This window comes from Episyrphus balteatus, chromosome 3 (genome assembly GCF_945859705.1).
Source record: "Episyrphus balteatus chromosome 3, idEpiBalt1.1, whole genome shotgun sequence".
In the NCBI taxonomy this organism is placed as follows: domain Eukaryota; kingdom Metazoa; phylum Arthropoda; class Insecta; order Diptera; family Syrphidae; genus Episyrphus; species Episyrphus balteatus.
The window spans coordinates 52,708,507-52,996,864 of record NC_079136.1 but is presented as its reverse complement, the minus strand read 5'-3'; the positions used below and the strand labels follow the sequence as shown (position 1 = coordinate 52,996,864).

At 30.2% G+C, this 288,358-nt stretch overlaps 1 protein-coding gene across 1 annotated transcript; it reads right to left on the bottom strand.

Annotated features, from left to right (window-relative positions):
- Nucleotides 1–113,549: 113,549 nt before the first annotated feature.
- Nucleotides 113,550–280,796, bottom strand: LOC129916975 (tyrosine kinase receptor Cad96Ca). The gene is made up of 10 exons (XM_055997261.1): nucleotides 280,617–280,796; nucleotides 207,819–208,090; nucleotides 206,829–207,743; nucleotides 196,952–197,219; nucleotides 177,120–177,208; nucleotides 143,985–144,124; nucleotides 138,406–138,511; nucleotides 128,080–128,219; nucleotides 114,503–114,644; nucleotides 113,550–113,774 (listed from the first exon to the last, which is right to left on the bottom strand). The coding sequence occupies exons 1-10, from the start codon at nucleotides 280,708–280,710 to the stop codon at nucleotides 113,550–113,552; spliced, it is 2,391 nt and encodes a 796-aa protein (XP_055853236.1). The 5' UTR covers nucleotides 280,711–280,796.
- Nucleotides 280,797–288,358: the final 7,562 nt, after the last annotated feature.

Here is a 288,358-nt window from a genome sequence, read left to right as displayed (position 1 = left end):
TCGGTTATTTATAACTTTGACGCGCATAACTTTGTCATGCATAACTCTGGTATTCATAACTCTGTTACTATTTCGTGTTTTATTATTCCCGTGATGCAGCTCAGATCACTGTATTTGTAAGCGTTACAATAACAAAGCTTTTGTTGTAAAGCGAATAAAAACAATGATCCTGATCTGGTACAAGAGAACAATAAAACACAGCTGTTAAAATAAAATGTATGACTGGGTTGCACGTATAAAGTATAAAGCACGTTGAAAGTACTTTTATCTTAGATATCCATTGGAATTTTAAGCTCATGGTTAAGTAGTCTGGAGAAAAAGAAAACAACAAATCGGGCATCGGAGGTTAAAAAAGATTTAAGTACCTTAGTACTCTCAAAAACTAGAAGACATAGAAACATATAGTTTTCACTGTTCGATAAGGAATTAATTGAGACAATTTTCTGTCTAAGTAATTTATTAACTAAAATTCACAGTCTGGACAAAAATAGTATAAAATGAGTTTTAAACAAATTTTTTTCCCCTATTTTTAACTTTGAAATCGATTATTTCAAAAACTATTGGTAATATTATATTGATTTAAAAATAAGAATCAAATGCATAATTTTTCCTTTTGGAAATGGTATCATTTATTACTGTAAGTGTTGCCGTTGTTTTTTAAATAATTTTTTTTTATTTTGATAATTTTTTTTTAGAAAAATGCCCCTCCCACCTAAACGGGGGGAGATAGACCCCCCTCCCAAAGAAAAATATGTTTGTATTGAGTTCCTCTACAAAAACCCGTTATCAAATCCTGGCGCCCAACTTATCCTACTACGTGCCGAAACAACATTTTTGTTCTATACCTAAAAGTTCGAATTTCTGTATCTGGGTTGAAATCGAAAATTTTTTTTTCTAAGCCAATGTTGAAGTGATTTTCATAAAAAATACCTCGATCAATTGGGAAATAGATATAGTTTTAGAATATATTTTTTAAATAGCATGTTGTTTTGAAAACATATACTTTAAATTGATGCCGAAGTTGGGCAAATGACAAAAAAAATTTAATTTTTGAACTTTGACATCTTATAAATTCTAAGTGGTTTAACCGAGTTACATGTTTTATACATTTTTAAAAAGGTATATTTATCTTCTATCAGAAACTGTAAAATAATCGAAAATGGGGAAAAAATTGTCGAAGCTAGAATTTTTTCAATGGGCGAAGGTCCAAAAAACCGTTTTTTGCCCGTAACTCCAGATTTTGGGGGTGTTAGGGGATTTTCAAATACCGTTTCGTATTCAGTGCGACTAGCTCTACAAAACCTGATAGGTCTCCGCCCGCGTATATTTTAAAACCTCATTTTTGTAACACCGTGTAATTAATTAATTATTAATTATTTCTGTAATAACAATAATGTATAAGAAAATACTTTATTAAAAAAAAAAAAAAAAAACGGAATCAAAGGTTTTGAATTTTGATTTTTAACTCTTTATTGTTCATAAAATAAAATGGCATGCTTTGTTTAGAAGCAGTGGCGTATCCAGCAAAAAAATTTTGAGGGGGCTAGAAAATTTTTCAAACATTTTTTGTAGGGTTAAGGTACGAAAAAAATGTCTCTCTTTTTTATTCATCTTTGATCGAGAGTGAAGCGCTATGATGCGGTACTGAAAGTGGTATAGTAGAATTTTACTGCTTTTGACAGCTTCGTACTACTGTCTCCTTCTTTCACGTTCAAAATAGTGTGAACTTTGTCTGAATGTCTTTGTGCTGAATTCAAAACTGTATACAAAATTATTCCTATCTCTAGTTTTTGAGCTCTAACTTATCACTATTTTCGTTATAAACGCCTATGTTCCGCAATTCGACCGAAAGTGAATCGAAATAACTTTTCGATTTCACGTAAAATGAAATATCATTATTCATTTCGATCGATTTCGAAAACTTCGAAATTGCTTCGAACTGTCAAAACTGAATAATGAAGATGATACATTGTTATTTTGTTTCTAAAGTGAAATTATTGCTCCTTTAAACATGGATGCAATTTTATTGACATTTTTAATGGAAAAAAAAGCAGAATTTAAAAGAAAAATTAAGAAGACACATTTAGCGACACAAATCAGTAATGTAAGTGAAATGCAGAACATTGGCGATATTATTGAAAATTTTAAAAGAAAAATCATTTAGGTAAAGTGTAAAGCGAATGAGATTGCAAACACAGAGGCAGTGATCAGAGGCGTACGTTGAGTTGTTGGGGCATCGGGGCAAGACTAAATTGTGGGGCCCCTTTGATATTTGGAGACCCTTGATATTTGGCATAAAAAAGTATGTATACGCAATACTTTTTTTTGTCGTATCATTTGTTTGTAGCTCAGATTATTAAAGTAATACCTTTTTGGGGCCCTAATATAATATGTATTTAATTTCTCTTTCAAAAAATGCAATTAATTTTATTGGGGCCCCAAATGAAATATTATGTGGCTGGCTACCAATTCATTATAAATTATACTGAAGAAAATAATTTGTCTTCTGCTCAAAAGAATTCATGTCAAATATCTTATCTTTTTGCTTCTTTACATTTATTGGCTTTTTTTGCATTGTCTACAGTCGAGGCCCTATCGTCGGCCGAGGTGTGTGTATGCCCCTGGCAGTGATGAATTATTATATTTCATGCCCCAATAAAAATTTAAGTTTTTATAATATTTTATCCAAAAATTACAAATTCATTGAAAAAATCACAAAATTCACGAACAGAAACAAAGTGAATTGAATTCGATCAGAAAATCTAAATGAGTGAAAAAATTCAGAACACCTATTTCACTTTCGGCAATTGAATACGGGAAAAGTGAAATGCGGATCGTGAAAGTCTCAAAAACTACGTTTCAATGAAATTCTTTTTGAAGTTTAATCCGAAATAGGTATATATTTTTTCTCTTAATCCAAATCAGAAGCGCTAACTGGAATTTGCTTAAAGAAACCATTAGTTATGTTGACCACTAAGATTTTGAGATATCAAAAATTTCTATTTCCAATATCTTTAAGAAAAATATCATTTTTGAAAAAAAAAATTACACATAGGTATTTAAGATGATAAAATACTGCGTTTTGAGATTGCATAAGAAGTTTTGCAAAATTTAAAAGTGATGTAATTCGACGACAAAATACTAAAAAAATGATCTGAAGAATTCCAAATTAGACTAAAATCCGAAAAAAATTACCGCAACACTCAACGTCAGTGCATTGCTGCGACTTATTCCTGCATTTTATTTGTTATAAAAAGCTTTTAAGAAGATTTATAATAAATCAAAACAAAAATTGTTAAATGTAGATATAATTTAAAATAAAATTCAACATTATTTTAAAGTCAATATATTTGAAAATGAAAAAAATTTTTTTTTTCATTTTGTTATCAATTTTTTTATATTTGTAGAATTTAAAAATTCTGATTTTTGGTTTTTAAATAAAATCTTGGGTAAAGGTTAGGAAAAGGTCACTAAAAACAAAATATTTTTTAATAAAACGGTTGAAAACAAGTTGATATTTTGAAATACCTAGTTATATGTATATGTTTTGATATAGTTATATTGTCTCATAGAATTAAGATTTTACTAGCATTTAGACAAATCCTGCTAAAAGCTTTTATTATTTTCAAAATCTATAGGACCATAGAAAAAAAAAAGCTTCTCTTCATTATATAACAGCTACCAGACCAGAGTACTAAAAAATGAGTTTACCATACTAAATGTTTCGCAACTTTCATATCATTTTCAAAGTAAATCTGACATCAGAGCTTCCCCACAATGCATCAAAATAAAAGAGCTCTTTTACAATATCATCCCATAGTTAAAAGGATACTGCGCATTTCATGCTTTCTCCATCTAAATTATCCGAAAAGAGTGTAAAAGAAAGTTCTTTTCCAAAAAACCTAAAAAATGCTCTTCCCTTCAAATCAACCCTGTAATTTCCAACTACCCTACCAACAGTACCATAACAGAGAGAAATTTCTGTCTTCAAAAATTAAAAAAAAAAAAAAGAAAATTCATAAAATATCCCCAAATGAAAACGATGAAAACATATTGGCTCACTCGCTGGATGCCGTCATTGTTAGTTCGTTTTGATTTCTCGACCGGTTCGGACGCACGTCAAATTTTGCGCTCTCATCTCTTCTGAAAACTTAGAAATAATCCGTCAATCAATTCAATTCAAATTCGTGTGAATAATCAGTTTCGAAGAAACATTTAATAGCTCTTCACAAAAGTGTGCTTGATGAACCAAGAGTGTTCCACTGCCACTCTCTCGAACCACTTGATTAATTTTGATTAAATTTGATGTCAATAACAATGATTTGACAAAACAACGTGCGATTGTTTCGAATTTCAAAAGTAACGATTTTGTTGAATTTTCTCAAGACCAAAACCTCAATCCGTCCACGTTTTTCATCAAATTTCTTCAGCGGTTTAACAAAAATAAAATTTCGGTAAATTTCAAACCTTTTTTTTGTCCGATTTTTAGCAAAATACGATACAATTTATCAAATCGGATTTTTATTAGTTCCTAAGCAACAGTATCGAAAGGCAAACAAAATCTACCAACTCCCTTTGCCATAGGCGACTTGTCTTCTTTTATTTATGTTTTGTTTTTTTATTATTATTTTTTTTTTTTTTTAATAAAACAGAGAATATCCTTTGTGACCTTGCGCGAACTTCAAATGCTCTGTAGGAAAAATTCCCATTCACTCAAAGTGGCCATATTTACATTGAAGAATAAAGATTTTTTATTAAAAAAAAAACACATGTTGAAGTCATTCGTATGAATATTAAATACCTAACTTTGGTATGAAAAAACTCAAAGAAAAAACAATTTAGGAATTCAGGACCTTCTTTGGTCCTTACACGTTGCAATTTCAAGTCACATCACATAAGTTTTTTTCCTTGTTCTCTTCCTCAAGAAATCTCCTTGTTCTTGTTTGCAAGAGTTAATATTCAATTCGAAATTTGAGCAAAAAATTTAAGGGGAAAAGAGTATAAAAACATTATCTCACAACTAACGCGCGGATAAAAAAGGATTTGTGTGTGTCTTCACATTTGTGAGAAAAGAGAAAATCCTTTTTTTTTTGCTTAAAGATAACTGTCACCCCATGCTTGAATTGTCTAATAATAACGACAACGAGCAACAAAAAAAAAAAAAAAATAACCAACCAACAACTTTAACCCGACAAGAAGACGTCGACAAAAACGATGAGTGGCGCCACAAGGGCGCTTTTATAAACAAACACACATGTATGCATCAAAATAATAAGGAAAATCGATGGTTGTATCCTTTTTTTGTTCCATTTGTTGTGTCGTTTTTGTCGTCGTCGCTCTCGTTGTTTGGATTTAATTTTTGTTTATTTTTGACATTGAAGGAAGGATTAATTTTTTAAGTCCTGTTAGTAGGAAATTAATTCGTTTATTTCGACGTTTTGTCAAAGTAGATTTCAAGACCTTTTCATCATAACCCATACACTTAATCTAATTAAAAAAAAAAATCCTTATTTTAAAAAAGGGTACCAAAGTTTGATAATGACAAAAAAAAAAGGATTTTCCTTCTAATCCGCCGAAAAAAGTTTTTAAAATGACTTCCTTTTTTGATGCATTATTAATATTGATGTTAATTTTCTTGTTTAAAAGAAAATTGATAATAAATTCAATTAAAACAGGATAATGTTATTTTCTCCAGGAAATTGTTTTTTTTTTTTTTTTTCTATCACAACATACTACCTTCCTTCCTATTTTATTTATTGCATCTTAATGTCCTTTTTCTAATTAAATTTTAATAAAAAAATTAATATAGAAATTTTGATTGATAAAAAATGTTTTCACAAAAAAAGAAATATTTTGCATTTTAATTAATTTTTGATTAAATTTGTTCTCTTTTGGTTTTTTTTTTTTAATTTTGCAGTCTAAATATAAAATTGAAAAAAAAGAGAAATTAAAATCAAATCAATTTGTATAAAAAAAATACCATAGTCGCGATTTTCTATGTGAAGTGAATCAAATAATATATTTTGTGTGTTTCATAAAATAATAATAAAAAAAAAATAATAATATTTTATTATTTGAAACGTGTTGAAAATTGTGAGTGTTGTGAGTATCAACGACAAAAAGGAAATATCTAGCATTTTAGTATGTCAACAGGTGGCTATTGATTTAGGAACGAGTTTTTTTTTGACACACGTATGTAAGTAATTTTATTCTGTTATTTTTCTTTTTAATTTAAAAAAAAAGAGATTGATTTTTTTAATGAATTCCGATAGATATTAAATAATTTTATATAAAATAAATAAAAATGGCGGATTATGTTTTGTTTGGTGTGGCTGTGTGTAACTTTTTGGGTAGTATTTTTATCAGTGTTTCCACCTATGTAATTTAATTTTTAAATTAACTAACTTAGTATTGAAATAATTTGAATAAATGGGAAGGTAGAAAGAAAAAAAATATATTGAAAATGTCACTTAAAAGATATCAAAACATTTAAGGCCTCCCAAAGATACCTATACTCTGAATCGTTTTTATGTACGTTAACGAAACTAAACTATTTGAATTTGATTTATTTTTTGATTAAAAAGAATGCTTAAACATTTTTTTTTAATGTTGGGGAATAAATTATAGAAAAATCATAAAATAACAAAGTTCGCCATTTCAATTTTTCTTCCAATATGTGTTTTAAAAAAATATGAAACATTTCAAAATCGTTATATGTATAAAGGAATAATATTTAAAAATTACTGTGCCCTAACGCCCAGACACAGAAAATAAATAGGAAAGAAATGATCCATGAAATAGCATATAATAAGAGGTCTAAAAGTGTTTTTTACTAATTATGCACTTTTTTGGCCTTGTTCAAATAGATCTTACATCTTTTTGACATTAATTAAGCCAAATTTCTAGCTTGTATACTGTTTTGAAAAAGGAAATTTTATTAAAACGCTAGTTCTGTTAGCCATTTTGAATAAACAAAAATTGTCAGCTTTCTGTTATTCTCCATATTAATAGCGTTCAATGTAATAAATTTCATGACTTTTCGTCAAGAAATGGCCGTGCAAATGATTTTTGACGCCAAAAAGTAATAAAGGCACCACACATATGGCACGAAAAGCACTTTTTAAATTTCTCCATTTTTGTTAAGTTGATATTCATTACCTATAAGACCCCAAAAAAATCAGTTTGAAACGGTTTAACTATCCAACAACGACTTATTCAATTCTTATGTGCACAAAACGTGGATATTATGTATGTAGGTTTAACTAGTTGAAATTTTCAATTTGAAAAACTTTGTAAATGTTCTTTCGCCGGGTCCTTTGACGAAAATTTTTAGTAAAAAGTTTTTCCTGGTAACCCTTTAAAAAAAATTATTTTTTCCATAATCATTAGAAAAAAGACCACCTAAAACAAGCAGATTTCATGTTAAATTAAGCGGATTTCTGCATGGTTTTTTGCCAAGCTGAATTCCGTCTTAAATAAAGCGGAAAAATTTAAATTCTTTGGAAGGGCAAATTTAAAAGTATCTAATTTAAGCGTAAAATCATTTTATTTTTATGTGGAAATATTAAAAAAAAACTGGCAGATCGAAATAACTGGATATCGAACCATAAACTGTTCTATCACTAGTCCAGTGCTTTACTATCAGCCTGTCTCACTTTAGGTAATAAGTATGATGAACTGCAACTTATGCTGTAGTATCGCTATAATTTTTGAATTTTTATTTTTTGTCGGTTTTTAAGATGAAAATTCACGTTAAAATGATATGAAGTTCTCCTTAAATTTACTTCTACTTATTTTAAGCGGTAGGCAACATCTTATTTTAAGGTGTACTTTTATTTTTTATCTTAAGGCATTGAAAAATCTAGCTTGAATCTCAGTCAAATTGTGGTTTTAAATGACTAAATGTGGAAAGTTTTATGAGGTAAACATTTCCTGGTGAGTTTTCAGGAAGTTGGATTGTCATAGCTTTTACTTTTTCAGATCAAACATTTAAAAATGTCTTAGGTTTTTCCAAAGAGGTGATTTTGGTTTTATCTAGTGACAAGTTCCGAGTCTTTAGCAACTTCTCATGTATAAAATGAGCCACTTAAAGGATTATACAAAAACTTTCTATAATTCAACTTTACTAGACTACTTACTTTAGTTCAATAAACAGCCGCAGTTGTTTTTTTACAAATTAATTTCTATTTGTAAGCCTTAAACATTTTCTGAGAAATATTGGAGTAGCTTATCAATTTTATGAAACTCCTTTTAGGTCTAAATTTTAAACTGGTCATGATCCGATTTCTTTATTTCTCCTCGATCTTTGTTTATTTCATTTATAAACCGGAACAGAAAAATATTTTCTGAAATTATAGAAACAATTTTGGTTAAATTCACCTTATTTCATGCGTATTCGGTTTCACTTTGTTCTCAAAACTGAACATAATTGTACGTTATCAATTGATATATTTTATTGTTTTCCTTGTTTTGCGAACAAGATAATGCTGATCTGAAATAACTGCTATCCGTATTCGGTATCATGACAAAAGAACATTTCATTTCAACAAACGCATTCAATTTAATTAATATCCTTTAATTGCAATTTGCAATAATATGTTTCTTACGTGTCCTCTCTCATCAAGGAGAAGAGTATAATGACGGTGATGGCTTTGACCATGGCGTACAATATTCAATGCGTTCGAATGCTCGCGGTATGGGATGAGTTTTCTGTCTGTCAGGTGGATTCAAACAAAAACACAAACAAACAAAAAATACGAACGAAGACAGAGAAGCCATTTGGAAGTTTCTTAATTAATTTTTAATGTTCCATCGGGTGGTGCGCGGCAGGAGTTTGACTTGAGAAAATATAAAGGCTGCATGCGGTGGTGATAAAGACAGAAAATAAGGTTTTTCAAGTCCTTGGAAAACAAAAATAAAATAAAGCTTCAGCTTTGTGAATTGGCGCGTATTGGGTTCCTGGTTGGTTCCTGTTCCTGGATTGATACCTACTTGAAAAAAAAAAAAACGGTGCACTGCAACTGGCATTAACCATCGAGTTCCACTTCACAGTTTATGCACAGGGGGTTTATATTTTGTGTTCTTTTTTTTTTTTCATATTTGGTTAAACTTTTCCAGGACATTTTTACTGCTCCGAACCGAACTGTTTGGTTTATACTCTGCAATAAATCTTCTTCGAGCGTTCAGGTTACTGCCAATACTGGCCAACCTCTGTATACTCTACCGACTGAAAACCGAACTCACTGAGTATATTAGTGTCGAATCGTGTGTAGCCCAGAGTCCTTTCTTTTTTCTCATTGACTTTGTTGTTGTTGTGGAGTTATTTTTTTTTTTTTTTTTTGGTATCTTTGATAGTAGGTATGGTATTCGTATGATGATGATGATGGGGAAAGGATAAAAAAAAGGAGGGCAATTTTATTTTCGTTTTTGTTCCGTGATTTAGTATGAAATTGGTTACCAACAAAAGGTGGCAATACATCACAACCATCAACCCGACACGGACGGGCAAACGGACGGAACGGTAGCAGTAGCAGCAGCAGTTTTGTTTTCGAAACGGAACATTGATGGGGTTGATTGAGCCAGATATAGGATAGGTACCTACATTGAACTGATGTTTGTTTATCTTTTATGGATTTTATTTTGTTGTTGGGCCTATTTTTTGTTTGTCTTTTAAGGTAGGTATATGGGCTTATTTTATAGAAACACATTACTTATGTAATATATCAAATTCAAGTGTTTACCAAAATCAAAAGAGTGGGGCTTTTAGTTGGTAGAGAAGAACGAAAATTGTAATGGACTGCATAAATTTCGTCGTGAAAACCAAACAGAATGGAAAATAGGTATCATTGTGAATGATAAGTCAGTTTGATAGGGTCGATATTATCAACAACAAATTTCGGGCCTTACAGAAATAAAAGGGTTTTCATATAGGTTTTCATGTAGATTTGAGCCCAGGAAACTCGAAAATCTTATCTAAAAAAAAAGTTTATAAGCAGGTTTTCGAGATATGATTTTTCAAAGTTTTTTGTGTTTTTTTTTTTATCAGCATACTTAGTATTCGGGCTATATCTTGAGAAATAAATGATCAATCTGAATAGAAAAACCGTCACCTGAAATCCGAATAAATAACCAAAAATCACTGTAATAACTTTTTTATGTCACTCCAGATGTTTAAGTGCAATGTATTAAAACATTTTTAAAAAATCGATTTTTTAAACAAAATTTTTACCAAACAAAATTTCTTACTGAAATAAAAATATAAATCTTTCGAATCCTTATAATTTTATATTTTCTGCCAAAGATAACAAGATAATTTTCTTCAAAATCTATGGATAAGTTATAAAGATATGACAATTTTTGTAACGATCAATATGTTTGACTCTTTTTGTTACTTTTTGTGTTTTTGTCTATAACTTGAAAAGGAAGCTAAATTTGAAAATTTTTATTAAGTAATATTTTGTAGATAATTATATTTGCTATCGACAAGTGTCCTTTTAAAAATTTTAAAATCAAATATTGTAAAAAACTATTAAAAAAAGAGAAAAAAATGACATTTTTGATGTTTTTACTAAATAGTCTATTTTTATCCTTTGAGCATTTATAGATATTGAACATATAACGGAGAAAAGAAAATACTTTATCTTTAAACATAATGGCAAAAATTGGCTACGGCTAAAATTGGATAAAATATTGACTTTCAAAATCTACTGTTTCTGGTCTTTTTGAGCTATTTCTGTTTGAAACCTTTTATTAGGGCAGTTGTTATTAGCCTCTTTGTTTTGGAGTAATAGCTATGTGATGCACCCATTTGAAGTGTCCAGTTTTGGAATTTGCACCCTTTAAAACGTTTGAAATTGAATCGAGAGTTTGAATAGCAATGATTTAGTTTAATGATTACCAAAACATTTCAAGCTTTTTTCTGAATATTAATTTAACTATTTCTATACACCTCTTTTTATTAATAAGTAAATAGAAAACTTTTTGAAAATATACCATAAACTTATCACAAAAAGCAATCAAATGAATTTACTTTGTAAATTCAAAAAAAACTCTCAATTCTGACAACGAACCTATGGCGTTCGTTAGAAATGTTATGTACTGAAAATGAAAAGGACTCAATATTCTCAACTAAAATAACATTCTCAAATTGGATTAGAATATTATGCCCCAATACTATCTACACAACATCTTCTTATTTAAATGCAAAACATTTATATGTACTCGTAGGTACTCGTATACTGTACAAACACAAACACATAATAATCAAATAATAATAATAATTCGAGTGCTAAACATGTTCCACTTCATTACTCGACCTTTATAGTGCTTAGTCACATCCCTTTGGGGGTATCCGGCTTCCACCCATTCTTTGTTGCATTAATAATTAACCATATCCTGTTACTTTGAACGTTTTGTATGAACTTCATGTTGTTCATTTACTCACCTTTGTGGGATTTAAGTACAATGTCTGAGTGTTTCTGTTTATATGTATATATATTTAGTATGGATGTCTTGTCTAATGTCATTGTATGTGGATGTGTAATCTTTTTTGAACAATTGCCTTGTGACTTGGTTACTACTTGTCAGCTACCCTGAAGCAGTTTAGTTAATATTGAGGAAAATTTCACCCAAAGATCATATTGGTTGATAAGGAGTTTGCATAAATGTAAGATTGGTATATAATGTACCTATTGTTATTTTGTTAGATAAGTTCAAGTTGATTTTAATTTTGACTATATTTTTATACAAAATGACACCTTTCCTTTTTTTACTAAAAGAACCAATGACTAAACCGGAGCTTGAAATATTTATAAAATGGCTCTTTTTGGCTGAAGCCACTTTAAAATACAAAATTGCCATATGACCTTTCCTTTTTCAAAAAACAAAAAACTTTAACGATTTTGGTACATACACATTAAAAAATATTTTTTGAACCGTTATTAATGGTTCCTGCCATAGTACCGATTTTATTATTTCTTACTTTCTCGTAAAACGACTTACATATTCATTTTAGTAACATCAATGTTCAAATGAAAAAAAAAATCAAAAAAATAAAGTTGTTTTTTTTCGAAAATTCAATTTTTTGAAAATAATCGAAGAAGTTTCTTGGAATTTGATTTTAACTTGTTGTTTTATATATTGTTTTTAAGATTTTTTTTAATGTTTTTTATAAAAAAAAACTTAAAAAAACGACTAAATTTTGAATTGTTTTTTTGTTTTAATTATTTGTCAATTAGAAAACTAAATTGTATACTTTATTTATAGGTAAAAACCATTCAAAAAGATGTTTTAATAATGATATTAAAAAACCTTATGTTATTTAATATAAAATTTCTTCTTATAAAATTAAATTAAAAATAACCTTTTATGAATTTTTTCATAAAGAACTTTAATATTAGAGACATTTAGTCAAGTCTTTAAATGGAAAGAGCCTTGTTTGAGATTATGAATGGTTCATCAGTCTTAAACAACAAAAATGTGTTTTTTTTTTGTTTTTACAAAAAAAAAGTTACGCATACACCACAGTGAACCTCTTTGAACATTGATACAAAATATATTTTAATTCTTGTCATTCTAATTATATTTCTTTAATTGGGTGCTATCCACAAATAATAGTTTCCGTTACAATATTTGAACTCAAAAATGTGTTGGCCAAACCCTTGGAGAAATCCGTATGGCAACAGTAACAGTAGAAATTGTTTCATTACAAATTCTTTCGTTTTTCAAGTTATTAGCCCAGTCATTTTAGTCATTTTTAAGCCCAATCTGCGGAAAAATTCCTACTGGGCTGAATTTTGGTATACAGCTTAATGATGGCTTTGTTATGAAGATGTGAAAAATCGACATTGATATCCTGTCCGCGTTAAGAGTTATAGGGGTCAAAAGGTCACGAAAAGTTTTTCGCAAATATCTCGCGACCTATTGATCGGAATTCGTCAGTGGTCATATAAAAATTGATGGTCGTGAAATTATCTACAACATATGCCCAGCACATTTTTCTGTAAGATGAACGGTTTCGCGAGTAGAGCGCAGAGAAGGTGACTAGATTGCACTCACATACGTAAAAATATATATTTTTGGTTTATTTTGCTCGATTTTTGAGGTTTTTATCGATGTAGCTTAAATTTTTTTAGTTTTATTAACTTATCTTATTACGTAAATACGGATTAACTAAAAAAAAATAAAAATGAACACATTGGGATAAAAAATATTATGCAAAAGGGGGAACCACGTTTTTTGGAAATGTTGTATGTTTCCCTTTTTTGTACAATAAGTGCCTTCATTATTAAGAACACACTTTTTAAACATGGTTCAATTTTAGTTTTGAGCTTGGTATAAACCTTTAATTACCATTAAGCTTTTTCAGCAGCTAATTTTTTACTGTTATAAGGTATTCTGCAACTTTTCTCTTGAGAAGCTCCAAACGACATTTCCTATGGAATTCATGTTTGGAAAATTGATAACAAGCTCAAAACTACATTGAACCATGTTTAAAAATTGTGTTCTTAATAATGAAGGGAATTATTATTTTATTTTTCTGTAAGATGAACCGTTTCGCGAGTAGAGCGCAGAGAAGGTGACTAGATTGCACTCACATACGTAAAAATATATATTTTTGGTTTATTTTGCTCGATTTTTGAGGTTTTTATCGATGTAGCTTAAATTTTTTTAGTTTTATTAACTTATCTTATTACGTAAATACGGATTAACTAAAAAAAAATAAAAATGAACACATTGGGATAAAAAATATTATGCAAAAACGGGAACCACGTTTTTTGGAAATGTTGTATGTTTCCCTTTTTTGTACAATAAGTGCCTTCATTATTAAGAACACACTTTTTAAACATGGTTCAATTTTAGTTTTGAGCTTGGTATAAACCTTAAATTACCATTAAGCTTTTTCAGCAGCTAATTTTTTACTGTTATAAGGTATTCTGCAACTTTTCTCTTGAGAAGCTCCAAACGACATTTCCTATGGAATTCATGTTTGGAAAATTGATAACAAGCTCAAAACTAAAATTGAACCATGTTTAAAAATTGTGTTCTTAATAATGAAGGGAATTATTATTTTATCCCAATGTGTTCATTTTTATTTTTTTTTAGTTAATCCGTATTTACGTAATAAGATAAGTTAATAAAACTAAAAAAAATTTAAGCTACTTCGCTAAAAACCTCAAACATCGAGCAAAATAAACCAAAAATGTATTTTTTCGTATGTGAGTGCAATCTAGTCACCTTCTCTGCGCTCTACTCGCGAAACGATTCATCTTACAGCAAAATGTGCTGGGCATATGTTGTAGCTAATTTCACGACCATCAATTTTTTTATAATCTCTGATGACCTCCGATCAATAGGTCGCGAGATATTTGCAAAACACTTTTCGTGACCTTTTGACCCCTATAACTCTTAACGCGGACACGATATCAATGTCGATTTTTCACATCTTCATAACAAAACCGTCATTCAGCTGTATACCAAAATTCAGCCCAGTAGGAATTTTTCCGCAGATAAAACCTAAAATTTCTGGACTATATATGCAAACGTTTGTTTTTTTCAACCTAAGTTTTTGCCTTGTTCCTTACTTTTCGTTCTTTAAACAATTCTTGTAAACCTTTAAAAAAAAAAATATGTACCATTGCACCTACATGTCCTTGCTGACATGTTATATGGATTGCTTCACAAAACTCTACATTTCCAATCAGAAATTTTTTCTTGAAGCTATCTCGTTAATATGAATTCTGACCATTACGTACAATCAATTTAAATACTGCTCTATAAAAGTTTTTTTTTTTTGTGGACCAAATTTTTTTATTTCTTTGAAAATGCTTTCATCATTGGTTTCATGTATTGGATTTTTTCTATCAATTTCCGATGATTTGTCCTCAAATGAAATTATATGAGTAACTAGCCATTTTGTCAAAAGTCTTTTTTTTTTAATGCAAAGGTAAAAGTTCCAATGTAATAAATAGATTTTCAGTTTTGTTTGCTCTTCATCCTGCATTCATAAATTTAAATGGAATTTTTTTCAATAAAATCCTTTTCAATATACCTAAGTCTTTAGTTAATATGTTCATCCTCAAAGATATTCCAATATTTTACAAAGAGACAGTATTTACTTAAAATTATTATTCAATTTCTTTTGAATTAAATATCTCTTTTGAATACTTTATTAATTTTTAGCTCTTTTCGAGTTTTGTGAAATAATTTCTTATTTCAAAATTGCAGTTTAGAATTTATATATCAACAAAGAATCATTTTAAAGGATTTTATATAATTACTATGGAAGAAATATAGGACAAGGATAAAAGTAATATGAAACTAGGATACAATAGTCTCTCTATTTCCCATATGGGAGCACATGAACTTAAAATGTATGATAAAGAAATACAGCCTGCAACTATAGAGCACATACACATTTTAATATTCTCAATATTTAGTTTGTTGTCAAATGGTAGTAATGAATCCTTTTGAGGACAAAATGAACAAGAAAAATAACAGCCTTGTCCTCTATTGCAAGTTTCTATTTTCAATTGGAAACTAAAGCCTATTATTTTTTAAAGTCATGAAATATTTGGGTTGGGTTGAGTTGGGTTATAACCCTTACTACACGGAGAAAAAATAACTCCAACGATTTCTTTATTTTTGGTGTATTCAATCATTATAATATAGTTAAATATGCCAGAAATTAGTTAAATTTACCAGAAATATATTTAAATGTACCAGAAATATAGTTAAATATACCAGAAATTAGTTAAAATTACCAGAAATATATTTAAATGTACCAGAAATATAGTTAAATATACCAGAAATTAGTTAAAATTACCAGAAATATAGTTAAATATACCAGAAATTAGTTAAATGTACCAGAATTATTGTTAAATATACCAGAAATTAGTTAAATTTACCAGAAATATGGTTTAATATAGCAGAAATTAGTTAAATTTAACACAAATATAGTAAAATATACCAGAAATTAGTTAAATTTACCAGAAATATAGTCAAATATTCCAGAAATTAGTTAAATTTTCCAGAAACTAGTTAAATTTACCAGAAATACAGTCAAATATTCCAGAAATTAGTTAAATTTTCCAGAAACTAGTTAAATTTACCAGAACTATAGTTAAATATACCAGAAGAAATGTAATCCTTTTGTAATTTTTTCTCTGTGTATGTTGACATCTATCAAAGTGCTTCTTGAAATTTGTGTGGGTCTAATTTTAACGAGACCGATTTTTAGATTTTAAGAAACATTTCAAAAGTGTACCTCCTTGATTGTGACCTTCCATCCCATAACTTAATCGACCAGACTCCAAAAGCCATTTTATGCTAACCATAACCTTATTTGTCATTAACATCGCTATTTGGTATTTACTCTTCTCGTATAGGAGGTACTTATTCAAGTTGAGTACCATTACCATTTTTTTTTTGTTTTGTTTCTTCCGAAGGCACATTTGGAACAGCTTAAACGGTTTGAGATTTATGTAATCACGGATTAACCACGATAATAACCCAAACCAACGAAAACGTATACTTATTTGAAAAAAAAAGTGCTTAAATGGATAACGCACCCTGGTATAATTTCGACAGAGAAAAAAATGAACAAAACAAAAAAAAACACCCGCACAATTCACTATCAACAGAGCATCAGGACACACAGCACAGAAGCAATTCAAAGCCCAATACTTTGGTCCTTTTTTTTTTTTTTTTTTTTTTGAATGCCTTCATCGTTAACAGTTTTCCTTTGACGTAAAGAAGATAGTAGAAGTAAATTGCTTTTTTTTTTAAGCATAGCTATGTGTCCGCTCTTTCAAGCGAATAGAGAGAGGTGGCTTCATTTTGTGTCCCGTGCCGTGCCAAGTCGGGTGATGTGGCATGTGCCCTGTGTGCGCGCCTGCAAATACGTCGATAAATTCGAATATCCTTTTGGGACTCTAATGAAATAATGATGTAGGTCTTTTCCTTTTATTGCTTTTTTTTTTTTGTTGGCATTCTATCCGGGTTACTCGGTATAATGGTGTGTGGTTGCAATGGGTAAGTGGAGGGGGGGAGGGGGGGTTGATGATGGGTGCTTTTTAAGAGGAAGAGAGAGAAAAAGTTATATGGCAAAAGGTGGCACAGATAAAAAAGGACGATAGAAATTATTTGGATTCCCAGAGGTACCCTCATTTTTTCCATTTTATTCCACCGGCCCATAGAAAGGCTCCTTTCCTTTTCTGATGGTGGTGGTGCCTTGTCTTGCCTTGGGTTTAGTTTGTGTGCCCGAATAGGCGTAAGGGTTTTGTGTTAAAAATTAGTTCAACGAACAACCATGAGGATTCATTTCTCTCATGAGGATGAGGCTGAGGAGTGAATCCCCAGAAAGAGCAGAAAGGACGACAACGAAACAAGAAGTTGTTATCATCCCTTTGAGCATTTTTGTGTTGGCATAGAGCTGCCATGCCGCCCCGACAGATATATACTATATATAGACAGAAAAACACACACAAGAAACACAACTGTTGGGAATTGTTTGTATATGGTAGATTGAAAAGGCAGAAAGAAAAAGAAGGGAAGCTGACATAATAAGAAGGACGTTGATATAAGGATTGCAATACGATGTGCCATAATTAGCTTTGAAAAGTATGTTTCTATTCTTTTTGTTCTTTTATTTTTTTTTTGTTAAGTTGTTGATGTTGTTTTGATTCAAAGTACATATCTTTATTTGAGTATTGTTCAAAGGAATGCGTATAGGCTCTCTTTTGTAAAGAGGTTACTTTTTTTTTGTGTGAAGAGTATAAGTGTAAAGGGTCCTGAAGAGGGTTCGAAATGAAATGAAACGAATGATAAAGATGTTTTCTTGAAATCAGCAACTTTTGATACTTTTGATACAAAAAAAGTTGACCCATATGTGTGCAATGAACTGTCATGAAAAAGTTTTTATCCTTCGGGTAAGGTTTTTTTGGGATTGATCAGATTTAGGTATAGTAAGTTGTTTAGGTTTTTTTCTATTTTTGTAAAATTTTTCGTTATAACAGAGAATTGACGAAATAAAAGAAATCAACATTTTTTTTTTTTTTTTTTTTTTTGAAACCCAAACCTTTTTTCTCTTTCGATTCCATTTAATCTTAATAATTTGGGGAAGAAAGAGCAAAACGATGGAACGAGTAGGATGTTTGTATTCATTTGTTTTATTCATCGTCCTCTGAAAGCCTTTTCCAAGACTGAGACGTACAATGTCTGATAATTGAAACTTTGACTTTAAGTGTTTTAACTAAAAGAGAAGAGATCATCAAAGATATGTATATACAACTTTTAGTTTTTGGATTTGAAAAAAAAATTGTTGTTGTTAATTTTCACTGGCATCCCAAGTTTCTAAAAGCTTAAAACGGATCTTCTTAAAATTATCGAATATCTCCTTGCCAATTTTTGACGTGATAACGTCTTATAAATCGATGAACCAATCGATAAAAGTGACGCCATTTTCTCCCGTTACGCTAGAGGTTTTAAGCATAGTTCAGAAATAGATTTCATATTAAAATTGAAAAATTGAAAATTTCCCCCATTTACATGGGAAAGATTGTGTTTTTTAGTTTGGAATTTCATAAGTTTTTAATGGTTCTGCAAAAAGGCTACATTTAATCTTATTCTTCTATAAAATTAAACGCGCTACAAAAATTCATATATAAAATTAAAAAAAAAAAAAACCAACACTAAAAATTGATGAAAAATATTTTTAGTTGAAAAAATAAATAATTCAAATAAATTAAACAATACTAATACGATAATATTAAAAGTTTGATAGTTAAATCAAAAGATCTTTGAAACCGAAAAACAACATAATATACACAAATTTGAAAAGTTTTCCAATTTTTAAAAAATCTAATAATTTCGTAAAAAAAAATTGGGAAAAAAAGAAGAAAAAACTACATTTTATATTTTTTAAAGTTCAATAACTTCGAAACGGGGCAGTTTATCAAAAAAATTAATAAAAACTATTTATATAATATACAAGAAAACTTGACTTTTTGATGAACCATTAAAAAGTTATGAAATTTCAAACTCAAAAACACAATCTTTCCCATGTAAATCATATAGGAAATAGAAATTTGCGATGCTGCAGTACTTAATATTAATGTTAAGGGCTGCAACTTCTTTCTTATTCTTACAGTATTTTTTTTTTTTGATAAAAAGTAACGTACCAAAGGGGATAATCTCCAAAAGACGTTTTTCTTGGAATTCATGCCCGGAAAATTACCAGACCGGTCCAACACTTAAATTTACACATTTCTTTAACACATTTAAAATAAATCTTAAGCTCAAAACGAAAAGAGCAATTTTATTTTTTTTATAAAAAATAGTTTTTAGAATTTTTATTGAAAAAAAATTTAAAATAAAAATTGAAAAATTAATTTTTCACAAAAAAAAAATTAGAAGAAATAATTTAATTACCTTAACCCATACCAATAACAACAAACGAAATTAAATAAACAAATTACAAACCACAAAACTGATTTCGATTTTTGTATAGAAAGGGTTCGTTGGCAGCATAATAATTATATTTTTGCTATAGACATATTTGAAAAAAAAACCTTTTATTTGATTTAAAAAACTATTATAAACCATCTTTTGAATTTTTTAAATTTAGTTTTCATGTATATTTTTTAGATAATTCAAACTCAGTTAAATATGAATTTAAAAGAAAATCTATTTGTTACTTTATTTTTCCCCCCATTTAATTTAAAGGTCAAAAAGTCCCCTTTTTAAGCATTCAGAGGGCGTGGGGCACCTCAAAATGAAATTATTTAAAAATTGAAAGCATACAGTTTTGTTCGTTTATAAATAGCGCAACTTTTTATTACTACCTATGCCAAATCGAAAATAAAATTTAAAAAAAAAACAAAAATAAAATCGCACCATCCTAATGTACCTATTTCTCATTTAATGTTTTTTTAAACAAGTTTTATTTTTCTATTTCACATAAAAGTTTTTGTTGAATAAACCTTAAAATATTTTCAATGACATTTTTTAACATATAAGGATTTTTAATATTGTTAGAAATTCTAAGGATATCATTGACCCAGTGGTGCATTATATTTGTATGGGATCTGCATACAGAGTATTTAACTCCAATATCTTTTCATTTAAGGTAACTTAAAGATTAAAGCTGTTATTTCTACCAAAACCGACGATTGTCATTAGCTTATCTAACTTTTTTTTGTTAACAGGATGAAACAACTTTATAATAGCTCCATGAAACAAAATTCAAAACAATCGTTAAGAATATTAATCACAAATTGTCATTAAGTAACGAAATGTTTTTCTTCTCTTCTCTTTCCTTTCTATTTTATCCTTTTATTCTGACTTATCAGTCAAAACCCTGATTGCCAAAACTTCTCAACAAAAAAAATCATAAACCAACCCTTTTTTTATGTAAAAAAAAAACAAAAAATCATAATCCGTTGCGGATACCAATAATCCCTTCTTTTATACCATAATGATCTCATTTCCAACTGAATACAAAAGTTAAAAACAAAAAAAAAAATAACAACAACAAAAATAAATATGAAAAGAAAAAAAAGCTAAAATATAACCATTAAAAATAATGCGACGCACCCTCTGCTGCTACTTTTTACCACCACATCACCATCAGTTCCAATAAAAAAAAAAAATGAAAAAAGAAAAAAAAATCCCAAAATCATTAAAAAACCATTGCCTTGAATTCCGTCCGCCATTCAACATTCAACTCGGACGGAAAAATCTCGTAAAAAAATACAATTATCAACCAAAAAGTGCCCAGTCATTGGGGCTCGTTTGTCAGCATTATTATTGCCATCAGCAGCCCTTTTATCCTTCCTTTATTAACAACAAAAAAAAAACTTTCACAACACAAAGAAATAAAAAATAATAATAATACCTATGCCTATACTTTGCCTACCTGGCTTTCATCGAAAAAATGCCAAAATGATAAGGTTTCCCTTTTTTACCCTTATAATGATGCTGCCATCACAAAATAAAACATAAAGCGAAACTTTTCCTCTTGCCCCCCACTCCACACCACAAGTCAAAATAACAACGGTGTGAAACAAAACAAAAAAAAAGGAATACTAAGTACCCTAAGAACCCAAGGCATATAAATTTTGGGTTCGAGAAAACCTGAGCTTTCCCTGTGGCAGCAGAAGCATCCACCCAGTCAATTTTCATTAGGCTTTCTCATCTTTAATTTGCATTAGACCCTACCCTCGATGTTTAACAAAACCCTCCTCTGTACCTCTCTCAGCGCTTTGGCAAGGTCAAGTACATCACATGTTTCAATTTGCTTCTAAAAACACTCCAACACTCACACGTTATCTTTCGCACCCTTAACACAAAAGTTCTTCCTACACAAAGAACGAAATGAACGAACTCAATGTAAATGATGGCCAAAGTTACCGAAACGAAAAAACACTCTAAAATGAAAACTTTTCAAACCCACGCCACGCTACACTTATATCTGCCTTAGCCCGTGTTTCAGCGCGACTCGTTGGCTGCGTGCAGATTGCTCTTCCCTAAGGGGGTGAGGGACAGAAAGGTCTGTTCCATTTGAATGAATGAGACAAAAAAAAACTAAACCACATTTGCTTAAGTAAGGTGAAGTACTCCATTTTTACTACAAAATTCCTCCATCATCTGTCCGTCCTTCATCACCAAGCCATTCATACAAAGAAATTCCATCCATTCATTCGTTTGTCCAGCAGCGCACCATTCGCGTAAGTTAGAGTCCGCAAAAATAAGCATAACACGTTTCTGTGTTCTTCCCATTGACTTGCAGGTTAGGGTTTTTTTTTGGCAAATTCTTATCAGCGACCATCGCACTTTTAACTCTGGCAACACCACAATACTTAGCTATTTTTGTTTTCCTCACTTTGCAAAGGATGCTTCAGAGCGGCGCTTCATTTATATAACCGAAGCAGAACTTTTCACATTTTTTAGAGCATCATCATTTTGGTTTGCCAACAACACATTTTGCAGAAAAGTCCAACCCTCCAACAAGCAAGTTAAGTTAGTGAATGAACCGTTTCGTTGTTGGTCCGAAAAAATTTGTAAACGAATACATTTTAAAGGAAACAAAACAAAAAAAAAAGGATCGCAGGACCAAGCAAAAAAAAAAAAAAGGACGTAAATCTGAAACGCAATTACATTAAGAGCTTTCTGCTTTGATGTTCCTCCAACTGAGTTGGGTGGATGGGATAGTCCGACCGACCGACGTAGAAAATGAGGGCAAAAACAAGATAGCAACCTTAACCTCACCTGTGATAATAGAGGAGAGGACTCTGTGTTTTTTTCGTGTTCATTTTTGTGAAGTTTCTTTCCAAGAAAATAAAATATCGAGACTTGTTATTTTTAAGGAATTTTTTTTCTGCCATTCTATTTTTTCGTTTTTTTCATTCCATTTTCTGGTATATTTCAATCGCTTCTGCTTCAATTTGTTTTGAAGTTTTGTTTAGATAATTTCTTTCTTTTTTTTTTTTTTATTTATTAATCTTTTGAAATAAGGATATCGCCAATCGAATTACGTTACATTTTTTTTTCTTAATTCACCTTCCGATGGTCTTTTTTTGCTTTGGTATTGTTTAAAGCTTGTTTTTCTGTGAATGAAGGTTAAAAGGAGTTTACGTTTGGTGTAAAAATGAAGGAAATGGATTTAAAATCATTCGTTTTTTTCTTGTGTTTTATTATAAATCGTGTCTATTCTAATGACTCAGATAGGGGAATTAAAAAAATTATGTATTGATTATAACGGACTACTTAAAAGACTATTTAAAACAAAATTCACTCCAAGATTCTTAGGGGCAGTGGCAACATTTTTCAGCGTTTATAATTTAGAAAGAGCTTGCTTCTCCTGAGAAAAATAAAAAGCACGACTGGGGTCACGCGTACGTCCTCTTATGCTTAAAGTTACTCTAATGTAAAAGGTTTTTATTCAAGAAAATTAGGGAAAATTTCAAATTTGATATTTTACAGAAAATAAAAAATAAATACAAAATAAAATACAAACAAAAATCTATTTTTATAATTAATTAAACACCGTTTTAAATGATCTTTTATACAAAACCAAGTATGACATTGGATTTCTTGTATATAAGAGAATTTTTAGAAAAATAAATTCGAAATTCGTTAGAGACGTTGTTTAAAAAAATATTTTTTATTATATAAAAATTTTCCAACATTTTTCAAAAAAAAGTTGGTACCTCTGCCATTTTCAAGAAAATAGTATTCAACACATTAAAACGAGGTTTATATAAAATTCATCAATCCGTTTTCAAAAAACTGGTTTTTCAAAAAAAAATTTGAAATATTTTTAAAAATACGAGAATTTGCGAGAAATTTATAAATAAAAAAAAAACACGTTCTATGGGAGGTACCTTTAGTTTTGGTCATAAGAAAAACTGTTTAGTGCCAAGTTTGAAGAAAATCGCTTCAGTATTTTAGGCTAGGTCGATTTACATACAGACAGACAGGCAGAGAGCCGGAATCGCGGACCCACTTTCTTTGCAATCTCCATCATCGTAATGTCATGTAAAACTGTTACCTCGGCTCGAGTTCGATTTTTTTTAAGCGAATCCTAAACTCGCCCTAAATTACCAAATCGCAAGTATAAAAGAAGACAAGTATTTAATTTTAATTTAATTAATTTTAATTTTACTAGATAAAGTTATAATTTAGGTGCAAAGGAATTAGTTTTTAATTCAAGTTTTCTTATATTTCAATACTTTTGATTACATTTAAATGTTTTGTATTTAGTAAAGGTAATATAGTACATAAAATCAAGAAATACAAAAAAAAATTGTTACACTCATGAAACTTGGCAAAAAGTTTGCTTTTGGGATAAGAACCAATTACAAAAAAAGTCTATAAAAAAAGTTGGGTGGAAGGGTGTTTTTTCGCGGACAAAATGAAGAAGGTGAAGGTCAAAAATATACTGAAAAAAATTGTTTGTCGAATATCATCATATGACACATGTTTTCAAAGTACTTTTTGATACTGAATCTAATGACATAAAAATAAAGTCAATACGATTGCTCTAAGAAAAGTTATTGCTGATTAAAAACAAGGGTGCTTGTTTTTTTACTTTAACAGGTAAAATATTACCAAAATCCATGTGAAAAACATGCTACATTGATGAAATTCGGGATGAAGGTTTTAGAAAAAGCAGGGACAAAAGATTTATAAAGTTCTTAAAATTATTTTTGGTGAAAAGGTGTTTTTTTTTTTGATAGGTTAAGTTGTGTGTGAGAAAGGTATCATAACAGCTTATTAATTTTTAAAACTTGGTGAAAAAGTTTTGGTTGTTATAAGAATTAAGAATCTATAAAAAGTACAAAATTATCTTGAGTGAAAGGGTGTTTTTTTTTTTCAAGAAATGATGAAATGCGGAATTAGTTCCACAAAAACTGGGAAAAAATTGTTACACCAATGAAAATTGGTAAAAATGTTTCATTTATAACAGAAACCAAGAACCCAAAAAATCTATACCTACAAATATTTTAGGTTAAAGTGTGTTCTTTTGGGAAAATATGGAATTAAAATCAACGGTATAAAAGGTACCCTCACGAAATTCAATAAATATGTTGTCTTTCTCATGGGGATTACGAATAAAAGAAATCTATAAATTTTTTTCATGTAAAAGGGTGTTTTTTTAGGAGTAGTGAAAATATGGGTATATTTGGAAAAGTGTGCAATACTAGAGTAGTACTAGTGGTACCCTATTGAAATTCAGGAATTATGTTACTTTTGAGATAAGAAACAAGAATCTAAGGTGTCTATAAAAATTTCACGGTTAAAAGGGTGTTTTTTTTTTTGAGTAAAAACAAAAATGATGGATCACCCTAATGAAATTTGGTGAATACGTTGAATTCGGGATAGAAAGCAAAAATAAAGAGTTTTCATAAAATAAAAAATAGGGAGAAAGGGTGTTTTTTTCTGTACTAATTTGAAACTTATACATTTTAATTTTTTGTATTCGAAAGTAATAAAAAAAATTATCAAAAAACTGTCTAATAATATCGCTATATAAAAACTAATAATTTTTGTTTTGAAGAAGGCCTAATACGAAAGACTTTTTAACCGTGTAGGTTATTAGAACTAAGCCCAAAGCAGTTGTTAATGTCAATTTAAGTTGTGCAATGTTTGAAGGCTTTAAAATTATTTCCTGTAAAATCAAAAGAATAATTTTTAAACTGCAAGAAACAAGCAGCTCTATAAGACTAAGTAAAGTGAACTATTTTCATCCTATGTCCAAGAGATATCTATATTTATCTACTATCTACCTATCTACAGTAGAAAAAAAAATATATATGTATAAGAAAGTAAAAAGATTCTAAACCTTTTTATTTTCAGATTCCTCTGTTTTATGTTCATCTCTTTCTCTACTTTTTTTTTTGCTATTGCAAGGCTATTAGGTAGTCAGCTTGAGTGGAAGTATGAAGGACGAACCACCGCTGGTATCCTTTAAGGATGCCCCTACAAAGGATATTTTGTGCTTGAGCAAGCGTAAAATTTTGTATCTTCCTGCTCTAGCTTGAAGTTCTCTGTGTTCAAGAGAAAAGGCAGAAAAAAAAATAGAACTTTGACAAGAGCAACAACAACAGAAAAAAAAATGAAGATAAACATTAAAAAAAAATAACAACAAATAAAGGGTAGTAAGGGGGTAGGATGATGTTGTATTTGTTACATTTTATTGATGTAGTCTACTTCAACCATATTTTTTTTTTTGTTTTGTTGGTTTTATTTTGCTTATACAAGTTACAGTACCTATATGTTTGCAATTTCGTTTAGTCTGATGGCAAACAGTGATACAAAGTGTCAAAGGTATTCCATATTATTTTCGCATGATTGCATTTGAGAAAAAAAGATATTTTCAAATAATACCTTTGATAGCTTCAAAAAGGGTTTGGATCATTTTTTTTTTAATTTATTTTATAAAGGATTTGCTTAGACCAGTGGAAAAGGCAAGTTTTTTAAAGTTTGCAAGCTTTGACTACAGCAACGCCAGTTTTGTTCAGTTACTGGCGTTTTCGAAAAAAAGTCCCACATACGCCATAGTGACCCTAAAAATAACCTAGTATTTTAATCGTTGATTTTTTCTGAACATTCGAGGATTAACAAAAAAAAAAAGCTATTAAGTAAATATTTTTATTATAAGAAATTTCTTCAAAACAGCTAAAACGATTTAAAAAAAAAATTCAAACTTGATACACCTACCTATTTTGAAACTAAATCTCGATGATAATTCAAGTTTCTATGATACACCCGATCAACAGGTAGTTATTTTCTTGAACAATTTCATTGCCAAACTTGTAAAAGTCACAGACCCCCTCACAAAAAAATCACAATAAAGCTCCAACATTGTACATAATTTTGTTTCCTTCTCATAACCCTCAAGTGCTACACTCATTAGCATCATTATACCTACAAGTTCAAGGCAAAAAATATCTTCCACCCAATACGTTCTTTTCAAATCCGTTTAAACATTCAACAGTTCAAGATTTTATTTTTATTTTGTACAAAATTTGAAAAAACTGAAAAAAAAAATATATCTCTTCAACATGGTGTATTTGAAATCGCTGACGCCTGTATAATTCGTTTCCTCTGAAAAAAAAAACCAACAACAACAACAACAACGAAAAATATGTCACGATATTCAAAGTCACATTGCGCCACTCGTCAACCCCTTGTTTGTCACAATAATCACCTTCAAGCTTCCCAAAACCGACATTTCTGTTCATCATTTTTACAACCCTACTTTAACTGATGTTGGTTGCTTGATGGGGGATCATGGTGAAAAAAAAAAATACAAAAATAGGAAACATCATTGCATTCCGTTTTTGAAGAGAAAACTCTTATAATGTGAAGAAGTAAGAGGAGGCACGAGGGGAATAAATACCAGAGACAATTTCCTCCAGCATCCCAAGTCCACCAAATTATTGCGAGGAAACGTAAAAAAATGTTTAAATGCTGACAAAAATTTACGTCGCCCTCGCCTCGCCTTGTCTCACCAACTTCCACTTGGCACCCTCTCTACTTAGCATTAAAAAACACATTTATTCATTTAGCATTATTTTACTGCACGACGACGATTGGGGTGGTTTTTTTTTTAATTCTCTCATAAAAAATAGAAAAAAAAGATAAAACATAGCGAAAAAGAAAGACAAACGAAACAAATAAACAAAAACATCCTTGAAGTCACTCACTCAAGTCACAGGACTCACAGAACCATCGTATTTGGTTTTATGAACAGGTTTTCTTTTAAGTTTTTTTTCTTTTTTGTAATAATATTTAGACGTGTCCTTGTCCGTCGTCCTTGTCGGAGTTGTTGTCGCTGACATCCTCATCGTCGTCATTTATATTTTTTTTTGTTTCTTCACGTCTTCGTGGTTGTTATTATGTATTTGTTTTCCTTTGGGTGCAAAAATATTTAACTACACCGAGGATGATCTAGGGAGATATGAGAAGAAGAAACAGAAGCGCCATCGTGTCTTTAAACCCATAGTCCTTAAAAACTAACCTCCACCCCTCACACTTAAACTCACCCTATTTTCAACGTAAAGGATATTTTTTTTTTCTTTTATTTTACTGTCAACTGTTCTCTGCTATTTTAAGCCCATAGTAGTGGTATCGCACAACTTTGCTTGATGTGTGTATCCACACAAAAAAAAATATATAACTGCCCGACAAACTTCATTCCCCCCCCCCCCCCCCCCCTCTTTTACCACCCATGGCACCCCTTTTTTTGTGCCCATTCCTTAACAAAACTTACCACAGGCAACCATCAACTTTATTATTATTATTTTCTGTGGTAATGTTTTAAAAAACGCTTAAAACCCAACAACAATGCTAGAAAAAGTAGGTATAAATTCTAGGTAAGGTATGTAGGTGGGTGGTATAATTTTTTCTACCTTTGTTTATTTAAAACATAAATAAAATGAAATTTTTTTTGCTGACAAAAAATAAAAATATAAAATATAAAAAAAAGTGAAAAAAAAAAATACAACAAAACACCCTCTAGAACGAAATGAGGGATGAAAATGAAACCAGGGTACGAGTTGGATAGGTAGGTAGGTAGTTTATGTGGTTGTTGGTTGTTGTTTGTTGGTATAAATGCAGGAGAAGTAGAAGCTTGATGGATTTAACTGGAGCAAGGTGTCCTCTTACGCGCCTCATTGCTCAGAGAGTGTGTTGTCCTTTTGCATTACCTAGTACGAACGATGATGATGATGAAAAACTAGGCTGAGCGAAAGGAAACCAGGAAATAGATTCGAGAGGAGTCCTTCTCATGTTTTCTGAGGACATTGTTCCTTGCTTTTTAGTTTTTTTTTTCTTTTTTTTTTGAGGAAATATAATATTTTTATGATGTGAATTATTTCGTCGGTTTAATTCTATTTTATTATGGTTTTATAATTTTATCTTCAACAGAGAATGACAAGAAAAATAAAAAGCATAATAAAGTTAGTTCAAAATAAACACTAACTTCAACCTTCTCCTTTGTTGAATGTCATTTTTCGAAAAATTCACATTAATGTGAATAATGTGTGGTTTTCTTGTGGAAGTACATTTTTCGAATTAAAATTAACATGTCTTTGATATGCAGTCAGTTAAAAATTATTTATTTTGAAGCTCAAAAAGTACCTTAACAGCTATTAACTAATATGTAGGTATACATATTAACAAAAAAAAATATTACGTATACGCCATACATAAAATAACAGTTTTTTTAACTTTCAAAAAAAAAAAAATATTGGTAGGTATGCCAATAAATTAAAAACATTAATCTAAACATAAAACAAAGTTCTAAAAATATTCAACTGATTCGCTTTCAAAAAATTGATTTTTCAAATAAACATTTTAGTTTTATTTTTTGTACCTATCCAATAATTAGGTCCGTTCAACACTCAGTCTGGAACTTTCGAATTTTGTCATATTTGATTATATTTTTAGTCTGAGCCTCTATCTCCTAGAGCGCTCACGAGAGAGTAAAAATTTCCTCACCCTGACATAATAGAGGAGAAATTGAAATATTTTTGTGGGACTAAAATTAACGATGATTTACTGACCAATTTGGAGTTTATATTCGAATAAATGGAGAATATGTATCTACTAAAATGGAATAAATTATTTTTCTCAAAAATTGCCATAGAACTGTTTTCTTTATTTCTGACTTTCTCATAAACGACCAAGGTGATTTTAACGAAAAATTTTAAATAGTAGCTTCTAAGGAGCCGGAATAAAACTTTTCATATATGTACACTTCCCTACTAACAATTTTGCTTCTATAATGCTTTACAGGAGCAACAATTGCATCTGTAAAGCTTTATAGAACCAAAATTGTTTGTCGGTTTCAATTTAAGATTAAAAGAAAAATAAATTTTTTCTTTTTGAGAAACAATTATTTCGAAATTTTTTTTTGAAAAAAAAGGAAATAAAAATGGCATAGAACTCAGTTTGATGATTTAAACCAGGCATGTCAAACTTGCGGCCCGCGGGCCGCATGCGGCCCACATCGTATATTTGTGCGGCCCAAGCTTAATTTAGGTACAACTTGCATTTTCACTTTTTACATTCAATTTTAGTTTAAAAAAATAAAATTTAAATGTCTCTAATGAACACGAACAAACCGGGGAATCCAATAAAATTGTTTTGAATTTCTCCATTTCAACACTATTTTCACTGCAGAGATTTTAACTTTTTGCTATTTATGTCGCAATGGAGAATTTCCAGCTTATATGAGTTCATGATGGAAAGGTAATCAAACATTTTTTGTATTGAAAACAAGCTTTTTTTTGCTTGTATTGGAGTGCAGTTTGACCAATGGGAAAGCAGTGAAAAAGTTCCATACGATTTGTTTCATCCTTAGTGAATTCGGGAATAAGCTCTGAATTTGTTTATTTGTACAAAAGATTTAAGTCGACTTCCAAGCAACCAAAAATTCGATTTGCAGTCGACTTGCAGTCGCTACTTTTTTCTTAAATGAACACCAATGCAAATATTTTCGCTACTTTTTTTCGAAAAATCCATACTTTTTTAATCTCTTTTTGAGACGGGTTTATAAATATGGAATCAGTACGAAATCATTTGCAAATGGAGCTAATCGAAATCCAGATGGTACAGAAAAGAGATGCCAAGTGTCAGACAGAAAACATTAATATTACTACATATTGTTCTTGTTCTTTTATAAAAATAAATCTGTTTCGTAAAAATTCTAATGATTTCTTTTTTTTTGCGGCCCATAGAAATTTAGATCCTGCTATTTTGGCCCGTGAATGCCATTGAGTTTGACAAGCCTGATTTAAACCATTCAACAGGGTCTGTTCGTGGTTTCAAAACAAAATTTTAATAATTTTTTTTATTTCTTATAAAAATAATAGACCCGTGCCGATGCCTTCAAAAAAATTAAAAAGTACAAAAAATCATAGTAGGATGAAACCCATTGGAAAAGGAGGGGAATATGATAAGAATGAAAGGAAAAATAAATTACGGGCGAGACGAGTTTGGGAAGTGGGTGGGTTGAGTTTTTAATGGTAAAAAATGGTATATCTCGATTTCCGGCAAAACTACAAATCCTATAGAAAAAAGTTGTATGGCAAAGTTGTAGGTAATAAAAAGATCTACAACTTTTGTATCAACAATTTTTTCACATAACCTCAAAATTTTTGTGAAAAATTCAAAAAACCGAGTTTTTGGTTTTTTATTTTTATCTTTTTCAAAAACAAAAATTTTTCGACGAAATTTGGTGAAAACTTACCTTATTATGTCCCAAATACACTGTAATTTATTTGATTTAAAATATTAATTTGTTCACCTTGTTTTGACTTAATACCAAAAAAACACCCTAATTTTCAATCGAAAATTCACGTGTCAAAATATCAGCTTTTTTCAAAAAGTCGGTGAGCATTTCGTTCGTTAAAATGCCTATTTTCTGATGGTGTAAAAAAAATTTTACATTAGTATACTATAGAACATTTTCTAGTAAAATTCAAAAAATGAAAAAGCTTGAATTCAAAAAAAAAAATTGTATCATTTGCTTGCAATTTTGGCCTTTTTATTCCAATTTACATTTTAATTACTCAAAAAACGTAAGATTTCATGTAATATTGATTAAAAAAAAAAGAAAAATTAAGGAATGTTCGATCACGCACCGGTTGCCAACCGTTGTCAAAATTTTAAATTTTTTCGTTGTAGTTAGATCCACCAAAAAGTTGTTTTTTTTTTTTTATTTCAACACTTGCTAAAAAAACTAAACTGAATTGAACAACAAAGAAAATAAGGAAAAATAGTTTAATGAGGCATCGGATATATACCTAGCATATCGACGGTTAAACTTCATAAACTCGTAAGTCGTTTTTGACTTCTTTTTAGAAATCGAAAAAAAACTTCTTAAAAAAATTTTAAAAAAATGAAAGAAATAAAAAAAATAATTGATTTGAGTTTTTAAAAAAACAATTTTTCTTTCATTTTTTTAAATTGTTTTAAATGGTTTTTTTTCGATTTCTAAAAAAAAGTCAAAAACAACTTACGAGGTTAACCGTCGATATATATTTTGTTCGTTTCAGAAATCTCTTACAAGATATTGTTCCACTTAAAAAATTAAATTGCACTCTTTCAAGAAATTGTTCTTATGAGAATAATTTTTAAAATGTCATGTCACAATAATTACTCTGATTACTGTGAGGATTGATTTTATTGGTGCCTTTTATTCACATTTTTACTTGCAATAAAGGTATTATAAAACAAGTTTTGCATTTGTAAAAAAAAAGTTGAGATAACAATTTTCCATTATAATATTATGATGATAGAGAATACAAAAAAAATTACGTACCTTACTTTGGCGGACACTTTGTGGCGGAATCAAAAAAAAATTATCTCATTAATTGTAGCTAATTAAATTCTAAATTGTTGCGCAAACCAAAAATTTGTAACTCGTATAGTTTTTGAATTATTGAATTTTCCGCTAAAATAAGTCTGAAGTTAGCGGACAAAATCTGAAATGATTGAAATTAATGAGTTTAGTTGACCTCCAAATTTGTAGCTTTTTAAATGCTTTTCAATTACATAAACTTGGTTTTTGAAGCTTGAACAGTTTTGTTGTTATTCAAAATTCCGCAAAAATAAGACTGAAGTTAGCGGACGAAAGTAGGAAAATTAATATTTTCTTGATGCCCGAAATTGTAGCTAATTAAATGCTAATTTGTTGCGCAAAAATTAATTTTGTAGCTCCACTCAGTCATTTTTTATTTCAACTTAAAGTTTAAGAAGTGCACTTCCGGTTTGATGAGGCCAGTGGAGACTTTTCTAAAAATTTACTTTTTCAAGTGTTTTCTTTTTCCATTAATTGTAGCCTTTGAATACATTATTTTTAATACAAACCAGAATTTTGTAGCTCAAACCGTTTTTGAAATATTCAAGATTTTGTTTTAAAAAACATAGCTCAAAAGTAACGTTCCAAAATAAAAAAAAAAATACGAAATTCAAAAAATTTTTTTTTTGCACAAATTTGAAGTAACCTAGACTAAGACGAAATCCGAAAACCTCGATTTTGTATTTCGATTAGTTTTTTTTTGTTATTCAATATTCCGCTAAAATAAGACTTGAAAACTTGAAACTTGGTACCTATGTAGCATTTTTTGGTGACTCTCCAGAAGGGGTTTTTGGAATTAATTTTTTGGATTAAAAATAATGGTCCCTTGCATATACTAACTTCGGAAAAGTTTAATTTTCTCGAAAACTACTATAACGATTTTGTTAAAAAAAAATCAAATGTTAGTTTCTAAACAAGGTCTATCTTTTGATGAAATTTGTTTTTTGAAAATCATTATTAACGGTACCTGCCATAGAACCGTTTTTTTTTTTAAATCTGATTTTCTGCCAAACTACTTACTGTATTCAAAAATTTTTTTATAAAAAAGCATTTATATAATTTTAATATTAATCAGAAAACGGATTTGTGATTTCTACAAAATGGCATACCAATTTTATTTTAAAACTTTTTTCCATAAAATTATTTATAAGAAATTAGTTTTTTAAAAAAACGGCTCTATCGACTTTGAAATGTTTTTTTCTAAAAATGCATCTTAATATATGAAATAAAACTGCATACATGTTTTGAAGGGGAATTTTGATTTCAAATGTTGTTTTATTGCTTTGAAAAACGAATTTAACGATTTTTTTTCATTTTTTTATATATACATAGATCTCTCAAATTTCTATATAAAAAGCAACTTGAACTCCAAGAACAAGTTCGTGCGACCCAGTCGTCCATTTTATTTGTTAAAATGAATAGAAAATTTTTCAAGTATGAATATGTACATCTTGAGGTGAGATTTGAAACAATTCGACTTGAAATACATGAATACCTACATATTTGTTTTTAAATTGGAGATTCACGAGCTTACTAACCAACCACTAAACGAAGGGTAGTAGAATTATTTATTTTTATTGTTTTTCATTAAACCTCCCCCTTCTGCAGAAATATTGAGGATATACGCTTGTTAATGAACCTAAAATCTACGAAGTTCATTTAAATATTATATTCACAAAAGCCCCATTTACTCTTTGCTGTTTCCAATGATTGACAATAACGATTTGTTTGCATAAGCAAATAATAACAAAACACTCTTAAAAGGAAATATAGTCCAATTTTAACTGGCACAATCCTACGAATAATAATGAATTTGAATTTGAAGGTTACACATTGTTTGCCCCAAAAGCAACCCCTTTTTCAAGGCTGTTTGTTTATATTTTTTTTTTTTTTCTAAACCGAGCACGATAGAGTATACCCAATTAGAAATGGTTACTGTTTTGGAAGTTTTCACAATCAAATAAATTATTTCTACAAATTATTGTAAATATTTATTTACTCCTTTCTTCTTCTTCCACCAGCTTTAGACACAAAATAATATGCTTTCCTTTTTGACAATTACAATTATTATTGACTTTACTGCCTCATAAATCTTATGCCAAACCTCTACACACCCACGTTTTTCTTGCACTTTATATTTTTATTTATTTTTTTTTTGCAAAATTTATGATGAGGTTAGACCTTTAAAAAGGGGGAGTTTCTGCCATTGACTGAATATATGCCATTATGGTTACAAAAAAAAAAAAAAAAAAATAATTTACCGCAGTCTTTCGAAGGTCTACGAAGAAAAAAATTAAGCATCTTACACTTGACCTCCAAATAAAGATAATTTGCTACTTTAAAAAAATCAACTTTGATGGGTGACTGTGGCGTATACGTAATATTTTTTTTTTAATTGGAAAATTCACTGACAAATAAAACACACTGGTTCTTTCTTTGACAGTTTTAGTGTAAAAACACGTTAATTAAGCTAGAAAGAAAACAATTCTTTCTATAAATGAATAAAGGTCTTTCAAATTTTCGTAACAAATGTTTGATTGTTTTCATGAATTTTAAACACGGTCTACTTTCAATCAACCAAACCTTTTAGTTAAGAAAAAAAAAAAAAAATATTACCACCTCTTTGTGATATCAAAAGAATATTAAATTGAAAGGAAATCGAACAACAATGATTTTGCAAAATGGTTCATTGCAACTCAGCTAGGTCCTCCAATATAATTATTGTCCTCAAAAGGTTTCAATCTGAATTTTTCATTTTCCCAAACCAATGGTGATTCAAATTTGTATATATGGTACACAGGTTCCTCTCATATATGAATGTTGCATGCATATGTTTATATGTTGGTTATAGAGAGAGAGAGAGAATATATCCTTGTTATTAATGACAAAAGTGAATTTATGCAGATTCAACTCTCTCTCAAACTGGCGCTGATTGTCCTGACCCACATTTTCTTGGTCATAAAATGAACGTTTTTCGTTTTTTTCTTTATTTTTTTTTCTTTCTTCTGTCATATGATTCTTTGTCGTTCTGCTTTCCCCATTTCATTTTTTTTTTTTTTGTTTTATTTTTTCCAGGACCCCCTTCATCCATTCTTCATATAGCGCTACACTCTATACACACCATCATCCCCCACCCCCACCCCAACCTCTTCACTATTTTTTTTTTTTTTATTGTTTTTGTTATTCTTCCTGCTATATATGAACAAACAAAGGCACTATACACTTCATTCTGCGAGTGCAGACAATCAAGAATACAAAAACAACAAGAGCCTGACTAAAGCAGAGAGGCAAAAAAAACAAAACAAAACAAAATAAAAAGAAAAAGAATAAAACAAAAATTCATGAAAGCCAAGCCAACAACCCGCAACATTGTATAGAACTGCACTGCAGCGCTATTAAAAACAAAGCTCCGTTAAGTCGTGTATATATACGCACACATACAAACACAATCATAAACCACACACACATAAAATCTACTCATACCTATACGACACACATAAGTTGCTGTGAAATAACTGACAAAAAAGTCCTCTCTCTGTCATTATGCCCTTCAAAATTAAATTATTTATTTAGTCATACGGCATTCTTTTGTGGGTGGTGTTGAAAATTTGGGGGTGTCGGGAATGAGTTTTCTAAGAGTAGAGAGGTGAAGAAGGTGAATTTTTGGTTAGGTTATAAGGAAAGGATACCTACCGACTTTTGTTTGCCCATCTCGTCCTTGTGAATTTTGTTAACTGCCTGCCATCATCATGGAGCACCACTTAACCCATAGTAAAGGAGAGAGGCATAGGATCTTTAACCCCACTCAAGCCCTCATACTCTCCCCACACACTCTCCACACACACTCTCCAAACTTTTTTACTTATACAAAAACTTCAAACTGGCCTTTCTCCGAATATATTATATGCGGACGCTTACGATGTGCTATACTCCTCTCGTTTAAATGCTGAAAGTTCGCCATTATACTTATACTCTTCTCATATAAGTCCTGGCTAGGGCACTCTACTCGTCCTGTCGTTTCATACATACATGCATACATTTGACTCGAATAAGAAGATAACGAGCGAAAAAGCGTAGTAACAGAACAAACAATTGGGTTAAACATTTATAATGTTTTTTTTTTATTATTATTTTTTATGGGCATGGAAATTGGTATGAGTATGCTATAACTGAAGAGGGTAGGACCTGTAGGTTAGCCGGGATAAATTTTGTACATCTCGTAGGGTTAACACCGAATTTTAAATTGAATATACAGCAATCTTGGAAAGAAGTTTGTTTTACACAATAAATTTTAAATTTATGAAATATTGGAAGGATGCAAGGAACTAATTTGATTAATATGCGATAAACAAAGATTATGGAAGTCATAATAAGGGTAAGATTTTTTAATTAGAAGCTGCAGTCGCATACCTACACTTTAAACAGCGAATTAAACTAACAGTAGTATTTAATGCGGCTGAGAAGAGAATTGGTCAACTATAAGTTTAAAAGTTAGCATTTCTGTCGGACGGATAGCTTAGAGAGCGAAATAGCTAAAAGAAACAACTATTATTGTTACTATTTCATAGTAGACAATTCCTAATGGCTTTAGAGATAAATTCAACTCTTGTTGAAGATACTGATGTCATTGATGCAAGGATTTGTAAAGATTCCCTTCCTATAATATTGTCTACACTTATTCAAAAACACCAACGCCAAGCGATGATGGTATAAACGCCCAAAAGGAACAAAGATATGATTTTTTTTAGAGAAACTAAACCAATTTTATATTTATTAATTGTTCGGTCATCTTTTATCGTAAGGCGTTCACTTTTCCATAAGCTACACATATCTAATATAAGAAGTTTTACGTGATAACGACATAAGAAAACAAGTTGTGTGCTTTTGTTAACAAAAAAATCACTTCCAACACCCAAAAATCCATTTTTTTTTTATATAACAACTTATAATAAATTTTATACCATCTGAAAGCCTATTATTTCAGCTCAAAATATTTTTGTCGCCCATGTCTGTACGACATCTACAAAAAGAGCTAGAATTTTTTAAACCCAATCATCAAAAAAAAAAAAGCAAAAATATCAATCTTTTTTATCTTCTCCTGCCATTAAATTAATTTTTTTCTTTAATACCTATATTAAATTTTATATCGTAAAAAAGCTTATTATTTCAACTTTCATATCACGCCTCAATGATATTTTTATGATGCCTACATAAAAAGTTAGAATTTTTTAAATCCAATTATGTCGAAATTTCAAACTGAGAATACGGTACTTCCCACACTGGTGGCTGGCCATGGGCAACAGATCTTTACAGGTGTTTTGATGTATTTCTGAAACATTGTGTAGCTTGTAGTTAATGTACCGTTATGTGTAAAATATCAAATGAAAGGTATTATTATCATGCATGCTCAATAAAGTTAAATAAAATTTGTATCTGCTCTAGATCAAGAGAAAGAACGTGTTGAAAAATAGAACTTTATTTTCCCGTTATTTCAAAATTGTGATATAGTCCTGTCTATCATCTTTCTACAGTATAAATTTCATTCATTTATGTGTTGAAAAAAAAATATAAAAATAAAAAACGGTTAATTGGGACAAAAAAACTTGTTTTCAACGTTATTCGGCGCATACATGCGCACGGTCATAGACTATATGTTCTATAAATTTGAGCAGTTACAAAAATTAAAAAAAAAATAAAAACTCAAATAGCCACTTTTTTTTAAATTTTGTTTTACCCCTATTTACCCTATTAAATGACGGAATTTTTAAAAATCCTTCATTTGTATTCAACTTTAGGATTATATCTTTCAAATAAGCTATAGAAGATTATTGTAGGCCTAAAAGAAAGGTAGGCCTAAAAACTCTTGGTACAAGCAAATGCAAAAACACCAGCATTCAGTTGGCCTCAGAAACGGAACAATACAAAACCGGGAGGCTTGCCGCCGATTTCTGAGGTCAACCCGGCGAACCCCACAGGCGGATCACTAGTGTGAAGCAGTAACGTCGTAGGGCTGTAAAAGTAACGACAAAATGAGTACCCGCATGTATACGTTACTTTTGATACTGGTACCCGCATCAATAATATCGTTACTCGTTACTTTCGTATGTTTCGCATTTTTCGCATATTTCGTATGTTTCGTGTGTTTCGCATGTTTCGTTACTTTCGCATGCTTCGTGTGTTTCGTACATTTCGTATATTTCATGTATTTGATACGTTTCGTATGTTTGGTATTTTAAGTATGTTTCGTATATTGGTATAAGGGTGTACAAATTTTTTTTTTTGAAAAAAACCAAAAACAATTTCTTTAATCTAAGCTACATTTTAAGGTCATAAACATTAAAATTAGTTGCGGCATTCTCATGTAATAAGAGTTTAAAGGTAGCTATATTGAATTTTTTTCGTTTTTTTTTTTATCAAACGTGGAAACTTTTTTGATTTTTTTCCAAATTTTTAGACAAAACTTTGGTATTTTTTTGTTTATATTCTTTCAGTAATCTTATCACAATTCTATAGAGACCTTTATTTCAAAAGTGCTACGCGCAGATCTCGAAATATTAACACTTCAATACAACCATGTCGAACAATTTTTCATTTATTTTTTCTATTGAGAGTGATTTTCAAACCTCGTTTTCTCTGCTTTTTTTGTGTTGAAAATTTTGCACCGAAAATAAATTAATTTTTTGAAAAACCAAAAAAACTTTTGTACATTGTTAAGCTAAATATCAATACCATTAACACCAAGGCCATAAACAGATTGGTTGCATCGTGGATATACATATTTCGGCCAAATAGAGAAAATACAAAATCGTCTCTTTTGATATTTCTGTATAAATTATCGATAACACAATGATTATTGAACCTTGGCACTACTGTTTTAATCGAGACAAAAGTAAACTCCAGATAATTATCTGCGGTTAGCATTCTGACTATGGTTACGATACCGACACGAGATGCGAAATGCGACAAATTGAGTGTATCACTTCATTTCGTACCTCTTACATCGGATTTAGTATTGAAACTGGAATCGCGTCGTTACTCGTATGTTTCGTATCTCGTACGTTTCGTATGTGTCGTTAATTCAGTACCCAGTACCCAGTAACGAAACATACGAGTAACGATACTGTTTAGAAAGTAACGTTTCGTTACTCGTTACTGAAGTGAATACCCGCATTTTAGTAACGAATACATACGATTTGCTACAACTCTAGTAACGTGGGAAGGTTATGATCCCTTCGACATCGAGATCATAACAGCGCCGAGAAAAAGGAAGAAGAAGAAGATTATTGTATCTCTAATAGTTTATTTTGAATTTTGTGCAGCACTGCTAAAAATTTCAAATGGAACGGGAGAAAATGGCGTAACTTTATAAGACGTTATCACGTCAAAAATGCACACCTTTATATGACATCAAATAATTTTTGTTGAAATTTGTAAAGATGACTTTTGTTTTTTTTTTTTTAATACAGGGTGGCTCATCAGTTGTTTTTTAATGAATCTACTTAATTTTTTTTAGGTATTGGATAGCGCGCTCACCCACGAATATGCGGCACCTGATCCAAAAATTGATTTATTACGGCCTGAATGGTTGAAGTTGAGATCGCCTTAATTAGCTTAATTTTGACAAAGAAAAAAAGTTATAACGTTATATTTTTGGAACACGGTTTGTTTGCCACCCTGTATCTCCTTTAAATCCTATTCTTCCGATAAAAAAATTTTGAGAAATAAATTTTTTTTCTAAAGTCGCTTTATCCTTTTATTCTTTTTATGTTGATAAACAAGTTTTTAGGACCAAATTGTTTATTTTATTTTCCAAAAGGACTCGATCAAACTTTAAGAATGATTTACTTGTGCATTTTACTTTAATATTTTATGCATTTACAATTATTTTTTCTATAAAAACCTTTATGATTCTTAATAATTTTAACCAATTTAACATGCGACCCATTCGTGCATTTTATTTATATTTGCTTTGCTTTTTCCAAACTAAAACTAAAACAACATACAATTTACATTCAGCTCTAGGTCCTATATGCAACGTTACATTCATAGGAATTCAATATTGTTTTATGATATCTTTTTTTTTTTTGCTATGACTTTCTAATTGGCTCAACTACGAGTTCAGTGAAACAGAACTTTTCAAATTATACGAATATTAAAATTCTGCTAAAAAGTTAATGCAATTCACCTATCAAATTGGAAATGGATAAAAAAAAATTTACACACACACAAAAATATCCTTCATCGTTGTTGTTGACAAAAATTGTCGATATATGTAGTTCTTTAATGTATGTGTATTTGTCTACAAAATAGCTATGACCATTTCATCGAATACCATTCAGGCTATACATTCCAACAAATGCATATATGTAAGGACTTCGTTGGAAAAAAAAAATCGAAACACATTGACATCTGAGAAAAACTTTTAAAATATCAGGCTATTGAAGCCCCGTTGAATCTGTCAATCGCTGTCATTGCCATTGCACCCTTTTACGTTCAGTTGAATTTGACAAAATGTTGAAATGTTTATTACTAAACACCATGGATGTTTTACGTATGTATATGTATTTGTGTCGATTTTGTATATTCGAAACCAGTTGGTTGTCATCAGTCTACCGAAGGGAGGTTATAAATAGTACGAGTAGGTAGGAGTTTATATGACTTGTTGGCGAAGGCCAAATTGTTGATAATACAAATATCTAGCTCTGGGAATGTAGAGTAGGTATATATGAACAGCAGGACACTGTATTTTTTTTTTGCCATTACTGTTTTAGTATGTTCAGTCTATTTTCAGTGGAAAAAAGCTCATATTTAGAATTCAACTAAAAATGTTCATTGTTTTTTTTTTTCGTAATTCATGGAATTGTCTGCTCGATGAAGCCACTTTTTTTGAATTTTTGAATTCATTAAAAGTTCAGGAATTTTTCATTTCTCTAGAAAACTATGCTTACTACTTTTAGTTCGACGAATAATAATTGTTTTGTATAATATTTAAGTTACTTTTAGTCATATTTGTTTTGAATGCAGTAGGTATTCAATTTTATGGCATTGCTGTTTCAGCAGTTTTGTTGTACTATTCGGAAACAATCCCCACTCGATAAGGTTTTGAAATACCCACCATTTTGGTTAGTTTTTTCAGGTCTATCACCATGAAGTTTTCGTTATATAGACTTCTGTTAAGAACATTGAGATTGATTAATATCTGCCTTAATGTTTTTCATTTAATACAAAAAAAAAACTTAAAAAATAACGTGATTTTTTCTATTGACCTCTATGATGTATGAAAACTATAATTTTTTTACCTAAAAATTGCAATGTTAATTCCAAAATTTTGAAAAAGCTTTTTCTTATTGGAACTTGACCTTTGAACTTTTAGTGTGTATAGGGTAAATTAGGGCATTATGGCATACCTAAGCACAAACTCAAATAACTTTACTACGGACTACAATTTTTACTTCAATCATTTTTTTTAATTAAATTTCATAAAAACGTAACATAAATAAATTATTTAAGAAAAAAAATTCAAGCTTTTTATCAAAAAATAAATTAAATTAAAAATAGTCAAAAAAAACCATATTGCCCTATGTACGGGCAATATGGCGAACCCCATTTACTTCGGAACCCTTTACTTTTTTTACGTATATTCAGCATTTCTGAAATATAATTATTGTAAATAAGTTTCATAAAATTAACGTTAAATTGAGGTTATTTTCAAATTAAAAAAAATGCAGAGTTACTTTTGAAATTAGTTTTACATAAGGGCATTATGGCGCAGTCGGGTATAATATAGCGCCATAATGCCCTTATTACATCTGCGCCATATTGCAAAATATACACATATTCACAAAACTCCAAAAACTAAACACAATTCTTACTTCAGTTAAAATATAACAAGTGATATAACCAAACCAAAACTGTACTCTGCGTTTCACTCTTTACAACAAACACGTGCACTGTATACTTACCGAGATACACACAAACAAAAACAAAGCGATATTATATTGGAACCCAAACCCAGAACCGGTATATTTTTTTTGTTTTCTTTTTTGTTTGGCACAAAAATAAAAGCACTGACCTGCGATCGTCACAAGGCTAGTGTTCGACGAAGGTCAAAGTTTCTGCATTGGTTTTATTTAAATGCGAGTATTGGAAGTATGGTAGTTGAGAGGTGCGCCATAATGCCCGAAGTTACCCTACATCTTTAAATCGAAAAAAAACCACCAATTTCAAAACATTTAGTTAAATGAACATTTTCATCTTGAACAGAGAACGTTTAAATCGGAACAATAGACATTAACTTCAATAACATCAACGCCAAGCTTTTTTCGCAGTTCATGCCAACAAGCTACCATTTCCAACATTTGGCCGCATAAAAAGTAAACAGCTTTATACTGTTGGGTAGATAATTTTTGAGAGAAATTGAATAACAAGCGTCTAAAGCTGCTCTCTGTTACTTTGGAATGTCCGATATACTAAAAACGGTAGGTTTTAGAAAAAAAAAAAAAAATGTTCTGCAAGAAAAGTTGTGCTAATTTAACATAAATTTTCTTAGGTATATAATTTAAACAAATTAGGTAAATTTAATGGACTGAGGATCAAATCCACAATGGATTGTAGCTGCGTTTTTTCCCAACATTTCTAACATCGTTAAAAAGCTTCTTTTGACAAGTGAAAGGTTCATAAAAGTAATTTATATAAAAAAAAAACTAACTAAAAAAATAAGTTGAAAAAAAGTAACTCAGCTATCTATAGGTCTTATTTCGATTCTAATTTTTCTTTTTTGTCGACTCACAGTGTGGCCGATGGTGGGAAAAGTTGGCAAAAATTATTTTTGTTCGTTTTTAAGTTTGTTATGGGTAAAAATACTATAATAAAGTACAAAACTAAGACAACTCTTGTGATTCCATGAAAAATTATTAAAAACGCACATAACTAAGAAGGTATCTGTTACCTTTAGCTTTGAAGTTGTTTGAGAAGGAGAATTGTTGTTCAATTTTTCAATACTTTGAATTTACTGGTTTTTTTTTTTCTTAAAAAATATAGTTTTATCGCTCAAAGATTTTTGACCTGACTTATTAATTGGGTTTGCAAAATCTTCTTAATCAAAAAATACACTGGTCAACTAGGTTAGGTTAGGTAATATGGGCTGACAGTTGATTTTGTTACCGTCACACTTAGATCAATGTAGATCCCTTGTGATACCCTGAAGTATTGTAACTTCATGAAAAAGTGTTAACCTATGAATGCTATGGTTGTTCAAGCCATTTGGAGGACTTGACAAAGTTCAGTAGGCTATTGCCTGAGAGTTCCGATAGTTCTTCTAATTCATTGAAGAAGTAGTTTCCTAAGAATTTTTTCCTAGTGCGACAGAGTGCTGGGCAGTGACAGAGGAAGTGAACAGTGTTTTCCTGTTCGTCCTCATTACCGCAGCCTCTGCATAGATCATCCGTATTAAGCCCCATTTTCTTTTTGTGGTATCCTAGTAGATTATGTCCCGTTAAGACGCCTATTAGGGATCTTAAGGAAGGTTTACTAAGTAGTAAGATCTTATTTGATTTTTTCTCGTCGAAGTTCGGCCATAGTTTCCTGGTGTGACCGCAGGTTTCTAGGAGGTTCCATCTTTCATTAGTTTTTTGTGAAATATTGTTGACGATATTTCGCTTTATTTCACATTGTGGGATTCTGATGCTATGGTCTATGAGAGAGGGATCAAGAACTGAGCCCTCCCTTGCAAGCTCATCCGCTTTTTCGTTGCCGAACACATCACTGTGGCCGGGAACCCAGCAGAGTCTTACATTATGCTGCGTACCAAGAACCCTAAGCTCTTCGCGACAGCAAGAAACAAGCTTTGACTTGATTAAGGTGGCAGAAATTGCTTTTATTAAAAGATTGCTTAGGTAAAAGAGATTGCTTAGGTAAAAGAAAGCCATCCGTCTCTGTCCGAAACGGCCACAAACTTGATTGTTGGACAGTTTTTGTCTGCTTTGTCCATCTCTTCCAGAACGCTTTTTCTCACCAGTTTGGTTTCACGCTCAGAAAGTGTTTGTAATGGGTGGAGTAAGTGCATAATCGCGACCTTACATTGGGCTGTGGCGTCCCGATAGGAGCTCCCTGATGTGCTTGGTCGCGATTGTTCGTCTGCTTTTCCACGGTTTCGTTCAGTTTTGGCGGCACTGCTGGGTTTGTCTTTGCTAGTGCTTGGGCTCAAACTGGTCTTCTCGTGAGCACGATGCTTCTTCGAGGCTGCTCCTGCAGGGGAGTTGTCAGCCGACCGTTCCCTTTTGCCCTTATTTGTTGCCTGCACTGATACGCCTGCCTTTTTGTCCGCTAGTAATTTTGCGTATCTGGCTTTTTCTATGCGCCTTGCTTCTTCGGGCTCAATGCCGTCTCTTATCTGCGCAGCTATACGACGTCTTTGTGCCCCAGTGAAATAGTCTTTCTGCTGGTAATCCAGTCAAATAAGGATTTAACCTCGGAATGAATGTTAGTAGAAATTTTTTTTGCTCAATATCTTCCTTTTGCCATTCTATAACATAACTCAAAAGTCTAGAAAAATCTCATGTCCGCTTGTCGCGATTTCAAGGTCAAATCGCGAAATGGAGATTTTCAAAATTAGCAAAAATAGGCTATGGTATTATATACACATATGATACATGATTTCAAGGTATTTTTTAATGCTGATTCCAAAAAATCTAAAATCAAGGCAATCTGACGTCTCTGAAAAAAGTTATACCTGTTTTTCATCTTTCAACCCATATTATTATAACAGTTGCTAACTTACTACCGAAAACCCTTAAAATTAATGGTAGCGGAATCATATTTTGCATGAGGGTTTTCATATCCATTATCATTAAGAATCAGAACAATGCAATGCAAAAAAACATTTATATCTATGACAAAATGGTATTTTTTGAGAAAAGGGGAAATTTTGGGATGTGCACTAAAAAACATCCTGGTACAATCTTGGAATTAGTGCTAATAGGCTAATTTTTTTGTTTCTATCTTTGTTTGGATATTCTATAACTTATGTCAAAAATCTAAAAAATCTCATGACCGCAAGTTCTTATTTTCCAGGTTAAACTAAGTTAGGTGCAGATTTAAAAAAAATAATAAGAAAATTTTAGATTATTATATGTATACTAACATAACCTATATCATTTCAAGGTATTTTTTAACGCTGATTCCAACAAAACCCACAAACAAATCAATATGACCATCCCTGAAAAGTAATGTACCTTATTCATGTTGATCTGACACAAATATCTGAAGAGTAGTTTTTCAATTTTTTCAAATCTGCAACTTATCTTCAAACCAAGAAAATTAGGACTTGCGGACATGAGATTTTTTTAGATTTTTGAGGGTAGTTAAAGAATATCCAAACAAAGATTAAAATGAAAAAATTAGCCTATTAACACTTATTCCTAAGATGAACAAGAATCTTCTTTAGTGCATATCCTAAAATTTGCCCCTCCATCAAAAAATACCATTATTTCGTAGGTATATATATTTTTTGTAATGGATTGTTTTGATTTTTAGTAACGATGGATTCTTAAATCTTCATGCAAAATTCGGTTCATCTACCATAACTTTTAAGGGTTTTTCGGCAGTAAGTTTGCAACTGTTATAATAATATGAGTTGACAGATGAAAAACAGGTATAACTTTTTCCAGAGACGTTAGATTGTCTTGATTTTAGATTTTTTGGAATCAGCATTAAAAAATACCTTGAAATCATGTATCATATGTGTATATAATACCATAGCCTATTTTTGCTAATTTTGAAAATCTCCATTTCGCGATTTGACCTTGAAATCGCGACAAGCGGACATGAGATTTTTCTAGACTTTTGAGTTATGTTATAGAATGGTTAAAGGAAGATATTGAGCAAAAAAAATTTCTACTAACATTCATTCCGAGATTTACCCCTTTTTTCTCCTTATTTTACTGTATTATGGGGCTTGTTGACGTGTTCGTTACCCTCAATCGTAGAGCTTGGACCTTGTGGTGCCTGAGCATCTAGATTGCCCTTTGCATTGGGAACGGGCACGGCTCCTGTATATGGGGGTGGTTCGATGAAATCCACATCCATATCAGTTCCTGGTGAGCGGAGTAGAGCTTCTTCATCTGACTCCGTTATTATTTGGTCAATCAAAAGATTTTTGTTTTTGTTTGTGTTTTTTTGTTGTTTGTTTTTGTTTTTTTCCATTTGGGTCCCACGAGTATGGCGAGAAATATGAGGTCAACTATCTACAGAGCTCCCATGTAGACGTAAGGCTAGTTACTATGCGAGGTCGCCCGGTATCGCATAGGGACAGTACGTTCGCGATGCACATGTTTTGTTCCCTGCACCATTCAGTCCTCGGCACGTATTCCAACTACCTTGACTTGGGAATTTTCTTTGGAGGAGGGTAAGGAAAGGTAAGTTGAGTAGGGAAATAGGAAAAAGGCGGGGAAGGGGGAGGGGAGGGGATGGCTGCATCTTAGCTTCGTATCTCCTCATAGGGAATGTTTAGTCCCAAGAGTCATTGACCTCTACTAAGCCTCTGCACCGCGACAAGGTGTGCAGCCACGCAAAGGCGATCTGTACTTACGTTGTTGCCAATCTGTACTTACGTTGTTGCCAACGTAGTTCGAAAGGATCGTAGTATGGCCATTTTGACTAGTATTCCAAATGTTGGTTTGACTGAGTCGTAGGGCGCTGTTTGCCGCTAATTCTTTTACAAATAGATCTAAGGGAGTGAGATTAAGGATTGCTTCCAAGCCTGCGGTTGGAGTGGACCTCATCACCCCCGTAGTACTAATGCATGCTGTTCTTTGTACTTTGGTTAGGGTCTTCAAGTTCGTGGATTTCTCCAGAGCTTGCCACCAGACTAAGCTGCCATAGGTCAGAATGGGTCTGACAATGGCGGTATACATCCACATGATTATTTTGGGATTTGGTCCCCAGTTTCTGCCAAGAATTCTATTACATGAGTAAAGTGCAAACGTGGCTTTCTTGTATCTTTCTTGAATGTTTGGACCCCAGTTAAGTTTCTTATCCAAGATCACTCCAAGATATTTCGCTTTATCCGAAATCTTAAGTGGGGTGCCATCAATTTTTGGCACTGCAAAAGGAGGAATTTTCCTTCTGTTTGTGAAAAGTACCAGTTCTGTTTTTAGGGGGTTTACTTTAAGACCGCATCTCCTGGTCCAGTTACTGACCTTGGATAACTGGACCAGGAGATGCGGTCTTAAAGTCAACTAAATTCAACTTTTTTTTTGTCCAAAGAACCAAAATATACTTTTCTGAAGGATTCTTTACGCTTCCGTTTTTTTAAATATTAGCGTTATAAAATGCAAACAAAAAACGTTATTTTGAATGTTTTTGAGGTTATGCTAATTGTGGTTTATTATTTCAGCATAGTTTGACGCCGTGATCTGTTTTTCTTCCTCAAAAAACTGTTTAAATTTTTCCGATGAGTTTCAATTTTGTTGATCAACACTATTTTCTTAAATTTTTAGCCAGCATGCTAACCGTACACACTCTCAGTTGTGGCTAATACAGTAATTCTGATTATGGATACGAGTTCAGAATCTCTTACACCTTCAAAAAAGTATAATTAGGTCCTTGTGTCAAAAATCTAGCTGACCGGTATTGTCAGCACTGCCGAAATCTGAGAAATATATACAAAAAAATGGTTATTTTTAGATAACTTCACATAGTGTTTACTCAAAAAGGGGCAAACATTGGCAACATTTTTTTAATTGACACGAAAGATGACACTCTCATCAATAAAGGGACACCAAAAACAAAGCGCCACTTCACACCGTTATGAACTTTATCTCAAGGAATTTGTATGACAAACACAAAACACGAATGATCTCAAAGACACCGAATTCGAAAAATTATTTCAAACAAACTACACACTCATAATTCAAAAGAGAAATGAGAATCTAAAGCTTCCTTTTTGCTTGTAATTCCATATTTATTTCAAATTTTTATCTTTTGTTTTAATGAAATAGCACTTAAAACTTGAAACACCCTACAGGCTAAAATCGTGGAATAAAAACCGGTTTTGTGCAGCCTATTAATCCCTCTTTTAAAGTAAATTTGTATTTGGCAATTTCGGTAATAATTAAAAATAGCTATTTTTGCCAGCTTTTGATACCATTGGCCACACTGTGCGACGTTTCGATTGTGATTACAGTCTTCCTCAGGCTGCTAAGAAAAATAATTCTAAGAATTGCTATTATATTTAAATTTTATACGTATCTTCCTTATAACTCTGGCTTGATTTCTTGGTATAGGTTTTCGCTTTTGTTCAAATATTTTAAAACTCAATAACAATATGTCTTGAAAATAGGTAACAATATCTTGAAAAAAATTAACATAACAATACTTTCATCAAGTACCTAAGCTCTCTAGGATGGCTAACTTCATCTACTTTATATCTAATAGTACTGTAATCTATCCAATATACAAGCTCTGTTGAAGCAAAACGATACTGTCCTTGTGGATATTATAATTTAATTAAATAAATCATTGAACTAATTGGGACAAAGTGTCCTTAATAATCACACAGAGACCACATCTATTTCAATTACCACTCAAATAATAAATTTATGATTTCACCAAGTTAACCCAGTTATTGAACCAAAGTCAAGAGATCACTCATCCTACACACAATCTTTCTCTCTCTCTCTCTTTCTCATTGTTTCCCTTTAGCCCTACTACCATCATGATGATTCTCTGAATCAAAATCTAAGATTTCTTGGTGCAAATCAAATGAATGAATGAATAATTTTCTCTTGAATATCTAATTTCTCTTCTTCTTCTTCTTGTTCTTCGTCAACATCATCTTGACTGTTTGAGTACACAAAAACGTCAAACAAATCGCAACCAACCAGAATAATTGAAGAACAGTGTCATTAAATACCATTCATTCCCCAAGGACTTTGTCACTACCTATACTGTTATACTTCTTCCACTCCAGTTTTCTACACGCTAAAACCAAACCACACAACATCATAACCTCCATCATCATCATCATCATCATCATCATCATCATACTCTCAGAGATTGGGAACAACTTCAACGAAGCTCAATTCCAAGCGATTTGTTAGCAATTTAATCGGAAGATAAAAGTGTCTTCATCATCTCCATTTCCATCCCCGATTTTGACACTCGCTACGCTACACTGAATATATACATCTCCACCTCTCAATAACGAGCCAAAGCAAACCCTTGAAGTGAATAAATCAAATCACCTTTACTTTGCCCAGGCTCGCTCTCGAACATCATCCAAAGGACATCGAGACTTTGGTGTGCTGTGCTGTGTTATAGGTGTGTTCTTCTAATTGACAATCTGTGGTATGGAAGGCAATTTGTTATGCCCAAAGGACATTCTCATAAAACAAAACAAAATTTACAAAAAAAAAAAAAAAAAACAAAAAGAATATAAAAAAGGACCTGCTGCTGATATGCCGCTTAAGGGTGGCATTAATTTTTTTTTTATTTCATTTGTGTCTGTTTTTTTTTTCTTTGTTTTTATTTTTAAGGATTCTACCACGTTACATCACTCAATAAGAGATTATCCGAGATATTTTCGATTTTCCATTCGTCGTTTTCCTACTTCTCGTTCCCGTAGTCAGAGTTGTTGTTTCTGGTGTTTTCTGTTGCTGTTGTGTATCCTGTTCTGTCACATTTAATCCTTAAAGAGGATGAGCCACCCAAAAAAACAGAAAAAAAAAAACTGAAATAAAAGAAAGAACCGAAAAATACAAAAATGAAAATCGATTAAATCCCTTTTTTTTGCAACATTCGAGTTATGTCCTTGTGTTGTCCTTGGTGGCAGATTGAGACCGAAATGCACCCATTACCATCTGTCGAACGGACATTGTAACATTGCAAAGTGAACAAAGTATTTTAATATTGTAATTATTATTCACTTGTTGTACAAGGACATTGGGGCCGCCCGGCCCGCCGCCCGCCAATCTGGGCGTAAGAATTAAGTGCGAACCTGATTTAGAGGATTTCTGCCACGTCGATTTTGTTGCCGCCGTGTTGTGTGGGGTATTTTCGTTAAGGTTATTTAATTCTTTTTAATACATTTCGAGGATACACGGTTGTATCAAGTATGAAAAAAAAAAACCAACAAGGATTCAGCAGAAAAAAGGGATTAAACCGAGTGGGTTATTCGGTTGATGCACATACAAATGGAATACTTGGTAATACTCAGCTGAATACATGTATGCTTCTGGCCTGAAAGCAACAAACACCCAATTTTTTTTTCTTCTTTCATTTTTTTTTTGGGCTGAAGTAATCTGATTAAATTGGCTCTGTGCCACTGCAAGAGTGTCAATTTTTTTCCAGGGTAGGTAAGGAGGTAGTGTAAATGTGTGTGATTTTTTTTTCTTCAGCACAATGAAAAGCCGCTTGAATGTTTCAGCTGGAACGAAGTGTTTTAAGCTCTCTTCCTGAAATTCAATTTTATAGATTTACTTATTTTCATGTCCTTATGTAGGTACAACATATACATAACTATATTTTAAGGTTATGCATACATGTAAAAATTTGCACTAGGTACACAGAAAAAAACACATTGAAGTTGATTTCTTTTGCCAAAAATATTGTAGGTACTGGTACATCTTCTTTCTGATGGAACAAATCCAAAATTCAGAATAGCTATTCCTGGTTTCTGGTCGAGAGAGCCATATAGAGGCCTAACTGTGACTTTCTTGACCGATTTCGTGCAAATTAGATATAGATTATCTCATTTCAAAATTAATATTTGTTCGGGAAATAATGTATCTTACTCGTATATGCTTTAGTAAAAAAGGCTATTATAGTTATACAAAAATATTTCTTATTGCTCTCCATCACAAATTTTCAAAAAAATATTTGTTGCAAATAAAAAAAAATTTGCAATGAAAAGAAATATTTATTGTAACTGAAAAATATTTGCATTACAAATTTTTTATTATTGCAAATGAAAAAAAAAACTAGTTTGCAATAAATAAAATTTTTATTGCAAATAAAAGTATTTTGCTTTAAAACAAAATTTTCTGCTTTGAAAAAAAAAAAAATCAATGCAAAATGTGGGCATTAATTATTTTTTTTTCTTTAATTTCGTCGAATTTCCTACAATTTTGAGAATTTGACCATACTTTAGGTTCAATGTTATAGTTGAAATAGCTAATATATGGTCAAAATTGTAAGAAATTCGACTAATATTAAAAAATAAATATTTAATGCCCATATTTTGCATTGATTTTTTTTTTTTTCAATGCAGAAAATTTTTTATTTGCAATACAATTTTTTTTTTAATGCCAAATATTTTTATTTGCAATAAAAATTTTATTTTCAATGCAATTTTTTTTCATTTGCAATACGAAATTTTTTAATGAAAAATATTTTTAGTTGCAAAAAATATTTTTTTTTTTAATGCAAATTTATTTTTTTTGCAATAAATATTTTTATTTATTTCAAATGCATTTGCTTATAATTGGTATTTTTACAACCATGGTCTAATAATAAAATAAAATTTTCATTGAACATAAATTTGTCCCCTTTTTTAATGTTAAAAATTGAAAATTTTTCAAAAAAAAAAAAAAAATTGGAACGCCATTTTTAAGAAAATATATCTCAACATACAAACAGAAAAAAATTATTGGAATTCCATAAATTGATTTTTCAAAAATTAAAAAAATTAAATATTTAATGAAACAAATCCAAATTATTTAACGCTTCTACAAAAAAAATTATTTTTTTATATTTAAAAAGATGGCTTTGATTTTTTTATAAAATTTGTAAAAGCATGTCTTTTGGTTATTGGCAGGTATCACCGTTAGTTTTGTTCCTAAGAAAAAGAAACTTTAATTTGTCCTCACGGAAATCACTCCAATTACGAAAAGTTTATTCTTCTCATAACTAGGTCCAACGATTTTCTTAAAATAAAAATCAAATGTTAGCTTTTACACAAGGCCTATCTTCTGATATTTTTTTTTTTTTTTTGAAAATCGTTACTAACCGTACCTGTCATAGAACCATATTTTTAAACCTGAATTTCTTCATAACGACTAATTCAATTTCAATGAATTATATTTTGTTGTTTTAAGGGTTTTCAAAAAATTGCTACAAAATAGCATACTTTATCTTAAAATTTATTTTCCAAAATTAAAATTATGTTTAAAAATTAATTTGAAAAACAACGGCTCTTGCCATGTATTTTGCATTTTGTTTTCTAACAATGTACGTATTCTAAAAGAAGGAGTTGGATTTTATTATTTTTGTACTTTTACTGTTACTGTTACTGAGTTTTTTGATTAAATACATTTTTGCTTATTTTTAATTCAAAATGATGGATGAATGAGTTGAAAACGAATAGATTAATATTTGAGAAGCATTATTTTGGAAACCATTAAACCTACAGAGATGGTTTTAAGCCCAATTTGATATGTGTTTAAGAGCTAAAATAACCATTAACAAAGCACGGGTATTTCTTGACATTTTGAATTTTAGACAATATTGCATTCCACACTCGAGTCCAAAAAATCAGCACTAATAGATTTAACGAAATATTTTTATCTACACAAAAGACAAGATTGCAAGACTATTGCTTGAAGAAATACTTTATTTCTTAGAGATTAATCATAATTTTATTATTACCATCAAAACATACAAAACGACTTACCTTGATTGCCATCAATCTTAAAAAATATAAAATCGAAAATCAATCTATATAAATACATAAAACAAAAAAAAAAAAACTAAAAGCCAACCTACTTAAGTAAATGGACTAAACTTCATCACCTCTTCAGCCAATAAACAATAAACATTCAAGAACATAACTTTTTCTTCTAACACTCTTCTAGTCAAGCTTTTTACCTACTTTGTACCCAAACTATTCTGCAATCAACACTAAACCCAATTCTGACGAAAAAAAAGGGGAGAGAAAAAGCGAGAAATATCAAAAAAAAAAAAAGAAAGAAAAAAATGTTCAAAAATAAAGGAAGAAATTTAATAAAATGAGGTCATCAGATAGCAGCAACTTCCTGCTGATGTCTATGAGCTTCCCAATGTATCCAATGGCATTTCCAAACAGCGCTCTTGCTTCAGGCGAGCCCTCATTGCAGTAAACTACCTTACCTACCATTCGTTTTTTTTCTTTCTCTTTTTCATTTTGTTCATCATCTCCACTATTCCCTTAAGCCTCAGCAACTTGACATGTCGTCCTACCCAATTGCATGAGCATAATGTCCTCTTTAGAGTCCACAGCAGCTAGCTACAGTAGAAGGAGCTAGCACACAGCGCGACAACATTGTGTTTTGTTGGAGGTAGCTAGGTGCAATCATATGAATATGAATGTACACGTTTACCGTTATTAGGCTAAAACGAAAAAAAAATAAAAAAACAGGACAAAAATGGTAAATGGTGGAGTAAAATATTAAAAAAAAGAAAGAAAACAAAACTACCACTAACCGAATGAATAAATGGGGCCGAAGCGAAGCGAGAACGAGGACAAGAACGAGAGTTGCCTGACCTGAATTGAATTTTAAACTTCTTACTGTTGCTGGTTCCCATTGATGTTGCCGCTGCTCAAGAAAGGATCGCTGATGAGATAGAGATGAACAGGAAAAGGAGCTTCAGCAGTGGCAATGGCAACAGCATCATCTCTGCACGTCACAACAAAAACACACAAAATGAGAAGAGAAAAAGGTGTTTCCGTTTTCTTCGTTTGTCGTTTCAAGCATCCAAATCACATCCCAAATCTGATGCATTTCCGTAATTAGGTGTATATCAGCTCTGGATGGCTTGAATGGAACATGGAAAGTTGCATCAAAGGACACCATCATGATGGCGCGTTTTTCAGCGCAAAATATTCAAAAGCCAATTTTAGTTTGTGCTTCTGAATTTTTTTTTTTTTTTTTCATTTTATTTTCTCCAAAGAGCTTGCTTTCAGTTGTTAAAAAAAGTGTTATGTGAACAATGTATTTTTATGTACAAACAAACTAAAGGAATTCAGTTTCAGAACGAAAAATTAGAGTGCTAAAGTTTTACTTACTTCTAGCAAACAGAATGATAAAGGTTGATTGTGAGTCGTTTTAAGTCGTTGTCGAAACTATGTCTGTGTGTTTGTATGTATCTATATTAAGGTACATGATCAACTACTGCCACTACTGGAGATCTTTTCTTCAAATTATTTTAATACAGGGTTGTACAAAATCAGTTTTTTTTTAATGCATTTGTTTTTCATTACAAATTAAAAAAAAATATATAGCTATTTACTTTAAATAAAAAATGTTTGCATTAAAAAAATTTTAATTGTAACTGAAAAAATATTTGCATAAAAAAAATTAGGTATTGCAAATAAAAAACTTTTGCATTAAAAACAATGTTATTGCAACTGAAAAATAGGCATTGACTATTTGGCCTTAAAATGTAGGTTAATGTAGGTACCCATTTTGCATTGATTTTCTTTTCATTTCATACATTTTTACTTGCTCTATAGGGCAAGTATTGGTTTCGTGTAGAAAAAAAATTTGAGGTTTTAATCAAAACCAACATTACGATGATGGAGAAGATCAAAAAAGTGGTTTTCGTCATGCCGTCCGTCGGTCTGTGCGTCTGTGCTTCTGTGCGTCTGTGCGTCCATCTGTACATCGAGTTAGGGCCTAAACGGATGGATGGATTTGCTTGAAACTTGGTACAGATGCTTTTTAGGTTATTCCCTAGGACCGTTTTTTTTATTTTTTAATATCTCATTTTTAACGCATATCTCCCATATAACGTTTTCGAGGTATTGCAACTTTCTCGAAAACGGCTCTAACGATTTTGATTAAATTTGGTATACGTAATAGACTTATTGATTCTTACAAACTGCGTTTTTAGTTTTTCTCAAAAAATGCGGAGAACGGAAATATGGCGTTGCCGTTTTTCAAAAATTGACATGTTTTTTAAGTTCATATATTTCATCAAAGCATAAGTCAATTTTATTCAAAATTTACAGACATCATAGGTATTGAAGTGTAAAATGTAAAAAAAATTAAAAAAAAAGTTTTTCAAAAAATATTTTAAAATTTAAATTTTTTTAACTTTCGATTTTTTTTTTGTTTTTATTTTTTTTTTCTCCACAAAATCTTGAATTTCCAATAGATATTTAAGATAAAGATACTTTGAACTACAAGAGCAAGTACGTGCGACCCAGTCCTGCATTTTATTTTATTAGCAATACAAATTTTTTTTTAATGCAAAATATTTTTATTTGCAATGAAAATTTTTTTTCAATGCAAATATTATTTAATATAATAAATATATATATTTTTTTAAATTCAAATCCTTTTTTTTATTGATATTTATACAACGATACTTTAATAGTTATGAGTTTTGATGTAATTTTTATTAATATTATTTTTGAAGTGCAATTTTTGGCACTAAGAATTTATTAGGAATATACATAATATTATTTTTTGAATTAACCTTGGTACTATACCAATAAAATAATTGTTTTCATTATTTTTTTTTTCTTTGCAGATCAAATCATCACAGGAATTCCAGAGTTAATTGTAAGTAAGAAATTCACTATTTAACAAGGAAGCCTTTTTGTACTGAAAACATTTGTAAAATGTATTAACAAAAATCGTATGCATTGAAAAATTGATTGATTTTTGATTCCTACAATGTTGGCATCTTTTTAACAATATTTCATCGAAAACATCTTCGATTTTAAATTTTCAATATTATCTGGAACAAAAAACTTAAAGAATGTATAATTTTATTTATTTTCATTGGAAATCCACTTTTTAAATCATTTTTCTGATGTAAAAACAATTTATTCATGGAAAAAAAATAAATGCAACAATAACTACATTCAAAAATTTAAATTAAAAACTTAAAAACCCATTAAAAGTTATTATTTTTTACAAATTTTAAACTGGTGCCGATATTACATCGCATATGTAACTATGTAAATATTGCATAAATAACTTAATCACTATTCTACTGTTTATAAAAATAATGTTATTAATAACTTAAGAACTAGCAAATATGCATTAAAAGTTAAGATTTATTAATATAAAAAAATGTTACGCATACACCATAGTGACCCGGAAATTTTATCCTCGTGGATTTAAATGTGTCCATTAGGCAAGATCAAGTTTAGGTACATTTTTATGCTTTACTTTGTAAGCTTGTTGGTTGAGGCCCCAATCCCCAACGGATTCTTGACGTCTTACGGCGATGGTCACCAGTACTTGACATTGTTGGATTTGTGCCAAGTGTGAATTGTTATAAAAAAATATATAATTATTGAAAATTAACGTCTTTTCTTGTGATATTATGGAATGTGATGTATTCATTTTTTAAATGCCAAGTCATTGCAAAAAAAAAAAATTCAAATTAAGACGATGATATAAATTTGTATTTTACATTCACTACTATCTAGTACAATCTTCCTTTATAAGTGAAAAGAATACGAATAAACAAAATTAAGTACAAAATGTTCTATTTCCCCTTTTTGTAATTTGTTTACTTCTAAGAGAATTATTAACCAAATAAGAAAAACATCAACACGTTTATTGTGCATTTAAAATGGTGTCCTAATTTTCATCAAGGATTTATACACTTTCCACCAACAAAAAAAAAAAAAAAAACTTTGAGTTTGTTCAATGGTAAATTAATAGAGAAATAAGTGATGACATAGCGAGTGTGAGAAAATTAATAGTTCCCTCTCAATGGAATGCTTAAATGACACTTACTTTGCTCGGCTTTCCGCTTTGTTTTCGGACCCTTGAATACAACGGTCCACTCGGATACCATCAACCGACACAAACACACACACAAACCAACAACAAAAAAACATTGAAAATACCCTCCATAAAATATTCTGAACAATAAACAAACTAATATCAACAAAGTGAGAGAGAGAAAATGGTTTCGCCTTACTGTAGTATATTCACATATACACATACCTCTTCTACCTATAGGTACTATATTCTACTAAGGGGGAAATTTTCCAGTACTTGCTGTGCATGCGGCAGCCATTTATTTCACAATATTGTGTGTCCTCTTCATAATGAGTTTTAGTTTGAACGAACCGCTTCACTTAAGCTACCATTACCCCCTCAAACCCTCGCTCTCACCAATTCACTTGCAAAAATAAAGAAGCCCCACCGACCGCCGCCGCCGAGGAGAAAAACCACTTTTTGGGTTGTGTGCCCCAAAACTGCCAAAAACTTAATGAACCATTCCAGAGTGACAAATGGCTGGAACAGCAATATAACCAAACAATTCGCACAAAATATTCGAACGTTTTAACGAGCTGACAAATGTCCTCTTTGGCTCAATTGCCCGTCTCTGTATATTATATATATTTTGTGCCTCTGTGCATCGTGTATAAATGTATGTGTGTTTTGTCTCGGGTATCATCCGGTATTTTGGCGGTGTGGTTGTGTATATTCTGTATGTCCTTTATAAATGTTCCACCTAATCAAATGAATTTATCTAAATCAGGATTTCTTTGTTTTTTTTTTTTGTTGTTGTTATATTCGTTGTGTTATCTATCTCTTTCTTTACTCTTTCCATTATTCAGTGTTGCCCTTTATTTTTGTAGCTAAATTTTGCCTTGGATAAGGATTAAATTGGAAAATGTGCTGGTGGTGATGATGGTATGGTGGTTGGGGGGCAAACTGAAAATTAGAAATTTATTTTGTCCTGAATGCATCGTGATTGGATGGAAGATTTGACCCGTTCATCAGTAACTATGGGCCATGAATTAATCAGAGTTAAATAAAATTAAACAGGGCTGTATCTTGTATAAAGTGAGGAAAGAAAAAAAATAAATAAACAATTTTTTAGTGAATGACAACTCTAAACCAATCTTAAATAAGAACAAGAACTGGGCAACCCTACTCAAATTTTGAAACAGAAAGTAATTTTGATTAGATACATAAGGTTTTAAATGAGACTCAATTCCATCTTGAAAACATCACGCACCATTTTTCAAGTACTGGGCAACCCTACCAAAATTCTTAACCTTTTTAAAAAAAAAAAAAACAAAACTGACTTCCAGGGATCAAAACTGCAGGGTTTTATGGTTTTTCTAACAGTTCCTATGGCTATAATTGAACGAAATTGAAATGGGACCACATTGCAGCCACCAGCTTTCCAATTTATATAGAATTATTAAAATTGGTTCACTCAGTCCAAAGTTATGCGGTAACAAACATAAAAAAATAAAATAATAATCATTGTTAGCAAAAAAAAAAACAAAACCGACTTCCATTAATCAAAGCTGGGTTTTATGGTTTTTAAAATAGTTCCTATGGCTATAACAGAACGAAATTGAAATGGGACCACATTGCAGCCACCAGCTTTCCAATTTTTATAGAATTATTAAAATTGGTTCACTTAGTCCAAAGTTATGCGGTAACAAACATAAAAAAAAAAAAAAAAAAATCATTTTTAGCAAAAAAAAAAAGAAACCGACTTCCATGGATCAAAATTGGGTTTTATGGTTTTTAAAATAGTTCCTATGGCAAAAAGTGAACGAAATTGAAATGGGACCACACTGCAGCCACCAGCTATCCAATACAAAAAGAATTATCAAAATTGGTTAACTCAGTCCAAAGTTATGCGGTAACAAACATAAAAAAAAAAAAAAAAAAAATACAGGCGAATTGACCTCCTTCTTTTTGGAAGTCGGTAAATAGACTAAAAATGTTGATTTTAGCCACAATGCATGTTACTTCATAGAGTTGAAAGCTTAAACATGCAGCAGATTTTAGATGAGCCATCTTTCTATCTTAAATGTGCTGGGCGCCATCTCTAAAATACGAACATACAGAAAGTAAAAATGGCTCCCAACGAAAATCTTAAATTCTTAGATTTCTAAAAGAATTTGTATTAGGTACTTGGTTATATAATATTGCGCGCTGATACTTATTTCAACAACAATTCGCCCCTGTTTTTAGTTTGGCAAAAAATCAATGTCCATTAGCCACATGTAGGTATCTCTAGCCAGTTTATTGAGAGACCTTAAATCCTAGCAACTCTCCAATACAATATGCAACAATATAAATTTTCTTTTCCACTAATACTTTGTGCAACAAGCTGGAAACTGCAAGAGGATTTTCGTAATCCTTGCTGCTGTGATGTGGCGGTGTCAATTGTAAGTAATACCCCCGCATCCATAGAGCGAAAAAGGTATTGAATTCATGTCATGGCAATTATTTTTCGTCGTCGATGGCATTAGTGTGTCGCACACAAAACTCTCTCTCTCTCTCTCTCTCTCTATTTCTCTCGTCCTTTCTCTTTCTGTCTTTCATTCTAGATCGATAATAATCCTTTCTGCCAAACGAAACTAATCCTGCGACCATACTCGTATCTTCATTGGCGCAAAGATTTAACCGAAAGACATCACCAGGAGGCTGAAACAGAAAGGACGAACTATATTATGGCTATAGCGCTAGCGCATCGTGCGTCGTCGTGTCGTTGTCGTCGTAGCCTTGTCAAGGTTTAAGTCTTTTTAAACGATGCTCTATTCCTGCCAGCTATATATATTTGCTTCGCATGTAAAGCCCCATCATGCTGCACACCATCTACCCCCAAAAAGGATATCGTGTCGTGTCATTTGGCATAGTCGTCGTATATCAGTATTGGAGAGGAAAGCACACGAACGATGCCCAGCTTACCGTCGTCGATGTCGTGTATTTTGAAATAACTTAACATTGCTTGTAAATTTCATGTTCGCTTGATTACGGACACCACCGTTACCATCGTCGTAGTTTTCCTATATCCTTACGCCTTTGTCAGAGAGGACGAAGAAACTGCGAACAGCAATTGGCACGTATCCTTAATCAAGACAAAATACCGGGTCGATAGTGGTAATGGGCACAGACAAACACACGAAGGAAGAGAGAGTGTCCTTATAGGTTCCTATATATCACAAACGACACGACTTCGGTTCACTAAATCAATATCCTTTTGGTATAGGTGAATGGGGGGTTGAGGGGGTCACCTTTTTAATGAAAAAAACAAGAAAACACTAATAAATATCCTCTCCATATCGGGAGATATGAATTAACAACGGCATTACTTGTGTTTATAAGAACTTTCTGCTTCCATATTCGTCCAACCTATACACGATGACCTCTCAATCTTCCTTCGCTTACTAATCCATAGGGGTGTATGCATTAAGTAAGGACATTTTGTGTAGTGTATATACCATTTCAGATGTTTTGTTTTGTGTCGTCGCATGAAATAGAGAAAATTCATAGGATTCTTGGTTTTTATGAACTCAATGTGCGTTTTTGGAATGTTTTATATTTGAAGCTTGAGCTTTGAGGACAGAAAGCAATTTACCGTAATAAGTCCATTTCGATGGGGATATAGAATGGAATGTCCTTAAGATGGTTTACGACTATTTTATCTCTATGTATTTGTATATGCGAATGCAGGAGAGAAACACATTATGATGAGTAAAATATTTATAGAACTAGTCAAGTGACCTGTTGCGTGGTATATTTCAATTATACGATTATGGAGTCATCAAGTTTTTGGATAGCAAAAAAAAAAAAAAAAAAAAACAATGCGAAATTAGAATCTAAGGACACTGTCCATTTATGTCTGTCTATCTAATGGACGGGAGGACTTATTTTATAGTCTCATTCTTTCCCAGTTTATGATGTCACTATAGTGCGGAATATCTTTATAGAAATCATACCCCCCGGGGTGATGTATGTGTGTCATTAAGGGCGAGAGTGATCGTAAAAGCAAAGGACAACACAAAAATACTGATAACAGCAGAAAAGTACTGAGTAATAGTTTTTTTTTTTTTTTTTTGAAAAGTTTTCTCCCTTTTTTTTACGATCACATTTTGATGGAAAAATTTGATCGTAGAATTTTATTACTAACAAAAAAAATAATAATACATATCTCTAAGTTTCCGAAGAAGTAAAATGACACAAAATTTTATGTTGCAGAGAGAAGACCCAATCTGTGGCTTTTTATGTTCATAAAGTTCTTCTTTTTTTTTTTGATATTTATGTAAGTTGGAAAGTTTTTTTATTGCAAAAAGAAAAAGCCCTATAGATGAAATTCAATTTATTATATATTTGTTTCCTTAATTTAATAAACATTTTAGAAGATTTTTACTAAATTTATTTTACGATGGAAGTAATAAAAATCCGTAATTTTAGATTTTTGCACATGAGATAATGTTAGAACTTTTGAATTAAAAATAGAAATGAAAATCCTTTTTATTGAAATTAAATACATATTTAAAAAAAAAGAGAAATTTAATACAACGTCAATATAACTTTAACTGGAATTGATTTCTGAATAACTTTTAACATACAAGCAGACTTTTACTCGCGTGATTCGCATGTAAAAACATAAACCACGTGTTCAGAAACCAAATAGGACGTCATTTAGAGCAAAAAAAAAAATTAAATCAATTTTATAATTAGAATTTGAATTCAAACTAATTTTCAAAATTGTCTAACCAACTTTTTTTAATAGAAAATTTAATATTCTTTGAAAAATTTTCTTTAACCATTTAAAAAAAAAAATTTTAACTAACCAGTTTTACCTCTTTCTCAGAAATGAACTAATGAATTTGGAAGCATTTTTGGCTAAAGTGTAATTTTATTTATTTATAATTTATATAATATTCAGCAATAAAAACGAATTTTTTTTAATTCAATGTATATTCTGTCTTCCCCTGGTACTTCGTTGTTTTGCTCTTGTCAATAGCACGTATAACTTCCTCCCGTGAAATTACATTAAAAAAAAAAACATAATAGCCAACATTTAAAAATAAAATTTCGAAAAAAATTCATCAATAAGTTTTCAAAAAATTAATTTTAAAAAGAAATTTTTGCAATTTTTGTAACATCTAGGTAAACATGTATATTTTGAAAATTTACTATAACGCTTCTGTTTAATAATGTTCGCTGAAATAGTCTTAGTCGTAAACGTTAATATCAAAAATCTTCAATGCCAGGTATTCTTAACAATTAATAACAGTTCAAAAAAATGTTTTTTTTTTTTTGCAAAAATTATATCTTGTTTAGTAACACCAGAATTTTAATCGGAAGTCTTAATTTTCAAAAAAAAAAAAAAAAAAAACAAAATATTAAATAAACTTCAACACCAAAAAAAGAATGCAATTTGAAATCTTTACTAAAATTCATTTTTAGAAAAAAGAAAATAAAATCATAAAAGTTGAAATAACAATTTAAACTTGACGTTACGATATGAAAGAGAATGCTAAGAAAGTGGGTCCCGCAATTCCGTTTACCTATCTGTCAGTCAGTCTGAATATGCCTAGAGCTAAAATCTCAACGGATTTGTCGATTCACTTCTAAGTAGAAGAAGTACGGAGTGACTTTTAAAATAAACTTTTTGGGACAAAATAAACAGTACCTAGCATTTTAGAAAAGTGTTATTTTCTTCAGAATCACTTTAAAATTTTGTTAAAAATAACCAAGTTTAAATTTTTAAATAATTTCTATTCTTTTATGAAAAAGATTTTTTTTTATTATTGTTCAACCGTCCTTTAAATTTTGAACCGTTCTTTAAATTTTTGAATTTTTCCCAAAGAAATGGATTAATTTCAACGATTTTTTTTTATACAAAAACATTAATTTGAAATTATTATTTTGAAAAATTGAATTCTCCAAAGCACTAAATCGATTTTTTTTTTTTATTTGGTTTTATGGGATTAATAAGATTCTAACATTCTACAAAATGTCGTACTAACATTATGAATTTTTTTTAAATAAATTATAAAAAAAGTTTTAGTTAAGTTAAGTAATAGCTAAGCTTTTTTGAGAAAAAAAGTAGGTAAGAAGTGAAAAATGTTTGAAATATAGCTAAGCGTAAAATAGTTTTTAACCCCTTGTAACCCAACATCGTAAATTTTAAAATTAATAATGTCAATCGAAAGGGCTTTAGCTATAATAAAACACGTATTTTTTAAAAATTTAATAAATTCATTATTTGCTTAGTTATTTCGAAATTTACGCAGTAAAAAAAAAGTTTAAATAATTTATTTTTGTATATAAATGCAAAAATTCAAACAAAAAGCTATCTAATATTTATTTTTAGGCGCATTCCTAAAATCCAAAAATAAAACCCCGTTAGTTTATGCACGAAAAATATTTTTTTCTGAATTTCGTAGTTTTTAAAATAAATTTGCTTGTTTTCCAAAAAAGCCGAACTTTCAACATTAGATAACTGCCAATTAAAAACTATTGGTGCAATTTATTACAAATATGGCGCATTATTTCGATAAAGCAATTCTTAAAGATTAGGTATGTAAGAAGCTTTAAAAGAATAAAAATATGTTTTTTTACAGCTTTTGGGCGATCTTTTTCGGTTTGTTACAGAAATGTCACATGGGGCTACAAGGGGTTAAAATAAACAAATTGGTTTTCTATTACCTCAGTAGTTTTAAGAAAAAAAAGAACAAAATTGGAACTACCAGAAAAGAAGGTACATTTAATAAAGCAAACAAATACACGTTTTACCTTGAAAACAACAGTGCACTATAATCAATTAGACGTGTTTAATTTGTGCCTCTAATTAATGTTATATTTATTCTTCAAAGCTTCAAACTAATAACAACCTTGGAAATAAAATAACTTAACTGTAACTTAGTTATTACTTAGTTGATATAGAAAAAAAAATTACAGAAGAACGTGTTCCTGAAGTTCTGTTGAAAGTTCTACAGAATAAACAAAGAGCCATCTACCCTATGCTCTACCCTTTTGATCCTTCTTCGCACTCATTTATAATTGACTAAAAGAAGTAGACACCTAAGCGAATAAATTTCTTTGCCTTGCTCGTTTGGAGAAAAGTTTTCTAATTAAATATCTATTTCTGCGTATTTATCCTTAATAACATTTTCTTCTATATCCAACGATGAACCCCATTCACACATACTCCTTAAAAGGGAACTCACAGAACTTACACCCTCGTACTACTATGAACTTAGTTTTTTTTTCTATTTGCCAAGACTTGTCATTAAGTTCACTTCGACACTGATGTCATTGCGTGTTGCTGTCCTACCTTCGTTTTTTTTTTTTTCCAACAAATGAAAAAGGACACGACTTGACGTTCCGATGCTTAATAAACAAAAAACCCTTTTATAGGGTTGATATGGTACATCCACTAAAAGACACCATCAAACTTCTCTATCTATCTCTTACTTCCTCTCTCTCTCTCTTGTCTTTTCTTTTTTTTTTCAAATCATTGCGACGTGAGCTTAATGAAAATTCCTTCCGAATTTATATGCATCCGAGCGTAGTTTGATTGGATACCTTCCGTGTTTGATATCCTGATATCGTTGCGAATGCGAAATTGGAGAAGTTTTTCTCCTTTCAAATCGACAAATACACACACAAACTGGAAAAAAAAATAGATAACAGGTGAAAATGGAAAATATGCAAGGAAATTCAAGAAAATGATCCTTCCATCTTGTTGATGTTGATAAACAGATAGACATGGCACATCAGACATATCCTTTTGCCATCAGCTAATCAAAAAAAAAAAAAAGGAGAACAAGTTGGAAATCAAATGAAGGACCAAATAATATTTAAAATAATTTTACGCGTGCTTTCTTTTTGGACTGTTTTTTATACAAATGATGAAGGCTTTATTGTGTTATCCTTTTTGAAAATCAAAACACACACACGTACACAAATAGTTACTTTATAATAGTTCCTATAAAAGAATATCACATTCTTTGTTCTAAGGACGAACTCGATTCACCTCTCCATCAGACTGTGTAGTTGTGTGTCATTTATAAATGTAAAAGGCTGTAATAGAGGGATTGAAAAAAATATAAAACGAAAATATCGTTCGTAGAAAAAAAAAATAAAATAAAAAAATCCACCTTTAAGAGCAAGGACTAGATAAAATGTATGTGTATGTGTGTGAATTTGTAAAATATGTGTGAGACGAACACACAACAGGGACGATGACAGCTGACATGTAGACCGGAGTCGTATCAATGATATATTACACATGTGGGTGGATGGCATAGGTATTACATGTTCCAAGCCATATTGAAGCTCTCCCCTCCTCACCCCTCCTCTTTTGTTGTCATTCGAGAGGTCGTCGGCATCGTAGATTGTCGATGGCAGTTGTACATGAAAAAGGTTTGCCCTCAATCGAATGTAACATATTCGCGAGAGACAAATATACGATAACACCCACACACACGCACATTGACAACATAAACGATATGGTTTCGATATGTCTAGAGAAAATAATAATATCATACAAAAATGGATACAAAAAGGTTGAATGTATTTGCACAAATCTTATAATGGTAAATTTATTGTAAACAGAAAATTCGTGACAAATTTTTTGTGTGAAAAGTTGACCTAATGAAGATGTCAAATATCGAAGGTGGAAATATTGATAAGTGAGACCTCTTTCATTCTTTATAAGGTGATAAAGAATTTTTTTTTTGAAACCGAGTCAGCAGAGATGAGTTTTTTCATAACTTTTTTTCAAATACTTTTGAATTCTCTGTTAATCCTCGCAAAAGGCATTAAAAATGTTTAGATGGTGGAGGCTGAGATTCGAACTCAGACCTCTGGCGTTATAGTCCATCGAACTTACCATTGCGCCATGGGATCATTTTTGCATATATGTAGCGGTATCTATGATGCGTGCTCTATGATGCCGAAATAATAATAATAAAAAATATTATTAGGGTGTCCCGGTTTCCAGCAAAAGTCAGAGTATCTTTATGTTAAGAATTATGTTAGTCTTATGGTTTTTTAACATAAATTATACGTAGAAATGTAGGTGATTTAACTGAATACCTATTCATTATAAGGTAACCCTAGTGGAGATCAGTAGTATTTAAATAGCTACACTAGCCCAAAACATTTAAGGAACAAAAAGAATTTCTTAGTAATTTTGGAAAGACTTTCATTGCAAAATGATCGTATAGTGTTAAAAAAAATGCACGTTTGAGCAAAACACGTAGATACTTGCAAAGAATTTAAAGATTTTTTTTTTGAATTTTTGTATAAGAAAACAATTTTAGGAAAAAAAAGTTTAAAACCATTAGGGCTGCTTTTTAATAAAATAATTTGTTTACATAAAAACTGTTCTGAAATTAAAAAAAATGGGTAAAATTATTCTGAAGAAATAATTAATAGACACACAAAAACAAAGCTTAAAAAAATATCATGAATCCGTTTGCATAAAAAATTATTTTTCAAAAAAAAAAATTTGTTTTTTAATCCAAAAATGTCATTTTCAAAAAAATAGACTTATTTTTATTAGACAAATGCATGTATAAAAATTAAATAAATTCGTTCTAAAATGAAAAACACAACATCTAAAGTGAATTTGAGCACCAAAAGAGTATGCAATTTTTTTTTTTTTAGTATACATTTTTAGAAAAAAATATAAAAGCTGTTAAAGGGTTTTTTTTTAATTTTTATTTTTTAAATTTTTATAAATATTTAATTTAAGAAAAATAAATTAGCACGGAGTACTAACGGTGCGATGGTTAGTGCGAATATGAATTTAATAAATTTCTTAAACTAAAATTAAAAATATATTCAATTGTTTTTTAATAAAAACATTTTTTTTTTTTTTTTCAAAATCTAATTTTTGTGATAATTTAAATTATATTAATGAGTTCTTGTACACGTAAAGTTAATAATAATTGAATAATACGATACCGTTAGTAATGAATTGCGAAACAAAAATTGTTTCATAGGAAGATTGACCTTGCTTAAAAACTAGCATTTGATATGAATTTTGTTAATTAAAATCCTTTGAGTCGTTTTTGAGAAAACTAGATTTTTCAAAATTAGCATTTTTTATTTTAAGAATGTAATTTTAATTGTGTTTATCAGTTCAGGAGAGACAGACCGAAAGACAGACGAGCTTGCGGTTTCCACTTTGTTTGCATTCTCTACTATCTTCGAAATGCCATAGCTGATTGTTGTCTCAATTTTTTTTTACAAATGCATAACTTGATATATAGACCAGGGTCGATAATTTTTGAAACCAAAAAAAATCATAGTAGAATGAAACCCATTGGAAAAGGAGGTGAATATGATGAAAATTAAAGGAAAAATAAATTACGGGCGAGCCGAGTTCGGGAAGTGGGTGGGTTGAGTTTTTAATGGTAAAAAATGGTATATCTCGATTTGCGGCAAAACTACAAATCCTATAGAAAAAAGTTGTATAGCAAAGTTGTAGGTAATAAAAAGATCTACAACTTTTGTATCGACATTTTTTTCACATAACCTCAAAATTTATGTGAAAAATTCAAAAAACCGAGTTTTTGGTTTTTTATTTTTATCTTTTTCAAAAACAAAAATTTTTTTACGAAATTTGTTGAAAACTTACCTTATTATGTCCCAAATACACCGTAATTTATTTGATTTAAAATATTAATTTGTTTACCTTATTTTGACCTAATACCAAAAAAACACCCTAATTTTCAATCGAAAATTCACGTGTCAAAATATCAGCTTTTTTCAAAAAGTCGGTATGCATTTCGTTCGTTAAAATGTCTATTTTCTGATGGTGTAAAAAAAATTTACATTAGTATACTATAGAACATGTTCTAGTAAAATTCAAAAAATGAAAAAAGCTTGAATTCGAAAAAAAATTTTTATCATTGTTTACAATTTTGGCCTTTTTATTCAAATTTACACTTTAATTACTCAAAAAACGTAAGATTTCATGTAACATTGATAAATCTTACGTTTTTTGAGTAATTAAAGTGTAAATTTGAATAAATAGGCCAAAATTGTAAACAATGATAAAAATTTTTTTTCGAATTCAAGCTTTTTTCATTTTTTGAATTTTACTAGAACATGTTCTATAGTATACTAATGTAAATTTTTTTTACACCATCAGAAAATAGACATTTTAACGAACGAAATGCATACCGACTTTTTGAAAAAAGCTGATATTTTGACACGTGAATTTTCGATTGAAAATTAGGGTGTTTTTTTGGTATTAGGTCAAAATAAGGTAAACAAATTAATATTTTAAATCAAATAAATTACGGTGTATTTGGGACATAATAAGGTAAGTTTTCAACAAATTTCGTAAAAAAATTTTTGTTTTTGAAAAAGATAAAAATAAAAAACCAAAAACTCGGTTTTTTGAATTTTTCACATAAATTTTGAGGTTATGTGAAAAAAATGTCGATACAAAAGTTGTAGATCTTTTTATTACCTACAACTTTGCCATACAACTTTTTTCTATAGGATTTGTAGTTTTGCCGCAAATCGAGATATACCATTTTTTACCATTAAAAACTCAACCCACCCACTTCCCGAACTCGGCTCGCCCGTAATTTATTTTTCCTTTAATTTTCATCATATTCACCTCCTTTTCCAATGGGTTTCATTCAACTATGATTTTTTTGTACTTTTTAATGTTTTTGAAGGCATCGGCACTGGTCTAATAACAAACATTATTCGCTCATCAAAGCAATCAAAGAAAACTAAAATATATTACGAAATTTTAAGAAAAAAAACCATAAAAAATCACTCATACACCCTGTACAGGTACTAGACTGATTCAAAAAAAAATTATTTTTTTTTGTTCATAGTTATATCGAAAATATTGTTGGAAATAACGAAAAAAAATACTGTAGGTATAAGTTACAGCTCTTAATATTAAGATATTATAGTAGGGTAAGGTGGTATAAGAGTGCGCATTTTAGACAAAATACCAAATAAAACAATAACAAAAAGAATTTAACTACTTTTTTTATATATAGTTTTTAGTTTATAATCAAAGCAACGAAACAAACTTAAAACTGGTAACAAAAATGTATTAATTCAAAAGTTATAAACAAAATACCACATTAGGAAATTTGCGCACTCTTATACATCCTATTGTGTAAGAGTGCGCGGCTTAGTTTGTAAGAGTGCGCAGCTGCGCACAGGTGTAAGTTCGCACAAAAGTCGCAAATAAAATTGCCTATCTTTAAATAAACAGAGTATTTTTCAACCCATCACTCCTTGCATGAGGAACAATCAATTTAGTCTTCGATTAATGGTTCCGAGAAAATTTCAATATTTCCTAGATACTCTCATTAGCTTGTTTTTTGTAAAACTTTTATTTGGTTTCTTTTTGGTTGGAATTGCTTTTTCTAGCTGCTGTTTGCTGGTATATGGACAAATCCCAGTTATTTTGAAGCCTTGGATAGCATTTACTGCTCTTATAACCCGCGCACTCTTATACATCATCATGGTGCGCACTCTTACACGCTCAGACATGTAATCGAAGAATATATATATATTTCACAATGCACTTTTTGACCAGTCTTACGTGTTCCTCAAATGTTTCTTTTTGTCGACTTTTTAATGTCCCATACTTTGTTTATTGTTATTTTTTGTTGTGAAGCAGAAAATTTAATTTGTTTGGCAATAAATATTGGAAAAAAAAGTGCTAAAAAACTTAAACTTAACTAGCACCTCTGTTTACAAACACATTTGCATGAAATTTTGACAGCAGATCAAACTCATTTAGATCTTTCCAAAATAAGTGCATCCAGTCTTATATTCCCTTTCAAACCGTAGAAAATGGCCTTGCGCAATCTTATCAACCGCGCACTCTTATACCATCCTACCCTATACCTACTGCAGTATTGCAAATTTCTATTTCCCATATGATTTACATGGGAAAGATTGTGTTTTTGAGTTTGCAATTTTATAACTTTTTAATGGTTCCTCAATAAGGCTGAACTTAATCATTTTCTTGTGTAAAATTGAACGCTCTACAAAAAAGCATTTAATAATTTTTTTGATAAACTTAACCGTTTCGAAGTTGTTCAACTTTAAAATATAAAATGTATTTTTTTTCTTAATTTTTTTTTTTCAATTTTTTGACGAAATCATTAGGTTTTTCAAAAAAATTGACAAACTTTTCGAATTTTTTGTATTCTATGTTGTTTTTTGGTTTTAAAAATTCTTTTATTTAACTGTCAAACTCCTAATACTAATAAATAAGAATTTTTCAATAACTTTGAATTATTCATTTTTCCAACTAAAAATTATTTTTATTAATTTTTCGCGTCGGTTTTTTTCAAAATTTTATAAATGCATTTTTGTAGAGCGTTTAATTTTATACAAGAAAATTATTAAGTCTAGCCTTTTTGATGAACCATTAAAAAGTAATAAAATTCCAAACTCAAAAACACAATCTTTAACATGTAAATCATATGGGAAATAGAATAGATGCAATTATTTTCGACATAACTATGAATGAAAAAAAATAATTTTATTTTTTTTTAATCAGTCTACTGTATAAAAGAATGAATCATATTTCTTAAAATAATTTTAAAGAAGAAGAAGCTTTATAATTTTTAGATCCAATTAATTTTATTTCAATAGATTTTCTTAAAGTAGGTAAATAATTATCTAAGACAAAATACATAGCTATAGCTTTTGCTTCCTAAATTCAAGGCTGCGATTTTTAAGATTATTAACAATCAAATTTTTAATTAAAAGTTCAGATTGCATTATTACCTACCATTAAAATGTGAAGTTATATACATATTTCATATTAATTAAAGTGTTCAAAGGATTGATGTAATCCTACGATGCTTTGAGTTTTCTCATAACTCACTTAATTTATAAATTCCATACATTATTGGCAAGCTTACATAAATTATAAAGAAACATTATCGAAAAGATCCTTTTGAAAAATTAAAAAAGAACACACCTTACTCCAATAAAAATTGCTAATTGGGATGTTTCATATAACCTTTTTCTTTTATCAGATGGACCTTACTTAAATCGATACAACAACACACAATGTATGCAGGCTCCGTTCACCTAAATCATCACGTAAGATTTTGTTCAAAACCAATAACATCACCTTTTGAGCAAATGAAAAAAGGTTTTTTCATGAGAAACTAGAGATGTGGCATGATATCAGCCAAGGTTCTATTTGCTCTTTGTCAATCATTCCAAACTCATTCCAGTAAAAGTCTTCTTCATGCTACACATAAAGGATGTTCTATATCCCAGTTGAGTTGAGGCAGACGGGATGTAACATGAGAAAGAACAAAAAAAAAAAAAAAAAAATCAACTTTTCACGTGTGACGTATCGTGCCAAAACACCCGAAGCCCAAAAGATGTGTATATGTTACGTCAGGACATGAATCATTCCTCTTTTATATATGCGAAATGATAATACACGTAGATTTTGCGTATTGCGTGAGAGTGTCCTTTCAACTTTTTGACTAAAGTCGATGTTTTTTTTTTTTTTTTTGTCGAGAAAGTTAACAGACGTTGATGTGAAGTTCTGAAGTAACCTACTACACACCCATTCCATGTTAATTTTTTTTTTTTCTTAACTTGTTGGGGAAATGGATACATTCAGAGAGATTATCCTTTTGCCAAAACCATCGGGTTTTTTTGGGTTCTTTCTTTTTTTTTCTCTCTCTCTCCCTTTCTACATTACATCAACGACGACGGTTGTACGAGATAGAGGCCTTGGGAAATTATTCTTTAATTTGAGTTTGATGAAATAATGTGTTTTCCAAAAGATTAGGTTGGCATAAATCATACGTGAGTTGGAGTAAGTATGTTTGCTTATTTTTTTTTTCTTCTTCTCATTTTTGGTTATATTTGTTGTTTGTGTAATCGTTCAAAACGGACGTGAAACAGACTTTCGGAATTGACATTTGATGTACGTTCTGGCATCATCTGACGTGGTTCATTTTGTTTTTATTATATTCTTTTTTGTTGTTTGTTCTTCATTTTTATGTTTTTTTGATGGAAGTTAAATATGTTTTTGTATTAGGCATGTTTTGGAATATTAAATTATGCATTTTATGAGTTAGCAAAAGTAAAATAAACATTTTCCGAGATGAAGAGTAATTATTTTCATTTTGGTTTTGTATAACAAAAAAAGTTTTTTTTTTATTAGGATAAATAATTTGGAGAAAAAAACTTTATCATTTGAATACACATAATCTAATTAAATACAATCTGTGGAGTCTTTTCAAATCTGTTAAACGTGTTATTCCTTATTATTTATTTTTTCTGATACCATCTTTTTGAATTGAACTTTTAGCCTAATAAATTTTTGTGATAGGTATTAACTTTAATACTATGTAATTATTCTAATTGGGTTATCAGGGCGTATGAGTGATTTTTCATCGTCATCGTTATTTTTCACAAGTAACTATAATACTTGCTTTACAGAAGAGCAAGTAACAGAAGAGCGTTAACAGAAAAATGAAGGGCTTTAAATACTGATAAAGATTCAAATTTTGAAGTTTCAAATATTAAAAAAAAGAGAGGAAAATCGGGGTGGTCAATGAATTCGACATTTTTGTAGCAGGAATTTAGAAAGAATCTCCACACTTGATAGTATGTCTGAAATCAGGTCCAACAGTTAACTAAAACCAAACTTATTAGTGCGAATATTACTGTTTACTATTGTTAATATTTTATTTCAAATCTCAAATTTAAAAATCATAAGAGTCTTTTTTATTGTTTAGTAAATTCTTTAAATTTTCAGACATAAAAAAAAAAAATAAAATGGCATGGTATGACATTCTAAAAAATTAATTAAAAAACACACTAAACTAAATTTTAATAAATTTTTTGAAACATTTTTGAAAAAAATTGATTTTTCAAAAATAAAAATTGATTTTTTTTACTTGCGATATAGGTACATATAGTACCTCAAGTTATGCATTCGTACGAAAAAAAAGTTGAGATTACATTTTTCCATTACATTACGATGGTAGAGAATGCCAAAAAAGTAGGTCCCGGAAGTTCGTCTGTCTGTCTATCTGTCTGTATAAGGAGCTACAGCCTAAACGGATGGACCGATTAATGTCAAACTTGGTATGTAGAGTTATTTGGCGACTTTCCAGAGGAGTTTTTGGAATTAATTTTTTTGGACCAATAATAACGGTACTTGTCATATACCGATTTTAGTAAAATTGAAATATCTCGAAAACGGCTCCAACGATTTTTTTTTTTAAATTCAAATGTGAGTTTTAAGCTAAGGTCTATCATCTAATAAAAAATTTTTTTTCTGAAAATCATTATTAACGGGAACCTGCCATAGAACCGTTTTTTTTTTTTCAAATCCGATTATCTCCGAAACTGCTTGTTCGATTTCAACGAAACTTTTTGTGAAGAAACATTTATATAATTTAAAATATAAACCAAAAATAAAATTTCCAAAAAAATAATTTTTGGATTTTTAAAAAAATTTGGAAATTTTTTTTTTTTTAAATCAAATTTCGAAAACGGGACATTGAATTTTTTTGATATTTTGTTTTTAGATGTTGATTAGTGATTTCTACAAAATGACATACCAATTTTATTTTAAAACTTTTTTTCCAAAAAATTATTTATAAAAAATTAGTTTTTTTAAAAACGGCTCTGACGATTTTGAAAATTTTTTTTCTAAAAATGCAATCAAAGCTGCATACTTGTTTTGGGGGGCAATTTGATTTCAGATTTTATATTATTAAAAAAAAAAAGAAACGAATTTTATTTTTTTCTGTAGGTACCCGTATAGTAGGTACCTACATTTTCCAAATTTCTATATAAAAAGTCTTAAAATTTTTTAACAACCTTAACTCTAAGAGCAAGTTCGTGCGATCCAGTCGTGCATTTTATTTAATAATAATAAAATGCACGACTGCGCCAAACGTTGTTTAAGTTGCTTACAATGTCAAAGCATTTAATACGTTTTATAAAAGAATAATTTAATTTATTTGTATCATTAATTTTATAAGAAATTTAAGAAAATTAATTAATAAGTTAATGCACATACATTATGTACAATGTATATGTACATTTATGAAAAAATTCTAAAGCATTTTTCAAAACCCAAAATTGGTATGCCAAAAATCAAAATTCAAGTAAATTCATTAATCCATTTTGAAAAAAAAATGATTTTTCAAAAAATAATTTAAAATAATTTTAAAAAATCCAAAATCGATTTTTTTGAAAGTTTTTTTTTTTAATTTTAAAACTAGGTAAGGCTACTAAAGCGTATTTCTACAAAAAATTCTTTGAAATCGATTTAATGGCTTACAAGAAATTCAGAAACCAAATAGTAATAACGGTTTAGGTAAACCCACTTTTTTCGCATCGTAATGTCATGTGTGATTATTATTTCGATTTTAAATTTTTTTTTCCGAATCCTTTATACGACTACTCAATTGTTGTGATGTGATAAAAATTATTTAGAAGGAATGAAGTGTTATTGATTTTGAATTCAAATCTCAGTTTGCGCTTCGTTTTTTTTTTTCTTGTTTAAGCCTTCAACCATATTTCTTTCTCTTACACATTATTTTCTTAAAGGAGTTCCTTAAAAGTTAAAGTATGTATTTATTAATGTTCTTTTTAAGCAACGTTAATTAAATTAATTTACAGTCAATTCTGCTGCTGAACTCTTTCGAAAGAAAATTTTTACTACTTGGTCTAAACATTATAAAGACAATAAGCTTAGGATATTTTTTTATGTTTAACTTCATTGTCAATTTGTTTGTTCACGTAGGTATGTATTTTTAAACATAAAATTTTACGACAAAAAATTTACAACATGCTACCTATGTGTACCTACTGACATTGTGAAAAACACATTTCAATTAACATTATTTAAACTTGTTGTTTGAAATCTTTTCCAATATTGAAAAAGCTTTTGATGGAGATTTGCAAAATGAGATTTTGCTAAAGCAGCACGATATTCCCTGACCACACCTGGCGATGGCAATTATATTGCGTGTTATGCGTGTATTGTTGTATATATATAAAATGAATGCATTGTTATTGCTCAACAGCAGGTACTTTGAATAACAAAATGATTTTGCTCCAGTATAAAGGCAGTGTAGGCGTTATAAAACTGAGCATTTTATAAATTTTAAAGCCAACTTAATTGCTTGAGTGCTCAACTGTAATGAAAAAGAACACACCCGTCAGATAAACTCTATGAAAAACACTAGTGGATATATAAATGTAGGTAGGTAAACTCTATACACTCATCCACATATACAGAGAAACACAGAAACATACACGCACATGTCTAATTATCCCGTAAAATAATAAACTTTAAGTGCTGATTATGCAAACGACAAGGAACAACATCCAGCCATGTAGCGTGTACAGGAGAGAGAGTTAAAGCCAATAACAATTTGTCGTTTTAATTAAAATAATAAAAAAACAAAAAAAAACATGCATGTGTGTACCATTGCTGCCGTGAAAAACTAAGAAGTTAATGGGATTCACGGAAGTGATGAGTTATTTTTAATGAAAACAACTACTTTGATGAGAAGGATCCAGAGACGACTTAAAAATGTGGTGAGCCTTGCATATAAGTACCTTAGCCCAGTCGAATTAAACATTTCAAATGGAAAAAATTAGATCGTGCAATTTTTTTTCATAGGACGGAAGAGTTGATCACTGAGAGCTTAAAACCAGTTTTTCGGGAAAATCGACCTTGTGCTTAAGCCGCCATCTTGGTTTAAAGGTAAAACACGTTTTAGTGAATAACTCGGCCATTTTTAATTCTTGACAAAAATTATATATGTAAAACTTGTAGAAAATTTTATTTTCTATAACTTTTATCTTAATAAATTTTTCTATATGACCCGAGTTAATTTGAAAAAACTGTACCCCTACTCAGCTTAAACTTTATACCCGCTTGATTATAGATTTTAGGATCAACGCAATATGGGAGTGTTTTTATATGTTTTTGGGGATAATAAATCTAGCTGCAATATTAGTTTTTGCAAATTCTTGAAATTTTATAAACAAAAGGAACTATCTCAAAATCGGTAAGTGTCGTTTTAAACAAAATTAGTAAATATTATAACTGATGTCTAGCAAGACAATTGAGGAGGTGATTTCCAAAACCAGCTATCTGACCTGAAGGTAGTTTTGAGTAAAATGCCAAAAACCTTTACTTCGTAATACAGAATATATAGAGCAAAATAATATTCTACAAATTTATTCTTTACGAAATTTTAATAAAATTAAAGTTTTCAAAATAAATATATCTTAAGTCTTTATATTGAAAATTCCTTATTAAAAAGTCGGTATTTCTGCTTTTGGAAGTATAATTGAATCATGTCTGCTTTTGGAAGTAAAACTATTAAAAAAATCTTCTTTTGCAGGTAAAATCAAGATTTTTTTTTAATTTTTTTGTAAATAAACCTTTATCAATATCAGTATTTTAGTTTATAACAAGAAACAAAAATACATTTTTATAAATGAAATTGAATTAAAATGCGTTTTTGGATCGCAAGTACTTGCTCTTGTAATTTGGAGTGTCTATTTTGGTTATTTGAATAGCTCTATATTTCATTTTTTTAAATGATAAGAAATAACATTCTGCAAATTTTGAAAAAAATTGGTGCGACATAAGCTAAAAAATAAGTAAATTTTCGCAAAAAACCACAAAGCCCTTACCATTATATCCAAAATTTTGAGAAAAACTAAAAACACTCTTAAGTACACAAAATTTAATTAAAATCGTTAGACCGTTTAGGTCCTACCACGGTGTACAGATGGACGGACGGAACTAAGTTATGACGAAAACTACTTCTGTAACTCCTCCATCATCGTAATGTGACATTTTATCATACGCCAAATTGATATTTTTTATACTTGAAGAGGCCTTATTGGAAAGAACATTTTGCCTAGGCCATTTTGGAAAAAACATTTGGTGTTCAATAGGCTGTTTTGGAAATAAAGTCGTTTTTTGACATCGAATAACTATCTCTGTGTGCTGTTTAGAAAATTATTTTTGATTGAATCAGACGCGCGTTGAAAAGACCTAAAATATGACATGCATATCTCATTTTCTGATTTTTTTCCGATAGCTGGTTTTGGAAATCAGCTCCTCAATTAAGTCTTTGAATTTTTCAAATCGGTTCATTAATGCCTATATCTCAGACCAATTGTTTATAATAAAAGCTTAAAAGAGAGAGTCAGTTATAAACAATTGGTCATATCTCATGCATTAATGAAGCGATTTGAAAAATTCAAAGACTTAATTGTCTTGCTAGACATCAGTTATAATATTTACTAATTTTGTTTAAAACGACACTTACCGATTTTGATATAGTTCCTTTTGTTTATAAAATTTCAAGAATTTGCAAAAACTAACATTGAAGCTAGATTTATTATCCCCAAAAACATATAAAAACACTCCCATATTGCGTTGATCCTAAAATCTATAATCAAGCGGGTATAAAGTTTAAGCTGAGTAGGGGTATAGTTTTTTCAAATTAACTCGGGTCATATAGAAAAATTTATTAAGATAAAAGTTATAGAAAATAAAATTATCTACAAGTTTTACATATATAATTTTTGTCAAGAATTAAAAATGGCCGAGTTATTCACTAAGACGTGTATTACCTTTAAACCAAGATGGCGGCTTAAGCACAAGGTCGATTTTCCCGAAAAACTGGGTTTAAGCTCTCAGTGATCCCCTCTACCGTCCTATGAAAAAAAATTGCACGATCTAATTATTTCCATTTCAGCTTAATTTTTTGTATTTCCCGACTGGGCTACCTTGCAAAAAACGACGTTATATCAGGGTCTTATAGAAAAGTCACAACTTTACTAAGAAAAACTTCAACGAAAACTGTGACAAGCTCATTAGATTCTGGCAGCAGGACACCATCATGGAATAGGGAATAAGAAATCACGACGAAAATCGAAAACTATTCCTTACCCTCTCAGTAGTACCTACTTAAATTGAAGAGACTGAAAATGTTAACTACAGATAATCTTGTAGGCAACGAGCACATATTCGACGTCATGTCAAAAAAAAAGAATTCCTACTCCTCTTCTGATTTTTGTTGTTTAGCAATTTCTTTCAGATAAGATGCTCAAAAAAGGTAGCCATTTTTTTTCGTTCCGCCTTAGGTTGTTAGCAGAGTGTGGTATAGATTGCAATTCAAAATTAAAATTAAACTATTAAAGATACGAAAATCTAGTAAAGTGAAATGTTAAAAAAAAATATTTTCTTTATAAATAAAAATATGTTACAAAAATGGCATAGGTGAAGAAATTTTAACCCTAGTTTACAAATTGGGGTTCGTGCGAACCCCAACGCATGTTTAAATGGTTATAACTTTTTTCTAAATCGTTTTTTGGACCTGGGATGAAAACTCAGTGAACGAAATTCATTTTTGTTTACGTTTTTTGTCTTTTTTCCATAAAAGCGGTTTTATATAATTTTCTGGAATTTTTTTCTGAAAAAAAGTCACAAACCAAACTTGGGGTTCATGCGAACCCCAAGACTTTAAATGGACTATTTTCAACAATTTTTATTAGGTATATTTTGGCAAAAATATACCTGTTATATATACGTGTTATCATAAAAAGACACCGCAACTGTCACCTTAATCAATAAAAGAAAGAGACAATGCATCAAATTGTTGATAATGAACAATTAGAGGTGCATAAAAGCTTTGGGGTTCGCGCGAACCCCCAAGTTTGGTTATTGCATTATTTTGAGTGCGGTAAACTAGGGTTAAAAAAAAAGTGAAAACTTCTTTAGTATTGTAGTGATTTGAAACAAGATGAAACAAAAAAGTTATAAAGTGACAGGAAAATTCAATTTATTATAACTTTTTTGTTTTAATAGATAGATGTATGTACTGAAGATAGCTAATTAAATAAACTATAACAACATTTCTATATTTCAATCAATTTCATATTCAAAATCCTGAGATAACAGTGAAAAGATGTTCTTTTTTTTAAACACGTTATATCTCCTGATCAAGAGCACATACGACTTTGATTTAACTTTCGTACGCATGCTGATAATATAAGCTTTCATTTAATATATCACACATACCGGTACATGCTCTAGAAGTTACACAATTCTTAATTGAAAAACTTGAAAAATACCTCAAAACACAAGTGTACCAGGTACCTACGGTAATCTCAGTTTGAAATTTCGACATGGTTGGATTTAAAAAATTCTTACTTTTTATGTAGACATCGTAGAAATATGATTGAAACGTCATATAAAAGATGAAATAATAAGCTTTAAGATGATATTATTGGTTGTCATTGGAAAAATGGATCTTAGAAGAGAAAAAAGATCGATTTTCTATGAAAAACTGACTGGGTTCAAATAATTCTAGCTCTTTTTGTAGAAAAGTTGTATAGAAATGGTCGATATGAATATTTTGAGCTGAAACAATAAGCTTTCAGATGATATAAAATTTATTATAAGTTAGTGTTAGAAGAAAAAAAAGATTTTTTGTTTGCTTTTTTCATGAAAAATGATTGTTTTTCATGCATGTTTATGCAGAGAAAAAAGTTGGGAATAAGATTTTATGTTGTTAAAAATTTAAGTTTTGTTTCAGCAAATGAGTCTAAAGAAATTGAATTTAAGTAAAATAATTTATTGAAAACAATCATTTTCTTCAAAAAAAGCAAAAATAAACATGAATTTTTATCTTCTCACGTCATTAATTCCATTTTTTTCCGTAACAACCTATAAAAAATTTTATACCATCTGAAAGCTTATTGCCTAAGCTCAAAATATATTTATCGATCAGGTCTATGAGACATCTACCAAAAGAGCTAGAATTTTTTTAAATCGATCAAATTTCATTAAAAAAAGCAAACAAAAAACATTTATTTTTATGTTCTCACGCTATGGAATCTATGTATATCTGTTTTTGTTCAAAAGTTATAACCTGTTGAATTCTAAAATTTTATTTTACCGTTATCTCAATATTGTGTTTACGAAAATTATTGAAAATTCGCACACATATAGTCGTGGTCATGGTCTATCATTACTCTATATACTTTATTCCTCTATCTATTAAAGAAAAAAAGATAAAAATAAAAAACGATGAAAATCGGTTAAAAACGGTCAAAAAACGTGTTTTTTTTAAAACTTGTTTCTTCCGTTATTTAGTCAAAACTCCCAACACGTGTTTAACGTTCAAACAAAACGTTATAGCTTAGTTTCAAATTTTGTTTGAATTTTTTCTTAAATGCAGTTATTCTTAAATTAGTCTCATCTATCTATAACAAACAAATCAACTCTCTACAATTTTTAGCCCAAATTTCATCTTTCCGTTTTTCCCCTGTTTACCCTATTAAATGACAGAATTTTTAAAAATCCTTCATTTGGATGAAGCTTTAGGTTATTATCTTTCAAATAAGCTATAGAAAATTTTTGTATCTCTAATAGTTTACTTTTAATTTGTAATTGAAATTTTTGCGCGCACTGCGAAAGTGCGAGAGTGGAACGGGAGAAAATGGCGTCACTTTTTTGTTGTGGCTGCCATGGTTCATCGTTATCACGTCAAAAAAATTATATTATTATAAATTAAATTTTTGTATTGCTTATATTTTGCTATAATTGTTCTATCCATAATATTCTTATAGGTACATTATTCATTTATTTTTGACCTTTCCTATAATGAACTTATTTAACTTTTTTTTCACGCAGGTTTCAATTTTGTATGCAATTTTTGTTAAAAAATTAAAACCAAATAAATTTTGTAGAAGGATTACACTACTATCTATTTATTTATTTTAAAACTAGCTTATAGTTTAATTCCAAGAGCATCACTCAATAACATGACCACATCGACTTATTCCAACTTTATTTCCTGTTGAATATCTATCCAACTGATGCTGTTTGGAGAATACTCTCCTTAATCCTTAAGTATTAGAGCAATACAAAAAACATTCCATGAGTAGCACCACGAGCATTTTCAATTCCTCGTAGAAAATAAATAAAATGGAGATCCTTGGTTGAAAAACAAAAAAAAATAAAATAAAAGGACTCCTGATTTTATTTGCATATTGTTCTCAACTTTGTTTGTTTTCTTTTTTTTTTTATTTTGAAGTTGTACGGTTTTTTTCAGTAGAAATTTCCATCAGTCCTGTTTTTTCTTAGGTATTAGATTCATCGTCCTTCTGCAGGAATTAAAACTTGATGCGAAACAAAAAAAAAAAAAAAAAAACGAGAAGAAAAAAATTGAAGGGTTCGCTGTTTCTACTCGTTTGAATTCGATTTGTTATCCATTTGGAATTACTAATATTTGTGTTTTGCCCTCTTGAAGGAGAAGTTTTTCAAATCTTTCCTCCATTGTTTGCTCTGCGAGATGTTATAAATAGGATGCTGTATTCTGCTTCAGCCTGCTTCTCGGAAATAAGAATTCGCTCCAGAGTTCTTATTTTATTTATTTTTTTTTTTTCTTTCCATGATGGTTCGTTGCATTTATATTTCCGCGTAATATAATTTATTATTCGTCTCTCTTGGTCTTGGTAAGAAAAAAAAGAGTATAGACGAAGAATCAGACATGAACACTGGAAGTTGCTGAAGAATATCTAATTCTTTAGAAAAGTTTCGTTGTTTTTTTTTTCTGTTTTTCTTAGTTTTTTTTCGCTAGTTTTCTTTTATTGCAAGAGCAACTTTGCTGAAGTGGTATTATACAATGATGGTTAGATATGATGAGAGTTCAATTCAATTATAGAACCCATAATGGATTCTTTATTTTTCCCTCTTTTTTCCGTTTTTCAAGTAAACAAGACTTGAAAATGAGAAAATGCAAATAAAGAACGATTTTATCATATAGTTCATCAATAGTTTGAGAAAGCTTTAAGGAAAAAAAAAAAAAAACAACTCCTAGATCTTCGTTAAAAGTTTTAGGGAATAAGTAAATCTGGAAAATTAATGCAGACTGAAGTTAACATGATTTAATTTTTTTTTTTAATTTTTAGTGATTTGAAGGGTTTTTTTAATTGAAATTATATTTCATACCGACAGTTTTAAATAAAAAGTTTGAAGAAATGAACATTCAGGTAAATCGTTTACCTTTTTTCACTTGCGATATACATATGTAGGTACCTACTGTAGGGCAAGTTTCGAATTCGTAAAAAAAAATCGAACTCGAAATAACCATCAGATATGACACTACGATGATAGAGATTGTGAAAACGTGGGTCTTGCAATTCTGTCTAACTGACTGTCTGTCTTTATGTGTGTTTTTTTTTTTTTCTAGGACCAAACTAACGGTATCTGCTGATTATTCTGATTATCTCATAAATGACTTAACCGATTTAAATTTATACAAAAGCGTCTGAAGCAATCTGTCTACAAATATTTATGTAAAATAAAACGTTATAAAAAAAACCGGTTATTACAATTTTCAAAAAAAAAAAAAAAAAAAATATGAAAATTGATTACTAAACAAGAAATGGCATATTTAATTTGAAGTCCATAAACATTTTTGGACTGAAAACTACGCCAGAATTTTTTTTTTTTGAAAAAAAGCCAAACAATTCTTCTTACAAATTCAGTTTTTTTTTCAGGAAAAATATGCAAACTTTTCCTCGAATTTCAGGATATTTTGCCAGAAATTTTCTAAGGTTTTTTCCATTTTCAAAAAAAAAAAAAATGCTGATCCTTTTTTTATATAGGTATGATTTTGAAAAAGAGCCAGTAAACAGTTTTTAGATCTTAGTAAGAGAAAGTGGCCTTAAATAGCCCCCCCCCCCCCCCTTTTTAAAGTTAAATGCCCCCCTTGCTCGATATGACAGAATCAAATAGAATTATAAAGTTTTGTGAATACAATTCCTTAAATTATCTGGCAGCACCGACATATACAAAATTTAAAAAACTTGAAATTTTAAAAATCAAACTATTTTGACTATTTCTAACCATCTCAAAAAGTAGATCCACTAAAATTTTAAGACAAAACAAATCTATGAATTTTGGAGAAAGCAGTTAATGTATGTATTGTATATAAACACGAAGTATTTTTTAATAACTAGCTATTTCAGTTTTATCGGTACCGAAACTTAAGTAAATAAAAAAATCTAAAAATGGTTAAATGGCCTACTTAGCACTCGGGTAAAATGACATAGTGGTAAAATAATTGGTAAGTATAAACGATCTACTGGGAGGCAGTTTCGGACTGAAGATTCAGTATCATATAAAACTTTCTTCTATTTCTTGTCTTTGATTCTTTTGTGACTTGATGAATTAGTACATATGTACCTACCTACGGTCATAATGGAAATGCTTTCGTTGATTTTCAGCCAAAAATTTTACCTTCCCCAATATTTTTCACGTCCGTTACTGAAGAATGGAAAAATCATATTAGATACAATCTCATTAATAATCAAGCTTCTTCGAAATTTATTTTCAAAAAATAATATTTTCACCATTCTATCACCGGTTTGCGATTAATGTTTCAAAATTTATTTCTATTGATTGATTTTAGAATTCTAGAAATTTGAGCATAGTTTCAGCTCTTTCCGCATTTTGATCCAATATAACATATAAGAATAAGTTTTTCGAAATAATTTTGGGTACTTAAAAAATTAAGTCAGACTTAATTGTCTCAAAATATGATAGAAATTAAATAGTTTGATGAGAGAACTTCCAGAAGTTTCTCCAAGCAGACATATTCAACATCATTTTAAACAACCAGGCAGTAGCAAAAATCAAAATTGTTTTTTCAAATTTGTGCTTTTGGAAACTACCTTCAATTGAAGATAATGAAAATTGTTCCCGCTGAAACCTCTAACTAATACGATGTATATATAAAACCACGAAAGCTTTGAAAACAGTCTTTCAATTATTCTACAAAGGAACATTTTCCATATAGGAACTATTCATCTCGTTACATCATATTCAAATGTTCGATTGGCGTTCAATATAATACAACACACAAAAGTCCCTTCACATTTATAAAGGCTTCTAACAATTTCGGTGAAAATTAATCAAACTCGAATCAAATTTTCAATGGTTTCTCTAATAAATATAACTTTGTTCTGGGAAATCGATGCGATGTAAGCATCACATCCAAAAGCACATCTATACTTGTACGTCATCTTTAACCCTCAGAGCCTCATAATAATTATTAGAAAGCCAGTCGCAGGCATGAGGCATGAAATTCGAACATAATATCGTAACATCCATAGAATTTCTGAATAACATGTTTGTTATGAATAAAGGCAAAAGCAGAGCATTTATTGGAAACTTTCATGCGGCAGTAACGCGGACTAAAAAGGCAAACTGATAACAAGTCTAAAATTTTAGTTTAAAATTCCATGATTTTCATTTTAAACGCATGCAACGTGGGCGTCATTATAAAGAGAATCAGAAACGTTATTAATTCTGAATTGTAATAGAAATTATCGATTCCCGGTTTGGTTACGTGACAAAACATGCTTGAAGTTTGAGCCAAAATCATTGAACGCAACGATTTCAAATCAAATAACATAATAAGAATGATTTAATGATTCTAAGGAATTTCAAACAAAAATTAAAGTGAATCGCCTCGTTAGTTAGAAAAAATTGTTATGGAGAAAATTTTACAAAGTTTTGATTACTGTTGAATGTAATGAAAAATAGGAGAAATAGAGTGACTTAGAAATAAATGCCCATAAAAGAGGTCTCAAGCTCATACTTTTTCCTTCGTTAAGTTCTATTTCGTCATGAAGACTTTTTTCTATCATAAATTCGCATCTTAAAAGAGGTCTTAAGCCCATATTTTTTACTACGTGAGCGCTTGATTCTTCATGAAGCCTTTTTTATTTCATAAATTTTCATCTTGAAAGAGGTCTTAAACTCATACTTTTTGATACGTGAAGGCCTGATTTTTTCTTTCATAAATTCACATCTTGAAAGAGGTCTTAAGCTCGTCCTTTTTGCTAGATGAAGACCTGATTCGTCATGAATACTTTTTTCTTTCATAGATTCGTATCTTAAAAGAGGCCTTAAGCTCTTACTTTTTGCTAGGTGAAGTCCTGATTCGTCATGAAGACTTTTTTCTTTCATAGATTCGTATCTTAAAAGAGGTCTTAAGTTCGTACTTTTTGTTAGGTGAAGACCTGATTCGTCTTGAAGACTTTTTTCTTTCATAAATTCGCATCTTAAAAGAGGTCTTAAGCTCATACTTTTTGCTAGGTGAAGACCTGATTCGTCATGAAGACTTTTTCCTTTCATAAATTCGCATCTTAAAAGAGGTCTTAAGCTCTAACTTTTTGCTAGGTGAAGTCCTGATTCGTCATGAAGACTTTTTCGTTTCATAAATTCGCATCTTAAAAGAGGTCTTAAGCTCGTACTTTTTGCTAGGTGAAGACCTGATTCGTCTTGAAGACTTTTTTCTTTCATAAATTCGCATCTTAAAAGAGGTCTTAAGCCCATATTTTTTACTACGTGAGCGCTTGATTCTTCATGAAGCCTTTTTTATTTCATAAATTTTCATCTTGAAAGAGGTCTTAAACTCATACTTTTTGATACGTGAAGGCCTGATTTTTTCTTTCATAAATTCACATCTTGAAAGAGGTCTTAAGCTCGTCCTTTTTGCTAGATGAAGACCTGATTCGTCATGAATACTTTTTTCTTTCATAGATTCGTATCTTAAAAGAGGCCTTAAGCTCTTACTTTTTGCTAGGTGAAGTCCTGATTCGTCATGAAGACTTTTTTCTTTCATAGATTCGTATCTTAAAAGAGGTCTTAAGTTCGTACTTTTTGTTAGGTGAAGACCTGATTCGTCTTGAAGACTTTTTTCTTTCATAAATTCGCATCTTAAAAGAGGTCTTAAGCTCATACTTTTTGCTAGGTGAAGACCTGATTCGTCATGAAGACTTTTTCCTTTCATAAATTCGCATCTTAAAAGAGGTCTTAAGCTCTAACTTTTTGCTAGGTGAAGTCCTGATTCGTCATGAAGACTTTTTCGTTTCATAAATTCGCATCTTAAAAGAGGTCTTAAGCTCGTACTTTTTGCTAGGTGAAGACCTGATTCGTCTTGAAGACTTTTTTCTTTCATAAATTCGCATCTTAAAAGAGGTCTTAAGCTCGTACTTTTTGCTAGGTGAAGACCTGATTCGTCATGAAGACTTTTTCGTTTCATAAATTCGCATCTTAAAAGAGGTCTTAAGCTCGTATTTTTTGCTAGGTGAAGACCTGATTCGTCATGAAGACTTTTTTCTTTCATAGATTCGTATCTTAAAAGAGGCCTTAAGCTCTTACTTTTTGCTAGGTGAAGTCCTGATTCGTCATGAAGACTTTTTCCTTTCATAGATTCGCATCTTAAAAGAGGTCTTAAGCTCATTCTTTTTGCTAGGTGAAGACCTGATTCGTCTTGAAGACTTTTTCGTTTCATAAATTCGCATCTTAAAAGAGGTCTTGAGCTCATTCTTTTTGCTAGGTGAAGACCTAATTCGTCATGAAGACTTTTTCCTTTCATAAATTCGCATCTTAAAAGAGGTCTTAAGCTCTTACTTAACAACTTAAACAACTCAGGCCATTTTCGACCCCCCTCTAACTTCCACACCAAAGATGCCAGAAATTTCAAACTCGCTATATTTGTTGAGCACGCCGAACCCAAATTCCTCACAAATTTTCAGCTTCTTACGATGAGTAATTTCTGAGATAAAGGACTTCAAAAATCGCGAAAACCGTAACTGACTCATTGACTCACTGACTCACTGACAGATCATCAAAATTATGGAGACCTTCCCGCTATCGTAGAAACTTGAAATTTTACACGGTGATAGGATTTGTGGTTTATACAAAGGAAAAAATCGAAAATTTGATATTTTCAATTCAGGGGGCGTGGTAACCGCCCATTTTCGCCGAATTTTCATCAATTATTATGGAGCACTTCTGACTATCGCAGAATCTTGAAATTTGGTAGAATGGTAGAGCTGGTAGTTTATACAAAGGAAAAAAATTAAAATTTGAGAATTTTAGCCAGGGGGCGTGGCAACCGCCCATTTTCACTGAATTTTCATCAAATATTATAGAGCACTTCTGATTATCGTAGAATCTTGAAATTTGGTAGAATGGTAGAGCTGGTAGTTTATACAAAGGAAAAAAATTTAAATCTGAGAATTTCAACCAAGGGGGCGGCGTGGTGACCGCCCATTTCTGCTGAATTTTCATCAAATATTATAGAGCACTTCTGATTATCGTAGAATCTTGAAATTTGGTAGAATGGTAGAGATGGTAGTTTATACAAAGGAAAAAAATTAAAGTTTGAGAATTTAAGCCAGGGGGCGTGGCAACCGCCCATTGTCACTGAATTTTCATCAAATATAGAGATTTTCAATTCTACAGCCATACTTTGCAAAAAGTAGTGAAATCACAACAAAAACATTACTGTTAAAAAAAGAGCCAAGTTATGCTATGTTGAAATTATGCTGGCACAAAAAGTATTGAGATATAAAAGTGTACCAAGTTCTAAAGCTTGGGTTCAAATTCGTATCAATAAAATTTTGATTGTTTACTTGGCAAATTTTTGAAATAACTTTAAAAATCGGTATTTAAAACAAAAATTGTCAAGTAAGCAATCAAAATTTTATTGATACGAATTTGAACCCAAGCTTTAGAACTTGGTACACTTTTATATCTCAATACTTTTTGTGCCAGCATAATTTCAACATAGGATAACTTGGCTCTTTTTTTAACAGTAATGTTTTTGTTGTGATTATATCTATTTCAAAGTAGGTACTTTTTCTTATTCGTTTTTTTTTTAAGTTATCAAAACCAAAGCTTGTTTTTCACTTTAATTTAAAATAAATAAAAATACAAAAAGCCTTAAAATATTAACGTAGACTGATGAAAACATTTTTTTGAAAACCACAATAATTTTCAAAAAAAAAAATCACAGCTTTAAAAAAATTCTTCCCTAAAGTTAACATCAATACTATAAGCGAGTTATGTGTTGCAAAAAAAAAAAAAAATTAAAGTAGATATTTCTTTATATGTTTCTCTCTTTTCTCGATTTATATCCGGCACAGATGCCAGCACAAATTCTTCATGAAAAATTGAAGAAATTCCAAGACGTGAGGGTTTATTTTCTTGGCTCTACTAAATGCTATCATAACGCTGTCGTTCGTCGGTTGGAAGGGCTGGGCTGGCTCAGGGGGAGCAAACGCATTCATGAGTTTGTTATTTGTCGGCATGTAAGTTTGTTCATATCTTCGTCTTTGTAAAGCATTTTTGAGCGTGCTTGGCTTTTGTAATGAGTTAACGAAATTTGGAAGAATTTCTGAAGGGGGTGGTTTTTTCTTATATGGTTATAGTAGTTGTATTAGGTATGTGTAAATCAAGAAGGTGTGGGGTATAAATTACAAAAATAACCAAAAAAAAAATCTTTTCTTTTTTCATTTTTTTTTTCAAACAAAAGGAGTCTTGTAAGACTAATTTTCTGTCCATAATGATAACGTAGGTTATACAAACATGGCTTTTGTGAAATGAATTATGTATTTTTGTGTGAAAACGAAAACAAAAATTCAATCAATCATCATCAATTAAAGATTTGTTTATTTTTTTATAATTTTTTGTTAAGGTTGTTAATTTCAAAACGTGCAGATACTCCCATATACATAATAAGTGGACTAGCTGCCGGAAGTCATTTTGTTTGCATAGTAATTAGTTTGAAGCAAATTGTCATCGAATTAGTTTGGTTTATTATAATTGATTATAAAGCAATCAAAAATATGTAACGCCTTAAGGATTTGTGTTGAATTTAATATTGTAAGAAAGAGTGGGGGAAATGGTTGTTTGTCACTAGAAGTGGTTGTTATTGCATCTTAAGAACTTATTCCGCAGGTTTTCTTTATTTTTCTGAAGAAACTCAAGGACTCAAAAAATGTCATGAAAGTAGAAAAAAAAAAAAAAAACAAATTTTTTGGTCATATTTCTGACCGTGTGCAATTATTGTAGGGGTCCATTTTTGAAATTCTTTAATACGGCAACATTTGTTAGAGTTGATATTTGAAATATGTGACCAAGAGCTAACATATTAGCGAATTTTGCTTTAAGTTTCAATCTTAACCATTTCCATTGAATTAGGGTAGAGAGAAATAAGATAGAATCAGTGGCGTATTGAGGGGGGGGGGGGCTCAGGGGGCTCAAGCCCCCCCCCCAAGCCTCCAAAATCATGTTACTATTTAGCTGATTTCATCATAATCTACATGATTAACTGAAACTTCTTCGTAAATCGTAGAGATTTAGAGGCAGCTCAAATGGTCGAGCCCCCTCCAAATTCTAAAATGGTTATTTGTGTTTGTTTGAGTAAGTGACTTAGTTGACGTTGAGGTTTGGGATTTTCAGGATTTTAGTCCAATTCAGAATTCTTCAAATATATTGTTTGGTATTTTGACGTCGAATTACATCACCGTTAAATTTTGCAAAGCTTCTTATGCAATCACGTCGTATTTTATTGTCTTGAGTAGGTATATATTACTTTTTTTTAAAAAATAATATTTTTCTCAAAGATATTGGAAATACAAATTTTTTATATCTCAATATCTTAGTGGTCAACATAACTAATGGTTTATTTAAGCAAATTCCAGTTTGTGCTTCTGATTTGTATTAAAAAAGGAACATATTATTAAAAAATATATATTTCGGATTAAACATCAAGAGAATGAGATTGAAAATTAGTTTTTGAGACTTTTACGTTCTGCATTTCACTTTTTGAGCATTCACTTGCGTTGCCGATAGTGAAATTAGGGGTGCTTTCATAATTGCATGGTTGCTTTGTTTACATGCGGTCATTTGCGATCAGACTAATGTCAGAAAAACTATTTGCGCATGTATTTTACTTTGAATTTATGAACACTTTTTCTAATTTGCGTCATTTGGCAAAATTTTTAAGTTTCAATTCACCCTGTTCTCCAAAACAAACATATCTTCTTTAAGAAGAAAAAAAAACTTTTTTTAACATTTCTCTAAATATTAACAAATTTATTATATCCAAGAAATTCGCGGCTATTTTTGTTATTTTGCCTTGAACTTTGAATTTCCAATCAATATTTTGACGAATTTGAGAAATAAAGAAAAGCTGTATCATTTTTACCGCATTTTGCTTCTTTCTTTGTGTTTAAATTCATTGCGCATGGGAATTTTTTCATTTGCACATTTGCGCTGCAAATATTTGCGTTTTACATTTATGCACACCTGACATTTGTCATTTGCATTAATGAAAGCTTTGCATTCGTTAGACTTGCGCAACCATGCATTTATGAAAGCACCCTAGGTGTTCTAAATTTTTTCGCTCATTTAGGTTTTCTGATCGAATAGAATTCGCTTTGTTTCTGCTCGTGAACTCGGTATCTTTTTCAATGAATCTCCAATTTTTGGACAAAATATTATCAAAACTTATATTTTTATTGTTTTGTAATGTTTATTTGTTGTTAATTTAATACAAAATACATAAAACACATGAGGCATGATATATCATAATTCATCACTGCCTCTGTGTTTGCAACTAGAGCTGTAGGAAACCGTATGTATTCGTCAGTGCCGGTTTAAGCACTACCGGCGCCCCTGGGCAAGATTGCAAGTGGCGCCTCAAAAAAAAAAATCATTTTAAATGAAAACCCAAAATCCCGAAAACCCAGAACCCCGAAAACCCAAAATCCAGAATGGGATCCCGAAATTTTTTTCGGGATTTCGGTTTCGAAAACAATCCTTAGTGTGTAATTGAGGTGTTTACACGTACAAAACAATATAAGTGTATGATTCCGTTAATATCTCTTTTTTACATGATTTTAAGTTCTTCTTTTTTATTTTCGGGATTTTGGGTTTTCGGGTTTTGGTTTTTGGGGATCATGGGTTTTCGGGATTTTGGGTTTTTGGGATTCTGGGTTTTTGGGTTTTCTGGTTTTTGAGTTTTCGGGATTTAGGGTTTTCTGGATTTTAGGCTTTCTGGATTTTGGATTTCGGGATTCTGTCCGTCTCCCTTCTGTTTTTTTATTCATTATTACAGTCTGGATATTCTTCATAAACTATTTTGTCTCGTCGGTCTATTCTTTTCCATATCCGGAAAAATAAAGAAACACCCCCCTCTCTATATTACCAGCTATGATTTAGTGATTTATAATATAGGGGCGACCTTGCAAAAATTAAATTGGTTGGAGGAATATTAAGATTGCTTTAGTCTTCCAAAAGAAATTGGGGCGCCTTGTTCTTTAAAGATGAACGAAGATTTTGGACACCATTGTCCTTCCGGAAGCCAAACAAATAAACCCGAAATTGGGGGCGCCTTCATTTTTTAAAAAGTTTTGGAGAAAAAATACGAGCGCCGTTGAAAAAGTAAAATAGAAAAAAATTGGGGCGCCTTTGTGAAAGTAAAAATAAATAAAACATCGATTGGAAAGATTTCTTTATTTATATAACTTTTGAAAAACATCGGGGCGCCTTCGGCGCCCCTCAATTCTTGCGCCCCTGGGCGGTGGCCCAGGCTGCCCTCCCCCTAAAACCGGCCCTGGTATTCGTTACTTAAATGCGGGTATTCACTTCAGTAACGAGTAACGAAACGTTACTGCCCAAATAATTTCGTTACTCGTATGTTTCGTTACTGGTACTGAACAAGTAACGAAACATGCGAAACATACGAAACGTGCGAAACGTGCGAAACATACGAAAAATACGGAACATACGAGTAACGACGATACTCCAATTCCAATACCAATTTGGATTGGATATACGAAATGCGAAACGAAAACAAAATGGTACACTGCATTTGTCGTGTGCGCATTATTTCGCATCTCGTATCGGTTCGGTATCATCATTTATGTATTTTACGATTTTGTTGTTCTGTTTTTGTGTATGTATATCAAAAGGGGTAAATAAGAATTCAGTTTCTTTCTCTTTCGTACCTGTTTTTTATGGACATGTGGGAGTGAGATATGTGAAAGTGTGTTTGAGTGTAGTGTAGATACATTCCAATTAGAATACCAATTTGGATAGGTATACGAAATGTGAAACAAAAACAAAATGGTACACTGCATCTGTTGGGGCATAGCCGTACTTGTATTCTGTTTTCTCCTTTTGTAATTAATAAAAAGAATTTTTCTTTTCCTTTGTTTGATTTGTTTAATTTATTTTATTCTTTAGTTTGATTCAAACAAATAATTACAATTTTGGTTTTATTCGTGGTTTTAAGTTTTTGTTTTTTTTTTCTTTTGATTTCAAGTAGGTACTACTTTCTTGCTTGTGTGTGGTGAGGTGGTGTCTGACATGAGTGACGACAACTTTGAATGAGAATATGGAATGAATTTGACTGAATGAAATGATTGAATGGTTTTTTATTTTAGGTTGGCTGCAATGACAATTTTTAAGTTTGGACCGGGAGGAAACGAAACATGGGCGTGTTCGGGAATGAGGATAATTTGCGTTCCGCAATTTTCCCTAAAACTGAGTACGCTTTTTACGTATTCGTTTGCGGTTCCCTTCGGTAGAACATTCTGAATTGAACAGCATTTATCGCATCTCGTATCGATTCGATATCGGTATCATCACTTCATCACCACGACGCAACCAATCTGTTTATGGCCTTTGTGTTAATAGTTGATATTTAGCTTAAGAATGTACAAAAGTTTTTTGGTTTTTCAAAAAATTAGTTTATTTTCGGTGCAAAATTTTCAACACAAAAAAAAGCAGAGAAAACGAGGTTTGAAAATCACTCTCAATAGAAAAAATAAATGAAAAATTGTTCGACATGGTTGTATTGAAGTGTTAATATTTCGAGATCTGCGCGTTGCACTTTTGAAATAAAGGTCTCTAAAGAATTGTGATAAGATTACTGAAAGAATATAAACAAAAAATTACCCAAGTTTTGTCTAAAAATTTGGAAAAAAATCAAAAAAGTTTCCACGTTTGATTAAAAACAAAAACGAAAAAAATTCAATATAGCTACCTTTAAACTCTTATTACATGAGAATGCCGCAACTAATTTTAATGTTTATGACCTTAAAATGTAGCTTAGATTATAGAAATTGTTTTTGGTTTTTTTTCAAAAAAAAAAAAAATTAACACCCTTATACCAATGTACGAAACATACTTAAAATACCAAACATACCAAACGCATCAAAGACATGAAATATACGAAATGTACGAAACACACGAAGCATGCGAAAGTTACGAAAGTAACGAAACATGCGAAACACCCGAAACATACGAAATATGCGAAAAATGCGAAACATACGAAAGTAACGAGTAACGATATTATTGATGCGGGTACTAGTATCAAAAGTAAAGTATACATGCGCGTACTCATTTTGTCGTTACTTTTACAGCCCTATTTGCAACCTCTTTCGCTTTACACTTTATCTAACTCATTTTTCTTTGAAAATTTGCAATAATATCGCCCATGTTCTGCATTTCACTTACATATTTCTTATGTCTCGCAAAATGTGACTTCTTATTTTTTCTTTTGAATTCTGCTTTATTCCAATAAAGTTGCCAATAAAATTGCATCCATGTTCAAAGTAGCAGTAATTTAACTTTAGAAACAAAATAAAAATGGATAATCCTTTAGTTTTGACAGTTCGAAGTTTTCGAAATCGATCGAAGATCAATTTCACGTGAAATTGAAAAGTAATGCCAGTTTACTTTCGGTCGAATTGCGGAAATATAGGCATTTATACCGAAAAAAGTGATGAGTATAGCTCAAAAACTAGACGTGATAGGAATAAATCTGTAAACAGTTTTGAATTCAGCACATGAAAAAGTTCGAACGAAAACATGTTTTTTTTTTTAAAGATTACTAAACACCTTGCTGTTTGTGTAAAATGTTTGGGATACAAGAACTTGGAAAAATAGCTACTTTGAATGTGAAAAGAGACAGTAGTACGAAGTTGTCGGGAGCAGTAAAATGCTACTATACGACTTTCAGTACCGCAGCACAGCGCTTTTCTCTCGGTCAAAGATGAATAAAAAAAGAGACAAATTTGTAGTACATTCACCATATCAAAAATGTTTGAAAAATTTTTGAAAAATTTTTCAGCCCCCCCCCAAATTTTTTTCTGGATACGCCACTGGATAGAATCTTCTTTATTTCCATTGCATATTGGAAATAATGTAATAATAAGCTACAGCCTAAGCTACAGTAAATCAATTTTCTTTCAAACTTGGTAGTTAAGAGTTTTGGGTGATTCCCTAGATGGGAAATTGAATTTTTTTTTAAGGACCAAAACTAATCTTACCTGCCATATAACGGATATAGAATATTAATTTAATTTTTTTTCAAAAACGGCTTATATTACAAATTAGACCCAACTTTTTCAATTAAAAAAAAAAATTTAAAACGTTATTAACGGTACCTGCCATTGAATGCTTGTATTGCTTTCTGAATATCTCGTACCTACACGACTAATCGTAGTATTAAAATTTTAGAAAATTTTCAAAAAACTCATTTTTTTTTTTTTTTGAAAAATCAAGTTTTTAAAAACGGATCGCTGTAATATTTCGAAATTTTCTTTTAAATTGTTAATAAACCGAGAGCCCACAGCAGATTTAGGGAGTGAAGGTATAACCGAAAATGGATATGTATAGGTAATAGCGTCCTGATCAAGAATTCGAAAGTCTGGCAAGTTTTTTTTCACGGCATTCTATGGTTTATGGGGAGGTGAAAAATGCATTTTTTCCGATTTTTGTGTCTTAGACTATAAGGAATTATTTTATCGAAATGGCTTAGGTACCAACTTTTTTTTGGAAAAATGTAAAAAATTTTTGCATACAAAAATTTAGATATTAAAAAAAAAACGGCTGCAACGATTTTCAATTTTTTTTTTTTCCAAAAAATTCGTTTTTGTACAAGAAATCAGATGGCATGCATACTTCGTTTTTAGATCAAAGACATTAAAAACAACGTTTCATTTCATCAAAAAAAGATTGTTTATATTTTTTACATCAAAAATGCTTAGAAAAAATATGAAATTATAATTATATGTATTCTCTATTTTTTTTTTTTTTTTTCATAAAAACTTTTCATTAGAGCTACTTTTAACATTAGAGCAAGTTTGTGCGACCCAGTCGTGCATTATATTTTTTTACAGAAATCGCTCACTTAACAGCGAAATAAAGTCACATTTGTCGTTTAGAAAAGATTTTCACCATTTTGGTGAACCATTTCGGTTGGTCTAGTATTTTTTGGTGATTGACGGTAAATTGAAGAATACACTTCTTTGTGCACTGCCCTGCCCATTTGGGGGAACAAATAAATGATTAATTTTCCAACTCCATGATTTTGACAATTATCCTCTGTTTGAAAAAAGTAGGAAATCTTTTGATTTCATTAGCTACATACAATTTCAATAAATTTAAAAAAAAAAAATGTTGTTCTTAGAACTCGTTACACTTTTTCACTTTAACTAGACTAGGTAACAATGATCAACTATTAAAGTTTTATTATTTATAACTACCGTAATTTAAAGAAAAATCAAGAAATTCGGAACTGTGTCTGTCCGTTTATGAGATCTTTTGTTTAAGTTTTTACACTTTTTGGGCTGTTTTTTTGTTTTTCATTCGGGATCGCCTCTTATCTACCTTTTACTACCTTTGGCTACATTCTGTTTCTTAGCAGATATCGATTTTTCTTAAGCTTCCAGCCTCCATTAAGTTCATTTACTTAAAACAAAATATTAATTTTAGTATACCATCATTTCCTTATCCTATACAGGGTGTCCCGGGATGAGATAAGAAGATTTTGAGGGATGATTCTTGGGTATACCTATTCTAAGAAAAAAAATTGTTCTACAGTAACCCTCTATCTGCAAAGTTCATACCCTTTAGCGATGATTTAAACATAACAAACATAAACTACAAAAATAAATTTTTAATTCGTAGGTAGGTACCCATTTTTGACATAAGCAAAAAAATACATTTTTTAGAGATTTTACCTGGAGCAGGTTTTCCAAGATACATATCATAAAATCTATAAGTTTTCGGGCAAACTTGTGAACAATGTTTTTGTTCATTATTGTGTTCTTTATAAGAATAAATTTAAAAAACACTATGTTTATGACACATTTATCGATGCAAATCGGCCCCAAAGTCAAAAATTATCATTATAATAATTTCATTTAAAAATTAATATCTGAGCAATAAAAAAAGATAATAACATTTCTTCTAAAAATCAAGAAATTAATGAAGTTTTTATCGTAAGTATAAACGGAGTTTAACATTAACATGAGTAAAGGCATACCAAAGTAAGCGTTTTCTTAAATCATCGCTAAAGGGTATCAACTTTGCAGATAGAGAGTTACTGTAGAAAAATTTTTGACGTGATAACGTCTTATAAATCGATGAACCATGGCAGCCATTACAAAAAAGTGACGCCATTTTCTAACGTTAACGTTTCTTAACGTTACAAAGTCTAATACGGATTTTTTTCCAACACTCTGCGTTTCGAAATATGAATTTTTGAAAAACACCTTGTTTTTTTGGGGTATTTTTGGGTAATTTTTGATTTTCAGCTTTTTTTTTTGAGCGTTTAAAAAATCTCAAAGTTATAGGACATGTAGGTTTTGATATTATGCATACATGTGCAAAAACTTGGAATCGTTAAGTGAGTTTTGACTGAATAACGGAAGAAACAAGTTTTTAAAAAACACGTTTTTTGACCATTTTTAACCAATTTTCATCGTTTTTTATTTTTATATTTTTTTCTTTAATAGATACAGGAATAAAGTATATGGAGTAATGATAGCCCATGATTATGACTATATGTGTGCGAAGTTTTAATCATTTTTGTAAATACAGTTTTGAGATAACGGTAAATTAAAATTTTAGAATTCAACAGGTTATAACTTTTGACCAAGATCAGATAGAAATTTGATTAAACTTTTATGAGCATCCTGATAGAATTACCTTTCATTTGGTATATCACACATAACGATAGACTAACTACAAGCTACACAATGTTAAATCAACAAACTTGCGAAAAACCTCAAAACACCAGTGGAGATCTGTTGATCATGAACAGCCACCAGTGTGGGAAGTATCGTAATCTCAGTCTGGAAATTCGACGTGGTTGACTTTAAAAAATTCTAACTTCTCTTGTAGGCATCTTTGAAATAAGATTGATACGTCATATGAAAGGTGAAATAATAAGCTTTCACATGGTGTTTTTTATAGGTTGTCATTGAAAAAAATTGATAAAATAGCTTGAGGACAGAAAAATAAATGTATTTTTAATGAAATTTGATCGAGTTCAAAAAATTCTAGCTCTTTTTGTAGATGTCTCATAGATATATATATTTTGAGCTCAGATAATAAAATTTCAGATGGTATAAAATTTTGTATAGGTTGTTAGAGAAAAAAATGGAATTAATGAAGTGAGAAGATAAAAATTCATGTTTTTTTTGTTTTTTTTGATGAAAATGATTGTTTTCAATGAATTATTTTTATACTTTTTGCGCATTGTAAAAATTTAAAAATGGTTTTATTCTTAAGAATAAATACTTGGCTTTTAAATTGCATAATTTTTTTTTAAGCTTTTAAAATAAAAAAATTAATATAATATAATTTGTTGTAAATTATGATTGTTTGAAATAAGTAAACGCTTCAATTGACTCATTTTAAACAAGAGCACACAACCTGTTTTCTGACGACGTTATCACGTAAAATCATCGTCCGTAAACCGGCTTAACAGACAACAGAATATACCCAAGAATCATCCGTCAAAATCTTCTTATCTCATCCCGGGACACCCTGTATAACTCATTCAATAAAATTAAACACCAACTTAAATATCCGCTTAGCAATGATTCTCTATCACGTTTGTATAATAAACATCCCCTTTCTGCTACTTGTATATCCAACGTATCTCTCGACTTGCAATACTTATCTTTCTGGCTTCAAAGATAATATAAATAAATGCAAACAGGAATGGTTGTTGCCGTTGTTGCTCTGTGTACGAGCGTGCTTCAACTATATACTTTACTCTCTTTTATCCCAAATTGCCGCCCCCCCCCCCCCCTCACAAAAAATTCAGCTTTATATTCATGACAATAACTCACCTGCCAGGGGCGACAAAATGAAACGAATTTGCCAAAAAAGTAAATAATTTATCTACACTCCTTGCAAAATACGCTCCTTTCAACAGTTAATTAACAAGAAAAAAGAGGGTTTGGTTGGGTGGTGGATGGAAATCCTTCGTCGTCGTATAGTCCTTTGTTTGGTTTCGTTTGGTTGAGTTGAGGGGCTCTCTCGGATTCGGTGAGGATAGCCGAACCAACGTATCCTTGCTTGTTTAGGTATGAGAAGCATCATTAACGCTTACCCAGCTCATTCGTTTTGCATGCGCGCGTCCCAAAGAAATCCACACTTTTACCAGAGTCCTGACGATAAAAACGACACCCAGGGAGACAAGAAGAGACAGACATCAGATAGAGCAAATGCTATGCCACAATAAAACGCAAATTGTCAAAATAAATTTCCTTAATGATTTGCACGATTCTGCTAGGTTGGCATTAAAAATAAAACGTGCAACCTTCAAAGAGCAATATAATACACGTCTAGGTTTTGGGTCTTTTTATACTGTCTTGGAAGATTATTGTTCTTCTGACGAGGAATTTAATTCAGGAAGAAAAAGAGGTAGAAACGAGCTGGAGGTAGAAGTTTCAAAAAACTCTGGTCCCAATGATTATATTATATTTTCCCCAGAGGACGAAAGTGAGTCTTGTATAGGAAAAAAAAACATCCCTTTCCCCCATCCTATTCTCTCCCGAAACTATTATGCAATTATATAAACATTTCGGCTAGCGGGCAACCCTTAGATGGATTCATTGCCAATATGTGCTTCGCATAGAAATGAGGCTCGTTTTCTTGTAGAATTTTTTTTTTTTTTTTTTTTGTATTCATCGAAAATATGCGGACGAAGAAAACCGGGAGTCGGAAATTTCCCTTTCCCCAGATTAAATACTAATTGAGAAAGTTTTTCACCCGAATGTCCTTATTGCCATCTCATTGCCGTTGCCGCTTCCAATGCCAATGTTGGCCCACAACGACAACGAACCAAAACTAAAACCCTGAAAACACACTTTGGAAATATAAATGTCGGCCGGGTAAAAAGTTGGCTCATATATCCTTCATTTGACCCAGGCCCAGACCCAGACACAATGCGCATAGAAGCAAAAGGCTCTCGCCTCTCGCTCTGTAAGGATTAATAAAGTTTTTGGGCTTTTTGTTTTGTTTGCATGGTTTAGCTTGGTTTTGGAATAGATGTCCTGGGTGACTGTTAATCCGTCAGGAGATTTAGTGATTTCGAAAGAGGCTCTTGTGTGCGGGATCTGACAACGACAACGACCGTATACGACAATGATGACGACGAATGTGTGATGTTTAAGGATTTTAAGCGTTCCGATCACGTCGTTCGTTGTGAGTTGTTGGGAAATCCCTACATGGCGATTAAATCTATTGTGAAATTGTTAGTGGGTTTTTTTTTGTAGAGAGAGAAAGATGGTTGGAGGAGGTGTTCAAGACAATTGAAAGAGACTTAAGGATACATAGTGTTTCACATTCACATATGAACCTGTTGAGACTTGTTCTATAGAGGTGTTAAGGAGTAAATTGAATATTGTATAGTTATGCTTTTCAATTCTCTTGTAGCCAATCAAGTTGTTCTCATCGGTATAATAATAGAGATGTTAAAATTGTTTTGAAATAAGTCGAAAGTTTTTATGTAGTAGGTAGCTTAAAGATTTAAGAGTAAGGTAAGGATGAGACATTTGAGTCTGGAGTCCTCGAAAGGTTTCTTACTTTTTTACTTTTTTATATAATAAGAATGTTTTAATAAGTTAACGGCCTGGGGGGGGGGGGAGGAATGAATCAAATTGTATGTTAATATATGCTAAGAAAACCTTGGTTTCGTGTCGAAAAAAAAAGTTTGAGTGGGTGGACGGTTTTTGTTCAAAGGACGAGAATGCCCAAAAAAAAACCCAGCATCGATACGAATCAGACCTATATGGCTTGAAAGGGCACCAATAGTATATATCAAATATGATTTTTTTTTTTTTCAAAAAACCATCCCCGGTTTTTCTAACCAAAACTTTTTTCATCGAAGTCCGATTGTCTTTGTTTTAGTTGCATGAGATGCAGAATCGAAAAATACCCTAAGATCATGCGCCATAAGCTAAGGCTTGAATTTTAAGACTTTAAAGTCGCTGGACTTATGTCGTTTCTGCTTGAAACGAATTTTTGTTGGTAAAACTTTTGTTTTCATCTAGCTATAGCTTCTAAAACCCAGCTTATGATTTTAATGAATAAAATAGCAGCAGATAGAGTAAATATTTACCTCTTCATTGATATATAATTTTAAAGCTTACGTGTCATGATGGCTGCCAAAATAATTTAAAACTGGTAAAATGTTATAAACTTTTAAAAAAGCTGCCAACGCGAGAAATCTGGCTATAACTTTTGAACTCTTCGTTCAATTTCAATGAATTTAATAGATATAGATAGAGTAATTCGTTACCTTTATATACATTTATAACAAAAGGGTTTGCGTGTCAAGATTGCTGCCAAAATAATTTAAAACTGGTTAAAAAGTCATGTATTTAACAGTCAAAAATGTTGTCACAGGGTGAAATTTTCCATATATTTTGAAACCCTTTCCTTTTAATTTTCGTATTACCAAGATAACAATCATTTTATGTTATCACCCACATCCACATAAATCCAGTGGGTCCTTTGTCTGTCATGTGCTTTTTGACCAAAAACAAGCTAACAACGCCATTTAAAATTCAACCTCAGCTTATGGCACAAGATCTTAAGGTATTTTTCGATGCTGAATCTCACGGAACTAAAACCAAGACAATCGGAATTCCCTCAAAAAAAGTTTTGGTTTTGGTCTTCCAGATAAAAGATATTGTATTTTATGGTACGTCTGAAAACCAAAAATTTGATATCGTTTACGGCATGATAGTTTTTGCACATTGAATGGGGGCCCCTAAAAATTTTAGTTTTATGTGTTCATAAAATCTTTATTTTTTTTATTATTTCAGTTTGTTTCGACAATAGCTTAATCATTTTTGCACATTTTTGTAGCATTATAGTCCACTGATAACCAAAAATGTTCATAATTTCCGGTAAACACCTCTAAGAGCGGAATTCAGATTGGTCACTTTAGCTACTCGTTACAGTACATAAGAAAACCTAAGGGTTACTTTACTTTTAGCATATGAATTCCCACTGAGGAAATTTTGGAATAAATTTCTTGAGCAAACACTCAGAAAACACATCTCAGACTTGTGCTTGAGACAAATTTTTACTTGAGTAACGACTCTGAATTTCGTTCTAAAAGTTCTCTAAATGGATGGAAATTTTAAACAACAATAATTTTCAGCAAATTAAACAAACATTTTTGAACCTTAAAGTTTCAGGCTACTATTTAAATGGTAGTGACTCCTTTTATCTGAAAAATTCGAATAATATTTTGCAAATGATTTAATTGTTCTTCTTTCGATCGTAGAGAAAACTATTTTTAGAAGATCAACCATTTTTGCTGTTTAAAATAACGATTGGATTGCATGTACTTGCTCAAAATAAACAAATATTAGCTAACCGTTGGAAATATATCGATTTGGTTCGATATCATTTTTTTTTTTTTTTGAAAATTTGAACAAACAAAATCATTCCGAATAATAGGAAATATCTGTCTGGTAAGTTAACAACCAAGATTATCAGTTTCCGCAAAAAACGGCACTGCCATATTTGATCCAATTTGATCGAAAACTTTGTACGGGAGGAAAAACGCAAGTTCTAGAAAAAAAAAATGTTTCCTTAAAAAAAACTTCGGCAAATTGATCTGAATTTGATTGCTCTAGAATTTTTACAAATGAACACTAAAATTTTATCAACCACCAAAATTTGCCAAACAAAAATTATACTTATATTATACTTTCTTGAAGTCAAAATAATTGTACTTCGAGACAAAAAAATATTTTGACGTGATAACGTCTAATAAATCGATGAATCATGGCAGCCACCACAAAAAAGTGACGACATTTTCTAACGTTACATTCTCGCACTTTCGCAGTGCCGCAAAAAATTTCAATTAAAAATTAAAAATAAACTATTAGAAATACAAAAGGATTTTTAAAAATTCCGTCATTTAATAGGGTAAACAGGGGTAAAACGGAAAGATGAAATTTGGGCTTTAATCTAAATGCGAAGTTGTAGAGAATTGATTTTTTTTGCTATAGATATATGAGACTAATTTAAGAATAACTGCATTTAAGAAAAAATTCTAAAAAAAATTGAAACTAAGCTATAACGTTTTGTTTAAACGTTGTACACGTGTTGGGGCTATGACAAAATGATGATTTTGGGTAAATGAAATTTTTTTTGACAATTCTAAAGATGCCAGGTGAAAGATGAGAGAAAAAAAAATTAGGGATCTGACACGGATTTTTTTCCAACACTCTGCGTTTTGAAATATGAATTTTTGAATAACAACTTGTTTTTTAGGGGTATTTTTGGGTAATTTTTGATTTTTAGCTTTTTTTGGAGCGTTAAACTTATAGAACATGTAGGTTTTGGCCTTATGCATACATTTGCAAAAAACTGGAATCGTTTAGTTAGTTTTGAATGAATAACGGAAGAAATAAGTCTTAAGAAAACACGTTTTTTGACCGTTTAAACCGATTTTCATCGTTTTTTATTTTTATCTTTTTTTCTTTAATAGATACATATAGGAATAAATTATATGGAGTAATGATAGACCTTGACTACGACTAAATGTGTGTGTAATTTTCGTAAACACAATTTTGAGATAGCTGTAAAATAAAATTTTAGAATTCAACAGGTTATAACTTTTGACAAAGAGCAGATAGAAATTTTATTAAACTTTTATGAGCATTCTGATACAATTACCTTTCATTTGGTGTATCACACATAGCGGTAGATTAACTACAAGCTACACAATGTTAAATCAAGAAACTTGCGAAAAACCTCAAAACACCAGTTGAGATCTGTTGCCCCCCGAACAGCCACCAGTGTGGGAAGTACCGTAATCTCAGTCTGGAAATTCGACATGGTTGACTTTAAAAAATTCTAACTTCTCTTGTAGGCATCTTTGAAATAAGATTGATACGTCATATGAAAGGTGAAATAATAAGCTTTCACATGGTATATGTTTTTTTATAGGTTGTCAAACAAAAAAATTGATTACATAGCCTGAGAACATAAAAATAAATGTTTTTTTTTGCTTTTTTTAATTAAATTTGATCGAGTTCAAAAAATTCTAGCTCTTTTTGTAGATGTCTCATAGACTTGATCGATATATATATTTTTAGCTAAGACAATAAGCTTTCAGATGGCATAAATTTTTTTATAGGTTGTTAGGGAAAAAAATGGAATTAATGGCGTGAGAAGATAAAAATTCATGTTTTTTTTTTTTGCTTTTTTTGATGAAAATGATTGTTTTCAATGAATTATTTTTATACTTTTTGCGCATTGTAAAAATGGTTTAATTCTTAAGAAGAAATACTTGGCTTTTAAATTGCATAATTTTTTTTTGTAAGCCTTTAAAATAAAAAAATTAATATAATGAGAAAATAAAAAAGGTATTTTTTTTTTTAGCTTTTTCTTGTAAATTATGATTGTTTGAAAAAAGTAAACGCTTTAATTGATTCATTTTAAACAAAAGCACACAACCTGTTTTCTGACGACGCACACTGGGGATTTTGCGGAAAAAAGTCCAAAATTTAAAGTTAATCGGAGAATATTTCAATAGTATTTCTAAATTCTAGAATAAAATCTGAATCAAAATCAGAAAGAATTACTAAAATCGGACTTGTAGTTTACTTTTTAGAGCTTTGTAAAGGGACAAGTTGTTGAAAGTATAAAAAACGAAGTAAAAATACCCTCAAATTAAAGCTGTGTAATTTTTTTTAGCTTGAGCCGACTCATACACTTTTATTTTTCCGTAAAGAAGCCATCGTTTGTCTATTGTAAATCGAAGAAATTATTAATTTTAAAGATGTTAATTATTTTATATAATTATTTAAAGAAAAGAGAAAAAAATGGCTTGATTTTTTCATAGTTATGTATATATAATTTTAGCTACACTTGCCTACAGTTAGAGACTATTAAAAACTTTTTCCTTATGAAATTCCCTTTCGATGAAGGCCAAATTTGGGTGCCACCAGGTGCCACTGCGTTTTTTATTGGTAATTGAAAACTTCATTTGGTCGCAAAAATCATTTTCTTAAAAATTACTTAAAATAACAAAAAAAAATTAAAAATCAATGGTAACACTTACAGTTATAAATGACACTTTTTTTAAAAGCCAAAATATTAGGCTTAATTTGAGCTTTTAAATTAAGTTCTTTAAGTGAATTGTTTTTGAAATAATCGATTTCAAAGTCAAAATTTTGAAAAAAAAATTAAAAAAAACATATCCAATACTATTTTTGACAAGGCTGGGGATTTGAATTCAATTTGAATAATGAAGAACACTGCCTTAATTAATTCCTTACCAAACACTGAAAACCATATGTTTCTATGCCTTCTTTCTAGTAAAAAATCTCCTTTTTGTCAGATTTTTGTTTTTTTTGGCTGCAAGCTTGAAATTCTTATCCGAAAAGACAAATAGAGAAAATAAAATTAATTCGTAACACATTTTTTTACAAATCTACTACAATAAAATTACATTTGATTTTTTGAACTTAGCTCAGAAAAATTAATTTTCGTTATATGTAACTGAAATGTATGTACATAATGTCATAATATATTGAAAACTATTCAAATTAAAAACGAGTGAAAAGGGATTATGCGTCTTATTATTATACATTTTATTAATAATAGGAATTTTAAGCATTTCATGCGAAGATCTAAGCAGAAATCTAATGGAATGTCTCAAGATTTAAATTGAAATTATTATTGAAAAATACAGATCATCTGACCCATTCCTTTATTAAGAAGAATCAGAGTCATTTAATTGAGGAAAAAATGGCTCTGTTAAAAGAATAAACTTTTGAAAAATTTGTATAAAAAAATGAAAAAAGTGTTTTTTTTAAATAATTTTTAACTATAATTTGGGTTTTTTATTTTGCGTGGACGTGGACCTCGACAACAGTACCTACTATGAGTTATTCTTTTCCATTTAATGTATTTAAAATCGGTGAGGTGGTTCCAATAATACAAAAAAATTTAAAAAAAAAAATGCTATAAGTACAAGTAAATTGAGAATCGGAATTCTTTATTACTCTCACAAATTTTTTTAAAAGGGCGTGGCAGTGGGCGGAAATGAATAATAATAATTTCTTACGACGAAAACTGTCATCCCTGAAAATTTCATCCAAATCTATTCAGTGGTTCAGTTTTTATTTAATTTTTTCCGCACTCCCATACAAATTTCCCCAGTGTGCGACGTTATCACGTAGAATCATCGTCCTTAAAACGGGCTTTACAGACAACCTCTTTTTTATTTGCTCCAATTTTCTGTATTATGCTTATCTTTATTAAATATAATGTCGGTTATTCCTTTCAAAACTCCATTCAAATTGACAAATAAATAACTGAATAAGAAGTTTATTTCCTACAAAATTTTTAAGATGTCGCTTAGAACATTTATCTCTTTAATCAAGCTTGGTTCTCATTGTGCCATTATTGAAACTACATATTTTCTAAAGTTTATACAATCTAGATACCAAATTTCTAGTTCGTGTTATCTTACAATCCTAGCTTTCAGAGCAGAACTATAAACTATCAAAACAAGCTTCTTCCAACAAACATTATAATAAAACAAATCACACTGAAGGTGTGTCACTGTTGTCAACAATGAATGTCTCTTTCAAAAGTACTTTCACATTTCAGGTACATATAATATATCTTAGCAATTTTTATGAGATTATAACAATAAAGGTGCGTCTTAAAATTTCCTTCACCAAAGTGACGCCAAAATCCCTTACATTTCTAGTCGCACGTTCCATATCCTAACGAGAATGTAGGTAATCTCTTTAAGTTTAGAGAATTCACCATGTGTCAAAAACAATTTCAAAAACCACCCATATCCTCTATATCTATCTATACAATGCACCCTTAAGTTGTCAGCTTCAGCTATAAATGTGGTAAAAAACGTTAACTTGATGTTCTATGACAAGAAAAGAAAAAAAAGAAAAAATCTCACAAAAAAATAATATAATATTAGATATTCCTTTTTGAAATAAAATGAAAAAAAAAAGAGTAAAGAATAATAATACTCTTTAATACTTCATCCCTTCACTCTCTTTCTCTTCACTTTTCAAACATTATGTTTTAAAATCTCCTGTTATAACAAAGCACCCATCATTTTTCTTTTTTATATTTTTGTAACAAATATAATAAAAGAAAAAAATAAAATGAAAAAATAAAGGAACAGAAAAAGGATACTCGAGGATGCACCTTGGAGCCATCAACTCGTTTACAGTTTAATTCTCTCTCTTGTTGGGGCGCTTCTTCCTTCGATGTTCCCTTATACCTTTTCGCTCTACTTTACGTTACAAACACTCAGCTACCGTTAGTATATTGTTCACAGGGTGACAGGCACTGCCTTTGACTTTCAACGACAACAACGAAAACGACACACAAAAAAAAAAAAAAAAAATAAAAACTAATATAATGTGGGTGGAGGTTCCTAAGGGATTACTGCAGATGACAGCACAGCTTCGAACTGGGCGACAGGGTGTCTACTGGGGCATGCGGGGGAGTTAGGTGGTTAAAAATGGGCGCCAATCCCGGACGTGATATGCATTATTAAGCAATAAATATTAAAAGGATCGATCGTGTATGGTAAGTTCGACAATGTTTTATCCTTTTATTGGAAAAGTTTAAATTAAAAGTTTTCGTTCGTTTAGCTTTGTGGGACTGGTTAGGTGGTAGAGAGGTACCATCAAACCAGTTCGAAAGGAGCTCTATTCTTCTTCGACTTTCTCTCTGTATTTGTCCTGCTGTCACTTTTCCGTTTTATATATGTATATATTTTTTTTTTCATCGTTTCCTTCTATATATGAAGCAATCTGCTGCCAATATGGGTGAACCTCGATATAGAAAAGGTGTGTGGGTGGGTTGCAATGGAGAGTTGAGTTGGCTAAAACTTTTTCGAGTGACAGTTTCTTTTAAGGATTATGGGATTTCGGAGTGAGCCATTGTAAAAACCTTTGGTAATTGTTGGGAATTTCCAAAGAGTTTATAATATGCGTGCAGTTGGCTTTATTGTTTTTTCTGTGCGGTTGAGTGAATTTTTTTTTTTGCTGTAAGAAGAGAGTTGGAACAATGTGGTGTTTTTATGGCACTTTTTGTGTCTGCCCTATTTAATGGTTCAGTTGGTTCATGCTCCAAATAAAGATTTGTGGGTTTTGGAAAGAGAGTTGAAAAAAAAACTTTTCTAAATGGATTTGATGCAATTTTAATAGAATTTCTTTTCAAAATATTTAAGTTACTAAGAATAAGTTTATAGCTATTGCAGTTTTGTAGATAACTGCAGTTGTCAATTTCAGAGGTTAAAAACAAAGAATATTGTAACGGGTATAAATCTTGAAGGATAAAATGAAATTTTATTCATTCATTCCTATTTTTATAAACATAGTCAACATAAGTACTTTTTAAGTATAAAAGTCTCCATGAAGAGCAATGGTACCTAACCTAATTTGCAATTAAAAAAAAAAAATATATATGTAAATTTTTTACTAACCTCAATAATTTTCTCAACAAGCCTACCTACCGACTTTTAACCTAACTATAGAGATTGAAAAAATATTGCAACATTGAGAGATGCGGTTTCCTAAGGAAATGGCATTGAATTTAAAATTTCCAGTTGACGATTTAATACTTAGCTCTTCTAAGAAGCAATATTAAGTCTTACTCATATATTTCAAGGACCAACCAACGTCTACTTCAGATTAACAACACTTAGTTATTTTTTTTAGCGTGATGTTTAAGGAAAAGCTCTACCCACTTACACAGTTTTTCTTAGATCTCATTGACATATCCTAGTTATTTAATGAATTCATTTTATACATAAATATGAGTAGGTTGTACTTATAAATTCTGTTTGTAATTTAGTTTGAAAAGTTATTCATATAGCGTAGAGGTTCTTATCTTAGACCCAGAATGAGTTTTTCTGTTAATTTATTCTATGCAAAAACTGTTAAGATAATTTATTAATACAAATAGTGTGACATTTTTCTAGTGATATTCTAGAGAAAAAGCACTATCAACTCCAAGGTCAAGATGAATTATTTGAACTTCGATTTCTATAAATAGCCCAGTAATTTTAGACATTTTTTAACCCAATCTGCGGAAAAATTCCTACTGGGCTCGATTTTGGTATAGACCTTCGTTACGGCGTTGTTATGAAGATGTGAAAAATCGACATTGATATCGTGTCCGCGTTAAGAGTTATAGGGGTCAAAAGGTCACAAAAACTGGTTTTTCACGATTTTCAGCAAAACGGTAAGTCTTATCAAAAAATTTTCAATGCAAGAATTGTAGACCAGATTATTATATATAAAAAGTGTCATGACACTTTTTTTCCTAAGACCCACCGTTTCTTAGGTATAACGATTCAAAAAGTTGAAGTTTAGTTGTAATCGTCATAATCCTATTCCTGAAAAAAAAACTCCTAACTGAAAAGTTCCTGAAATTTCATTATTTTTTTAGCTTGAATTTCGTTCCTCAACTGTTAAGAATATGGGGAAACCAAAAAAAAAATGGAAATTTTCGCCATTTTTCCGATTGGGGCCCTTCTCCCGAAACCATTTCCCTGGGAATTTTTGTTTAGAATATGTCTAAAAATATACAGGGTGTGCAATAGAGAATGGACAACCCTAAAACGGCTTATAGCTACACTTATGATTGTTCTAAAAACAGATAGAAAAAAGTTCTATCGCAACCAGTTCATAAAATATGGACTTTTTTTCGTTCAGTGTATTTTAAATTTTATCATCTTATGTTTTCGTTCACTACAACCACGAATGAATGAATTTTATTTATTTCTTTTTTTTATAATTTTCTACAATAATTGGATGAGTACATAAACACTTTAAAAATTTCATAGCTATTGCACATTTTCGTAAAAAAAATTTTGAAATCTGTTTTTTGATGCAAAATGTAAAAAAAGTATTTTATGAAAAATTTTAAACACCTGTGGTATTAAATAAATCTATAGAAACCTTTCTTAAAAATATTCTGGTATAAGGAGAATATTTTTAAGAAAGTTGGCCACCTAGGTTTCTATAGATTTATTTAATACCACAGGTGTTTAAAATTTTTCATAAAATACTTTTTTTACATTTTGCATCAAAAAACAGATTTCAAAATTTTTTTTACGAAAATGTGCAATAGCTATGAAATTTTTAAAGTGTTTATGTACTCATCCAATTATTGTAGAAAATTATAAAAAAAAGAAATAAATAAAATTCATTCATTCGTGGTTGTAGTGAACGAAAACATAAGATGATAAAATTTAAAATACACTGAACGAAAAAAAGTCCATATTTTATGAACTGGTTGCGATAGAACTTTTTTCTATCTGTTTTTAGAACAATCATAAGTGTAGCTATAAGCCGTTTTAGGGTTGTCCATTCTCTATTGCACACCCTGTATATTTTTAGACATATTCTAAACAAAAATTCCCAGGGAAATGGTTTCGGGAGAAGGGCCCCAATCGGAAAAATGGCGAAAATTTCCATTTTTTTTTTTTGGTTTCCCCATATTCTTAACAGTTGAGGAACGAAATTCAAGCTAAAAAAATAATGAAATTTCAGGAACTTTTCAGTTAGGAGTTTTTTTTTCAGGAATAGGATTATGACGATTACAACTAAACTTCAACTTTTTGAATCGTTATACCTAAGAAACGGTGGGTCTTAGGAAAAAAAGTGTCATGACACTTTTTATATATAATAATCTGGTCTACAATTCTTGCATTGAAAATTTTTTGATAAGACTTACCGTTTTGCTGAAAATCGTGAAAAACCAGTTTTTGTGACCTTTTGACCCCTATAACTCTTAACGCGGACACGATATCAATGTCGATTTTTCACATCTTCATAACAACGCCGTAACGAAGGTCTATACCAAAATCGAGCCCAGTAGGAATTTTTCCGCAGATAAAACCTAAAATTACTGGACTAAAACAAATTGCAAAAATAAAATTTGAAAATAAAGCTAAATAATATACTATCTTTCAAGTATATGCTCAAAAACAATGTAAAATTCCGTTAAATGAGGATAAAACGAGGTTTTTGAAATTTTTGAAATTAATAAAACCCAGCTTTTTACTTGCGATATAGGTACTATAGGTACGGTGACCATCCGTCCCGATTTACCCGGGACTGCCCCGTATTTCTACAGCTTGTCCCGGGTTTTTATTTAAGAAACCCGGGACGTATAAGTGTCCCGTATTTTGTAATTTGTCGCGTGACTGTCCCGTATTTCCACATTCACTGGTTTTGTATTTAAAATTTTAAATACTTTGTACGGGAAAACAGTGGTTCGAAATTAATTTCTTTCTAATTTTTCGAATAAAAGAATTAGTTTGAAAAAAATTTCGTCAATTATTTAGTTCCAGCTTGTGTTTGTCAGGTTGAAATGCACCACCGGAAAAAGTTTTTTTTTTTCGAGGAAAGAACCCGGCACGAGTACGATAACTTAGGCGACAAGAATTAATAACGGTATTTTGTAGAGTTCAATACAATCATTTTTTACTATGGGAATGGGGGATTTATCTCAACTCGTATAGGCGGGACGGGCAAATTTTTAAAATATAGCGAAAAATAAAAAAAAATTATTAAAAAACAATGGCATCAGTTATGTTTGATACCTTTTTCAAAAGCCAGAATTGTGCACTTAATTCTAATTTTTAAATCAAATTATTTCAATTTATTGTTCTCGAAATAATCAACTTCAAAGTCAAAATTTGGGAAAAAATCTTAAAACAAAAAAACATTAAATACTATTTTTACCAAGACTGTGAATTTAAATATGAAATTAATCGGTAACTTTTTTTTTTTTGAAAAAACAATGTGTTCAAAACGGTCCAACAAATTTTTTGTTTGTCCCGGGTTTTGCTTCTAGAAATATGGTCACCGTAACTATAGGGCAAGTTTAGAATTCGTAAAAAAAAATTGAACTCGAGATAACAATTTTAAGTGACATTACGATGATGGAGAATGCCAAAAAAGTTGGTCCGGCAATTCTGTCTGTGTGTCTGTCTCTATCTGGAGCTGGAGCATAAACGAGTGAAGTGATTTTCTTCAAACTTGGTATTTAGCAGTTTTGGGTGATTCCCTAGAGGGGAAATTGAAATTTTATTTTTATGACCAAAACTAACGGTACCTGCCATATAACGGAAATACAAAAGTAAATATTTTTTGTGTATAGTATTACACATAAAAGCCAACTTTTGAAATAAAAAAATATTTTTTGTACCGTTATAAACGGTACCTGCCATAGAACGGTTTTTTTGGTTTCTAAATATCTCGTACAAGGCTCACCCGATTTCAACGAATTTTTATTTACAATAGCGTTTAAGTAGAATTAATATTAAAATTGTCAAAAAACACATTTTTGGATTTTTAAAAAATATTTCAAAATTTTTGTTCTAAAAATCAATTTTTTGAAAACGGGTTCACGAAAAATTTTGTAATTTCGTTTTTTTTTGTGTAAATTAATTATTTCTTCAAAATGGCATACCATTTTTTTTTTTTTTGAAAAATGTTAGAAAATTTTTTATATATAAAAAATTATTTTTTTAAAAAACGACTCCAACGATTTTCGAAATTTTTTTTCTAAAAATACCTTTTTATACAAGAAATAAAATGGCATACTTCATTTTTTGTAAAAGATCATTTAAAACGGTGTTTTATTAATAATTATAAAAACAGATTTTATATTTTTACACTACTTATGAAATTTCTTCAAAATATCAAATTTTAAATTTCTTGAATAAAACGCTTGAACATTAGAGTTATTTTAAGCATAAGAGCAAGTACGTGCGACCCCAGTCGTGCAATTTATTTACTCAAGCCATACGTACCTACAATATCTTTTTTCCAAAACTGAATTTTGAAGAATTTATACGTGTTTAATTTTCATAACCAGTAATTTAAGTACCTATGTTATTCACTAATTCTGAATTTCAATGGAAAATGGCTTCTACTCGGATCTTAAATTTTATATTTGTGTATAGATTTTGTCGCATAGTTTTTTTTATATCATTGATTTTTTTTTTTTTTTGTATGGGAAAAGACATAGCTGGTAACCCAAATTACATGGCTTCAATGAAATTTAAAGTAATATAAAAGCTGTTGACATGTTATGGTTTCATAATCTGACCCTTTAAAATTCTTTGATAAATTTGAGTTTGGATACATTTAAGAACGGTTTAATTTCGAAAACGGTTTTTTTAATACACTAGAAGGAAGATCTCAAAAACATCACAAACATAGTAAAATATTTCTAAGTTAGGTATGATTGAAATTTCGAAAAAAAATGAATTTGCTAAAATAATGATCTTTACGAAACTTATAAACGTATAATTCCTTTAGAAAAATTCAATAAATACATAGACATCTACGTAAATATTTTTTTTTTTTTCATTTAAATTCGGTTTGGGAGTTTATTTTGTCATTTATATTATAGATTTATTTGAATTTTTAATAGGGTATGCTTATACTAAAAAAAAAATGGTTATAACCTCTTTCTTAATTCCAAGATAGCGGTTTGGCTCAAGCTCGATTTTCCCTTAAAACTGGTTTAAAGTTCCTTCTGACTTATTGCAACTGAAAAGTTTTCTGCATTAAAAAAAAAACAAATTCCATGCAAAATGTGTGCATTAAATATTTTTTTAAATGCAAAATGTTTTTTATTTGCAATAAAAATTGTATTTTCAATGCAAATAATTTTTCAGTTACCTAAAATAAAAATTTTTTTAATGCAGTTCTAATAAATATTTTTTTTTTCCAATGCAAATTCCTCTCAGTTGCAATATCTATCTGAACAATATTAATTATGAATTGATCTTTAAGTCTTTAAAAATGCAGCATAAAAATTATTGTTTTGAAAAATCCTCATTTTGAACGTATTTTTTGTGGACATTTGTCATAGTTTCACAAATAAAATATAAATAATTATTACCTTTCAATACCTTTGAATTCATGTAAATATTTTATTCTTCTGTGTTTTTGTATTGCTTTAAACATTATAATATACAAATTAAACGAATATTCAAACAACATTTTTTTTTCTTTTTAGATTGGATTTGTGAATAGGTATGTAAATTTGTTACAGTCAACATAATAACACATAAATGCAACCTCATTTATTTATTCGTATAACTAATTTTGTCCTCGAATTAAAGAGAAAAAAAACTATCAAAAGTTATATTCATTCACAAAAACACAATTAATTTGGTATGACACTTAAATTAAATTTTATTTCTTTTTTTTTTTTTTTCATTTTACATCAACATTTTTTTAAGTTCTATTTAAAAAAAAAAAAAAATAATAATAAATAAACTGAAGTATTAAAAAAATCAAGTCTTCTTTTTCTAACACAAATAAAAAATAAAACACATGTTTTCCTTCTTTCATTCGTACAAAATATCTATCTATAAAGTAAAAAACTAATATTTAACAAAGAAGAAGAAAGTACAAAAAAAAAAAAACAAGAAAAATAAATTACTGAAAACAATAAGAATAAAGGACATTCGAATTCTTTTCTCCACACGAAAAGATATCCCCATTTCTATATTTGAGAAGCAATCCCTTTTCGTGTGAATTCCATTCAATTCGATTTCGTGTCCTCTTTTGTAAATATTGAACAGAGTACCACTAGCAGTTGTATAGTGTATTTGTTGTTTTTTATTGTAGATATTGGTTGAAGCAGCAGTTTAGTGTCTGGTACAACACGGTACAGCAGTGTACAAGCAAGCAAGCAAGCAGCATTACAACTTCTCACCACTTAAATTGAGTATATTGTAGTAGTTGTGATCAGGAAATCGTTCTAGTTCAATGTAGTCCATTTCCGTGTGTAAAAGTTTATCGAGCATTTGTACTATTTCGGAGAATGTTGGTCGTTCAATGGCGTCCTGCGCCCAGCAATAGTACATGATGTTATACAGTTCCCGGCGACAATGCTCTGGTTTTTCTAATCGATAGCCATCCCTCACCTATTCATAATCAAACACACAAAAAGGATATCAAATAAATAGATACAAAAAAAAAATAAAAATAGAAATAAAAAGGACAACAATAAAATAAATAAAAAGAAAAAAAGTAGAATGGAATGGATTCGATTTTATATACAGAAGAGATGTTAGTCAATGGATGAAAAGAAATAGAAAATAGAACAACAATGAAACCAGGATTCTGGACAGGAGCAGGAGCAGGACGATATATGAGCACAGGAACACAGAGAAAAGGATTCTCAACCATTAAAGTGAACGGATACGATGGCACTTGTGTTTTTACACAGTTAGGTTAGCTGGAGTGAAAGGATAATAAAAGCTGAATGACTGCAATTAAATGTACTCCTCTCAATATAGTTGGCACGTCCAACAACAAAACTAACAAGCTCCCAGGATGCTATCAGAATGATACGATAGCGCAAATAAAACCATCCCATCACTGACTCCTGGGGGCCAAATGTGCTATCTATACATCCTGTCCTGGTCCTTATGGTGGATCATATACTATATATTTAAGAGTATAAGCACACCAGGACATTCTCGATGTTATTCCCGAAAAGGGAGGTTTTTAGATATTGGCCCATCATCGCCACAATCATTGCCATTATCAAGATATTCATACAAACATATATATATTCTCTATCTCTCTTCAAAAAAAGAAAAAGATGGACGAAAAAGGCAAGCGATAGACCGAAAGAATGTTTGATTACCTTTCGCATAACATCTGCAGCTGATATCCCCGGATAGGGTGTTGAGCCCAATGTTACGATTTCCCACATTAGTATTCCGAAGCTCCAAATGTCCGATTTCACTGAGAATATATTATCGTAGAGTGATTCGATCGCCATCCATCTGCAAGAGAATAGAAAAAAAAAAAAAATAGAAATATGTATTTTTATTCAAAGAAAAAAAAAGAAAATGTTCTAAAAAAGGTCAAATTATGAGTTGTAAGGATTTGTTCATAAAACGAATTCATAAAGTCAAAAACTATTTTTTTTTTATTTTATTTTTATATTTAGATATGCGAATGATTGGGGTTAGAATGTGGAATATATTTTCTTGAGATTTTGAATAATTTTTTGGAACTGATTTTTCAAGTTCATTATTGTATTCAAATAAAAAAAAAGATTGTGTAAGGAGATGGTTTTGGTATGTTTAGGCATTAAAACTTGACTTCCCCACTTCAAAAATTATTTTTAGTAAGACAACCAGAAAATGGAAAAACCTTTTTCACCTACTAGAAAGACATTATTGCGTCTAAAGAACTAATGATTCAAATTGTATGTAAATACACTTAAAGAAAAAACTCCTACAAACCACATGACGACATTACTAATATACAATAGTACAGGTAAAATACATTGTACAAAAAATCAGATTTAAAAAAAAAATAAATGTTTACCCTCATAAAACTTGACAAAAAGCTTTTTTTTAGGATATGAACCGAGGATGAAAAAAGTCTATACAAAAAATTTTGTGGAATTTTTTCGCGGAAAAGAGGGAGAATTTGAAGGTCAAAAACATGGTTGAAAAAAATTAATGGTGGAATATAATGACATAAAAATAAATAAACGGTTTCTCTACGAGAAGTTATTGCCGATTAAAAACAAGGGTGCTTATTAAAAATATAACCAAAACCAATGTAAAAAACTGATGAAATTCGACATGAAGGTTTAAGATAAAGCATAGGGACAAAGTATCTATAAAGTTATTACAAATATTTTTGGTGAAAGGGTGTTTTTTTTTAGATGTTGAGTTATGTATCATAACCAGCTGGCATAAAATTTGTTAATTTTTTAAATTTGGTGAAAAAGTTTTGTTTGTTATAAGAACTAAGAATCTACACCCTTGAGTGAAAGGGTGTTTCTTTTAAGAAATTCCAAAGTATTACCACAAAAACTGGGACAAAAAGTTACCCCAATGAAAATTGGTTCAAATGTTTCATTTATAACAGAAATCAAGAATCTAAGCAGCCTATAAAAATATTTTAGGGGAAAGAGTGTTTTTTTTTTTTTGGGAATTAAGGAAAATCCGCGATAAGTCCTATAAAATTAATGGTATAAAAGGTTCCTATAATTTAAATAAGTCTTTATTTTTTTTTTCATGTGAAAGGGTATTTTTTTTTTAGGTGTAGAGAAAATGTGGGTATATTGAAAAAAAAAAACCAAGTAATAACAGTGGTACATAGTGGTAAATTTAGCAGTTATGTTATTTTTAATATAAGGAACAAGAATCAAAATTCTAAAGAGTCTATAAGAATATCATTATTTAAAGGGTGTTTTTTTTTTAGTGAAGAAAAAATGATGGGCCACCCTAAAGGAATTTGGTAAAAACGTTGCATTATGGGATAGAAAGCAAAAATAAGAATTTTCATACAAAAATTTGGGTTAAAGGGTGTTTTTTTCGAAGAGATTGTAGATATACATTTTTCACATGAGATAGTATATTAGTCTATTTAATAGACCCGAGCTCCAGAGCAAAAATAGAACAAATTCGTTCAAGACTTTTTATTGGCGATTATGATTCCTTGGCATACAAGAATACTCCACCCAAAAGTGCTACTAAATCCATTGGTGCATTTCTGAGAAAACGGCAACACTGGTCGGTTTTCAGTTTTTTTGATTTAACTCGAAAACCAAGCCTGACTTTGAAATGGTTCAAAGACACTTTTCATAGCAAATTAAATTTTCTGTCAAGTTAAGATGGTTAAAAAATTTTAAAAATTATTTTTGTCTAAAATTCTAACCTAAAATCAAAGAAAAAAAAGTTAAAAAATTGACAATTTTATTTTTTTTTACTAAATCAAGGGGCATTTTGTGTATGTAGCCGGGACGTCCAAACTTTGTACTAATGAAATAAAGTAGAGGTAAAATCCTTTGATAATATGCAATTTTTAATTTTTTTTGTCAAGAAACAACTTAAATGTACCTATTCAAAAATTAGCACTTTTTCTAAATTTTTGACTTTTTTAGTTAAAAGCAAGTTTTTAAAACTCGATAAAATCGTATTAATTGGTAACTTTTAGACTTTTAAAGTAAACATACTTCGAGGGATTGATTTAATATAAACTAAATATGACAAACAAAAAAAAATTATTTGCATCCTTATGGCCTTTAGTGCAATTTTGTGTATGTGCATTTTTATGAATTCGGGTCGAATGGATGGACGGAGAGCCATTAGCTTTGGTCTATTGCATAGAAGAACATTAAATACCAACTCTTTTACTGTTTTCAATGGCCTGAAAAACAATTCTTGTAAAATCCGCGACCAACGAAAAGTTTCTCTTGAAAAAACGAAAAAAATACTCTAATGAGTTTGAAACAAAATAGCTCAGGGAAATTAGTAAATCAAATTGCACTTTTCGCGGGACAAATTTTTTTCATGGAACGTATTTAGGTGAATGTCCTTATCGTAAAAGTGAATTTTTTGGGATGATAAGATATCGGGAACAGCCGCCATCTTGGAAAAGAGGTCGGTGCCGTTTTTATTTTATAACTCCATTTTTACTCATTTAAACCAAAAATGTCCGAGGGTAGACTTATTATCAATTAAATTATCTAAAAAATGATATACAAATGAATTCCGTGAGTTAGTTAAATTCAATTTTATAGTCGGTCAAAGTCCGGGTTCTTCTCGCAAGGTTAAGACAATATGACATTTTTTCAAATATCTGAAGACCTTTTGATTTGTTGGGGATTTTCTTAAAGTATGAATTATAGCACTTTGAATTATCTATGAAATTAGCCCTTTATCGTTACTGTAACCAACATAATGTATAAGCCATCTAACGTCGAAGTTCACATTCTACTATCCAAAAGTGAGAAAATAACAAGTTTTCTTCTATTAGACCGAGCAAATTTTTGAAGTGGAGGTATAACCAAAATATAAGTAAACAGTTTTTTAACTATATTTGTCTAAATATTGAATTCAAAGTTTGAAATCTTTAATGTTAACCTTTATATGGTTTTCGAGGTTTTAAATGAAGTGAATTTTCCAATTAATGTGAATAAGCTCAAGTGACACTATTTAAAATTCTAAATATAAGAACTGATGCCCTGTCATTTTTCCTAAACATGAACACCTCAATCTCAGCATTACGATAAGTATAACTCAAGATATGAGGTGTGTAAGCCGTTATGTTTTCGAGACTATTGTGTTTAATTTTTGATTGTTTATTTGAACTATTGAAATCCCAAATATGTTCAGTTAAAAAATCGTATATTATGACTTCCACGTTTGGTTGCCTCTACAATGTGATGGTTACAAAAACAATAAAGGGTTCATTTCATAGATAATTAAAAGTGCTATAATTCATTCTTTAAGAAAATCCCAAACAAATCAAAAGTTCTTCAGATATTTGAAAAAATGTCATATTGTCTTAACCTTGCGAGAAGAACCCGGACTTTGACCGACTATAAAATTAAATTTAACTAACTCACGGAATTCATTTGTATATCATTTTTTAGATAATTTAATTGATAATAAGTCTACCCTCGGACATTTTTGGTTTAAATGAGTAAAAATGGAGTTATAAAATAAAAACGGCACCGACCTCTTTTCCAAGATGGCGGCTGTTCCCGATATCTTATCATCCCAAAAAATTCACTTTTACGATAAGGACATTCACCTAAATACGTTCCATGAAAAAAATTTGTCCCGCGAAAAGTGCAATTTGATTTACTAATTTCCCTGAGCTATTTTGTTTCAAACTCATTAGAGTATTTTTTTCGTTTTTTCAAGAGAAACTTTTCGTTGGTCGCGGATTTTACAAGAATTGTTTTTCAGGCCATTGAAAACAGTAAAAGAGTTGGTATTTAATGTTCTTCTATGCAATAGACCAAAGCTAATGGCTCTCCGTCCATCCATTCGACCCGAATTCATAAAAATGCACATACACAAAATTGCACTAAAGGCCATAAGGATGCAAATAATTTTTTTTTGTTTGTCATATTTAGTTTATATTAAATCAATCCCTCGAAGTATGTTTACTTTAAAAGTCTAAAAGTTACCAATTAATACGATTTTATCGAGTTTTAAAAACTTGCTTTTAACTAAAAAAGTCAAAAATTTAGAAAAAGTGCTAATTTTTGAATAGGTACATTTAAGTTGTTTCTTGACAAAAAAAATTAAAAATTGCATATTATCAAAGGATTTTACCTCTACTTTATTTCATTAGTACAAAGTTTGGACGTCCCGGCTACATACACAAAATGCCCCTTGATTTAGTAAAAAAAAATAAAATTGTCAATTTTTTAACTTTTTTTTCTTTGATTTTAGGTTAGAATTTTAGACAAAAATAATTTTTAACATTTTTTAACCATCTTAACTTGACAGAAAATTTAATTTGCTATGAAAAGTGTCTTTGAACCATTTCAAAGTCAGGCTTGGTTTTCGAGTTAAATCAAAAAAACTGAAAACCGACCAGTGTTGCCGTTTTCTCAGAAATGCACCAATGGATTTAGTAGCACTTTTGGCTGGAGTATTCTTGTATGCCAAGGAATCATAATCGCCAATAAAAACTCTTGAACGAATTTGTTCCATCCAAAAGGGTCTATTCAATAGACTATATTTGGAGAGAAATAAAATTAGTTGTAACTAGTAGCGAAAAATTATGTAAATCCAGTAAAATTCCAAGAAAACGCTGTAGTTCGTATGATAACCAAGAATAAAAAATTAATTGAAAAGTTTGAATTTATAACTTTAATATAAAGGTGATGATTTTGAATTGTTTTGTGCTTCAAAGAATTAGTTTAGGACGTCTTACAAAAACTTCCCAATAAATAAGTGAAACCATAGAGATGAATAAAAGGCTGGACGCAGGTGCAGGGTCAACAAAACAGTCTCATTATTTTGTCTGTCAGTGTGTCTATCTTGAAGTAATAGCCTTTGTTCGGGGTGATTTCAAACTTGATATAGTCATGAGTTCTCGGAGACTCATTAGAATTAAAAATTTTAATTTTAATTTAAGAATTAAAATAAGCAGTACCTGGCCGAAATTAAATAATTTAATTTTCTCAAAGTGGGCTCCATGGAATCATTCTTTAAATTAAAAAAAATTATTTTTTTGAGCCCTTACTAAAAGTGTCTGTCTTTCAACCATTTTCTTCATTTCTTACTTCCTGGTACAGAAGCGTTTTATTATCAGTTAAATTAAAAATATTAAGATTTTCCAAAAAAAGGAAACACGTTTCTGAATTTAAAAACAAAGTTTCATTTATTTTTCTAAAAAATCGATTTTTCAAAATCGCCATACCAATTTTTTTTTAATTCTGAGCATTTTTATATGTGTTTGTATAAATAATATGTTTTTAAAACGACTCCAAAACTTTAAAATTTGTTTTTCTAAATATTATCTGTCGTTAAAAAATTGAAACAACCGCTGTGGTGCGGTTGTTTCCGAGGGCTCCCCGAGTAGGATTGATACCAAAAGTATTAAACCAAGTTTGCAGTTGCTAAAGACTTGTTTAAGAAATCAAACGCTTTAATAGTTTTCTTTTATCGAAAAAAAATAATTATGTTACGCATACACCACAGTGACCCCAAATTTAATTCGATTAGTGCTTGGAGTTTTTGAATTTGTTTGCTTTCTCAAAATGACTAAACTATTTCGAATCTAACTACAGTTTTCTTCTAGAGTTTCAATATCAAATAATAAAAGGGGTGTACCTTAGGGTGGGTCAAAAAAATCGAAATTCTTTGTTTTGATTTGGTACTCCGAAAAATCGATTGCTAGACCTCTCTAGAATATACACACCAAATATGAGCTCTTTATCTTAATGATAAGGTCCTCCGCTTTTCAATTTTCCATTTTTACATCAAGCTTCTACTAAAAAAAAAATAATTTTTGTATTAATTGACTTTTTAGTAAATTTTTTTTCATATTCTTGTAGGAAATTGAACGCTCTACAAAAAAGGCCTTATACACTTTTTTCGTTTATCTAACCGTTGAATTGATATTTGAGGTCCAAAAATCGAGAAAATCTTTAAAAATTCGTTTTTTGTTCTTAATTTTGTAACAAATTGAAAAATTATAATAATCAAACGCGCAAGACATATTCTTATTGGAAATTGATTGTTCTACAAAAAAGGTTTCATTAACTTTTTTCATTAATCTAACCATTCTAAAGATATTCGAGGTCAAAGTTAAAAAAAATTATAAAACCATTTTATATTTTTAAAAAATTTCCAATTCACTTAAACTTCATAATTTTCAAATTAGCAAGATATATTCTTGTAGGGGCTTAAACGTTCTACAAAAAATTTCTTGGAATCAAAGTGATTGCTTTAACCGTTTAGAAGATATTCGTATCCAAACCAATGCTCACTGATTTCAATAGTTTTCTTATGACCCGTATGCATTGCGATTTGGATACGAATATCTTCTAAACGGTTAAAGCAACCAATTTGATTCCAAGGAATTTTTTGTAGAACGTTTAAGCTCCTACAAGAATATATCTTGCTAATTTGAAAATAATGAAGTTTCAGTGATTTGGAAATTTTTTAAAAATATAAAATGGTTTTATAATTTTTTTTAACTTTGACCTCGAATATCTTTAAAATGGTTAGATTAATGAAAAAAGTTAATAAAACCTTTTTTGTAGAACAATCAATTTCCAATAAGAATATGTCTTGCGCGTTTGATTATTATAATTTTTCAACTTGTTACAAAATTAAGAACAAAAAACGAATTTTTAAAGATTTTCTCGATTTTTGGACCTCAAATATCTATTCAACGGTTAGATAAACGAAAAAAGTGTATAAGGCTTTTTTTGTAGAGCGTTCAATTTCCTACAAGAATATGAAAAGAAATTTGCTAAAAAGTCAATTAATAAAAAAATTATTTTTTTTAGTAGAAGCTTGATGTAAAAATGGAAAATCGCAAAGCGGAGGACCTTCCCATTAATATAAAGAGCTCATATTTGGTGTGTATATTCTAGAGGGGTCTAGCAATCGATTTTTCGGAGTACCAAATCAAAAAAAAGAATTTCGATTTTTTTGACCCACCCTAGTGTACCTACAGAAGTACGGACTAAGCTTTATATTTCTATGAGAACAAGTAATTCAAGTTAAATGTCTTTTCCTCTTTGCGACTCCAATCATTTTAACTTTTTTTTTTATGATCTTCAACCTAAAGTGCAATAAGTTAGTAGGTTGCAAGTCTGATTGCTTAAAAAATTTTACAAAAAAAATTCGAAAAATGCAATGATTTTGAAATATTTTTACAATAAATCTCGATTTTCATATTAATTTTTAAATTCATAAATTATATCACGATTACAATACATGCGGCGAACTTTGTAGTTTCCTGTGAGCGCATAAAAAAGTTGTAAAAAAAAGTAGAAAAACTCTTTCAAAGAATTATTCATATTATACACATGGACTTGGCCCAGTGAAGTTGCATTGCATGATGATGATAGTGGAAACTGGAGAGAGTATAACTCCATATAGATAAGAACCCAAGATATAGTGAAAGAAAATGGTGTGCTAGTAGGTACTTCCGGTGCACACGAAAGCGAGATATGGCTGTGGGAAATTTATGAATTCATTTCACCGTTCACCCGCTATATTCGCTGCCATTTGTAGTCTCTCTCTCTCTCTCTGTGGAATGGAGTAGATGGTTCATGTTATTTTTTTTTATTCAGTTAAATTCTTTATAACGTTATAGTATTCGTGCATTCATTTATTTCTTTTTTTCTTGTTCTTCCACCCACTTCATTGCCAAATTGCTGAACAGGTTGTTTGGGTTTAGAAATTCAAAGTACGTTTAGGATCGAGGAATGTGGCCATTTCTCATTGAGCCATCTCTCCAGCTCGTTTCTCTTGCTTGCTTGCTTGCTTGCTGCACGATTTTGGAGAGCAAACAGATGCCAAATATATGGAGTACAGCATCAGAATAGACAAGGACATTACCTAATGTGTTGTATGGGAGATATAGGAATATGTAGTACTTCTTCGATATGTAGTCACGATGAGCACGAGGATGTCATCCGGAAAGACAAAAACAAAAAAAAATTGAAAAAAAAAAAAATTGTTAAAGAAGAAAAAAACCCAGAAGGACACAACGACTAACGAAATATCCTTGTGATTTTCTGGCAAAATGCTCCTTTTGGCAGATGGTTTTGTGTTCAAGCTGAATGTTGTGTTCTGTTCTGGGTTTTTGTGTATGTGTCGTCTCTCTCTTTTGCTGATGATATTGAATATGTCGAGGACACGATGGATGTCCATCAAGCGAAGGAAAATTGATGATTGTTTCGAGGATGCGATGTGCATATGGATTTTACTACTTTAACCATCAAGCTTGTGTAGTGTATGTGTACTCGTTTATATATGTGGAAATGCAGCAGGTATGTAATTATCTAATTGTACAACATCTGTGTGGAGTGAATTCAGGAAATGTTCTTCTTCATTCCATATAAGCAGAATCCTTGTTGTCGTCGTGCGGAATATTTTAAGGATTGAATTAGTGTTTTAGATGAGGGTACTGCTTGATGGGAATTGGGTTTTAAGGTAAAGTGGGTACCCAAACGAGATACATATATCAAAAATGGCAAATTGTAGTTTTTCTTAATGGATATTAAACTTTTGACGTGATAACGTCTTATAAATCGATGAACCATGGCAACCACCACAAAAAAGTGACGCCATTTTCTAACGTTACACTCTCGCACTTTCGCAGTGCGACAAAAAATTTCAATTCAAAATTAAAAATAAACTATTAGAAATACAAAAATCTTCTTTAACTTATTTGAAAGATAATAACCTAAAGCTTAATCCAAATGAAAGATTTTTTAAAAACTCCGTCATTTAATAGGGTAAACAGGGGTAAAACGGAAAGATGAAATTTGGGCTAAAATCTAAACGCGAAGTCGTAGAGAATTGATTTTTTTTTTGCTATAGATAGATGAAATTAATTTAAGAATAACTGCATTTAAGAAAAAATTCTAAAAAAATTTTAAACTAAGCTATAACGTTTTGTTTGAACGTTGTACGCGTGTTGGGGCTATGACAAAATGATGATTTTGGGTAAAGGAAATTTGTTTTGACAATTCTAATGATATCAGGTGAAAGATGAGGGAAAAAAAAATTAGGCATCTGACACGGATTTTTTTCCAACACTCTGCATTTCGAAATATGATTTTTTGAAAACCACCTTGTTTTTTAGGGGTATTTTTGGGTAATTTATGATTTTTAGCTTTTTTTTGGAGCATTCAAACTCCAACTTATAGGACATGTATGTTTTAGCCTTATGCATATATGTGCAAAAACTTGGAATTGTTTAGTGAGTTTTGACTGAATAACGGAAGAAACATGTTTTTAAAAAACACGTTTTTAACCGATTTTCATCATTTTTCATTTTTATATTTTTTTCTTTAATAGATATAGGAATAAAGTATATGGAGTAATGTTAGACCTTGACCACGACTAAATGTGTGTGAAGTTTCAATCATTTTTGTAAACACGATTTTGAGCATCCTGATACAATTACCTTTCATTTGGTATATCACACATAACGATAGACTAACTACAAGCTACACAATGTTAAATCAACAAACTTGCGAAAAACCTCAAAACACCAGTGGAGATCTGTTGCCCCCCGAACAGCCACCAGTGTGGGAAGTACCTTAATCTCAGTCTGGAAATTCGACATGGTTGACTTTAAAAACTTCTTACCTCTCTTGTAGGCATCTTTGAAATGAGATTGATACGTCATATGAAAGGTGAAATAATAAGCTTTCACATGGTATATATTTTTTTATAGGTTGTCAAACAAAAAAATTGATTCCATAGCCTGAGAACATAAAAATAAATGTTTTTTTTTTTGCTTTTTTTATTTAAATTTGATCGAGTTCAAAAATTTCTAGCTCTTTTTGTAGATGTCTCATAGACCTGATCGATACATATACATTTTGAGCTAAGACAATAAGCTTTCAGATGGTATAAAATTTTGTATAGGTAGGTTGTTAGGAAAAAAAAATGGAATTAATGACGTGAGAAGATAAAAACTCATGTTTTTTTTTGCTTTTTTTGATGAAAATTATTGTTTTCAATAAATTATTTTTATAGTTTTTGCGCATTGTAAAAATTTAAAAATGGTTTTATTCTAAAGAAGAAATACTTTGCTTTTAAATTGCATAATTTTTTTTTGTAAGTTTAAAATAAAAAAATTAATATAATGAGAAAATATAAAAGGTATTTTTTTTTAGCTTTTTCTTGTAAATTATGATTTTTTGAAAAAAGTAAACGCTTCAGTTGACTCATTTTAAACAAAATCACACAACCTGTTTTCTGACGACGTTATCACGTAAAATCATAAAGACAACCTCTTTTTTTCTGAGAATCAAGAAAAATTTAGAGAAGCTATAATGATGGGCTGTGATATTAAAGAAGGTACTTAAAGGATCTTTTTTTTAATGTTTGAAATGAAAATATCTTTGAACATTATTATATAGAGATTTTGGTTTTGAATCTGTTGATCGTTATAAGCAAACAAAAATATCATTACGTCTTTTTGTATAGAATGCAAAACTCCCTTGCATTGGTTGTTGTGACTGTAGAAAAAAAAATCCAAAATATAATAATATAATATACAGGTTCCGCCAATTAATTAAAAATCAAATGTTTAAATTATTGTTTTTTTTTTAATGTTTTAGGTTTTCTATAGAAAAATATGTTACGTATACGCCATAGTGATCCGAAATTAATGTTTTCAGGTTATCTCAAATATCTGACGTGATGTGGCAAAACAGACTTCGGGTTCGGTTTCAGCTACCCAAAAACTATATGAAAAACATTGTCGCATATCCAGGTCAGAACTTTTTTTTGTGTGTGGCTGTTCAATGGATCAAGTCTATTTGAAATGTTGGCATCATTTTGAACTTTGAGAAGCTCAGGAACTAAAGGAACTTTTGAAATAAATGTTTCAGAATTTCTTTATTTCATACTATTTGATATGAAACGAGACCTATAGAGAAGTGGACTTGACCCATTATTATTATTCTGAAGGCCTCATATGTATATACTTCAAGATAAAAGAAAAACGAATCTATTATGCTTTGTCAAAATTCTATCCGTAAATACAATCATATTTATGTACATAAGTTTCATGTCAAAAAAAAACTTCGAAGTTGTAATCAAAACATTACGATGAAATGCAAAACAAAAATAATAAGCATTCGTCCATGTGTGCGTCTGTTTGTCATGTCATTTGTACACATTTCAACGGGTAGACGGATTTTCTTCAAATTTTGTACAGATGAATTTTTATTTGAATTCTGAAAGTTATGAAAATGAAAATAAACTTTTTGAAACCGGGTCGATAAAATTTTTTGAAGTTTTGGTTTCAATTGTTGGTTAAAATTTTTGTAAAGATGTTGTTCTTATTTACATTTAATAAGTATGTTTCAAAATTTTTTGAAAAACTTGTATTCAAGAATAATTTTTATCAGGTCCATTTGTCTCACGAATATGGATCTTAAATTCACATAGCATAAAATTTGACTCAATCAAAAGTCAAGCCTTGTTATATATCACTTTTATCATATTTGGTCTTTTTGTATTAAGATAGCACTAAACTAAACAAAATCGTTTAGTTTTAGTTTTTGAAAATACAAATTGTTTTAAAAAGCAAGAACTTGAGTTCATTTTGTAGTATTTTCCCATTCAACTTGAACTTTTAGATTATGCTTTCCATTCATATCCATTTTCTTATTCGATATTCAAAATATCAAACCAAAATGTATGTGAATGTCTTTCACATGTAACTTTCAAAAGTTTAAAATTTTTATTTGTATGCACTGTGAATTTTATCAAAAAAGAGAGGTACCTACATAACTCCTGAATTTTTATACGACATTTCTTCTACTTGTCAAGCTGAATTTAAGATGAAATATGTCTAAACGAAAAATTTTATTCAATTTTTGTTCAAAATAAAAAAAAAAATATAAATAAATCCCTACAAAAACTTTTCAGACAGAAAAAGTTTTCTTTCAATCTATTTCATATAAAAGATATGAAAATTCAGGTGCATTTAAGTAAAAACCGAATGGAAAAAAGGCCAACCAACGAAAAAGGACACTTTTCTCCTTTTGAAGGACGTGGATTGAAATCGATAAAGCATCTGGTTATATACCAAGTACCATGAGGTAGGAGACTATATTAAAACTGTTTTTGGGGAGAAAAAAATGTTAATTCAGCAAGAAAAAGTAAAGTTATGAATACCAAAATTTCCCACAAAACATTTAAGATCTTTTCGGACCGCCACGTGCAAAAATGAGAAAGCATCACAAAAATGAAGTGACGTTAAAACCACCTCATATTCTCCATGGTTAAGGTATATATTCTCATCAAAATGAAACCTCACACCCCAAGGGAATGATTGTCTGAGCAGACAAAAATAAAATGAAACTCATAACCATAAGAAGCATTAAATTTATGGCGAGGTTGTATTTTTTTTTTTTTTTTTTTGTCTTTTTTGTTTTAGAGAAAAGAAACAAAAAAATAAAGGAAACAAGTATCGTGAGTCGCATCCTTATGGAAATCTAATTTAAATGCTGTAATTTCCTTAGAGGTAGCAGTAAATAATTCAGTTTACTCACAATTTCACACGCTATATAGCCTCAGACGCGCCTCGTATATATAAACGTGCATATTCTCCCCTCTCAAGAGGGTGCTTCCAAAACATGGAACGCGAAGATCATGTTGATTACCTAATATAAAAAAAAAGCACCTACACACTTTGTATACGTTCTTTAATAATTCTCGTAAAAATGAGTCGAATTGTATTGAATTGCTTCGGGGAGTATAAATACACGTATCTAAAAAGTCGGCGGAAAGATAAATGGGGTTCCAGAGAGACTTCAATACAAGGTATAAATTTAAAAATAGGGGGAAGATAGATATCTGACAGTCTTGAATTTATGTTTCAAGGAAGTTAGTATTTTTTCCTAGAAATACCATCTAAAAATGAAATTATTACAAAACACTCAAGAAACTCGGTTTCTAGTGAAATTTGTTGTTAAGTCGCTTTTTCTTTTTAGAATTTTGCAAGTTTTCAAGGAGACAACAAATTTATTTCCAAAAAAAAAGTTCTTGCTTCATTCTTTAGTATACTATATTATGTTTCTAAAACTTCAGGTAGTTTACATAGAATTCGTAATTCGGAAGATGAATTGAAAGAATTCTAATGAAGTTGATAAAATTGGTAAGTTTATTACTTTTCATTTTTTTTACCACAAATTTTACCACAAATAGTTACTGAAAATTTATATAATAATTTCTATTTGATTACCTTATTGGAAGCTTTCCTTCACTTTTTCTTTCATAAATTTTGGATGTAACAATATCACGAGCAAATCCAAAATCAGCCACTTTGCATGTGTTATCGTCTGTTATGAGAATATTTCTTGCTGCTAAATCTCGATGAATTATCTGAAATAAAAAAAAGTGAGTTAGATGTTAGATCTGCTGCCAAAATTTCATTCAAATGTGTTTGTAAACAGAGGTGCTAGGTAAGTTTTATTTTTGTAGCTCTTTTTTTTCTAATTTTCTTGATAAACAAATTAAATTTTCTGCTTAACTACAAAAAATAGCAATAAACAAAGTACGGGATATTGAGGAACACATAAGTTTGGTCATAAAGTGCATTGTGAAACACATATATATTCTTCGATTACATATCTGAACGTGTAAGAGTGCGCACCATGATGAAGTATAAGATTACGCGGGTTATAAGAGCATAGTAAATGGATCCAATGCTATCCAAGGCTTCAAAATAACTGGCATTTGCCAATATAGCAGCAAGCAATAGCTAAAAAAAAGCAATTCCTACCAAAAAGAAACCAAATACAAGTTTGACAAAAAAGAAGTGAATGGAAAAACTAGAATATGTTGAAATTTTTTCGGAACCATTAGTCGAAGACTAAATAAAATGTTTCTCATGCAAGGAGTGATGGCTTGAAAAATGCACTGTTTTTACTTGCGATATAGGTACTATAGGGCAAGTTTAGGATTCATAAGAAAAATCGAACTCGAGATAACAATTTTACATGACATTACGATGATGGAGAATGCCAAAAAAGTGGGTCCGGCCATTCTGTCTGTCTGTTTGTCTGTTTGTCTGTCTGTAAGAACCTCGAGCTACAGCCTAAACTACTGAAGCGATTTTCTTCAAACTCGGTAGTTAACAGTTTTGGGTGATTCCCTAGAGGAGAAATTGAAGTTTTTTTTTAGGGCCAAAACTAACGGTACCTGTCATATAACGGAAACAGAAAAGTTGATTTATTTCAAAAAGGCTCTAACGATTTTGATTAAAATTTTTCTGCTTACTGTTACAAATAAGAGCCTCCTTTGATAATAAAAAAAATATTTTTTGTACCGTTATTAACGGTACCTGCCATAGAACGGTTTTTTGGATTTAGGAATTTCTCAAAAACGACAAAACAGATTTCGACCAAATTTTTAATACAGAAACGTTTAAACAATCATTATTTAAAAAAAATTTTAATTTTTCAAAAAACATATTTTTGGATTTTTAAAAAATATTTCAAAATTTTTTTTTGAAAAATCTATTTTTTGGAAACGAGTTGGTGAAAAATTTTGAAATTTTGTTTTTATGTGTAAATAAATTATTTATTCAAAATTGCATATCAACTTTTTTTTGTTGAAAAATGTTAGAAAATTTTTATATAGGATGTATAAAAAATTATTTTTTTAAAAAACGGCTCTAACGGTTTTCGAAAAATTTTTTCTAAAAATTCCTTTTTATACTAGAAATTAAATGGCATACTTAGTTTTTTGTAAAAGATCATTTAAAACGGCATTTAATTATTTATAAAAGCAGATTTTATTTTTTTGCACCACTAACGAAATTCCGTGAAAATATCAAATTTTAAATTTTCCCTTATTTTGTTCAATGAAAAACTTTAACATTAGAGTAACTTTTACCATAAGAGCAAGTACGTGCGACCCCAGTCGTGCAATTTTTTTTTAAAGATAGGCAGTTTTATCTGCGACTTTTGTCCGAATTTACCCCTGCGCACTCTTACAAACTAAGTCGCGCACTCTTACACAATAGTATGTATAAGAGTGCGCAAATGACCTAATGTGGTTTTCTGTTTATAACTAATGAATTAATAGTTTTTTGTTACCAGTATTAAGTTTTTTACGTTGCTTTGATTATAAACTAAAAACCATACACTGCCGCTCATCTGAATAGGTTCACATTTTAGTTCATCTTACTCTTAGCCTGTCTTGGTATTTAATGCAATGGCACATCTTTTTTATATATGTAAAGAGAGAACATCTTTATGCGCTTAGTTTAGGAGAAAAAAAATTGTCTTGGAGCCTACCGTTCTTCTCACACGGTAGCTAGACCAAATCTAGTCAAAAAATCAAGCATATTTTTTGGCTCATCTGAATAGGTTCAAAAGCAAAAAATGTTAATAAATGATGAGTTGCATGGGTCTCTTGGACTCAAAATTGTGTCTGTAAATAAATCTGATTGTGTATAACCTGTAAGGATGAAAACGGGTCGTGAAAAAATCTTTAGGCGCGGAAAAAATGGGGAAAATAAAAGAAGTCTTTGAATCAGCCCGAAACCAACGATGCATTGGAACAAAAACAAACGCAAGTTAAAATTTAGTAAGCAGTTATTTGCGCAATATCCAAGGGTATAAAAACAACATTAAAAGTCGATGCAACTTAGTCACAACATGGCCCGATAGATGTGCAATGATCACAACAGCATGACTTTGCGCTAAAAATTAAGCCGAAAACCGGTATAAAATGCAGTTTAACGACGGCAAAACGGGTTGTCAGAAGTGGGAAACATTTAAGAAGAACAATACTTCTCAAAAATTACCACTTTACAAACCACGAAAAGAAACTCGCCTACAATAAAAAAAAAAAAAATATGTCGTGAAAGTCGAATTTGCAACCGGTGATTTTTCAAAGGAAAACAAATGAATTTGGTGGGCGCTGAGGGCTAAATTCCTATTTGTATGACCTTCGTAGAGAGAAGCATTATTTTAATGTGTTTAGATAACTGTGAAGGCAGTGTCATTAAGTGCAAAGCTATTTCCTTCTACAAAACTTTCGATCTGCAATTTGTAACACAGTTTTTTTTTACTATTGTCGGCGAGTTTCTTTTCGTGGTTTATAAAGTGGTAATTTTTGCGAAGATTTGTTCTTCTCAAATGTTTACCACTTCTAACAACCCGTTTTGCTGTCGTTAAACTGCATTTTATACCGGTTTTCAGCTTAGTTTTTAGACCGAAGTCATGCTGTTGTGATCATTGCACATCTATCGGCCCATGTTGTGACTGAGTTGCATCGACTTTTAATGTTGTTTTTATACCCTTGGATATTGCGCAAATAACTGCTTACTAAGTTTTAACTTGCGTTTGTTTTTGTCCCAATGCATCGTTGGTTTCGGGCTGATTCAAAGACTTCTTTTATTTTCCCCATTTTTTCCGCGCCTAAAGATTTTTTCACGACCCGTTTTCATCCTTACAGGTTATACACAATCAGATTTATTTACAGACACAATTTTGAGTCCAAGAGACCCATGCAACTCATCATTTATTAACATTTTTTGCTTTTGAACCTATTCAGATGAGCCAAAAAATATGCTTGATTTTTTGACTAGATTTGGTCTAGCTACCGTGTGAGAAGAACGGTAGGCTCCAAGACAATTTTTTTTCTCCTAAACTAAGCGCATAAAGATGTTCTCTCTTTACATATATAAAAAAAGATGTGCCATTGCATTAAATACCAAGACAGGCTAAAAGTAAGATGAACTAAAATGTGAACCTATTCAGATGAGCGGCAGTGTATATAAAAAAGTAGTTAAATTCTTTTTGTGTTCTGTCTTAAGTCTTTTTGTGTTCTGTCTTAAGTCTTGTACCACCTTACCCTAAATAAACCAATCCAATTCCACAAAAAAACAGACAAATTAAATGAATATGGGTACGCACATTATGTAATAAACTTTTCATTTATTCCTTTTGTTATTTTTGTTTTTTCTATTTTACTGACCCACCAGCCACGACACAACAAATTTGTGTAGGTACCTATCTGGTTTGTGAATGCTCTACCCTCGCTAGGTTGTGGTGTTTCTTTTTTTCTTTTTCCTTGATTTTGTGTATCATGATTGGCGATTTTTTCTCAGCCAACCTTTGATACTTTCTTGCCTTAAGGTTCTTTAAGGTGAAAAGAGAAAGCATATCTCCGAAAAAAATAAAATTTGTATGGAATTTGTTGGCGGAAATTTTACCGCCAACCAGAGAGACATATTGGATGGGAGAAAAAAACAATGAGGGTTCGCTGGAAATGACTCTGTAGGCCCGTTTTAAAACTTGATAAACGTGTAGGTTTGTAATTATTTAAACGAAGAAGAATAATTGAAATGCTATTTTAATTACATTTGTGTGCAGTTAAGATCAAATCAAAGAAATCTTAAGATTTTTTTTTTTTCAAGAATTCTTACAAACTGTGCGATGAATAAGCAAGGAATATGTCACTATGGAACTTTTGGGAAGCGTTGTAAGACCATCTGTCAAATCCCTCAAAATGGCAAGGGACCATTTTGGCAATTTTTCACTTAAAAAATTAAATAAAATGAAGAGTTGTGAAAAAAATTAATGAAAATTATCTTAAATATTTCTTTAAGCTTTGTATTCCACCATTTTTATAGTATCGTTTCAGTAACCTAAATGTTGAAATTTAATATTTTGATTTCAAATTGCAATATTATTTCGGTCTAAGTAAAACTTTAAAAACTATTTTAACAAGATAAATTTTTAAAATAAACTAACTAACTAATAAACTAACTAAAAGTGGCGTTCGAGACAAAAAATACTTTTATAAATTAAAATTTCCATATAAATTTTAACTATTAATCAATGTTTTAGTGAAAGAACAAAAAATCAATTATGAACGGAGGAAAACAAAATTTGTACTAGTTTAAAGGAGGAGTTTTAAAAAATTTTAATCAAAAACCATTTAGTCTTAGGAAGAAGTTCGAACTCTGAGAGCCGTTTGCTGAATCCAAGCTTAAATACTCATTTTTGTTGAATATAAATAAAGTAGTGAAAAACAGTTTATTTTCAGCAAAAATTATTTAAGTTTCGATTCAACAAATGGTCCTGAGAGCTGAGTTTTAAAATCTTATTTTCTAAAATTGCTTTATTTTTTTTTTTTTTTTTGTTTTTGTTATATTCAAAACATATATATTTTATATTAGTTTTTTAAATTTTATAATTTTTTTTTAATTTAAACTAAAAATATTCTTTTATGAATTTTTCAAAAGTCTTAACAAAATAAACATTTTATTCTGCGTCAGTGGGTACTCTTGGATGTTTAAATTAAAGAGAAACAAGAGATCATAACAATTTTAATAAAATTTGTTGACTGAAGAAAAATATTAATGTCTTGAAAATATTTATAACTAATGTGATAAAAATAAGTTTTTATAACAAAGAGATTAGGCACTGAGTTGATTGTACCTGTTGAAAAGGTACTGTCCCATTTTTAATGTTTTATTTTGTTTTTGTCTTGTCATAATTATACCTACATGGTGTTTTACAAATAAAAACATGACTTCGCGAGCCTATAAGTTCAAAAACTTATGAATTAATTTTCTCGTTTCCTTTTCGTTCTAGAGTTATAATGGTTTTTATGCTACCTTTTCCCTTAAAAGCTTTTTTTTAAATTTCTAAAAATATTTAAAATATTTTATTCAAACAAAATTTATTAAAAATGAAAATTTATCTGACATACATATTTTTCCCGTTTATTTAACGGTTTTCCTGGAATTTGGTTGAGAGTGTCATTTTGTTTAGAAAATTCCGATATTGAGTAGCATTTTTTTTTTCTGATTTATGAAAGATATCTAATTTTGTTGTCTTAAAAAGTGAAATGTTTTACTATAAAACCAAAGAGTTTTCAATTTTTAAAAATAAACCAAAAGAGTAAAAAACTCTAAAAAAAGTACAATTTTTGAATACAAATTATTACGACTGAGTGTTAATTTTTAAGAAGTTCAAAGATGCAATACAAAAATTTAAACATCTAAAAAACCGTTTAAAATTATGAAATTATTTTACAAAAAATTGACTATTTTACTTAATGAATTGTTATTTTTTTTTTTAATTTTTAAAATGAGTAGAAATTTAGCACAATGGTGCTGTTTATAGCTCAAGAACGAAGCGAAAACTAGAAAATTACATCATACATTTACATAGACCAAATTTAGATAGAAATTATCGTTTGGGAGAAAGTCATAAAATAAAAAAAAGTTCTATGGTGGACATTGTTAACAAAGTTACTTAATAAAAAATAAAAAACAATTAAATCGTTCAACTCAAGATATAAACTTTTAGAAAGTTTAAAATTCAAACAAACAAAGCAAGAAACTTGGTTAAAAGAAAAGTTTCTGAAAGACCATATCTTTAATATAACAATTTTTTCCTACACATTTTTTTATTTGTATGCTTTTTTTAAATCCAACCCAAACAGTGATAAATCTCATTTGCTCATTTTAAATCTATTTTGAACCCACTTGAATTCAAGTGGGCATCCTGTTCTTAAAATAGAAACACTGAAGAAGTCACAAACAGATTTAATCTTTAATAACTTTCAACAGATTCTTATTTTATATATTTCATATTTATTTTTCTATAAATGAACCTTGAATTTATTTTTCTTCATTTATCACAACATCTGCTTGGGTAAAAAATAAATAACAATTCTTTATCGCAAACAAAAATAAAATAAAATAAAAAATATAAATATAAATCCAGTCCCAAAACTTACACAACATAATCCAACAACAACAACAATCCTACAAAATCCATTCGCAATATTCGCCTTGTCTCTGTGTTGCTGTTGCTGCCTGGGTACAAAACATCACATCGTCAGAGAGAGAGTATTCATTTTCAATTTTCAGGATCTTTCCCTGTTATGCACAGTTTCACCTAAATCCGCAACAATCCCCCCGAGACAGACGAAATGAAATTTATCATTTTTAAATCTGTTTGATATAATTCTCAAATAGTCCACCAGGTGCAAGAGTGGCATTGCCATCGTCATCGCATCGTCGTCGGTCGTCGTTTGTTACTCTGACTCTATGACGGTATATTGAGAGAAGGTATACATATAAAGGACGAAACCATGATGTTCTATATACAACACAGATGAGAAAAATCCTTGGATATAATATTATACCCAGGTACTCTAGGTGTGTGGGTTAATGTACTTAAAGTTAATCCAATTTACTCGAAACGAGAAGAGAAATCATCGTTAGTCCCCGACTGCATTTTGTTTATCCTTTTGCGGCAAATTGATTCAACAGGTGAACGCAGAACTACACCACACCACTCTTCTCTTCTCACTATCATCACTAAAAAGCATCTACTCTACACTGCTCTAGACACACTCTGTTCAAACATTAGCTCTTTGGGCTGACTTAGGTACCTCCAGCAGTCATCGCTTTGTACGTCTGGAATTCTACACGGTTGCTGCTGTGCGGCGAAAGGTAGCAGAGTATAGAGCAGATAGAAAGCGAGCGCTTGTTGAAAATAAAACTTTCAAATACATTTCACAAACCATTACGGATTGCACCCTTGAGATTATAAAAAAGTACCTACATATTTATTTCTCTCTTTCTCTCTCTCTCTCTCTGCACTTTGAAATAGTAAAGCAGCTCCAAACTGAATAAGGCCAAGAGAGTGCAACCACCGTAATCTACTTTTTTTCTTAACAAAAATTGTACTATCTCCGGGCCAAAGTGTGTTCCGTTCCTTTTGAAATATAAAGCCTTATTTCAACCAAAAAAAAAAAAAATAAATAAAACAAAACAAAGTCTGCGTTTTATTTTTGAAGAGGGTACGTTTACGTTTTATTTTTTGCGGTTCACAGGGTGATCCTGCGGTTTTAAATTGGAATGAAATAATCGATTTAGTTATAAGTTTTCTAATTGATACCAACTCTTGTTTGATGGATATGACACATTGTTTTGTATGAAGTGTTTTTGAGAATTTGTTGTTTGGAAGTTTTTGTCCTAAAGATCCATCAATGAAAGGGATTTTAAACTTAGTACCTGAGCAAACATGTAAAAAGATCCAATAAAAAACATATTTGATATCCTTATAAAAGGAACATTCATTTTCAATGTGAAAAATAAAATGAATTTGAAAAAAAAAATAAAGTTCGCTGCTCAGCTCTTTTGTTTAAACGAGTAGGAAACGTTGTAGGAATTGTTTTTTTCTTTTCTTTCTAATTTAAAACATTTAAAAAAATATTAATCTTCAAACGAAATAAGAAAAATGTAAAAATTCGTTTTCAAAAAAATGATTTTTCAAAAACAAAATTTTCAATTTTTTTTAATCCAATACTGAGGGTTTTGAAAATGTTTAGACATATTAATCTTAATCCCACTCAGATGCTTCTGAATGAAAATTTTCCTTGAAATCGGTTAAGTCGTTAAGTCGTTTAAGAAAATCAGAAATCAAGAAAACTATTCAATGGCAGATACCGTAAACAGCCGTGCAAAAAATAATTTGTTTTTATTACAAAACTAAGAATTTTGGCAAATCGCAAAAAATTTTTGCATTCCTTTAAGTTTTTTGGTAAGTTTATGGGTAAGAAAATTTTTGACTAACCAAAAAACTTAAAGGAATGCAAATTTTTTGCGATTTGCCATGAAACCCAAACGAACATAAGATTTTTTTTCATAGAGAATATTCACCAAACATGTTGAATTGATTTTATTATTTCTCGGAGAAGAAAAGCGATATCGAAATGATTTAAACGGATTTTAAAAGAAGAAACTTAGTTCTTTAAGAAACCGCTACAAATGTTATCATAAAAAATTATCACACAAGATGACATAACCTCAAAAACTGTTAAAAAAGGGTATTTTTGATTTTCTAACGGTAATATCTCAAAAACTTGATGTGATGGAATTTTTTTGACTTTGGATTCGAGTTCAGCATACGAAAAACCATTAGAAAAGTATACCCTGACTTCTATAAAAAAAAACTTTTTGATTAGAGAAATCGAATTGGGCAGAAAAAATGAACGGACTTAGATTCGAATATCTGAAGATCTAAAAATGCCACTAATTTGATTGAAATGCCGTTAAAAGAGGGATATTTTTTCTAAAAATAGAGCCATTATTTGAGTTTCTACCATTATTATTAACAGAGTTATTAACAAAAACGTGTGAAAAAGTACGTAAAAGTACGTTTTTTCATAACTTATTAAGCTCATGAAAAACGAATAGCTCGATAGAAAAAAAGCTTTTTTCTTACTATTTAGACCCCAAGGAACATTTCTGCATCAAAACATATGGACTGCAAGACACTTCGAGTAGTGTCGCGTTCAAACGACCCGTGGGCATACATAAAAAAAAATAGTTTTTTTTTCAAAAAATTATAATATAAGCAATTATTTTGAAATTATTTTTTCAAAAATTATTTATAAAAAATTATTTTTTTTTTAAATTATTTATAAAAAAATGTTTACTAAAAAAATTATTTATAAAAAATTACTTTTAAAAATAAACTCCAACAATTTAAAATTTTGTTTTCTAAAAATTTTATTTTACTTGATTCAGTGGGAAAATTTTCCAGCGCAACGTTTACACGACCGGGGCTATTTTTTTTTTTTTCAAAAATGAAATTCAAAGATAAAAAAAATTGCATTACTTGGTCTTATTATAAAAATTGCTTTGAATATTAAAGATTTTCATTTAAAAATTCCTTGAAAAATATTTTTTTTTTTTTCAATTTAAAAAAAGTCTAAAAAATATTAAAGAGGGCAAGTTTCAAAATAAAGGGCATTAACAATTAAGTCCAGACATTTTGGTACACAATGCAGATCAATGTAAAAAAAATGCATTTTTAATGCAATTTGTAATGCTATTTCTTAAAAGTCTTTGTTGTCTCAAAATTCAGTTCTCGCGGATCAAATTGAGCCTACATTTTCTTAACAATCAACACCCGTTAAGACATTCGACTTTACCAGAGACTATTAAAAGGGAATAAGGGGAATACAAGTCAAGCAGATGATTGGGACGCGCAAGAGTTTGAACTGCAGATAGTTAAATCGGAAATTCCCGAAAACGTATCTCGTCGAATGAACTTCCATCCAAACTGGCACAAACTATTGCGCGCATCACCCTCCTTTCAACATGAGTTCTTTTTCCTTATATCTTATATGAAGAAAACATAACAGAGACAAAAAAAAAATATAAAAAAAAAAAAACAAAAAGTAAAAGTAAACACATATTCGACTTGTTTTCATTTCGCAATTGTTGTTTTTTTTTTTCGTTTGTTTTCTTTTTTTTATTATTTTGCGTGAATCTTTTGCTCGTCCTGGATTTAAAAGTTCTTTTTTTTTTCTGGCTCAGTTTATTTCGTTTTCGGTGGCTCTGTTTCATGTGTGGGAAGTGTGCTCTTAAACAATACCACCTATAATAAAAACTATACCTATAGACTAGATAAAAGTATAGGGTTTTTGAGGTAGATATACCCACTTTGGAGGCACCGTCTCCGTCTCGGTGGAGCTTTAGAGGTTGAAGATTGAAGTTTGTATATAATAATACTTTACTTACCCCACGGGATGTTAGGTAATCCATACCCTTGGCAACCTGATACATGAATGATGTTAAATCGCCTGACGTCAGGATATTCGATTTTCCGTGTGTGTTGCCATAATGTCTGCAATAAAGGAAAATGGTCATGAGAGTATATTAAACGGCACATGCACAGAAAATTGTAAAAAATAAATAAAAGAAAGTAATGTTTTGATAGAGGAAAAAGTAAGGTAAGGGGGACTTTCTGAAAAGGTAGTTCGTGCACGCGATTGATACAACTGAGTTGTTGGATTTTATATCAAGGTGAACCAAAAAGGATACAAAGGTACCGCTATCGCGGTTGTCTCGAGAAAGGATCGACATCGATTCAATATGAAAACAATAATAATGTTGACGAAGATATCTCGTTTGTACGAAGATAAGCTTCATGATGATAGTAAACGTCTTCAATATTTGAAATGAAAATAAAATTTAATATTGCTTCTTTCGAGTTTTTAAATATGAACTATGATGTTTTAAATGCAAAGGATAAAAATACCTACCCTTAGCATCGTTTTACTTTTATCTTGTTTTGAAAAAAAAAAAAGAAGAAAAATCATTCAATAAAGCTAATAGAAACATTCTTTTGAAAATGTATTTTTTTGAATGCGAAAACTTGTTGCATATAACAGATAATTCCTCAAACAAGTGGGTATCCCAATTAAGATTGATTTTTTGTCTGAAGGATTTAAAGTACCGTCAAACTTTAGGACATTTACCTTCGTTCTTTCGATACTAATGACATCAGTTTGCAATTCCAAACGAACGTAAAATAAAGCTGCAGTCTGTTAATATTTCTATTATATTAGTATCCATAAAATTGAAAGTGTTTGGGGAGCAGTTCATCATAATATGGTCTTTAGGGAATTATTGTTTACTTGTTCAAGGATTTTTATTATCATTCTTTGAATTAGATAAGCACAAGGCTTATGCTTGCAGTTGATTGTTGGTGTGGGAAATTATTTTAAAATGATTTACTATACTATAAAATAAAAACATTGAATCCAAAAAAAGCATAAGGAACCAAACAAATTTATGAAAAAAACATTTAAATTTAAATTCAATAAAAAAAAGTACGTATACACCATAGTGTACCATTATTAAGTACAATTTGAAAAATGGAGCCTTGAGTTAGTTGTGTTAGAAATGTATCAAAAGAAATGTATCAAAAAAACAATCTTAAATAATATAAACCTTCCTATAAAAAAAACTTTAAAGCTAGAACTACATCGAAACACAAAGTCAAAAAAAGTATAAAAAGTAAACAAAAGTACAAAATAACAAAAACAATTTTATTGATGTGACATTTAAAAATTAAAATTATTTGAAAAATAAGAGACTTTTTTGTACTTTTTTCACTTTGTGTTTTTATGTAGTTCAGGCTTAAGGAATAAATTACAATTATTATTTTTTTAAGGGTTTTTCATAATAAGTAGTATACAAAATGAAAATTTTGTTTGACTTAATAAACACTCTAAAGTGGTTTTGACCAACAAATTACGGTGCTATTTGTCAGCATGACAAAAAAAAATTTAGAAAAAAAATCAAAATCGTGAGACCCGTTTTTGTATATCTAAAAATTTTGAAATTTTAAAATTAAAGTTGATATATGCTATTTCTATGAAAATATAAACTTACACCTAAAAACAAAATTTAAGAAAAACTAATCAACAAGTTTTCAAAAAAAAATTGATTTTTTAAGAACAAATTGGAAAATTTTAATAATTATTTACATTCACTAAGACGCTCAAATACAAAAATATTCTTTGAATTCGAGGAACAGGAAAGTCATAAATCTTAAAAGCGCGTTCAAGATGCTCTTTTAGCTCGTACCGTTTATATCGGTTCAAAAAATATTTTTTTATTTCAAAAGATAAACTACGTGTGTATCTATATGTATGTAATTTGGGACAGTATGGGCACAAATTGTAAACAAAATCATTTGTGTCGTTTTTGAAAATAATCATTTTTATCAAAAAACAAAACCGACTTCCGTGGGTTGTATGGTTTTTCTAATAGTTTCTATGGCCAGAACTGAACGAATTAAAATTAAACCACACTGAAGCCACCAGCTTTCCAATACAAAAAGAATTATCAATATTGGTTCACTCACTCCAAAGTTATGAGGTAACAAACACAAAAAAAAATACAGACGAATTGAATACCTCCTCTTTTTTGGAAGTCCGTAAGTTTCATTGGGGTACGATTATTTTTAGCAGATTTTCGCTAACATTTCCTTCGTTGCATTGATAAAATATTCATCCTTCAAATTTGTAGGTTGGTTGTATTGTGATATCTTTAGTCTCTATTCTGCACTAAGAATAGAGTAAATAAGTATGTTAAAAATTTGTGGAGTTTTTCGTCAGATCATTTCGGTACATAATTTTCTATCTCTCCTAGACTATCTTTTTAGAGCATGATTTTAGAGTAGTCAGGTTTTATTTTTTTAAGTAATTTTTTCATTATTTTTTTTTTAATAACCACACACTAAATGTATAAAAAAAAGTGTCCCGGTCAATTTCGATAAAATTTTGCAAGAATGTACAAAACAATATGTTGATCAAAATATCAAAATATATGGATATTGACGGAAGCCCCTAATCATAATATAGTTTAATATAACAAAAATTATTTAAATATACCAGAGCAATAAAGTTAAATATACCAGAAGTTAAGTTATCTCTGCGTTGTTTTCTCTCCGAGCAAAGTTTTCTGTTTTTTGGCTTTTTGAACAACTTTTCTTTAACATATCTTTAACGCAAATGCCTAAACTACCATCTTCTCTGCAGGTTCTAGTTAAGAGGTTTTTCGGCTAAGGTTTTGTCTAAAAAAAAAAACAGTTTGTACATGTGACTCCTTACGATATCCTGTCAAACCATATGTCTGATTTAAAAATAATTTTGTTGTAGGTATTTTGAATATCACGGCCCAGCTTCTAAGACGAGTCTTACAGGTGAAAAAAAGTATTATAAAAGAAAATTTGTTTAAAAATGTTTATATTCAAGATTTTCTGACACTTTTTTCCGATATTGTAATAATTTTCACTAAAGAATCAAAAACACAAAACTAGAGTTTGAGGCGATGATGTCTTGCGAACATCAATTAAAAATGCCTTAAAGCGAGTATACAATATTGATGTTCAACAACTCGTTATCGATTCAAAATATAGTTTTTTCTATTAATTTCAATTATTTCCGTAAACAAATTAAAAATTACGTGAACATTCCTTGATTTTAATAACTTTGAATAATCAAGCGTTTAAATTTAAGTTGAATTTTTACTCTTTAAAAAATATACTCGTGTTCTCTCACACGATTATAAAACTACAGTAAATGATTGATTTTAAAAAAATTTCAAATATAAACACATGAATCAGATACACTACGCGTCACTTGAATAGAAACAACAATTTTTCTTTAGAAAATAGCGATTGGCGCTTCGGTGAGGTAACTTAGTAGATTTTTGGTTTTGCATTTTCAAAGAGGAACTTTTAACAAACAATGTTGTAAAAACAAAAAACCCAAAACAGAAACCGTATGGCTACTAGTTGCGTTTTTTCGCATTACTTCACAAAAACAGTTTTATTTTTGCGTCACTTGAATAGAAACAAGCTCTTAAATTAGATAAAAATGATGAAAAATCATGGACAACACTAATTTTAGTAAAGCAATATTTTACTTTGACATTATTTGCACATTATAACCAATTATAAGCTACGAGCTACCATTAGGCAGCACAGAAAATGCATAAATAGAATTAAACATTGAAAATGCACTTGTACTGTACACAATCGTGGACCTAATTGGAGAAAGTGACTATAGTGTTTGGTAACTTCTTACAAATTAACAAAATGACATTTTCTACAATTTAAGGTTTGAATAAGTAAAATAAACTTTCGTTTTCATCCGGAATGCATCTGTTTTGTTTCTATTGCGTTGTTTTTTCTGGAACTATCCTTGTGCAATCTCTAAGAGGGTTGTTTTTCCACGTTCCTAAACTTCCCAAGAGCTTCTTCCATTATTTCTTTGTAAAAGTTTGCATCTTTTTTCGAAGCGTGAAGCTTCAATTTTGCTATTGCACATCATAAAAACAAAGCGTATTACTATAACACATTTTAGTGCAGTTTGGTGGCGTTATTTTTTCATAAACCAATGAAATAGGACTAATATTAACGTGGTCCATCTGAGTTGGTATGTTTTCCTTTAAAAAACCACTCTTTACCTCACTTCTTTTCAGTTCAAATGCAACTATAAAATAGTTAACTTTTTTGTAATCTAAGTAGAACTTAAAATGTTGTTATTTTGCATTTTGAGGCTTTTTAAATGTTGTGCACCATTTATAACTTCCATGATGGAACAAACCAACACATTACCATCGCACTAACACCACGTTTTTGACCGATTTTAGCGGCAAAGTGAAGGAAATTGCTGCTAATTTTTAAATTATTTTTTTTTCTGCTCTTGATTTGGGTCTCAACTGTCTTATTTTTTTATTCAATCACTAGTTTACGATATTTTAAAAGTATTCTCATACAAATTTGGCAAATTTTCCAATATCTTTCGCGATTTTGCATAGTGCAAGTGCATTTCCAATGCTAGCTGCTATTTAAGCATTTTCTGTGATGCCTAGTGGTAGCTCGTAGCCCATAATTGGCTATAATGTGCAAATAATGTCAAATTTTAATACTGCTTTACTAAAATTAGTGTTGTCCATGATTTTTCATCATTTTTATCTAATTTAAGAGCTTGTTTCTATTCAAGTGACGCAAAAAAAACACTGTTTTTTGTGAAGTAATGCGAAAAAACGCAACTAGTAGCCACACGGTTTCTGTTTTGGGTTTTTTGTTTTTACAACATTGTTTGTTAAAGGTTCCTCTTTGAAAATGCAAAACCAAAAATCTACTAAGTTACCTCACCGAAGCGCCAATCGCTATTTTCTAAAGAAAAATTGTTGTTTCTATTCAAGTGACGCGAAGTGTATTTCATTTTGAACAAAACTCAAACTTTGAACCTTAAAATTTGCAAAATTTGATTATATTGAAATTCAAAAAACGTAAAAAGTCTCAAAAGATATAAATTTAAATAATTCAAAAAATTACAATTTCACTCAAAGCACTGGGGCGTATGCGTACTTTTTTTTTTGTTTGTGTTTTATTTATTCAATTCCTTATTTGCATGTGTTTGTATGACTACGTTCGTATAGAAGTAAGAAAACAAACAAATTTAGTTTGAAAATTCAAAGGTTTCTCTTCTTCGTTATTCGTTATGTTTGAATTTTTAAACTTTTTCTCTATGAAGGGTTCTCCTCTGTTTCTACAGAATTACTAAAAAAAAATTCCTTCTCCAGCACATTTAAATCCATTTTTAGGGGTGGTACAAATAAAGGTAAATATACAAAAATAAGCAAATAAGAAAGTTTAACGCGTGCATGAAAAACCAAAAAACAAACATTCTGGTTTTGGAATATATCTTTAAAGCCCCGTTCGTGTAAAGATTTTTTGATAAAAAAAGGAAAGAAAAAAAATAATAATAAAACAACACAAACAAAATCATGGTTACCTTTCTGCACGCGAGTTCCGCAAGTACGTTTGAAGTTTTCCTCGATTTACATATTCGATTATCACGAAAATTGGATCCTTATCAGTACAACAGCCCAAAAGGCGTACAACATTTATATGGGGCTCCAGTGACTTCATAACCTGAAACAAGAATACAAAAACAAAAAAAAAAAATTCAAAATTATTCAAGGATTAACGCAAACAAAGCCAAAGCCAAAACAAATATAGGTTAAGGTATGTGAGTTAAAAAAAAAAAAGAAATCGTCTCCACTTGTTAGAAAACAGGACGACTGAAGTGTGAAAATTTATTCAAATTTCCGATATTACATCCTTGCAAACGGTTTATAGCCGTTGAACATATTATTACGCCCTAAGTGCACGTTAAGGTACGTTCGTTAGGTGTTTTCTGCCTGAAGACGAAAAAGAGAAGAAATCTGGCAACCAAAATATACACAAAGACCCTTATTTTGTTGGCATAATGGTATGTATCTTCTTTTATTCTTTAGTTTGTATCAAGGGGAGGGGGGAAAGGGATGTTAGAAGAGGTTGTTTACCCTTAGTACGCACCATCCAATTTTATTGAATAAATGAAAACTGAAACCCAGGATAGGTGAATTTTTAATACGCCTAAGAGAGTACTCTCTAACACATTCACTCTCTCTCTGTTTGTCTGCATATTGACGTCCTTTTTCATTTAAGTTAACACATTTCTATATGACGAAGAAAGGTAGAAGTTAAAAGGATATATGAAGATGACAATGTTTTTCAAATGAGATCGTGAAATGTGTGTAACGAGTTTTTGTCGAGGGATCCATTTACATAGATATTGTCCCGTTTTGCATGATTTTTCAACAATCATTTAATTTTGTTGCTTTCATCCATGAAAGAGAGAATAAACCCCACCATCAACAATTCTCTAAAGGATGTTTTATGAATGGGGCTTAAAGGTATATTTTTGTGGTGGGTTGTTGTAATGCTTATTTGGTGTTTAGGGGATATGACTTGATAAAAGAAAACTTATTGACCATAATAAGGATATTTTGTCAAATTTTATAGCAAAGGATAATATTTATATATATTTTGAAAGGATACAAGGGAAATTTGGCTGATTAAATGGCGAGAGGATATAGTAGTAATAACAATTTTAGATTGAAAGATTGTAAGTGAAGATTTGAGAAGAAAAGACTTCTTATATCAAGAAAAAGTTTATTTTCAACATGAAAAGAATTTATTTAAAGAATGTTTTATGGTTGTTTTTTTAACTTTCACTAAGTTTAAATGATTCCCAAAATTTAAAAGCGTTTTTCTAAAAAAATTGGTGTTTCCAAAACTGGTGAGGAATTTTTCCGAAACTGCTGAACCGATCGGTTCGAAATTTTCACACGATCTTCTTAGATATTTAATTCAGGAAATGATCCAAGGAATAAGAACTATGTTTCGACTTTTTAAGCCACTTTTTAAAATACTGCTTTTCAAAATTCAGCCAGCATTTATTTGAACAAATAATTCTGCTAATTGTGTTATTTTTTTTTTTATTGAACATTTTATGCTTTTTACATAATTAATTTTTTTTAATATTCATTTTTATTTGATATGCAAATTAATAAATTTTTAATTATTTTTCGAAAATATTAGATTAGACATTAAAAATCTTTGCTTAATACTAGCTAATTTTTAAATTTATGACAAAAATTGAAAAAAGTAATCAAACATTCAGTACAGTATATTTTGCGAGAAGATGATTTTGCAAAAATACAAAAAGGGTTTTTAAAAAGCTTTTTGCAGAATTTTGTAAAACAGAATTTTTAGTGCAGAATTTTGCTCAAAGAATTTTGACCTCGGCAGAATTTTGACCCCAACCCAACTCTGAAGTGTAAATTTGCTTGAAAAAAATAAACAATTTTTTTCTTTGGGAAGTCGCCATTTTGTCAAAAATTCAAATTTGGACTATTCCTTCATTATTACTTAAAAAAAGAATCTACGGATCTCTGTCGAGCGTCATCTTTTAAAACAATCACTGCGGACCGTCAATCCTTTGCCATAAAATGTTCAAAATATTAACAGCATGTTGAAAGCTCATTACAATGTTCAAGCTTTTTATGTTAAAATTCATGAAAGAATATTGTTAGATTTATTTTATAAGAAATTCAGTTAGAACTTACAAAATTAGAAAGAAAACAACTTTTCAAATAATTTTGACCCCTAATAAAAGTATGCCAATAAATTTCTCGTAAGACAAAGAAATTTTAGAAAAAGAAATATGAAAAATTTTTAAAAGCCATTTTCAACACCTATGTAACAATTTTTCATAAATACAAAATGTTCAAAAATGTTCAAAAAAAAATTGGCATGTCATTAAAAACAAAAAATATCCAATCTTCATATCAAAATTTAAATATTAATTTCAAAAAAATTACCTAATTTGAAAAAAAAAATCATTGAAAACAAATATATTTTTGTTCTAACAATAAAGGTTTTACAAAGAAAAATTCTTTAAAAACGGTTAAGTGGTCCAAAAGAAAGTCAGAAATCAAGAAAACGTATTTATGGCATGTAGTTAGTTTTCAAAAAATATTTTAATATTTCAAAAGTTCGATTGCTTCACAAACAAATTTTAATTAAAATCGTTTGAACCATATTTGAAAAAATTATTTTTTTTTTCATTCTGGCAGGTATCGTTAATTTTGTCCCTAAAATTGAAATTTCAATTTCGCATCTAAATCTACCAAGTTTGAAAAAAATCGCTTTTATCAATATAACAACCCTGTCTAGAAAAGAAATAAATATCAAAGGGAATAAGAGTAAACATAGAGTAAATTTAATAACTTGTGATAAGTGTTTACTTTATAGTCTTTCTCTGTCTTTAGGTAGTTGTATAGCTAAATCATACCACTCTTCCTGTTTGCGAATACTCTACTTATTTAAAAACGTTATAGTTACCTACAAGAGTCTTAGAGTTGTTCAAATTTTTTCAATATAATAAAATTGGGTTGGGGTCGAAATTCTGTATGGGCCAAAATTCGGATTCCAAAATTCTGTATTCCAAAATTCTGTATTTTAAAATTCTGTAAATTCAAAATTCTGTATTTTAAAATTTTGTAAATTCATTATACTGTATTCTAAAATTCTGTAAACACAAAATTCTGGATTTCAAAATTCTGTATTTCCAAAATTCTGTACTCCAAAATTCTGTAAATGATAAAAGAAAAATTGTTTTGATAATGAAAAAAGTGCGCACTTTTTTTTTTTTTTTTAGTCATGCACTTAATAACTCCATTCGAATTTTGTCGAAAAAAATTGAATTTTTTGAGAAAAATGAAGTTCAAGCCAGCAGAACATGAAAATCTCGGAAAATTCATCGGAAAATGGAGCGCTTAATTCAAATTAGTCGAACATTCAATTATTTATGTCCAATTATTTCGAAAAATTGGAATTTTTTGAAAAAAAAAAAAACAAATTCAAGTTAATAGAACATGAATTTGTATGGAAAATGAAAATATTTTTTTTTAAATGGAAAATCTCGGAAATTTTTTTCAAAAATTGGGTACTTAACTCAAATTAGTTAGGCACTTAATTATTCAAGATAATTTGAAAAAAAAATTTTTTTTTTCGAAAATCACAGAAAAAAAATTATTTTTGTAAAAAAATTTTTTTTTTTTGAATTTTTGTTTGGCACCTAAATAATATAACCCGAATTTTTTACTAACAGTTTAAGGCATTTTCTGCTAATTGCTCTGCTAACTATAAATCGATTTAGCAGAACATTCAGTTTTTCCAAAAGTAGGGGAGCACTTGATATAATTTTGGGGTACTTGCTCTGCTTACTTGAGGGACATGTTTTAATGTAGGGATTTAGAATTACAGAATTTTTAAAAGCAGAATTTTGGATTTACAGAATTTTGAAATACAGAATACCTAATAGAAAAGCAGAATAATGGCATACAGAATTATGTTCATACAGAATTTTTTCTTCAGATACAGAATTTTGGTCATACAGAATTTTGGAATACAGAATAACGACCCGTTCCCAATAAAATTATGTAGTTTAAGAAGGTGATGGATATTTCCTTCAAAGTGTGCCCGTGAATTCCTAGCACGGTAATGTATACCAACCTGCTATCATGTCAATCACAGAAGCTCACAGGAAACAATGGAATTCATATTGTTACTCATGGTGTTATTTGATTGCAAATTCTCCGAAACAGTCAATATCAACACATCAACATTAATGAGGTTTCTGAGAAGCTATCGGTGACTGTGAGTTAACTTCTGATGGTATTACATGGTTTATTAAAATATTGAATGAAATTCTTGTAAATCAATAATAACTTAATAACCTTCATATATTGATTTCCTGGAAGATTTTATTTATGAATTTAACTAAGGGATGATAAAAGGCAAAAGAATAATAATTTAATTGTAGAAAGTAAGTAAGCAAAAGTTGAATAAAACTTCCTGCGTATAAAAAGCAAGATCTTAAATATATTTTATGCAATTTTTCCAATTGTCTTTCAAGGTTTTTCTTTACTACCTGATCCTTGAGCAAAATATCATTTTCAATTTTACTCCTCTACAAGCGTAAAAATCCTATTATCTCGTTTACCTTTACCCTTTTATAGACAGCTGATGAAAACTGGCATGCATTCGCGTATTTGAATATTGAAATTGAATTTTATATCGCTCTTCTACAAAAGACGAAGGATATTTTGTATAAGATCCTGTAGAAAAAAAAAAAACAATATTTCCCTTGTCGAATCCTAACAACTGTTTTCAACTCTCTCCTCAACCCACCCCAACACAATATACCGCCTAGTAGCTACATAGTTGTCCTTTTTAGGAGAGAGCACAAGTGCACAATAAAGGACGACAATGTCTGGCATAGTTTTCAATTTCAATAAGTGAATAATATTATTTATGTTGATCAATGAAAATGATTCCGGTCGTTATTGGCAACAAAAACGTGTTGGCTCATAAGGTGTCTGTGTCTCCTTAGAACGAACGAGATATTCAAGTGAAGGCATATTAAAGTCCTGGCTTGCAATTGTTTTCTTTTGTTTTGTATATTGTTTGTGTATTGTCTGTGGTTATTTTTCCAAATACAATAGAACAACATATTGCATCTTTTCAACTTTGAATTTAAGGAATAGCAAAACTTTTGCAAAAAGCAATATTCTCTCTTTATTGAATTGGTCCTTTTTATATTTTGGTTAAATCATATAGAGAGACAGAAAAGGAAATAGGATAAACATTTCATGTGTTTGTGTGTGTGTATTTTATATGTAAAAATAAATACTTTGTAAGGTTTTAGAATTTATATTCGGTTAGTATTATTATGAATTTCAGATGTCATACAAAATATTGTTGTGAGAAGAAAGATGAAAAGCAATATCAAACCCCTAGCCAGGATGTTGATTCTTTGAGTAAAATAAAAAAAAAAAATACTATACAGATACAGAAACAAATATATTATATCCTTGAAGAACATTTACATACATCGAAAATTGTGTTATTTGCATTTGAAAAATATTCAATATAGAGATTATTTGTATTTATTTTTCGTTTTATTTGAGTTAAATATGCGTGACAATATTTTGGAATTATATTTTTTTTTTTATTTTTTTTTTTTTGAATAAGGCTTAAGGATATTTATTGAAGGTAGAATATTTTTTGTTTTCTTATATTTTTGGTTAAGTTTTGTTAAAGATTGTACATGAATAAAATAAAGTTGAAAATAAATTCAAGATCTTGATGCATTTAGAGTTATTGGCATTGTATATATAAGATAAAAAGGACAAGACATCCATTAGTTATAATAACATTACAGAGGAATGAGTAGATGACTTCAGAGCCAGACATCGTGGGTTCGAACCCAACGGTCGACTCAGAAGTTTTTTCTAAATCGCCAGCTTAACTGAAGCCACCTGTGCGATAACATGAGACAATTGTCAACGATGTCTCCCCCTCTGTGCCACGTAGTTATGTGTTATATGTGTTTCTGTTGTTCTTTCTTTCTTTGTCTTTCTTTTTGTTGTATTAATGTCTTGTGCTGTATCAGCAAAATGGACTAAGTTTCCGAAGCTGTAGTGTGTGTCTAGTCCGTAGATTTATCTTCGGATTAGATTAATATGTAATGTAATAATATAATAACATTTAACATTGCAAATATAAAAGGGTATTTTTGTATGTTTCTTAGTATTGAAATTGAAGATAAAATAGAAATAGTTTAAATGAAACATACACGAAATATTAAAGATATTGACAAGGTACTGAAGTCGCGTCGATTGCTGTATCATACTTTAATACCGCCATATTTAAAGTTTTCACTGAATAGCGGTGACATTCCTGTTCCTCTCATTCATATATGTAACCTAGAGAATAAGATGGCAGTTTAAACAGTCTCTTGAGAAAGGGCCTTTGAAAATCTTTTACTTCTTCGTACTTCTAAAAACCCGAAACTTGTACAGCATAAAAAAGGGCAAGTTTTTTTCTTGAAGTTTGTTGGTCAGATAGTAGGTAGGTAAATAAATAAGATATAATGAGTTTTCATTTAGAGACAGTTGGAAATCTTGACTATTTCAATACCTTCTTCAGGGTAAAATGGTAACTTTTTATAATTAGGAAAAAGAGTAATAGATGGGATTTATATTATTACAATGAAAAACTTCTTTAGAGGCAGAAAATTCTTATCAACAGTTAACAAGTTTTTGCGAACTTAACTCCTAAATCGATATTTACCTAGCCAAACTTTTCATCAAGTTTTAAGTAAAAATAAACGCTAAACGTGGTGGACTTAATGTCGCATACGTTACGCAGCATATGTATCTAATTTATGGTAACTATATTTGTTAAATTGCGACTTGTGGACGCTTCATTACATACAAGGGATAATATAAAATTATTTATAAGTCTTCAAATCGATCTAAAAACTGTATCGGCACTTAAAATCTATTTCAAACACTAAAAATTTTCTCAATGCTAATATTTTTGAAGTGAAAACTTCTTTAGTATCGTAGTGATTTGAAACAAGATGAAACGAAAACGCGACACGACTTCAACTTGTTATAACTTTTTTGTTTGAATAGATAGATGAATGAAATTTGTACTGTAGATAGGTAATTAAATAAATTATAAGTGTACAAAATTTCAATTAATTTCATATTCAAAATTCGGAGATAACGGTAAAAAGATGTTCTTTTCCAACACACGTTATATCTTTTGATCTAGTGCACATACAAATTTGATTTAACTTTAGTACGCATGCTGATAACATAACCTTTTATTTTATATATCACACATAACGGTACGTGCTCTACAAGTTACACAATCTTAAATTAAACAAAATTAAAAAATACCTCGAAACACCTGTGGAGATCTGTTGGCGATGACCAGCTACCAGTGTTGGAAGTACCGTAATCTCTGTCTGGAAATTCGACATGGTTGACTTTAAAAAATTCTAACTTCTCTTGTAGACATCTTTGATTTATGCATTATTATACAAGGTGAAACAATAAGCTTTCACATGGTATAAATTTTTTTATAGGTTGTCAAACAAAAAAATTGATTTAATAGCATGAGAACATAAAAATAAATGTTTTTTTTGCTATTTGGATGAAATTTCATCGAGTTTAAAAAATTCTAGCTCTTTTTGTAGATGTCTCATACACCTGATCGATATATATATTTTGAGCTAAGACAATAAGCTTACAGATGGTGTAAAAATTTGTATAGGTTGTTAGCGAAAAAAATGGATTTAATAGCGTGAGAAGATAAAAATACGTGTTTTTTAGCTTTTTTTGATGGAAATTTGTAGAGTTAAAAAATTCTAGCTCTTTTTGTAGATGTCTCAGTGACATGATCGACATAAATGTATATAAGCTAAGACAATAAGCTTTCAGATGATATATAATTTATATAGGTTGTCGTATAAAAAACATGGATTTTAAGGTGATAGAATAAAGTTAGGGTAAATTAGGGCATTATGGCATACCTAAGCACAAACTCAAATAACTTTACTACGGACTACAATTTTTACTTCAATAATTTTTTTTAATTAAATTTCATAAAAACGTAACATAAATAAATTATTTAAGAATAAAAATTCAAGCTTTTTAACAAAAAATAAATTAAATTAAAAGTAGTCAAAAAAAAACCATATTGCCCTATGTACGGGCAATATGGCGAACCCCATTTACTTCGGAACCCTTTAATTTTTTTACGTATATTCAGCATTTCTGAAATATAATTGTAAATAAGTTTCATAAAATTAACGTTAAATTGAGGTTATTTTCAAATTTAAAAAAATGCAGAGTTACTTTTGAAATTAGTTTTACATAAGGGCATTATGGCGCAGTCGGGTATAATATAGCGCCATAATGCCCTTATTAAATCTGCGCCATATTGCAAAATATACACATATTCACAAAACTCCAAAAACTAAACACAATTCTTACTTCAGTTAAAATATAACAAGTGATATAACCAAACCAAAACTGTACTCTGCGTTTCACTCTTTACAACAAACACGTGCACTGTATACTTACCGAGATACACACAAACATAAACAAAGCGATATTATATTGGAACCCAGAACCGGTATATTTTTTTTGTTTTCTTTTTTGTTTGGCACAAAAATAATAGCACTGACCTGCGGTCGTCACAAGGTTAGTGTTCTACGAAGGCCAAAGTTTCTGCATTGGTTTTATTTAAATGCGAGTATTGGAAGTATGATAGTTGAGAGGTGCGCCATAATGCCCGGTGCACCATAATGCCCGAAGTTACCCTAGGTAGATTTTTCTATTTTTTTTTTTTTTTTGCAAGAAAAATGATTTTTTAAGGTTTCACTTCTACCACGTGTGAATTGCACACATGATTTTTTTTTATTTTATCAGGTAATTTTTCGAACCATAGTCTTCAAGATAAAAAATCATGGGACTCAGTAAAACTATATCATCGACATATATTAGTAAATTTAAGTTATTTATTACTTATTCAAATTTAAATTTACAGTCCTTTTTGATGGAAAATGTGAAAAAGTGGGTTTCTTTCTGTCTGTCTATATGAGTATGTATATCACGGAATTTTTCATTGAACCAAAATTAATTAATTAATGGGTAGTTTTTCTCAAAAACTGCTGTAATGATGTTGATAAAAAAAAAAAAACAATACTGTGGAACATCAAAATTTGAACACGGATTAACGCACCAAGCTTAAGAAAAATAGAAAAAAACGTTTTTTTTGTAAGAATATTATCCGCATTCGGCAGCTGGATTTCACTTCCACTGTCAAAAGAACTGTGTTGTTTTTTTTAATAAATAAATTTTAAGTCCAACTTCCGATACGGATAGCAATATAAAAATCTATTGTCCTGCTTTTGAACAGTTACTAAAGATATTGTTAACCTTTTAACCGATTTCAACGAAAATTTATGTTCAAAAACTTTTAAGTACCTAACTATAATTTAAAAATTAAGAAAATATTTCAAAAGTCTAAGAGCGGAATTCATATTCGTGGCTCAAGTTGAGATTTTTCTCAACTTAAGCATTCTTTCAAGTAATAGAGTAGGTTGGGGTAAGTGCGCGCACTTTTCACTTTAAGGCAAAATTGTGAAGATTCTGTAAGAGATATTAGCATAAAGTTTTTTTTACATTTGATAAACCTATATTTTGGGAACAAGAAAACACAAAAAAAAAGTTTTTTAGTTTAAATATTTCATATGATTCAAAACAAAAACCATATGAAGTCAAAGTGCGCACTCTTGCCCCTAAGTCAGGATAAGATAGCGCAAACTCTTGTGTAAGAGCGCGCACATAATTTTAATAGGAATCTTGACAGTTTACGGCTACTAAATTTCTAAAAACTTAAAGTAATACAAAGTTAAACAAAACGTTCTTTCAAAAGTTCCAAGCTTTCACTAAAATGAATGAAAATATTAAAGAAAAAACAAATTAAGTTCAAATACAAAAACTTAAACTTTATTTATAAAACAAAACAAACAAAAAATGTTTCTAATTAAATCAGAGCCTTTCTTTTTTGGAATTCATGAATAACAGCCTTCGTTTCTCAAGATTAAAGTTTAAAAATTCTTTGTACTGTAAACCAGATTAAAAAAAAAAAGTTTAATATGGGGAGAAATGCGGGAAGGACTGCGCGATTTTACCCACAAAGGTACTTTTTTTTAATTATCAAATTTATAATAAAATAAAACAAAGTTTAACAAATTTTTGACTAAAATCAAATATAAATATGCACTATTCAAAGATATATGCTACTCTCGGTATCTAATGCTGCCACGCCGAATCCACACACTTTTCCAGCACAACTTTTTTTTTTGTTTTTAACCGGGTTTTTTTCAACCCTCTTTTAAAATAAAATGGAGCTGGGAACACACTCGCGAAGATCGTCACTTATTGACGCCTTACTAAGCGCTGATTTCCTCATTTTTCGTTTTAATTTTTTTGGACACAACTCGAGAAATAAGGAGCGCGCGCTCTTACCCACTGCGCAATCTTACCCCAAATGACTCTATCATTATTCGCAGCAAGAATAGAGCTATCCACTTGAGTATCTAAAGTAAATTTCGACTTGGGGAAAAAATATTCTCAATCCAGCTGTCATCTGAAAATCTTTTTCTTTTTAATTATTCTTCAGTAATTTGATTTGGTTTTTGTTGCGATACACGATATTTAACATTAAAGAAATAAACTAATAGGGAATTATTAAAAATTATATGTATATATGTACAATTGTACATACATATTTATCAGTCATATTTCTTTGTGAGTTTTATTTACATACCTATAAAAAATATTCTGTCAAGTCAAGATTTTACTCTACTGAAGTGAAAGCTTAAGTTGAGAAAAATCTTAACTTGAGTAACGACTATGAATTTCGCTGTAAATGTCGAATTTATTTTTCAAAGGACATTTAATTTTTTTTTTTTTTTTGAAAAATCAATTTTTTCGAAACTGATTAAGGAATTTTCGTGAAATTTTGTTATGAAATTATGATCCTCTAAGTGAAAAAAGGAGAAGCTAACGCTTGTTTACAAGAAAAATTAAAAAAAAAATTGGCATCAAGTGCCTTTGTACTTTTTGTTTAGATTTCAGCTTAGAAAAATCGAAAATCGTATTTAAAAAAAAAATGATAATGAAACCTATCGAGATATGATTTTTCAAAGTTTATTGTCATTTATATTAGGCGTGTTTTTTCTATTACTCAGTAGCTACTCATTTTTGATTTTTTTCGCAAAACAATAATAAAAATTGCACAAGTAATTTTTTGTTTTTATTGTTTTTCGAATAAAATAAAAAAATGAGTAGCTACTGAGTTGTAGAAAAAACACGCCTATTATAAGCATACTTAGTATTCGGGCTTAATATTGTGTAATAAATTACCAATCTGAACAGAACAACCGGTAACTGAAGCTGAATGAATCAAAACATTTTTAAAGAAATTTTTGACATAAAAAAAATCTTACTCTAAAAAATTCACAATTCTTTGAAATCCTCGAAATTTAAATTTAAATTTGTATATATGTATGTGTTTAAAATTGTTAAATATTGTCAACAAATCTTAGCCGCATCCAATTCTTGTGGCCATCACCTTAATAAAAAAAAGTATTTTCTTTCCTTCTTCATAAAGCTCAATATCTATAAATGTTCAAGTTTTTTTTAATAAAAACATCAAAAATGTTGTTTTTCATTCTCTTTTTTTATAAATTTTTCTTATTATTTCACACTATTTTATATTTTTAAATTTTTAACAGGATTCATATCGATAGAAATTTTACTTTTGAACAAGAAATTATTATGGTAAAATTTGAAATTTCGGCTCGCTTTTAAAAGTATATCCAAATTTCGAAAGTAATAAAAAGAATCATAATTTTGTATCGATAAAAAAGATTATGGGCGGAATTCATAGTCGTCACTCTAGTGAAAAGCAAATGCTTTTTTACTTGAGGAAACGCTTAAGTTTTTTTTTCAGTAAGTTGACATTAAAACGCAAGTGTCATTCCAAGCGTTTTTTTTTTTTTGTATTTAACTATTAAATAAATGAATATTTGTTTGAGTTATACGAGTGGGACGACGAATTCGAAGAGTATGTTGGACGAATGCGATGGCGAATGACAGTTAATTCAAATCAGTCAAATTTTCGAGTTTGAGAAAAAATTTTCCTCAAGAAAAAATTTTTCTTTACTCAAGTGGTAGCTTGAGAAAAAAATGTGGTACTGAGTGTCTACTCTGGCTGTAAACCAGCGTAATTAGAACAAACATTTTTTTACAAAGCAGTATTTTAAATTTTCAATAAAAATCTTAAAATTCTTGGTTATACAAGAGATAAAATCATTTGGAGTGCAAATTGAAAAATATAACAACCCTGTTCGAAACATTTCACAGAGTGAGCAGACCTAATGAGAAGGAACAAACTCCGAAAAATGATGAGAAGAAAATGTATTCTTTTTTTTTTTTTGTTATTAATGGATGAACACCACAGGGGTTTCTTTAATTTATTGAATGAAAAAAAAAAAACGGAAACGTTTCTCTCCGACTGAACAAGTGCTGGAATTTCAACGGACACTGCCATAAAACTCCCAAAAAATATATATACCTACTCTAGGTACGCCTTCAAGGCTTCAAGCGAAATTGGAAACAACAAAAAGATAAAAAACATTGTCAGTGAATAAGACAATGTCTTTCAATTAAATTTACACCATCACTTTCATATCCAGCTTCAAGCTTCTCCAAAAAACCCCACCTCTACTCTCTTGTGACTCATCATCAATTTCACAACCATAAGAATACTACCACAATAGTCATCATCATCATCATCCTCTCCTTTTGAAGTATAAATGTGAATGAATGGGATAGCAGGGGATATAGGGGATGAGAGAGGGCCAAAGGGGGGTGCTGAATAAAGTTACCACTGCCATAACCATAGGGAGGGATGCGATTTCATTTGTACCAAATGAAAATAAATGTCAGATGCTATTAAATTTCCAAAGTGAAATGAATAAATCGCAATCAAATTACACAATAAAACATTTTTCGAGGCATTTTTTTTTTTTTTTTTTTTTTCTTTCTTTTGTCCTGTGTGTGTGTAGTGCGTCCCTGTACACAGGAATAAGACACTTTATTTATTCACCTTTCTCTTCAAGACGCACCCCCATAAAACTATTCAAGTTCATTAAGTTAGCTAAGGTAAGTAGTTTAGGAATTGCGGAGAAAATGAGCATATCTATGTTTTTTTTTTTTTTTTTGCTGTCGTCATCGTCTAAGAGAATGTGTGGTGGACGGTAATGGTGGAGGTGGATGTGAATTTTATTGCTTCTTCTTGTTGAAGGCAATTAGGTTTTTTCTTGTGGAAAATTAATCGGTTAAGGGTAAAATTGCAATTAAAGTGATTTAAGTCAAAGATGCACGCGGCAGAAATGGGAAAAAGATGTGTTTGGATGGTAAAAGGTTCATTTATGAAAGTGTTGTAATGAAACCTAAGTTTATTTTTAGTATCAACTAGGGCTTTACCTAGATTCAGATAATGTATGTCAATTTATGAGAAAGTACTTTGGTGCACTTATGATACCTATAAATAGAATGGAGAAACTTGTAAGTTTTTTACAAGTTAGTTTCATGAAATCCTTTATAAGTCGGAGAGGTTAACTATAACGGAAAAATAATTTGCCCACGGGAGAATCAATTTTCAGGTCTTAAAATAAAAATTCGTGCGAACCTTCACAATTTTCTCTTAAATTCTTAAAAACTTAAATTTTGACCATCTAGTTTCTAGTAAGAACTTCTAACTGCTAATAAATTAAACTATCCAAAAATATTTACATTTCTTTAAATAATATAAAATTAGTAATATTATGATATATACGAGTATCAACAAATATACTTTTTTTCCTCGATAATTGTTTTAATTATGTATGTAAAAAAACTAACGCCTTATTCTGTTCAGCAAAATTAACAACATTTCAAATACAGGAGTCTACAACTTCTATAAGACTGGACCCATAAGGGTCTAAGTGTGTAGGGTCCTTACCCGACAGCTACTTTAACCTAACCTAACCTAACCTAACCTAACCCCAACTGGGCAATGTTAATTTAACATCAAGTACCTGAAAATTAAGCTGTGATATAAAAAATGTCTTTCTCGTCTAGTTTAATAATTTTTTTTTGCTTGTTTTATTTTATATTATATTTGTTATTTATTTTAAATTTGTGTCAGTGCTGTCGGGAGGATGCAATACGGAGTTTTTAACAAGTATAATGTGATTTAATACAAGTATTGAATAAAGAACAAAAATCCCCCGAAGAAGTAAGGAATTCTTTTATTTATTTAATGCGTTAAGGACTAACGTTAAACACTTATTATATATCTTAAGACTAGTACATTTTAAATTTACATTACATTCTCGTATTAAACAAGATTTGTTTGAATTTTATACTTTTAAAATTATCATTAACAGAAGAGATCATAAAGTAATATTTATTGAATACTGAAATCAACTGATTAAGAGGACTATATAATCCATAATTTACTCTACTGAAAGCTGGACATAAAGGTATTTGTCTTCTTATGTTAGCTTGGCTAAAACTGAAATTTAAATGATCCAAAGTTGATGGCGATGTTATATAGAACCGTTTATTATTTTAATGATGTAACAAAGCTGTAAGTATTCTCTATGCTTTGAGAGTAGAGGGAGATTTAGTAGCATAACTCTTTGATTGTAGGGAGGTAGTGAGATTTCGGGGGACCATGGTAGAAAACGGAGAGAAAATCGCATAAATCTTCTCTGAATACCTTCTATTCTGTCAATATGTATTGAATAGTATGATGACCATACAACACATCCATATTCGAGTATAGGCCGAACAAATGACACATATAATAGTTTTAAAACGTAAAACTACGAAACGTTGGGTGAAAGAATGGAATAAAGTTTTTTATTTATTCGCATTCCAAAAACAAAAAGACCAAAAGAGCCTAATAAAAAATAATAAAAAAAATAATGAAATAATCCAACACTTTCTTTGCAAATGTGGGTGCTTTTGAGGTGTAAAGAAAATTTGGCTTATCCCAAAAACTATGTTATGACAATGGTACCCTATTGAAATATAGCAAGAATGTTAGATTTTGAAATTGGAATCAAGAATCTAAAATATCTATAAAAATAGATAAAAGGGTGTTTTTTTTCGTAGGTAGTAAAACAAATTGATGAGCTACTTTATTGAAACTTTGAAATAACTTTGCAATTGGAATAGAATTATGGATCAAGAATTTATAGACTGGTACCCAATTGAAATCAATTAAATATCGATAGTTTACTGAACAATTTTTCTTTTAAATACCAATTTGAAGTTGTTTTAAAATTTTCCAAGTAAACAACCAAAATTGATTTCAACTTTTAAGGCGCACTCATTAAAGGAGGTATCACTACAAAAACATTACTGTTAAAAAAAGAGCCAAGTTCTCCTATGTTGAAATTATTCTGGCACAAAAAGTACTGAAATGTAAAAGTGTACCAAATTCTAAAGTTTGGGTTTAAATTCGTATCAATAAAATTTTGATTGTTCTCTTGACATTTTTTCTTTTAATTACCAGTTTTTAAAGTTATTTCAAAAATTGCCAAGTAAACAATCAAAATTTGATTGATACGAATTTGAACCCAAACTTTAGAATTTGGTACACTTTTACATCTCAATACTTTTTGTGCCACCATAATTTCAACATAGGAGAATTTGGCTCTTCTTTTAACAGTAATGTTTTTGTTGTGATTTCACTACTTTTTGCATAGGTATGGCTGTAGAACTGAAAATCTCTATATTTGATGAAAATTCAGTGAAAATGAGTGGTCGCCAAAGCCCCCTGCCTAAAATTCTCAATTTTTAAATTTTTTCCTTTGAATAAACTACCATCTCTACCATTCTACCATATTTCAAGATTCTAAGATAATCAGAAGTGCTTTATAATATTTGATGAATTTCAACGGAAATGGGCTGTTTGCCACGTTCCCTGAATTGAAAATTTCAAATTTTCGATTTTTCCCTTTGTGTACACCACAAGTCCTATCACCCTGTAAAATTTCAAGTTTCTACGATAGCGGGAAGTACTCCATAATTTTGATGATCTGTCAGTGAGTGAGTCAGTCAGTTACGGTTTTTGCGATTTTTGAAGTCCTATATCTCAGAAACTACTCATCGTAAGAGGCTGAAATTTTGTGAGGAGTTTGGTTTTGACCAGCTCAACAAATGTAGCGAGTTTGAAATTTCGTCACCCGAGAGTTGTTTTGTCGTAAACGCCAAAATGCACTTTTTTAAACTGGATATGTAGTAATAGGTTTTAGAACGTTCTCTTTTCATTTCTGTTATCAGATTTGTCCTATCGTTTACCGTTACTGAGATAATTAGTGTGCATTTTGTCGTATATCCACAAAATAAGCATCGGATTAGCGTTGGTTTGTCGTAAGCGCCAACTTTTGGCGCTACTAGAAAAGTATTTATTGAAAATAAGGACTTCATGTGCTATAAGGACAATGAATTTAAAAACTAAGGGCTGCATTAAGCTTTGCGCTACTTGAGGTTTTGCACTATTCCTAGAGGTGCAAGGAAGAAAAATGTGCATCTGAGAGACATCTCAATTGTTGTATTTAATTTTGTCATGGTTCTTGTCGTTTGTTCCTGCCGCTAGATACTTGACCTCATCCTCGGTCACAAGTACCGCTTATAAATATGTACACTTGTTGATCTTCTATCGAACACAAGATCAAGAAGTCGACCGTCGGTCGCGGGCGCCGCTTCGTTCAAGCGCGTTGTCTTGAGCGAAGTGAAAAAAGGTCGCAGTTTTATTGTTTTATTGTTGTACACTTATTGATCTTGTCACTTCGTTCGCGCGCGCTGTCTTCAACGAAGTAAAGTGAAAAAAAGGTTGCTGTTTTATTGCTGTATACTTATTGATCTTGTATCGAACACACAAGTTCAACAAGTCGACTGTAGTCGTGGGCGCCGAGCCCGTGGCTCCTCTTCGTTCACGCGTGTTGTCGTGAACGAAGCGAAAAAGGGTTGCTGTGAGTTTTGTTATTGCACCCGCTCGCAAAAAACACCTGCTGTTCGAAAATTTTTTTTTTAAGGCGCCATTGTTCTTCGCTAAATTTGCGTTATTGTTTTGCAAATTGATGATACTGATGATACTTTTATACTATTTTATTAAGCGAGCGGTAGAAAAGTGGAATATAAGAGCTCATCAATATTTAAAACATATAAAAAGTCTACCATAGCAACTCCTGTAAATTTGTTCAGCCAATGTCTTCAAATTACTAAAAAATCTAACTCGATAACTAAGGATAAGATTATTGATATTAAAAGCCTTTTCATATTTATGCCTAAATCAGACCAAGAATATTATGAAGCGTTATTCAAATCAAAAAATTAGAATAAATTCTTCAGTTTGATATTTATTTAATTTACTTTTATTTATGACCATATATTAATTTATTAATTTAACCAAACTTGGTTTATTTTTATTTTATTTCTTTCATATTTCATAGCCATGGGATGACTTTCATTTTTTGTTAAGACATTTTTTAAATTTTTTTATGTTTATGGTCATATTTTTTGGTTTTTCTTTATTTTAAATATATTTATTTTAATAATTGAGCCTCTAAGTCAAACCAATACTACTTCTATGTACCTAATAAGAAACTATTTTTTAAATATTTAATTAATAAATAATTAATTAATAAATAAATTAATAAAAACGAACTGTGAAATTTTTTTTATTTATTTTTTAGTATTGGAATGTTGTACGTGCGCCTACTTTGTCGTACGTGTACGGGATGGAAAAAAAAGTTGATTTTGGTGGCGTTTACGACAAACTGATTTTGGATAAAAACCTTTATAATTTGAAAACTAAAATAGATGTGACAATTTTGACAACATAAATATAAAGAAGATATCGCACAAAATATTCTATTAAAAATTGAAAAGAATCTATCGGCCAGTTTTTTTTTATAAAAGCTCAAACCTTAAAATGCGATTTCCCAAAATTCCAAAATTGGCGTATACGACAAAACAATTCTCAGGCGACGATTTGGTATCTTTGGTATGGAAGTTAAAGGGGGGTCGAAAATGGCCTGAGTTGTTTTCTGTAAATAAGGGTGTAGTGCCAAAGTAGCTAGAGAACTTGGCTGGGCACTACCGTGCCCCTTGATACTAGCAGAAATAATATTTTTCGCCTTATCATTGGGTAATTGCACGACCGTTTATAACCTCTTTAAGTAATAATACGTCCAATCTTTTTATTTACTTTTAATTTGATGCTATTAAAGCTTAAATTTTTTTTTAACTAAAATTCGTAATCTAATCTAATGATTGTGTATTTCATAAAAAAAACGAATATTTCTTATTATGTGACTGACTTGTGCCATATAACCACAATGCTTATAATCCCCATAACCACATATATATCGAAAAGCCATTGAAGCGTTGCCTAACTGCGGTAAGCCCCCTAAACTTGTATATAATAATGCTCCCATACACACATAATTATGGTCTTCCCTGGGGTTAATTATACTTATTTGCATATATTCATATTAATTTATCCACTTAAGTGCGACCATTCATTTTGGATAATTGGATAAAATAAACAATCGTCTCCACGATATAATTGATGGATGTAAAAGTGAACTATACTCATTTTGCATAAAAAAAAGGGGGTTGTGCGGGGGTAGTAGTTTGGGGTAAAAAGGAGTTTTCAACGATTGTGTTAAAATGCCAAAAAAAAAATCGTTTTAAATTAATTTTATAATTAAAATATCTTCTTAAAATTTTTGTTAACTCTCGTTTCAAAAAATGATCAAAAAAAAAACTCTATAAATCTCATTTCCTCATTTCAATTAAAAAAAAAAAATACGTGTCATTAAAATTAACAGTTCTATACAAAAAAAAAAAGTATATAAAAATTGGAGAAAAGAACGTAATAAAATATTATACCCTTTGTGTTCATAAATTTTGCTTGCTTAACGCTGACGCTTATTTTATTAATTGACATAAATAGCTTTTAATGCAATTTTAACCTAGTCAGCGCTTAATTACTCCTGACCGCCTTACGTGTGGCCAGCCGGCCGCTTTTGGTTGGGGATATTATATCCCTCCGCCTCTGGATATTTTTTTTTCTCAATATATCCAACTATATACCTATACAACATAGGAACTCATAAAATGTATGTGAGGATTTGGTGATGTATGCCATATTTCATAAGGATTATAACACGAATGCGTTTAATTCTTTATGAGATTTTATTTTTATGACCCATATATGCACGTGTGTGTGTGTTGGAATCGTATATTAAATAGTCATATAGGATTAAAGGAAATTAATTTTTATTTTATTTATGTATATTTGGGAATTATTTTACTCCGAATGGAAAAATAAAAAAAAAAAAAGAATCAACCTGAAATAAACGAAAAGGATTTACAGAACGAACAAAACACACAATCAAATATATATATTTTTGTACTATTTTATTTTTTTTTTTTTTTATGAGATGAACATTATCGATATTATATAGCAAATAAACTGATTTTATAGGAAAATTAAATTTTTATTACAAATCGACGATAATTACTTCCAGGATATCTGATAAAAGCAAAGCATATTTTTTTTTTTTGATTAATCTGTTTAATATCGATTAATTAAATTAAGTGGACAAAAATTGAACTTTAAAAATATTTGATTTGTTTCAATAAAATTTTTACTAGAAAATTCCGAGAGAATTTCTTAAGGCCTGGTTTACACTGTTGTACCACATTTGTTTTTAATTTAAACTCGGGTTTATCTAATGTAGTTCAAATAGGATATCCAAACATAACAAGCTACTCCAGTTTTTCTTTAAAGTATCTGTATACGCCCCTTTTTTACGAAATTGACTTTTCGCTTGACTAAACATGGAAAAAATTAAGGGATAGAACAAAAAATTTCAAATTTCTTGAGGTTGTTTTTCAAGTGACTATATTGTCCTTAAATATGATCTTACTGGAATTTAAAGCCCAATCATTCTTTGCTTTGAGATTTTACTCGAAAACATTTTTCAAAAAAAGTTCTCCGCTCAATCCTAATAAATACCACAAAAACAAACTCGAATTTTTTTCCGTTTTTTTTTTGTTTTTGTAAACGAACTTGAAAAAAATCTTTCAAACCTATCCAACTCATTCATTTTGAATTTGCACTTATTTTTCTAAAGTTCGATACAACCGCTTTGAATGAAAAAGGATCTTTTGTCTTTAACCAACAAATTAAGGATTGTTTGGAATAAACTTTACACAAAAAAAAAACAGGTTAAGTTTATTTTAGTTTTTTTTTTTATTCTTTACATTAATTTGGAAAATCAAGCAAAAAACTTCTTTTAATGTCTTTAGGGATAGTCAGGCGCTAAGTTGGAAAAATATCGATAATACCAGTAATGTTGAGTGTTCCTTTTACATCTTAATATGCTCACAAAAACCCTACAAAGTCTCGATTCAATCCATTGAATTTTTGCAAAAAAAAAAATTTTAAGGATAATCATTTTGACTTTTAATGATCATAATTTTAGAGAAAATGCAATTTTGTTTTTTGGTTTTTTTTTTGTATATTTATATTGAAGAAAATGGTTAAATTTATGTGAAAAAAAGAAAAAATATTTAAAAAAAAATCAAATTATTTTTAATTTTGAATTCGTTCAATGATTTCAAAAAAATTTTGAACAAAAACTACCGCCTGGCAAAGCGTACCTCGTTTCTTTGAGTATTTTTTTTTTTTGGAAATTTTTTAAAAACAAAATTCCAGTGCGACTATTTTTGTTGAAATAAACAAAAAATTTGGAGTTTTTTTTTGTTTGTATCCCTTAATTTTTTTCAATAGTGTAACAAATAGGTAGCTATTTAATAAAATAATAGTACAGTTTTGATATTTTTTTCTGTTAATAATTCTCCCAATCTCCCATAAAGAAAGAAAAAAAGGTTTTTTTTTCAAGAATCATTATTAACGGTAGGTACGTCCTATGGAACCGTTTTCCGAATTTATGACTAGCTATCTTCCATAATACTAGTTTTATTTCAACAAATATTTTATGCAAAATCAGTTTTACTTGCCTTCAATATAAATAAAAATAAAAATTTTCAATAATAATTACATTTTTGGTTTTTTTTTTTTACTTTATTATTTTTAATTTTTTTTTGAAAAATCAAACTTTCGAAAACAGCACATTGAATTTTTTTTTGAAATTCTGGTTACTTACCTACTTTATTTAAACATTTTTTCCGATTTTTTTTTTCTAAAAATGCATCAGAAACTAAACTGCATACTTTTATTTGGAGCTCAAAATCATTTAAAATGTTCTTTTTTTATTCATTGGAAGAACGAATTTTACTTTTTTTTTATCATAAACCTACATTTACCTAATTTGTACCTATATATAAAAAGTTTTTAGTTCTAAGAGCAAGTTTATTTTTCAAATTTTGAAATGCAATGCGGGTACTCTTACAATTCACATTTACTTTTTCCATAAAATTTCATATTGAGAATTTGTTCATAAATGTCACAAATTTTTTGTGGGTTGTGGGTTTCCAAGACAATTTTGTTAACAACAACAATTTCAATGGGGCAGATACAGACTTTTTTCTAATGATCATACCTTCTCTTTTTATACCATGGTTTGTACCAATTAAGCATAAAGTGAGACAAGATTCAGGGGCAAATTATATGAACGTTGAATAGAGTTATGCTACTTATAATAAATTGTCGAGAACTGTTTAAAACTTACAATCTTTTATGTAAAAGTTGAGAAAGTATTATTTACGATACGACTTAAAAATCAATTTTTTTAAAAATCTTTTTAATATTTGAAAATTAATACAATTTAAGGCAATAGCTTCTAAATAATTTTTCATTTTTTATTTTTTCAGAAAGGATTCTTACTTCAACTCAAAATACCAAGGTAAGCATACAAAATATTCTATTTATTACAAACTTTTTTATGTTTCCTGTTTAAATGTCCTACTACAACTAAATGTTATTTTTCCATGATTGTTTGAACTAATAAGTTGCACCAATAATACCGCATCCCACTTGTTTACTTAACTATATTGCAAAAATATGACCAACACTTTATTTTGTTTAAAAAATAAAAATACTTCAAAATTTTAAATACAAACAAGTACCTTTTAACATTGAAATAGAAACAAAAAAAAAAAAAGCCAATCAAATATTGATCCCATAAGTGCAATGCCAACAATAAATCTCGCAATGTTTCAATGATAACGCCTCTATAACAATAATTTCTAACACAATAGCCCTTCAAACACAAAACGAGTATGTATATATATTTTATTTAAATTGTCATAACGGGAGAATAGAAGGCGTGATGGCTATCATTCTAATATTATATCGGTGTGTGGTGATATTCTGATGATGTGTTTACGAGTGTTGTGCCATAAAACACAATTTTATTAACATCTCCATAAACCACTCAGTAATGTGCAAAATTCTATAAAGCACTTTAAACACACCCTGCCGCATGCTATTGTAATTATATCATCTATGTTGGCTTTATGCATTTTATCGACCGATTTCTATCATCAACTCTCTTGACTGTAGGAAACAAAATGCATATATAAATACCCGCATTTCGCTTATATCCTCTGAGAGGGTTGTTTTGATGTATTTAAAACCCTCGACTCTTTGACCGGATCCGCACCACCCACAACAATGCACAATTGCACTGCTGCATCATCAACAGCAGAACTACAAACACAACTTGCAATTTGTATATATAATTATTGTTGTTGAATATGCCATTCTGACAGGGGGCGCTCGGCTCTGTTCTGTCATCTCCCCGGGTTAAGGGAAGGGGGTATTTATAGCATTGAAGACTGACCGAAATTCAGCCGCTCAATTTGTTGGTTTATTCGGTTGCAACCGATATGATGCTATGCCGATGTTGTGTTGTATTTATGTTTATACACACACACACAGTTTCAGCCTGTGTATGGCAAACCGTTAAAACCGCCATTTCCTCCTCGGAATGAGCCACAACAATTTCTGAGGTTTCAACATTTTAAAATTAAATTTTTTTTCCCGCGTCATTCTCTTTCTCTCTCTCCCTCTCTCACACTGATGCTATCATCATTCCAAAAAAAAGGATTCTTTGCAAACGAAGCCATCATAAAACCGTAATTCGCAATAAAACACTATTTTTTGGGACAAAGAAGCCCATTCAGCGCCAACGATCTACAACGAACTCCACCGCCGCGTTCATTTACGTTCAATAGAATGTCCCACGGAAGAGGAAGTCGTCCGTTCTCATCATATCGCTTAAGGGTGCTGCTGCATGCACACAATGGTCCTCTATCCGGGTCGCAGATAGAGAGCCAAGCACTCAAAGTTGGATGTATGCATCAAACTTTCATGTGAGTAAAGAAACAATTACCGTTAATTGTGTGGGTAAACTTTGTCCGTTTGTGACGAACGAAACGTACGATGATGATGATGACGACGACACGCAACGCAAACGATAGAAGTTTAACAAAAAAAAACCTTAAATCCCACTCATCCGGCGTTATGTCTAGGGTCATGGGACCGACCGGGAGTGAAGTACGACGAAGCGGTTTGGGGTTCGGATGGACGACAAAATGCGGTTCAAAAGTACCTTGGAGAATATCCTGTTGGGAAAAAGCTTTTTCCACCGACCGAATGACGGACGCGCGCTGCGCCCCGCCACCGCATCACTGAGCGACGACGAAACAGAATATAGGATATAGAAGTGAGGTTATTCTCTTTTATTTATTTTTTTTTTTTTTGTAATGAAAACAATGCGGCGACATGTTCGTTAAAATTTTATGAAAATTTATTATGACAAGCTACCGGAAGGACCTTTATGTGGCATCCCCTAGTTGGAACTTAAGCTGCATTTTATTTTTTTGTTTTTATTTTGTTTTATCTAACGAAACAGTTGACATTTTTTTTCCTGTTGTTGTTTTTATTTGAATGAACTTATAATTATTAAAAAACAGGATTAGGGGAAAATTTTCTGTAAAAGGGGAAATTGAACTTGTCACTGTTGGGGTAGAGAGTGAAGGAACTTTGGAAAAATCGACTTAAGGGGTCAACCTATATAGAATCCGTCGAGTGCGTTACGTCGAGGTTTTCAACTGAGAACTGGGAACGAAGAACCCCAGCAGATTTCTCCAATTTATAGATGACAGTTCATGCGGTGTAAGTATAGATGTCTTATGGATAATTTGAAGTGGCAAGTATATAAGTCACTATAACGTAACGCTGCAATATTTTACGAAAACACACTTGGTAAGGCTCAGAAGGCTGCAGTTGGTCTGCTGTTAACTAGAACCGCTATCAGTAACTTATGGACGCCACTAGGTGAACGGATCATCAAGGCAAAATTTCGAACTTGTGTACGTCACGTCACCATTATACAGTGTAACACCCAACAGAGCCCGCTAATGAGGAAAATGAAGTTTCGGCTAAATATTTGTGGATTACTGCTACGCAAACCATCCTATGTTTGAACATAAGCCGTTTTACAAATAAACTGGGTATCAGCGGACAGACAATCATTTTCCATTGACCATTTCGCAAACAGCCAAGGGTTTAGAAGTAGTTTCCTAGATTTTCTAAACATACATTGTGTATGCATTGGGGCTTGCCCAAAACAATTTCTAATGGTAGTTACCTTTTTTGGTAGAGTAGGTACATACAGCTGCCGTACGGATATCCAATTGAACCACCCAAATACCTTAATTAAACTCTGAAAGATTAAATAATCACGCCATTCTCTTCATTCTTCAAAAACTGGGTAACCACTTTTATTATGAATAAAAGAATCAGTAGCTCAAAACTCGAATTCATCGACAAAAAAAAAAAAAAAAAAAAAACAAAATAATAACACCAATGTAACTTCTGATATATTTAATCATTATGTAGTTAAATATACCAGAAATTAGTTAACTATAACAGAAATATAGTTAAATATACCAGAAGTAAAGTTATCCCTGTGTTATTTTCTTTTTTCTTCTAAAGCAACAAAAGATGCTAGAATACTTTAGTTTTGACTCTGTTGTTGCGGATGGCTTTTCAGTTAAATAATTTTAATCAGCAACAGTGAACTTGGTCAGTCATCTGATATACAATTAAGTTTGAAGAAATAAGTACATACACTATTGTATTTGATGAATAAAAATAAAGTGGCCATCAATTCACCATAACAATAGATTTATATACATTTCAAAGCAAAGAAACCGTTTATTGTTGATATTTGTGGATGTGTGCAATTGTCCGTATTTTGTTTGTCAATTAATATGATTGCTATATGGTCAATAGAATATTGCTATTGTTTGAATGCACTTGACTTCAGTAATACCATACCTATATTATTTGATTTCAACAATATAATTGATTTATTGAAGAGGAAGTTCTCTAATCGTGTTATATTATAGTACATGGTTCGATAGAATTGTGTAAACTCGCTAATTCGATTGAATATGCTAATAGTTCCAAGTAAACAACAACCCTCAAGCTTAAGGATGTACATACATTTGCAAATAAATTTAATACTAATTAAATTAAACTCAAGACATTAAATATAAATAAAAGGGCATAACTTAGATGGTTAAATGATATTTTACCCCAAGTTTCATAAAACATATAAAAAAAAACCTAACCTCATTTCAACAAGTTCTTCTCCATTGAATTTTAATGAAATCCAATCAAATGCGCATAGAAATGAAAACCCTCCTCGCTTTCGCATTTTAAATAAATAAATGTTTTACACTTTTATGGCATCCAGTTTCCACACAGGACGAAGAGTATGTTTGTGTATATGTAACCTACTCAACATAAAATGCAAATAAAATGTAATCAGTAGATTTTTAATCTAAATCTCTCTCCTTCTTCTTCTGCATTGAATAAAAGTAGGGTTTTTTTTTACATATATGCATACCCTCTCTCATTTTATATATACCCAAAACCTACATTGAATTGCAAAAATAAAAAAAAAACTCTTAATCCCATTTAATTAGCAAATCCAATTTTCTATGCACACATTTTTATTCACTCTCTCTTTTTTTTCTGTCCAAATAAAAAAAAAAAATAATTTCTAAAGACTTTTTTATCGAGACTTTCCCCTTCCATTTACCAACCTTTGTCGTTTAGGATTTCTAGTTTTATTTTTTCAAAATTTTATATTCATGCTGGAATTTTTTTTTCCTATTCACAGTTTAATCCTTTTTTGATTACAAATGAAGTTATGCTCGTTATCCTTTTCAATAATTATCACACACCTGTTGAGTTATTTTTTTGTGTATATATATGTTTAAGCTTATTCACACACAAATACACAAATATAATAGAAATAGAAAAACGAACCATTCAATTAGATACTAAATAGAATTTTTTATAAATTAAGAACAAAAGGGAATCCTTTAAGGATCAAATTAGATGAACACTAAAAAAAAAAAGAATTAAAAAAAAAAAAACAACATATAGGTGCTGCAGCACGTGCTTCCTGCCATCATAGCCAACCCGTTTGTCGTTTCTTAATTAAGTTAGCTCATAATAAAATTATGCACTTGGCAGGATTCTCCAAGTCGTCCTTGGCTTCCGCCATCGCATATATATACTGCCACAAAGAAAATTAACAAAAACTCACCATTAACTCGCAAAAATAAATTAGCTTCCTAATTCCCAATAGTCAGAGCTCCTCCGCCGCCAACGACGAACGAAATTCCCCAACGAATGTCCTTCCTTTACCGCCCGCCATCGCCAACGTTGTATTCGTCGTCGATGACTATACTAAGGAAGGTCGCTGTACCCAAAAAAAAAAACCTCCCCTATATTTAACCGTTCGAAAAACTTTTGCAATTAAATTTCATTACAAAAAAAAAAAAGAAAGAGTAAAGGAATGCAAGGACGAACGAAAGAATATAAAAATAAAAATCCTTAGAAAAAAAAGAATGAAAATCTCTGCTGAAGTTGATTTGTGTATCCTTTTGGATGTGAAAAGAATTAGGAGGAGTGTGAGGGGGTCTGGTCTGTTCTGTTTGTCGTACATATATGAAGCCAGGACAAAGGTCATAAACTTACGGTCCAAAAGCTTATGATTTTTTAACCACTACCAACCGACCTCGATGTGATGAGAATGGTGGATGGTTAAAAGGAGGATAACAAGTCCGGTGGGAAGGAACAAAAAAAAATGTCCAGACAAAGTAAAGAAAGTCTCAGACTGTCAGTTTGTTGGTTAAAGTAGCTCAGGGAAGTTTAATAACCTAACCTCTCTTTCCGTCTCCGCTATATAGCCATCGCATATGACAGCCCCCAATAAAGCTCCAACTTAAATGGCGGTAGAACGAACGATAAAATGAGGTTGCTGGCTTTCTCTGCCCTCTATTATCGTCACCGAACGCCATTCCTTCCTTCTACCATTCATCAGTTTTTTTTTTTTTTTTCTCTAACATTGGGTTAAGTTTGAAAAGGGTATAATTCAGAGGGGTATAACGAGGGGGTATGAGGGTAATAATCTCAAATCGAATTGCCATTTATATTGACATGGCAGTTCATTTGGAATTGTCTAGAATCGAGGTCGATTTTGTGCCAAGTTAACTGATCAACCATCGAAACCCCTTCCGAACGAAAAATAGTATAGTAGCCAAGGACTCAACCATCCAGCAAACCGCAATTTCTATTCAGTCGTTGTTAAGTTCTAGTTTTCTGAATGCCTTATATTTTCTTTCTACTTATGTGTGTGTTTGTGTGAGTGATTCTGATTATATATTACACATATTTGCTATTCCACAGAATTTCCACACTCGCATATCGAATCGAGGTGTGTGCCATACAAAGTTCAATAAATGTGGCCTAGTTAGAAGGTATTTGTACCTTCAACTCTTGAAATTGTTGACGTACAATTCGTGAGAGGTTGTTTTTTTTTTTTTTTTGACATATTAGCTGTGTTTTGTATTTATTATAGGGTTGGAGGATGGGAGGGGTGTGAAGAAAATAAGGTCTCATGACCTTTTCACTTGATTAATGGAGAAATGAGGCAAACAAAACGACACCAAATCGAATGGAAAAACAAGAATAAGTTTTATGTTGTTTTGTGCTTTTTTTTTCTTTCATATTTTTACATATATTTATTTGCCATTTGACTTAAATGAATCGAATATGGGGCTGAATAGGAATGAAAGTAAAGTGTGATAAATCAAGTTGGGAATGACATGTAGAATTTGAAATTTTAATTTGATTGGAATTATTGAAAGAGATTACTTTGCAGAAGTTTTTGGGAGTTGGAAGCGAGTTTGAATAAGTTTTTTGGTTACTTCTTGTCGAAGCATTTTTGTATATGTTAATTTGACTACTCCTTTTGCAGAAAGTTGTCCCTGGGTACAACTTGATTAACTTGACCATACCTAAAAAACCTTTGAAGAGAAAAATCAATCATCGAAAGAAACTTCACTCTCCAGACAGATCTTAGGAAAAAGCTGCAATTTAAAGGAATTTGAAATTTAAGCAAAATTAGTGTGCGATCAATTCGCAATTTAAGACGCAGTTTTAGAAAACAAAAAAATTCGAGCCCTTTTGAGCTGTATCTAATTGTTTTTTAATTTAATTTTTTTTAACAAAAAAAAAAAAAATTAAATTGTTGCCATATTGTAGAAATTATAAAAAATTCATTCATATCATTCATTCATAGGCACACCTCTTTTTTGTGACGTGATAGGCACACGGGTGCGAATTTGGTTTATACTTTTTCATGCCGCTAGAACTTTTTTCGGTCACAATATTTTATAGAGAATCAAGTATGAAACTGATGTAGAATATTCCGAGGAATTCGAATATTGTATTCACAATTCCGAAAAAAAATATTTTCACTCTTATAAAGAGACTTTTTTGTGACCACTTTTTTGAAAAATCGTAATTTTTTACCGACTTCCAAAAAGGAGGAGGTATTCAATTCGCCTGTATTTTTTTTTTTTTTTTTATGTTTGTTACCTCATAACTTTGGACTGAGTGAACCAATTTTGATAATTCTCAGTTCAGTTTCGTTCAGTTATAGCCATAGGAACTATTAGAAAAACCATTAAACCCAGTTTTGATCCATGGAAGTCGGTTTTGTTTTTTGATAAAAAAGATTATTTATTTTTGTCCTGCCAAATTCTCACCCGTGTGCCGACAGAGGGATATGTATAAAAAAAATTCAATGCTCTGTTTTCGAAAGTTGGATTTTTCAAAAGAAAAGTCTCAAGAAAACAGCCTACAGTAGCCGTGTTCCTTGGGACATTAGTAATTTTTAAAACTTCTGAATGTATTCAAGGACCTATTTCCTACAGAAGAGAAAAGGAGTTCAATGCATATCAAAGGTACTAAACAGAAGTGCTAGAACCGAAAAGAAAAACAAATAACACAGGTCAACACGAAATTTGTGCTTGGGTTGTGACTATGAAATTATGATAGATACATTGATATTAATCTGGAAAATATTTTTTTTTGTTTTTTTTTTTTTAATTTCAATTTCCAGCTTTCAAGTAAATCTGTCTTTTACAAAAATTGTCGTGCGTAATTTTGGTAAAAACTCGAGAACGTCTTAACCGATTTGGCTGATTTTTGTTTTGTTTTCTTCATTTTAATGCTGTTTTCATATTCATATTCAGAAAAATTAAAAAAAAGGAAATTTAAAGAAGAAAAAAGAAAAATTAAATAGAAATTTTCGTTTTGTTCGAATTTTTGTCAAATGGGACCTTGAGGCATTATTTGCTACCTTCTATTTTCAATATTTATGGTAAAAGTAATTCACTCTGTGGTATTTTTATTATACAAAAATAACTGCTTAACAAATAACTGTATCCAAACCGTAGCCAAACTAGTTCATATTGAAATTCTTTATTTATTGAAAAGTTAAATTAATTTGTTTGCATAGTTTTTTTTTTAATATTTTGTTGGGTGTCTAAAAAAAGAAGTAATGGATTAAACAAAATGGGCTGATAGGCTAACTTAAGATCTCTCAGATTTTGGTAACTTGTTCATCCCAAACACTTACAGTTCTTGTGAAATTTCGAAAAATCCCTATTTTGCAACAGTATTTTGCTTCCTCTGCCCATAATTGTTTTTTACAATTCTTTCACTAAAACATTGCTTAACAATAAGAAAAAATTAATTAGTAAAAATTAATTAATAAAAATACATTTTATTTCATACGCCATTTTTCTGCAAATTAATTACACTGGTCAACAAAATTTAATTTTTTTTTTTGGTGTCGAGACTAAGATGAAGTCAGAAATATCCTATCAGCTCTCGTTTTTGAAATATAACCGTTAGAAAGTTCAAAAAAAATTGATTTTGGACTTATTTTGAAGTTAACAAGATTTTTCCCAGATAAACCAAATACCAAAATATACTTTTCTGAAGGTTTTCGGTGTGTTGAACTCGAATCTGAAGTCAAAAAAATCCTATCAGCTCCTATTTTGGAAATATTACCGTTAGAAACTGAAAAAAAAAAAACGTTTTCTTACCACTTTTGATGTCATGCCTCAATTTGAAGATTTTTTTTTAAATATAAATCATAACGGTTTATATATAAACTATTTTTCTTCTTTCAAAAACTTTTTAAATCTTTGCAATATCTTTTTTACTGCCCGAGATATTTTGAAATGAAGTAAGTGTGTTTTTATCAAAAAGGAGATGAAAACGTGATATCTGTTTGATGCATTACAAAAAGCAAAAAACTGACGATATCTCGAACAATAAAAAAGATTTCGAAAAGATTTAAAAAGATCTTGAAAGAAGGAAAATAGTTCTTATAGAAACCGTTATAATTTATACTAAAAAAAAAAATTTCTTCACATAAAGCATAACCTCAAAAGTAGTTTTTTTACATCTTCTAACGGTCATATTTCAAAAACGGGAGCTGATAGGATATTTCTGACTTCAGATTCGAATTCAGCACCCCGAAAACCTATAGAAAAGTATATCATAGTCTCGGCACCAAAAACCTTGTAGACCTGTGTTAACAGTTCCGGGTTTCATAAAAAACTCAATTTCTTACTTTTATTTCAGAGCAACAAGACGAAAAAAATTTGTATTGTGTGACTCTGGTTTATTATTTTTAAAACTTGTCCCGGTATTGCAGTTTTCAAAAAAGTATAAAAGTTTCCAATGTTGAAGTTAGATAAAAAAATATTACAGTTTGAACTCAACAAAACAGGGTTTTTTCGGAGCAAAAAAACCTTGTATTCATCATAACTTTTTTCTTATAATTTAAGTCGAAAAAAGTGCTTTGACAAAAATGTAGTGCTTTAAATTATCTACATTTTATACCTTAACAGTTTTTTTGTACAATGCACGGTTCTTGCACTATAGCTCGTAAAACTCGAGTTAGGCTCTTAGGGTATGAAAATTGTATTTTTGCTCCCAACACTACAAAAGCAAATCTTAGGAGGGAAAAGGGTGATTATCTATTGTTTTGGTTTACCATGAACCCAAAAAGTGCAAATTAAACCCAAGCACAAAAAATATTTTTATTTTCGTCGACCTGTGTAATTATCTTTCTAGGTGTCTTGTCCGCCATTTTTTTTTTTCGGATTAAGAATTCATTTACACCCCCTTTCACAGAACTAAGTTCTGAAGAAGACCATCATCTAAGTTCTTTTATGTGATTGAAAAGTGCAATTTTAAGAAACCAGGCATTAATTTTTCAAAAACGGGTAGTTTTTGCTCTGCGGAGCAAGAACTCCAAAAGCAAATCGTTTGACCGACATTAAGTTGCATAATGCTGGTGTTGGATTCTTCAAATCAATGTCCTTTTCCAATTTTTAACCTTTTGAAATTCAAACAAACTATAAATATTAAAAAAAAAAAAAAACTATAAATGTTTTAAAACGCAACAAAGGAATGCATGAATAAAAAATCAAAGAAAACACTTCTACGCAATTTATACAAATAAAAACGGAATTTTCTCAGATTGCGGACCAATGAATATCTATTTCAAGAAAAAATATATTGATTTTTATGAGAAAAATAATCTTTTTGCCACCTTTTTCTTATATTAAAACAGAAAGTTCTTATATAACAGTTTGCAAGGAGGATTTTATTTCTTTTTAATCTTGCTCTTTTTCACTTCAATTCCTCTTTTTTTTTATTAAGGAATTCGCAGATCAACAAAAATATTTAAAATGAAAGTTGAAGTAAAATTCTAGAATACTTTATAAATAATAAATAATAAATTTCTAAGGAACAGTCAAAGTAATGAGAATATTTTTCACGGCTGAAAAAATCTTTGCATTATGAAAAAATCATGAATTAAAATCAAGAGAAAAGTTTTTCAACACAAAGGATTTGAAAAAAAAAAACCAAAAATTCAAATATTTTTCGATCAAATCTGAATTACTCCTCTTCTTAGTCTATAAGAAATGAATTGGTAGTCCTATTATCTATTCCACCACTTTATCGAACAGTTTTGTGGTTATCGGCAAACCCGTCATTCAAATCGAATTGATAGTAATAAGAACCCACACCGGGCGCCATTTTCTATCACCCTTGTCCCTTATAGGAACTAGGTATATCAAATAAGTTACAAAATGTTCGTATTCTAGATTCATTTTTAATTACAATCTCTCCCGCCCATCTGTTCTTATTACCATCGGCCATCTCTAAAACTTCTTACTGTCATTATAATAGATATTCAAATATAGATAGAGTGGAAAAAGAAAGTTCGAATTTTTTTAATTCGAAAATTATAACTTTCAAACTTAAAATTTCAAACGGCAAAAACTTTTATTTTTGCAAAAAAGAGACATAATTTTTTTTTTTAGCTTCATTTTATATTTTTTTTTTTTTTGTCTGACATAATATTTCTCATTCTAATGCTGGAAATGATGATAAAGTAGACAAAGAAACGAAATATTCAAATGAAGGCACTTTATAATAATTTTCATTCAGCAGAAATAACAAGACGATGTAATAATATCGGTTTCATTAACATAACGGTGAATTTTTAATTAAGATAAAAATTTTGATGAAAAAGTTTTATTAAAAAAATAAAAAAAATTTAAAAAAATAAAAGAAAAAAGAAAAATGTGTGTAATGTTCTTGTACTTACGTGCAATTCAGATACTAGATCGTGTTTTTCAATTTCAGCAGCATTTTCTTTGAGAGTTTTTACAGCAACTGTTGTGACACCATCGTAACCTTGAAATAAAATTTTTTGTTCAAGATATAAGAAAAAAAAAAACAGTTAAAAAGTTCTTTAATTAGAATTTTACATGCAAACTGAATACAAATTTTTTTTGGACTTTTGGGTTGGAACATGGCACGCATACGAGAATGTGTGTGTTTTTTGTTGAATATTTTGTTATAAGAAATGAAAAAGGAATAATAAAAAAAAAAAAAAACTCTTTGAAAACTTATTTGCATTTTGCACATGGAGTTTTGGAAGATATGAATGAATCATTAGCATCACTTTTCAAGGGATGGCTAAGATAAGAAAATGCTCATTATAAAGTTTGGAATGTCTTTTCAAAGATATTTCATAATTATTCAGAAAAAAAATATTAAAATATTATCAAAGACTGTTTGATCTACCATAATTAGGAATAAATTAACATAAAGCTAGTTAAGGGATTTATAATGATATTTTATAGGCAGAGGCAGTCATAATTTTGACTGATATTTAAGTGTTTATAGAATTTTGTAATTGCATTGAACAATGGTGTTATTTAGCGGAAAAAATACCACTTAAAAACAAGCGGAATTCACATTAAATTAAGCGGATTTCTACATTCATTTTTGCCAAGATGACCTTCATTTTAAATTAAGCGGACAAATCTTTTTAATTTCTTGAATGCGCAAATTAAAAGGAAATCCATTTAATTTAAGCTGAAAAATCATCTTATTTGTATGTGGAAACATTTAACATAAAACAAAAAAACTGGCAATCACTGGGAATTTAACATACAACTGTTGGGTAACGAGGCGACTGCTTTACCATCAGCCTTTCTTACTGTTGGAAATAAGCTTAAATCCGGCTATAATTTTGAAGTTTTTATTTTTTGTCGGTTTTTTTTTTAAGATGATAATTCACATTAAAATGAAATGAAGTTCACCTTAAAATTAACAGAGTTTAAGTAAATTCAACTTCTTTTAAGCGGAAATCGTATTTTTTAAGAGGATTTGATTCAAGGTGGGAATCTTAAATTAAGCGGAAATCCATTTAATTTAAGATGAAAATGTTCTCATTATAATAAATATAAGTTTACAATTAATTAAGTGGATTTCCGCTAAATTTAAGACGAAAGTTATCCTGGCAAAAATTCATGCTAAATTTTAGGTGGTCTACTCTACGCCTACAATCGATCACAAATGAATTTTCTGCGGAAATTTAATAGGTAAGAATGTAATTCCAATGTCCTTGATATTATTTTCTTCACAATAAACCCCTCTTTCTTCAGGAGTGTCTTTGACCTTCCTCACATTATCGACAGAAAAAAAAAAAAATAACAACAAAAACGTGGAGAACAATAAAATTCTTTTTCTCAATTTCAATATAAGAAAAATCCAACAAATTGACCATGCTCTTACTTTAACTGCATCATGCTGAGCTGCACTTGTGTTTTGTTGTGTGAAATTCACATCGTTTAAATTCTTTGAACTTAATAAAGCGCACATTGCTCACATATGTTTGGTCAAATTCCGAAGAAACGCTTCCTTTCTCGGAAAAAATAAAAAAAATAGAAAAAAAAAATAAGAAAGCAAGGATATACCAGACCTTCGCTATGATTCCTTGCTTGGTATAAAATATATTTCCACTTTTATCTCAGCTTTGCACTTGATTGCATTGTCCACAACCATTCGTCGTCGCATTCAAGCATTTTATAATCCTTTTGCACACACAACAAAAGCTTCAACCTTTACCATCTGCTGAGAAAGTTTAAAAAATGACACACTCACACATACAAAAGATCTCTTGAATTTCAGTTACCATTAACTACAAAACTATATACACACAGTGGGACCATATCGACAAGGATGTGCCATGCCAATGTCAGTTTACCACTGTATATGCCATCGATATAAGGATGCCGCATTATATATCTGTATATGTACACAACAATTGTCATCCTTCGTCCTTGGAAATATGTACGAGTACACTTTGGTCTCTTTCAATGAATTTCGACAACAGTTTCGGCGATTTTCTGAAGTACACTCTGTATCGATTCTCTATCCTACACCCAGTTTTGTCTCTCTGTTTTCTGTTCTGACCTAAACTATCTTCGATAGTTGTTGCCGTCATCTTCATTGTCGTTGACGTTTTTCACATTTTCAAGTTCCCAAATTCTAAAGTTCGAATGCCGCCGCCAACACTGCAAAATCCATGAACTGTACCCACGCTTAATTTTATCTCCTCTTGCTTTGCCTTTAAATTCTGTGAGTCTCTTTTAAGTAAAGAGCCATGGAGCGAGAATAGGTATTCACTACCAATAACCATGTTACATTTACTATTAGTGCATGCCCTTGGACAGACATCGATTTAAAATACGGGTACTTTCTGCCACAAGGACATTATCTGCACTCAATTTCCTGTTTACAAGGACACACACACACAATATTGTGTTGATTTTATAGAAATGTAATGGTGGAATAGTGAAGACAAAAAATAAACAACAAAAGTACCTACACAGAGGATTCAAGGCTGTAGTGCTTAAGGAAATGCTGTTGCCAATTCTTTAATACTATTGAATTCCATAAAAAAAAATATAAATAAAAAGGAAAAATGAAAATATTGGTAGAGAAACTGAAAAAATCTTTAAAGAAGTAGGAACATATTCAAAGATTTAAAAGAAATGTTGGGTTTAAAAGACATCTTAAAAATACAAATTCTTGTTGAAGAACATGAAATTGAAGAAGCTGCTTTAAAAGGCGAGTTTCAAAACATTTCAAAAAGACAAGTACTGATTAGTGAGTAGTAGGTACATATATACATTAGGGTGGGTCAAAAAAAAAATTGAAATTCTTTTTTTTTTGATTTGGTACTCCGAAAAATCGATTGCTAGACACCTCTAGAATATACACACCAAATATGAGCTCTTAATATTAATGGGAAGGTCCTCCGCTTCGAAATTTTCCATTTTTACATCAAGCTTCTACTAAAAAAAAATCATTTTTTTTTAAATCGATTTTTTAGCAAATTTCTTTACAAATTTTTGTAGGAAATTGAGCGCTCTACAAAAAGGCCTTGTACACTTTTTTCGTTTATCTAAACGTTTAACAGATATTTGGGGTCCAAAAATCGAAAAAATCTTTAAAAATTCGTTTTTTGTTCTTAATTTTGTACACCGAAAAAAAACCAATATCGATTTAACATTTTTTAAATATCAGCCAAAAATGCTCTATAAAATGTGTTTTATGATATTTAAAATGTTAAAGCAACATTTTCATTATCACGATGATATTTAAATGTCACATTTTGGAAATTTTTTTTGATATTTTATTATCATTTTTCATATCAATTTCTCATTCCAAATTATTGAAAAATATTAAATAAAAAATTCTTAATGTTTACATACTAATTTAAAGGCGCTTTGTGTTTTTTCGAAGTAAAATGTATGATTTAGTGAGAAAATTTGATCGGCACTAAGATTTTACTTCACATAGTTTGGGAGAAAATAACAAAACAATTATATCACCTATGTATAATAAAAAAAATAATATCACCATTATTTTGTAAATAATATTTTCTTTCAGTAATGTTTTGAAAAAAGAAAGAAAATTCTTAAAATAATAAAAATGAAAAGGAAGAAATAGGTTTCATTATAATAAACTAAAACGTAAAATCTAGTCAACATTGATATTTTAATTGTCAAAGTGAAATTTTCACTTATCCACTTAAACTTAAAAAAATGTCAAAATGATATTTTAATTGTCAAAGTGAAATTTTCACCATCCCACCTGAAATTAAAAAATGTCAAAATGATATGATAAAATATCAAAATTGATATTTTAATTGTTGGACGACTTTTGTCACTGAAAAATGTTAATTTGATAGCTGTTATTATCAAATTTTTTTTTCGGTGTAACAAATTGAAAAATTATAATAATCAAGCGCCCAAAACATATTCTTGTAGGAAATAGATTGTTCCACAAAAAATGTCTTATTAACTTTTTTCATTAATCTAACCATTCTAAAGATATTCGAGCTCAAAATTAAAAAAATTTATAAAAACATTTTTTACTTCTAAACGGTTAAAGCAATCAATTTGATTCGAAGGAATTTTGTATAGAACGTTTAAGCCTCTACAAGAATATATCTTGCGAATTTGAAAATAGTGAATTTCCAGTGAATTAGAAAATTTTGAAAAGTAAAAATTTTTTTTATAATTTTTTTTAACTTTGACCTCGAATAGCTTTAGAATAATGGTTAGATTTATGAAAAAAGTTAGCAAGACCTTTTTTTTTGGAACAATCATTTTCCTACAAGAATATGTCTTGCGCGTTTGTTTATCATAATTTTTCAAGTTGTTACAAAATTAAGAACAAAAAACGAATTTTTTAAGATTTTCTCGATTTTTGGACCTCAAATATATATTGACAAAAAAAGTGTACAAGGCCTTTTTGTAGAGCGTTCAATTTCCTACAAGAATTTGTAAAAAAAATTGCTAAAAAATCGATTTAAAAAAAAATGATTTTTTTTTAGTAGAAGCTTGATGTAAAAATGGAAAATTGCTAAGCGGAGCACCTTCCTATTAATATTAAGAGCTCATATTTGGTGTGTATATTCTAGAGGTGTCTAGCAATCGATTTTTCGGAGTACCAAATCAAAAAAAAAAAGAATTTTGATTTTTTTGACCCACCCTAATATACCTACATAAATCCAAAAAAAGTTCAGGAGGTAGATACCTTAAATAATGATTTAAAAAAAAAACTTACTTCAAAAGATAAGCTTTGAACTTTACATTTTTTTTGATTTAGTTCCTTTAGAACGGCATATCAATTTTATTATTAAAAATTAATTGGAATTTTTTATATTAGTATGTACAAAAAAATTATTAAAAAAAAAATGTTTCTTAAAATTTTGAGTTTTTTACACAAGAATATAAATAGTATGAAATACGTTTTTAGATCAAAACTTTTTGAAAAGATATTTTTTTAGTTTTAAAAGTAAATTTAAAGTAAAATCAAATCCATCCTTTTATCAATTTACACAGAAAACTATGACATCTAAGCTACTTTTACCATAAGAGCAAGTACCACAGTGCGGCGATTGTATGGAGATGGTGGACAAAAATCAATTTAAAAAAAAGGAATTGATTTTGCAAAAAAAAATTGTTGTAGATGTAATAAAGAGAAATTCTGAAAAATTTGACGAAATTTTCACGCCCCTTACCACTCCCACTTTTGTATATGATTATTTATATCTAAAAAACGGCGTGCACCATTTGATTCAAATTTAGGAAATTTGATTATCTATATGAGTGTACAAATAAAAAAATAGTTTCGACCCTTTCCGCCCCTTGCCACGCCTACTTTTGTATATGATTGTTTATACCTTAAAAACGGTTTGCACCATTTGCACCAAATTTAGGAAAATTGATTGCCTAGATGAGTTAAAAAAATATAAAATAGTTTTGACCCTCTCCGCCCTCTGCCACGCCCACCTTAGTGGCTAAAGGCTAAACGCTTGCAAATTTTCCTTTTTTTCGTCTTTGAAAATGTAGTGTTTATGTCTTCCACGACTAGTTCCCCTTCATCAAGAGGGGATACATTTTGCAGATAAGTTAAAATGCTATCAGGAATTGTAAGTCTATTTTTAAGATTAGCTTCATGATGCTTCTCGACGAAAGCATGAACATTGTTCCCATCGTCGAGGTTTGAGTCAAAAAAATTAATTTGTATTTTAGATCATTTTTAAATTGAACGGAATATTTGTTTATCTTCAATTCATACAGCATAATTATTCTTTTGACCTTGTCCTAGAAATGTTGAAAATTTTTCAGGTTAGCAAAAATTAGCATGAAAACTTTACATTTCTGCAAAGTAAAATATTAATACAGTGTAACGACACTAAAAATTTTACTATACTTTGCTAAAATTAATTTATAAACATAACCAAAATGGAAAAAAGCGTTAAAAAGCTGTTTTTTATGCATTGCTTCCCCCTCGGATCAAGATTTATGTCGAAATTTATCAATTTTTTTCTTAAAACACTTTATGTGGCAGTTGCTAGTACTTAACTTATTCAAAATAAACTCAATATCTTCATCTTCTCCTCTGTTTTTGCCAAAACAAATCCACCTTTCAAAAAGTCGTTCATTTTTTCTGGTCCTACTTTGGCCTACTAAAAGTCAAATATTTTGAAGGTTAGCAAAAGTTAGCAATGAAACTAAACGTGTTCTCAAAGAACAATAACAACACAAGATAATGCCATAAATCAATGTGCTACAATTTGCTACTACAACTTTGTAGGCTTAATTTAGATGAAATTTTATGCCTTAAAAAGGAACTTTTTTTGATAATTCACTAAAATTCAAATTTATTTAAAAAATTAAATATAACTACTAATGCAAGTTCTCAATGTATCCATGATTATTATTCACAAATAAAAAAAAATAAAACTTTGATACTTTTTTTACACGACCCAATTGAAAATGCACAAAAATAAAATCTCGAGCTATCACAATGACTAAAATTTTTTTCAGTGCTTTTGAAAGTCCCGCTTATCCCCCAAAATGAGCAAAACAAAATTAAAAACAGCCAAAAACAGTAATTTAACATATGCTTGACCAGCTCCATAGCTTAGAAGATCAATATTGCATTTTTGTTTTTTTTTTTTGGCTAACGCAGTGATGGAATTTGTTGGAATTACCATGGTTTTTTGAGAAAGGTTTAAATAGTACTATTCGTGTACTGTAAAAGAAATCACCTCACACACTTTTTTAAATTTGTGGTTAATTTTTAAAAAAAAGTTTGGATAGATTATACTTACCGTGCTCATTAGGCAAAGCAAAAAATCAATTATTTTTACACTTGGAAAAATATGTGTAGGTATGTATATTATGGTTTTTAAGGTGAAAGAAATCAAATCAATTTACCTAAGCTTCTTAAAGAATGTAATATGGACTATATTCAATCAAGTAAGAATTCTGAGTGAAATAAATAACATTTGATGCGCAGTGCTCACACCAGTGGATTTACTTTTTCCAAATTTTAAATTAAAAGGGTCACTGTGGTGTATGCGTGCTATTTTTTTTTTTTTTTAATAATGAATGGCCTTTGTAACCAATTAAACTTGGGATGACGAAAATAATTGCTGAATTAGCCTGGGCTAACCTTGGGCAAGAGAACCACTGTGAGAAATCAACGCTTTTTACAAGATAAATTATTTTTTGTGGTTTTTTAGATGAACAAAATTTACTTCTTCATAATTTTAAAAACTAAGGATGTGCTAACGAAAAAAAAGAGGAGTTATCCAGGGCTTATTTTAGGCCTGATTTGATTATCAGGCAGGTTTGCAAAAAAATTGCATTTGGGGGTGCCAATTTCAGCCTAATAGAATTCATATTTATCGTTAATAAAAGTTCATAAAATGAATCCTAAAAAGGTAGTCAAATTAAATTATAAAAGTCGTGTTGGCTAGTAATTGAGTTCCTTTTCTCTTCTAAAAATAAAAAAAAAAGCCCAAGAGATTATATAAATTAATTGTTCTTTAAATACAAAACAACATGAAACGTTAGCTATTGAACTACTTCCTCCTTGATTTTAGCAAAAAAAAAAAAAAAACAATTCCGCTTCTGCTTCCAAAATCTGCTTTTCAGTCAAATTTACTCTTTTTCTATAAAACATAAACTTTTACAAAACAGAAACAATATTGTCCAGGCCTTCATCCCAGCATCCATAATCGACAACCCTTAACAACAATATTTCTACAATATTGTATACTTTACTCGTAATCCCCAAAGAACTTGTGAGTATATGGGTCTTTGTGTTTTGCCTCCGCCAGGGTCTAGTTTTTGTTTGCAAAAAATGCAAATCAATGTCGTTTAGCTATAGAAAATGGTTTAGTTCCATATAACCATCATACCGCACCGGAACTGGAAAAAGACTAAATCTAAAAAAAAGGCTTCATCCAACATAACAGAGAGCCAAACGAAAAACGGAACAAGAGCAAAAAAAAAATAAATATCATTTCTGACAAAATGCATATAAAACCCAAAACGCAAATCCTTGACAAATTGCCATCATAAAAATTGTTGATGTGAATATATGGAATTATGGTCGATTGTATGTTGTTCATTCAGTCGCCTTTGATGCCGTTATAGCAGCAATTCGCCAAAAAGCCAATAAACCGCAACGTATTAGTTGAAAATTGAGAGAAGACACACATAGATATAGAAACGGATCGGAGGAGCATAGAGACAGAGTCACCACATCAGCAAGCCGCATACATATCCTTTAAGTTTGGCCACAACTCAATTGGCCGGGAGTCCGGATATGGAGTGAATCTGAATAGGCGAGTACCGGAAATGGGGAAGTTTGAGGGGGAGGACATTATTGAGAAATGGCCCCGTGCAGGCAATTGCTGTATGCCGTTGTGTTATCCGCCACAACCACCGCGCTGGTTGGTCTCAAACTCCCATCAGCCAAGCCACTAAAGATATCCATCGGGACATAAAGGATTTGCATATTTTTATATTTTTTTTTTTTTTATAAAAAAAATACCTTTATCCTTTATTTTTTTCTCATTCTTTATTTTTGTGATGATGTTGTTGTTGGTGCTCAACTTATATCCTTGAACGGATGGATGTTAGCTTTATTTTTTCTTCTTCGTGCCAGTAGTGTAATCCTTTTCATTTTTTCTTGCTCTTTTGTTATTCGTTTCGATTATATTGTTTGAAAATTGCATAACAATACACAAAAAACGGATGTCGGTACTCAAATTCATATAACAAATGGCTGTAAATATATTTTATCATATACCTACATCTAGGATAGCAATTTTTTATTTTTGGCAAGGTGATAGCCATTAAACATAAAAAAAAATATAACACCAATTTTATTGCGAAATAATAAAAATATGTAATTTTCTGTTAACGTACTTAAAAATTCTTATTATTAACTCTGTTCCAGAATAATTAAAAATATTAGTTAATTATTGTGTTAACACAAACACTCAAGTCAAAAATATAATTCAAGTCTCTTGAATTCATCCTCATTTTTATTGTTGTTTTGTTGGCGGCGCCTTCCAAACCTACAACAAAAACAATTTAAAAAAAAAAAAAAACCGTCAAGTAGGTATAATGAACTCAACATTATCCTTGTTCAAATTTCATAGACTGGAATGCCAACCCACCCTCATACGCGTCGTCCTCATGAGTGTCGAGCATACTTTTCTTTTAAAAATTAAAAAAAAAAATATTATTATTTTAAAAATCTTTTCAAAAAACAAGTAGTCCTTATCCTTAACTCTAACAATTCACATTAACAAACATAAGAACAAAAGAATGAGAAAACAAATGAGTTTTCAACAATTTTTTAACAACGCTTCTTGGCACACTCTAGTTAAAATTAAAATAATAAAAAAAAACCGTAGGTACTCAAAAAATCATGCATGTGTATTTTTATAATTTACAAACATAGGTACTGAATGCGGGAATGAGTATACAAAAATGACGTTAAAAAAATTATAAAAAAATAAACTCAAACCCACTTAAAGTAGGTACATAAATGTACATGTGTGGTGAGGAAAATAATAAAAGAGTCCTGAAATCATGACTGTAGATAGGCTTTTTTCATGAAATTTTTGTGTATTCCAATAAAATTTAAAAAATTGAAAATTTTTATAATTTAATTTAAGTTAAATGTTTCAAAAGAGATGCATTTAATATTGAAATATTTATTTATTTACGATTTATACACATACATACATTATGAATACAATGACCCAAAGAAAGCATTGTAGAGTCAAATAGATATACCTTTAATTAAAGTAACATTACTATGATTTTAGCTTCAGAACGAAAATAAATATGTAATTGAATCAAATTACATATTTTGAATCAAAGAAGTACAAATTAGGGTGGTCCTTAACACAAAATTAATGCAGACATTCACTCCATCGTCTTCAAAAATATTTAAAAAAAAATCCTGTAATTTTTTAATTTTTATCTAAGCCCCTTATTCGCCCTGTATCAAAGTGAAAGTCTACTATTTGGACTTTGCGTCAGATATTTGGATTATCGCCATGTATTCCTTTGTGACTTAATTGATTTTTTCCTAATTTTGCACAATTATGTTTATTCAAAATTATGCTTAGTAATATTGCATTCCAAGATATTATTAAAAATATATATATACATATGTATATTAGACTGATTAAAAATATATATTTTTTTTTGTTCATAGTTATATCGAAAATATTATTGGAAATGACAAAAAAAAATACTGTAAAAGTTGCAGCCCTTAATATTAATATTAAGTACTGCCGCATTGCAAATTTCTATTTCCTATATGATTTACATCATGGTTCATCAAAAAGGCTAGACTTAATCATTTTCTTGTATAAAATTGAACACTCTACAAAAATGCATTTAGGTATAAAATTTTGAAAAAAAAAACGATGCGAAAAATTAATAAAACTAATTTTTAGTTGAAAAAAATTCATAATTCGAATTTATAAAATTAATAAGAGCTTTTTTGTAGAGGGTTCAATTTTATACAAGAAAAAATACAAAAAAAAAGTCCAGCCTTATTGATGAACCATTAAAAAGTTATAAAATTAAAAACTCAAAAACACAATCTTTGCCATGTAGGTAAATCATATGGGAAATAGAAATTTGCGATGCGGCAGTACTTAATATTAATAATAAGGGCTGTAACTTTTACAGTATTTCTTTTTCGTCATTTCCAATAATATTTTCGATGTAACTATGAACAAAAAAAAATATATTTTTTTTTTTTGAATCAGTCTAATTTATATTCTTGAATCACAAGTAATCGAAAAGGAAATTCATTTAGTAACTTTTACGTTTAATACACTTTTTTTATCAACCAAGTTTTTGCAAATTTTGTCAAAACTTTTATATGCAATGTTGTACATACTAAAATCTTTCATAAGTGGTGTTACAAAAAAAAAAAAAGTTTTCTGATTTTTTTTTTTACAAGAATTTAGAAAAGTTTAAGTTTTTTAACATATGAAAATTTTAAGTATGCTAACCCTAACCCTATTTTGCTCTATAATTTAGAGGTAATGTAAAAAAAGATCAAAATAAAAGCTGTTGAAATCTGTCCCGTGATTGTCCCGTATTTGCGAATTCTCTGATTTTTATATTCAAAATTTTACTTAATTTTTAAAGAAAACGAGAAATAACATCTTTTAATATTCTCCGTATAAAAGCGTTAGTTTTTTAAGATTTTTCGTCAATTATTTAGTTCCAGCTTGAAAAGTTACACTACACCATAAAAAGTTTTTTTTTTCGAATAATGAACAACATATAGAAGAGTTAAGAACCCAACTTAATTTCATAACTTTTAATCTCATGTTAAATGTTAAATTAAAGATTACATACAACTTTAAAATCGTTTTAAATAAAATTAAAATGTTGAAAACCAGCTCTCACGATTTTGATTAAAAAAAAATATTTTTAGGAGTTATAATTAACAGTACCTTTTATAAAACCATTTTTTTTTTCATTTCTGACTTCCTTGTAAACGACTTACATATAAGAGATTTCAACGAAAATGTTCCATTAAAATCGTTTAAGAAATCTAACCTTAAAATTAGGAATAATTATGAAAAGTCATTTCGAAATTTTTTTTTTTTTTTTTTAAATTAATATTTTCAAAACGATCCAACGAATTTTTTTAACTTGAAATATGGTCACCCCGGTCCCGGGGCACTTTTGACAAAATTATTTTTTTTTGAAAATATTATTTTTTTAAATGTTGCAATATGGTAAAACAAAAAAATTTACTGTTAGTATAATCTTGAATAGAGTCAATAAATCAAATACAAAACATTGGAAAAAATTAACAGTTTTCGAAAATACAGACCTTTAAAAACTAAGTGTCAAATGTACCCCCTTCTCCCCTATAGCGTTCATATTCAATGAATAAAACTAAAAATTCCAAAAAGTGCCACATTAGCTTTTTTTGAATTTTTTAAATTAGTACAATATTGTCATCTTTCTTATCTATTTTCATAGAACTTTGTATATTGTGACCAATCCTTTTGTGATTTCAACAAATGGACATTAATCCTATCAACTTTTTTTTCGTTACCGAAGCAAAAAACCGCTACAAAATGAAAGAAAGTTGTTGGTACGGATTTTAGAATTTTTTTTTCTGATTGTAAGATTGTCTTCGTAACTTTTCTAAAATTTGTCAAGTTTTCATTTTACTAAATTTTGAAGTGTATTATCATTTTATTGAAAAAGTGACATTAGTTACATATTATTATCATAATCAAGACGAAATGTTTCTGAAGAAATGCTATTACTCAATCTTAAGTATAAAAATAATTTTCATTATAGGTATTCTTTTCTTCGTTAGAAGTGCCTGTTTAAATTGAAAATAAAAACCAAGTAACATTAAAATTCCTTTGAAAATAATGAATATTCTAAACACTCTACTGCACTCACAATCAATACCCATATGATTGCATCCACAGAATTGCATGATGTGTCTTTTTAAATAAAACAAAATTATTACAATTCAATAACTTTTATAGTAAAATTAAGAATTATGTTTTTTTTTATGGTTTTTTGCATATATGTCCACAACTTAAATTCCAACAATCAAAGAGTCAAAACTAATTACTATTCATACCACTCATCGATTTAGTTAAAAAGTCAACAAGCGTTTACCATCCTCAGAGATTGTACAAAATATCAAAAGGAAAAATTATGATTTTTTTTTTTTTATATTTGTGGTTGTGGGCGGGCGCGCACACAAAGTAAGTGGTAAAAAAGGTTCTTTATTCAAATCACGTATCAAAATATTTACATAAAATTATCATGAAACAACGTGTCAACCAGAAATAAATCCAAACACCGTAATAGCACATTAAAAACTAACCAGCCTCAACAACAGTTATCGCTAGCAATTATATTGCACATCCGCGCACACATCCCCAAAAAATCGTATTTTCTAAACACACAAAATCATTGCCCCTCAAAACACAGTGGTCGAAGTGGTATTTGTTGGATGATGGAAATGGCGCACATTGCGGTGTGATTAAAAACCTAAATTGTATACAATTTCCATATACAAAATAAGCACAGATATTTTGTGTGGAGCATTAAGTTGGTTCATCCGCCCAGAATAAAAAAAAAAATGTAAAAATACAACCAAATCACCATCATTGCAATGTGGAGGAATAATCGTAATACGTTTACTGTGCGGATATCCGCAAACAGTTCGATTTAAATGCTCACATACGCTGAATGTTTGCTTCCTCTGGGTCACACACACAGAATTTGGGTGTTTGTTGTTTTGAAATCCTGACACTGTGATTGTCATTATTCTATCAAAGGACATACATTTGAAACTAGTTTTGTATTTTGTGATGTAAAGCCTGTTTATTTTAACAGTTAATCGTTAATTCAAAGGAGCATTTTTTGAATCAAACAAACCAAAAACTCAATAAAAGTTAGTGAACGTTTCTTTCAGTTTCGGGGACAGGGCCAACCACCGATTATTCACATATTAAAGTGGAGAAATTCTATTGACTTAAAGAAATTTGGTTCCAAATTTCTGAAAATTTGTTAAAAATCTATTTTTAATGCATTTGTTTTCCATTAAAAAAAAAAAAAACAAAAAAAAAGAAAAACATTTAGCATTAAAAACAAAATTTTTATTGCAACCGAAAAATATTTGAATTAAAAATAGAATTTTGTTTGCAAATACCAATAAAAAAAATAAAATGAATAAAAAGTGCTTAACCCTTTCGGACCCAGCGTTACTCTCATGTAACATTTTTTTTTAAATTCGTAAAAAATATTAAATTAAACAATTTTTAAGGTTTCGATGGCTTAATTGAAAGATAATAATGCCTAGTTACTGGATTATTACAAAAAGTTAACCAAATTTCATACCTTTAATTTTTTTTATCGAAAAAGAGACTGAAATTCACATTTTTTTTTTTGCAAAATTTTTTTTTATATACCTAGGTATTTTCATAATTTTTAAAAAAAGATATAAAAAATGTTAATGCAGAAAGTGTTTTGTTTTTTTGCTTAGAAGAAGTAGCATACATTATAGTTTCATAAAAAGTTATTTTCTCTGTTCTCCGACGATTTTTGGTGGTCATAAGCTGTGCATGTTACTTACATGTAACATGAGAATAACACACTAGTTTTGCTATTTATTATTTTGGAAAATTACTTTTTGCTATTCATAATTCTTAGTTTTGATGTTTTTGACCCGATAATACCGAAAAAACATTTTTTAATATTGATTTTCATAGCTTGGGTTCGAAAGGGTTAACAAATATTATAAATTAACTAGATTTTTAAAATTAATCTATAAATTAATTTTTTTTTAGTTTTAAAACTTAACCCTCTACTGCATACGAAGCCAAATATGGTTTTGTCTATTTGTATGCACTTTTCTCTTCTCTGTCACAAAAAAATGGTAAAGATTCAATACAATCCTCTTCTTTGTGTTTCTGAGAACCCATAGAGATAGTTTTTTCGTGTGTCCGACACAAAATAAAGGTGTATTTTATGATCACAGGTGAGTCGATCAGTCGTGTGCATTGAAATCGAAAGTGTAGAATATTTTCATACTTTAAGTGTTAATTACTGCGTTTGTTTGGAAAGAAAAGTGTAATTAAAAATTTATTTTTGATGGATTGTCTTATTATGTATGCTATGAACCAATTTTTATTGAAAAAAAATGATTGGCCTGGTATTGGGAGGGCAAAAAGTACGGAAGCCATATTTGGCTTCGTATGCATTAAGGGGTTTTAAATCTACAAAATTTGTTAAATTTTTGTTGTTGTAAATTTTGTTCCTTTACATTTTTACTTTGCTTGGAAGCTATGTTTTACTTCAGAAATGGAGCCCCTTCGCTTTTAGAGACATTTTTTTAATGTTAACCCCATTTCCAGGGGCGCACGGTTGTCCAAAATGACTTATCTCGTTGCAAAAATCATAACTTTTGAACGGATTGAGTTAGCGGTACAATTTTTTTTTTTATTTGAAGGACATTTCTAGGGCTGTTATACCAATGAATTTCAATAAAATTATTTCACAGGGTGTTTCGGAATCATCGGCCAAAAACAGATTTTCTTTAAAAAAAAAGTTTAAATTAAAATTGGTATGCCATTTTGTAGAAATCACTAATCCACATTTAAAAACAAAATTTCAAAAAAATACAACGTCCCGTTTTCGAAAATTTTATTTTTCAAAAAAAAATTTCAAAATTTTTTTAAAAATCCAAAAATTATTTTTTTTGAAATTTTATTTTTGGCTTATATTTGAGTTATATAAGTGCTTCTTCACAAAAAGTTTCGTTGAAATCGAATAAGCCGTTTTGGAGAATATCGGATTTGAAAAAAAACGGTTTTATGGCAGGTACCGTAAAAAATCCATTCGGTTCCATTCATTAAGCCGAATAGGGTATGTGTACCAATCAATTGTTGATTCAAAATAAAAATATTTAGCTGCGCATGCTTGCGCACTGCCGAGATTTTGTACTTTGAAAAAAAATGAAGGCAGAAGGAACAGATTTTCTTTAAAAAAAATGTTTAAATTAAAATTGGTATGCCATTTTGTAGAAATCACTAATCCACATCTAAAAACAAAATTTCAAAAAAATACAATGTCCCGTTTTCGAAAATTTTATTTTTCAAAAAAAAATTTCAAAATTTTTTTAAAAATCCAAAAATTATTTTTTTTGAAATTTTATTTTTGGCTTATATTTGAGTTATATAAGTGCTTCTTCAAAAAAAGTTTCGTTGAAATCGAATAAGCCGTTTCGGAGAATATCGGATTTAAAAAAAACCGTTCTATGGCAGGTACCGTTAATAATGATTTTCCAAAAAAATTTTTTTCATTAGAAGATAGACCTTGTTTTCAAACTTACATTTGAATTTTTTAAACAAAATCGTTGGAGCCGTTTTTGAGCAATTACAGCTTTACTGAAATTGGTGTATGACAAGTACCGTTATTTTTGGCCCAAAAAAATTAATTCCAAAAACACCTCTGGAGGGTCTCCAAAAAATGCTACATACCAAATTTGAAGTCAATCGGTCCATCCGTTTAGGATGTAGATCCTTATACAGACAGAAAGACAGACGGACTTCCGGGACCAACTTTTTTGGCATTCTTTATAATCGTAATATCATGGAAAAGTGTAATCTGAACTTTTTTAGATGTGAATTAGTGATTTCTACAAAATGGCATACCAATTTTAATTTAAATATTTTTTTTTTAAGAAAATCGGTTTTCGGCCGATGATTCCTAAACACCCTGTAAAACAATTTTCTTGAAATTCATTGGTGTAACAGCCCTGGAAATTTCCTTCAAATTAAAAAAAAAACTGTACCGCTACCTCAATCCGTTCAAAAGTTATGATTTTTGCAACGAGATAAGTCATTTTGGACAACAGTGGGGCGTAACCACAAAAAATTTAGGTGGAGGGAGGCTCACCTATAATATTTTTCAATCATTTTATTACTTTTTAGTTTTTTTAAGATCTGGGAGTGGGTGAAAATGTTGGAGCAAGACTTACTTCGACAGTGGAAAGAATGTGAACCAGAAAAAAATATATGTAACTGAAAGAACAAATTGCTTTTCTCGGTTCCATGGCTTAAAATGAGCCAAATTTGAAGTAATTCTTAACCTTTTGTAATGCAATGTATTTATTTTACTTTATTTTGTTTTTAAATGTTAAATATTTATCTTTTTATAATTTTAATTTTATTCTTTACCTAATCTGAATAAATAAAATTAGTAAAATTTCTTACCCCTTAATGCATACGAAGCCAAATTTGGCTTATAAACAAATTTTTTAAATTAATTAATTTAAACAAATTTTTTTAATGTAAACCGTTTTGAAACAACCCAAAGAACCCATGTAAAGCATTTTTTAATTTTTTCGTCCGCTAATATTAATTCATGCAGTAGAGGGTTAATGGCGAAATTTTTTAAAACTCTTAAAAAAAAATTTGAAAACTAATTTATTAATTTTTCAAAAAGCAAATACGGGTTAATTTTAGAAAGCTTTGAAAACTAAAACGTTATTTTCAAAAAATAAGATTTTTTTCTATTTTTTGAAAAACCCTGAACGGAAAATAATCGTGTTTGCCTTAACTTATCGATATCTTAGCAAATAATACGCAAAGAAGAAATACAAATTTTTAAAATTTTTTGAGATTTGTTTCTTTTTTAAATTTTTATAAGATTGAGTTATAGTTTTTCTATTTTTTTTTTTTTTTATTTATTTTCCAAATAATAATAGCCCAGTAATTTTAGGCATTTTTTACCCCAATCTGCGGAAAAATTCCTACTGGGCTCGATTTTGGTATAGACCTTCGTTACGGCGTTGTAATGAAGATGTGAAAAATCGACAAAATCAGTTTTTCGCATATATCTCGCGACCTGTTGCTCGGAGGTCATTAAAAACCTGTAGAAAAATAGTTCCGCATTAAATTATCTACAAATATTGCCTTATGCATTTTTCTGTAACATCAACCGTTTTCGGATTAGAGCGCTGAGAAAGAGACTATATTATAACGTCGTCATTTAAACTACATAAATATTTTCAAAGTTTCGATATGACTGTTAGAAGTAGTCTAAGATTGATTTGGGGTGTTTTGACCCTCAAATGCCTCTTAAATAAAACAAACCTATTATTACGTGTCATGTATTATGCCTACGCTTGAAATAGCTCTATATTCCAAAAACGGTTGGTTTTACAGAAAAACGCATAAGACAATATTTGTAGATAATTTTATGACGAACAATTTTTCTATGGATCCCTATTGACCTCCGAGCAACAGTTCGCGAGATATATGCGAGATATATGATTTTCGTGACCTTTTGACCTCTATAACTTCTAACGCCGCCGGCACGATATCAATGTCGATTTTTCACATCTTTATTACAACGCCGTAACGAAGGTCTATACCAAAATCGAGCCCATTAGGAATTTTTCCACAGATAAAACCTAAAATTACTGGACTATGAGTAGGAAAACCAAAAAAAAAAAGGGTTTAAAAAAAATCAAAGTGAGATCCTTTTTAACATCTCGCACTAGTACAACAAGACTGTAGTATCTCAAAATAAAATTTCTAGCTGAATCAACGAAAAACTTTTTATTTATGTATACAAACCAAATGATAACAAACAATCTTTTTATCAAGTTCATTTATAAAAATAATGCAATTACATTTATATTCTCTTCATTTTAATTTTAACCCAGGTTGCTTACATTTTCACTATGCGGCCAACTCCCATAGAACCAGTTTTATCAAATCAAAAATCACTAAAATTCTGATTTTTTTTTTTTGTGTTTCTTAATATTTTCTACAATTTATTTACATACCATTAAATTTAAAGTCGCCATTAATAAGAGGAAATCGTAAAGTTTGTATATGCAAACTTTTCGCCACGCAGAAAACATATAAAAACAATTAATCTAAAAGAAAGCATATTCCTTCGATTTTCGCAAACAGATCACATTACCCAACCCGTCAAAAACATTTATCAAACACACAACCAAAAACTTAACTTCTCTCCTTATAATAATATCCAAATGGTTACTGAATAAACTAACCCTCTCTCTACTGACTCTCCCATGCTATATATCTCCATATCTCTAGCTATCAACACACAAAAAACACGAGACATTATAATTAATTATCCAATTTTATAAATGGAAAAATAAGTAGGTTATAATGTCTGCCTATATAAGTATGAATACCTTCAATACAACGACACGAAAATTTCAGGACACAAAATCCATTTTCCAACAAAATATACAGAAGCAAAAAAAAAAACTCCAACTAACAAAACCCTTCATTCACAGAAAAAGTACATTTATCTTTTTTCTGATTATTACAGAAGTCGTCATCTATATTTTGTATAATAATCCACCTTTTGAATAAATACAAAAAAAAATATATAGTATATATTCATAAGCTTGATGAAGCCTAAGGAAAACCTTTATACCAAACCAAATCCTACATAAAGCAAATATTTTAGGGAGCATGCTGGGCCTCAATATAAGAATAAACACAAACACAAACAACAGCAGACAATAATAATTATCCCACAATATTGACCCCGCCAAAAATGTAAGCCCCAAGGCAGTGAGCCAGAGTCCACAAAAACCTTAATCCACCATTAATCCTTCGTTTCACGATCCAAAGGACCAACAAAAAAAGAAATATATAAAAAAAAAAATAATAATATTTATTTTAACCCGACCGACCTCTACTGTGTACTACCACCTTCATACTCCTGTGATGGCTGCCATCATAGCAGCTATATAGACCTGCCTCTTGCCTACCTCTCACTCGGTAACGATATCCTTATCCTGCCATAATCGTTGTACCGATTTGATATGGCCTTTCTGTTTGTAATCCTTTTTTATGTTTTTTTTTTCTCTCTTTTTAACCCTCGTTAAATTTCTTGTGTATAGTAACATTTTATATTACATCTAGCCAACCCCTTTTTTGGACGCAACGACCCCACTGTGTTGACGCATAATAAAAACAAAAGCGAGCAACATGGTGGTGACGTGTAAATATCCAAAAAGGCAAATAAATAATAATCACCCTATCAAATCGATCCTATTGAACGGTCTACGACGAGACAAACATATTTTTCTTATTAACATCCTTGCTTTCAACCTTTATACACCCCCACTGTGTATTCCAAGACCAAACCCTAAATCCAAATCTGTAATAGTGTAACAAAAAAGACAAAAACTTACCATCGATATTTGTGGCTTCACAACGCCATACCTGGCCGAAGGCTCCCTCGCCCAATATATTGAAGAACTTCAATCGATGCCTTGGGAATTCCCATCGATCGCCTGCAGAACCATCCTTGCCGTTTGTTGCTCCACCAACACCAATAACTCCACCATTGCCAGAACCTCCAGATCCAACTCCATTGTCGTTGGGTGAACAACCACCAGCACCAGGATTACCACCACCGGCGACACCTCCTGGTGCACTTGTTGATAGCTGCGATGTTGCCTGGTGGGAGAGAAAAAAATGGGAGAAAATACATATAAAAGTTTCATATTGAAAAGAAGAAAGAAAATAATATAAAAAAAGGACGAATACGTCGTCGTCGTCCTTGTTGTCGCACAGTAGTCCATTGTGTGCAATAGAAATGAATACGAAATATTTGGCTAATGGCAAAGACATTGGAATGGAGTTGGGTATAGTTCGGTTTTTTTTTTTTTTTTATGTCCTGCTCCTGATATACTTCCGGTTGGTTTGCAACTTGGGAAAAATTCACAAACGAAAAAGGACTCTCTTTTCTCATGTCGTCCTCGGTTCTCCCCCTCTCAATGGATGCTTACACTATAACTGGTGACAGGAGAATAATAAAAGCGATGAGTTGCATAGGGACGCAAAGATAAACAGCAACAGAGACTAGTATGGTTGAATAGTACAAAAAAATAGAATAAAGATAAGAGATACAATCGTGAAAAGTAAATGGAAAATATATTTTTTTTTTTGTATTTCCATTTCTCGTTTGTGAATTTTTACAACATGTTGCAGTTGAAGTTGCAGTGTGTAGAAAGTTCATTGAAGAAAATATCTGCATGTAGTATGTTTGCAATATGTGCATACTATATGGTGTAAAAGAGGATAACTGTCAAAGCATTTGGATAAGTGTCAGATTCTTTGGCAGTCTTCGTGGAGCAAAAAAATACAAATGTTTTTTTCTATTTTAAATTTTTATATTTCTGTCAATTTGTGAATATCCTTTGCAATAAAATTTTTATATTTTGTATATGGATATTGACAGGAATATAGGAAGATGGGTGAAGATTTTATCTTGATGATTTTTAATCAAATTTGGAAAGTTTACATTATATGTGCCCATCACAAGAACTCCTTTTAACTACGGCGGAGAAGAACTTAAAAACAATCTAATTCCACATTAAATTAAGCGGAATTCTTCATGTTTTTTTTTGCCAAGATGACTTCAGTCTTAAATTAAGTTGGCAAATCTTCTTAATTTCTTGAATGCGCAAATTTAAAAGAAATCAACTTAATTTAAGCGGAAAATCATCTTATTTTTATGAAAGCATTTTAATTAAAAATGAAATGTTTGGTTACTAGGCGAGTGTCTTACCATCAGCCTATCTCGCTGTTGGAAATAAGTATGATAAATTGCAAATAAAGCTAAAGTTTGACTAAAATTTTAAAGTTTTTATTTTTGTCGGTTTTTTAAGATGAAAATTCACATTAAAATTAAATGAAGTTCACCTTAAAATTAATAGAATGTAAGCGGATTCCATTTATTTCAAGCGCACGCGACGTGCGCCGTATTGTTTTAAGGTGGGGCATCATCTTATTTTAAGATGCCCTTTTTTCTCAGTGTATGTATTTTTTTCAAAAAAAAAAAATTGTTTAAAAGTAATAATTTAAATGATAGATTCCTGCCAAAAGATTACATAGTTTATTTAAGGAATGAGCGATAGTTTACGACCTTCTTAGCAGTAAAAGCAATTTTCTCACAAATTGGCTTCAAACAGACAAAAATATAAGAACGGCAAAAGGTGTTCATTTTTTAAATGACAGAAGTTTATTTCTTTCTTTTAGAATTAAATATTTTTGAAAAACTGGCCCTCAAACTCAGACATATGAAAAAAATTTAAATACAAAAATTATAGGTAACTGTCTTTTTAAAAAAATGTTCGTAGATTATAAAATTTAAATTTATTTTTTAATTTTATTTTGTTGACGTGTAGGTCTTGTTAGTTGAACTTAAAAAAAAGGTACCCTATGTCATAGTTAATTATAAAAATTATATTACATATATGTTTTAAGTTTTAAATTAAAAAAAAAAAATAATTCATTTTTATTTATTTTATTATTTTTTTTTTTTTTTTGTAAAAAAAGAATTGTTGTATTGAAAATTTGTATTTATTTAAAACTTTTTAAAAGTTTGTCTTTTGTTTTATTTTTAGCTATTAGCTATGGATATTCCAAAATATTTCCTCAGACACAACTTTAAATTAAAAAAACGTCATGTGTGCAATTCACACGTGGTAAAAGTGAAACCTTAGAAAAAAATTTTTCTTGCTAAAAAAAAGAAAAAATCTACCTATTTTTTATTCTATCTCCTTTAAATTCATTTTTTTATATGACAACCTATATTAATTTTATATCATCTGAAAGCTTATTGTTTCAGCTCAAAATCTTTATATCGTCCATGTCTAAACAACATCTACAAAAAGAGCTTATTTTGTCAAACCAAATTACTTTTCATTAAAAAAGCAAAAAAATCAATTTTTTTTCTCTTTTAACACCATTAAATATTTTTTTTTTTAATGTCAACCTATAGTAAATTTTATATCATCTGAAAGGTAATTAAATTTCACCTTTTATATGACGGATGAATCATATTTCTACCATGCCTAGAAAAAAGTAAGAATTTTTTAAAGCCAACTATGTCGAAATTTCAAGCTGAGATTACGTTACTTCTCCTACACTGGTCATCGTCAACAGATCTCCACAGGTGTTTTGAGAAATTTTTCAAGTTTTTCAGTTTAAGATTGTGTAACTTGTAGAGCTCGTACAGTTAATTGTGATATATCAAATGAAAGGTTTTGTTATCAGCATACGTATTAAAGTTAAATCAAATTTGTATGTGCACTAGATCAAAAGATATAACGTGTGTAGAAAAAGAACATCTTTTTACAGTTATCTCAGAATTTTGCATATTGATGTCGGGGTTTCACTACGGGATAAATTGATAAAATAAGCTACCTCAATAAATTCCTTATCAAATACTGAAAACCATATGTTTCTATGCCTTCTAGTTTTTGAGAAAATTGAAAAATAGGAAAACTACTTTCTTTATCAGACTCACTAATGAAATGAGCGTTCTGGTACCACACTGGCACTAAGAAATTTTATTTTTAAGATCCAATTTTAAATGGAAATAAAACAAATTCATGGAATCGAAGTAGATTAAGCACAGTACTTTTTAATTTTTGATAATGGCAAAGCAAAATAGCCAAGAAAATAAAAATAAGATAAAGAAAGTAGTTTTCCTATTTTTCAATTTTCTCAAAAACTAGAAGGCGTAGAAACATATGGTTTTCAGTATTTAATAAGGAATTTATTGAGGTAGTTTACTTTACCAATTTATCCCGTAGTGAAACCCAAAGTCTTGACAAAAATAGTATTCAATGTATATTTTTAAACTTCTTTTTCACAATTGTTGACTTTGAAATCGATTATTTCGAAAATAACTGTTTAAAATAACTTGGTTTAAAAACTTTAATTAAGTGTACAATTCTAGCTTTTGAAAAAGGTATCATTCATAACTGTAAGTGTTGCCATTGTTTTTTAATTATTTTTTGTTTGATTTTTTAGAAAACTGCTCCTCCCGTCTAAAGAGGGGGGACATAGACCCTCCCTCCCAAGACCAAAAATGATTGTATTGAATAAATCTACTTAGAACCGTTTTCAATTCTCGGCGCCTAAGTTATCGTACTCGAGCCTTGCGTTGATATGAATTTTTCTCGAAAAAAAAACACGGTATCTCGAAAAAGGAAGCTAATCCGATTTTGGTAAAAACGAATTGTTATTGCTGAGGCCTTCAGGAACAAAGCCTCATCTTTAGTTTTTGTCATCATTTTAGGTCAACCTTAAACTTGTTCAGGCTCACTGTGTTCTTTAAATTTCAAAAACAATTTTTTTGCTGAAAAACTAATCGATCATCAGGAAGAAAAATGCTTTATTATAAGGTATCAGCTAGATTTGAAGTGTTTCATGACAAATCCAACAAGTCGTCAACTATCTCTTAATTAATTCAATAAGGCTATCCAAATATAGATTTAGAATTATCTTTAAGTAAAAATTACAAAATATATATTATATATTTATATATTGAATATATTAATGTAAATTGACTGAGTATTTTTCTTAAATCAACTTTAAAGCTAAAATTAGAATAATTTCTCCCAGAAAAGTTAAAAGTCATTTCTTTTAATTCTTTCACAACCTCCGGTGATTAAATTTTTAATGAAATAAATACAATTTTTTTTTTAAATGAAACAAAATGTTGTATCATCCTTCCTGCAAATTCAATAACAGATCAACCATAAGCTAAAGCAAAATGCTTCGATGATGTGTCTCTCATAAAATTGCAAACTTTTATTCCCTCTGATGCGACCCACTTCATGTAATTTTCAATTTTCCACCACGACGGTGACGGTTTAATTAGATTTTGTCAATTAATTGATTTTTTTCCCTATCAGAAGCTGTACAGAGTGTTGAATAGCTTTTGAAAGGAGGTCACGACACTTTTCCGTCACATCACTTCTTTCGTTAAAAAAAAAAGTAATTAGACGATGAACGAACGTTTAAAACGTTACACTCTTCCTCCGATATAGAAAATCATCCATCCTAGAGCATATATAGATAGTATCCTTTCTAACCCAAAAATGTATATCATACATACATAACTTCAAAATGAAAATCCTTTTTGATATAGGAAGGACGATGAAAGGATTCATAGAGTATATTTTATAGTATCTCTTATAGTTCCTGTCAAAGTGGATAACATAATACTATGAAAAACTGGTCAAAAGAGGAATTGTACATATAGAAATATAGAGAAACTTCTATACCATCCATCCATTCCACCTCCTTCTCCACTCCACTGTGTGCTTTTGATGATGTCGGAATTCTGTGCACAACACAAAGGCAACAAGAAACCGAAAAATTGTGTGTGATGACATGACATGCATCTGACGGGGGCGACATGGCATGCCATCCCAATAAAGATTGTAATTTGTCAACAAACCAGAAACCAGAGATTTTTTGAAAAAAAAAAAAAAAACCAAGAATGGAAAAAAAATCCGACATCCAAAGACTTCCCAAATATCAGCATGACACATATAATCCTATACCTCTCTTCTGCAGGATACCTTACATCCACCCAGCTATATAGCAAACCCACAACTTGAATATGATCGAGAATATTGTGTTCTATTTTTTATTCTGTTCGAAAAATGTTCCATTTTTTCGCAAAAAAAAAAAAACAAGAAGGACTCTCTTCAACCATCTGAGTGTCAGTCTTTTTGACATTGAGCGCGTGTGTGTGTGTGAAGGAACAAAGGTATGAGTAGCATATCATGGAAACATTAGAATTGTAATTTCTATACGCCTTAGAAGGATTTTATTTAATACAGTAAAATAAGGAGAAAAAAGGGGTAAATCTCGGAATGAATGTTAGTAGAAATTTTTTTTGCTCAATATCTTCCTTTTACCATTCTATAACATATCTCAAAAGTCTAGAAAAATCTCATGTCCGCTTGTCGCGATTTCAAGGTCAAATCGCGAAATGGAGATTTTCAAAATTAGCAAAAATAGGCTATGGTATTATATACACATATGATACATGATTTCAAGGTATTTTTTAATTCTGATTCCAAAAAATCTAAAATCAAGACAATCTGACGTCTCTGGAAAAAGTTATATCTGTTTTTCATCTGTCAACTCATATTATTATAACAGTTGCAAACTTACTGCCGAAAAACCCTTAAAAGTTATGGTAAATGAACCAAATTTTGCATGAAGATTTTAGAATCCATCATTATTAAAAATCAAAACAATCCACTACAAAAAATATATATACCTACGAAATAATGGTATTTTTTGATGGAGGGGCAAATTTTAGGATATGCACTAAAGAAGATTCTTGTTCATCTTAGGAATAAGTGCTAATAGGCTAATTCTTTCATTTTAATCTTTGTTTGGATATTCTTTAACTACCCTCAAAAATCTAAAAAAATCTCATGTCCGCAAGTCCTAATTTTCTTGGTTTGAAGATAAGGTGCAGATTTGAAAAAATTGAAAAACTACTCTTCAGATATTTGTGTCAGATCAACATGAATAAGGTACATTACTTTTCAGGGATGGTCATATTGATTTGTTTGTGGGTTTTGTTGGAATCAGCGTTAAAAAATACCTTGAAATGATATGGGTTATGTTGGTATACATATAAGAATCTAAAATTTTCTTATTATTTTTTTTAAATCTGCACCTAACATAGTTTAACCTGGAAAATAAGAACTTGCGGTCATGAGATTTTTTTAGATTTTTGACATAAGTTATAGAATATCCAAACAAAGATAGAAACAAAAAAATTAGCCTAATAGCACTAATTCCAAGATTGTACCAGGATGTTTTTTAGTGCACATCCCAAAATTTCCCCTTTTCTCAAAAAATACCATTTTGTCATAGATATAAATGTTTTTTTGCATTGCATTGTTTTGATTCTTAATGATAATGGATATGAAAACCCTCATGCAAAATATGATTCCGCTACCATTACTTTTAAGGGTTTTTCGGTAGTAAGTTAGCAACTGTTATAATAATATGGGTTGAAAGATGAAAAACAGGTATAACTTTTTCCAGAGACGTCAGATTGTCTTGATTTTAGATTTTTTGGAATCAGCATTAAAAAATACCTTGAAATCATGTATCATATGTGTATATAATACCATAGCCTATTTTTGCTAATTTTGAAAATCTCCATTTCGCGATTTGACCTTGAAATCGCGACAAGCGGACATGAGATTTTTCTAGACTTTTGAGTTATGTTATAGAATGGCAAAAGGAAGATATTGAGCAAAAAAAATGTCTACTAACATTCATTCCGAGGTTAAACCCTTATTTGACTGGATTAATTGGGAAGGAAACTGATATCATTAATTATTAGCTTTTTTGGATTACAAAAAGGAGGTACGGAGAAAAATTATGGAACTGTTGTGCCCGATTCCGAGATAATGCTATATTATAAGCTTTATTTAAAATATTGCTTAAAATATAAACTAAACAAAGTTAGGAAGATGTCTTGTCCGTGTCCAGGTAAGACAGTGTATGAAATTCATTGTCAATGTGATTTCGGTCCAAGCAAATTAACAACAAATTGTTTAGCAAAACACAAATCTTCATTTATAAAAAAAAAAAAAAAACTCAAATATCTAGGTTTTTGAGTTGTTCTTCTTAATTTTAGGTGTGTTTTTTTGTTTATCTATATAGATTTTGTGCAAAAAAACGACATCGGGATTTTTGAAATCCATGCAAACATTTGGCACCACTATTCATATACTTTGGCAGCTGTCTGTCAAAATGTTGCTTTTGTTTTTTTTTTATTTTAACTCCGAAGTGGGAAGGCCATTACATGCATGTTGGATGCAAACAAAAATTTTCATATGGCCATGGCATCCATGTTGGATTCAAAAAAATTGTTTTTTCACAAAAAACCAAAAATTATCTGTATATTCTTAGCTACATTTTAAGACCATGACCATTAACATTGGTTGCGTCGTTCTTGTGTTATAAGCGTTTGAAGGTAGCCATATTGAATTTTTTTTCGATTTTTTAAAAATCAAATGTGAAAACTTTTTTATTTTTATTTCTAATTTTTCGAAAAAACTTTGGTAATTTTATATACATATCTGTTCAACAATCTTATCAGGATCCATTTAAGACTTTTATCTGAAAAGTGCATTGCGTATATCTCGAGATATTTACATTTCAATGCAACCATGTCAAACAAATTTTTGATTATTTTTTTCTATGAGAGTTTTTTTCAAACCTCGTTTTCTCCGCTTTTTTTTTTGTTAATATTTTCAGATATTTTTGTATGAACACAACAAATAAAGTACCTTGGCACTACTGTTTTTATCGAGAGAAAGTAAAATCTGGATAATTATCTGGATTTTTCAAAAATCTATACAGATAAAGTTTTTGTTGTTTTTAACACGTAAATTGTTTTGATTTCAAAAATCTCGATGTCGTTTTTTTGCACAAAATCTATATAGATAAACAAAAAAACACACCTTTTATTAAACTCAGTCCAAATATAAAGATTTGTATTCTATCACAGAGCTGAATATTTTTTATTCAATTTATAAAAATATTATGGAAAATTAAGAAACTTGAAAATTGTAGACAGATTTTTGAATTATGCCGGTTTTCTTAAAAAGCAAAAGCAATTTTATAATTTTTCACACCACAACTCTGCTCAGCTTATCAAGTTTTACTTAACTAATCGATCTCAAGCCGTTTCATTCAATCAAATGACTTTGTCTATTAAGGAAAAAAACATCGGTGTCCCTCAAGATTCCACATTTGGGCCCATCCTTTTTTCATTCTTCGAAAGTCCCTCTTCAACATGCTGATGATTTCCAACTGATCTGATTCAAGTTGGAGTATTGCTAAGTAAAAAAAAAACCATTACTTGGTCGCACGTTCTTGCTCTTGTGGCAAAAGTTAGATAAAGTGTCAAAATTTTTTATAGAATAAAAGAATAGTTTTAAAATAATTTTTGTCAAATGAAAAAGAAAACATTTTTGAAGATTGTTTTTCAAAAATTGAAAGCCCCATTTTTTTTTTTTTTGAAATTGTTACAATTAATTGTACCTACTTAAACAAAAAATTTCAAAAAACTTCCAAAAAAATATTTATATCTTCTCGGGAAATCCTTAATTCATATAATAAAACATATTTCCATAAAATTACATTAATACGCTTTGAAAAAATTGATTGAAAAAACATCAATTTTTTGAATCCAGCATTGATATTTTTGAAAATTTTTCTAATTTTTTTAATTAAGACTACTTAAATTCTTTCGTACAAATTTTTTTGTTAAAATCGATTAAGTTCTTTGCGATTCAAAAAATCAAAAAACCATAATATGGCAAGTGGTACCGAAAGTAACACTGTTCACAAAATATTGTTACTACTCCAAAAGTGGGATGTTATGTGTAACAGTAGTTTTTTCACGTATTTCTTTTAATACAAAACAAATTGAGCCGTTTTTGAGAAAAACAACTTTTTTGATTTTGCTTTATTTATTACCTCGAAATTGACTTTTTTAAAATTTGCTTTATGAACTTCACTGCACTGCACTGCAAATTTTAGAGTGCCACTCAATGAAGCAAGCTCGACATATGAGTCCAGTTCATAGAAATAATTGCCTTCGAGTCCATTTTTATAACTTAAAAAAAAACGGTACCATTTTTTTTTTCTGCAGATCGTAAGCCCAACCAAAAACACTTAAATTTGTAGGCTACTAGACCCTTGATTCTATAATATCTATTTAAACAGTTCCATCTTCAAATATCATTTATTTTAAAAAGTCATTAAAAAACTGAATATTTTTCTCCCTTATTTTCCTTTAAAAAAAACTTATAATAACTGTTTATTTAAAAGCAGATTGAAAAAAAAATTGAATCCCAAACAAAAAATCATAAAAACAATCTGTAGGATACCCAAAAGTCAATAGGACTTTAAGAGTATTTCGCTTTTTTTTTTATGATTTTTCATTCAACACCACAAAACAGCCCTTAATGATTCTATAAAAACAAACTTTTGGTCGAAAATCCCCTAATCATCAAACTTTGCTAACTTTTTTTTTTATTTTTTATTACCTACCCTTCGTATACCCAAACTCCAATGAAAATGTCCACCCTTACCCACCAATCTATCATAAAAATTCTTTTTAAAAATAAAAAAAAAGAAAGAATAAAAATTAAAAAAAAAGGAAAAAAAGCAGGCTTTAAAACGAAAAAAAAAAAACAGAAATTATTTTCAACTTACCATTCCCATTTGCTGTAGCTGCTGCTGATCCCTCTCCCAGGGCACGTATCTATTTCCAAATGCTGTCGGTCCATTCCAATGCTGTAGCACCATTGAATTTCGACTGTCATCAGTCAGATTGCTGCTCAAATTACTTTGATTCGACTTTTTAGCCATTTCCGCTTTGCTCTTCTTCTTTAGAGTTTTACTAATGGCACACAGACGTTTCCGATAGATAAATACAACGATGAGTCCAGCTGCCACAAACATTCCACAAACTGTGATTACCAGTGGGATTATGGCTTTAATGGCATGCGACGTGGATGAGGAGGACGTTGACACCAACAACCCATCATAATTGTCCTCATGCTGCTGCTGTTGGCTATTTCTGTCATTTCCATTCTTAGGAGTGTCCTTATTCGTTGGTGAGGATGATGAAGATTGGCCATCACCAGTTTCATAACTACTATTCATCTTTGAGCTGCTGACATTGCTGCTAACTGGCGTTAACTTGGTTCGCGTTGTACTCGAATCCGTGTGACTTGGTCGCGGCGAAATCAATTCAGGACTTTCATCATTCTCAGAATCCTTGCTTGTAGAAGTTTGTTGTTGTTCCTGTTGTTGATGATGATTGTTAACTGGAACAGGAGGATATTGAGGACCTGGTTGGTAAACATTGTTAGTTCCGAAACCAGGCGGAAGATTATTCGTTGGAAATCTAATGCCAGCTGTTTGATCTCGAAGCGATTGCACACCCGGTAGCATGTGAAATGGTGGCAGGAATTGTGAAATATTTCTGGCAGCTTGTGAAATTGATGGCGGATGTGAACCGTACATGTTCTTATCGTTGCGAGCATAAATATTGACGTAAACTTCGTTTTTAGCCGTTAATTGGCCATCCGAAACAGTGATGTAGAGAAAAAAGTTTTGGCCACCCTGGAAATAATGGAGAATATGCAAAGTTTAGTTTTCTTTTTCCAAGAATACAAACAAAAACAAAATAATACTTACTCGTCCTGCAAGACTTTCGTTCAAGTAAACAACTCCTGTATTCGGATCGATCCGAAATGGTAATCCATCATGGACGGTCGTTCCAGGTTGGTTGGGATTAGCATAGTTGTCATGGAAATGTGGCTCCAGGTCGAATTGCAGCAAATCATGTTCGGCGTCATCGGCCCGCACTCTCGCTATCACCGAACCGACTTCCTCTGTTTCAGAAATACGCCAATTCCGATCCACGTACATAACAGGAGGTGTGTTCAGTAATGAATTCTGACTTGTTGCTGGAAAGGATACAAAAAAATTGGAAAGTTGAGAAAAAAAAAATGTGCAAACTACACAGGACGACTTGGTTAAATTAAAAAACAGAACTTTTTTTTTGTTGCTACCACGAGAGAGGGTAGAAAAGAGAGAATAGTTTCGTTCTAAGTGGATGCAGCTGGTGCACGTTGGGCGCCAGAAATTGGTTAATTTGGACCGTGTGTCAGAGACAGAGGAGAGAGTGTGGTTCTTGCACACATACACGTACCTATACAAAAAAAGAAAAAAAAATTGGAAGACAAATGCTGATTAAAGGCGATTTTTATTCCATGAACATCCTTTCGCCTTGGCTAATGGTGCTGGATGGCTTTGGTCCTATGTGGAAGAGGATATTTTTGCTCGGGGCAGAGGAAGAGAATTGAAGTTTCGAGTTAGTTAGTTAAGACTTTCACTTCGTGCCACAACTTGCATGAACATATAGCAGCCGGGCAACGTTGGTTGGTGGCGACGACGATACAAAATAAAACAAAAGAAGAAGAGAGAGAAAAAAAAAAGTGAACACCTCAATTTATTCTGGAATCCTTGTAAAGCCCTTTAATCCGTATTCATTCCGGCAATCTGGCAAAAGGCATTTATAATTTAAGAAGAATGAGCTGATGGTGAACCTGCCTGTGTGCCAGGATGTGCGGATATGAACGAGGGAGGGGTTAGAATTTATACACTTTTTGTTTTGCACTCATCCATCTGGGCCCGTCAGTCTGAGCTGGTGTCTCGCGTATTTTAACGAAGCCCTTTAAGTCGACTTGCAAATTTTCATCTCCAAAGCTATGACCTGGGTTATAGCGAGCGATGATTTCCGTAGGATAAAAACTGTGAAAGCACAAGAAAAACAAAACTAACCGCATATAATTATGCAGAAAAGTTGTGGTTTTTTTTTTACTTTACAAAAAAAAAAAAAAGAAATTCACAAAACACTAATAAGGGGGAGAAACCATATCATCAGTTGAAGCTTTGAACGTGTCCAGGTTAATTTAAGGGTAGATGAGTGTAGAATTTTTTTTTTTTTTTGCTCGTTTCCCTGTGGCGTATACGATGTTCAAAATTTCTGTTAAATTTCACAAAGGCAACAAAAAAGAGGGGAGTTTGGGGCTTTCACTCATTTAGGGTTATTATAGCATGGACTTTGAAAATCATTCACAAAAGAATTTCAATGAATGGTGTTTTTAACTGTGTGTGTGTTTGTGTGAGTGAGTATTTATGTGTGCTGATTAAAGAAATTCTATGGATTAAGGGGTTGGATGGTTTGGAAGAAAGGCACACACAAAAAAAAAGGAAATAAATACCTGTCTTTGATTAATTGGTTTTAATTCATTTAGGTAAGTTAAACATAGAGAGAGAGAGAATTGTGAATGAATGGTGGGGTTTTTGGGTTTTTTTTTTTAATCATATTAAAAAGGCTTGTAAAAGTGGAGGGGGGGATCTAAACTAATTTCAATAAACTAGAGAGAAAATGTGTCCCTAATGAGGTTTGGTTTTATTTGAAAAAAAAAAAAAAAAATAAAGAAAGCTTTTTGGCACCTTTGATATCACACTTTTTTTTGTAGGAAACTAATTTACATGTAAAAAATAAGGATAAGCTTACAAAAAGCCTTTTTGAACCACATTATATATGTAAGGATATATTTTCGATTTTAGGCTTAAGAAAATCGATAATGGGGTGGTTATTAATGTTAAAAATGTAGTCATAGAAATTGCTAAAAAAAAAACTACCCCTTCAACTTGCAGTTAGGTTAAGTCAAGCTATATGAAATTTAAAGTATAGAAACCACATTATCGATTTTATTTTATGATATCCTCAAAATAGGAAAAAAAGTACGCTCTTGTGGTTCTAGATCCTTACAAAACGTAAGTGTTGATGAGGCACCTTTTAGAAAAAATTGATTTTAGTTTAGTTTTTAGTTTTGAAATTATGGTGTGCAGATGTTTTTTTTTTTGAACAAGGGAAACGTTCATAAAAATAGAATATTGACTTTGAATACCGCCCAACCTTAAGTTTACTCCGAAAATTGCAATATAATAGAAATATTTTACTGTCTTAAGTTTGTACATCAGCTCTTTTGTTTCAATTAGATGAAAGTGAGTGTATTGAAAAAACACTATTAAAAATAATATTTTGTTGATATGATTATGAGAATCTCTTTGAATTCTTAAACATTTTCTATTTTTTTTGTCTTTGGGAGTTTAAATTTTTGATCCACACTTATTTTGTAAAACAAAACAAGAGTTAATTCAATGACATTACCTTTTTAAATGAACTTAAAGTATTATATAAAATTCTATTATATTAAAAAATCTTATTTTTACTATTTTCAGGTGAGTTTTTGCAATTGACGTACTATAATAAACATTAGGTGAGTAGATTAACTACCCAATAAACCATAAAGTTCCCTACTTCCTTCATATTTACTAAAATGAACCTCAACGAAAAAAAAAAAAAACAAAGACCATTTACTAGTAACAATAATGCAGCAAAAATATTCTGCTACTCAAAAAACTATTCCCTTATCTTAAAATAATTTCATTATTTATATAATATATAATTCACATCCACTCTAACAAGATATGACAAAATTGGATTACACTGGTCAACAAAATTACACCTTTTTTATGTTTTATGAAATTTCTTAAAAGTGCTTTATTAATATGGCATCACTGATTTCTAATCTGCCCCTCAGTTTTTTTGCTATCAGCTCTGGTACCAATGTACTTGAAAAGTAGAAACAAAAAAATCAATTATTGCGATTTTATAACGGCAATATCTCAAAAACGCGAGCTAATAAAACAATTTGGATCCGAGTTTAGGAAACTCAAAACATATTATTTTGTTCCTGAATCAAAACCACTGTAAGCTAGGGGAATGCTGAAAAAAGACAGCAAAAAATCGATTACTGAGATTTTATTACGAAAAAACACTATTAGCTAGGGAAATTCTTACAAAGTAGCAAAGTATCGATTATTACGATTTTGTAACGAGATTATCTCAAAAAGCGAGCTGATAGAAATTGTTTGACCAAATACCTTTGTTAAAAACTCGTAAAACTTTCTAAAACAAAATCCTTGTTGCCCAGTGTTAGGTATAAGGTCTCAAAAATTATATTTTTTTTTTCCAAATATGTTTTTTTTAAAGGTCGTTGTTGCAATAAATGAGCGATTTATAGAAAAAAGAAATTTTACTACGCTCTTTTTTTCTTCCCAGTCCAACTTCAGTTTCACAGTTTTTCATTAACAAACAAGTCTTCAAAACTGTTTGGCATGGTTTGCTATATCATTTAATTTTATAACCAAAATAAATAACTTCTAAGCAAACATCTTCATTTTTGAAAAGAGTTATTTTACCTTTTAAGAATATATAAAATAAAATCTTTGAACAAATTTGATTAAATTTATCTACCTTTCTCCACACCACTCATAAAAAATCCTTTAGAAAACTTCATCTTGCATAAAAGCTTATACAAAAAATCACAAACAAACATGCAGCTCAAAGCAACACTAGCATGCTTTTCAATGCATAGATACTATCGTTCATTTTCAATTAACTTTTATCTTGTGTCAAAAAATATTTCAACAAAAATAACTGAACATGAAAAAATAAACAAAAAATATGCTTCAAAGTCAGTTTGATACTTTCTTAAAAAAAATACCTCAAAACATCCAAACAAAAACTAAAAAATTTCAAAAAACAAACAAAAACTTATTTCAAACAGAAATCCACAAAGTAAATTGGGTTTCATGTGTGTTTGGTTATTTTTTTTTTTATAAACACACATATTTTTGAAATAAAAGTTAAAGTTTTTTTTTCTATTTATTTTGTTATACTTTATCAAAACTATTAACCAACCAACACACATTTATACCTACATCCCTCCTGATATGATATAGTACACGCAGATTCTATAGAAAAAAAAAATCCCTAGAAAAAGTAGCGAAAGAAGTCAACAGACTCCATTTCGAGATTTAATGGTATTCCTCTTTTTTCTAAAGGCAAACACACGCTTTCATAGAAGTTTTTTTTTTTTTTTTTTTTGAAAAATTCTTCTCTCTATGAATAAAACTCCTCTGGGACTAGAACCAGAAGAACCACGACTTTGATATGATGGCATTCAAATTCGTATGGTATATATGCTACTCGCACCTCCTACACCCAGGTCAACAGGTTCTATATCACATATACAGGTAATTCACTCTCACGACCGACAACGGAGACGACGACGACGAGCGACGTCGTCTGTGAAGACTCTTCCCCAAGGTACCTAGAGGTATACCACACAGTTCACTCTATGAAACTGCTACCTAACTTTTTAACACCCCAACCCAATTCCACATCACAACCATATACCATCGCAGCTTCTTTATTTTCCCATCATAAAATAAAATGTGCTCCAGAAATGAAAATCCTTCTATGCACACACAAAACTGAGTTTATAACTATACATATCCTGGGTGAACCGTTTTTTTGCCTTCCCGGTTGCCAGAGATTTTGCTTTGCTCTCCACATGAGCTGGGAATAAGTTAAGCATAAAAATTTGTATAGAAAAAAAAAAAAATAGAAAAAGTGAAACAAAATTTTATTTTTTTTTTGTGTTAGCTTTCTTATGTTTATTTATTTACGTTTACTTTTTTTTTTTATTTGTCCTTTGTTGCTCCTGAATTTTTCTCTGAATATTTGCATTTTTTTTTTCTTGTATACTGAACTCTTGTCAGTCATTTTATTCGGGGAAACTGGATTCATAAAACGCAACCATCCGTTATGCAAGAAGCTTTTTTTACCCTCATATCTCAAAGGTATTGAATGTATTTCTTGAGATAAACGCCTTTAAAAAAATGAAAACGTGCAAGGCAGGGCGCCATCTGTTTAGGTTTAAACATATTACCTAGGTCGAAAATCCGTTATCTTTCGAAAACTTACTTTAACCTCATTTTGCATTTTTTAAGATTTTAACAATTGAGTAATTTTATATGGTAAAAAAGTTACCAATTCATAACCAGTCTCAATCTTAAAAAGTTAACAACTTTCATTTATCTAAAGATAAATAAAGATAGAGCTAGTTTTCTGTCTTAAATTACGTAGGGTCTCAAATTTCCGGGTTCCTAGAAATTCACCATCTTAAAAAAATTTCCATTTATCCCAAGTCTTTAAGTTAGCAGTAAAAAACTGTTGAAACTAATGAAAATTAAGAAAGTGTATTTCTAAACAAACAGAGGGTCCCAATATTACCCTCTATAGAATAGATACGATCCAAACGTTACCATTAGGTATCAGTTAATGACCCACCACATCCATCTTTATGAAACACTTTAAATTCTCCAAAAACGAACAAAATTTGTAAGTTTCCTGAGTTCGTTAGCAAATATGCCAAGGGTCGAAGGTTACTTATTCTAATTTAGCCAACATCTAAAGACAGATCAACTTTATTTATGTCAATTACACAGTTTAAGACTAACCTTTACGTCTTCCTTAACTCTGGAGTTAAAAAAAAAAAAACTATTGAAACTGATTAAAATTTAAAGAATATTGACTTTGTTTCTAAAAATTCATATGGTCCCAATGCTACCAATGACTTAAACTATTTTCTTATGAAATCTCTTCTCTTATACAATCTCTCTTTCACGTATACCGCAGTTAAAAAAGAAAAATGTTTAAACTGATGAAAGTTTATGGGGTCTTGAATGTGTTTCCGAAATCAGATAGGGTCCGAAGAATTCCAGCTAGCTACATTGCTGTGCTACATTACCAAAATGTCTGTAGTTAAAAAAAAAAAAACAAATTAAACTGATGAAAATTTTTAGGGTCTTCAGTTTATCTTTTCCAAACACACAAAGAGTCCCAAGGTTATCCATTCCTAATGAGGCACCAAATTTAAGTAAATCAACTCAAATCAAACAGATCCAGACAAACACAATTGAAACCGATGCAAATTTTTGTTTGTTTCTCAAAATGCATAGGGTCTCAAAGTAACCAATTGCTAACCAGCGACTCTCTTATGAAAAATCCACTGCATCTGCCACAACAAATACAATAAAATACTGCAGAAACGGATTTAAATATGTAGGGTCCTAAGATTGTTTTCAAATGTAGAGGTATCAAAGGTAACCCATTCCTACCTAGACACTATCTTTAAAAAAATTAACTCAATTTACCTCAAATTCTATTGTTTAGATTAAACACTATTCTTCTAATAATTCATTGGGTCCCAAAATTATATAGGTAGTGCAAAGTTCTATATCTACTACAAGCTCTGCAGTTGAAATTAAAAAAAAAAATTGAAACTGATATAAAAATTGAAGTATAAAAATAAAAAAATGTTAAAACTGATAAAAATTTAAGAAAGTCCTGTGAGTGTTCCAAAATCACAGAGGGTCCAAAGAGTTTCAGTAGCTATCCAGCTACTTTTTTCTGAAAAAAACTCAATATAATAATCACAAAGTATCCAGTTAAAACTAAAAACCTGTTGAAAGTAATAATAATGTATAGGGTCCTGATCCTGACTTTATTTTGAAAAACACAGAGGGTTTCACGGTTATGAATTACTTACCACCCAATTTCATTTGAAAAACCCATATACCTACTACAAATTCTGTAGTTTAAAACAAAACCTCTTAAAATTGATTCAATTTTTGAGGGCCTTGGGGCTTTCCAAAAATACAGAGGTCCCATTGTTTGCAATTGCTATTCAACGATTTTTTTTGCGAAAAATCCACTTCGTATACATACATACCTCTGGAGTTAACAAAAACTATAGAAACTGATGAAAATTTGACTGATTCTGAGGTTTTTCGATAATTCCTATGGTCCTAAGATATCCAGCCACTTTTATGTATAAAATCCACTTGATTTGTGCTAAAAATTCTACAATTTAAAGATATAATCTGTATAAAATGATACAAAGTTTTAGAGTTTTGAGTTTGCATCCAAAAATTTATAAGGTCTCAACTAAACCAACTGCTAATCAGACAATTTCGAATTGATAATCCAATATGTCTTCCAACAATATTGAGCTGATGCAAATTTTTAGGGTCTTAAGTTTTTTTCCACAATTATAGAGGGTCCTAAATTAACCAGTTCCTGCCTACCATCTTAAGAAAAATGGTTTTATTCATCAAAAAATTATTCAATTTGAATAAAAACTGTTCAAACAAGGCTCGGTATCAAAGTTACCAGATTCCAAGTGGCTCTAATTCCACTCCTGCTCTGAAAGACGTTTTTTTTTAAATTTATTTGCCTCACTAAAGAAAAAAATGATTCATTCATAAATACAAAAAAAAAAAGAAATAAAACTCAAAAACAAAATAAAATAAACGAATATGATGCATTTTGTTCACTCAAGAGACGCATTCATACATACAACTGCTGCTGCAGTGCAGTCACTACATGGTTGTAGATTGCATATTGAAAAATATTTGTGTCAGCAGACTGACTGATCCACTAAAAATGTTTAAAATCCGACATCGTCATCGCGTATCGTTTTACTACCTTTGGGACTCTCCCTATTTATTTTTTTTTTTTCACCTTTCTACTTCTCTGTTATTCATTTTTTTTTTCTTCTTCTGTTCAATGGAAAGTGAATGACAAGAAACAAAGCATTTCTTATTTTTCATCCCAAAGTAAAAAAAGATAGTGAAAGTGTGTGTGCAAAGGCGACATGAGTGATGCAAATGTGCATTGTGTGAAAAACGAAAGAAGAGCTCCTCTTTTAGATCAGCTTTTAAGTAAGAAATAAGGAGAAGACAACGACGACGACTACGAAGGCACGACTCTAAGGTGACGACGATAACGAAGAACGATGACATTATGGTGCTTGGAGGCAAAGGAACAAGATGCATGAAATCTTTTTTAAACAATTTCCATGTGCCATCTGGATGTTAAAAAGGAACGAATGAATATTTATTAATTCACACCTTATAGTCAAAGAGGTGGAGTTTCTTCATATAAGGAGCAAAAAAGCTTGATTTAACCTTTAATCCAGCTAGGATGTCTCGAGTAAAAATAGAAATTGAATGTTTCACATAAAAAAAAAAAAAAAACCGCCGCGCTGCACCACAGTTGCACCACCGCCGTTTGGCGGAAAATTTCAGTGCACCACCGCTATCGAGAAGGAGATTCAAACCTGAGTATCCAGAGCACTTTCAAGTCTCTCGACAACCAAGTCATGTTTGAACGAACTGGCAATTTGGTTCTTAAGCCAAAATAACTTTGAAGACGACTTAAACATTTGTATAATTACGAGAATAGAATTTTTGATCATGGTGCAGTCGTGGTGCGGGCGGTGATGCACTTAATTTTTCATTCAAAATGAAATGGTGCAGACGTGGTGCAGTCGTGGTGCAGTCGTATTGCAGTCGTGGTGCAGTCGTGGTGCAATCGTGGTGCACCAAATTTTTCATTCAAAATTAAATGGTGCAGTAGTGGTGCAGTGAATTTTTTTCATATTTTTTCATTTTTCCCAAATGAAATGGTGCAGACGTGGAGCGGTGGTCAAAAATTGGTGCGGACGTGGTGCAGTGGAATTTCATTTTTACTCGGGGTATCACGAAATCTATTTAAGTAAAGACCTTCAATTTTAGGTAAACAAAATATAATTGAAGAACACATTTCTTAAAGTCTTCATAATTGAGCCTACTCCCATAATAAAGAACCAATATTTCTTCCAATTACAAAATAATTGAATTACCACACACACACACATAAAAAACACCTACATATGTACATTCTCTGCAAAATTATTACTTCCCCCAAAAATCAATCAAGTGGCAATTACCGTCCAACTAACTATTATTGCGTAACTATGAACTTGACATTTATTGGCAAAGTCTTTCAAAAATTCCCAGCTCTGATTTCATTACCAGAGTTCAAACACACACAATTTCTGTGTATGTTTTACTCTTACCAACTTTTGTCGGGTCGTGTGTGTTGATTAAGAGTCTGTGTCAGCATCTGTATGTTACGAGAAATTTTGTTGCAAACAAAAAAGAAAAAAAAACTTCTCCCTAACTACAACAGCGACGACGTGGGCAGAAAAAATATCATGTGCGATTGTCCCGTCCCCCTCCCCTTTCTCCATGTCTTACCAATTTCTACCTAATAATAATCTTTCAACACGATTGCTAACTTAGCACAAAAATGTTGTCAGGTCAATTGCTTCAGAAATTCCTTGTTTCTTTGAAATGTGAAGATGATGATGATGATGATGATGCTATAGATTGTCGGCGTCTGCGGTGCGCGCGGTGGCAGCTGAGCTAATAAAAGATATCTGTGATTAAACGATACAATTTCAAGATGAAAGCACCCAGGTGTGTGTGTGTGGGTGGAAAGGGGAGGTCAAAATATGGTTTAAACAGTTTGATGACAAAGCTTCTCCTTTGACAACATCATGATGACGACCACAAGACAACGACACGATAAACAAGCTTACAACCAACAGTGTTGATGGAAACGATGAGATTATGATTAATTGTGGTATCGCTTTGGTCTTGTGTATAGATACAAATCACAGTTAGTTGAGTTTGTTTGTTGACTATAACTTTGGTGCGAGCGGTTAACATCACCCACCTACACCGAATTTGATATAATATAATGTAATCCAAGGACTTTGACACGACATTGACCTAAATATTTCTTTGAATGTTATTAATTTGTCATTACTAAAAATAATCAACAAAAAAAAAACGAAAGTGAGCGACTTAAGGTTCGTTGACAAATTCTGATGTCAGAAGTCATAAGTTGATGAAGAATTGTAATTAAAAGAGAGGAGAAAATAATAAATTAAAAATGAAAACAATCTACATTAAGGATGCTTATATGGAAGGATTTATGTAGATTTCTTTTGCATTTGTAGTTTTTTTTTGTTGTTGTTGTATTTTACTTTGAATTATTTGCATGCAATAGTTTCTTTTTTATGTCGTCCTTCCTTGTAGTACACATGTGAAAGTATTCGTTACTCACAACTCACAGTCAAAGGATAACAACTGCATACATATGTTTGAAGGACACTCATAGTTTTGCATAAATATTATATGTGGCGTTTGGTAACGATACTGTGCAAAGATTTTTAGGAAATTCAGTGTTTTTACTGCAAGGATATCATGTCTAAAATATGAATACAATTCAGTAAAAATCGGTTGATTTGATTTTCTTCAAGTCATTTTGTCGATATCAACTATTTTCATGTTATTAGATAAAAAATAGATACGCATACACCACAGTGACCCTAAATTTATTTGATTTGCTTTTGAACATTCTAAAGATTTCGTTTAGCATTCATATAAAACAAAATATTCATGCCAAATTAAATCAATGTACTAACCGTCGCACAGTGGTCCAAATCTACTTTTTTGCTTCCAAAAATACTATCTTCTAAACTAAACGAATAAAAATATCTCCTTCAAATAATTTTCTGATATTATGAAAGATTAGACTTTCTTGAATCTAAATCTGGTTTCAGAAAAATTCTATCAGGTACTAATTTTGTAAAAATGATTTTTGAAAAATATGGGTAGTTTCTAAAAAATCACCCTTTTAGATTCATTTGAACTTGCATAAAATTAAAACTATTTGTCGCATTGAACTCAAATTTGGAGGGCTTATTCCTCATAATATAACCTATTGATTGACACCAAATATGTCCTTTTACATTAATGTTTACTCATATTTTAAAATACTGATTGACAAAAAAAGCAGAAATATCGAAATCCTTCACTTTTTAATAAATATTACATGAACAAAAACACCTTAATTAAGGAAAATGTAAAATATCAACGCCAATTATAATTAAAAATCAAATATGTAAAAAAAAAAAACATAATAAAATACATTAAACAAAATTTTTACGTGTTTTGTAATTTTATAATACTATTTTTCTATTTAGAAATATCTTATTTGTAATAAACCATTTGATAAACTGATTTGTAAAGCTTCAGATTTATTTCTCTTATAAACAAAAGCAAAATTTTTTTTTTATAGTTTTTGATGTGATGAGTTAGAATCCAAAGTCAAAAAAATTATATCACATCAGGATTTTGAGATATTCGCATTAAAGTATCACAAAATAAAGTTTTTTTTTTAGAAAATCTCAAAAAAGCTACTATATCTCAAAAACCAGAGCAGACCCAAAATTGTGTTCGAATTCAAAATCAACACAGTTAAGTCTATTAGAAAAGTATACTTTTGTTCTAGGGAGAAAGATATATTAATTTTAAGAAGTCAGTAGAAATCAGATATGCCAAAATCTACTAAACTTACTTAAATTAAGATATCTCGGCGAAGAAAAGAGATATTGAAAAATTGAAAAAATAAGTTCTTTCATAAACTGTAACAATTTTAATTGAAAAAGATTACATTATGCCAAAATATTTCTTCAAAAACAGCAAAAAAAAAAATGGGTTTTTGAGATATTCTAACGGGAATATTTAAAAAAAAACGTGACGTGCTAGGCCAATTCTGACTTTGGATTCGGAATCAGCATACAAAAATCCTTTAGAAAAGTTTAGTTTTATTTAAAGGAGGATTTCCTTGCAGACCAGTGTAATTAGTGCGATCCGATGAGGTCTTTTTTTTTTGTCTTGATTTGCAATATACCCAAAACCGCACTGATGAAAGATATATTGCTTAAGTGTTTTCTTGAACCATCATCAAAAAAGGGGTACTAGTTAGTTAGAAGATTGGCCTTAAAGTCAAAATTTAACATGGGAAAGAAAAAATGAAAAGGCTTTCAAAATTATTATCTGAGGAAAATAAATAGATTTCCACATTTTTTTTATCCAGTTACAAAGAATTAAATTTTAAGAAAAATCAAGACCAAATACAAAATAATCAACTGTAGCCTGCTCTATAAACTATGAGGCACACCTATAACTCAAATTGAATAATTTTTGCGATTACTTGAGCTCCAAACATTTGTGAATCAAGTGAACTAAAATTTTTGCATTATAGACCTTCCAGAAAAATGGATTTTAAAAGCACTTTTGCATGAAATCACACCCTCTTAAAACATTTCCGCTTAAAATTAGTGTAATCCACTTAAATTCTGTTAAATTTAAGGTTCACTTAATTTCATTTAAATGTTAATTATCATCTTAAAAAACCGACAAAAAATAAATAGGTACTTAAAAACGTTGATTTAATATTGAAAAAACTAACATTAACATCTTTAAATTAAAATTGAAAAAACCTAAGATATTTTTTATTTTTTTTTGTTTTTTTCTTTTGACTTTAGCTTTTGTTGCACTTTATCACCCATATTTCAAGCAGTGAGATAGCAGGTTGGTTAACCATTTGCCTAGTGCTCCAACAGTTGTAGTTTCGATACAAAGTGATGGCTGCCAATTTTTTTTTTTTTTTTTTTTTAATAAATTGATGCTTTTTTCAAAGTTAAAACAACTTTGATTAAAGATGTTTTATATCGGCAAACCACTTTAAACTAACGATGTTCTACTTTGATTTTAAAATTTTCGTCTTCAACCCAAAATCATTCCGAAAAATACTTGAATCAATGTGGTTTTCGTTGATTTTAAGTTGTTTTTTTCCTCAGTGTAGCAGTTTTTTTTTTTTTTGTGTTAAAATATTTCCTCATAAAATAAGATGATTTTCCGCTTAAATTAAGTGGATTTCTTTAAAATTTACACATTCAATAAATAAAGAGTGTCTGTCCGCTTAATTTGAGACGGAAGTTATGGTGGCAAAAAACCATGCAGAAATCCACTTAATTCAATACGGAAACCGCTTGTTTTTAGGCGGTTTTCTTCTCCGTATATAAATGATTAAATTGAAATAAATTAAATTTATATTTTATTTCATTTCATTATATTAATTTTTCCACGACACTGTTTGTTTCGCAAAACGTGCTTTAGGGCACATTGTGCTGGAGCAAAGCTCAAGGCCTTTGTCGAATTGACCCGGACTCTTTTACGATTAGTTCGACCTTCCCCGCTGAAATTGATTTTGCTTTGCATATATTATTATGCACATCTCTCTCTCTCTCTCTCTCTCTCTTCGTGTGTTACGGTTACCAATGGATACCTGAACTCAAAGGATTTGGATTGCTGGCGGGGGGAGACTGAAGCGGGACATACACTCAAGGCGAACCCATCATGCTGTGAAGCTTCTTGATTTAGTTCAAGGTGCTGGCCTTGTCTGCCGTCTATAATTACTCCGCAAAGAGCCATACAAATTGTTGTTGTTCTTGTTGTTGTTGCATGTTTGTTGCTTCTGATGCTGCTGCTGCTGCTTATGGTAAAAACTGGTTGTCGAATCAAACCGTATACCGAACCAGAAAACACTAGTATAGAAGGCACCTCTCGTACCTCGTACACTCGTCGTCGTCGGTCGTACATATAAAAGTTTTGCATGAATGCACACATCTGATGCTGCAGCAGTTCCCATATATCCTGATGTGCCTCTGATTCTGCACACTTGTCGCATAGCAGTGCATTTCGCAATGATGATGATTCCACATTTGCAATGTGAGCATAAATTGATCGATTTTGAGATCTTACTTGTGTATAAGTGTGGTTATGGTGAAGGCAGCAGTAGAGGTTGGTATACCGACCACTATCGCTCTCTATGGCTTCATGGTTACCGAATACATCACCCTCGTTGTCGTCGTCGTGTTGCAGGTACACTGTACACTAAAAGGCCTTAAGTTGACATGGTATTTTTTGGGGTTGATTTGTGGATAACTTTGAAGGGGCTTCAGTTCCCAGCTTCCACAGTGTACCAGGTCGGTACAGGTAACATGAATTTGTTGCTCGGTATAACGTTGCTAAGGTTGGGTTTTCGGGTTGTATTTTGAGCTTACCTCTCGCATATGAACATTGAACATATCGGATATTGGAAACTATGGATGCAATGCAGTGAATACACTTATGCATGCAATACACAAAGCGAGTTATGTCCTTGGCAAAATTTTCGAAGTTTCAACTATTTTTGGAAGGATTCCAACAGTTTAATCAGCACTATATATTTATTATATAGCTGCAGAGTAGTCATAGGTACGGAACCGAAACAAGCTGGCCTTTTTCTTTTGACCCTCAGCTTATAGGTAGGTAAAGGTATAGAGAAATTATTGGTAAATTGGATTTATTAGTAGTTTTTGAATTTATGTTGAATTCATTCGAGCAAAATACCTTCAGGTAAGTTTATGGTGTTGCATGATTGAGCTTCAATAAATACGAAATAAATAATGTTTTATTGAGGAGGCTAAAGAATTCATCAGAAAGAGACCAAGAGTCATTTCTTTGAAACATAAAATTTACAAATTTCAAAAATGTTATAAATTAATGTCTTTGTGCACTTTGAAGAAACTTTGAAACAAAGTAAGCTTTTTAGTTTCTATAAAATAGTTTTGTCTTCATTTAATTGTAGAAACTATTCAATCTGCCATAAATTGACTCCACTTTGTGACAAAATTTAAGTAAATCCTTTTTTTAGTATTTTCAAGAATTTGTCGATTTTTTTTAGGTCACATATAAATATGTCATTAGAATATTGCCTGATTATCTTGTCCAATTACCGTAATGGAACTACCATGTCGTATGGTTTCTAAGAACTCATTACTTTAATAGCATGTCAGAATAAAATAACAAAAAAAAAAAAGCTTATGTCAACAACAAAAAATAGTATCAGTAGGTTAATACATGTTCAACGTAACATATTCACCCTTTTTAATATAACCCTCGTCCAATGTCCTAGTCCATCAAAGGTTTCGATTAATAAAATTACCATAATCCTTTTTGAAAAAAAAAAAAAAATTATTTCCCCCCTTTTTATATTTTAACCCTCTTTAATATTTATGTAACTTTAGTTTTTCATTATTTTAAGCGGGTTATTGTTTAAGACCTATTATTTTAATAATATGAACAAAGGTTAGATGCATAATTAAATCGTTTGAGTGGTTTAGTAAAAATTCTGTTGGTTTAATGTTGATCAAAGCAATCATCAACATTAATACCTACAAATTAAATATTAAATACCGTTTTGAACCAAATTAGAAAAATATGTTGAATTTTTTTTAATAAAAAATTCAAATTAATTTTTTTTTTAATTTTCTTAATTTCAAAATTACTAAAATGTGTTCGTACAAATATATTCATTAAAATCAGTTTAATCGTTTAGGTGAAAGTCAGGCAAAATTAGGAAAACGGTTTTATAATACCTACCATTAGTAATAGTTCAAAAAATATATTTTTTTTATTTCCGAAATAAGAAAATATTTTCGATATTTTGAGAAAAACAATTTTTCCATTGTGGTCATATTATGGTAAGCTTGTTAATTTAAGTTCTAAACAGAATTGCAATGCCCTTTCAATATCCTCTGGTGCAAAGCACTGAACTACCAAGTTTGAAGCAAAGTTTTTTCTGTAATTCGAGATTGAGACATGGAGACAAACAGAGCAGAAAGAACTTTTTTCGGATTTGTCATCATAATTCATTTAATTCTATAAATAATATTAATTTAATCGATTGAAAACTTATCAAAAAAAATATTTTTTCTACACAGAAAAATTATAATTAAAAAAAAAAAATAATAAGGCATTATAATAAATACAATTTCGGTTCAGATTTTTTTTTTATAAAAAATGTGGACAGATGTCTGTAATAGGAACCAGTACTTGGCCCTATTTAAATGATGTGAAACACAAAAAAATTAGTTTTTGACACAAAATGTATAATATTTAAGGATTATAGGCTTTGATACTAATACATATCTAAAAATTAACGCTTGGTGCTACCAGAAAAATACACTCGGCAATTCTATTTGAATGCTAAAAAACAAAATTTTCAGTGAAAAATCAGTGTTTTATATTATTTTTCGCTTTGTACCAGAGCCGCCTAGTTCTTTCTATGAGCTTCGATATTTTTTTTTAGATACAAAAGATTCTTGGCCAAAATTTGATGAATGTATTATATCACAAATGATCTAATTTTAGTTTAACAATAATTTTATTTTAATCTAAAAAAACAAAATAAAAAAAATAAATCATACAAAATATGCATATAAAATTTGCTTTTTATCCTGTGAGAACATCGTTTTAAAGGGTTTTGATATAGAAACGATTTTTTAAATCTGGTGTCTTATAGAAAGAATTAAAAACAAAATCGAAAACCGTTTTAGAAAAATAAAGTAGTTTCCTAAACAAAACAATTTTTCAATTTTATTTCAAAAACTTTTGATATGGTCTTGAACCAAAAAAATGTGTTTTTCGAAAAATTCATTCCTTTTTTAATTGCGATATAGGACTATATATCAAGTTATGCATTCGTACAAAAAAAAAAGTTGTGAAAACATTTTTCCATGACATTACGATGGTAGAGAATGCCAAAAAAGTGCGTCCCGGAAGTCCGTCAGTCTGTCAGTCTGTCTGTCTGTAAACGAAGCTACAGCCTAAACGGATAGACCGATTGATGTCAAACTTGGCATGTAGCGTTATTTGGCGACTCTCCAGAGGGGTTTTTGGAATTAATTTTTTTTGGACCAAAAATAACGGTAGGGTAAGCGGGGGTACATTTGACACCGGGGCACATTTGACTTTGTGTTTTTCGGTATGATCGTGCCCTTAATTAACAATAGTTTGGATGAAGAAAGAAGCTTAGTTTGATTTAAAGAAATTTTGCGAAATTTCGCAGTCTTTCATTAACTTTTCGCGAAGTACCACTTTTTTTCTGTATTTCTGATCTAATTTTTGACCACCGGTATGTAAGCGATTTCTGAACCTAATAAAACAGTTTTTTTTTATGGTGAATCAATATTTTGATAGCACTAAGCTTAAAATTAAGTAATTTAAAACCAGCTTTGTAAAAAAATAGTATTAGTTATTGAAAAAAAAAGAAAAACAGTTCTGTGGCTCCTTCGGGGCACCTTTGACTTTTGCAATGTGGGCACAGTCTTACGTTGATTTTGGGGAATTTAAAAATAAATCGATTAATTTTGATTAAGATTTAAATGGAGAGATTTTTTGAAATATTTTATGGTTTTTTGTTTTTTCTTCTTCTTTTTAAAAAATAATTTTTTTGATTTTTTTTTTCGTTATATTGTTTAGTAGATTGTTTAAAACCAAAAAATTTTTTTTTTTTCTAATTAAACAATAGACAAGCAAGATTCGCTGATAGTTTTAAAAATATAATGCACACGATGTTGGGTTTAATCCACCATTGTCAAATGTACCCCTTTTAAAGTCAAATGTGTCCCGGTTACGGGGCACTTTTGACAAAATGACTTTTTAGGAAAACATTATTTTTTTAAATGTTGTAATATGGTAAAACAAAATTATTTACTGTTAGTATAATCTTGAATAGTCAATAAATCAAATACAAAACAAAATATTGGAAAAAATTAACAGTTTTCGAAAATACAGACCTTTAAAAACTAAGTGTCAAATGTACCCCCTTCTCCCCTACTTGTCATATACCGATTTTAGTAAAATTCAAATATCTCGAAAACGGCTCCAACGATTTTGTTTAAAAAATTCAAATGTTAGTTTTAAGCTAAGGTTTATCTTTTGATGAAAAATTTTTTTTTTGAAAATCATTATTAATGGTACCTGCCATAGAACCGTTTTTTTTTTTTTCAAATCCGATTATCTCCGAAACTTCTTTTTCTATTTCAACGAAACTTTTTGTGACGAAGCATTTATATAATTTAAATATAAGCCAAAAATAAAATTTTCAAACAAATAATTTTTGGATTTAAAAAAAAAATTTGAAATTTTTTTTTGAAAAATCAAATTTTTGAAAACGGGACATTGAATTTTTTTGAAATTTTGTTTTTAGATGCTGATGAGTGATTTCTACAAAATGACATACCTACCAATTTTATTTTAAAACTTTTTTTCCAAAAAATTATTTATAAAACGGCTCCAACGATTTTGAAATTTGTTTTCTAAAAATTCATCTTAATATATCAATCAAAACTGCATACTTCTTTTGGAGGGCAATTTGATTTCAGATTTTATTTTATTTTTTTTTTTAAACGAAATTTATTTTTTTATTTCTATATAAAAAGTCTTAAAAATTTAAGCAACTTTAACTCTAAGAACAAGTTCGTGCGACCCAGTCGTGCATTTTATTTAATTTTACGGTTATAAATACGTTTTCTGATAAAAGTAAGTATTTTTGTATAGGTATACATATATATTATAGCAGGAATGTACCGGTAATTTTGACTCTAAAAATAAAATCTCTTTCAGGCTAAAAAATTAAAAAAAAAATATGCAGGAAATTTAGTTTTTGGTTTGGAAACCAAATTATATACCCGTTTCCACAATCCAGTTGCGCTATTGACTCAGTTTTTTGTGTTCCTAACCAAAAGAAAACACTGGAAACATTAATACTTATGCGATTGATCATTGTAGGTACTTAAATAACTCTCATCATTCAAAATCGAATGATATTGATCGAAATCAAACAACTGCAATTATCATCAAAACTTGTAATAAAACTTTTTATTCAAAAGAAAATGGCTCTTTGTTGTTGTTCGCAAAAGTAAGTTTCTATCAGCCTAAGATCTCTGACTGATGTGAACACGATTATCTTTTCTTATTTGTCTTTTTTTTTTGTGTGAAAAAAAAGATAAAACCTCTGTAATTGCCCATTTAATAACCCACACGGTTGTTGGGTAAAAATACCTATATATACCAACCTACACAAAGATAACCCCTCTAATACAAAACAAAAAACCCCATAAAACAAAACCCTGTCGATATCGTATATCGTCCGTCCGTCTTTTGTCGAAATCGTCAGTCGATATAAATAGATATACATTATATATATCGTCAGTGCCGGTTTAAGCACTACCGGCGCCCCTGGGCAAGATTGCAAGTGGCGCCTCTAAAAAAAAATTCATCTAAAAACAATTTTTTAAAATCACGAAAAAAAGCAATAGCAGATTATGTCTTACCTCTCATATACTTGTTAATGCATTCATTAAAAATGTGCAGTGTATTAACTTAAAAAGGTTAACTTAAAAAAAAAAAAATTAATTATTTATGTCATTTAGGCTCAATTGACAAGACTACCTTTATCTCTGACTTTTTTGTTTAAACACATTTAAAGATTAGGTACAGCTGGTTTTATTTGAACAATATTTTTTCAAAAACTTTTTCAACTAGGTACATTAATGTCGTTTTCGATTGGAATCACTCAATGATTCACTCATTCTGAAATCCAATAAAAAACTTTGAATCACTTCCACCCAATTCTAAAATTTAATGTTCGCTGATGAAACTAAAGCTCTGAGGTGTTCGATGTAAAAAGAAAACCCGAGAAACTCAGATTTTTTTCACAGTTAATTGAAATGACTTAGAGTGCCCTGGAGGGGGGAACAACGAACAGACCTATTTTTTTATTCTCACACACAAACGTAGTTTTTATGAGAAATGGAGAAGCTGTCAATTTTTGGCATTTCTGGATTTTGGGTTTTCGGGATTTTGGGATTGTGGGTTTTCGGGATTTTGTGTTTTTGGGTTTTCGGAATTTAGGGTTTTCTGGATTTTGGGCTTTCTGGATTTTTAATTTCGGTATTCTGTCCGTCTCCATTCTCTTTTCTTATTCATTATTATAGGGGCACCTTTGCAAAAATTAAATTGGTAGGAGGAATATTAGGATTTCTTTAGTCTTTCAAAAGAAATTGGGGCGCCTTGTTCTTCAAAGATGAACGAAGATTTTGGACACCATTGTCCTTCCGGAAGCCAAATAAATTAACCCAAAATTGGGGGGCGCCTTCATTCTTCAAAAAGTTTAGGACAAACAATACGAGCGCCGTTGAAAATGTAAAATAGAAAAAAATTGGGGCGCCTTTGTGAATGTAAAAAAAATAAAACATCGATTGGAAAGACTTCGTTATTTATAAAACTTTTCTAAAAGTTCGGGGCGCCTGCGGCGCCCCTCAATTCTTGCGCCCCTGGGCGACGGCCCAGGCTGCCCCCCCCCTAAAACCGGCTCTGTATATCGTCAATATAAATACTATACCTATAGAACATCAAGAATCAGCCATTATTGTGCTTGTTAGCAATAAAACATCAATGGCTATAATGGAGAATCGTTAACACCAGATGGCCTTCGTAGCGGCTAAAAAGATATATCTTATACCGCATAAAACATTATACCCAATGATATGTCAAAAAATATTCAGCTGAATGCGACAGAATAAGAAGTGTAAATCCAACTGGTTTAAGTCTATTTTGTTTTTTATACTACAGAACTCTTGTCATATCGTATCTCTCTTTTGAGTTCTATATCCTAGCCTGAAGCCCGTATTTTTGCATCTTTCACCCACCCACTCTGTAATGTATTAGGTATCTAGCGGGCTTGATGTCTGTATATACATCCTTAAACTCCTTATCTTGTGTGTGTAGCCAGCTTCGACAGGCAAAAATAAAACCTCTTTAGGTGGCTAAACACAAAAGCTCACTTAATTCGATTTCATGGATTTGGATTTCGAATTTTCCTTTCTATACCTTATAATACTGTCTATCCTGTCAGAGAAGTACGAGACTTTCCCATAAACACCCTCCATCCCCCTTTTAAGTCCTCATACACGTAGGTACATTTATATATATCTGCGCCCGTGTGCTTCCATTTGTTGACGTCAAATTGATTGCGCGTGAAATTTCCATTTCCACTGACAGAGCCATATAGAAAGCGAGAGATACAAAGATACAGTACAGATACCTACAACAAAAGTACTCAGAAAATGAAGTCGGCAACGGAATGGTGCGGTGCTGCTCGGCTGTCAATTTGACAAGCGGCAGAGCTTATTATGTTTCCGTATATGCCTCCTCCTTTTCTGATGCCTTGACGTGGAGCTAAGGCGCAGAGATTATGCCAGAAATGCTGTTGTTTAGCGTGCCAGAGTGAAGGTTGGATGGGGGTCGGGGTTCGCTTATACCAAAAGCAGTCACACAACGCATGTTAAATGAAAGTTGAAGGTTGTTAAAGAGTGAAACACAAAATCAAAATCAAAATAAAAATAAAAACAAAAAAATACAAAAATAAATGAAAACGAAAATCGGGTTTTCGGTTTTGTAAATATTTTACTTTATTTTATAGACACACAAGTTTTTTGTGTATGTGTGTGCGTAGGAGTGAATTTGTGTGCGATATAGCACGCACGTATTCATTCTGCTTCGATTGGATTTGGTTGCATATTTAATCAGCGATTCTACCTCCTCTGGATGTGTGTTATTCTGGAATTGGAATCATAATACACCTCAGGTATACCTCTGAGTAGGGTATATCCATGTGTATATTTACTTATATCTATAATCGTATATAGATACGCGTTTTACTGTTATTTTTATAGAATGAAAGTAAACATTTTCACCCGAAGTCTCTTATGGTTTGTTGTATATCTACTTTGCATACTAATCACACGACAAGAGATGATGATATTGCGCAACACCACAAATGGTCACATTTATTTTGTAGAAGATGGTCAATATAATATGGTCAACGCTTTCACAATGACTGAAAAGACCATTAACATTAATGTGGTTTGGATGTGATGAAGTTTGTTTTTTATGTACAATGATGATGATGATGACGATGATTCAGTCATTGTTACGAAATTGGTATATTTACAGTTTTGTGCTTTTGTTGATTGTAATGTCAATTTGAAGGTATTTTATTTTGTATGGGGGAAACCCCAGACTAAGCGACAATCCGGCTTAGTATAATTCATGGACATTTTAAGTCGTATTTGTCTATATGGATACACCTTTCGTTACACTTTGAGGTGTGTTGTGTTGGAATTCAGAATTATTGCTGTTGCACAATTTACAGTTAATAGGCGTGTTTTTTTTTGGCACAGCTATCCGTATCTGCAGTGGGAGCTTCCATGTATTACAAATACAACACCCAGCTGCGGATAAAACTAAAACTTAAATCTGACTGCGGATAAGAAATTGACATTTTTTCGAGTATCGATCGGAGAAAATTTCGGATAATCGGATAACTCAAGAGTCTCGAAAGGCTACGTTCGCAGAGTGCAATGTGCAACGCACTTTAAGTGCGTTCTTTTATTTTAGTTTATTTTGAATTAATATTAGAACGCACACATAAAATTATTTTTACATTTCATTTATATACATATTTACCGTTGATTGGAACTTAACCTACCTACTACTCTTTAAATGCTTTTAGTGAAATAAAATGAAGGAACGAGTCGCACATAGTTGATGTACGGTGTTTAATATTTTTCTTCTGTATAATGTCGTTTTATATTTGCGAGATTTCAGGTATAACTACAACGTCCACTTTTTGCAACATGTGGGAAATTTACAAAAGTATTTTTTTTTTCTTTCTAGCGCCATATTAAAAAAAAAAAAATAAATAAAAAAAATTCTTTTTGACATCAAGAAATAAGTTGTCTGCATCATTGCTTTTGGTATGCAGAAACTGTCACAAAATGAGTTTGGAAATGTTCACTTTTTTCAAATTTGTGAAAATGACAGGTAGAAGAGGATATAAAGTGAGGAAAAAGGGGAAAAATCTCAGATTTCATGATCTATTTGAGACTTCAGATTCAAAAATATGGATACGTGATTCAAAAATCTGAATCTCGATTTTTATCAAGATTCACACATAACTACAAGCACTTACAACACACTTCTCTGTTTTTGACAATTTGCTGAACATTGTTATTGTTTTATTTTAAAAAGTTTAGTTTATATGAACACATTTCGAGTACAATTAGATACAAAACTAGATTTCATCTACTATTTAGCAGAAAAAATCAGAGATTTTTACACAAAAATTTCAAAAGCAATAATTAGAAAACGATATAAGTTAAATATTTTTTTTAAGTTTTTCTGGGTACAAAATAAAAAACCAGGGGTCGAATTACGGCATACATTCGTTAACGTATCGTTGCTATGTGTCCCTATCTTTTGCTACTAAATAAATAGAGACATAAATAGTAAAAACGTTAACGAATGATCGTAATCGTATGCTGTAATTCGACCCCAGGATTCAAAAAGCTTATTTCTTGATGTCAAAAACAATTTTTGTAGATTTTTTTCAAATATAAATGGCGCTAGAAAGAAAAAAAATTTACTTTTGTAAATTTCCCACTTTTTGCAAAAAGCGTCCATTGTAGCCTTAACTACAATGATCTAAAAAGTAAAAAATTGGGAAAATTTTCAAAAGTAAAAATTTTGTATTTCTTGTTTTTGGAAAAAACTACAAATACTATTGTTTTTTGAACCAAAAAATAAGCTTTCTTATTGTTTTAAATTTTTTGGTCGAAAAAACTGTCACAAAATGAGTTTGAAAATTTTCACCTTAACCTTAAAATTAAGTAAAAGTTATTTATACAAATTTTGACCCTTATTGTCAAAATTAAAATAATTCTTCCACATTTCACATACGAATTTCAATTTCGCTCTTTCGACCCTGCATATAAACGGACCACCTATAAAAACTTCAATTTCATGAACGACGACTGTACCCAAATCTACGAACATACCCCAATATAATAACGAAGAAAAAAATAACAAAAATAATAAAAAATTATTAAAATTATTTTTATTTTAAGTGGAGTGATTGAATATAATCCACTGTCGTACCTGGGCGAAACGCTTTATAAATTTTTGGAGTTGAGGTCACTTGAACTTATATTGGATACCCCAATATGTCAAAAACTTATCCGAAAGCAAAACCAAAATAAAAAATCAAACTTTGAACAAATGCAGATGGATGTACAAATGAAAAATCAGGAAAATCCATTTTTAGCAATTTAATTTGGTCTGTTTCATTTTTAACGTTTCAAAAATAAATAAATTATGCGTAAAAGCTACTCAAAAATAAATCTTGAATAAAATTCGGTTTTGTTGTTTTTGTTTTATTATCTGACAGCTGCGTATGGGCAACTGCGGATACGTTTTTTTGGGAAATCGAATTTGGCTGCAGATAGCGATGACAAAAAAACACGCCTAATATTATCAAAAAAAAAAAAAAAACAAGAATTTGTTCATGGACACTTTTAAGACATAATAGGAATCCGTCGGTTTTTGGAAGGGAATTTATGAATATTTATTATGAATATTTATTTATTTTGTTTAATTCAAGTTTTTTATTTGAGATCAATTCAATCAATTATTACAATTATAAAGAAGAAAAATGACTTTAAACCGGGCAAAATGATTAAAATTATTGAAAAAACTTCCGAAAAAAATTTTGTTCTAAGTCTTACCGATAAATCGAAAAACTAATGATGCCAATCGATTTCTCAGTTCCGAAATAGGGGGAAACAGTCAACAGCGCACTTGTCAAAGATTTCGACTTGCACAGTGTTATTATCAAATATCAAAGAAAAAAATAATGTGTTTGTCTGTAAAATTGGTTTACGAACGATAATTTTACGTGATGTAACGTAAAAAAGAAAAAAAAAAACGAAAAAAAATACTTAAAATTAATTAAATTAAAAAATTAGCATTTCTTATTAGGTATGTCAATGTTTGTAGGTATATGCAAAAGTAATAAAAAAAAAAAAATAAACCTTCAAAAAGTATTATAATTCTTCTAAAGAATTTGACCATAACTTAAGCCCCTATGTTTTGTAAAAGGTATACAAATGATTTCTTGAAATCATACATTTTTCATGAAAAAAAAAACGAAAAAAAAATAACATTTTTTTCTTTACACATCATACTGTCAATATTTTTACATGACAATGTATAACACATTTTATCATATCTGAAACCTTATTATTTAAGCTTTTAATATTCACCTTAATCATATTTGTACAAAATCAAAAAATAAAAAATATGGAATTTTTTCTACGCAATCACTTTTTTTTTCTTCCATTTTGATTTGGTCCAGTTTTTATTTGACAACTTATAATTAATTTTAAATCATATCGAAAGCTTATCATTTCACTTTTAAAAATATGCTTCAACCATTTCTCTACGATACCCACAAAAGTTACAAATTTTTAAAGACAATCATGCCAAAATTAAAACTAATGGCTGGTGTCGGCAAATGATATCTCGGAGGTATTTTGTTCTCGTTCGTCTCGATCCGTGCAAGGTTCGTACAGTCGTACCATACCTATACATTAACGTTAAGCGAACCAATCCACTTGGTAGTGTTAGGATTTTTCGTTACGAAATTTCTTAATTCAAATATTCAAAATTTTAACAAATTATTGGATGGACGGAAAGCCTATGCGAAGCTCTCGCTCACACATTTTGATATAATCTGAATATTTTGGTTTAATAATGAATGTTTTTCATAATAGAAGCTTATTTTGATTAATTTAATAAAGTATTGACTAATATGAGACGAATTTTAACAGGGTTGCCACTTGTCACTCTATCTGGCAGCTCTTTTTTTATTCTTGGGAAAGTTACAACATGACTAAATTCACCATATCTTGGTTATTTGGGCTAATAAAGAAATATTTTAAAGACAGTACCCAAAAATAATTTAAAGTAAATGACGTAAATATGAAGGTCCTCTTACAGAGGCTTTCACATACATATGTACAAATTTTCTTTTATATTGTTTTTTCTCCTTTTTTGGATATTCCACTATACTTTTTCTGTTTCCACGTACCTCCACACCAGATACCAAATATTGAAATGTATTAGAAAAAAAAAAACATTGCAATGTTACAAGAAACCTCTTGTAACATGTTTTAAGGAGGCCTTCTGTCACATAAAAATACAAAGTTAAATACGATTTAAACAGTTCTTAAAAAAAGCCATCTTTAACTGAAATTTACAAGGATTAAACAATTCTTGGAAGTCTTAAAGAGACCTTTTTTCGTGCTCCACTAAACTTCTATAATCTCAGTTAGTGAAATCTTACTGAAGATCAGATAAATAAGTTGATACAACTTATCATAATAAAGCTTAATTGAAGTTATATCCTTTTCATCTTAGTGTATTGAAAGGGATCGGGTCAAAATTTTGGCTTCAAAATTCTGCTTTTCAAAATTCTGCTTTTTTAAAGAAAATTCTGTTTTTCAAAATTCTGCTTTTTTTCTATTCTGCTTTTCAAAATTCTGCTTTTCAAAATTCTGCCAGCATTATACTTGAACAAAAAAAATCTGCCAATTCTGTTTTTTTTTTTTATAGCATATGCGCTGACTAAAGAAAAATACACCTCATTAATGTAATTCAATTTCAACATTGGCAATTTCCTAAAATTTTTTTTGTTTAAGTGTCGCAAATATTTTTTAAAATGCATAGACTGACTTTCTTTCAAATAAAATCTATAACTTATTGGAACCGATGTTGTTTGATAAAAGATATTCCTTTTCTTATTTAAATTTTTGAATATTCATCTTTATTTGACAAATTACAAAATTTTGAATTATTTTCGGAAATGTTTAATATTCAAAACCTTTTCTTAATATTTTCAAATTTATTCATTTATAAAACAAAAATTAATATACATTCAAAGAATGCAAATTATGTAGGTAAGTAATCAAATAAACAGATATTTTTTCAAGAAGATGATTTCACAGAATTTTGCAAAAAAATAAAAAAGGGTTTGGAAAATGTTAAAAAGCGCGCGCTTTTGAACATTTTCCAAACCTTTTTTTATTTTTTTGCAGAATTTTTAAAAACAGAATTATGAAAAGCAGAATTTTGAAAAACAGAATTATGTAAAGCAGAATTTTGAGCGCAGAATTTTGACAAAAGAATTTTGACCCCGGCAGAATTTTGACCCCAACCCGTATTGAAACCGTCAATCTATATGTATTAATAAAATAATAAATTCATCAATCAACTGTACTTGTAACATACATTTTTTTTTTGTTTCGAAATTCCTCTTAAAAAAATAGAGAAAAGTAAAGAAGATGCATAGTACCAGAAAAACAAAAAAGTTATTTCACATCACTAAATAAAAAAAAAAATAACAAAACAAATCGAACTTTCTTCAAAAAAATATCTGTTAATTAAAAATCCTTACAACTGAAAATGTAAAAAAACATCACTCCAGTTACTTATACTTTCATCAGTTTCTGAGAATTCTACCAAAACAAATTGACAAACAAAAAAAAAATTTTTGTAACAGCAAAAAAAAAGAATCCAATTTCAATTTGATTTGCAAGTTTATTTCTCTTGGTCCTTTGTTTTGTGTGATCAAGGACACGAACGATGTCCTTGTTGTAGATAAGAAAAAAAAAAAAAAAAATAACAACACCTACAGCCAGTTTAGCTGAAGTAGAGTGCATGCATCCATGCGAATAGTTTGAAACAGAGAGTGTTAGAAAAGCCCTTTTACTAACTATTCCCAATAAAGCTCGAAGGATCATATACGTACGAGCACCATGTATGTCCTTTTTCCTTAGCATTCTATCCTTCATATAGGGGATAACAAAAAACAGAAATAAAAACTAGAGAAAAAAGAATCCAAACGAACCATGTCAACAGCATCAGCTCCTGAGTATATGCAAACGCCACCATCGCCAGTAGCAGTTCGCTACAATGCGCATTTTACTCCATAAATTGCTGCACAATATTCGCACTTGCAAGTAGGAAGGCAACTCCTCTGTTCTGGTTTTGCAACTCTCTTCTGGTCCTGGAACTTAATCAAGCAAATTGCTGCCGTTGGTGGTGGTCGAAGCTATGGTATACTGCTGGTTTCATTCTTGTTAGCTCCGACGAACGGACGAACGAAACTATAGGTACCAGAGAGGTAACCAACTAACTAGTTGCTACTGGTGCCAGTTATATTGTGAAAGCCTTTGGCTGTTTTCTGGACATGCCACAGATGCAAAAGGGCCAAGTGATGCTGTTGGTTATTTCTTGGAAAGAGAGGCAGAAATCCAGGTTTTTAATAAAGACATCCTACACCATGATCCATATATGCAAATGGAGCAAATAAGGCATTGCATCTCTCTGGTGTGGATCTTTGCATATTGCAGGCCAGGCAGCAATGTAGTAGCACCAGTCAGCCCCAGTAAACTGACTGCAAACGGATTTGCGTTCTGTAATCTTAGTTAGGAGTCATGTGGCCAGGCTTAGTAGAGAGAGGCTTTTGGTCATTTTGGTATATCGGTTAGCTGATGGGTCGATTTGTTTGTGTTCTCTATTCTAACCATTTGGCTGATGGGGCCATTCGGGATGAACTCAAAAGGGCACACACACATATTGATGCGATTTGTGTATGGCCATCCAAATACCACTACTATGTGATTTGGTAAGTACATGTTAATTTACTATGAGCTTCTATTTACTGGTCGTTATAGCTTCGGCCCAGATTAGAGGTGAACGAACCGAAGCTCAGGCATCAATGTTTTTATGGATTAATTATCCTATACAAGTGCAATATGGGTTTGTCTATATAATAGGATATTGAGGGTTAAATTTATATTCAAAAGGCTTTTAAGATATTTCTCGACAAGAAAATTGATATGCTTGTGAGGTTATTACTTTTGACACTTATAAATACGTTATCTTAAGGGTGGTATTGTGGTGTGTTAAAAGGATTTATATATAGTTTAATATTTACTTTTTTTTTCATTACTGTTTGTGATAGGTAATTTGTTTATCTAATGGGTTTTGCATCGTTAATTGATTGATGGGTTCTATTTACTATCGAAATGTGTTGTGTATTTGATTAAATGATTTTATTTTAGAATAATAAGAGTAATACATAACAATTAAATGCAGAGACATGTCAAAACAAAAAATGTTTGTGCGTGAAGTATGCATGCATTCAACGGCGGATCCAGGGGGGGGGCACGGGGACACGTGCCCCCCCCCCCCCCCCGCACTGTATCATACTTAAAGCAAATGAAATGATAAGAGTTTTTAAAATATATGAATAATAACAAAAAGAACTTGATTGAAACTCTTGTCTATTTCTCGCTGGAAATGCAAATTTTATTGTTTGTTGCATCCCTTTTCCATGAAAAGATCCACCCCACAAATAAATAACGACTATTTGTTGGGTAAATACGAAATTTTTTCGATTTAATAAAAAAGTGAATTTTCCAATTTTTTTTTAACTTCAAAGTGATTTTGGTGAAAAATTTTGATATGGACATCGACAATCAAGGTATGAATGGTATTCTAAAAAAAAAATTCAATTGCATGCAACTCTATTTTTCATACGGAGGGGTTGAAGTACACACTTAACAAATTTGTTGTTTTTTTTTTAACATTAGTGTTTTTAAAATAGCGCAACACGTCACAAGATTGCATAACCTATATATTATTGAACTGCTGGATATGAAGAACAATCTTGCATTTCAAGAGTTTGTCCAAGTTTGCACCCCCGAAAATAAAGACCCCTTGAAAAAAAAAACTCCTCAAAAGCGACCTCTACTTATAGTAGAATTATAATAATATTGCCAAAAATTGGCAATATAAGGGAACCCGGCCGAACAGCTTAGATTTTGATGATCTTTCTTTTCAAACGTAGGTTATTAAAAATACTTTAAAGTCTATAGATAAAAATTGCCGGTGTTGCCGTTTTGATTTTTTAAATTTAATTGAAGATTTTTGTGAACAAAAAATTTTTTTTTTTTAAGTTTTCTTAGATTTCATAAATTAATTGATGCCAAAAGATTGTCTAAGGAATTTAAGGAGAAAAAATATACAAAAAAAAATATTTGAACACAACGGCAACACCTACAATATTAAAATATACATTTTTAAAAAGCTAGAAGCCTAGTCATATTTGTAAAATTAAAATTAAGTTAATTGAATTAAGGGCTTTTGAAAGAATGATAACTGAACTCAGATTTAAAAAAAAAAAATTATTGAAAAAATTTTAACATGTCGTTTTTTAAACTTTTTTGTAATATAAAATGCACATATTTTAAATTTTTTCTGGCCGCATTTATTATGATTTGAAATTATAAAAGGAAATGTCAATATGTATTACGGTTTATGAAAAAATGAAAAAGGATTTAATTTTTCAAAAACTCTTAATTAAATTTAGTGGATTGAAATTTAAGAGATTAGAATGAGCTTCTCGCTTTTTAAAAATGCATTTTAAAATATTGTAGGTGTTGCCGTTGTTTTCAAAATATTTTTTTTGTGTTTGAGGTCAGAATGTTAGAAAATTGCATTTATCGCTTAAACGATGAAAGAATTGTCACTTATTTTTTTCCCTTAAATTACCTAGAGAATCATCGGTATCATTTTTTTTTTATGAAATTTAAGCAAAAAAAATGGGTTTGTAAAAAAAAAAAATTAATTTTAATTTTAATAAACAATACGGCAACATCGGCAATTTTTAATCTATAGACTTTAAAGTTTTTTTAATTACCTACGTTTGAAAAAAAAAATCGTCAAAATCAGAGCTGTTCGGCCGGGTTCCCTAGTAATTTGCTTTAGTTACTCTACTATTATAGATTTTTATCTATATTATGTTTTTAAGAAAATTTCTCCACGGATACCTTTAAAAATATGGAAAGAAATAGTGTTCCAAATTTCAAAAGAATCCGTGCAGTAGTTTTGAAGTTGTTAAAATACTCATAACTTGGTCAATTTGGTTCCAATAGACCTACAATTTGAACACAATATTTCTGAGATATACAAAAATTTTAATGCAAATAAAAAAACTGGGTTTCCCGGGAAAAAGTGTATTTTTCCGTTTTTTTTTTTTTAATTCTTTGGAACTTTAATATTTATTAGAATGTAGTATTTGAATAAAAACTACCAGGTCTTTAAATAATGGCATAAATATGTCCATAATATTGCAAAGTTTTACTTATACAAAATCAATTCAAAAACGAAACATTTTTTTTTTCTAAATTTCATCTTTAAAACATAATTTCACAAAAACTATTGAATGAAACAACTTGAGTCAAAAAATAAAATAAAGAATAAATTACTTGCTTTAAGAAAAGTTATAACACAGGATTGTACGTTCATTTTATAATTTTTAATTTTTTTTTCTCTCCCGTCTAATCGGGAGGTAAGTGGGTAAGCATTTAAGTGACTGTTACTGTACCAACAGAATGTAAATTTTTCCTTCCGAATAACTTTTTTGTCATTTTGTACATATTTGATGTGGAAAATGTGCCCAAATATTTTTGGCCAGGTTAAGACCAAAGTACCGCAGTGTGCGTCGTTAAAATTCGCTGTTTGTCAGTCAGTCGTATTATTCTTCACTTTATTTCTAACTGTTATTGCTGATTTTTTTTTGCCAATCCGTCCCTTGTGCCCCCCCTCCCAGAAAAAAATCCTGGATCCGCCCTTGCATGCATTGCCATTTTTTTTTATGAAGCAATAATTAAAAAAAAAAACTAGTTAACTTCGAACTTTAAATAGTACAAATGAATACAAATGGACCTTGGTGGTTTTCTTTTGAATTACCTGATGGAACAATGAATATGCCAAGACGACAGTTTTTGTTTGAAAAAATATTTTTTTTATAACCTAATAGAATGTAGGTATTTTTCAATGCTAGTTTTTAAAGTAGATAAACCAAAATTTAAAAGTAATCTTAATTTTACCGAAAATTGTTATGCAAAAGCATTTATAATGTTTTTATATAAATCAAAAATAAAATTTTGAAGAAATACATTCTAGGATTTTTGAAATAAAAATTGACATCGATATAATGTGCAGAAATTTATTTGATATGTCTCACATAACGGTACATTCACTATAAGCTTCACAATCTTAAGTTGATCTGTTGCCGATGACCAGACACCAGTGTTGGAAGTACCGTAATCTCAGTTTGAAATTTCGACATGGTTGGCTTTAAAAAAAATCTTACTTTTTTTTTGGGCATCGTACAGATATGATATTAACATCATATTAAAGCTGAAATAATAAGCTTTCAGATTATATAAAATTTATTACAGGTTGTTGTATAAAAAAAATTGATTGTTGGGTGATGGAAGAAAAAAAAATGGATTTTTATACTTCTTTTTTCTTAAAAAATTATTGTTTTTAATAAATTATTTGCACACCTTTTGCGCAAGTTTGGTTTTATTCTTTAGAATAATGGTACCTAGGTATAATTTTGCTGTAGGCTTTTTATACAGGGTGTCCGGTAGAAAATGGATAAGCCTAAAATGGCTGATAGGTGCACTTTTGACTGTTCTGAAACCGAATAGAAAAAGTTTCTATCGCAACCAGTTTAGAAAATATTAGCTTTTTTTCGTTCAGTGTACTTTAATTTCATCATCTTACGTTTTCTTTAACCACAACCACTAATGAATGAATTTTATAAATTTCTTATTTTTATAATTTTCTACAATAATTGGCTTACTACATAAGAAGTTAAAAGTTTTTATAACTGTTGCATCTTTTGTTTAAAAAAATTTTGAATTTTGTTTTTCGATGCAAAATGTAAAAACAAATATTTTATGAAAATTTTCAAACACCTGTGGTATAAAAAAAATCCATAGGAACGTAGGTGGCCAACTTTTTTAAAAATATGCGCGTCCAAAGGGGATTGCAGAATGGTAAAAGTTTTTATCAAATCTAGAGTAACTAGCAAGTTATTGGTACCAAAGTGCAAAAAAAGCCTATTAATTTAATAAATTATTTTAACTGTAAAATCTTAAGTTTTTCACCTTGCTGCCACAAATGCATGGATTCCATCAGTTTTTTTAATCAGTCATATTTTAAAATAATTCTTCTTACACATAACTACTAAAAAAAGCGTTATAACCGTTGAACAATGGCTATAAAAAAATAATTTAACTTTTTTTTTTTCTACGAAACATACATACATAAATATTTAAGGTCTTTATCTTTTACTTAAGTAGTCTTTACTATAAGATGTATTTTCTTAAAAATTTTTTTACAAAAAGTTGACAAAAAAAGAATTTTTTTAATCATTTTTTTATTTTACAAAAGCACACAACCTGTTTTCTTATGATGGACGTTAAGTAAAATTATCGCCCGTAAACCGACTTTATTAAGAAAAAATTCAAAAAATTTTCACAAAAGAATTTGGTAGGTACGCTATTCCTAAAAAATTACTGTTCAACACATAAAAACTAAATTTCAAAAATAAATTCCAACTCGTTTTCAAAAAATGTATGTTTTGAAAAAAAGAAAATTTGAAAAATTAAGAAAAAAAAATCCATCAAGGCTACTCAGACGCTTTTGCATAAAAATGTTCATTTAAATCGGTTAAGTCATTTAAGAGAAAGTCAGAAATAGTATATGTACTTGCATACAAATTTCAAAAACTCGAATCTTATAACTAAGACCACAAGTTTTTTTTTAATTCAAAATCAAGTCGATTTTAAAAATAATAATAATTTTCCAGTTTGGTCTGGTAGGTATCGTTAATTTAGGTCCTTAAAAAAACCTTCAATTTTTTCTTCTTTTGCTAACTAAGAGTATAAATTTCTTGCCAAGGATTCAATAAATTTTTTAGGCCATGAAGTTATACGTATTATAACTTATGACTTTTTAAATGCATTACATTCCATACAAGAACCCGCATATTTTCAAAGTCATAAATTATATTAAAATTTATTCACCAAATTGTGTTCGACACTAAATTAAATAAATGCATATCACAACCAATATTGTAAATGACACATAACAACATAAACAAATAAATAATTTCGCTTGTTCGACAATAAATAAATTACCTATTTATGTTGTAGGTAGTCATTGTTTTCTTCTAAATTAAAAAAAAAAAAAAAATATGTGTTGGTTGGCAGTTTCCTATGTTAAATTAATTAAAATCATTTCCAATTTAACGCAAAATTCAAATTAAGTAATTTAACAGTTCAATTAATTTAAAACTGTTATAAATTGTATGCGAGCCTATCGTAGTTTCATTTAATAACATACAAGGTTTGTTACTACAGCACACACCATACACTCATACATACAAAACAATATTTAAATAATTTAAAATTTATAAAAATAATAAATAACTTTGGTGCAAACTTAATATTATGCATTATGCGCAATATGCACACAGACAAACAAAATTATATAAGCATAAACATATACACACAGGAGTGTATGTTAGCATATTTCATTACAAATTCATTACATATTTTATATTTTTTCGTCCTTTTACCTTTTTTTTTTTGGTTGGTATAACCACAAGCAAAAAGCCTTTTTCCATATAACCGATACAGTAACATACATATTATATGCGAGCATAAAATATGTTTACAAACACAAAACTTTGAAAATTTCATCGCGGGTGATTTTTCACACATCAAGGATATCAGAACAATTCACTGGGCTTATTTTGTGTTAATATTTTTTTTTTTTTATTATTAATTCTTCAACGCGGAGGGAGTCATGTTATAAAATAAAATTAATACAAACAAAAAAAATGTATAATCAGTGCGGACCTATAAAAAAAAAGGACGAACAAAAAAAAAACTGTTTGCACGTCCTTAATAAGAACAAATTTATATTACACGTTTTTGTTGAGTGGATAATATCCATAAATAATAAAAAATCATCAAATTTACATTTTAAATAATAATAATAATTATTAAGTGCGAGGGAGTGCCGTTAGGTATATATGACTGTCTCTGATGGCGGTGGAGGTGGTGGCCAACCCCAGCTATAAAAGCATATCTTTAAATAAAAAAAAAGGACTCCACGTGTGCTTATGGAGTTGATCCATAACTGAAACTGGATAGGAAGGTATACCTGCTGAATATTTGTGTCGTTAATAGACAGTTATAATGATTTTTAAGGACTTTTTTTTTTTTTTTTGTATTTTTATTTCAACATCCTGCTGGAGGATTTTTTTTTTTTTTGTTGCCTTTTTGTATGTGTTCCTGTACAAATTGGGTACTTCCATCCGGTGAACATTGTTGATTTGCTTTGTTCAATCAAGACTTGATACTGAAATTGAATTTTCAATTAAAAGAATTTTGTTTGGTTTTTTTTTTTTCTACTCTGTTTTGCAAAGTGAAATTTGCAAAACAAAAAAAAAAAGAAACGACAAGAAAAACGTTGAACAAAAGAAATTCAGGATGAGAAAACGCACATAGACTAATAAAACAGTCCAGGTGGTAGAGTCGTTTTTTATCACATAGATACTTTAAAATTTTTATATTAGGTAGAATTTTTTTTTATTAAAAAAAAAAAATTCACTTTTATAGTTGTTTAGAATATTATTTTTTTTTATAAACCTAATAAAACAAAAATAAATTTAATTTAAATTAATTTTTTATTTTATAAGAAATCTAAAACAGACTTAAAGTAGTTTTTAAAATATCAAACACATCTTTTTAATTGTTTAAGTTAAGTAAGTCAAAAAAGTACCTATGCCATTTAATTTCTTGTAGAAAAAAGGATTGTTTTTTTAATTGTTAGAGCAGTATTTAAAAAAAAAATATATAGCTATTTTTAAGTATGCAAGCATTTTCGAATAATTTCAAGAAAAGTCATAAATCCATTTAAAAACAAAATAAGAATTGAAAATGCAATAGGTATAAAAAAAAAAAACAATTTTTGTTCTTATTTTTTTAATTAGGTATTGAAACTTTTTTATACAAAAAATTTTATTGAAACCAATTTAAATGGCTTACAACAAAGTCAGAAATCAGGAGAACGGTGCAATAACAAATTACGTTAACAACGCATTGTAACCGTTGCAGCGGTTAAAAAAATTGTATTTTTATTTAAAATGAAGGTATTCGTGTTTTGGGAGATTCCCTAGACCCGAGGAGGTCATTTTAAATTTTTTTAGGAACAAAATGGTATCTCAAAAACGGTTCTAACGAGTTTGATTAAAAAAAGCTGCAGGCTTTTAGGAGGTCCGATTTTTTAAATATACCTAAAAAATATTTTTTGAATCATTTATTAATGGTTTAAACCGCAGAGCTTTTTTTTGAATTCCTAATAGGTAAATGCGGATTGGGGTCAAAATTCTACAGGGATTAAAATTCTGCTTTTCAAAGATACGAGTGGAATAGAAAAAAGCAAGATTTTTTAAAACAGGATTTTTGAAAATGCAGAATTTTGAAAACCGGAATATTGATTTCAGAATTTCGACCCGTTTCCCTAAACACATAATTCGGTTAAAAAATTGAAAACTTAATATTTTGAAAAAAAAAAACGGATTGATAAATTTTTTTGAAGTTTAAATTTTGTGTGTAGAAAAGCGTATTTTTTTTTTGAAAAATTTTTGAAAGTTTTTATTTAAAAAAAATCTACCTAAATGGGTGTTAAAAAAAATTCCTACAATTTTCCAAAGGTGTTTTCGTTATTTCAAAAACAATTTTTTATATTTTATTACATTTCTTATAAAATTAATTTTAAAATTAAATGCATTTTTTTTATGAATGCTTTAAGGAACTAAAACTTTCTGAGCAATTTTTAGTAGGTATTAACAGTTCTTCCGGCCTTATTTTTAATTTTTCAAATTTTTTCTCGAATTAAAAACAAGACAAATCAAACCCTGCTGCAAATCTCGTCGTTGGTACAGTAGTCGTTTAAATAAGTCTTTTTATAATGACCCAATGAACGTCCTAAGTATTCAAAAATTCATTTAAAGTTTAAAAATATCCGAATTTAGTAGTCAAAATTTTGGCAAATAAACCTTCATTTATCAAAATGGACAGATTACGAAATCTTAAGAGACCATATCCGTAACGTTTTTTACCATTATTTATTAGACTGGGCTAAGCTTTTATAATATCTCTCAGTTCCAGGCGTTTTTTAAAGTTTCCGTAATGTCAAAAATTGTGAACGTTTCTACAAAAAGAAGAAGATAGAAATTCTGAGACAGTTAACAAAGCAAACTTCTCCCTTCCCATTTTTCTACAAAAATTTAGTTCTTTTTGCACGTCAGAGCATCTGTTTACAAAATACATACCCGAAAATAAGTCTTCTTCATCCTCTTTTATCACCAAAATACCTTATCAACTTGTAATCATCAATAAAAAATATCGATCAGTACATCCATCATTGTCTAATGTCTACCTATACTCGTTAATTGCAACTTTATCTCCCTAGACTACAAAGCTTCGATGTTCGATTAGCCATAATAGCAATCACAATTTCAGTTTCAGGGACGAATAACCATATATACTATGTAGAGAGGAAAGAATAACACGTTATATACCTGTTTTGGTGTATAAAAAGATTCCAAAAGAAGAAATTTGAATGCGATTTCCTGTAAAAATTGAGCATGAGGGGAAGACACAGGGAAGCCAAAAATTACATTGGAAAAGTTTCAGTCAATTTTTTTTTTTTTTTTTTTTTGTTGTGTGTGTGTACTTTTTTACTTGCGTTTTAGTACATTTATTTGCTTTGGAAGATTTTTTCTTTTGAAGAAGAAAAAAACTCCTACACATCATCCAATTTGAGAAAAAAAAAAATCATTTGGGAAGCAACAAAAAAAAAACTTGGTGTAGGAAGGAGATATAAATTGTGTACCTACCACAAAAAAAGGGAAATTTGTAACTTAGCAAAAGACTTTTTATTTTTTCGTAACTAATTAGAGTACGGGGGATGTACGAAAAAAGATAAAGAAGAAATATTATGGTATTTTTTTGTGTTTTACCAATGATTTGAAAGTGGGGGAAGGGAATACAAAGAAAATAGTATTGACTTTAAGTTTATATTTTTAACGAGAATTACTTTGTGAGAAGTCTTCTTTAATTAACATAAAAACGTGAAGCTCTTTGTCATCTTAAAATATTCGATATTTAAATATATCAATAGTAGGTAGTGTGACGCAAAGTTACATAAGCTTAAGTATAATTATTATAAAATGTACATTTAATTTCATATCAGTAAACCAATAAATAAATGAGCAATGTGGGTCACTATGGTGTATGTGGAACCTTTTTTGTTCGTTTCAATCTATTGCTTCACAACGTTTCTCTATAAACTAAGATTGAAATAAGATTAATTGCTGGGAATGAGAATAAACTTTTTTACTATTTTTTTTGTTTTGACGTGATAACGTCTTATAAATCGATGAACCATGGCAGCCACCACAAAAAAGTGAAGCCATTTTCTAACGTTACACTCTCGCACTTTCGCAGTGCGGCAAAAAATTTCAATTAAAAATTAATTATTAGAGATACAAAAATCTTCTATAGCTTATTTGAAAGATAATAACCTAAAGCTTAATCCAAATGAAGGATTTTTAAAAATTCCGTCATTTAATAGGGTAAACAGGGGTAAAACGGAAAGATGAAATTCGGGCCAAAATCTAAACGCAAAGTCGTAGAGAATTGATTTTTTTGCTATAGATAGATGAGATTAATTTAAGAATAACTGCATTTAAGAAAAAAAGAAACTAAGCTTAAACGTTTTGTTTGAACGTTGTACACGTGTTGGGGCTATGACAAAATGATGATTTTGGGTAAAGGAAATTGTTTGACACTTCTAAAGATGCCAGTTGAAAGATGAGGAAACAAAATTAGGCGTCTGATACGAATTTTATTCCAACACTCTGCGTTTCGAAAAATGAATTTTTGAAAAACACCTTGTTTTTTAGGTGTATTTTTGGGGTAATTTTTGATTTTCAGCTTTTTTTTTGGGAGTGTTAAAAAAATCTCAAACTTATAGGACATGTAGGTTTTGGCCTTATGCATACATGTGCAAAAACTTGGAATCGTTTAGTTTTGACTGAATAACAGAAGAAACAAGTTTTTAAAAAACACGTTTTTTGACCGATTTTCATCGTTTTTTATTTTTATCTTTTTTCTTCAATAGATACAGGAATAAAGTATATGGAGTAATGATAGACCATGACTACGACTAAATGTGTGCGAAGTTTCAATCATTTTCGTAAACACAATTTTGAGATAACGTTAAAATAATATTTTAGAATTCAACAGGTTATAACAGGTTTGACCAAGAGCAGATAGAAATTTTATTAAACTTTTATGAGCATTCTGACACAATTACCTTTCATTTGGTATATCACACATAACGGTAGACTAACTACAAGCTGCATAATGTAATAAACACCAGTGGAGATCTGTTGCCCCCCGAACAGCCACCAGTAGTGTGGGAATTACCGTAATCTCAGTCTGGAAATTCGACATGGTTGACCTTAAAAAATTCTAACTTCTCTTGTAGGCATCTTTGAAATGAGATTGATACGTCATATGAAAGGTGAAATGATAAGCTTTTACATGGTATATATTTTTTGTCAAACAAAAAAATTTATTCCATAGCCTGAGAACATAAAAATAAATGTTTTTTTTTTTTGCTTTTTTTAATGAAATTTGATCGAGTTCAAAAAATTGTAGCTATTTTTGTAGATGTCTCATAGACCTCATCGATATATGTATATATTTTGAGCTAAGGCCATAAGCTTTCAGATGCTATAAAATTTTGTATAGGTTGTTAGAGAAAAAAATGGAATTAATGACGTGAGAAGATAAAAATTAGTGTTTTCTTTGCTTTTTTGTTTTCAATAAATTATTTTAATACTTTTTTCGCATTGTACAAATTTAAAAATGGTTTTATTCTTAAGAAGAAATACTTGGATTTTAAATTGCATAATTTTTTTGTAAGCTTTGAAAATAAAAAAATAATATAATGAGAAAATAAAAAAGGTATTTATTGTTTGAAAAAAGTAAACGCTTCAATTGACTCATTTTAAACAAAAGCACACAACCTGTTTTCTGACGACTTTATCACGTAAAATCATTGTCCGTAAACTTGCTTTACAGACAAACTCTTTTTAACTAAATATTGTTTAAGACCAGTGCCGATTTGGTTTTCAAAGGGAAAAAGTTGAAAAAATTATTAGCAGCATAAGAGTGGTGGGAAAATTTATGAGGAATGCTATATGAAAAGGGAACAATAAAATTCAAACTAACAAATTGGTGGAATGGGGATGGGTGGAGGAAAAAGTAGGGTGGGTGTCAAAAATCGTGTTTTTTTTTATACGATTTCTATCGAAAAAAGTGAAGTTGTAGGTAATTAAAAGATCTGCAACTTTTACGAAAATCATTATTTTTTTAGATAACCTCAAAAATAGTGAGAAAAATGCGAAAATACAATCTTTGGTTTTTATTTTTATCTTTTACAAAAATTGTTGGATTTTAACAAATCTTGGTTAAAACATACTTTTTTATGTTTTTAATTTATTTTAGCAAAAAATTAATTTATGGATTTTAGAGAATTTAATATGAAAAAATAGCCAATGTTGAAATCAAAAAAGTTATCCAGAACATTTTTATTTAAGACTTTGTAGAAAAAAAAAAAAATTTTTTTGAATTCTTTTATTTTTAAAAGTTGTTCGAGACTTTTTTTTTTATTATGTTGAAATACGTTATAATTCTTTCGTAATAAACCGTTTTGAATGTAAGTACTTAATCAACATTTTCTGGCCAATTTGAAACTTTTTCCCCTATCAATAAAATTAATAGACTCGGCAATAGAATTTTCATTTTAAGGTTTGGTCTTGTTAAGGGGTACCAAATATTTTATGGAAGAGGGTATAAAAAGTTGTGTATTGACTAAAAGATTGTGATCCTTTTTAATTAATAGATACCTAACTCTTTTACTGTCAATAAAACAGGAATAGAAGTACCTACAAAAAAAAAAGGACTGTAAATTGTTACATATTTCTGGAGCGTCTTATTCAAAATCAAATAAATAAATATAAAACCAAAACTACTTAAACCAATTAAGTACTCGTAACAAATTTAATTTTACTAAAAAACATTTCCTTGTTTTTCTATTTTCAGGTGAGTGTCTGCAATCTAAGTACAACTATATCATATCGTAAGTAAGTCTTTCGCTCCCTATACTAATTTCTTACAATTGTGCTTAATAAAACTACCCCATTCGAAACATTTTTGACTAAAAAAAAAAAAGCACTGCAATTTTTGCCTCTAGCGGAGATCAAGTTCATTCCAATTTAATATTATAGTTACTTAAAAACAGCCAACGATTAAGAAGCTCGCAACAATAGCTCATTTGGTAAATAATGATGAATAGTTTAAGAGTTATAAGGGATCATGTGAAAAATCAAAAAAAAAAAAAAAATAGGTATTAATAAAATAGGTACTTTCTTTAAATTTAATACTGACAGAAGGTAGAGGGCGCCACAGCTCCCGATATAAGTTTTTTTTTTTAACGTTTGACATTAAAAATTTTTTCAAAGCATCAAACTTTGAAAACTTTAATAAATCATGCTTCTCTCTATTATCCTTTTTAATCCATTTTAACCCTTTTTACGTTTTTACCTATTAACCTATTTTTTACTTGCGATATAGGTACTATAGGGCAAGTTTAGGATTCGTAAAAAAAATCGAACTCGAGATAACAATTTTGGGTTGGGGTCAAAATTCTGCCGGGGTCAAAATTCTTTTGTCAAAATTCTGCTTTCAAAATTCTGCTTTACAAAATTCTGCTTTCAAAATTCTGCTTTTCAAAATTCTGTTTTTCAAAATTCTGTTTTTCAAAATTCTGCTTTTCATAATTCAGTTTTTCAAAATTCTGCAAAAAATTAAAAAAGGGTTTGGAAAATGTTAAAAAGCGCGCGCTTTTTAACATTTTCCAAACCCTTTTTTAATTTTTTGCTAAATTCTGTAAAATCATCTTCTTTAAAAATGATCTGCTTATTTGATAACTTACCAACATAATTTGCATTCTTTGAGTGCATATTAATTTTTTGTTTTATAAATGAATAAATTTGAAAATATTAAGAAAAGGTTTTTAATACTAAACATTTCCGAAAATAATTCAAATTTTTTATTTGTCAAATAAAGATGAATATTCAAAAATTTGAATAAGAAAAGGAATATCTTGTATCAAACAACATCTGTTCCAATAAGTTATAGATTTTATTTGCAAGAAAGTCAGTCTTTGCATTTTAAAAAATATTTGCGACACTTACTCAAAAAAAATTTAGGAAAGTACCAATGTTGAATTACATTAATGAGATTTTTCTTTAGTCAGCGCATATGCCATAAAAAAAAGCAGAATTGGCAGAATTTTTTTTGTTCAAGTATTATGCTGGCAGAATTTTGAAAAGCAGAATTTTAAAAAGCAGAATTTTGAAAAGCAGAATAGAAAAAAAGCAGAATTTTGAAAAACAGAATTTTCGTTAAAAAACCAGAATTTTGAAAAGCAGAATTTTGAAGCCAGAATTTTGACCCGATCCCAACAATTTTACATGACATTACGATGATGGAGAATGCCAAAAAAGTGGGTCCGGCAATTCTGTCTGTCTGTCTGTGTGTCTGTCTCTATCTGGAGCTGCAGCCTAAACGAGTGAAGTGATTTTCTTCAAACTTGGTAGTTAGCAGTTTTTGGTGATTCCCTAGAGGAGAAATTGAAATTTTTTTTTTATGACCAAAACTAACGGTACTTGCCATATAACGGAAATAGAAAAGTTAATTTTTTTCAAAAACGGCTCTAACGATTTTGATTTAAATTTTTGTATGTAGTACAACACATAAGAGCCAACTTTTAAAATAAAAAAAATATTTTTTGTACCGTTATTAATGGTACCTGTCATAGAACGGTTTTTTTCGTTTCTGAATATCTCGTACAACATTAACCCGATTTAAATGAAAATTTTTATACAAACGTGTGTAAGTAAAGATAATATTAAGAATTTAGAAAATTTTCAAAAAACGCATTTTTGGATTTTTTAAAAATATTTCAAAATTTTTTTTTGAAAAATCAATTTTTTGAAAACGGATCAATGAAAAATTTTGAAATTTAGTTTTTATGTGTAAATTAATTATTTCTTCAAAATGGCATACCAACTTTTTTTTTGAAAAATGTTAAAAAATTTTTATACATAAAAAATTATTTATTTTAAAAAACGGCTCTACTCCAGTCAAAGCGTCGGAAAAAAGGGCCTCACCTTGCGATGAGAGGCACTGTCTGTTTTTATTTCATGGATCGATGGGGGTATATTTAAAAGATTCAAACCCAATTTCTCACCACCTGATCATTCTTTTTAGCGGAGTTATTCACAAAAATGCATTTTTTGGGATATTTTACTTCTAAGCTAATATCTTTGCTCCAGATTATCGCAGACCAAAAAATAAACATACATTCTCTTCCTTATAATATTTTCTATCGTTGTATGTAATTTCATTGTATTTGAGTGAGTAAATATAAAATGGCAGCCATTTAAAGTCAAATTCTTGTTGTTAAAAAACACATTTTTGTCATTATTTCGAAAAAAGCTTATATCATGATTGACATTTTTCTAACCTATTTTGTAGCCCTGTTCATGTCCTGCATTTAACAGAAAAAATGAGCTCTTTATCACCAAAGATGGCCGAGCTATTGATAAATGAACGCATGCAAAACCGGTGCGAAAACACCCAAAAATATCGTTTTTTGGGAATAACTCGACTTCAGAATGTCCTACGGCAAAAAATAAAGCAATTAATTGTTCGTTACAACATTTTCTATCAATTTAGTGCACAATCTTTTTGTTGAAACAAATAAAAAATAAGTAATATTAAGTCAAAGTCGTTTTTTTGTTTAGCAAACTCTTGCCTTATTATTTTGCAAACGGTGCGAGTATTGGCTAAGAAAATAAAATATTATTGTAGTCCTTTAAATTATCTACAATTTAAAAAAAAAATTAGCTCTCTACGACCCACACGAGCCGAGAAATTAATTTTTTAAAAAAGGTCCAAATGACCAACGAAAAAACATAAGACAAATTCTCTTATAACAAGAAACAATGAAAACAACCCTCTCACTGAGAACTAGTATTCGAATCATAAACAAGGGAAATTTTTTTGAATTTTCGTACGGATTAATGCTTTCTTAAAATTATAATAACTCGGCTCCCGTGGGTCGTAGAAAGCTAAATTTTTTTTTTAAATGTAGATAATTTAAAGGACTACAATAATATTTTATTTTCTTAGCCAATACTCGCACCGTTTGCAAAATAATAAGGCAAGAGTTTGCTAAACAAAAAAACGACTTTGACTTAATATTACTTATTTTTTATTTGTTTCAACAAAAAGATTGTGCACTAAATTGATAGAAAATGTTGTAACGAACAATTAATTGCTTTATTTTTTGCCGTAGGACATTCTGAAGTCGAGTTATTCCCAAAAAACGATATTTTTGGGTGTTTTCGCACCGGTTTTGCATGCGTTCATTTATCAATAGCTCGGCCATCTTTGGTGATAAAGAGCTCATTTTTTCTGTTAAATGCAGGACATGAACAGGGCTACAAAATAGGTTAGAAAAATGTCAATCATGATATAAGCTTTTTTCGAAATAATGACAAAAATGTGTTTTTTAACAACAAGAATTTGACTTTAAATGGCTGCCATTTTATATTTACTCACTCAAATACAATGAAATTACATACAACGATAGAAAATATTATAAGGAAGAGAATGTATGTTTATTTTTTGGTCTGCGATAATCTGGAGCAAAGATATTAGCTTAGAAGTAAAATATCCCAAAAAATGCATTTTTGTGAATAACTCCGCTAAAAAGAATGATCAGGTGGTGAGAAATTGGGTTTAAGCCTTTTAAATATACCCCCATCGATCCATGAAATAAAAACAGACAGTGCCTCTCATCGCAAGGTCAAATGACGCTTTGACTGGAGTACTCCTACAATTTTCGAAAATTTTTTTCTAAAAATACCTTTTTATACAAGAAATAAAATGGCATATTTATTTTTATTTTTAAGATAATTTAAAATGGAGTTTAATTAATTATAAAAACAGATTTAATTTTTTTATACTACTTATGAAATTTCTTCAAAATATCAAATTTTAAATTTCTTGAATAAAAAGCTTTAACATTATAGTTACATTAAGCATAAGAGCAAGTACGTGCGACCCCAGTCGTGCAATTTATTTCAAATGATATTGATTTTCATTGGTCGGAAAGTAAAGAAATCTATGTACTTGTACATTAGGGTGGGTTTTACAGGTTTTACAGTGGATGGTTACAGTAGGTAGGGTTTTTTTCGATTTTGTACTCCAAAAAATCGATTGCACCAAATATGACCTCTTTATATTAATGGCAAGGTCTTCCGCTTCGCAATTTTCTATTTTTACATCAAGCTTCTACGAAAAAAAAAATCATTTTTTTTATTAATTGACTTTTTAGCAAATTTTTTTTACATATTCTTGTAGAAAATTGAACGCTCTACAAAAAAGACTTTATACACTTTTTTCAATTATCTAACCGTTTAGTAGATATTTGAGGTCCAAAAATTTTCCAATTCACTGAAACTTCATTATTTTCAAATTAACAAGATGTATTCTTGTAGGGGCTTTATCCAAACCAATGCCCACTGATTTCAATAGTTTTCTTATGACCCGTATGCATTGCGATTTGGATACGAATATCTTCTAAACGGTTAAAGCAATCAATTTGATGCCAAGGAATTTTTTGTAGAACGTTTAAGCCCCGCTACAAGAATACATCTTGTTAATTTGAAAATAATGAAGTTTTAGTGAATTGGAAAATTTTTAAAATTAAAAATTGTTTTTAAAATTTTTTTTTAACTTTGACCTCGAATATCTTTAGAATGGTTAGTTTAATGAAAAAAGTTAATAAAACCTTTTTTGTGGAACAATCTGTTTCCTACAAGAATATGTCTTGCACGTTTGATTATTATAGTTTTTCAATTTGTCACAAAATTAAGAACAAAAAACGAATTTTTAAAGATTTTCTCGATTTTTGGACCTCAAATATCTACTAAACGGTTAGATAATTTAAAAATGTGTATTTGGCCTTTTTTGTAGAACGTTAAATTTTCTACAAGAATATATGTAAAAAAATTTGCTAAAAAGTCAATTAATAAAAAAAATGATTTTTTTTCGTAGAAGCTTGAAGTAAAAATGGAAAATTGCGAAGCGGAGGACCTTCCCATTAATATAAAGAGCTCATATTTGGTGTGTATATTCTAGAGGTGTCTAGCAATCGATTTTTCGGAGTACAAAATCGAAAAAAAACGAATTTCGATTTTTTTTTTGACCCACCCTATTTTTCATAGATAAGCAACAAATATTCAACTTCAAATTTTAAACATTTCATGTCTTAGGTAGGTACCTACCTACTTTACAAAAATTAGAATTAGCGTTCGTTTATCACAACTCTTTAGTGCAGTAATAAAGTTGTTTACTCATGTTCCTGGTACCCAGTAATGATTTTCCCAACAAGGTTTCAAGATGAAAAAAAAAAAAAAAACTCTCACTATACCTCTTACCTCATTTTTTAAATTTTCTTTTCTCTTAGTATTCATCCTTTTCCGTTTCAGTTTTTTTTTTAAATTGTTTTTTTCCCTTCTTTTTGTTACTTTAAAGTTTTTCTGATCGTTTTCATGCATGAATATGGCGGACATTATCACAATGCTCATGTATAAGGGAAATTGCTATGTTTGTAATACTTGAGTAGGATAAAAATGACTCCCCCTCCATATTCAGCTTGCATTTATATGACGTTGAAGGAAACATAAGTTGAAATCCTCATACTTATCTCTATATATAGAAAGTTACTAACTATGAAGAGGTTTAGCCTCCATTAATATATACACAGCGTCTGTATGCGATAGTTCTTCTTCTAGGTCTCGTTCCGTATATGGGGAAGTACAAAAATGACTACTGCAATAGACCGCACATATGCATGACGAGGACCCTCTTTTTCTAGTGTCCTTCATGTCGAGATGATGAGCAATGAAGGGAGAAAAAACAAAAGCAAAAAAAAAAAAAACAATTAAACACACAACCCCCTCGGAATAAAAGGGATGTAAATCCCCCATTTTTGTATTTATTTTTTGGCCTCACATCAACCACAAAAGTCACCCAAGCTCTGCATTCAATTGGCATATCAAGAGCATATCCCCCCTTTTACTAAAGCTATAACTACAACATATCCTGTTGCTATTGACTATATGTCCTTGTAGCTAGTTTCAGTCGTGGTCTACAATTTTGCATTAGTCATATGAATGTGAATCATTCTTCCACCAAATTAACAAAAATCAAGGGCAGGCCCATCTCAAGGATTCTCCTCGAAACATCACACAGACAAATAATGAAACTATATATAGTAAAAACGACCCCAAAATGAGAATAAGGAATTGAATCTTTATAGTCCTTTTAGGACGGAAATCATTTATGATCAAAACGAATCTTTTATAATAGCCATTTTGGGCCGTCTATGGCTCGTAAAAAAAAAAACAACAACAACAAAACAAACTTTACTTTGGCAAAGATTCCAAGAATTGAGAATATAGTTAAAATAAAAGGACGTCAAAATTATTTGAAGTAAGACCAAAAGTTCATTTGGCTTAGCGCCGAGCATATCCACAGCAGTCGATAAAGGACAAAGAACTCTTATAACAATTTGATGCCAAAAAACTGTTAAAAGAAAAGACAAAAGACAACTAACAAAACTAAAATATTATTATCAGCTCTAAAGTCGGCTGCTGCCGGCTCCACTTTGACTCGAGTTCGGCAAACTGTCTCCGCCAGAAATTAGCAAACCGCACTACTTTCGCTAGAAATAAAAAGAAAAAAAAAATAAACGAATGAAACGAGAGAACAAAGAGACATTGTCTTTATGTCCTGTTGTTTTTTCTTTTCTTTCGTTGTGTTTTTTTTTTTTTTCTTTCGTTGTTTTTTTTGCTTTCAAAAATATAAAGGCGTCGTTAGTGATGGTGGGCTATTATATAGGGAAGGTCCTTGCTACTACAGAAAATAATATTTAATATACGGCTCAGTATATACCTAAAGAAAGAAGCTTCTCAAAAGTTTCGTCTGGTTTTGTTTTCTTTGGGAAAACTTAACGAAAGATTAAAAAAATAAAAAAAAAAAAAACAACTTTTTTATTATGAAAATTGCAAAAACCGGGAAGAAGGAAGTTTTTTTGAAGTTATACTTCTTATGGGAGGGTGGGTATGAAAATTTACTTTTTGACAAGAATGTCAAAGGGATTATGACGCGATCACCCTGGGTAGCAGGGCTGTCGTTTCACCTTTAGAGTAGGCAGTACTTTAGTATTTAAAAATGCAGTACGCCGCAGTACGGCAAACATAAAACAAACAACACGTTGCAAGTAACATGTTTCATGTGGCAAGTCGCATGTGGCAAGTTGTATGTGGTAAGTCGCGTGTGGCAAGTTGCATGTGGCAAGTTGCATGTGGCAAGTTGCGTGTGGCAAGTTGCGTGTGGCAAGTTGCATGTGGCAAGTTGCGTGTGGCAAGTTGCGTGTGGCAAGTTGCATGTGGCAAGTTGCATGTGGTAATTTCCATGTGGCAAGTTGCCAGGGTTGCAAAAAGCTCACAGCTCAGCTCAGCTCAAAATTTGAGCTAGCTCACTTTTGAGCTAGGTACCATAGCTCAGCTCATTTGAGCTGAGCTGAAACTGAGCTGAGCTGAAAGTGAGCGCCCCCAACTACCAAAGCCTATATCTCGGAATTTTGAAGAAAATGAAAAAAAAAATTTTTATGCCAAAAGGTAGCGGGGACTCTAACCTACATTTGGGTACAACTCTCATCCCTGTAGGTCCACGCTTTCTCAAACCGGGAGAACTTAAAAGTAAAAAAAAAATAGGCACGATTCTGAAAAAATAGGCATGATGTGGCGGTTTAACATGGAAGGCGATTTTTTAAAAATCTGACAATGTGCAAAACGTAGGCCCATGACACAAGCTATCATTTGGCATCACTCCCAAAAATTGCTCTCAAGCGGTTTAGCTTCCAGGAGCGTTCAAAGATTCGGGGATTTTTCGAAAAAAAATTTTAACTCAACTTTCAAACACGATTTTCTCGGAATTTTGAAAAAAATCGAAAAACCGGATTAGACCACTATCAGGTAGCTGATAATATAAGCTTTCATATGGCACCACTCCCCTGTCTCTAGATCAAAGCGTTAAAACGCCTATATCGCGGAATTTTGAAGAAAATTGAAAATAAAATTTTTGATGCCAAAAGGTAGCGGGGACTCTAACCTACATTTGGGTACAACTCTCATCCCTGTAGGTCCACGCTTTCTCAAACCGGGAGGACTTAAAAGTAAAAAAAAAATAGGCACGATTCTGAAAAAATAGGCATGATGTGGCGGTTTAACATGGAAGGCGATTTTTTAAAAATCTGACAATGTGCAAAGCGTAGGCCCATGACACAGGCTATCATTTGGCATCACTCCCAAAAATTGCTCTCAAGCGGTTTAGCTTCCATGAGCGTTCAAAGATTCGGGGATTTTTCGAAAAAAAATTTTACCTCAACTTTCAAACACGATTTTCTCGGAATTTTGAAAAAAATCGAAAAACCGGATTAGACCACTATCAGTTAGCTGATAATATAAGCTTTCATATGGTACCACTCCCCTGTCTCTAGATCAAAGCGTTAAAACGCCTATATCACGGAATTTTGAAGAAAATTGAAAATAAAATTTTTGATGCCAAAATATAGCGGGGACTCTAACCTACATTTGGGTACAACTCTCATCCCTGTAGGTCCACGCTTTCTCAAACCGGGAGAACTTAAAAGTAAAAAAAAAATAGGCACGATTCTGAAAAAATAGGCATGATGTGGAGGTTTAACATGGAAGGCGATTTTTTAAAAATCTGACAATGTTCAAAGCGTAGGCCCATGACACAAGCTATCATTTGGCATCACTCCCAAAAATTGCTCTCAAGCGGTTTAGCTTCCAGGAGCGTTCAAAGATTCGGTTATTTTTCGAAAAAAAATTTTACCCCAACTTTCAAACTCGATTTTCTCGGAATTTTGAAAAAAGTCGAAAAACCGGATTGTATCGGAATTTTTTTTTATGATAAAAAAAGAAATATTTTACTAAAAAAATAGAAATATATTTACTATTAAAAAAACCAAGAGGAAAGATCACGAAAAATTATCTGTTTTATTCATAAAAATATCTATGTGTTAAAATAATTAAATTAATAACTAGAACCGAACATCTTAAGCTATGGTGTTTTATAAAAGTTTAATATATCTTCATATTTCATTATACTTTCCAAATAAAAATCAATGTATCCTCTCACCCATCACAGCACAGCTCAGCTCAGCTCAGCTCACTTTACCTTAGCTCACCCAACAGCTCAGCTCACTTTCAGCTCAGCTCACTTTCAGCTCAGCTCACTTTCAGCTCAGCTCAAATGAGCTGAGCTGTGGTACAAAGCTCAAAAGTGAACTAGCTCAAAATTTGAGCTGAGCTGTGAGCTGAGCTTAGCTCACTTTTCAGCTTTGTAGCAACCGCAAGTTGCATATTGCAACTACTAGTGCTGAAGCACACACAATTCTCATAAAATTACCATATCGCACATTTTATGCGCAATTCATTTACTTTCGTTAAGTATATACCGTACCTTCTGAGCCGCACAACATGAGTAAATTTCACAGAATAAATTGAAAACTACATGGACGCAAGGAGGATGAAAAAATTAATTTATTGTTCACTTGATAAAAATGTAAAAAAACGAAGTGTGGATTAATTAATTTAATAATAGAAATTAAAAATATCAAATGAAATTCATTTACATATACTGAATGAGAAGTATAACTTCAGTCGCGTGTACATGTGTACACACACTCTTTTTTTTACTCTATCCTTGCACCCAGAGGCTATGACAATTTTAGTTCACCATCATCCCATCATCACTATCAGGAGCGTCCTTTTGTCTTTCGTCGTGTAAGGATGAGTTCAGCATCAACTTCAGTTGCATCTCAAAAAATGCAAGGCGTGGAGTTGAATGCGCCATCCATAACCAAAGCATCGTCCTTGCCGCGTATATGGTTGGTGCATTCTTTAAGTTAATCATGCGCGAGGAGGATTTACCCTATAGAGTCCTTCTTCCTTGTTTATAAAATTGGTTGTTCCCATGAAGAAAAACAAATTTTCAAAAAATACAAAAAAAAAAAAAAAATCAGAGCACTCTATAATTATTACGTGGTAATGCTCTAGTTAGAGTTTTTTTTTTCCTTCAATTAAATCTTTTGGAAAACACGTTGGGTTCCTGCAGAATGGATTTCGATATCATCTTGGGCGCCATTTATTCCCATATAACCAAGCAAAGGCACATTGAAACCTTGGCTCATTCATTTTGCAATATATTTTGTTCCCTCAGGATAATAATGAAGGGGGGGGGGAGAAAGGAGAAGGACGAAAAAGCTCCAGTACCAAGGATTTTATTCATTGTGAGCATATTTTTTCGTCTTGCTGTGTGTTTTTTTTTTCCACCGAAACTTGTGTATGTGTTTGTGTTTTGGAGCTGGGGGTATGCGAGCTGATGATGGTCTTGAAAGAATGGCGAACATAATGTGTGATGAGGTTCCATTGTTTGGTTTTTGGATTGTGCTCATTTTATGGATATTAATTTGTTGTTTGCATTCGCTTATTGTGTTTGGTGAATGGACTCTTGGGAGAGGAGGTATATTCTTACTACCACCTCTATATTTTCTGCATCATATAATAAAAAGGACATTCACCAATGTTGTCGATGACGCACTTATAGCTTGGCTTGACCATCGGGTGGTCTTTTGCTCTCTCTATGAAAGAGACTTATATATCTGCACGATGTCGTTTGGTCGTGTCGGTTTATATTCCAAGCAAGTTATAAGGATAGCAAAAAAAAAAAAAAAAATTCCATGCAAAAATGAAAATTCAGATGATTGTTCTCTGGCAATTCGATTAAAAAACATGAGGCTTTTGGGTTGTGGCGTTATATTTTGTCGTGTGTTGTTCTTCTTTTCTTGTTATTGTGAATAAATATGCTGAGATTGCTGCTGCTGCTTCGGCAGTGGCTATAAAATATACACAAGGATACGAATCGAGAAGCGGACTATATGGCGTTGGTTTAATTAAAAAATAAGACTTTCGGTGGAATCATTTCTGGTAGTGGCAGGAGTATATGAATTTTTGGTAGCAAAAAAAAAAAAAAAAATATAACCAGCACGTCTTTAATAAGGTTTTTTTGATTAACTTTTGTGTTTTTAGTTTTGTTTTTTTTTTCGAATTCTCATTTTCGAACTTGTCACTGATATTTATGAAAAATTGGTTTTGTGTAAAAATATCCTGCGATATATCTCATGAATTTACTTTTACCTTACAGGTAATTGGTTTTGTTTTATGATCCATTTTAATCATTAAAGGGCATAGTTATTATATTTTGGCATATCCTTGATTAATGTAGGTCAAAAAAATATCAATTTCTTGATATAGTGGGAAAGTATTGAAAGAGTTTCTATTGATAATTTTAATATCTTTATATGTATATGAGGATTAAAACTTTTGTTTGTAAGGTCGTCCGTTCAAAAGCAGCAGCGTTTTGGTAATCAAATATTCAAAATTGATAAAAACTTATTTAAAAAAAAAATGAATAAAAACTTAGGTAGGTATATCAACATTTTATGGTTTCTATTAGAAAACGAGTCAATTAATTTTCTTAAAATATTTTTTTATATGTTGATTGATAAATTTCTTCAGAATAATATACTGATGCAATTCAAAGTTTTCGGAATAAATTATTGCAAATTTTACGGATCAATGATTTTATTATGAAACCATAAGCGATTACTAAAATGCTGGATTTTGACTGAACTCAGAAAATGGTTTCCATATTATTATACCAAATATCCTCTAAAATAGACATGTTTTTTCCCTCAGTGCAATGTGTCATTAATTTCAACTCAACTCCAGGAACGAAAAATGAAAAAAACTATTACTATACCCGCATAGTATTATGTCCACCCATTCCCAGTGTTTACCTGGGAATCCATTATAAATATAATGCTAACTCCGTCTAAAAGGTTAAAATAGTGTTTTATTTCATTTTGCAACTTTTAAGGTTTATCTAAATGGAATTTAATAGCTACCCCGATGGACTATCATGCTAATGGGTTGGATTTGAATCCAAAACTAAAATTTTTTTCGGGGTCACTGCTTTTTGCACTTTTTCATTGTAATGAGCAAGTGCTGTTCGGACTCAGCGGAAAATTGTAAATCCCATCCATTTTTGCAAATATATTAAACGCATACCAAAATGGTTCAGAACTGTTGGTTATCAGCAGCGTTGCCACAAAGAGCCCGATCGGGCCATTTGGCCCCCTATTTTATAATTTGGCCCTTTGCCCGGGCCAATCAGAAATGGCCCACGAAAAAGCGCGCGCTTTTTAACATTTTCCAAACCCTTTTTTAATTTCTTGCAGAATTTTGAAAAACAGAATTATGAAAAGCAGAATTTTGAAATAAAAAGAAAGGTAGGCCTAAAAACTTCTGGTACAAGCAAATGCAAAAACACCAGCATTCAGTTGGCCTCAGAAACGGAACAGAAACCGGGAGGCTTGCCGCCGATTTCTGAGGTCAACCCGGCAAACCCCACAGGTGGATCACTAGTGTGAAGCAGTAACGTGGGAAGGTTATGATCCCCTCGACATCGAGATCATAACAGCGCCGAGAGAAAGGAAGAAGAAGATGAAAAGCAGAATTTTGAAAAACAGAATTTTGAAAAAAAGAATTTTGAAAAGCACAATTTTGAAAGCAAAATTTTGTAAAGCAGAATTTTAAAGCAGAATTTTGACAAAAGAATTTTGACCTCGGCAGAATTTTGACCCCAACCCCAAAATTATTTTTTAAACTAAAACAATTTATTTTTGCTAAAAATTATTATTTATGCAATGAAATGATTTTTTTGTCAGCAAAACTTTAAGAACGCTTGTGATAAGAAAAACTGAAAAAACAGTATGAAATTTCATACACCCAATATGTGAAAAATTAAAATATCTAAAGTATTAGAGCTTTTAGAAAGGAACCATTGTGATTTTTAGGCTTAGTGAATCCAAATGCATTAAGTTCAATTAAAAACTTTCTTAAAAATGTTAACAACCAGTAAATAAAAACGTAGGGCGTATGAGTGATTTTTACTAAAAGTGAAAATTTCATTTGCAAATTATTTTGTTAATCGCAAAAATTCGCACCCGAATTTTGATATTAAATTAAAAAAATAGTCAATGTTATCATAAATCTATGTTTCGAAGCAGAATAGTAGGGTAAACTATAACAAAGCACTTAGACTTAAAAAAAGCAATAAAAATATCTATATGTGGCAGACTCTTTTCTACTGTCATTTAACTGAACATAAAACATGCCATTAATGCATTAAACAAACAAAAAAAAAAATGAACACAATTTTAAATAAATTGTAGATATTTTGGATCACACTTTTGTAAAATGGCCCTCAAAAAATTCCGAAATGGCCCTCTCTGCTTTTTTCTTCGCGGCAACGCTGGTTATCAGGCCTTGCTTTTTGATGGGATGTCATTAGTTTTACATTATGCAAGATGTATCCGATTTGTAATATTTCTTATTGGTTATATATTAATTTTTTTGGTCACAAGTAAGTGTGAATTATGACTTCAATGAAAACAAGTTTTTTTACCAGTATTTTTTATAAAAAGATATTGCATATTTGCTTAAAAAAAAAAAAGAAATAATAATTTTACAGATTTTAGTTTATTTTAACTAATTTAAAGTTAAATATATAGAAAAACAATAAAATATATAATTTTTAAGGCGCTTTCGTAAAAAAAAAAAATTACCGAAAGAATTAAAAAATAATGGCTGAAATTTAAATTTAACCTAGGGTCAATCATTCCGACAGTAATTATCTCAACTCTAAGAAAAATTATCATTCTTAGTAATTTCAAAGACTTCATGCTGCTTGACACACATAAAATTGTATTAAAAGTGAAGAAAAATGTTCCACATACACCATAGTGACCCATATGTAATTCAATAATTCACTTAATGTTTTAGAATTTTTGTGAAAATATCAAAATAAAAAAAGTGATTTCAGAAGTCCATTATATTTGATTTAATGGGACAAAAATAAAATTTGTAGAATTTTTTCCTGTTAGTGCATTAATATATCACACTATTTTTTTCCCAAAACAAAAAAGGTTTTTTTTGTTTTTTTAATATTATGGACTGACAGTCTGATCCTTTCACAAAAACAAAGTTGAAATTATTTCATTTTTCTTAGTAGAAACTCCGTCTTTCGACAAAGGATCTAAGAATAGAAATTGTGACACTTGAGGAGTATGAAGGAGAAAATTAATTACTTAACTCAATTTCAATATGATAAGAGATTAATATTAATTCAAGGGGACGAACGACACGGTTTGGATATGAATAGATGGCAAAGTTATTATAATGAAATGAAAGTGTTGAAAGGAAAAATCTTTTAATCCTTAAATTAATTGATAGAAAATTATATGCGAGTTAATTAAAAGAGGCATAAGGTCGAAGTTAAGATTTTAAGTGAAATAAAATTCAAAATTAAATTCATTTACATATAAAACTAAAAAAAAGTAATATAATAAAATATATATAAAGGAAAACAATATCTTCAAAAAAAGTAAAAATTCTTGGAAATTCTTCAATAATGGGTTATTTTCTCAACTTTTGTTACAGCTATATACCATTTGAATCGTTTATTTCAGAAACAGCATAAGTCCATGAGCACTAACTTTTCAGGAGCAACAAAAAACTGTTTTTTATGTTAAAACTCCACAAAACTTCAAATTTAAAGTATGCCGAGTTATAATCTAGCTAAAGACGCATTTAAAAACCTAAAAAATATAAACCTTTTTTCAAGTTTTAGCGGTTTTTAAGCCTTTAAAGTCGCTGGGTCATAATTCTGCTAGTCAAAATTCTGTACGACAAAATTCTGTGGGGTCAAAATACTGTAATACCATAATTCTGTACGTCATTATACTGTAAATACAAAATTCTGTACGTCAAAATACTGTATCAACAAAATACTGACACGCAAAATTCTGTTTTGTAAAATTCTGTACGGCAAAATACTGTATATCAAAATTCTGTAAAAATGCTTTAAAAAAATATCGTTTTGATAATGTAAAAAAGTGCGCGCGCACTTTCTGTATGTGCAAAATGCTGTAGGAACGAAATTCTGAAAGTCAAAATTCTGTATAGCAAAATTCTGGTTGGTCAAAATACTGTATTTCAAAATTCTGTACATCAAAATTCTGTAAATCAAAATTCTGTAAAAATGCTGTAAAAAATATCGTTTTGATAATGGAAAAAAGTGCGCGCACACTTTTTTACATTATCAAAACGATATTTTTTTACAGAGTTTTGAAATACAGTATTTTGACCAACCAGAATTTTGCTATACAGAATTTTGACTTTCAGAATTTTGTTCCTACAGCATTTTGCACATACAGAATTTTGACATAAAGTATTTTGGCATACAGTATTTTGAATACAGAATTTTGCAACATACAGAATTTCGACCCCAACCCGTCGCTGGACTTATGTTGTTTCTGAAATAAACGAATTTTTGTTGGTAAAACTTTTGTTTTCATCTAGCTATAGCTTTTGAACCCTGCTTCTGATTTTAATGAATAAAATAGCAGTAGATAGAGTAAATCTTAACCTCTTCATTGATGTATAATTGAGTGTCATGATGGCTGCCAAAATAATTAAAAACTGGTAAAATGTCATATATTCAACAGTTAAAAACGCTGCCACCGCGAAAAATCTGGCTATAACTTTTGGACCCTGAATTCAATTTAAATGAATTTAATAGATATAGGTAGAGTAATTCCTTACCTTTTTAAAGATATATAACAAAAGGGTGTACGTTTCAATATTGCTGCCAAAATAACCTAAAACTGGTAAAATGTCATGTATTTAGCAGTCAAAAATGTTATCACCGGGTGAAATATTTCCATATATATTTTGAACCCTTTTTCTTTCAGTTTTCGTATTTGGGGGGGTCTGACATACTTAATTTTTTTCTATAAGATGAATAACTTTACATAGGTAAATGAGAAATTTCAAAAAAAAAAAAAAAAACATTTTTGGGAAAAATGGATTTATGCTGTTTCTGAAATAAACGATTCATTACTTAAGAATATCCTATTCAAACCACCTCAGAGTTGTTAACGCCATCGCCAGGTTAAAAACTTGTTTTCTCTAAATCCTCGACACACACGCATACCTAAATCTTTATTATGATAATAATTATTTGCCAAAAAAAATCAAAACTTATTTCGACTAACTTCTCTACCAAATCTGACATCTTAATAAGATTCGTGTGACATGCTGCATTGATATGAAGCTATAACATATCATATCTAAAGAGAACCACAAGAAAACTTTAATTTGCTACCCTTTCCCAAGGACACTACCAACCACCACATCAACCATCGAAAAATATTATCATCATCAGACTTTGCTTCAAGCAGTGCGAGAGAATGGTACAATGAAGATGGTTGCGAGTCTCTAACAGTGTTGGATTGTATATATATGGTGTAGATTTCTTAAACTTATTCCTTTCGTTTATATAAACGGACAAAATGAAAAGTAGAGAGAGAAAGATAGAGTGAGGGAGATATTGTGTGTGAGGGAAAAGGAAAGACAAGATGACTTTTTGAACTTTTGACACAAAATGTCACGTTCTTGCGTGATGTGTACGGAAAACAGTGTTGTGTCAAATAAAAGTCACGCCAAAAACAGCCGCTCCAGCACTAACGATGTTGTTAGAGGGCAAACTTTCGTAATTATATATATATGTTACGCGCGACAGGATGTTCTCAAGGAGTCACTTTGCCAAAAACGCTTCCGTGCGGAACGCAGTCTTGTATACCTACCTACAAATATTATCTCTCAAAATGTATATATCCTAATAGTTTAGTTGAGTTGAGTTTTCTTCTTCTTTTTCGTCTTCCTGCCATAAAACTCTATATCACCATAGTTGATGTAAAACTTTTCTTATCTAATGAAGTTGCTATACATATACAAAAAAAGGTTCAGATATTTGTTTTCATTTCTATTTTGTTGGTAATATTTTTTTGGTAATATTTTTATCGTCCTTGGTAATTATTTTCGCTTTAACATAACGAACGTTACGTCATCATAATAATTCTGACAAACAACGCGTATTTAAGTGATTTCATTAACTAGATATATAAAGTTTTTGGTAAAAGTGTAAAAGCTTTTCTACACATGTTGGTGAAATATTATCAAGGAACCCTCTGGTATAACTCTTCAAATATGAACGAACGAAAAAAAAAAATAAAACAAGGACGAAAAATTGCTAAATAATTTGCATATTAAGTGCGTTATGAAATTATTATTGCGAAACTTGCTCAAGTTAACTAAACAAACATCAAGAAAGTAAAGTAGTAGATACATGCTATATGCAGCTCGAGACAGGCACAGGATTCATGGGCGTAGTTATAAGAGTGTCCTGAACAGCGAATGTGCTAGAGTAGTTGTTGTTGGAGTAGATAGTAGGCACTCTATCTATATATAAGAGTTTTTCACTCTTTAATTATGGATGAACTAATCTCCTAGAAGTTTGCTGTTCGTGTTCTTGCAAACTATATAGCGGAAACGATAGAAACTAATGAAATATTATTTAGGAGATGGCACACCTCGGGTGTTGTTGTTTCATTATGAGGAGGTAGAAGTTATATGGAATAAGAAGAAATGTGAAGAGGAATACGAGGTGGAAGGTTAGTTTCAAGGATATATACAAAAACTGGTGAAGGCGACGACTATGACGCAGGTGAACATAAGACCATGACATCAAATTCATGTTTAACAAATGAGTAAGAAATGCTTATCAAGGATATGCACAGGTTTTTGAGATTTTGTTAAAAAGTAAATTAAATTAATTCCAGTAAGTTTTTTATTATTTTGATGTCTCATAATTTATTTGGTATCATCAAAGATTGTAAAGGGTACAAAAAATAGTATAAAATGAAAGCAGGTGCTTAAAAAAAAAAGTCTAATGTCAACCAAGTTCATGGACTCGAAATGCGAAAGATAGAGGTCCGTATAAACCATAATTAATGTAAACAATCAAAATTTTGTGAACAAGTGGCATGTAGAGGATACACTAGAACTCTTATTTTTATTTTTTATAGGGTGAGGATTTTCGCAAAAAAAAATGTTTTAGTAATTAAAAAAAAAAAACATTATTTTTACTTGCTCTATAGGGCAAGTATTGGTTTCGTGTAGAAAAAAAAAATCGAGGTTTTAATCAAAACTAACATTACGATGATGGAGAAGATCAAAAAAGTGGTTCTCGTCATGCCGTCCGTCGGTCTGTACGTGTGTGCGTCTGTGCGTCCATCTGTACATCGAGCTAGGGCCTAAAAGGATGGATAGATTTGCTTGAAACTTGGTACAGATGATTTTTACGTAATTCCCTAGACCCGTTTTTTTTTTATTTTTTTAATATCTCCATTTTAAGGCATACCTCCCATATAACGTTTTCGAGGTAGGGTAACTTCGGGAATTATGGCGCACCGGGCATTATGGCGCACCTCTCAACTACCATACTTCCAATACTCGCATTTAAATAAAACCAATGCAGAAACTTTGGTCTTCGTCGAACACTAGCCTTGTGCAAATCGCAGGTCAGTGCTATTATTTTTTGTCAAACAAAAAAGAAAACAAAAAAAATATACCGGTTCTGGGTTCCAATATAATATCGCTTTGTTTTTGTTTGTGTGTATCTTGGTAACTATACAGTGCACGTGTTTGTTGTGAAGAGTGGAATGCAGAGTACAGTTTTGGTTTGGTTATATAACTTGTAATATTTTAAATCAAGTAAGAATTGTGTTTGGTTTTTGGTGTTTTGTGAATTGTGTATATTTTGCAATATGGCGCAGATGCAATAAGGGCATTATGGCGCTACATTATACCCGACTGCGCCATAATGCCCTTATGTAAAACTGATTTCAAAAGTAACTTATATAATTTCTCTGCATTTTTTTTAATTTGAAAATAACCTCAATTTAACCTTAATTTTATGAAAGTTATTTACAATTATATTTCTGAAATGCGAATAAACGTAAAAAAAGTAAAGGGCTCCGAAGTAAATGGGATTCGCCATATTGCCCGTACATAGGGCAATATGGTTTTTTTTGGACTATTTTTAATTTAATTTATTTTTTGTTAAAAAGCTTGAATTTTTATTCTTAAAGAATTTATTTATGTTACGTTTTTATGAAATTTAATAAAAAAAAATGATTGAAATAAAAATTGTTGTCCATAGTAAAGTTATTTGAGTTTGTGCTTAGGTATGCCATAATGCCCTAATTTACCCTATTGCAAATTTCTCGAAAACGGCTCTAACGATTTTGATCAAATTTGGTGTACGGAATACTCTTATTGATTCTAACAAAACTGCGTTTTTAGTTTTTCTCAAAAAATGCGGAGAACGGAAATATATCGTTGCCGTTTTTCAAAAATTGACATATTTTTTAAGTTCATATATTTCATCAAAGCATTAGTTATTTTATTTAAAATTTACAGAGATCATTAAGTATAAAATGTTAAAAAGAAATATTTTTAAAAATATTTTTTAAAAAAGAGATTTTTAATTTAATTTTCAAACTTTTGATTTTTTTTTTTTTTTTTTTTGATTTTTTTTTCTACATAATCTTAAATTTCCAATAGATATTTAAGATAAAGATACTGTGAACTACAAGAGCAAGTACTTGCGACCCAGTCGTGCATTTTATTTTATTTTTGAAAAAATATATAATTTTTGAGGATTTAAGGGAATTTTAAATTTGTCAGTGCAAAGCAAGAATTCTAAGTGTATAAACGATTGAAATGAGTTTCATTCACTTATTGGAAAATTTGAACATTTTAGAAGATTAGAAAAAAAAAAAATGGACAAAATGTGGACAAAGACTAGCCTGGTAAAAAAATTTTGAGGTTGCAGTTCTGGTTTCACGGAGCTGCGTTACAAATTTCAATTTTATTTATCAAATCATATAATTATAAGCTCTCTCATATGACAATTTTAAACTAAAGTAACAAATGTAAGCTTCCTGTAAAGTAATCAGAAGCCCAAATATAGTCAGAAATGTGGGTGACATAAAGTAACGCTGTTGTAGCGATTGCATGATATTTTTAATAACAATCTACAATCTCTTAATTCAATTTATTTATATGAAATTTTTTGAATTTAATAACTCAAAAATAGATTTTAAGAAACTTCTTCACCAATTCATTCTTTATGGTAACGCAGTGAATCAGTAACGCAGTTGTAAATATCTAATTATATAGTGAATGTGAATTTAATTGAAAAATAAACTGAAAAAATATTTTCACAGTCAAAATGTAAGTGTAACAACTCTCTAAAAGAATTACAGTAATAGAAATTTGTTTTATACTTATCTTAAAAACGCAGTAACGCAGTTGTGACGCGAATAAATACTCGCACGTCTTTCGATTTCAATGAATCTGAAGCTATTAATTTGCCTAGCTTATTCCACTATAATTTATTTAAAAAATTCTGTGAAATAAGTATTTTCTGGGATTGGAATATAGTAGAAAACACATTAATGTTCAATTAGAACACAATGAAATTGATTCTCTGGAACTGCAATATTTTGTATGAAAAACAACTGCGTTACCAAGATGGACCACAATGTTGCTGTGAACAAGTCAATTAAAATTTGGGTTATATTTTATTTGGTTGTATACGTAAAAAGTGTTCTATTTAAAACTCAATATACTGTAGTTCATCCATTTGCAAACCAAATTCACCCTATTTCAATTCAAATTAACCTTATAAAAATAAACGCTTTATTTTTTTAATGAATTTACTTTACATCTTGAATAGAAGACTAAAACTTTGCCACTTAAAAAGTAAAGACCGCAAAAAATAAATTGCTATTTAGGTACATAATTTTATATATAAATTCATATGCGCATTTTTATACAATAACATCACATATCACTACTTCGTACTATACATTTTTTCTTTTAAAATTTTCCTTCACCTTCTTTTAATCTTATCTCATTCAATCAAAAATGTAATTGAAGTTCTGATGAGTGATAAGTTGGTCTTCATTAAGTTTGACGAAGGATATCTTGCATTATTTTTTTTTTCGTTCATCTTCCTAGAAATATTTGTAGAATGTTTTTCTTAACATATTTTTGAACTTAAAAAAAAATCCCCCATCCAAACTTGATCCTAAACCATTTATTGTTTGCTCGTTTAATTTTCTTTATATTTTTTCATCACACTTTTTATCTCTCTCTTTTTCTTGAATTTGAACTATGAAAAAACTCCTCTTGAATGTCATCCCACTTAAACAAAGATTAATTGCACACCATCTCGCTTGTAATCTCGAAGAAAAAATCTTATATTGTTAACAAAATGACCAATCAATGTCTCGCTGGGGTAGTTTGCCCCCACTTCCTCCATATTACCCGATACAACCCACTTTGATAGCAGACCAAAGGCGTTTTTTTTTTCCTCCTTGCCATCCTTCACATCAGGCTTACCGCCGCACCTGAACACTCTCCGTCACAAAACTCTCAAAACCACTTTTCACTTTCATTTCTTGGTAAATTGTTATCAAGAGGAATTGGAAAAGTTTCTTCATCCTCCTATCCCCTCTCCGACCGATATCGGTTTTTTTTTTATTTCCTTTTTTGGTTTCTTTCGCTGTTTCAGTTTTTTTTTTTTCTTCATTTTTTATCTGAACTTAGTGAATCTCCTACGTTAAAGTTAAACAGGGTCATTTTTCTCTTTCGTCACCCGCCGCACAAACACACTCTCGTATTTTGCCCCTCTTTGTGTCTGTGGCTATGAAATTGTGAGGTTTTATTTTATTTTATTTTATTTTTTTCTCAGAAATATTTCAGACCAAAAAAAGAAGAATTACCAAAAGTCACTCCATTTAAAGAGCAATAAAGAATCTCAACACTAACTTTCCCAAAAAAATATCCCAAAAAAAAAAAAACGAAGCCGGAAAGATAGCTCACGTGTATGTGTTTGTATGGAAGGGTCTGGCGGGATCTCTCACTGGACTATAATGTGTGTGTCCTGACAAAGCTTTCGTGTGACAAGCTAGCGACGACGACGGCGACTTAGAAAAAATAAAAATGTCGCCCCCTAAGATCCCAACAATAAAATATCTATCTGACGAAGGGAAGTTATCGTCATTGTGTAGATTTTTTGACTCCATGGGAGTCGGGTGAGTTAGGAGAGGAGAGAAAAAAAAAAGGAAGCGAAAATCAAAAAGGTAGATTGCCATAATCTAATAAATTTACGATAATCTCTTTATGGGCGAAAAATCTGTATTAAGTCTTCTTAAACATAAATCTCTTAGAAAAATGTCCAAAAATTATTATTGTATAAGTTAGTATCTGTGGTGCTTTGGTGGAAGGTGGTAGAGAAGGTAGGTTCCTATAGGTGTCTTGTGTGGACCGATAGTGTGGAGAGATGGTGGGAGAGTTTTTTTTTTTTATTTTTTTTTTTGGCTTTTGTCCTTGCGCGTTCACAAAGATACAAGTCGGTCGACTGAATGAAAATGAAGGAGCAGGTGACGTTTTGTGTTGGCGCTTGGCGATAGCGACGATGTCATGGTGTAACACTTGGAGATTTTCCATTTTCATCGCTTGATATCTTTTACAAGTCATGGTGATTGCCTTTGCTAGAGAAAAAAAAAAATGATATGAGATATGGATAGCAAGTTACAAAAAAAAAGTATCTTTAGACATCAGATTAGGTATCCATCCAGGCGATGAGGGACGAAGTTTTGTTTTCGTTTTTTTTTTTTTTTTGTCATAAAGATTATTATCAATGGATCATTGAAGGTTTTGAGATACATATATATTTCAATGACTTGTACAATCTTCAATGTTACTATGGATATTTGAAATGATTTTTGTTTTTAGTCACGATATGAAATCGATTTTCAGTGAGGTAAGATATATCTACTCTTATATTTTGTGTAAATGTTACCAAGGATTTAGGAGCTTATATTTTTACTGAAGGCGTCTTCAAACACGACTTAGGACTATTCTTATACGTATTTTCTAAAATGTATTTGCTTGAAAACTTGTTGTGGAGGATAAATCGTTGTTTTCGAAAACAATTTAATACATAATACCTGCTTTTAGTTTTGAAAATGTTTAAGAAAATTTTTGTAATAAAAGTTAAGTATTGGGAGATTTTTAAAAGAACTGTATTTTCCAATATTAAAAAAAAAACATACATCCAAAGTCTTTCTAGTGTTCAAAAAACCTTGATCTTAAACAAAATTGCAGTAACACCATTTTGTGAAATTGCCATTAAAAGGCAGTGATTGAGAGCAGGAAATCCTGAATCGATGGTATATGAATCGAAAAATGCTGAAATTGGATTTGGATTTACAGAAGGACTGATTGAAGCAATCTTGAGCTCTGAACCTTGTAAATAAATAGGTAGGTACATTAAAATAAAAATTAAAATGCCAATAAAGGAATATTATACTTTTTGGATAAGAGGTAATTTATGAATATAAAAAATATAGCCGTAAAACAGAACGTAACCCTGTTTCATACCAGTTTTTATGTAATGAAAGTCAGATTTAAAACTGCCAACAAAACAACTTGTATTGAATTAGGTAATTTGTAATTAATCGGAGAAGGTTTCCATCAATACCAAAAGCCCGCACTTTGATACAAAAGTCTATCAAATGCTTTGAAAATATCAATCGCTATAATCTTATTTTCTCCGAAATAGGGTAAAGCCTGATTGCATTGGCATCAAATCGTCAGTAAATTGTTTTAAAAATAATAACTTATTCAATTAATCAAAATCTTTTTGTTGTCTTTTGGTTGCAATATTTTGTTCAAAAAAGAAATTGTCGTTAATTTGAATGGTATTTAAATAGTTTTTTTTTTACACGGATTTATACCACTTTCAAATATAACAGCTCAACTCAAAATACAACTTTTTTGTACGTATAGTTAGTAATCTTAAAGCAATTTTTTTTAAGATTATACATAAAAAAAAGTTACGTATACACCACAGTGACTAAATAATTTCCTCTGACTGATTGTTCATCTCTTTTCATTTATGTAATCTTTTCCCTTTTCTATTATAAACTAACTAATTTTTTTTTTTTTGGAGTTTTGAGGGCTTTTAAATTTTTCAGTGCACATCTAATTTTTTTAATATATTCAAAACGTAGGTATTATGGAAAAATGATGATTTGCTGTATCAAGAATTCGAGAAAAGGATTGCAATTTTCAATTTTGAAAAAAAAAAAAATAGTTTTTGAGTATTTTAGGTGATTTTGAATTTTTCAGTACGAAATTGTTTTTTTGGAATCTCAAAATTTTACTCTTTTAGACCATTTTTTTATTTTAAGGCTTCCAATAAAAAAAAAATTACTTAAAAAATGTTTTTAATGGTGGACAGACGAAAGTTTTGGGTGCACAAACATGTACAAAAGGTCGACAAACGAATAAGACTAATTAAAAAATTTTGAGGGCGCAGTTTTGGCTTCACGGAGCTCCAAAAAATTGGGTTGTCGTTTAAAGATATTTCTTTCCGTGTACCATGTTAATATATGTTTTACAAACTATTCACACTCATGAAAACGTTCCAGAAAATCTGTGAATTGTTACTATTCTTTCACAGCACAACACTTAGGTACATATTCCCATTTCTAAATAAATGAAACCATAAACAAGTTTAACAATCAATACAGCTGATATAGGCTATTGATTATGTAGTTTAGAAAGGAACTAGGACGTTCACGGGTTTTTATTGCAGGAATCGTTCAATGGGTTATAAAAGAAGATAAAACCGCGGAGTGCTATTAAATGAGAGGGTGGAAACTGAAGATAGGAGTGCAAAAGCCCCCTTTTTGGTTTTTTCAATATACCTCGTAAACCAAGCAAAATTTTGATATATTGCACATAAAACTTTTTGGAGAGAATTAAATTTCCTATTGTAATAATGTTTTTTAAAAATTTAAAAACAAAATTTCCATACCAAAATAGTCGAAACAATCATAAAAAAATATCGAAAAAATCGATTTCTTGAGTTTTTTTTGCTTTTTTACTTGTACATTTTTTTTGGGTTGAGATAGACATAAACGTTGCTCCAAAGAAAAAAAGAAGATTAAATTTCCTTCAAAATGCTGTACTCACTAAATTTTTTCATTGAAAATTAACCGAACAATTTTAATCAATTGTTTTTGAAATAAACGAGTGATTCCGTTAAAGAAAGTATTTTGTCTATTTTTCAATTTTCTCAAAAAGTAGAAGGCATAGGAACATTATGATTTTTATGATTTGATAAGAAATCAATTAAGGCAGTTTACTTTGTCGATGAATTTCGTATGAAAATTTCTTTGTGAAAATTGTACTCAATGTGCTTTTTAAACTTTTTTTTCACAAGTTTTGATTTGAAATCGGGTATTTCAAAAACAATTGATTAAAATAACTTCATTTTTAAATTACAAAATCTCTTTATCAGTTCTTGGTGCTTAAGTTATCGTACTTTCCCTCAAATGTTTCTGTTTTACTTGAGTAAAACTAAAAATGCGAAAAAAAGATAGATTAAAATGGCCATACTTCGGTTAATTTCCAATGAAAAAATTTAGTGAGTACAGCATTTTGAAGGAAATTTAATCTTCTTTTTTTCTTTGGAGCAACGTTTATGTCTATCTCAACCCAAAAAAAATGTGCAATATATCAAAATTTTGCTTGATTTACGAGGTATATTGAAAAAACCAAAAAGGGGGCTTTTGCACCCCTATCTTCAGTTTCCACCCTCTCATTTAATAGCACTCCGCGGTTTTATCTTCTTTTATAACCCATTGAACGATTCCTGCAATAAAAACCCGTGAACGTCTTAGTTCATTATTACCCTGTTTTTTTTTCGACATAATCAATAGCCTAATAAAAAGCTTCAGAAAAATATATACACACTATTTCTCTTGATAAAAAAACAACGTTCGAAACTATTTTTAATAATTCAATTCTTTTCAAAATAACCTTTCGATGCAACAAAATTCTAAGTACTTGTACGTTTTAATCTTCCGACTTACAAGTGTTTATAGAATTCAAATTTCAAAAACACCAAACATTTCCACACACCACTTTTGACCTTTTTTTTATTGTTGTTTTTTTTTTTAATGTCACTAATGCGATTATATTCCTCCATCAAGTCATTAAATTGTCTTGAATTTCGAAATTGCATCAGCTTCACTACACAAACACTTAACAATGTTCATATAACTTTCAGAATCATAACAATTTTCCAACAAACTTAAAAACAATCCTTCTCCAAAAGCGGCAGATAGTCTTTTATTGTTCCTTTTTCTTGGTTTCTTCCTAAGTTAATGATGATGATGATCATAACGATGATGATGTTGATTGTATTGGGTTTTGGCTCGTATTACTAACTCATGCCATTTGTGTGTTTTGCAGCCATAGAGAATAGAATAGAACAAAAAACACAATTGAGAAGCCATTACAATGCGGTAAAGTTTTCTCCATTTCAAACAAAAGTGCTCAATGTCTGTGTGCTATTGGGCATTGTATTCCTTAAAAAAGTTCTGATGAATAAAAGATATAAATGAAGGGTGCAATAAATATAGGGTTTAAGAGGGATGGGGTAAGTAGAAAAAAAAAGAAGGAACAAAACCATAAAACCAATTGAAACCAAAACCTACACACACATACACAAACACAGACTCATTAAGCATTCATCCGCTTCAAGGGCAACCCTAAGCCTCATCTCATCATGTGTATTATAGTAGTATCCCGCCCCAACTGAAGCGTGTATAAGCTCATTCAACAATTTCAAATCCCTTGGAGCCACTATCTGATGAATATTCCAACCACACTTCTCTTTTCAATTTGTATAGTCTATACATATCTCTCTCTTTCTCTGGGCAGCGTCAATTCCCACTTTAATCACTTCCGTCATCAGCTTAGTTGCGGCTTAATATTGCAGTCCCTATAGATGGACTTTGGTTCTACTACTTGTGAATGTGATGCTGCTGCTGCAAGTGGCAAATTGGTTGCAGTCGAAGTATGATGATGATAATGATGATGATAAGCAGCATCATTAAAATCTTTTGATAGCCAAATTACTTAAATAAGCAGTCGTTTTCCAGGACTTCTGACTAATTTGGAGTTTTTTTTTTTTTAATTTTTTTCATCTCTGCGATATAAAAAAAAATATATGAATAAAGGATCAACCTTAACAGATTTTTTGAAAGAAGAATTGACGTCAATTATAATATTCTGTCTGATGAACACTGATTCAAGCTACTTATTTATTTGCGATACTGAAAGTATGTAGGTCTTTGAAGAATTGTGGCCTGCTTTTTAATAATATTGAATTAGTGGTTGGTAATATCAAAAGGAGCAATTTTTTTAGGCCGGTGTATTTAAATATTTTTGGTTAGAAAAGTTTTACAAGGAATTTAATAAGAAATTAGATAAAAGATTTTCAATGCTTTGATATGGAGAACCCCACTAAGGGAATATTTTCATTGTTTTATTATTAATGGTTGATGCTGAAAACAGTAAAAAAAAAATTTATCGTATTTCTGATATATTTTTTGGGTACTCGGTGGCGTATGTGTAATATTTTTGTGTTTGAATATTTCATGAGGTGGCAATCTTGAGTGAGAGATAATCGATCGCCACAGTTAATTACAAGCTATTTGCTATAGATGCTTAAAACTGTAGAATCGTTTAAGTTCCAGTTGCAATTTAAGCTGTAAATTAGAATTCAAAGTAATCAAGAATAAGAGTTAAGAAAATTCAATTTAGAACTTAACTTGCGTACATGAAATCAATTTCAAAATTGTACAACAATTTTTGTAGCAGCTTTCCCCTCAGTCGTGTTGCTGATGATGGCTAGTAGACTAGCCGAAAGGCATTCAATAATAAAGCTCAATTCACAATTATTTTTTACTTGCGATATAGGTACTATATCAAGTTATGCATTCGTACAAAAAAAAAAAAAGTTGAGATAACATTTCTCCATGACATTACGATGGTAGACAATGCCAAAAAAAGTGGGTCTCGGAACTTCGTCTGTCTGTCTGTCTGTCTGTCTGTCTGTCTGTCTGTCTGTCTGTCTGTCTGTCTGTCTGTCTGTCTGTATAAGGACCTTCAGCCTAAACGGATGGACCGATTAATGTCAAATATCTCGAAAACGGCTCCAACGATTTTGTTTAAAAAATTCAAATGTTAGTTTTAAGCTAAGGTGTATCTTCTAATGCCATAGAACCGTTTTTTTTCCAATCCGATTATCTCCGAAACTGCTTATTCGATTTCAACGAAACTTTTTGTGAAGAAGCATTTCTATAATAAATATAAATCAAAAATAAAATTTCCAAAAATATAATTTTTGGATTTTTAAAAAAAATTTGAAAATTTTTTTTTGAAAAATCAAATTTTCGAAAACGGGACATTGAATGTTTTTGAAATTTTGTTTTAAGATGCTGATTAGTGATTTCTACAAAATGGCATAGGGTAACTTCGGGCATTATGGCGCACCGGGCATTATGGCGCACCTCTCAACTACCATACTTCCAATACTCGCATTTAAATAAAACCAATGCAGAAACTTTGGCCTTCGTCGAACACTAGCCTTGTGACGATCGCAGGTCAGTGCTATTATTTTTGTGCCAAACAAAAAAGAAAACAAAAAAAATATACCGGTTCTGGGTTCCAATATAATATCGCTTTGTTTTTGTTTTTGTGTATCTCGGTAAGTATACAGTGCACGTGTTTGTTGTAAAGAGTGAAACGCAGAGTACAGTTTTGGTTTGGTTATATCACTTGTTATATTTTAACTGAAGTAAGAATTGTGTTTAGTTTTTGGAGTTTTGTGAATATGTGTATATTTTGCAATATGGCGCAGATGTAATAAGGGCATTATGGCGCTATATTATACCCGCCTGCGCCATAATGCCCTTATGTAAAACTAATTTCAAAAGTAACTCTGCATTTTATTAAATTTGAAAATAATCTCAATTTAACGTTAATTTTATGAAAGTTATTTACAATTATATTTCAGAAATGCTGAATATACGTAAAAAAAGTAAAGGGTTCCGAAGTAAATGGGGTTCGCCATATTGCCCGTACATAGGGCAATATGGTTTTTTTTGGACTATTTTTAATTTAATTTATTTTTTGTTAAAAAGCTTGAATTTTTATTCTTAAATAATTTATTTATGTTACGTTTTTATGAAATTTAATTAAAAAAAATGATTGAAGTAAAAATTGTAGTCCGTAGTAAAGTTATTTGAGTTTGTGCTTAGGTATGCCATAATGCCCTAATTTACCCTACCAATTTTATTTTAAAACTTTTTTTCCAAAAAATTATTTATAAAAAATTAGTTTTTTTAAAACACGTCTCTAACGATTTTGAAAATTTTTTTTCTAAAAATGCATCTTAATATATCAATCAAAACTGCATACTTGTTTTGGAGGGCAATTTGATTTCAGATTTTATTTTATTTTTTTTTTGTAAACGAATTTTATTTTTTTCAATATAATGGGGTTTTCTTTTTTTTACATGAAGATAATATTTTAGAAATTACGAAAATATATTCCAAAAAAACTACAAACAAAATACAAAAAAAAAAAAATATTTCTATAACAAACCAAAAAGTATCCAACAAAATACGAAGCTTGTAAATTTCTTTTGTCTTTATAAACCTAATTTTCAAATACTATTTTCTCAAAGTACTAAACAATATTTTACAGAAATTGGGTTACAAGTATTTTATTGACAGTTTATTTTGAAGGTTTGGTTTTTTTGAAAATATGTATGTATATAATTCAATATAAGTTCAAGTGACCTCAACTCCAAAAATTTTATAAAGCGTTTCGCCCAGGTACGACAGTGGGCTCATCAGTTAGATCTGTCGTACCCTTACTAAGAGGCCTTATTTTGGTCGATGTTTACCGACACTATATAAAACTCACAGCATGAATATACTGTGAATTATAATATTCTAAGGGAATTATAATTATAATTCACAGTATATTCATACTGTGAGTTTTATATAGTGTCGGTAAACATCGACCAAAATAAGGCGACCAAAATTTTTGGAGTTGAGGTCACTTGAACTTATATTGAATTATATTCAATCACTCCACTTAAAATAAAAATAATTTTAATAATTTTTTATTATTTTTGTTATTTTTTTCTTCGTTATTATGTATGTATATGTTTTTCTCTCTTTACTGTACAAGATTTTCTTTTTAGTCTGTAAGAGTAAATATTTTATAGTTTGTTGTTTGAATTTTCGCATTTTGTATTTAAAAATAGTATTTTACACTATTTATTTAAATGTCAAAATAAAGGACTAAAAAATAATAATATTGATTTTTTTTTTAAATACGTGTTTTATAATTATTTAAGGCAAAAGTGCTTAAATGTTATTAATTTTAAGTATACTTTCTTGACATAAAATGGGTTTAAACTCCACGGTTATACCTACAATAATGTGCTGTACCTTTTTGCAAAGCTAAAAAACTTTGTTGTTTATTATGTTTTTAAATAAAAGTGTTTAATAAACTAGTTTTTGAAAAATTAATTTTCAAAAAATATTATTGTAGGTAGGTATGATGAAAAAAATAGAACTAACTATCCTTTGAAACTCTTCTTCTTTAAAATCAACAGTTTATGATATAATCTGTCATATCCTCAACCAAAAATAAACGATTTCAATACAATAATTCCTCAGAATCATCGCACAAACGAATATTTTTATCTGGTATTTATTTTCAAATTTTAGTATTCAAACAAATTTTAGAAACGACCAAAAAAAAAAACTACAAACAAATTCTAAAAAAATGCATTTTAATTAATGCCAAATACCAGCTTAATTCCTTACAAAACTAAATAAAAAAGCCTTCAATCGTTTTTCAAAAAACTCTCATTATTTATTAACTCTCCCAAAAATACATATATTTTCCTAAATTAGTGCATTAAAACTATAAGAACTTCTGTTGAATTCATTACAAAATGCATAAAATAAGCAAAAAAAAAAAAACCTTTATCCCTCTCTCGATATACCCAAAAAATGACTGTGTTATAGTTATTTTCCAAAAAAAAAAAAAAAAAAACACACACCAATTTACATAATAATTCCAAAAAACACAGAGTTATTATATGAAGCTTAAAATGCCTTTTCCATATACATAGTTAAATGAGAGAGAGAGAGATATATAGAAGTTTTAGTATGTTTATCTGCCACACAAAAACACACCAAACTAATTTACACCACCTATTTTATCGAATTTCTAATTCCCACCAGCTATATAGAGAATAACATAGTTAATATTGTGTGTTTTTTGAAAAAATAGGAAAATTGTGTGTTGGAAGTTTTGCATACTGCATATGCATCACAAACATGTTGTTGTTATTAGTTTTTTTTTTTTTTTTGTATTTATTTAGAGGTAAGGGAAATTTGCAATTTTGCGTAATTGAAACCAGCTTTGGAACAAGGCCACAAGGGATAATTATCTAATCTGCCTCTAAATCAGTTAATTGAAAAATAAACAAAATCCATGGCAAAACCTCGAAATAAACGGCATACAGATATGCATAATATATTATACAATTATATGAAAAGGACTCGCTTGCAACATGCCGGTACAATTTTTGTAACCCCCCTCTCGTACTTATCAGCCCCAGCCAAAGCCAGACATATTCAGGATTATGAAAGAGAAACCATAATAAGGGTTTTTTTTTGGTGGGGAAAGGGAAATTTATATAAAAAAAAATCCTTTTAATTGTCAGGACAGGAGGCAGAAGGTACCTACTACAGTCATTTATGTCCCCTGCATTGATTTCAAAAATAACGCAGCAAACAAGAACTCACCTGGTTTGACCACAGCTGCAAACACAATTGCCGCAATTGTAATCGCATATAAATTCCATTTCGTCCTGTTTGCAGTTTTTCCACTCGTTTCCATGGTAATCGAAATTTAATTTTAAATTTTAAAAATAAATTAATTTAAAATATAATGCTGGCTAATATTTTATAAATATATATAATTTTGATTTTGCTGCTGTGTATGGTAGATAGATGCTGGCAATGGCAGCAATGATGATGATGGCAAAAAAAAAGAAGCGTTGATTGTGTGCGGTTGCACATATGGCCCCGTATCCGGTTCCGCTGGCAACAGAGCGATGGCGTTGGTGTTGGCGTTAAGAGTGCTTATCCTGGCACTAAATTGAATTGTATAACACCCGACCGGCGGCGGCGCGTGGCGCGCACAAAACTTATTAATTACGCGAGTAACAAAATGCAGGATAGAATATTATATTGTTTCACTTGATATAACTGTATATTGTTGTTGTGTGTGTTGTATAATCATTTGCGGTTTATAATTATTATCACATTTAATTGAGGCAGTAAGAGCCTCTTGTGTGAATCATGAATAACAAACGATATGGTGCATGTAATGAACCACATATATGCAATCAGACTGTTTTGTATTATTTTTGTTGGGTGGGGGTGGAAGGCGGAAAGGGGCTTGAACTAAAAAAAAAAAATAATAATTAAATTAGATAGATATCAAAATGGATTTTTTTTATTTGTTGTTGCTGCCATTACTCTCATCAAAATATTTATATGGAAACAAAAAAACTTTCACTATGAAAAAAAAAAAATCATCAACATGCACTTTCAATAAAAATGAAGGGCTAGCAGACTATTATGTGTGTAACCAAAAAAAGTCAGCTGCAGGTATATATCCGCTGACTTATTTATACAAAACACAAACACACACTAACACTTCTCTTTCAAATTTGACTCGGGCGCAGGATAAAAAATCAGGAATTCGGACCGAAATCATTGATTGTCACAACGATACGTGGGTTTGGTTTTATGTCGTCGGGTATGTGGTTAAATAAATTTTCTAAATTACAAAATTTTCAATGAAATTATAAATAAAATAAAAAAACAAAAAAACTGTGTTAGGGATGAGATTGGGCAAGCACACACGTTCAATAAATTAAAATAAATTGTTGACATTTTTGGTTAGGTTGTTGATACTTAAAAAAATATATATGCATAGATGAAAATAGAAGAGGAGTATAGTTTTGGTATTTTATGTCTGCAAATGACTTTTATCACATTTGATCTGAATTTTTAACCGCAGAAAATTTAATTTGCACTCAGGCAAACGGTATTAATGGTATGAACACTTATTAAAGGGAGGTTTTAAATATTTGAATTTGATATTGTTGATGTCGGGATAATAGTTGAAGAGTTTGCAGGTTTAAAGGTGGAGAGCATATATATGACATAAATTAGGCTTAGGTACTTTTGATATTAAAATGGTTTATAAGTTAATGAAAACAAATTCAACTTTTATTAACTTTACCTATAAAAAAAAAATAGGGTTTTGGAAAAAAAAGTAAAAATAATCCACATCTTTGTAGCTGAAATAATTTTGTCTTAAATCGTTTTTCACGTCTAGAAGTTAAATTACTTCAAAGATCCGTACGCATCGCGATGGTTTCTGGTTTGTGCATTTTTTGAGGTGAACTTTTGAAAAAAAATATTATTTTTTTTTTAATTTTAGCGAACTGTGAGTTTTTTAGTGATTCACATAGAGGATTTCTAAAGGATTTTTGTGTGCTGAGTCGGAATCCGAAGTCAAAATTTCACTGGCACGTCACGTTTTTGAAATACTTTTATATCGCGTTTTTTTTTTGGTACATTTGATGTCGAATTACATCTCCGTTAAATTTTTTTTGCAAAACTACTAATGAACTCTCTAAACGCCATATTCAAAATTATTTTTTTTTCTCAAAGATATTGGAAAAAGAAATTTATGATACCTACATTATCTCAAAACCTTGATTGTTTTTTTTATTTCAAAGTAATGAATAGATTTTTTAACTTAATTCCAGTTTGCGTCTTGTGATTTGGAATTACAAAAAGCAATATATTACGGACAAATTTATATTTTTGACTAAACATCAAAAAGAACTTAATTGAAAATTTGTTTTTGAAACTTTATAGCGAAAATAGTGATTTGTGTAGCTCAAAAACTAGACGTGATAGAATAAATCTGTAAACAGTTTTGAATTCAGCACACTAAAGTCAATTAAAATATTCTAACAGAGTTATTGCTCCCGATTTTTTTGTTTGTTTTTTTTGCCGACCAGTGTTTTGGACGATTTTTCATTTTTTAAACTTGCTATACAAAAAAATTGCCACAATATTCAATTTTCAGTATTCTTGATGCAAATTAAAAGCTGTGATAAAAATCGGAGCTGTAATAATCATTTTTATCAAAAAAACAAAACCGACTTCCATGATTCCAAACGGCAGCCATTAGCTTTCCAATGCAAAAAGAATTATCAAAATTGATTCAATCTGTCCAAAGTTATGCGGTAACAAACATAAAAAAAAAAAAAAAAAAAAATACAGACGAATTGAATACCTCCTTCTTTTTGGAAGTCGGTAAAAAAACTGTTTTTGACAAAACTTTTTCTGAGCCAATTTGTTTGAAATCGTGAAGAAAATTGAATCAAACGTTTTAATTGAAAACTGTAAAAAAAATCGAGTTATAGATTGAACTTCGGCTTAAAAGGAGTTGGCTGTATTATAGTTTTTTTTTCTTAAAAGTATGATTAATTATATTTTGGGTGCTCGCCAAAACCTGTGACCTTCATTGCAATGGTATGTTGTTTTAAAATAATTGTACTAGATTTCTAAAGCCTCTCCGTTCTTTTTTTTTGCCAAAGAAAGGGAAATCTATTGTATAATCACCAAAAATCAGCTTATGCAAATATTTGTTTCTATTTTTTCTTCACCTTTCTTTTTCAACCTTCCAACTTTCAAAATTTAAAGACGTATAATGATGTCTTACAAATTACCTACTCTAAACCTGTGTATAAGAACTCATCAAATACAATTTTATCTTCAACTATTTTCCCTTCAACTTCAAGTTTCAACTTCAACATTCCCTTCAAACTATGGACATTGAACATGGCATGGTATTTAATTTTGCAATTATGTTGTCTGACCGAGACTTTCATTTCAAAGACAGATGTCGTTCTATACACTCTCTATGAGGTGCACTTTTGTATATTGCAAGAAGATCAAGATCCAATGCAACAACAAATAATATAATTTATTACTTGCTCGACGAATACGATACAAATATCACAACGAACGACGACGATGATGAACTACAACGGCATGGTTGCGCGACGACGAACGGGTGAAGTCGATTTCTCTTTTTCACCTTAACACACAGGCGCGCGAGTTTAAAAGAAAATTAACAATATACATAAAAAAAAAGTTAAAAATCAGGTAAATTTATATCTCGTCACTCTTTGGACTATGAGATGATAAAAAAAACCGCACAAAGACCTTATTTGTTGGATAAGAGTGAATAAGATACACATTTAACCAGTCTAAGCAAGCTTAGACCAGGCTTTAATAGACAGAGAAAGAGAGAAAAGGGGCTTTTGAAGTATTACGAGTATAATGGCAATTATTCTCACGGAATGTGGAATGTGCACAATACTGAGGGGAGATTTCACATCCGTGAGGTGAATTATTTATTACACTTTTTTTTGTTAAAAAATAAAGAAAACCACAAAAAATGTAATTTAATTCATTTTGTATTTTAATTTTCATTTATTTTAATTATATTATTTACCACAAAACACTTTATATTATCGAAACAATTATTTTTTGAAACAATCTGAGACAAAACAAACTCGAAACTATCCGCACGCACGATCGTCTATCTCACAACTGAAATAATTTTTTGTGCTGAAGAAGAGTGCAAGCAATATGTTGAGATTATACACAAAACGAAAGAGCTGAGCAGCAAGAGTAAAAGCTACGAACTTGTTTTTATAATTTTTGCTGAATGTGGATCGTAGAGAGGTAGTAATTGTTGATGGTTGAGAGTGCGATCAGCAGTTTGTGGAACTTAAGGTTTTAAAGACATAAACAAAACTTGATTTTTTTTTTTTTAAAGGTTTTTAATAGTTAAATGTTTTTTGTTTACATATTGGGAAGTTGTAGGTAGACATTATATTTTTTTTTTTGACATCACAACTGAGATCATCTTTGAAGATTGAACGAAAACGTACGAGTATTTAAATAATAGAACAATGATACTTCCCACGAAAGATATACCAAATCATTCAGGGTCTTTAAGTTTAATGACATCTTGAGATTGTTTTTAAGAGTTTGTTAAAAAAAATTGAAAGTTCTATCGTTATGTTTAATGTGTTAAGCTAATAAAATATTTGTTATTGCTGTAGGATGTAATGATGACGAAAGGTAACTAAGAATGGGTATGCTTATTTGACATTATATTATAATTATAATTTTTCGCAACAAAAAATAAAGTTATATGACAAAGAAACTAAAATAAGAAAATTAACATTTTAATATACAAGCTACGTTAGTCTTCGATGATCCACTAATATTTTCAGATGATATTATGAAATTGTTGGTTAAATAGAAGAACATCATTTTTTGTATAAACAATTTTAGTCGAATCGCCAGTTTTACATAGCAAGTAGATTGCGCTTAAATAATCAGTATTTAAAGAAAAATACAACTGATAAAAACTGTAGGTACAAAAATATATGTCAATAAAATAAAATAAAATAAAATTCTTAGCCATTTTTTTGATTGTGATTAATATAAATTAAAACCATTTTTGTTTTTTATAACAGTTTTTTTTTTCAATAATTATTTTCTTATAACATCATTAGCATTATTTACTTATATGCCCTCTTAACTTTTATGAAATTGAGCAGTTACAAAAATTTGTCGCATTCTTACTTTAAAAACAAAACTGAAGCAATCAAAACCAGAAAACATTTTTTCATCTTATACCATCGATACCCACAACTTCTAATGAAGACATCACTGTAGAAAAATCGACTGAACCATCTCTTTTTAAATCTGATTTTCTCCCGAACGATTTGCTTAATTTTAACAAAAATTTTTAAACATAGTTTTTAAATAAAACTAAAATAGTATTTTGAAAAACATATTTTTTGGGTTAAAACAAAAATGAAAATATTTTTTTAAAGAATCGAATTTTCAAAAACATGATATTGAATTTTTCTGAAATTTTGGTTTTAGGCGTTGATTGAAAAAATTGCTACAAAATTGCAAACCATTTTTATTTTAAAACTTTATTTTCAAAAAAGTTATTTATAAAAAATTATTGAAGTGAAAACTTCTTTAGTATCGTAGTGATTTGAAACACGAAAATCAATTGATTATAACTTTTTGTTTTAAAAGATAGATAAATGAATTTTATACCGTAAATAGGTAATTAAATAAACTATAATTGTACAAAATTTGTTTTTTTTTTTTTGACGAAAACTGATTGGGTTAAGGTTTCACTTCTACCGCGTGTGAATTACACACATGATTAAAAAAAAAAAAAAGGATCTAACGATTGCGATTTTGAAAATTTTTTTTTCTAAAAATGCCTCTTTATAAAATAAATCAAGCTGCATGTACTTTTTTTAGAGCTCAGTTTCATTTGAAGAGTTGTTTTTTTTTTAGCTGAATTTTATGTTTTATTTTCTTATTATTTTTATTTTTTATTTTATAAAAATTTTCCAAAATTGTATAAAAAAAACTTAAACTAAAACTTTTAATACACCTCATTTTGGACTGCACTCATTTTGGACTACACTCTACAATCACTCTAGTGTAGGGGCGTAGCGAGGGTCCAAGCCATGGGGGGGGGGGGGGGGGGGGTGAGATTCAGTGAAATGCCAACTCATTTTATGAATTTGCCGACTGCATCCGAAATTTTTTTTAATAATATTGGGAATCAAATCAGAAAAAAAGAAATAAAACTATAATTTTCACGATTAAGAATTTTATTATTAAAATAATAATCTTTAATAACAGAACAAAAAAAAATAAACTTTATACATTCTTTAGTAATAAAAAGAAAATTTTTGGTAAAAGAAAATAAATTATGCACTTTTGTAGTCTTTAATATTTAAGTCTTTGATTTCAGTCCTTAAAATTAAAGTTATTAATTTGAAAACAATTAACATAAAACATATACATAAAATTGATTTTTCATTTAAAGTTTAACCCTACGATGTTTAAACAATGCCCATTTATCGACAACTTCGCTTAGTTGAATTTTATCAACTATATCTTTTGAGGAATATAGCAGCATCAACGAATTTAACCTTTCATCGCCCATGGTCGTAGGTACGTAAATAATTGAGAACTATTTTAAGTTTGCTAAATGAGCGCTCACAAGAAGCTGACGTCACAGAAGCGGTTAACATGTAGCAAACTAACTTGAAGGCTAACGGAATTACGTTTCTTAGTTTAAATACCTCTTTGGTAATGTCGTCGAAATTTGAGCATTCGTTGCAAGAGAAAAGAAGAATTTGCAATTCATCTGAATTGCAAATTCAAATTCAGTAGCATGCCACATCTTCTTTAAAAAAAAATAGGATCCAATTCCACAATAGATTTAACTAATTCTATTGTGGCATTGGCTCTAGAAGCAGGTATTTTAAAGATTTTTAAGAAAGGTTCAAAAATGGTTAAATTATCTGTTAAATTATCTTTTACGCGTGACGTAAAAGTTTGAAGAACCATTTTGAACTCTTTTCTATAAAATGTTTCCAAATTAAAAACAAAAGCGGTTTCATTTTTTTGCCGACTGATTTGCCGACACGGCAAATCGTACCTCGTTCGCGACACGAACTAGCCAGATTTTAAATACCTATGTACCTACGTAAAAAAGCAAATCGTATCTCGTATAGGCGACAAGAGAGCGATAATTTTTTTGCCGACTGATTTGCCGACTAGGAAAATCGTGGGGGGAGGGGGGTGAGACACTCCCCCACACCCCCCTCTCGATACGCCCCTGCTCTATAGTAACTCAAAAAAGGGTACGATTTTGAAATTTACAAATTTGGAATCCTGAGATCATTTCGAACAAATCAGCATCATTACTTTTGGAGTCCATTTTTATAAAACCTGCCGCGTTTTCAAGACCACCATGGCCCTTCACGTTTTAAAAAGATATCCAACCCGTGACAAAAAAGACAAAAAATAACTTTTAATATTGAAGCTACGAGTATTTTAAAGCTAAACAAATTCAAATACCTACAAAATTTGAATAAATTCGCAGATACATTGTATAATTGTATATCCTGTCTCAAAATCATTTCTTTTCTGTCCCACCTCTGTCATAAAAGAAAATGCCATATATTCTATTTTCAATAGTAGGTAAGTTATTAAGTTAACATAGTTTTCTTTGCACAGTATAGTAAATAAGAAAATTAAAATGTTGCTATTATGAAAGCCAAAGAATTTTTTTTTTACAATCAAGAGTAGAATCTAAAAAGGAAACACTTAAATTACTGTACAGTGTACAAGTGTCCCACCCGTGACGTTGAAATTCCACTCTACTTGCTCTCAAAATACATTTTTCACTAAACGGTTATGTAGAACATTTTTGTGTTAGGATATCCAAAAATTAATTAACATTTTTTTTATTTCGTAAACCTATCGTATCTCTTATGTAAGGGGTTCGAACAAAAATTTGCATCAATACCAGCCACACAAATTTGAATTAT

Bases quoted from the DNA above. Each gene is read 5' to 3' on its own strand.
- LOC129916975 (XM_055997261.1), bottom strand. From the start codon at position 280,710: ATGGAAACGAGTGGAAAAACTGCAAACAGGACGAAATGGAATTTATAT. The intron at 208,091-280,616 runs GTGAGTTCTTGT...TATCCTTTCCAG, and splicing joins TGCAGCTGTGGTCAAACCAG to CAACAAGTCAGAATTCATTA. The intron at 207,744-207,818 runs GTAAGTATTATT...CATTATTTCCAG, and splicing joins ACGAAAGTCTTGCAGGACGA to GGTGGCCAAAACTTTTTTCT.